A 288358-nucleotide genomic window follows, 5' to 3' on the forward strand; every position below is an offset into this window, starting at 1 on the left:
CATCAATTTGAAGGTCCGAGGTTGGAATGCTATGGTCAAAATGAGTCCCCCAAAATTCATGTGTTGGAAACAATCCCTAATGCAACAGTGTTGGGAGATAGGGCCTTTTGTGAACTGTTTTAGCTCAAGAGGGCTCTGTGCTAATAAGTAGGTTAATTCCATTATAGAAGGGTTTAGTGAAAGGAGTTTGCCCCTTTTCACTTTTTGCCCTCCTGCCTTCTGCCATGTGAGGATATAACATTCCCCCACTTTCAAAAGACACAGCATTCAAGGTGCCATCTTGGAAGCAGAGACCAGACCCTCATCAGACAAATGAACCTGCTGGCACCTGTATCTTCGACTTCCCAGCCCCCAGAACACTGTGAAGATATACATTTCTCTTAAATTTCCCAGTTTGTGAAATTCTGTCTGAGAAGCACAAAATGAAGTAAGACAATAGCTATAGTAACTATACAGATGCCTTATATGCTTTGCCCTTGAACAGCATGAGGATTAGGAATACCAAACCCCCATATAGTCAGAAATTCATGTATAAGTTTTGACTCCCCAAAAACCTAACTACTAATAGTCTACTGTTGACTGGAAGCCTATTGGTAACATAAACAGTTGATTAACATATATTTTGTATGCTGTGTGTATTATATATTGTATTGTTACATTAAAGTAAGCTAAGAGAAAAATATCATTGAAAAAATCACAAGGAGGAGAAAATATATTTACTATTCATCAAGTGGAAGTGGATCATCATAAATGTCTTCATCCTCATCGACTTCATATTGAGTAGGCTGAGGAGGAGGCAGAAAATGGAGCAGTTGATCTTGCTGTATCAAGGGTGGCAGAGGTAGAAAAAAATCCATGTATAAGTGGAGCTGTGCAGTTCAAACCTACGTTGTTCGAGGGTTTTGTCTTAAAATATGTCCAAGACATTGTTCTCTGTAAGTGTTCTAAAAATAGATATTATTTTACTGACTGCAGTATTGTGTGATTGAAGACTATTGAAACAATTTATTACCTCATTAACTTGAAAATTGAAACAATTTATTCTCTCATTAACTTAAAAATTGAGACAATTTGTTCTTTCATTAACTTGTTACCCTTGAGTACTCCTTTGTCCTCAGTCTTAATAACAATGGAAAATGTCCCCTGTTTTAATCTTCAGTGACCTCATTGTAATATAATTCATAAACATAGTGCAAAGTACTAAGATGATTAGCCATATTGATTTTTTATTTCTTCCTGTTATTTACTAGTTCAGTTTCTTTACCCCACTTAGTGGATGACTTGCACATTCCTAAATAATTCATAAAAAGGAGTTATTTATATTAAAGATATTGACTATTTGTACACATTGCAAAATTTTTCCTGTTCTTGTCTTTTGCCTTCTTACTTGATTTGATATGGTTTGATAAGCAAACATTTTTAAACATTTAAATCTGTTGAACTACAGTCCTTTCTCAGTTCAGTCATATTAAGTAAGCCCTGTAAGTTTGCATATGGTTTCAGTTTTATGTTTAGATCTTTAATCCAATTGGAATTTATTTTGTGTAAAAGTTGTGAAATAGGGATATATCTTTCCTGTCATGTCCTCCCAAGTGTATACTTAATTTTCACCATTCCATTTATTGAAAAATTCATGCTTTCCTCATTTTTGAAATGTCATTTTGGTATTTTGCTAATTCTGATACACACAGCTGTATTTTTCAGAATTCTTAACTGGATTATTCTGAGTTATTTGTCATTCGTATCTTAGTATCACATTGTGTTATTATGATTGAATCTGATAAAATGCCCCCTTAGCTCTACAATTTTAATAAATATTTGAAACCCCACTCTATAGAAACCTCTAACTAGGGAGATAAATTATATATGCCTACTATGTGTCAAGGACTGTGTAGGACTGAAACATATTTGACTCATTAATTTTACACTCATGATAGGCTGTAGTACTTTATTTTACTCTTAAAAATAATAATAGCAGTTTCTCTTTTATACTTTTACAGAATCTTCTACTGATTTCAAAGCTTTTTTTTTTTAATTAAGAAGAGTACTTTTTTAAAATTGTACTTTTTTTGTTAGATAATATCTAAAAGCTCAGAAGAAATAGAAATTCTTCTTTTGTAGGCAACATGACTAGCCACTAGAGGAAGTAAGTGTTTTGCATTGCTGGGCAGCAACACAGGAATTGACTTACAAAAGAAAATCACTGTTAATATTTATTCTTCCTAGTAGAATGCCTGGCAGTTCTAGAACACGGACTTTGAATTTATAATTTGGTAACTTAGTGAGTATATATAATGACATGATTTAAATAACTGCATTTGACTGAAAGTAGTTATTAGAAGTTCCCAATAGTACATAAAAGGGAAAAAAATACTGTCATCTCAACTAGATCACATATCTTTAATTAACTAATTCATAAAAAAATTCCAAATCTCTTTTACTATAAACAATACATTACAATTAAAATGGAATTTTCTGGAGAGCTGATAACCAGAAAAGTTATTTTTGCCATAGAATGACAAAAATAAGTTAAGAACAAAAGTGTTATTTTTTTAATTGTAAACATTCCTTTATAGAAAAACTGGTCTTGGAGGCATTCAAATGTGCGAGAAGCCACACTGAGAGAAAATGAAGAAATATATGCTTTTTTGTGCATATTTGTTTTAGAAAATAGCAATTACAATCTCAGTTAAAATGTAGTGATTATGAGAGAACAGTGTTTATTCATTTAATAAGTAGTTATTTACCACTTCCCATTTGCCAGCTATTGTGTGGGATATCTAACACATAGATCAACAATACACAGATCATTTGTGCATTTGGCACACATTTATTATAACTGTATCATAATACAGTTATAATATAATATATTAGGGACACCTCACCTTTTCACTATCAGTAGGTCATGCTCTCCACATACTGAGCCGGCACTTCTTTTTGCCTGGCATTCTTCCATATCAACTATTTTATCGGTAACATACTTATTCTTTGGGTAGCAGTTGCCCTATCTCTTCTCCTGAGAAGACTTTCTAATTGAAAAACCATAATTAGATATCCTCTTCTAGGACAGCACCATCATTCCTGAACCATGGCATGTAGTATTAGAAGTGCCTTTGTATTCTTCCATATTCTTCACTAGATTATAAATTCTATGAGAGAGTCATACATCCATTTGAAAATATTTACTGAGCACATAAAAAGGACCAAGCACTAGCTTGCCTGCTGTGAATACAGGAGTTTACAAAATTAGAAGAATAAAATAGAATGGAAGTTAAAAGTTATCTCCTTTGCCTAGTAGGGTACAAAGTGTACCGTATTATCTCTCACATCATATAAGTGAGCCAAATCGATCATCATCCCCTAGAGCACATTGTTGCATTACACTCTAAGCTTCTGGGTCAAAATATCCGGGTGGTGTAGCTCAGGAATCTGCATTTTTGTTAAGTGTTCTAAGTGGTCAGTATGGATGCTGAGACTGAGATCCACTTGTCCTTGATAATGGAGAGACTGTGTTTGACGTATTCACAGGCTGCATACGCAGCATGAAGCAGAGTGCCTGGCACAAAGTGAGTTGTTGTTAATTAGAAGCTGAGTGAATGAATGAGTCACTGACAACCTCAAGTAGTTTACATGACCCACACACCACAGAGAAGTAGAGCATGTTCTACAGAAGCACATAGAAGTTCACGACTGATTCTTTAGGGAGCCCAGAAAACATTCAGAGGCCAATGGTATATACAATGAAGGGTAAGAATGTTGGGAGGCAGAAAGAGCAGGGGGGGTGTATTCCCAATAGAAGGGAGAGAAAGAGCTAAGGCACAGAAGAGCAAGGGCTTGAGGTGTTCAGGAAATCTGTAGTATGTGTGTGTTGCCAGGTACCAGGTAGTGATAAGGGAGGTTAAGATATGGAGGGAGGCTTGTAGGCATTCTGGCTTCCCCTGTAGGTGATAGTGAGCCACTGAAATCAACAAATCTGTGTGCAAATAAATCAACCTTGGTAAAGTTGTGGAGGATAGATAATCTATTAGGAGATAATGAGATAAAGGGTAAGGATAAATGGTCATTAGTTAAACGAGGGGAGTGTCACCGATGAAACAAGACAGCATTGTGAATTATTTATCCAATAGAATCTACCCGATGTGACAACTCTTCTAGGGGATATGGAAAGAGTAACTGATGTCAGTATGTTTATGAGAAGATATTAATCATTGCTACAACTTGAAAATGAAAATCTTAAGAAACTGCTATGTCCCACAAAATAACAGAATTCAGTGGTTAAAACTTCCGAATGAATATGCAAATATTTTTATGGCTCTCATGTAGTTCTTAATTATGCTACTTTTAACTTACTGAGTTTAATTATACTGTTTTATGAACAAAAGGACAAGAAGTAAACTAATTTTTATTTTCCCCAAGTATCATTTTTTCTCTATTATTTTATTGTGTGAATATCTTGATACCAACCGTTTCAGTTGAAGTGGCTAGATAAAAGTTCAGCATCTTTGACAGTAGCTAGTAATTTTAAAAGCAGAAGTAAATGTAGAACTTCAGGAAAGTTTCTCCTTTAGAACTTATTTTAAAAATTGCCCTTGTCAGCCCCATGTCTATTCTGATAAAGCATGGGTCTATGGGACAAGAAATCAAAAGTCTTTGGGTGACATTTTATCTCTGGTTCCTCTGGATGAAATAAACAGCATAACTAATGTTCATTGATCCAAAAGTGACATTGCACAGAAAGATACATCCTTCTCTGTTTTATTTGGGAGACAGAATTTAGGTGTTCTTCAGTAGGAAAGAAACCACAATCACATTTAATCAACAGTAAAAATGAAGGCCAAAATATTGTAACTACCACTTTTCTTGTTGCTTTTGAAAAGGTGCTGATTTCTCTTTGCACAAAGTGCTGAGTGCAAACAAGAGGACAAACCACGTCAAGACTGAATCAAAACAACGAGTTAAACCAGGACTGTCATAGATATTTCATCAAGAAAAATGGCACATCTTGTTTACAATCACTTTGTCTGATTCACATCTCCATTAGAAAAGGCATTTTAAATTATCCTTTTACAACCCTCCTCAAGAGAAGAAAGTTGATGGCTATGCAGACTAGGCTAATATTGGGAGAGAAATCCTAAGTTCTACACACAATTGTGAAGGGCTGTGTGTGTGTGAGTGTGTGTGTCTGTGTGATATACATGCATATGTAAAATGTTAATCAAATATCTCTCAAAATGAGTGAAATTAGAGACATTTTGTTCTCAGTGCTTTGGAATGACTTCACTTAAATGGACAATATCCCCAAACAGAACAGAGACTGAGAAGATAACAGAACCTATTACCAATTGTTCTTTCATCCTCTCTACCAGGGCTGCAGAATTTCATACTGACGTGTTGAATTTAAGTCTGTTCTTTCTATCATTCCTCAGATAACTGGTGCTTGGAACTGAAACACTCAAAGCAAATGGAGTTCAAATTGTTCATAATATACAAAATATATTCAACCCCCTTGTATACTATGTTTTTCTTTTACTTTAACACACAGACTGAAATAGACAATTTTAATGGTTACATCAAGATAATCCACTGTAGTAATTCAGAATTTTTAATTCAGTTTTCTTCATCTGATGGAGTGGAAATAACATATCAGAAAATGTATTTAGGTGAAAGTCCTCTTTCCTTTCAAAAAATAAATCAAATCAAATAAAAATAGGCTCCCTTCTAGGTACTATTTATGCACATTTTCCTCTTCCATTCCTTACTGCTTTCTCAGTGATTCTTTCGATGACTATTAAATATCATTACTTTAGAATTTAGTTAAAATGAACTGATTCTGTAATAAATGAAGCAATACTGGAAATCATAATTTACAGAAAACTATTACAATATTTAAGAGAATGTTTTCACCATTAATTAAAAACAATTGAGCTTGTGGAGTAAGAACGGTACTCACAAGGTTAAGGAACATGTTTCTGGAGGCCAGAGGCCTGTTTGAATCCTGACATCCACTAGTTGTGTGACTCTAGGCAAGTTATTTAAGATCTTTATGCTTTAGGTTCTTCTTCTGTTAAATGGGGATGAAAACAGTATTCACAGCGTAGGATTGTTATTGGCATTAAATTAGTTAATGTCTGTAAAGCACTTTTCCTCTTGTGCACAGCATCAGGTCTGCTAAGCTTCATTCACCTGGGGACTTTTGCACCACAGGCCACTCAGCCACCTCTGAGGCCATGGAGCTTGCAAGTTTACCTCTCAACTTCACATGGGCACCATGCACAGTGTGTTACATCATGCCTATACTCCATGGAATCCTCTTATTTTCTACCCAAGAGTTTCTCTGGTGTAGCTAAGGCTTGATACACCAGGGATCAGCTCAGAACCTGCACAAGAGCAGTCCAGAAATGCTGGGAAGTGAATGTCCTGCAGGGTGCAACTTTCACAAAGGAGACCCTTGACCAGCACATAAATGCTTGCCCCTTCTTTCCCAGTGGAGATCCCAGGAATGCCAGCATCTTAGAAAATGTTCCTAAAAGATTTATACCCTGCTGTTTTCTTATCACAAGTGGCAGCCAGATCAGAGACAACCATTTTTATTCCCTTGCTCTCCTTTCCTACCTTACCTCCATTCATCTTCAACCCCCATCCTTGGGATTGCTTTCCCCAATGAAGTGTTAGAACATATGAATTGCTAGAGTATCTAATTTCTATTTCTACGGGTCCCATGCTGAGGAATTATATGAATTAGGTTTTGTTGCTCAAAACCCACCTTATAAAAAGCCTCACAGTCCACATTACCAGACAGAGCACCTCATTCCGATCACTATCCTCTTGACATTCCCATTACCTGATACATTACATAATTCTTTACTGTTATTGACTGCTCCCCCACCCCCCCACACTAGAATTTAAACAGTGGAGTCTTAGACTATTTTCCTCACTATGTATTCCATGCAGCTAAAATATATTTGGCAGTCCATAAAATGTGCTAAGTTTTACTTAAAGATCACTGCTATAAGACCTAATGGGACCACACCATTTGAAATTCCAACCCTCTCTCCAGCCCTTGTACCCAATCTCCTTTGCTATTTCTATTTTTCTACAGTCTTTATCATTTTCTAAGTTGCTATGTAATTTGACTTTCTTGTAGTTTATTGTGGCCACCCCTCACTAGCACACAAACTTTGTGAAGTCAAGGTTGCTTTGGTCTTTTTGCGTGTTTGTTTGTTTTTTAGTTTTGTATACTCATGCATTCACATATCCCAGGTGCCTAAAGCAGTGCCTGTCAGACACAGGGTCCTTTGTGGAATGAATGAGGCATGTGTTCAACCTGAGAGGTAGGAAAATTGTTCCTGGTTACAGGCTCCATTCAGCCAGAGACTCTGTGAATTGGTTTCATGTGAGTTGATTTGTCAGGATTAGACTCACACATACAGAAGGGTCAAATTAAGGAGACTAAAAGGAGAATTTAAAGAATTTAAGAAGAGTAAAACTGACTTTGCAGATGCTAGAAAAATACATCAAAATATGTTATTATTACCATGACTCCCCCCAAAAATACCCTTCAGAAATTTTCTTTGATTGTATTTTTTCTACTTCCCACAACTCACCTATGTGTATTTCTGGTGTTTCAGCACCCTTTATATGGAATCGTTACTTTTCTCATTTTGAAGAAACTCTAAAATAGTCTAAGCTACTTTATTCTTTTATCTTAATCTGTATGTTGGAATAGATATTCTTAATGACAGCATAAACAGTGTCAACTCACAGATCTAGAAGTCTTCCTTGAAACATTTTGATCATATCAGGCACAGTATAATATAAAAACCTTCAACAAATGAAATAAAAATTCCTAGTTATCACTTTGTCAATCGTTTACTTCACTTTTTCACTACTAGCTTACTTCAATTTCCTTTCAACTTCCAGCCATATTCTAAGCTTCAAACATTAAAAAGTTACTTTTTCCCCATCTACACCAAGATCTCACCCAGCTCTGTTTCTAATTTTTGTACCTTTCATGTTGCACTAACCCAGGCAGGGAAGATGGAGAGCCCAGGCTGCCTTAGGGGTGGAATAGTAACCCTGCCATGGACAGGAGCCCTTCAGCACCAAACTTTCTTGCCTCAACAATGTATAAATACATCTGTTAAGGCCAACTTCCCCTATGAATTATTTTCTCATTCATCTGTGGTCCTTGACACCCCTGAGTATATGACTTCATATTTTGGGTTCTCGTATAGCTAGTTTCACATATTATCATAATGCTTATGATAGCAGCTCCCAGTTTTGAAACTACTCTCACTACCACAAGAAACAACCATACAACATCCGCGTTGTTCGCATTGGTATACATTTCCTATCACCTTAATTCAAAGCTTTGGATTTCAAGAGCAGGGCCCAGGATTTCCTCTTACTTTTTTACCCTCTACCCCAATACGGACTGAGTACTCTGTTCACATTATGGATGTATGTATTAAATGTTGATGGCTTTTCTTTCTAAGCATGGTTCAAAAACATTAAACATTTCTCATATGATTTCAAATAATGGCGAATCTCTCTGTTTGTGTCAGGATTATGTATGTAGTAATAACAGAAAAGGAGAGTGTTACTGATAAAATTTTGGATGAGGAGTGTGATAAAACTTTGGGTCAAGGATAATGTATTAGTCCATTTTCATGCTGCTGATAAAGACAGGCCCAAGACGGGGGGGAAAAAAAAAGATTTAATGGACTCACAGTTCCATGTGGCTGGGGAGGCCTCACAGTCATCGTGGAAGGAGAAAGGCACTTCTTACATGGCAGCTGCAAGAGAGAATGAGAGAGAAGCAAAAACAGAAACCCCTTGTAACCATCAGATCGCGTGAGATTTACTTACTACCAAGAGAATAGTATGGAGAAAACCACCCCTATGATTCAGTTATCTCCCACCAGGTCCCTCCCACAACACATGAGAATTGTGGGAGCTACAATTTAAGATGAGATCTGTGGGGGGTCTCAAAGACAACCATATCAGATAATTACCTCCTATATTAACAGCCAAAAGAGAAAAAGCCCACATCGGAGGTGTAGTTGCTAAGTTGCCGAGTTAGCTAAGGTGAGAGAATTTACCTCCAGAGAGGCAAGATAAACCCCACCTAGAGAGCTGAGGAGGTCATAATGAAGTTTGAAGGGAGGCAGCTTTAGAAATGTCTGATTGGTTGTGCCCTAGAAAATAAGAAAGGACTTTGGCAATAGTGATATTTTAGCGCCAAGAGCACCCCAACGGGCACTAAATGAAATTTTATACCACTGGAGTAGAGGATAAGGAAGTCAGAGAAATATGCAAAATTTTAGAGAATGCATATTTTTATTTGGTTTTGTTTTAGGAGGCTCAGATATTTTGCTACACGCGTTTGTGCCATTTCTGTCCTTTTAAATTTTACATCTTTTAGTTCAGCTTGAAAATCAAAAGTTATATTTTGCAAATTTACTTAAAAGAATGATGAATATGCATCTACCTTTCTTAGAATTTATTCATTGAAATCAAGCACCAGATAAGCATAGCAGTCAGAGTGGCCCAAATTAAAACTAAGACCTGGTTACAGGAAAAACCCGAATTGCATAGAAGAATGTCCCCCCAAATCATGAAGGAGGTGAGGGACCAAAGAATGAGTCAGACAAACCCAGCTTGACTGGTAGATGAGTATGGTACTTTGATTTTTATATTATACACAGTTATTCAGAAAATGCAATGTCAAGATATGCAATTATAGGAATCCTACCATAAATATCTAAATCATTCAAAAGCATATTGTCTTAGTTCATTTAGACTGCTATAAAAAATACCACAAACTGGATAGCTTATGAATAACAGAAATGTATATCTCACTGTTCTGGAGGCTGGAAAGTCTCAGATTAAGGTGCTGGCAGATTCATTGTCTGGTCAGGATCTGCTTTCTGGTTCATAGACAATACCTTCTTGCTATTCCTCACATAGTGGAAGGGGAGAAGCATCTCTCTGGGACCTCTTTTATAAGGCCACAAATCCTATTCATGAGATTACCCAGTCATATTTGGTCCACCCTGCCATTTGTCTCTAATGTGCTTTCAAGCTAATTTTCTGGCTCCCAAAGGCCCCACCTCCTAATGCTATCATTGCAGGGGTTAGAATTTCAATGTATGAATTTTGGAGCAACACAATCATTCAGACTATGGCATATATCATTTTTATACAACATTATTGAACTTTATGTTCCAGGAATTGTACTAAATGCATTAAATACAAAATTAATTACTCAACTTAGTTATCAAAACAGACTTTGGGATATAATTTTCCTCATTTTCTAGATTTTGAAAATCATACCTTGGGAAGTTGAATACATTGTCCAAATACATTATTCCTGTCCACAGGAATAATGTAGTAGAGCTGGAGGTTTAGGTGGGGTGAGACATGAAATTGCATATGGCAATTTCATGTGTCATTATTAACACCTGGGGCCTAAAATTCCTTGTGTTAGGTAACTGTGCATTGTAGGATGTTTAATAGCATCTCTGGCTTCTACCTCTAGAATTAAGTAGCATTGCCCCAGTTGTAACAGCCACAACTTTCTCCAGACATTGCCAAATATCCCTTGTAGGTTTATATTGTGCCAAGATGGGGGACAGAAGGCAGAGTCTCGCCTCCCACTGCTCGGAAGTCACTGACTACTCCATAATAACATTAGTGGTATCAGTGGTGCTATCTAATATTTCTTACGGTATTTATGTGTTAAGGCACCAGTCTATACTGACTCAGTAACAACCAAAGATTGTATTTCACTGACATAAAAACAGAAAAAATAACAATAATGGGATAGTAAATCATTTTTTACCACTGATAAAGTTTTTGAAGCTCTACCTCTTGCATCAGACAAAAATTATTGCGATGACCATCTTCTTGATACTTAACCTCATCTCAGTAAGTTTCAATACATGCTTTTTTTTTTTTTTTTTTTTTTGAGATGGAGTCTTACTCTGTCACCCAGGCTGGAGTGCAATGGTGCCGTCTCAGCTCACTGAAAGTTCCGCCCCTTGGTCAAGAGTCTCCTGCCTCAGCCTCCCAAATAGCTGGGATTACAGGTGCACGCCACCACGCCCAGCTAATTTTTGTATTTTTAGTACAGACGGGGTTTCACCATGTTGGTCAGGCTAGTCTCAAACTCCTGACTTGTGATCCACCTACCTCGGCCTCCCAAAGTGCTGGGATTACAGGCATGAGCCACCGCGCCAGGCCAATACATGCTCTTTTCTAAGCAGTGGAGGAAGAGAAAAGACGGAATATTTCCTGCAGCACTTAACAAAACCACAGTTTCTCTCTTTTCTTCCCAGTCCTGAAAAGACAAGTGAGTCCTTACTTCACAGGCCAGCTGAGGATTACTGAATGAGCAATAAATAGCCATCCACTGTAGCAAGATGTTCAGTCAGTGGGTCTAATTCTAACATGGGAATTTTCTGTGTGCAGGTCCCAAGAATCCCCAGCCAGTTCCTTGTATTAGTTTGTGTTTATCATGTGTTTAAAGCTATGATTATGTGGCTGGTGAAACTCACAAAATATGAAAAAAATCCTGGGTGAAACTTCACTGGATCTTCAAGCAAAGTAGTACCAACCAGGACAGTAATTTTGTTTTTCTTTTCTATTGTGAGTTTTTTTTTCTTATATTTTGTGGAACTGTGTTAAAGCAAATGAGGTAAATGGTGTTTTGAATATTTCGATATGTCAATGAGATATAAAAAGTAAGACGTTTCAAAATCATTTACAAAATAGATTTATACTCAGAGGGCTTTTCTGTTATTTCTTCAAAGTTTCTTTTCTGAAGTATTTATTTATCACAGTCTATCTTTATAGTAGAGAAAAACAGTAAGGTATATTTTCTCTAAAAATATAAATTTCAAAAATGTAACATGAATGCCTATTTTAGGATCCATCAAACCTCCACCTTAACAGACGTTTCTTGAGCTCATATGATTTTTGAGAAATTTGGCTAAATATTGCGAGGGGCTACTAGGAAAAACCCTCTATCTGTGCTTAATAACACAAGTGCAAGAATAACTAGGATACACGATTGTGTGAGATAACGGCCCTAAAATAGTTCAAACAAAGTTCATTGGAGTTTCATGTCTCAGGAGGTTGTGTTGAATGGGAGGATCAGAGATACTTTATGGATGAAGTGGTGTTGAGATGAGACTTGGAAGAGCTGCAAAAAATGAAGATGAGGTGGGAGGAAAACACTAGCCTACATGAACAAATACAAATGCAGTGCAAAGTGAACATTGTCTTTAAAGAGTAGCAAGGAGGACATGTGGTCTAGTAATTGAGGTATACATTTAAAAAACTAGGAGAGACTGACCCTGGAAAGATAACTTGAACTGTCTGAGGAAGGCCAGATTGAGGGTAACTAACCAGCAATAGTGAATGCTTGCGTGTTCTTGATAAGTGGGTGATAAATCATCCAACTGACATTTAAGAAAAATTATTCAAGTAGCATGGAATGACCTGGATGTAAGTTGAGGAGAAAGGAGCAGATTTTCAGGTTTTCCTAGATTACGTGTTAGATATAATGAAAGTTGAGTTCACAACAGTTATGATAAAATAAAGGAAGGAATTAATTCAAGAGACTTTGAAGAAGTAAAATCAAGGTCACTTGTCAATTTGATTGAATGTATAGCACGAGAAAAACTTTCTGACTGGAGAAGCATATTACTTTACAATTCATTCCTTCAATAAATGTTTATCAACTGCATAAGTTAATTTCTAACTCTATTTGAAATCTAGATCTAGGTAAGGTAGAAATACTTAGTGATATGTTTGAAAATGGTTTTTTAACTACTAGCGTTTTGGGTGTTTGTGGATAAATTAATATGTATTATATATGCATATACACATATATGTACTTATGTGTGTGTACACAGTATATATATATATACACATACACACACACATAATTTTAATCACCATTCATATTGCTGTCAAAAACAAACTCCATTTTAAACACATTAGAAGAATTATTGTAAATTACCACCATATTATGGGAAGATCAAGTCTTGAAACTGATTACAGTTGTCATATTAATAACATTAATAATACAAAGCATTAGCTGAGTATTCTTTATGTGCTAAAAACTGTGCTAGAAACTTTACAAAGATTATTTCATTGAAACCTCACAGCAAGTCCAGAAGGGGACACTATTATAACCCTTCCTTTATAGATGAGGAACAGAGAAGTTTAAGTAGTTGCTACACTCACAAGGGTTAAGAGAGAGAGCGAGAACAAGAAATTAGGCAGTCAAATTGAAAGTCTGTGTAACTGACAACTGGGCTTTTCTCAGTATTGATCTTTAAGAGAAAGAGAGGTAGGTAATCCAGAGTGGACTCACAAGAGCACTGCTAGAATGCTGATGGGACCTGACATAGATCAGATGCAGAACAATTCTGAAGGACTGGGAAGATTTGTCTGGTTAAAAAGAAGTCTTGGATAGTGAGGCAGGGCACAGTCCATGTTTCCTGATATTTTTTTCTAATTTGTTTCTGTCCTATCTCTAGAAAACAGAAAACACTTCCCGAAATTGCTCCAAAATTGATTTCCCTTTGGTTGGCCCCAGTTGTCTAATGGCTAGAACTATTTAGAAATAGAGTGGGCCATACCCAGAGGCAATGAGTCGCCGTGCCTGAATGCCACATTTGAACAGTACTTAGTAGGGGCAGTACACAGACAGTGCAGGCCTCATCGTAGGATTTTAAGTAGATGACATTCATATTTTGTTTACATCTTATTTTCCATCATTGTAAGATTATCAGTTAAGAGTATGATACCCCAAAATAACTAGACAAAAATTTACTTGTTACTGTCTATATAAACAACCCTTACCTTACAGGGATATTTTCAGAGGAATTTGAAAGAATCTGTGCAAAATGCTAGGCACATTGCCTCACATATAGTAAGTTCTCTATGTATATTGGCTGCTACATTGCATTTCATTACCTACTTTTATGCATTTTAAAATACTATTTCCTTAAAAACTGATATTTCATATCCAATTTAATGTTACTCACATGAATGCAAGTTAATATACAATGTCAAATAGAATGCTTCTAAAATGTAAATTAATGGTTTACATCTTATCTTTTAAAAATTATAATTAAAGGATATAAATTAAAGAAATACGCCAATTTTATAAAGACCATGCCAGTGCTTAATATTAACCAGATAAAACCATGAAATGAATTTCTGTTTCTGCTCCTTTAATTTAATATTATTACTTATTAAATTTTGTATTATTTTCCCTGCCATTCAAGCCAAGGCACACATATTGAGAAGGATTAGTCTGTCTAGTCAATAATGATATTTTGTGGTAATAGAGTGGTTTCAAGAACAATGTGTGTATTATTTCCAGCCATAAACAGATAAATCCATGGGCTGCAATGGGAGTGACTGGTATTTCCAGGTCTGTTTGATCATGCCATTAAGTAATGATTCATCTGCTGTCTATCATTAAAATTGGGATGATTTTCTCACTACTGTGAGATGACAGCATTTCTATTCATATCCCATTTCAACGAGTCAGGAAAAAACACAATAGCCAGAAATCACGATAACATGTATTTCAGATACACAAATAAATTAGAAAGTATCATAGAACTCTACTGCTTATAGTTTATATATAATAACACAAGAGTAATTGATAAAAATTATAGCACTTACCATATATCAAGAAATGTGCTATGTGCTTTGCATAGATTATTTCATGTATCCCTTGGAAATAGCCTATTAAGTAAATAATTTGATACACTGACAGTAATTATGTAAATGTATCTCTAGTTATTGGGGAAGTGGATAAAATTATCTTACTTGATTATTTTACAATTATGGAAAGTTAGCATTTAAATGAAATATGATGACAGTCTACCTAAAACCCTAATGTGAAGCTTGAGCCTCCTAAGGTTCAGTGTTGTTCAGAATTTAATGTTTGTTCAATAGTGTTTAATATTCAAACACAGGTAACTCATTGCCTCCGTTGGCACAGGGTTCAATGTCAGATTGGTATTGATTTTTTTGAATTAATCATCTGGGATGGGGAGTGATATTTAGAGGAGAGGAAAAAATATGTATGTTTGTGTGTGTGTGTGTGTTTACGTGTATATATAAAATTATATTCATACATATGTAAGTGTAATATAATAGAAATATACCTATAGAAGTATAATTATATATGTGTGTATATATATATTTTAAGAATAGTTACATGAAAAGTCACTAGATCTGTTTAGCTCCAGAAAACAATGATTTAGAATTAACAAATAGGTGTAGCTGTGAGGTTGATTCTTAACGAAAAAAAAAGGTAATAGGTCCTAAATTCTAATTATTTAATCTATGAAAAAGAAAAGAAGGGAGGAAGGGAAGAACGGAGGAGAAAAGGAAGGAAATGCTTTGTAAGGTGCTGAGTTTCTGCAATGGCCCAATTCATTCAAATGCTGGGAGTCTTTCTAGCAGACCATTGTTTAAAAAGGGATTTGTGATGGGTTGAGATAAGAACAAAAATTCGTAGCATCTCTTAGAAACTCAATATTTTAATATGTTTTTGCTTTAATGCTCCTTGAAGGCTAGAGAATTATTTTGTAGTAAAATAAACTCTTTCTTCCCTCTCTTTAATGTCTAGATAATTTAAACTAAAGGGAATTTTCTAGCAGTAAGTGGTAATATTTAGAAAAATCTTATTTAGTTGGCTTAGATGGGAGAAATGCTAGAACTAACTGAATTTTTAAGATATGTGATATCCAGTTAAATCCATGTGTGTGTTTGTGTGTGTGTGTATGTATGTGATAAAATATACGCAGACATATACACACACGTGTATTTAAGCATCACCACTATCACCATCAAAAACAAACTGGGTACTCAGCTTTTGGTCCAGTTATGTGCTGATTTGTTTTTGTTGTGTCCCGGATGACTGAATTATCAGCTGAGTTGAGTTGGACATTGCTATATTAATATTTTCAAAGATGATTGATGATCAAGGCACAACATTTGAGAGATGAGAGTTCTAAGCATAGATGTTATCTGAGGTCAGATCAGAGAGATCTATGTCCAATCAACCAGGAAGAAGACCGAAGCAGCCATTCCAAAGAGAGATCTGGACAAAGAATTCATGTTGTAAACCAAATGCCAGATGATTGCTCTGTTTTAGGTAAAAACATTTAAACGGTCAAAAAGTTCCGACTGTCTTGAAAAATTATGTAAAAGCCATATTATGAAAGTCTAAATATTTCATGAAGTTCTATTAATCTTAGGATGAAATACAGCTAGACATTTAGCCTGAGGCATACAGAACTTTTTATGGAAAACATAGAATGCCAGTAATATCTTTGCAAGTTTATGCACATTCCTATTTATATGCATGTTTTAGACTCTTCATAGAAAGAAAGTAATTTACCCGAACACTAAGGTCACTCACGGGACACAGTATCTTCTTACTTGAAAAGTTCCATATACAGATGAAGAATATGAGCTAAATAAAAGGGTGGGGGTTTTCCCTTGTCTTGATTTTCAAATGTGTCAGTAGTAAAGACTTAAACCTTCAGAAATATTTTCCCTGAAAAAATAAAATCAATGTTGGATCTTTGTTTTTGATAGCAAACTTTCTATTTTTCATATTTTGGTATTTTAAATTGTGATATGTTTTTCTTCATAGTGATCGTGGTAATAACAGCAGAGGGAATTTGCTAAAAGTCAAAATTTATACGTGTATCTTGAGAAGCCAAGATAATAATAAGCTAGTTATGCATTATTTGCCAGATTGGACAGCCTTTTAAATAAAAACATCACCTAAAGGTCTGAATTTTATCTTGTAATTTTGTTTCAGTTTCATTTTTTGGTTGGTTGATTGATAAAACTACAAAAATACTTTGTATGTAATAGAAATTCTATAATCTGATCAGCAAGATATTGCAGAGAATGTAAGGACAAAATACATGAGGAATAATTATTTTAATGATAATCGTTCAATTTAGAAAAAAAGATCTGTGTTTCCTTGTTAAAAAAAAAAAGTGTGTGTGTGTGTGCGTGTGTGTGTGTATCTCAGTAGAAAGAGCTGGAATTCCGTTTCCAGGTGAAAGAGGTGTGTTAATGCATCAAACAGCTGAGAATTGCCAAGGCATTTCTGAGATCATGATGGCCCTGTACTCACCCTTCCTGATAATGAGTTATAAATTACAACCTGCCTCTCTACACCCAAATGATCTTCTCCATCAATTGTTTGGACTAGTGCTGTCCAATAAGACATTCTGAGATGAAAATATCTGCTGTCCAGTTTTCTAGGTGTCATCTTCATGGGACTATCAAGTACTGGAAGTATGTTTAGTATGGCTGAGGAAATGAATTTTTAATTAATTGAAATTTTAATGTACATACCCTTATGTAGCTAGTGGCTACCTTCTTGTTCAGCCCCTTGTAAATGCAAATATGGACATCAAAACTTGAAGAATTTTCCTTTTGCAAAAGTCTTCCCTTGGTACAACCGGGTCTCCTTGGCCATTGCAAACTTTATTTTCAGCAACCCAAGCAACACTCCATATACCCACACATCAAAAAGATCATGACTTAGAGGCAAGAGAGTCTAACATCAAATAGGGGATTGAAGTGTCATTGCGACTCAGTGGTAGAATTTTTTTCTGGTAGTATTATTTCAGCTACAGTGTGGGTCAACAGGCAGTCATGGTTGGTCTGCAAGTCTTAAATCATCTCCAATATGTGGCTCACTATTAATATTTTAAAAATTAAAAAAAACACTTTTCAAGTGTTCCAATTTCCAACTATAATTTTGCAAACGCATTTTTGTAATTATCTGCTTATTATTTGAATTTTCCAATTGTTTCTATTTATAATATATTGTTGGGGGTCTTGTAATGTACAAGTCTATGCACTAGTCATATGCAAAGGTAAATAATACAAAGCCTAAACTCAAGGAATTTGCAATCTCTGGCGCACAGTGGTCAGAAAGAGCAAAAGTGTGAAAGGCCAATGGCTGAGAGAAGTAATAGCTTCTTATGAGTTCAAAGGAATAGTTTTAAAAGAATATCTGAGAAAGCAGAGTAACAGATTAAAGATTCTTGATTGCCTGGAGCCAAGAGTAAATAGTAGTGAAATAATAGAAGTAATACATATTATATTTTGTACCTGATTTTATTATAAATACTAAAATATTCTCCACATATGAATTAAAAATGAAATCTCTGAATGACTCAAAAACTTGTGTGTAAATATATCCAAGTGCTAAAGATGCTCTATCCTCCAAATCACAGAGATTTCTTGGCATTAACAGGTACAGGCTTCATGGCCACATTCTATTATTAGCGCTAACTGGGTTCACTTAGATAGAAGACCTCAAAAAACCATGTATGAAAGAGACTGTATGGCTAACCATGACAGTAATAGACTCAAAAATGAGGTGTAGTGCAAGCTTATCAGAAGTAAATAGCGAGTCTTTCTGGGTGCAACAGCTAGATAGGGTTCACAGTTAGAATACAGGACCTCAGCAACAGTATTAGCCCTATAATATCCATTATTTGTTGAATAGCAATCTGATACCATACTGTACTAGACTCTGTATTTGTAGTTTCAGTTAATCCTCATAGCAACTCTATAGGCCCTACCTCAATTATAATCATGTCCATTTGAGAGTTAATTAATCTTCCCTAATTAGTATGAGCAAATCCTTCCATATAAATAAAGATCTTTAGACTCTAAAGCTCATACTCTTAATGAAAGTATCTTGCTTTCTTATACAAGTGAAGTCTGAGATGCACCATGTGAAATTATCAAACTGGTTTGACCCCAAAACAATAGCCATTTCATATGGCTTAAACTGATAAAAGCAGTCTGTCTGAGCACTAAATAATATCTTGGAAGGTTATCTGCACGTACGATGGTGTGTTATGGGTGTCTCCAAGTTATCTAGAGAGTCTCACTTCCAAATGGAATTTTCCTGAATGATAAAAATCTTAAGCTAGCTCAGGCAGGTTCTCACCGGGGGATGAGAGATACTCTTAATTCAGCCAGGAAAGTATGGCATAACGGAAGGGCGTAGTCTCCTGGCTGAAACTGTGTTTCTCCTATTATCCTATTATCAAGGAATTACTCTGGCAGATTTATTTTTATTTACTTATTTTCTTGTAATGTGAAGATATGCCATCTTACTTTTCTACCACATTTTTTTTTCAATTTTCAATTTTGATGTCTAGTTATGGGAAAAAAAAATTTGCTGCAAACAACGTATTTTACTCACTAGCAAATAGACAAGAGGTATTCAGGGGAGAGATGGCGAGATAGTCTTTTTTCCACTTCTTAGGTTATAGGTTTTGATAAGGTTCCTAATGAAGTTAAACAAGGTTTAATCTCTTATTTCCTAAGGGGATAAGGAAACCAGAAAGAATGGTGTGTTGGTCACTCCATCTAGACAAACCTGTGGTGTGATGGAAAAATATTATACTAAGAGTCAGAAGACCTGAGTCCTATCTCTGTGCGACCTACAGCAAGTCACTCTTTTTTCCTTAGCCTGAGTCTCCTAAAACCTAAAATAGGGTTGATGGCATTAATACCTACATTTCAGTGAAAATGTGAGTCTCAATGAAAATGTAGGACAAAGAGATTTGTAAATTCTAAAAACAATATGATTCTAGCTAGATCCTTTTTTTTTTTTTTTTTTTTTTCTGAGACGGAGTCTCGCTCTGTCACCCGGGCTGGAGTGCAGTGGCCGGATCTCAGCTCGCTCACTGCAAGCTCCACCTCCCGGGTTTACGCCATTCTCCTGCCTCAGCCTCCCGAGTATATGGGACTACAGGCGCCCACCACCTCGCCCGGCTAGTTTTTTGTACGTTTTAGTAGAGACGGGGTTTCACCATGTTAGCCAGGATGGTCTCGATCTCCTGACCTCGTGATCCGCCCATCTCGGCCTCCCAAAGTGCTGGGATTACAGGCGTGAGCCACCGTGCCCGGCTAGATCTTAACTGACATCCATCACATATTTAATATGGGAGTAATACGTCTCAATTTTTTTCCAAAATAATTGTGTCATATTTCATTAAAGATTCAACTACATTAAATATTCTATAAACTTAAATTGATATACTCAGGAAAGATGTATCAAAGCCTTATATTCTTTTAGATAATTTCTAAAATAGATATTGGCTTTATCTAAAAAAAAAAAAAAAAAAAACTTCCCAAAACCTTTAAAGTAGGTAGTTGTTGGACCTCTAAATTATCATCTTCTGTACCTGGTTGTGACTCAGATTTAAACTGCAATAGTCTGTGACTAGGACTTAAAGGAATATATTTGTTCACACTTTTGTTGGAACTTTCTTCTCATAAGTTTCATTAGAAACTATTACTTTTTTTTTTTTTGGTGTGGCTTAAATAAATATCCTTTGAACTCTGCCAAATGAATTTCCCTTCCTTTCATATCACCTGGATTTGCTGAGTAACATATTGGCTAAGGATGAGTATTGTCTGAATTTAGACTTTCAGTCCTAGTCCTAAATTAAATCTGTCTCTTCTACTTAAGAAAAAGACATTTCAAAATGTCTCTGAATTTTTCTGTAATTATCTAGACCATCTAGAGATACAAATCTTGATAGAAAAGTTATTGTCTTTTTCCAATTTGTCTTGTAAAAATGAGTCTTTAAGGATAGAAACACATATATGAGTCATTAGATTATTAATTAGAATGCAAGTTCTTTAAAAAAACTACTAAATTGCAATCATTTAATTGTATGATTAATACAGTAAACATCTGAAAGGTCACGCCTTCCAGAAAGTTACCCTGATAGTACAAGCAGATATGTACTCAACATAGTATGTATGTTTTAATTTAGGGCTTTAAATAGTATGTATTTATACAGATTGCTCAAAATCCATATTTCACATTAAAAATATAAATTAGGTATTCAAATAGGATAATAGAATTTTTTTAATTTAAATAAATGACCTTTGATTAAATTGTTTGCTTTACTATAAACATATTAAGAAATAATTAAGCAAGAAAAAATATAATATATGAGTATTGGGATTAGGCAAATGAATACATTTAATATAACAATGTATTAAATTATGTTTAGATTATTTGCCAACAAATGCACGTCAGTTTCTTCTGTAATAATTACAATATTGTTATACTGAGTGCAAAAGAATATAATATTGAACAACTCTCAATTCCTATCTTCTAGTCAATCCCTTAGACTTTCTTTATAAAACGAATATGGCACTAGAATACCTGTGACTCTTTCAATGGGTCTATAGGAACAGAACTTATTTTCTGAGTAATACTAAGGCATTATTTGTCTTTTTATTTTCATCCTCTTTCAAGTGTGTGGTAGACTTTTCAGAGGTGACAGCATGTGATGATGTCATCACTAAGGCTGATATTGGAATGTGTTGCTTGTGTGTTTTTTGTGTTTTACATTCTTCAAGAGTGTAAAGAGGTCTTCATAACAAAAAGCATAAAAATTTGCTACTCTAGAAGAAAGTTTAACCCAATAGGAAGTACTATACCAAGAGGTTAGCAGAATGACTATGCTGCTTGACATTTACTTCCTACTTCTGAAGGCATAGGATTTTGGTCTTCTAAAATTACATAATGTATTTGCATCAATATTATTTTGTCATTTTTTTCTCCTGTGGCACCTATAACTTGAGAGTTTTCAGATACATTTAATCAAAACAGTAGATGTACTTGATAAAAATTTGTCTACCAAAAGAGAAATATAAGCAAAGTTACTTTTCTTATATTTAACATGTGTTAATATAGGTTACTTTTCTTATATTTAGTACAAATTAAAAATTGTTTAATTTTGGCAGCTTATCTTTTGCTCCCAAACAGATGAAAGGCAAATCTCTCATCTCACCAACTCCAAAGCCACAGAGTTGTATCACTTACCCTGGCCTTATTTGTTTTTAAGCATAGACATTTTATACAGAAATTACAGTGTTAAAGCATTTTTAAACAACTCTGAAGTGGCAGTTTCTTCTCCACTATTTAAATTATGTTCCTTCAAAAGAAGAGAACATGATGTCCAAAGGATAGGTTTCCTCATAGTAAAAAATTGGAGGAATCACTTTTTTTCATGGTGACACTATCCAGATCTGAATGACTTCATCAAAGAAGTGGGTCCTTTGCCATTAGCCAAACTGGAGTGTTCCAAGTATCCTATTCTAAGTTTCCAACAGAAAAATCACTTCTGAAGAATATCTGCGCACTCTTGGGTACACTACCAGGCCTTCAGAGTTAATTTATTAACTAACGAACAGGAATCTTTCCTCCAAATGGGTTGTGAAATTATTATCAAATGAAATAAAACTAAGCTCAATTTTACTATTAAAGGTCAGAAACTAATTTCTTTTTATTTTATGCCTATCAATCTGGTTTAGTTAAAACTTTCATAAGTTCTCACACTCAAATGTACCCTGAAGATATTGGATTAAGGAGCATGTGTTAAAGGATGTTGCTCTTAGAATCACATTATTGATTAAGTGAATGGATGGTGGTAGGAATTGTTGCTGCCCTTCTCAGATCCCCTTTGCTGGTCCCACCATTGTGAGTGCTGAGAATGGTATGCAATGCATCTTGACTTCAGAAAATTGCAAACAAACAAACAAAAAAACACATATCCTTCAAAAAAGAGACAAAGAACATAACTGTTCAAGCACAAAGCTCCATTTAGAGCAGAAGAAAAATTCAGAGTGCCTGCAGTAGTACGAGCACAAATTTGTCTTATTTCAGATTTGGTAGAACCTGTGGGCTCAGGTTGGTGAGAGATGGGTACGTAAGGTCCACTCTGTGAAAAAATACATACGCAGTGATTATACTTTAGTGATCAGGCTCTGAAGAAAGAAAGACAGAGAGAAGGAAGAAAGGTGGGGGAGAGGGAAGAAAGAAGGGAGAAAGGGAGGAAGGAAGGAGGGAAGGAAAGGAAGGGAAGAGAGGAGAGAAAGGAAAGAAAAAAGGAAAGGAAAGGAAAAAGGGAGGGGAAGAAAACGGGAGGGAAGGAAGAAAGGAGGGAAGGAGAAGGGAAGGAGGAAGAAAAAAGAAGGGAGAGAAGGAAGGAAGGAAAGAGGAGAGGGAAGGAGGGAGGGAGGGAGCAAGCAAGGGAGGGAGGGAAAAAATGTAATCCCAGCATACACCACAGACAAGATTTTATTGGACAGGAGTAAATGAAACCTGCAAAAGAGGATCTCCACCAGCCAAATACACAGGCATGTAGACTGTTTTCTTCTCTACACTCTGTGGCTTTATGATAAGATGCTATTAACACAGTATAAGAAATTTATTTAGTCTTTATATTTGTATGTCTATATCTATGTATATACGTATATGTGTAATATGTGGTTATATGTCTATACACGCATACATATATTGTATTTATCTAGAAATTTTTGTTTGTTTGCTTGTTTTCTATTTTAATCAAATGGGGGAATCAGTCTTTCTCAGATATGCTTAACCATGGTCATAAATTTCCAAGTTAAGAAACATTTTGCCCCTGCTCAAGGTAACTTTCTGACGTTGACATCATACAGAAACTACCCTAGTTCTACCAAATTGCTAAATTTAAAATTTTGGTGCCACAGGGGGCAGAAACCAAGTAAACAGCATTTACTTCATAGAGAATTTCAACCTGAGGCTTAATTCTATCTTGGAATGTTAGTTTTATTCACATTCCCTTGTAGCCATTGGCATTCATTTGTCACGTCATGTGTAAGAAGGATAATAACATGGACTGGGATTGGAGAGAGTTAACTGGGTCGCTCAGGACATTGTCTAAACATTAGTCCCATATACCTAATAAGAGACTGATGTCTACAATGGGACCACAGACTATATTAATTAAATTTACTTTTATAAGAGATAGAAATGACAAATATGCTAAGGAATTTCCATGTAACTTCCAGACAAAATGATACATTCAAATTTAGTATTTAGTAAATTTTAATTCTACCTAAATGATGTTTCAAAGGTACTTCCACATAGTAAGTTTGTTTGTAGCCCTCATATTTATTCATGATGATAATCAACAAATATGTTTAATTTTGATTGAGAAATGCATACAATTTTTATACATACTTTATTTTATTCACTGGTTTTCAATACTTTGAAAATATTAATGCGTCTTGCATTTGCATTATCTTTAATAGTTTGAGTTGATGATTTCTGTTTGACAGATTAATGCTTTTTCATTCTAAAGTTGAAATTAAAGCAGCTGAGTTATGTGCACTTTTTGTTACATTGCACTGTTTCTAATTGGGGTACACGAGAATAGCAAGATGATTCAATATTAACTGTATTTATTTCACTAATTTAAATATTACTCACTATGTATCCTGCTTTTCTTCCTCCATCTTCTATTGTAAAGGAACCCCAAAGGCAAAGATGACTGTTGAACAGCTCATGTATTTTGTCAAGCAAAGTGTATAGGAGACAATTGTTAATTTAGCCATCTATTCCATTTCAACTGTTGAGATACTGTGATGATTAATTGTAGGTGTCAATTTGACTGTGTTGACGGATCCCAAATGGCTAGTAAATAATTATTTCTGGTTGTTTCTGTGAGGGTGTTTCTAGAGGGGATTGGCATTTGAATCTGTGGACTTAATGAGGAAGATTGAAGCACAAAGCTCCATTCAGAGCAGAAGAAAAATTCAGAGTGCCTGCCGTAGTGAGAGCACAAATTTCTCTTATTTCAGATTTGGTAGAACCTGTGGGCTCAGGTTGGTGAGAAATGGGTACCTAAGGTCCACTCTGTGAAAAAATACATACGCAGTGATTATATCTTAGTGATCAGGCTCTGAAGAAAGTAAGACAGAGAGAAGGAAGAAAGGTGGGGATAGAGAAGAAAGAAGGGAGAGAGGGAGGTGGCACCTCAATGTAGGTGGCACCATCCAATTGGCAAGGGGCATGGATGTTAAAAAACAAAAAATGCAGAAGAAGGAGAAATTCTTTCTCTCCAGAGCCTGAATGCCCCTCTGCCTTTAGAAATCAGAACTTCAAGTTCTCTGACTTTTGGACCCCAGGCCTGGCACCAGCGGTCCCCGGGGTTCTTGGGCCATTGGTTTCAAACTGAGAGTTCTCAATCCTTCCATCTTGGACTAGGCCATACTACCAGCTTTCCTGGTACAACAGCTTGCAGATGGCCTATTGTGGAATTTCTCCGCTTCCATAATTATATGAGTAAATTCTCTGTCTCTATAATTGTGTGATTTAATTTCTTCCTAATAAATCTCCTTTCATATATCTATTTATGTATATCCTATGTTCGATCTCTCTGGAGAACTATGACTAATACAGACAAAGACAAAACACAAAAATATCACATAGTACCTTAATGTGCTAGGAATTCTATATTTATAACAGGTCAACAAGTGGTGGAAGAAAGGAAAACCAAATTAAGTAAATAAATGTATATATCATCTTAGGCCCTAGTCATCAAATAGTGAGTCTTAAGAAACTTAGTGTGACTTATTATTTATACTAAATTATTTCTTTTCTCTCTTCCTATATTAATATTTTGTTCCTACGTCTTGGCATTATTGATGTATTTCACTCTTCATTAACCGTAACTTTTTAAAGAATGATACTTCAAATCTTGGAATTAACACAACTGTCAGACCTGGAAATTACTCATTGCAACCTGTATAAACCTGTAAGTATTGATGTATTCATAACATATCTTGGATTCTAATAGCTGTTATTATATTTTCTACCTTTTGACAGGCATCAAAATAATGTGTTATTTTGCCTCTTTGACTACATATTTTTATTTATTAATTAATATGCCACACATCTCTGGAGATCTTTTGAGTAGAAAATAAAGAGTACATAAGACTTTTGGGTGCACCTCTTTGAGAGAAGTTGAGTGAGTCTACATGTAAGAAGATGAGAGAAAAGGAAGTATATTGGAGACTGTTAAGAGTGGACTGTAGTGAAGAAAGGGTACTCAACAAGCACTCTGGTTCTGTGTGTTTTCCAGTCACCTTGGTTGGGGTCACATAATTATTCCTAGCTAATGAAAGGTGAGCAAGAGTAGTATGTTCACACTGGAGGTGAAGTAATAAAAAGTTTATACACAATTCTCCATTTTCTCTCTTAGTTTACTGAGGTCACATCAAGGCCACATGTTGAAGATGGTATAGTTACAAGATGATGAGCTATGAGGTGGCACACAACCATGAAACCTTGTGATTAAGGTGGTAGAGCCTCCATCAGGCAGACTGGAGGTGCTAATGTGTGCCTTGTGAGCAGAGGCAGCTGCTAATGAGCATGGAGTATGTGGCATGAGCAAAATATTAATTTCTGCCTGACATATGGGGAACTGTTTGCTACTGTAGTATACAGGAATTCATACTGACAAAAACAAACATTGCCTCAGTTTTCTGAGATTAATTCAACTTCATGGGAGATATAGGTATAGATATAAAGATATGATTTATAAATTATATATATTAGAATATATGTATATATATTAAATATATAGCTACATATACTTAATAAATATTTATATTAAATAAACATAGCATTAGGGTTTAATAAAAGATATTCATTAATATTGGTATCCATTTATACATGGCTTGATCATGTTAAATCAATCAGCTAAATTTAAGATACTATGTCTTTTATCATTCAATGACCCAGAATTTATAAACATTTATTTATCTCAATGCCATTGGTTTGAGACTTATTATTTAGTTACGGGTCTTCAAAGACAAATCATTAGGTTTTCATAGTAGCTGACCATATTTCAGTAGAGAATGTTTACCTCATGGGACATGTTCATTTTTAAATGGTCAATTTTAGTTTCAAGTGCTATAACTCACTGAAATGGCTCTGGTTCCAAAGGGGTATTTAATTAATTCCTTATTGAGTCTGTGCAAAAGAAATGGCTAATATAAAAATATTAGACCTGTCACTTGTCATCTGCTCATTTTGTTTGCATTCCTTAGAAATTTGGCTTTTGTTCAGTTTCTTGGTTACATTGACATTCTTTTAGTTAACATTGTATCTGTTGTCTGTTATATGTCTAACTAATATCTCAGGAAGAATTTGTGGAAATTTGTTACAGAACAAAAGATGTGGTATAAAAAGAAATTAAAGTTGATAGTATTTGTAGGGCATATGAAAGAGCTGTAGGTACGAATTGTGACAAATCACTAATTTGGCCAAGCTTGCCACTTTAAAACAATGTACCAGGCAATACGTAATTCAGACAGAAAGAGACAGAACCTACTGGTTCAGGATGATTCAATCAAAGAAACAGATCTAGTAGGAGAAGCAGTACCTACAGGGGTTAAGGAGGAATTTTTTTTTTTCAAGGAATTGGCTTGCATGTTGTATGATTATAGGATACAGTTAGGCAAGTCCAAAATTCCAAAATCTGTAGGGCAGGTCATCAGGAAAGGCAGGCTACAAGTTTTGGGCACAGTCTGAAGCTACTATCGTCATGCAGAATCTCTTATTCTCCAGAGATATTTCACCTCTGCTCTGAAGACCTTTCAACTATTAAATCAGGCCTACTCAGGTGATCTAGGGAAACTCCCTTAGTTATAGTCAGCTCATTATGTATTTTAATCATCTCTATAAAATACCTTCCCAGAAACACCTTGATTAGTCTTCAATTGAATGACAGAAGACCATAGCCTGGCAACACTGATAAGTATAAAAAAAGCAATCTGTCCTGCTCAGGAGCACCTGTTTCATACAGACGAGGAACCACTCAACCAGAAAGCATAACCTAGTTACTTTGTGCTTTTGCAGCAAATGAGCAGGCAAAATGAAGAGTTATTATGCTGCTGAGGGGTAATTCAGCTTGAATATAGGAGCTGAGCTTGCTGCTACGAAGGAGGGTAAGAAGGTCTACTTTCTGAACATGAGGCATTAACTGGGCATTCATTTCATGGTGCTTGTATTCTCAGTACTCATTGTAAGAGCACAATTGCAGCAACCACAGCTTCGCAGATATAAAGCAACTAAGACCTTAGATCCTTTGAGGATGAAGACTGGTATTATCTGACTAAGCAAACAACCCATGCATCCCACAGTGCTGTTCAAAGGTGAGGGAGACATAGAAGGAAAAGTGGAGAGAGGAGGCAACAAAAACAATGATCAGTACCAGTGACTGTACAGGAGACTGGAACTTAACGCCACTAATTCTTCAGTGTGAAGGCTTTGGAACAGATTACAACTGGGCTGCGTCCTTGAAGTTTCTCTCATGAATTTGACTTACTGGAGCTCGTTAGGGGGAAATCTGAGCAAAGATGCACCCTGTAGGACACCTCTTATGTTTACTCTGAAGTCCTCTCAGCTCACCTCTACTCCAGCTGTGCAATCAGCTTCACAGAGCTGAACCTGACAGCATCTTGCTTCAGCTCTGCCAAGAATCTCTTAGCCTTTTTCTCGGGTTTTTCTGAAAGGAATCTGCCTGGTACAGGTGAGTCTTTAAAAAAAACCTCGTAATGTGGAAAGGTTAACACCCCTTGGGGATGCCCTTGACCAAGGGAGGATTAAAGCCAGTGAAGGAAAGCCCCTCTTTTCCCTCCCTCATGCAACTGTAAGGTGGCAAAGGATTGAGCCCTAGCTGTTGAAAGTTATGACCAACTTTGACCTCTTTTCCTGTTTCACTCTTTCTCATGGTTTACTCCCATTCTTTCAGTTCTTGGCAGAAAACAAGCAGAAATTGACATTAAACCGTCTGACCACATACTAAATACTGTGTATGTTTCACGTGGTAGAAAAACTTTAATAAACTAACATTAAACCATCTGACCATGTACTAAATACTGTGTATGTTTCATGTGGTAGAAAAACTTTAACAAACTAAGGTACCATTTCTGTAGTAATAAAGAATGAAACATCAACATTAAAGACATATTTTTCATGAAAAATATATCATAATATTATATAGATCCTACCATTTGAACAATAATAATTTACAAGTGACAGTTAACCACTGTTTACATATCCCAAATATTTTATTTGTAAGCAAAGAGGCAATTGCCTAGTTTCTAGAGTCAGAACCTGAAAAGGTTACAAGTTTTAGAAAAAATTGACAATGATACATTATGGAGATTTAGTCAAATTTATCTCCATTTGCATGCATACAAATCACTATTCAACAGAAATATTTAGTTTGTCCTATTACTAGAATAAATAATTTTTAATTTTACCTAAATTTATAATATATTTAAGATCATAGCACAATTTCATAATAAATGCTACATTTGAAATATATTATTTAATGAAAAAGCATGTTTTCATCTGTTTCAGAGAATAGCATTTTACTGTCCATGAGATTAAAAAAAATCTCACATTTGATACAGATTTTTGAAACCCAAGTTACATTAATATTTCTCAAAATATTATTTCTTTACCAAAGTGAAAACTAGTTTAATATATTTGCTTTACCCTGTTGTAGAACTTCCTTGAAACCTCTGTTACTGCTAACATTTTCAAGGATAATGGTTCTAGATAGACCTTTTAGGGTAGTTTACCCTCAAATGTTGCCTTGAAATTTACTTTACTCACGGTATTGTGAATAAAGTTATCCCTAAGGGTATCTTTTCTGCTTTGATAAACAAAACACTCCGTTTTGTGAGATTAAATTCATGCATATCAATTGCTTTTCTTTCATCTATTCCCACCAGAGAATTTAGTAAATCTAGAAAAAGAGGCAAATAGGCTATGAGATAACAGAGGGTAAAAAAGGTGGTAAATGGACGGTATTTTATAGACGCTCTAATTTGGGAATTGTACTCTATTCTTGATATTCATCCAATTGGCTAAGATTTGCCTTTTATGAGTCTAATCCCTGACATCTCGACCGTGGGGAAGCACATAATTGTAGGATCTTCCTATTTCAGTAGAGGAAGGAAACTGCTCAGCCAGATGAACGTCAATTGGGCCGGAATTGCTGCTGAATAGAGGCTCACCTTAAGTGGGAAGGAAAATATGCTGGTTGCTAAGCTACTGATAGGCTTTGCCCTTCCTCTGTTTAATGGGCAGTCACTGGGTCAAGGCACAAATGATGACGTTAAAGCTGGTGTTTCTTTGCTGATTGAATGGTTACATAGGAAGTGGCTAAGGGTTTCCTCTAAATTAGTTGTTACCCCTTGCTATTCTCTGACCTTCACTCCCAGGGTGAAGGGTGACTGGAGACTAGGAGATGGAATGAATGGGAGATTTACTGAATAGTAAAATGAGCAAACATTAAGATGCTGTAATTGTATAAAAATAATGAATTTGTCAGCATTCAAAATAGCTTATAATAAAAAACAGGAGGACTTGTTTCAAACATGTTGGTTTATATTGTTCATCCTTTTCCATGTCATTATTCCTGATGGCAAAAGGTTGTGAGGTCTTATCCTTGAGTCTTTGCTCAAATTTGAAATGCCATAACCTTTTAAGATAAGGGTAACCAAGTGAACCTCAGAAATTAATAGGCACAACCCCAAGGCACAAGATATGCAGCCTCCTATAGTTAAGTTCAATCAATGTGGCTTTCATTGCTTGACTCTTGCCTACTCACACACGTAGAGTAGCATGTTATGGCACTTACACTAATAAAGCCACTGCTATCAGAGCTCTGGATTTGACTTCCAGCAGTATTGGCTCTGTTTTACCCTCAAGCTTCTGGGTTAGTGAGTTATTGCTCATCAAAGAAGTTCTGGTTGGAAGAAGAGGTAAGATATCTCCAGAGCAGCTGAGAAGAATGAGTAAGGTAAGAAGTCTTTGTGATTTCTGAGCCCTGACTGCATTTAGGCATTGTTCCAGGGGTTGGGTATACAGTGGGGAATGAAGAAGAAGACGTGTGTCTACTACCATAATGTTTCCAGTTACTCAGAGTCTGAAGCTGGACTCAGGCTAAGGCGCCCAGGCTGATGTTATCATTGAGATTTATGGGATGGGATTTAGGAGAAACTGGGACTGTCAGATGTATTGTGAGCTGAGAAGAGTTGGATTTTCCAACTGTGAGGGGGAGAACAGTGCTTTAACTTTATTATTTCACTGACAAGATCGATCATTTGAAAGTTACTGATATTGTGTTTCTATTGTTGGTGACATTTATCTTGCAGCAGCTCTCTGCTTTGAAAAAATTACTCAAATGGTCATTATAAGACCATTACTTTAAGACAAATATCTTTCTAAATTCTTGAGAATGGTTGGCAAGATATTTATTAATGGCTGGACTCAATTCAGATGGAGCTGCATTATCTCCATATTTCTTTGTATGCATATCTTAAATGTTTCCATGTATGCATTTTCAGTCTTGTCTAAGCTTTAAGGAGTCATCTGGGATATAGATGAAGCTTAGTTTGTGGTTTACAGGTATTGAAACTTATGAAGATGACTGGAGTAGTTTCGATATAGACCAGATAAAGGGAAGAAAAATAAAGCATTGAGTTAAAACACACACACACACACACACACACACACACACACACAGCATTGGAAACAATGACAGATTTTGTTTTCGTGCTTAGATTTCAATAGTTGACCATGACAATAACTGATAAATGTGTGATAAACAGTCAAGCATTATTAAGTGCTCTGAATAAGTATAAAACAGGGGAGAGAGTAATGGTGATAAAAGTTGGATAGATGGTCATAAAAGTTCGCATCGAGGAGGTGACATTTGAGTAGAAATCTGAATGAATGAAAGCATCCTGTCATTTGAATGTCTCAGTGAAAAATTACCTCAGGGAAAAGCCTGTTTAAGAAGGAGACAGGACTCCAGCTAGAGTATAGTCAGCAGAGGGGCTGGTAAATGGAAATGTGATCGAAGGTAGCCAGGGGTTAGAGCATAGAAAGCCTTGTAAATCAACATACATATTTTGGATTTTCTTTCTAATATTAAGGAAAGCCAATGAAGGATTATATTCCTGGAAGTGAAATGATCTGACTTGTGTTTTAGAAGAACTTCATTACATACAGTGTGAATAAATTCTAGAGGGACAAGAACTGAAGCAGAAAGTTGAGTTAGAAAACTATTTCAGCAGCCAAGATGAGAGATGGTCTTAGTGTAGACTAAAATAATAGCAGTGGAGATGACAGAAGTAGTTGGATAATGGATTTATTTTGAAGATAGAGATCCCAGGATTTCTACTGGATTGCATGTAAGGAGTACAAAAAGGGGAGTCAAGATTAACTTCAGGTGTTTTCATCTGAACAACTGGGAGCTTAATGGTGCCATGTTCTGTGATATGATACTTTGATAATTTTAGGTGTCAATTTGATTGGACCATGGCATGAACAGACAGTTGGTCAAACATTATTCTGAGTGTGTCTGTGAGAGTGTTTCTAGAAAGACTAACATTTGAATCAGTCGAAACATTTGAGTGGGTAAAGCAGACTGTTGTCCTTATGGTCGATGGGCCTCATCCAGTCAATTGAAGACCTGAATAGAACAAAAACGCTGAGTAAGAGATGTCTGTTTTTGCCCAACTACTTGATTTGGGACATTTATATTTTTCTGCCTCCAGGCTAAAACTAAAGAATTGGGTCTTCTCATGTTCTCATGTCTTCAGCCTTCCAGCTCTCAGACTGGCACTTTATAGCATTGTCTGTCTTGGTTCTCAGGTCTTTAGATTCAGACTAGAACCACACCATCAACTCTCCCGGTTTTCAAGCCTTTGGACTCAGACTGGAACTACACCATTAGCTCTGCTGGATGTCTGCCTTGCTCAATGCAGATTTTCAGACTTCTTAGTCTCCAGAATCACATGAGCCAATTCCTTATAATAGTACTCTACCATCCATCTGTCCATCTATCTATTGATCTATCTATGACAGCCAAGTATAAAGGGGTACCGGGAGAACCTCTGACCAGCCTGTGCACTGGGAGAACAAGGTGGAGCCACTGGAAGTTCATGCCATCTGCAGTGGGGAGGAGCCCGGCCCCTCTTTTTCCTGTATGGGAAACTGGGATTCAATCTGTGAGATGAGGGCCTGTTAACAGGTACCCCGCTGTTGCTTCCCCGTGTTGTTTTCCTTTCTCCTTTTCGCCCAAGAAATTCCATCCCCCTTACTCTTCAAAGTGTCTGCAAGCCTAACCTTTCCTGGTTGTGTGATAAGAACCCAGATTTTCCTACAAGATATCTATGTATCTATCTATGTATCCATCTACCTACCTACCTGCCTACCTACCTACCCATCCCTATTGCTTCTGTTTCTCTGGAGAATCCTGACTAACACAAAACTCTTGGGAAAAGAAGATAATTTTATTTGCTCATTTGTTTTTGTTCTCATTTCTTTTATTTTGTGGTGTGCTAAGAATTAAGAATTATATTTTAGAATGGCTAAGATTGTTACGATTATTAAGTATCAAAGTGGAATTATATCAGAGGCATTGACTTTTACAGTCATGGGAAAAACAGAAACTGGGAAAATACATGTGGAATTTATCAATGTAAAGGCTTTGAAAGAAATAGTACTTGGCAATTACTTCTGGAGGATGATTAACTCTGTCAAAATATACTGACTTGGAAAAGTAAGAGGAGGACTGAGTTGAATTTGGCAACTTTGATATCATTCATGACCATGCAAAGAATAGTTTAAAGACAGTGGTGGATGCCAAAGCCTGACTGAAATAAGGTCAAAGAGCATAGATGTGAGGGAGAGAGGATACATATAAATTATTTAGTGGTTATCACTGAGAGTTATGCTATAAAGAAGAAGATATAAATGGGATGGTAGGTGGGGATAAATATGAGATCATGGTAGATTTGTAAATTTTTGTAGAATTTTTAAAATGGAATCTATGCTTTAAAAGAAGATAGAAGCTATGGAAGCATATTTGCTAATAGAATGATCCAGTGAAGAAGGGAAAACTGTTGATTGAGAAAAGATATGACATAATTGCAAGTGAAAATAATAAGTGTAAGCAAGATGCAAGGAATCACATCAATTTTTAGAGGAGTTGTCTCAACAAAGGAGTAAAGTGAGTGAGTCCACTAAAACCGTGTAGCAGAAGCAGAGACACACTGAGAAAATGTGAGGCTAGAGTTGTCTTTGGCTAAATCTCTTGTTTCTATTTTACTTGTTTTAGTTTGAGATACAGAAATTGTTGGATTTTAAATTTGCCAGCCTGGAAATAACTGGCCTCCCAGTCAGTTTGTATTTCAGGTTGCATGCAGGGAATGTCTTCCTTATCAGAATTATGGTTTTTGTTATGTCTACCTGTAGGCTAATTGAGTCCGTATTTATCTGTCTCGTAGAATCATGTGGAAAATGGCCAAAAACATCCAAAATGCATTGACATTTTCAATACTTATTAGTATTACTCTTAATGCTATTGTTTCAGTGAATATTTGTCAACAATTACTTTATTAAAATTTTATTATCCCATTGTTGTTTATTGATTTTATGAAATAGTTTTTCTGTTTCATAACAGGGATCAACAGCCTCCAAAATCTTCATCCTCCCTGCCTGTCATTCAAACCACTGGGCTGTAGTGGCCACAGTCTGTAGTAACACAATATCCAAGATAGCTCCTGACTCCCTGCCTTTGATCCATGAGGAAGCATGCTATAAAAATTGGGCTTCCCTTCGAAGTGCATACTTTCCAAAGGTCACTTCAGATGTGGACATGGAGGTGGAAGAATACAAAGGAAACTCCCACTGCTGTAACAAAGCATCAAAAACTGGGTGGCTCAAAACAACAGAAACGTATTGTCCCACAGTCCTGGAGTCTAGAAGTCTAAAATCAAGGTGTCAGCAGGACCATGCTCTCTGTGAAACCTGTAGTAAAATCCTCTCTTGCCCGTTTCTAGCCGCTGATGGTTTACTGGGCTGGCAATCTTTGGTTTTTGTTGGACTGTGGATACATCACTCTGATCCTCCATCTCCACATGGTGTTCTCCCTGTGTCCCTTGTCTGTGTTTCTTTCCTCTTCTGAGAGCACCAGTTATATTGGATTATGGGCCTACTCTACTCCTGTGTGACCTTGTCTTAACTTATTAAATCTTCAATCACTACACTTCCAAATAAGGTCACATTCTGATGTACTGGGATATAGAACTTCAACATATCTTTTCTTGGGGGTGACAATTCACTCATAACAGAACAGAATCTTAGTGAGACCAATGGCTTACTCTGCTGCCCGGTGGAGTTGTCTCAATTCCTGCCCGGCTGCATTTGATAATTATTATGGCTTCAGTGAGCCTTCTGTATCTGGACTCTACCCTTTTCTAAACAAGAGGTTAAGTTCGGCTATCTTGGGATTACTCCCCCTTTGGGTATTGGCTTTGTATTAGAAGAAAGGGCTTAGAAATAGCTTGTATTTTAGGTTTCTGGGTACTGGCTATGATTCCACTCAACATCATTGTAAAATGCTGGGCACTCTTATTGAGCAGTTGCATCGAACTTATGAGTGGTCTCTCGTGGAGGTTGGACTGCATATTTTATAATTGGAAGACTGATACAATGAATTTATGGGGTATTCAGAGAAGTGGACAATGGTAGCAATAGTTATACCCCAATAGCTCTTCTCCTGGTTTCCTTAATGCTAATCAATTATTCTTAGGATAGCCTTTGGCCACACAAAATAAAGGCTGAAATTTCTGAGTTCCAAACTTGTGATGGTAAATATTGAGTGTCAACTTGATTGGATTGAAGGATGCGAAGTATTCTTTCTGGGTGTGTCTGTGAGGGTGTTGACAGAGGAGATTAACATTCGAGTCAGTGGACAGGGAGAAGCAGACACACCCTCCATCTGGGTGGGCACCGTCTAATCAGCTGTCAGCAGAAAAGCAGGAATGCAAAGAGCAGACTGGGTGAGACTTCTGGCCATCCCATGCTGGATGCTTTCTGCTTTTGAATATTGGACTCCAAGTTCTGAAGTCTTTGGATGCTTGGACCTACACCAGAGATTTTCCAGGAACACTCAGGCCTTCTGCCACAGACCGAAAACTGCACTGTCGGTTTTCCTACTTTTGAAGTTTTGAGACTTGGACTGGCTTCCTTGCTCCTCATCTTGCAGATGGTCTATTGTGGAACTTCACCTGGCGATCCTGTGAGTCAATACTCCTTAATAAACTCCCCTTCATTTATACATCCAATCTATTAGTCTTGTCTCTCTTAAGAACCCTAATACACCTTGCAACTAAGTTATGGGCATTTGGATGTCAGAAGAATTGATGTGTGCAACTTTAATACCATATTATTTAAAGGAAGGGTCTTGTTCTCTACCCCCACCCCAACCTTCGTCCACGCTGTTGCTTGAAATCAAGACTTGCTTTTAGGCTATCTTGGGATATGTATCAAGATCATTATCCTAAGATTAAACAAACAAGCAGAAAAGAATGCATCCGGGATGAATATATAGGTTCACAACAAACAGTGGAGACAACAGGTATAACGCAGAACTGCTATATTTGGGGGTTTCAGCAGGAACTCTATGTAAGTCACAGAAGTCAAATAGGAATAAGGTTCTTGAATGGGCTTTTCAGACATTCCAATCTCTTGTCTATAATACAATAGTCACTAGTGCTGATCATTTGAAATAAATAAGCATCCCTAGAGTCCTCAGACTTTTTGAAGATAAGAGACAAATAAATATATTTCTTGAGATTAGCAGAGTGGAAGTTCTGAAGTGTTTTACATTAAATATTAAAAGCTGCTATTTTGTTGTCTAATATAATTTGATAAAGCAAAGCCCAACAATTACATATTTTATATTTATTTTACACCTAAGATTCTAAGCTTGGATCAAGGTTGCTTTATAGGCTGTAACAAAAGCTGGTCAACATTAGAATCCTAGTTGATTAAAAATTTAAAAACCCATCTAAATATGAATCATGCTTATGGAGGCCAGTTGGCAATCAAAATTCAAAAATACAATTTTAAGAAAAATGACCATAAAATTTGACAAGTCTAGGATATACTTAAGGAAACTTCTCCCACCAACTAGACACAACATGGGTTGTGGAAGGGTTACATAGCAGAACGGAATCAGAGGAGAGGTATGTCAGGCCTCTGAGCCCAAGCCAAGCCAAGCCATCGCATCCCCTGCGACTTGCACGTATACATCCAGATGGCCTGAAGTAACTGAAGAATCACAAAAGAGTGAAAATGCCCTGCCCCGCCTTAACTGATGACATTCTACCACAAAAGAAGTGAAAATGGCCGGTCCTGGCCTTAAGGGATGACATTACCTTGTGAAATTCCTTTTCCTGACTCATCCTGGTTCAAAAAGCTCCCCCACTGAGCACCTTGTGACTCCCACTCCTGCCCACCAGACAACAAACTCCCTTTGACTGTAATTTTCCTTTACCTACCCAAATCCTATAAAACGGCCCCACCCTTATCTGCCTTGCTGACTCTCTTTTCGGACTCAGCCCGCCTGCACCTAGGTGATTAAAAAGCTTTATTGTTCACACAAAGCCTGTTTGGTGGTCTCTTCACACGGACGCGCATGACAAGGTACACCCGCAAAAAGCCACTTTATAAAAATTTGCTAAGATAATAGATCTTAAGTGTCCTTACCACACATGCATACAAACGTATACACAAACACACAAATGGTAACTAAGTGAAGTGATGGAGTTGGTAATTAACTTGATTGTAGCAATCATTTTACAATTTTTCATATATTAAATCATCACATTATACATCTTGAGTATATTAAAAATTATGAATTACATATCAATAAAGTTGGAAAACAATAAAAATAAAGTTAAAAATAAGATAAAAGGGTTGAGGGTAAGGTAATACATGACTATGCTCTATAAAAAATGACATTTAGACTAAATCCTCAGTCAGATTTATATTAGGTAAAGGAAAAACAGTTTTGTATGATTTTGTGGGCTTTGTAAATCCATCTGTTGACTTTCACTCATAAGAGGCTATTGCTCTCAGAAGAAGCAGTCTAAGATAGTCAATAATGATCATTACTCTCATTTCATACAAATGTTCTCTGTAAATAAACTCAAGTACATTCTGTCACTTTAAAGTGGTATATATGACACAGACATGGGGTTTTTAAGTCTTATGTGTAAAAATGTATTTATTTTAAATAAATTATAGATTTCTTTGTTGATTTAATGTTTAAGATTCCTTAAACATTAAAATGTCTCTCTTAGGGTTGCATAGAATAAAAGACATAGGAGAAAGATTGAGAGCTGAAGGAGCTGCGTGTTAAATTTGCATTTCAGAAGAGAGTGAAATGGAAGCATTCCATCTTGAAGCACAGGGGTGTGGCTGGCATGTTTAGTCACCTCCTGCTTAAACCCTTGGTGGGAGGGGGAGCATGCAGACAGGCAGGTGCAGAGGCCGAGGGTGAGTGCTTTGGGGTCTAGTCCCACGGTAGTGTCTAGAAGCGGGTGCCTACAACGCCAAAGCTCTTTCAGCTTTGCTGCCCGTAGACGGCTTAAGTATTAATCAGCTCAATGGACCCTCTGCCATTTCGAAAGGGCGGAGGGCCAATGTGAAAGCTTTCTGTGTCCTGAGCTCTTGCCCAGTGTCTCAGGAAAAATCAGGTCACACATGGGCTTGAATGTGAGATTTTATTGAGTGATGGAGGTGGCTTTCAGTGGGATGGATGGGGAGCTGGAAGGTGGTGGATGGAGTAAGAATGTGGTCTTCCCCTGTAGGTGGGTCTCCCAGTAGCTGGATTCCTCTCCAACTCCCAGTCAAACTCTTCTTGGCGTTCAAATGTCCCTCTTCTTCTCTCTTTCTCTTCCGCATCATTCCGCTGTCCATCCATCTGCTGATCTGCTGGCTTGCTGGCCTTCTTCTGGAGCCTGGGGTTCAGGGATTATACAGGTGCAGGATAGGGGGTATGGCAGGCCAAAAGACAACTTTTTGGGCATGAAAACAGAAATGGCTGTCCTCATTTAGGACCTTGGGTCTTCAGGCTGGAGGGTAGGGTCTTTGCCGGGGAACCATTCTCTTCTACACAGTATTGCCTGTCTCCTGTGCATATCAATAGCACAAATGCTCAGATTTCAGTTAGAATTAAATATTTGCCTATATGTATTTCATTCCTAATTTATTAATTGAATTTATTTTAACTCATAATAAAAATTTTAAAGTCTATATTTACTGTCTAATTTTAATTAAAAATATCTACTTCTATTTTATCATCAAGCTGCTAACTGGCCATTTTATGATTGGACAATGACAAACATTAAGTTTTAGTACATTTAGGGAACTATGGTAAGAACATTACCAAATAATACTAAATATTATGTTATTTAATAATATAATTTAATCCTTGAAATCACTATATGAAATAGGTTATATCATTTGTTCATTGTACAAATGACAACATTAAGGAGCAGAAAGCTGGAATTTATCTCCCTAAACCAGACAACACAGTTGTGCCTCTGCTTTTGAAGGTTAACAAAAGCATAAAACCTTCCTAACTAAGCAAAAAAATCATGTAACTAGAAAACAATTTAACTACTTTTAACATGTTTAAACATCACATTTAAAATTATTGAAGAACATAAATAACAGGCAAGCTCTGTTGGTCATTATTAGACTTATAAGTGGTTTCAAATGCTTCCAATACATTCAGCTTTAAAGACTAAAAGGAAATTCTCTTGAAAGGGTTCCAGCTAAAGAGAAGGTCATGAAGTCATAAAACAAATTAACCGACAAGTAAATAAACAATAAAAACAGCCCAATATTAAAACATCTTCATATAGAATACATAGAACATTGTCATGTATTCATTCAACCAGTCTTTCATTCAGCCAAACTATATTGAGTTCCTAGTAGAACTTAGTTCAGTTGTAGACCTTGGAATTACAATGACAAATAATGTAAGGAGAATGGTGACCCTCAAGGGAATACTGATACAATGTAGTAAGTCACTGTAAGTCATATTAATCTGTAAGACTTACACATCTAACTCCAAACATCTAAACATCTCTGACAGTTATGCTTTCCCCTTTCTTCCCTGGATACTTGAAGCACATGCATAGAAACAATAGCAAATTAGCATGTTAACTGAGTCGTTAAAGAATGCCCCATGTAAAATTATTCTAGAAATCACATCGCAATATAGGACATAAGCCCCCAAACCTAGCAATGCTTCCTTTCCCCATGTTCACAAGCACAAGGCTACTACTGGCAATTTTGGAAAAAATGTAGTATGAAGCTTGTAAATGTAGGAAAAAAAAGAGGTGGCTTTTTCTTGGGAGGTGGGTACAAACTTATCTGAATGGACTCCACCCACATGTCCTGACGTCTGAACAACCATATCAGCATCTCTATCTTGAAGAAAGAGGAACTGAGAAAGAGAAGAGGAAAAGGCTACAGGCTGAGGGTATTCTATGGACCACATCTTGGGAGTCAAGTGGAAAGTCTCATATCTAGACTGGAAGGGAGGCCAGCTGGTAAAAGTTACAAGCAGAAGTGATATATGAATTGAGTTTTGAGATAAAAATGGGCTAAACCATCCGTGGATTGATGAGAAGGGACTAGCAGTCAGAAGGGGGCTAAATATCCATGGTTAGATCACAAAATGCAAGATATGTGTAACTAGAGATAAAGCAGGAGAGATAAGCTAAAAACATACAATAAACAACTTTATATTAGAGTTTCAAGCATTTCCTGGTTGTACTGTCATTGAAGGAATTTAAGAACAAGAGTAACATGAGTCAAAGTATTTTAATTTTATTACCTTTTACACCTATATGTGTTGTTTTCTAAAAACACTTATGTATATAAAGTTATTTCTAAAATATATTTCAATTTATAATAATTTTTAAAATTTCTTCAAATATATTAGTCTCAAGAATGTCAGTGTCATATTTCATCTTAATTTTTCAACTATTCAGCATGATTATGAGGTTTATTTACATTAGAAATTCCAAATGAGTTTTGGCTTTCAAAATTCAAATCCACTTAAATGTATATGTATATATCACCCTTGAAAATATACAGACTAATTTCATTTTTTTCTTCTTTCTTCCTTTCTCCTTTCATCCATTCATCTTTCAACCAACATGTCTAAGTATCTACTTTTTATTAAATTGGGAAGTCTTTGTAAAGGAGGAGTCCCAGACCTCACTGAATTTATACAGCTATAGAGGATAGAGGAAATGAGGATTTAAACACTCAAGGATTAAATGTGGTGAGGATTATGAAGGCAATAAATGAGGGTGTTAAGATAGCACATGTCTAGGGAAAGAAGAATACTGTGGAAAGCTGGGTCAGATAAGCCTCCATAAGAGATGACATTTAAACTAAGACATGGATGATATAAAGAACATAATAATGCAGAAAACCAAGTGAAGAGCAACTTAGGTAGAGGGAACAGCAATTGCAAAGGTCCTGAGGCAGAAATTTTGTGTTAGAGCATCACAGGAAGGCACTGATCAGAGGAGCAAGGTAAGAAGTTAGTTCAAAGAGGTAGGAAAATGCCAGATAATGCTAGGCCTTGACACTATGCTAAGGAGTTTGGGATTTATTCAAAGGATGATTGTAAGCCTCTCCAAGTTTTGAACTTTAGAATGATAGAATCTGAATTGCTTTTGTAAAACACTGTTTCACTTATTGTGTAGACAATAGAGTTATAAAGGGTTAAGAGTTATATCATGTAAGGCTTTTGAAGAATTGTTGCAGTAATCAGGTTAAAGATGTTGGTTGCTGGGACTATAGAGATAGCTGAGAAATGGTGGTAATTGTGGAAATTAAAGGTATCTTGAAGGTAATTCAAAAAGGATATGCTGATGAATTGGATGTGTAGAGTCAGGAAAGGTTGACTATAGTTTTATGGCTTCATAATTCAGTGAATAATAGAGCTTTTCACTGAGATGGGAAAGAGTGAGTACAGCAGGTTTGCAAAGGAAAATGAAGCATTCTTTTTAAAACATGTTTCTCTCTCCATTTCTTATGTCTCCTTTTCTCTTTCCCTGCCTCATTGTTTTCTCTGTAAACAGCCTCTATTTCTCTGCCAACTTTGATTATATTTCTGTTCCTACATTCATTGTCTCTCTTGTTTTTTTTCTTCAAAAGCACTTCCCTGTTCCAAAAGGAATAGCATCAACATCAACAAAAAAGACATCCACACCAAAACCCCATCTGTGGGTTACCATCACCAAAGACTAAAGGTAGTTAAAGCCACGAAGATGGGGAGAAACCAGAGCAGAAAAGCTGAAAATTCTAAAAACTAGAGTGCCTCTTCCCCTCCAAAGGATCGCAGCTCCTCACCAGCAACAGAACAAAGCTGGATGGAGAATGACTTTGACGAATTGACAGAAGGAGGCTTCAGAAGATCGGTAATAACAAACTTCTCTGAGCTAAAGGAGGATGTTCGAACCCACTGCAAGGAAGCTAAAAACCTTGAAAAAAGACGAATGTCTTAATAGAATAAACAGCGTAGAGAAGACCTTAAAAGACCTGATGGAGCTGAAAACCATGCACAAGAACTACGTGACGCATACACAAGCTTCAGTAGCTGATTCAATCAAGTGGAAGAAAGGGTATCAGTGATTGAAGATCAAATGAATGAAATGAAGCAAGAAGAGAAGTTTAGAGAAAAAAGAGTAAAAAGAAATGAACAAAGCCTCCAAGAAATATGGGACTATGTGAAAAGACCAAACCTGTGTTTGATTGTTGTACCTGAGAGTGACGGGGAGAATGGAACCAAGTTGGAAAACACTCTTCAGGATATTGTCCAGGAGAACTTCCCCAACCTAGCAAGACAGGCCAACATTCAAATTCAGGAAATACAGAGAATGCCACAAAGATACTCCTCGAGAAGAGCAACCCCAAGACACATAATTGTCAGATTCACCAAGGTTGAAATGAAGGAAAAAATGTTAAGGGCAGACAGAGAGAAAGGTTGGGTTACCCACAAAGAGACGCCCATCAGACTAACAGCAGATCCTGCAGCAGAAACTCTACAAGCCAGAAGAGAGTGGGGGCCAATATTCAACATTCTTAAAGAAAAGAATTTTCAACCCAGAATTTCATATCCAGCCAAACTAAGTTTCATAAGTGAAGGAGAAATAAAATCCTTTACAGACAAGCAAACGCTGAGAGATTTTGTCACCACCAGGCCTGCGCTACAAGAGTTCCTGAAGGAAGCACTGAACATGGAAAGGAACAACTGGTACCAGCCACTGCAAAAACACACCAAATTGTAAAGACCACTGATGCTAGGAAGATACTGCATCAACTAATGAACAAAATAACCAGCTAACATCATAATGACAAGATCAAATTAACACATAACAATATTAACCTTAAATGTAAATGGGCTAAATGCCCCAATTAAAAGACACAGACTGGCAAATTAGATATAGAGTCAAGACCCATCAGTGTGATCAGTGTGCTGTATTCAGGAGACCCATCTCACATGCAGAGACACACATAGGCTCAAAATAAAGGGATGGAGGAAGACCTGCCAAGCAAACGGAAAACACAAAAAAGCAGGGGTTGCAATCCTAGTCTCTGATAAAACAAACTTTAAACCAACAAAGATCAAAAGAGACAAAGAAGGCCATTACATAATGGTAAAGGGACCAATTCAACAAGAAGAGCTAACTATCCTAAATATATATGCACCCAATACAGGAGCACCGAGATTCATAAAGCAAGTCCTTAGAGATCTACAAAGAGACTTAGACTCCCACACAGTAATAATGGGAGACTTTAACACCCCACTGTCAACATTAGACAGGTCAAAGAGATAAGAAGTTAACAAGGATATCCAGGAATTGAACTCAGCTCTGCACCAAAAGGACCTAAGAGACATCTACAAAAGTCTCCACCCCAAATCAACAGAATATACATTCTTCTGAGCACCACATCGCACTTATTCCAAAATTGACCACATAGTTGGAAGTAAAGCACTCCTCAGCAAATGTAAAAGAACAGAAATCATAACAGACTATCTCTCAGACCGCAGTGTAATCAAATTAGAACTCAGGATGAACAAACTCACTCAAAACTGCACAACTACATGGAAACTGAACAACCTGCTCCTGAATGACTACTGGGTAAATAACGAAATGAAGGCAGAAATAAAGATGGTCTTTGAAACCAGTGAGAACAAAGACACAACATACCAGAATCTCTGGGACACATTTAAAGCAGTGTGTAGAGGGAAATTTATACCACTAAATGCCCACAAGAGAAAACAGGAAAGATCTGACATCACAATTAAAAGAACTAGAAAAGCAAGAGCAAATACAGTCAAAAGCTAGCAGAAGGCAAGAAATAACTAAAATCAGAGCAGAACTGAAGGAGATAGAGACACAAAAAAGCCTTCAAAAAAATCAGTGAATCCAGGAACTAGTTTTCTAAAAAGATCAACAAAATAGACAGACTGCTAGCCAGACTAATAAAGAAGAAAAGAGAGAAGAATCAAATAGATGCAATTAAAAATGAAAAAGGGGATATTACCACCAATCCCATAGAAATACAAACTATCATCAGAGAATACTATAAGCACCTCTATGCAAATAGAAAATTTAGAAGCAATGGGTAAATTCCTGGACACATATACACTCCCGAGACTAAACCAGAAAGAAGTTGAATCACTGAATAGACCAATAACAGGCTCTGAAATTGAGGCAATAATTAATAGCCAACCAATCAAAAAAGTCCAGAACCAGATGGATTCACAGCTGAATTCTACCAGAGGTACAAAGAGGAGCTGGTACCATTCCTTCCGAAACTACTCCAATCAATAGAAAAAGAGGTAATCCTCCCTAACTCATTTTATGAGGCCAACATCATCCTGATACCAAAGGCTGAGAGAGACACAACAAAAAAAAGAGAATTTTAAACCGAGATCCCTGATGAACATCGATGCAAAAATCCTTAAAAAAATACTGGCAAACCGAATCCAGCAGCACATCAAAAAGCTTATCCACCGTGATCAAGTTGGCTTCATCCCTAGGATGCAAGGCTGGTTCAACATACACAAATCAATAAATGTAATCCAGCATATAAACAGAACCAAAGACAAAAACCACATGATTATTGCAATAGATGCAGAAAAGGCCTTTGACAAAATTCAACAGCCCTTCATGCTAAAAACTCTCAATAAATTCGGTATTGATGGAACGTATCTCAAAATAATAAGAGCTATTTATGACAAACTCACAGCCAACGTCGTACTGAATGGGCAAAAACTGGAAGCATTCCCTTTGAAAACTGGCACAAGATAGGGATGCCCTCTCTCACCACTCCTATTCAACACAGTGTTGGAAGTTCTGGCCAGGGCAATCAGACAGGAGAAAGAAATAAAGGGTATTCAATTAGGGAAGGAGGAAGTCAAATTGTCCCTGTTTGCAGATGACATGATTGTGTATTTAGAAAACCCCATCATCTCAGCCCAAAATCTCCTTAAGCTGATAAGCAACTTCAGCAAAGTCTCAGGATACAAAATCAATGTACAAAAATCACAAGCATTCCTATACATCAATAACAGACAAACAGAGAGTCAAATCATGAGTGAACTCCCATTCACAATTGCTTCACAGAGAATCAAATACCTAGCAATCCAACTTACAAGGGATGTGAAGGACTTCTTCAAGGAGAACTTCAAACCACTGCTGAACGAAATAAAAGGAGATACAAACAAATGGAAGAACATTCCACACTCATGGATAGGAAGAATCAATATCGTGAAAATGGCCATACTGCCCAAGGTAATTTATTGATTCAATGCCATCCCCATCAAACTACCAATGACTTTCTTCACAGAATTGGAAAAAACTACTTTAAAGCTCATATGGAATCCAAAAAGAGCCCACATTGCCAACACAATCCTAAGCAAAAAGAACAAAGCTGGAGGCATCATGCTACCTGACTTCAAACTACACTACAAGTCTACAGTAACCAAAACAGCATGGTACTGGTACCAAAACAGAGATATGGACCAATGGAACAGAACAAAGCCCTCAGAAATAACACCACACATCTACAACCATCTGATCTTTGACAAACCTGACAAAAACAAGAAATGGGGAAGGGATTCCCTATTGAATAAATGCTGCTGGGAAAACTGGCTAGCCATATGTAGAAAGCTGAAACTGGATCCCTTCCTTACTCCTTATACAAAAATTACTTCAAGATGGATTAAAGACTTAAATATTAGACCTAAAACCGTAAAAATCCTAGAAGAAAACCTAGGCAATATCATTCAGGACATAGGCATAGGCAAGGTCTTCATGACTAAAACACTAAAAGCAATGGCAACAAAAGCCAAAATAGACAAATGGAATCTAATTAAACTAAAGAGCTTCTGCACAGCACAAGAAACTACCATCAGAGTGAACAGGCAACCTACAGAATGAGAGAAGATTTTTGCAATCTACCCATCTGACAAAGGGCTAAAATCCAGAATCTACAAAGAACTTAAACAAATTTACAAGAAAAAATCAAACAACCCCATCAAAAAGTGGGCAGAGGATATGAAAAGACAGTTCTCAAAAGAAGACATTTATACAGCCAACAGACACATGAAAAAAATGCTCATCATCACTCGCCATCAGAGAAATGCAAATCAAAACCATAATGAAATACCATCTCACACCAGTTAGAATGGCGATCATTAAAAAGGCAGGAAATAACAGGTGCTGGAGAAGATGTGAAGAAATAGGAATGCTTTTACACTGTTGGTGGGACTGTAAACTAGTTCAGCCATTGTGGAGGACAGTGTGGCGATTCCTCAAGGATCTAGAACTAGAAATACCATTTGACCCAGCCATCCCATTACTGGGTATATACCCAAAAGATTATAAATCATGCTACTGTAAAGACACATGCACAGTATGTTTATTGCGGCACTATTCACAATAGCAAAGACTTGGAACCAACCCAAATGTCCATCAATGACAGACTGGATTAAGAAAATGTGGCACATATACACCATGGAATGCTATGCAGCCATAAAAAAGGATGAGTTTGTGTCCTTTGTAGGGACATGGATGTAGCCGGAAACCATCATTCTGGGCAAACTATCGCAGGGACAGAAGGCCAAACACTGTATGTTCTCACTCATAGGTGGGAATTGAACAATGAGAACACTTGGACACAGCGTGGGGAACATCACACACCAGGGCCTGTCATGGGATGGGTGAAGTGGGGAGGGATAGCATTAGGAGAAATACTTAATGTAAATGACGAGTTAATGGGTGCAGCACAACAACATGGCACATGTATATATATGTAACAAATCTGCATTTTGTGCACATGTACCCTAGAACTTAAAGTAAAATAATAAGAAAAAAAAGCACTTTTCTGTTCCTCAGACCCATTTTTCCTCCTCAGTTGTTTCCTTTTATCCTTTCCCTTTTCAACAACTCAAGAACTTTTTTCTTTTTTTTTTTTTTTTTTTTTTTTAAAAGATGGACTCTCTTTCTGCTGCCCAGGCTGGAGTGCAGTGGCGTGATCTCCACTCACTGCAAGCTCCGCCTCGCGGGTTCAAGCCATTCTCCTGCCTCAGTCTCTCCGGTAGCTGGGACTACAAGTACCCGCCACCACGCCGGCTAATTTTTATTTATTCATTTTTTTTCCGTAATTTTAGTAGAGACGGGGTTTCACCATGTTAGCCAGGATGGTCCTGATCTCCTGACCTTGTGATCTGCCCACCTCAGCCTCCCAAAGTGCTGGGATTACAAGTACGAGCCACCGTGCCCGGCCAAGAACTTTACTCTTGCAATGACTCTTCTCTCTCTTCCATAATTAGGTTTTTCTTTATCTTGGATCACTTCTAACAGCATAAGATACTCTTTACTCTCTCCTCTACTAAAAATAAAAATAGTAAACAAAGCAAGAACAACAACAACCAAAACCAAAAACAAACATTCCCTTGGTTCCACATCTCTCTCCATCTATTACCTAACTCCCATTCTTGTAGCAAAAATCCTCAAAAAAATCAATATTTGACTGCCACCACTTCTATTTTATTTAAAGCCCCTAGTCAGGCTTTCATGTCTCTTATGCCACTGAAAATGTGACTGTCGAAATTTTCACAAACTTCTATCTCGTTAACCCCAAAACTCTTAGTCCCAATTCACTCCGCTTCCACACAGTAGTTGTTAGTATTTATCACTTCCTTCTTCTTGAAAACTTTTCGCATTAGGTTTGCAGGAAATCTCAGTCTCTCGGCCTTTCTCCTATCTCACCTACTCCTTTTTCTTCATCTCCTTTGTAAGATTATCCTCCTTTTTCTAAGCCCAAAAAGATGGAGGACCACAGCACACAGAACTTAACCATTTTTACTGTCCATCTAAATACTCATCTGAGTTAATCTAGTACAGTTTTATGGCTTTACAGATACCCAAATTTATGTTTTCAGTCTAACAAACAGAAAATTCATAAATTCATCTGTCTAATCTGTCTATAGATGCGCTCATATATGTCTGTTTTACATTTTAACTTTTAACCTTAGCCACTGATTCAAATCTCTTCTGGAGCCCAGCTTCATCCCTATCCGTGTGTGACAACCTTGTGTTATTATACCATATCCCCTACGGTGGTTAAACAAGCTATAAGAAGAATCCGTTGCTTGCAATCAAAAAAGTCATAATTAATACAAATGGGACCTGTATATTTCCATTCTGTGTGTTTGATTCTTGGAGAATTCTATTTTTCACCTCTCTTCAAGACCCCTAGACTGGGTCCCTGGTTAACCCCTTCAATAATGGCACACATAATTGTCAGGCCTCTGAGCCCAAGCCAAGCCATCGCATCCCCTGTGACTTGCACATATATGCCCAGATGGCCTGAAGTAACTGAAGAATCACAAAAGAAGTGAAAATGCCCTGCCCCACCTTAACTGATGACATTCCACCACAAAAGAAGTGAAAATGACCGGTCCTTGCCTTAAGTGATGACATTACCTTGTGAAATTCCTTTTCCTGGCTCATCCTGGCTCAAAAGCTCCCACACTGAGCACCTTGTGACCTCCACTACTGCCCGCCAGAGAAGAACCCCCCTTTGACTATAATTTTCCTTTACCTACCCAAATTCTATAAAACGGCCCCACCCTTATCTCCCTTCACTGACGCTCTTTTCGGACTCAGCCCGCCTGCACCCAGGTTATTAAAAAACTTCATTGCTCACACAAAGCCTGTTTAGTGGTCTCTTCACACGGACGTGCATGACAATAATTGTATGTCTAGATTTCCTTCTCTATAGGGGTTATTTAACAATTTTTCCTATAGCTTGTCCAAACATTGATTTATTTTATAGTGTGAACATTAAAATCATGTGAGTTGGTGTTCTGCGCAAGCCAACTTCCTTCAAGCCTTTATTTTATTTTATTTGAGTTGTCTCCATTTTTTTAGAACTGCATGCTGACCTAATTATAGAAATATGACTCATAGGGGCAATGGCAATCCAGCAGGTCTATACTTCTTCAACTATTTAGTGATTCTAAGATTTTCTTTTCATTTCTAATCACACCAGTGAGATTTTCTTGGCCTTGAATCTATGAGAACTGGGAAAAATTTTGGCCACTGTAAAGTCAGCACAATGCATTTTTTGTAAATCATTAAGCACTTTGAAATTCTTCCACACGAGAGTTAAAGAAGCTCTGTTCAGCATGAACTGTGCAAAGGGAAATAAATATGGAGCCAGTTGGTGTACATACTTTATTAGTCAGGGCTCTCCAGAGAAACAGAACCAATAGGATATATATAGATATATAGAGGAGATTTATTATGGGAATTGGCTCACGTGATCATGGAGGTCAAGAAATTCCACGATCTACCATTTGCAAGCTGGAGAACCAGGAAAGCTGGTGATGTAATTCAGTCAGAGTTCAAAGGCCTGAGAACCAGGGGAACTGACAGCATAATTCCCAGTCCAAGACTGAAGTCACGAATACTAGGGATGCTGTTAGTGTAATGCCTAGTGTCCAAAGGCTTGAGAACCAGGAGGAGCTCAGCTGTTCAAGAGCAGGAGAAGATGGATGTCCCAGCTCAAGAAGAGATTTTCAGTGGTAATCTCTTCCTCTCAAGGAGAGAGCTGGGACATCCATCTTCTCTGCCTTTTTGTCCCTTCTCTGCCTTTTTGTTCTATTCGGGTGGACCCTGGATGGATTAGATGATGCCCTGCCCTCCTCTACCCCACCCTCCACAGCCACATTAGTGAGGGAAGATCTTTTTAACTCAGTCTACCTATTCAAATCCTAATCTCTTCTGGGAATATCCTCACAAACACACCCAGAAGCAATGTTTTACCAGCGATATTGTTGCCACATCCTTAGGAAAGAATGATAAAGTCAGATAACATGACTTCTACTTAACTGACTGGCACAAACCCACCTTTGAGTTAATCTGCTCTTGTGTATTATTAGTACTTGCTTTCTTTCTGGCTAGTTTTCACTGAAAAGGCAACTCTGTTTACTTTTTCTACATATTTGCATCCCTAAAGAGCACAATCTTCAATTTTACTATTTGGCATATCTTTAAAAAGACTTTTAGGACCACAATCTAAATGATAAGGGAAATCTCAACTCATACCTTGACCATAAATATGCAGCCATTATATTAGCACTGTTGACTGCTGATTTATTTTTGACAAGTAATTTGTTAGACCTGCCTAGAAAAATGAATGAATGTGAAAAGTTAGGGGAAATCAGAAGTCACTTGTAAAAAGTTTGAATATTTGGGTTTTTCCTTTTTGTTTTTTTCCCTCGTCCCAGATTTCTTGGGGGGGATTAAAGGTCTCCTTTCGTGGTTGGGCCACAGGATGAGATTCAACTGAGGGACTCTGAGAGTGCACCTGACCTCACCTTTGGAAGAGTGGTTTGTATTCAAGTCCAAATCAACTCAATTCACAGTATTGACCCACGCTGGCTCCATTTTTAACTCTGAAGTCTTTTTCCTTCAGTTTACAATCTAGTCATCAAAATTCTCTATCTGAAACAGGGTAAACATGAGTATCTTAGTCCATCTGTATCAACCATACATAGCTATAATAAATCACCACAGAGTGATTTATAAATAGTAGAAATTTATTATTCATGGTTCTGGAGGCTGAGAAGTCCAAGGTCAAGATGCTGGCAGGTCTAGTGTCTGGTGAGGCTCAGACTCTGCATGAACCAAAATATTTTGAAGAAAATTAAGACACAGAAACGTAACACTGACAAATCATAGGCACTCAATAGGTATTTGTTGAATGAATGAATGGAGGGAATAATATAAATTGGTAGAAGATATAAAATATCCCTAATATTTCCTAAGTTATATAATTGAAGGCAAATAGAACCTGGCTTCATTCATGGGATTTGATAGAAAGTACTCAGTTGTATAAAGTACCATACATATTAGGTGCAGTTTCCTGTAGTAAGTAATTACAAGGCACAAAATAGTGAGTGGGAGAAAATAGGATAAACAAAGATGGTTCTGTGATAAGAAATTTAAATTCAAATATGTTAAATTTAGCTTGAATACATTTACTAAGCCTGAAAGCTTTGAAGAAAGATATTTAGTCACTAAAATAAAGATACAAAATTTAATTGTGAGGCCTGTCTTAAATGTTTACTTCTAATTCCTCGAGGTTTACTTTATAACATGACCCAATATATAGAGACAATCTTTTAAAATGGCACTCACATTATTTCATATATGTATACATATATACAAACATCATCTACACATGTATACATCATCTATACTTTTACTTTTGCATTTAATTCTAACTTTTTAATCAATAGCTAAAAGAAACTATAAGTTCCATTTAAAATGTGGTATAGATATAGATTCACAAAGAATACTACTCAGCCATAAAATGGAATAAAATCTTATCTTTTGCATTAACATGGATGAACCTATATGACATTACGTGAAATAAGCCAGGCACAGAAAGAAAAGTACCAGGTGATCTCATGCATTTGTGGAATCTAAAAAAGCTGGTGTCACAGAAATAGAGAGTAGAACCCTTGTTATCAGAGCCTGAGGAGTGGAGAATAGGGGAAGATGGGAAAAGACTGATCAGTGGGTAAAAAATGGCAGTTAGATAGGAGGAATAAGTTCTGGTGTTCTACAGAACAATAGGGTGACAAAAGTAAACAATATTATGGTGTATATTTCAAAATAACTAGAAGAAAGAATTCTAAATCTTCTCGCCACAAGGAAATGATAAACGTTTGAGGTGATGGTTATCTAAATACTATGAGGCCTCTGAGCCCAAGCTCAGACATTGCATCCCCTGTGACCTGCACAAATACGCCCAGATGGCCTGAAGTAACTGAAGAATCACAAAATAAGTGAAAATGGCCTATTCCTGCCTTAACTGATGACATTCCACCACAAAAGAAGTGAAAATGGCCGGTCCTTGCCTTAAGTGATGACATTACCTTGTGAAATTCCTTTTCCTAGCTCATCCTGACTCAAAAAAGCTCCCCCACTGAGCACCTTGCAACCCCCACTCCTGCCCACCAGAGAACAATCCCCTTTGACTGTAATTTTCCTTTACCTACTCCAATATTATAAAACGACCCCACCCCTATCTCCCTTTGCTGACTCTCTTTTTGGACTCAGCCCGCCTGCACCCAGGTGATTAAAAAGCCTTATTGCTCACACAAAGCCTGTTTGGTAGTCTCTTCACACGGATGTGCACGACAAATACCATGATCTGATAATTGCCAATATACCTATGTATGGAAACATAATACTGTCTCCCCATGAATATGTATAAGTATTGTGCCAATTACAGTCAAAATAAATGTTAACAAATAAAGATTTTTGTTCTGATTAATGTGTTGCCCTGGTAGTGATTTTTAAGGTTATTTCTTTAGCACTTATGATAAATTTGAGCTATCTGATGAAAACACTATTCCCTTCAACTATACCTGGCACTAAGGAATGACCTCGTAAGATAAGTATTTACTTAAATACCTATTTAGATTCTAAAGTAGAGTTTCTCAATCTCAACAGTATTGACACTTTTGGGTCATATAAGTATTTATTGTGGGGGACTTCACGTGGGGATATTCCGAGATCCATAAAAAGGAAAACAAACAAAAAGATAAAAATTAGGAATCAAATACATACACTATGAATAGTTCCTTGAACTGAGAGCAGATCTCAGATTTAAAAACAAATGAACTAAAAAGAAAAAATGAACTCATTGAAGGTCAGAAAAAAAAAAAACCACATAAGATACATGAATTTTCATGTAGCCTTGTAATAATTTTAATTAAGAATTAAGATATTTTCAGGTTTCTAGGAGGCTTATTTAATGGTTTATTTAAAAGGAAAGATGATAAGGTTTACAAAAGTTAGCTTTTCTATCAAAGTGGAAACCAGAATAAAATGGCAAAGCGTATTTACTGTATTTTGACAGACCAAGCCAGTGATACCCAAATTTTTCATATACAAAGGCAAAAGAAACAGAAAACAGAAACAAGTAATATCTGGGGGTATATTATTTGCAGAAGTTCTCTAACCAAAAGAAAATCACATTTCTTAAAGACTTCAAAATACAGAAAAATTGATTGTAAAATAAATCATCAATGGTAGAATGTACAGATGAATGTAAATGAATCAAAAAGTGATTATAAATCCAAAAGCAAGTAAGACATCCTTCTATGTTATTACCAAAGTACAAGGATGGAAGGAAGAATTATTTATAATTATTGCCTCAGAATAAAATTTAAAATTATTTCTGTAATTGTTGACATTTGGTGGTAATGAAAGAGATGGGGAAAATTGTTTATTTTATAATACTGATGAAGAAATATTAGTTATAAATTGGCTTTTTAAGACATGAACATAAAAACTAATAAAGATACATCCCAAATAACAGAGAGGAGTACAATTTAAAAGTCCTCCCATCAAAAATGAGAAATGGCAGAAGAGAAAATAGAAAAACATGCTTAAATATAAAATAATATGTAAAAAATAATCCAATTAATGTTTTCACCATTAATGTGAATGTGATGGATTCTACTGTGTTCTAAGGAACTTCAAATCAGATTTCTAAATTCCAGTTAAAAGTTGTTAAAGAAAGACAATTAGAAGAGTATTGAAAGGAAAGGTTGAACACAGGATCAGAGTTACACAGAGCAAACGTAAATACAAATATAAGACATGGAACAACATTAGCATCTAAGAAAATATAATTTAGACCAAAAAGCTTTACATGAAAGAATGAGGACATTTTATAATGATAAAGTCTAGAAACCATGTAGCACAAAATATATAAGAAGCATAAAAAACAATGAGTTGAATAACACAGCTTGGAAATGCTAAAGCAAAAATAAAAGTATTTCAAGTTGTATCTCACAAATCCACAATAATAATGGAAGAAAATCCATAGCCCTTTTAGTATCAATAGTTGAACTTTATATTCTCTGAGTACAATAGTGTCAAAATAGAATGAACAACAAAATATACACAAGAAATGATAGACATAAATAGTACTAATTTGGAAGATTGATGCTTGCATTGATGGGTAGCTGGATGAATGAACGGGTAAATAGATAGTTACAACCCCTAAAATCTTTTTAAATGACAGTCTTCCAATAAACTTGCGGGTGAAAAACAAAATTAACACTGTCAGTATTATCAGCGAAAGATTATTTAGAAATGAATACATTGCCTTTCAAAACTGACGTGATATGACTAAGGTAGTTATTAAAATAAAATTAACCTTCAATATATTTATTAAAAAGCAAACAAAATTAAAAATAATTGAACTTAAGCATTCCACAAGAAAAAGGTTATGAGAGATAAATTTTTTCATAGGGGTTTAGATAGAAAGGATGACAATTAAGCACAGGCTACCATGTTACGAAAGAAGTAATTTTGTTAGATTAAATAAATGATTATTGCCATAATTTATTACAGAAATTTTAAATGGTAACCTAAATGTCCTGTAATGCCACATGCTAGTGCTAAACACACACACACATGCACACACACAATTTTTTTCCAGTGAAATAAAATAAGAATAGCATGTTTACTTCCTGCTGTTGCATTTTCATTAACTTTCCTATAATCCGAACATAGTACTTCATGATTAGGGTTTTAGAGTAAGCCATTTTGTATAAGCTAAGAATAAACTTTATTGAAGAAAACTAAAATCCTGCTCTGGAAAAAAGGAAAATCTGACATAATTTTTAAAAAGAAGAGTTTGTTAGAGTACATTACTAATCTTAGATCTTCCCTCATTTACAGTTGCCAAGACTTTTAAAGGCAAGATAAAATTTCCTAATTAAATGAACATTCATCTCTGACTGATACTGACTGAGGGAATAAGAGATGAACTCAGGAACAGTATGTGCTACGTTGTCCATGGTCCCCCCCACCAGAGCTATATACACATGTCAATTTATTTATAACAATGTAAATACCACATTCTAGCCGGAGGGTGTGATATGGCCAATTGGGCAAATGTTCAGTCATAGTCTAATAAGAAGATGTGGAGCTGGCTTTCAGAGGACATCTGAATATCTTTTTTGTTTCCTTAAGGAATGCATTATATTTACTCAAACAATTTTCTCTTTCACCTATAAGCAAGATTTGAAGAAAATAGATAAAAAATAAAATTTTCTTCTATTATCATGCAGGTTATTGCTCTTCCTTTTTGTTTTCATTTTGTTTTGGTGGTTCTGGTTTATTTTTGCTTCTTCTTGGATAGCACTTAATGTTTCCAAGGATTTTTTATTAAGCACATGAGAGTCAAATGGCTTTAGCAGAGGGGGTGACCTGGATAATAATCAGTGCCATGCTTCAATTCAAAGCAGTTTCCTAGTGTTTTTCACCATAAATTTGAGAAAGCTCCATTTGAGAATCCTGTCTGTGTAAGCTGGTCGTGGTTTTCCAATGCTAGGGATGACAAAGGTTAAATTAATGCACCCAGCTGCTTCCCACCTGCTGGGCGTACAGAGGACAGTTTCCAGCTTCCTTTGCCTGCTAGGCCCTCCCCTGTATCACTGCCTTCCATTTCCCTCTCTGAGAATGACAACCCTGGCTTGGTCTCAGCGACCTGGGGTAACTGCCATGAAGCAACTTTTGATAAGAAACAGGATGTACAATGGTTCCTCTGAAATAAAACTGGATTAAAAATGCACCCTCCTGTGCCATATGCCAGGCATAGCACTAGATGCAGACACCTGACTATATCATCAATTTTACAATTACCTGATGAAGTAAATACATAAAGAAGCAATGAAACAAATCTTTGAAAGGATGAAGAAAATTCCCGTTATCAAATTACCAGCTGGGTAATTAGTGAGCTGCTGGTAGGGGAAAGACTTTCAAAGTCCAGGTTTTTCTCACTCAGCATCTTATCTTTTTTCTTGTTCTTGAGGCCATGTTGCGGAGAAAGAGGGCGAGAGAGAGAAAGAGGACGATGGAAAGTGTTAGGCTAAATAGTGCCCCCTTTCTGCCATACACACACAAAAATTCACGACCAAATCCCTAGAACCTGTAAATAGCTGCTTAAAGTACATGGCAAAAAAAAAAAAAAAAAAAAAGACAGAAAGAAAAAAAGGAAGGAAGGAAGAAAGAAAGAAAGGAAGGAAGGAAGGAAGGAGGAAGAAAGAAGAGAAAGGAAGAAAGAAAGAAAGAAAGAGAAAGAAAGGAAGGAAGGAAGGAAGGAAGGAAGGAAGGAAAAGGAAAGAAAGAAGCCAACAAACAACAACAATTACAAAAAAGTGGCTGCAGACATAATTTTAGGACACAGACTTTAATATAGGGACATTTTTAGATTACAGACTTCAAAGTAGGGAATTTTTTCTGATTATCTGGAGAGACACAATCTGATCACACGAGCCCTTCAAAGCAGGGAATTTTCACTGCCTGGTGTCAGAGAGATGTGGTGAAAGAGGAAGGCAAAGAGGAAGTCATAGAGCTTCCAAATAGGCAAATCATTCAACTTCCGCATGCCTCTGCAGGTTCTAGATAGCAGGTGGCCACAGACAAGGACTGGGAAGAGAATTCTAGGAAATATGGCCAGTTCCTAGCTGACAGAGTACAAGGAGATGGGAACTTCACGCCTACAACCACAAGAAACTTAATTCCGTCAATAGCTTCATCCTTCCCCACTGTCTCTGGTAAGAAACCCCACTCTTCTGACACCTCAATTTTAACCTAGAGAAACTGAGGCAGAGTGAAGACAAAGCTCGGTTTCAAGTCACCCCCACTAGTGGAGTCTTTTATGCATTCTCACTGATCACAGAACTCACACCACTACCTCACTTACGTCACCGTTCAAACATGTCTTTACTTAAAGAATTCCAGGAACTGGCCTTAGGAGATAACCAAGGTTGCAGAGTGTCCCACCTCAGGAAGGAATGCAGCCTTGTTGCCACTGGCCAGACCACCAGATGGTTCATTACTCAACCATTGCAACCAGATAATAGTAGCCTGCACTCTACCCTTTATATGCTTTGTCCAGCCCAACTTACGTGTCAATTCCCATGCTTTGCCTAATAAAAAAGCCCTACAGCTCTTCTAGTGGAATTAGTTAAGGAATTCTCTCTCTTTCTCTCTTGCTGTCTCCCTTATGCCCATGCACAAGCTCCAATGAAGACTTGTCTGGGAAAACTCTTTTTGCCTCACATCAAAGAACCTGTTGCCAGTAATGAGACCAGTGTCAGACTTTGGACCTATGTATTTAAGGTGGTAAGTCTATAGTGATGTGTTACATACAGCAGGACTAGAAAACTAACAAAGGCAGATAGTTGAACACAGATATGCACATGCTCACACACACATATTTTTTAACACTTCAAATTAAGGAATATTGATGCTTAATTGTGGTAGCAACTTGACCTTTGAGCTCCCAAAGCAGACAAATTCGGCACAGCTAAATTGCAAGCCTAAATCTTAAAATGAACAAACATCTTAAATATACCACTTGATATTCTGTATGTTCCCCATCTCTCTTCATGCATAAACACAAAGCAAGAGTAGGTACTCAGTGAAAGAAGAAATTTGTACAATTTCTTCTCTTTTATCTATTTAAAGACATTTTAAGAGGAAACAAAATACATGCAAATAAATAACTTGATAGTGACTTTTAAAACCAAGGCACATAGCTTCGTTACAAGCATCCTTGAAAGCCTTAACCACAGTGTCATGGTGTAAAATTATCTATGTGCATTTTTACCTCTTCTCCCTTGGGTATCATCTTCTCCTAATCTGGGAACATGGCACATGCAAAGAGCATTTTACCAGGAAAATCAAAGCTCTGAAAATGTGCAGTGGAAAAGAAAACATCTTGGAATTGCTTTTATTTTAGTGCTGTGATAAAAAATTTTTTCCAGTCACCCTCACTGATGTTCAGATGATTGAATTGAGTTGAGATATTCTGGTCAGGAGGTGAAAACAACCATGGGTGTTATTGGCTCCCAACGGAAAGCTCACTGTCCCAACATTACATGATCCCTGAGTCAAGCCCAAAACATGCGCCACGCTGTCCCTGTAGCTCAGAGCTCACCAGCTGACCACAGCTGGAATTTGTAGGCCAGTAGAAAGCAGGAAAAAGGAGGTAGGCACTGAGCTGTTTTGTAGCCTGGAGGAGGCCTGCAATTGCCAAGGATAATAGCATGGCAAACACTTTACTACTGACAGCCTGGATTCAACTTTCTCACCAAAATTCTGCCAGACAAGGCTGGTAAAAGTTCAGAAAGCACTACTAGGAATAATTAAGGCAATGGAGGATTTATTTTGTAAGGAGAGATTAAAGGAGTTTTACATGTGTTACTTGGCTGTGCAAACATGAAATGGGAATACGAAAATTATCAACAAATATTTGAATGGTTTAAGTTATTGGGAGGGAGATGTGAACTCTAAGTAATAAGGCATGATAATGTACCACAATGCACCCGACCTAAGAGAAATACATTAAAAAAAAAAATTCAGATGGAAACTAATATAAAAAGGTACAAAGATTAAACACTACATTCCCATATAAAGGAAAAAATTAAAGGACATCATCAGAGTTTTCCAAGTCTTAGTCAGTCCCTCTGAGATAGGTGGCAGGATGTAAACACAATGCTGTTTTTTAGACAGAAGGACTCTGTGTGTGTGCAGTATGAATGCACTTAGCATTGTATCATGGGGTAAGCCAGAATGTATTTCTTTTAACTTTTATTTTGAGGTAAAGCTGATTCACTGTGTCCATAAGACGCTCAGAGAACACTCTTGCCATTTCCAGACAAGCTGAAAGCTGGCACAGCATTAGCAAGTTACTGCTGAGAAAGAGATCATGTGTCCCTCAAAAGCGTGTGCTCCATCAATCCCCCCCAAACTAGGTGGCAAAGCAGATTCATTTTTCTCCTCATCATCTTGCTCCAGTGCAAAGTTCCTCATCCTTAGTGGGGAGAAACAGATGTGCTGATGTAAAAAATGAATGGGCCAGTCACAGTGGCTCACACCTGCAATCCCAGTACTTTGGGAGGCTGAGGTGGATGAATCAATTGAGGTCAAGGAGTTCAAGACCAGCCTGGCCAACATGGTGAAACCCCATCTCTACTGAAAAAATATAAAAATTAGCCGGCTGTGGTGGTGGGCACCTGTAGTCCCAGTTGCTTGGGAGGCTGAGACAGGAGAATCCATTGAATCCAGGAGATGGAGGCTGTGGTGAGCTGAAATTGTGCCACTGCACTCCAGCCTGGGGGATAGAGCAAGATACTGTCTTAAAAAAAAAAAAAAAAAAAAAGTGTTTTATTTTCCTTACTTTCCTACAACTTCCTCAGCGTATAAAAGAATAGACACAGTAACACTGGAAAGCCAAACAGGAGAGGGTCCCCACCACAGAGCAAAATTGCATGAGCAGAGGTCCAAAACCACGTTTTTACCTCTTTCCTCTCCTCCCATGAGTACCATTTCACTGGTTACATAATAAGACACTAGGGAATACGGTTGTTGTTTCCTTGGGTAATCTGTTCTCAAGAACTTGCAAAACGGACCTTGGATTACCATGCCACACATCATTTAAAAACCAAGAAAAACAATAGTTGGCTTCCAAATAAAGACAAGAAGATAAGAAAGAAATTAATTTTAAAATTTCAGTTAGGAGCAATAAGTTCGGGACACGCTGATCATACTTAACAGCAATGTACTACCTGCTGAAAGAGTAGATTTTAAATGCTGTCACCACAAAAAATGGTAAGTGTGTGAGGAAATGGAAATGGAATATAATTAGCCTGATTCTGCCACTCCATAGTGTTTAGATATCTATCTAATATATATGTTGGATATATATTGTACATGTTGTACAGCATAAATATACACAATTCAGCCTGGCACAGTGGCTCTTGCCTGTAACCCCAGCACTTTGGGAGGTCGAGGCCAGAGGATCATGAGGTCAGTAGATGGAGACCATTCTGGCTAACAGGGTGAAACTCGTCTCTTCTAAAAATACAAAAAAAAAAAAAAAAAAAAAAAACCAGCCAGGCGTGGTGGTGGCGGCGCCTGTAGTCCCAGCTACTCGGGAGGCTGAGGCAGGAGAATGGCGGGAACCCGGGAGGCGGAGCTTGCAGTGAGCCGAGATCGCGCCACTGCACTCCAGCCTGGGTGACAGAGCGAGACTCCGTCTCAACAATAACAACAAAAAATATAGATAGATAGATTGATAGATAGATAGATAAATGTATATATATACACATACAATTCTATTTGTCAATTAAACATAAATAAAAATAAATTGATGCAAAGTACATAAATTATTATATTAATAAGAATTCATGTTCTCTCTCCCTTGAGGACGCCACTGAAGATCCTGGTGTCGCCATGGAACGCCTGCCTGCAGTTACCAGTATTTTAAGAACAAGCCCTACCCAAAGTCTCGCTTCTTCCAAGGCGTCCCTGATGCCAAGATTAGCATCTTTGACCTGGGGCAGAAGAAGGCAAAAGTGGATGAGTTTCAGCTTTATGGCCACGTGGTGTCAGATGAAGTTGAGTCCCTGTCCTCTGAAGCCCCGGAGGCTGCCCGAATTTGTGCCAGTGAGTACCTGGTAAAAAGCTGTGGCAAAGACGCTTCCATATCCGGGTGTGGCTCCACTCCTTCTACGTCATCCGCATCAACAAGATGTTGTCCTGTGCTAGGGCTCACAGGCTCAAACAGGCATGGGAGGTACCTTTGGAAAGCCCCAGGGCACTGTGGCCAGGGTTCACATCGGCCAAGTTATCATGTCCATCTGCACCAAGATGCAGAACAAGGAGCAGGTGATTGAAGCCCTAGGCAGGGCCAAGTTCAAGTTCCCTGGCCCCCAGATGATCCACATCTCAAAGAAGTGGGGCTTCATTAAGTTCAGTGTGGATGAATTTGAAGACATGGTGACTGAGAAGTGGCTCATCCCAGATGGCTGTGGGATCAAGTACATCCCCACTTCTGGCCCTCTGGACAACTGGCAGACTCCACACTCTTGAGGGCTTCCACTGTGCTGCCCCCTCTTAATACTCATCAATAAATTCTACTTCCTGTCCATCTAAAAAATAATAAATAAATAAATAATTCATGAAAATGTTTGTCCCTAGGCAACCTCAGTGCTTTAAGTTGCTCTGAGATCTACAGTTGAACACTAAAGTGTTTAAACTTTATCTCATGCTGTGTATGTCCCAGTCACATTACAGACTAGAAGGCTCTGGCCTACACAGCGAGCATCTAAGAGTGTTATGTTACATTTAGCGTGGTGTTAACCCAAGGGATCCCATGTTCTTCATCAGTGTACTGCCATTTTGCTGAAGAGAAAGAATATGCAATCAATAAAACATGGACAACTTCAAGCAATGAAAGTATGAATGAGCCATTAAATAGAGTACTTTCCTTAAAACTTAAAATGATGATTGAATTGTGTTTGTCAAGAAAGGAAGTTTTGATAAATGGAAAATTGACCTCATAACAATATTTCAAGTTATTATTATTATTATTATTTGTATTTGATAAAGTTGCTGCGAATTCAAAACACTTTTGGGGACATTTCTTCCAATACTTCCTTTTGTGTCGAAAGAAGGAAAGAGAAAGAGAAAGAACATTTGAAAACTTCAGAAAGTGGAACCTGACAGCCACCTCTGTATAGAAAGGTAAAGGAATGAACCCCTTGGAAAGTTCATTCAGCATGTCAATGATGGATTATTATGTTTTCATGTTATTAACATATTAGAGATAGCCTCACACTTCATAAATTAATATCTATATTATTCAGGGTCGCCTTTCCTGTTACTTTTTCTCAGTAATCAACAAATACACTATGCTTCTTTTACTTATTTTAAATATTTTAAAGTATTTAAGTGAATGCACTATGCTTTATTTGTTCAGAGTGTATTTATTTTACTGTGCGGCTCCCTACACAGATCCTCAAGACCTGCAATCTCTGGTGCTAAGCTTACACCGTATGTATTTTTTCTCCCCATCTACTTCTTTGTCTATGCAGTTTTCCTATTATTATGCATGGGTAGTTTGAAAACTATCCAAGTATTTTTCAAAGCCAGTTAATTGTCTTATTTCAACACCAGAAATACATGTTGTTATGTGATCTGAATTTCACTATTATCAAAATATTCTTATCCGTAACAGAGAAAAATGGGACGCCTTACAAAATCTCCAGTTCCTCTGTAATATGAGCTCTAATACACTGCTGCCCAGTGTCTCTTTTACCCCACAAAGTTATTAATCTCCTTATAGGCAGCAAACTAACTTTCCTTTTACACCCAGGTTTTACCTGGCCTGCAGTTTGTCAACTGCTTCTTTTTAAAAGATTTGAAAATTACCATATACTTTCTGAAATATACATTTTCATAGTTTAAGTTTATTTTAAAATTACATTTGAAATATTAAACTGAAAAAGTACTTATATTAAAATATTTCTCTAACTCCTTTTCTCTTTTGATACTTAACTTTGATTTGGTTGTTCATTTCATCCATATGTTTTGCCTTTCATATAATACATATGTTATTGTACTTCTTAAAAGACCCATTCACTATTGCCTTTAACAATTTTGAATGTTAGATATTTATACATGTGAGTCATGACAATTATTACAGCTTACTATATAAAATACCCATAATCAAACTAAAGCTTTTCAAATAAAAATATAATTCTGATATTAGAACTCATTTCCTTCATATACTAAAACTTCTGGGAAAAGAAAAAGCTGAGTACATCATTATTCCAGCAAACTTACATTTTTTTCAAAGCTTGTTCTTAGAAGACATGCCAAAGATGTTTTGGATTAAAGCTTTATAAGCATTTATGAGGGCTGGGTCATTTTAGGGAAGCTTAAAAAGCAGTGAACTTCAGCATGTTTGCTGAACTTGGACAAGCCACTTAACCAATTAGGATATCCATTGGTAAATCCATTTGGATATCCTTGGTAAAATAAAGCTGGGACTTCTGGCCCTTTTTGAAATCTATATTATAAAATAAATGAATAGATGCACTCAGTTATTAAAAGAAGGTCTTTTACTTTGAAGAGTACTTTAAATATATAGTATTAGTTTCAATGGGAAATATGCCAATACCATTACTATCCTTCAACATTAACCATAATAACAAATAATCATTGAATTATAAATATTTACATAGAAATTGAATGAAGTTTAATGCATTCTTAAAAGAAGACATACTGCTACTTCAAGTAAAGTCTAATCTAAAATCCCACCCAAAGCAAAGAAAATTACAAATATAACCATGATCTATTGAGCAATTCTAGAGAACTAGGAGCTCTATCATTTAACATTAATATAGGTTGAGAAAACAGAAAAGGGCAAATAAATGTCTTTATCAAATTCCAGTTGAAAAGTATTTTAGTAGCTGTTAATTTTACTGTTAAGTGCAAAAATTTCAGAATACTTAACATCAGCTCCATACATTTTGAAATATAATCACAATATCCCAGGTTTAGGAAAGCAACCATTCACAGTATCTTAGGACAACAGTTAAATACAAATATAAGCCATCTCATTGCCAAGCACTTTATTTTACACTTTATAGCATATATTCTTATCATGAAACAGTCAACAGCTGTTGCCCAGGGGCCTCTGGGCCCCACAGGCAATACATAAGAACATTATGCTAGATTTTTGTAGTAGCCATCAGGCTTTTGCACCTCTCATGCAAATTATGTTTTCATTATCATAGTTCATGTTTAACCATCTATTTCCAGTTACATCAAATTATTCATCATCCTACTAACCAACCCCAAACTACTGCATATGGTCATATTTATCCCCTTAAAATTACTACATATTTTAAATTACTGTAAATCTTGACAACTAATTTGATGACAAATAAATCTCTAACCTAGTAAAAGTAATTGTTCTCCCATTGATAATCCTTTAGCACATTAAAAAGTGAACAAATTCTGATAAGAACAAATATAACACAATAATCCTCTATGTATACACTATAGTAAATGAAATATTAATATTTTGGCTTCTGTTCTTTCTGTGGTTAAAAATAATGTTGAAGGAGTAACATCAGCAAGATGATGCAAAGGAAGTTTCCAGCACTCCTCACAGAAACATCAATTCAAACAACCATCCATGCATGAAAATACTTTGCCAAGAGCTAAGGAATCCATATTACAGATTACAACGCCTGGGTAAAGTACAGAAATAAAGAAAGATGGATTGAAGATGGGAGTAAGGACACAGTTTCACATTACTCACATCACCTCTCCCCCGAACTTGTTTAGCATAGCACAGTGCCAACAGTGATATCTTCCACATAGAGGAAGAAGAGTGAAGTTAACGTGACTTTACTGTGGTCTTCACCACCATGCCCCTTCAGGGCCAGCTTTCAGACCCACCCCAGTACTAGGCTAGCTCCTGCAGCCTCAGGATTCAGGTCAGCCCCTGTGGATGTTGGCCCCATACCTGCCTTCATAGACTGAGCCTCTGGGCCCATCCCAATGGACCTAGACTTCAGTCCTGTCACCATGAACACAGTTACTAGGTCCACCCCAGTGGACCCCAGCAACACACTAGACACCATGTACCCAGGATCCAGGCTTATACCTGTAGACCCAAGCTTCAGGCTCACCCCTGTGCAATGAGGCAGCAGGCCCATCTACACAAACCTAAATTCCATGTCTGCCTACTCCTGCAGACCCAGACATCAGACTGGACCTGGTGGACCCAAAAGCCAGGGCTGCTCATCTACTTACTGAGGTACCAGGTCAGCTGTTTCAAGGACTCCAGCAGCAAATGTACACAGATATCCCAGAAACATCCTGCTCAGAATCTCTACATGGGCTGATTGGTGAAGGACTGTCTTTGCTGAAGCCTGTCTGTAAAGATTAGAAGAGATGTGGCCGGGCACCGTGGCTCAAGCCTGTAATCCCAGCACTTTGGGAGGCTGAGGTGTGTGGATCACAAGGTCAGGAGATCGAGACCATCCTGGCTAACATGGTGAAACCCTGTCTCTACTAAAAACACAAAAAAGTCAGCCAGGCATGGTGGCAGATGCCTGTAGTCCCAGCTGCTGGGGAGGCTGAGGTGGGAGAATGGCATGAACCCGGGAGGCGGAGCCTGCAGTGAGCGGACATCACGCCACTGCACTCCAGCTTACTTCTTCAAATACATAGACCATAATGCAAGACAAAAAAAAAAAAAAGTCAAATAATCAGGGAAATCTGACATCACCAGAAGAGGAAAAAATAAAAGAACCAGTAACTGGCCCTAAAAAATAGAGATGTATGAACTGCCTGACAAATAATTCAAAATAATCCTCTTAAGGAAGCTCAGTGAACTACAGAGGAGAACAAACCAAATAAAATCATAAAAACAATACATGAACAAATTTAGAAGTTTAATAAAAAAAAATAGAAACTACAAAAAAAGAACAAAACAGGAATTCTGGGACTGAAGAACATAATAACTGAATAGAAAAACTTCTTGGAAAGCTTCAAGAGCATCCAAATGTTCAACTTACAATGTTACATTCAATATACTCATTGTAAGTTGAAAATATTGTAAGTAAAAGATGCATTTAATGCACCTAGCCTACCAAACATCACAGTTTAGTCTAGCCCACCTTAACTATGTTCAGAACACTTAAATTAGCCCATGCTGGGCAAACTCATCTAACACAAAGCCTATTTTATAATAAAGTGTCGAACATCTTATGTACCACTTACTGCTAGCCTGGGAAAAGATCAAAGTTCAAAATTTAAAGTATAACAAAATTGTGATGGTGTTACACCATTGTAAAGTCAAAAAATTGTAAGTCAAACCACTGTAATTTGAGAACCATCTATACTTGATCAAACAGAAGAAAAAATCAGGGAGCTCAACAGGTCATTTGAGATTTGTCAGATAGCAGAACAGAAAGATAAAAGAATGAAAAATAGTGAAGAAAGACAACAGAAGTTACAGCTGAACATCAAGCAAACAATATATGTATTATGAAAATTCTAGAAGCAACAGAGGAAAAGAAAATGACTGAAAATTTATTTAAAGAAATAATGACAGAAAATTTCACAAATCTGGAGAGGAAAATGAACACCCAGATATATGAAGCCCGAAGAACCTCAGTTAGATAGAATATAAAGAAATCTTCACCAGATATACTATAATCAAATTCTCAAAAGTAAAAAATACAGTGTCATAAAAGCATACTGTAGTTTTGACTCCTCATGAGGGAAGAGAGAGACCCTCTCATATTGTTTTATACTCAGTACCTGTTTTAAGAAAAAAGGAAGTGAAACCAAAGACAGGCAGCCCACGCCAGAACCAAAACCGGGCCTGGGCCAGCCTGGCCTAAACCTAGTAGTTAAAAATTAACAAATTAACTCATGACTTAGAAACTGATGTTATCCATAGATTCCTGGTATTGTATAAAAGAACATTGTGAAACTCCCTGCTCTGTTCTGTTTCACTCTGACTACCGGTGCATGCAGACCCTGTCACGTACCTCCTGCTCGCTCAAATCAATCATGACCCTTTCTGTGAAATCTTTAGTGTTGTGAGCCCTTAAAAGGGACAGAAATTGTGCACTTGGGGAGCCTGGACTTTAAGGCAGTAGCTTGCTGATGCTCCCAGCTGAATAAAGCACTTCCTTCTACAACTCGGTGTCTGAGAGGTTTGGTCTGCGGCTCATCCTGCTATACTCAGAGAAAGAAAAAGTGACTCTTCACATGTAAAGGAACCGTCATGAGGACGGTAAGCAAATTTTCCAGCAGAAACTTTGGAAACCAGGAGAAAGTGAGATTATCTTTTCAAAGTACTGAAAGAAAAAGAAAATCTGCCAATAAGTCTACCATACTCTGCAAATCTGACCTTTGGAAATGGAGAGATAAAAGATCTTCGAGAAAAACAAAATCTGAGGAATTTCATTACGACCAGACCTGCCTGACAATAAATGACAAAAGGAGTTATTTAAATTAGAATGAAAGGATGTTAGCCAACAACTTGAGAACATGTAAAAATATAAAGCTCACTGTAAAGATAAGAATATAGTCCACTTCAAAATATTCTAATGAGTCAAGGATGATGTAAAAATCACTTCTAACTGTAGTAGAAAGTTTAAAAGACAAAAGTATTAAAATAACTTTACGCTAATTTGTTAATGGATACGTAGTATACAAACGATGTAAATTGTGACATTAATAACATAAAATGTGGTGAGAGAAGGTAAATATAGTTTTTATATGTAGCCAAAGTTATTATTGGCTTAAAACAAACTGTTAGAACTAAAAAAGGTTTTACATAAGCAACAAGGTAACCACAAAGAAAAAAATATGTGTTGTAGGTACACAAAAGATAAAGAGAGAAGAATCAAAGCATACCACTGCAAAAAAAGAAAAAAAAAAGTCAAATTATAAGGAGACCAAGAGAGGAGGAAAGAAGAAAAGAAACTACAAAACAATCAGAAAACAATTAACAAAGTGACAATAGTAAGTCAAATAAATAAATATCTGATTTAAATGTAAATGAATTATACTTTCTAACCGGAAGATATAGAGTGACTAAAATGAATGAAAAGACAGTATCTAACTATATGTTCCATACAAGAGACTCACTGTATCTTTAAGGGTACACATAAGCTGAAAGTGAAGGAATGGAAAAAGATATTCCATTCACATGCTAACATAAAGGGAGCACTAATTGCTATACTTATTTGAAACAAAATAGACTTTAAGTAGAAACTGTCACAAAAGACAAAGAAAGTCATTATATAATGATAAAGGGGTCAGATCATCTCAAGAGCATGTAACAATTGTAAATATAGGTGCACCCATTAATGGAGCACTTAAATATACAAAACAAATGTGAAGAGAACTAAAGAGAGAAATAGGTAGCAATACAATAAGTTGACACTTAAAAGAAAAGGCTGTGTAGGGACTAGTCCTAAATGCATAACAGAGACAACTGTCACTCTGCATGACTGTGAACTGTTGTCATATTTAGGAGTCCCAGACCTTGGCATAAATTGGACTTAGAACAATACTGCCATATTTTCCAGCAAGTATCACTGGAACAAGTCATTCCAAGTTTTCTAAGTTGAGTTACGTGTACATTGAGCCTTTTGTTGTCACATGTAACAGAAAATTCAACTCAAACCACCTTAAGAAAAACAAAAACAAAAAGCAAAATGTAGAATTTATCCAGATAGCTGGTACCAAGAGAGAGTTAACCAAAACTTGCAAGCTTCTATTTTATCTATGTCTTGACTCTACATTGGATACCTTTTCTGTTTTCTTTCTTTTCCTACAGACTTCCAAGTTCTGGTGATAAGGTCCTTGCAAAATGACCAGAAATATACTTTATATTTACAGCATGACTTAGCAGAAAAGACAACTCTGTTTTCCCAATTGTTCTCTGAAGAGTCACGATTGAGTCTCATTGAATTGTACTGGATACCATGTCCTCCAGAACAATCACTGTGACTAATGGCATGCAAAATTTTAATGTCAGTGTTAGGATCATATTATTTCAACTGGACTCTGTGGAATTAACAGCATCCAATCTAGGAGGACGAACACTTTACCCATACGAAGGCCAATTAAACAGAATGGGCAGCCGGGCACAGTGGCTCACGCTTGTAGTCCCAGTATTTTAGGAGGCCAAGGTGGGTGGATCACGAGGTCAGGAGTTCAAGACCAGCCTGACCAACATGGTGAAACCTTGTATCAACTAAAAACACAAAAATTAGCTGGATGTGGTGGTGCATGCCTGTAATCCCAGTTACTCATGAGGCTGAGAGAGAATTGCTTGAACCTGGGAGGCGGGGGTTGCAGTGAGCCGAGATTGTGTCACTACACTGTAGCTTGGTTGACAGAGCGAGACTCTATCTAAAAAAAAAAAAAAAAGGCATACATTTGTCCAATATGCTTCCTCTTTCAGAAGAAATTGGAACAGAGAATAGAATGGCACTAAACTTTCTAGTGAGTAACAAAGCATTAAGGAATCAAGTCAATAAGGAAACGAATGAGGCAATTAGGTATTGTTGACAATAGCTTCTGTTATATTTTAAAAGGTGTTAGCTATTTTTAGATCAGGTAGACAAATATATTTTTGATTGTTTGTCTAGCTTTCAGTTTCCTGGAGTATAAATCATGTAGGATATTTTAATTTGAATAAGTTTAAAGCAGTCAAAGTTTTTTTTAAAATCAAACATATAAATAACCTTCATTTCAAAGTTTAAAGTTTAAGAAGTATTACACTTGAGCTCCTGTATACTATTTATAAAGAATGACAAATCTTGCTTAGAACAAGCCTATTTTTTTAAGAAGAAATTGGACTTCCAGCAATGCTATCATTATTAAAATCCTGTTTTAAAAGATACATACTACTCTCCACTCCATAATTATTATTCACACTTAATTATGTAAATATATTGTATTAGAGATTCAATGTTTTAATTTTCAATTACCATTTGTTTATAATAAGTTAGCATATGTATTGAGTTTAAATGTAAACTCTACTTTTAATATTATACTTATTATCATAACTAAAAATGCATCATAACTGATACCTTCTGCAGACCTAGGTAGACTTAATGGAAGAGTAGAAGAGTAGTTAATATTTAACAACATTTCAAGTAAATACACATAAAACTATATAATTATCCCTCATCTTCATCTCTATGATTTTTTTCTTTAATCAGTTAACTGTCAACCTTGCAACTTTCATATCAACTCTAAGAAAAGAAGAGGTCGTTGTTCACTCACTAAAGAGCAATGTAAATAATGTTTATTTTACTGTATACAGTGATAGATGTGTATAATTATTTATTTCATTAATTGGTTTAAATATTTCATCCTATTGACCCAGAGGGCATTTTAATTACATGGGAAACCAACAGCAGCCTCTCCCTGGAAAAACAGTAAATCAAAAACAGTATCACATCCCTGGAGGGAAGCCAGAGATTAGTGCCACCCTCAGGGACTTGAAAGACACGGAGAGGTGATTCCACTCCCTGTTCAAATCTCCTGTTTGGCCTGTGCAGAAGACAAATGGATCTTGGAGAACGACGGTGGATTATCATAAGCTTACCCAAGTGTAACTCCAATTGCAGCTGCTGTACCAGATGTGGTTTCGTTGCTTGAGCAAATTACCACATCTCCTGGTACCTGGTATGCAGCCATTGATTTGGCAAATGCCTTTTTCTCCATTCCTGTCCAGAAGGCCCACCAGAAGCAATTTGCCTTCAGCTGGCAAAGCCAGCAATAAACCATTACTGTCCTACTTCAGGGGTATATCAACTCTCCAGCTTTGTGCCATAATCTTGTTTGCAGAGATCTTGATTGTTTTTCCCTTCCACAGGATATCACACTGGTCCATTGCATTGATGACATTATGCTGATTGGATCCAGTGAGTGATAAGTAGCAAACACACTGTACTTATGGCTGAGACATTTAAATGCCAGGAGATGGGAAATAAATCTGACTAAAATTCAGGGACCTTCTTCCTCAGTAAAATTTCTAGGGGTCCAGTGGTTGGGGCCTGTTGAGATATGCCTTCTAAGGTAAAGGGTAAGTTGCTACCTTTGGCCCCTCCTACAACCAAGAGGCACAATGCCTAGTGGGCCTACTTGGATTTTGGAGGCAACACATTCATCATTTGGGTATGTTACTCTGGCCCATTTATCAAGTGACCCAAAAGGCTGCCAGCTTTGAGTGGAATCCAGAACAGGAGAAGGCTCTGCAACAGGTCCAGGCTGCTGCGCAAGTCTACTACTCCACAACAGAGGTAAGGAAGAGTATGGGTGGAACACACGAGATCCCTTAGGGCATCTCTTAGTATTACCATGCCCTGTGATTAAGGTCAATGGGAAACCACAAGAGCCCAATCTGGGCAGGACTACAAATAGCTCCAGACTCTTCAGAAATGAAGGTTTGAGGTCACTTCACCAGGTAAAGAACCATGACTACTGAGGTGCTTGCTGAAGGCAAAAGGAATATAGAATGAGTAGTAGAAGAAAGTAGTCATCAATACCAGCTACGGCCACATGACCAATTGCAGAAAAGAGGACTATAATTATAATGAGCATCTCCTTCTTATTTTGTTAAGAGCATGTTTGTGCATGTGTGCACTTGTACTAACATATCTTCATTTTATTTCCTTTCTTTTTTCTTTGTCATGTGACATAAGATTTATTGACTTCATATGAGAATTTAAGTGTTGTTAACTTTATGTAATAGCATCTGGGTTGGAGATGGATGTGTTTCAGTTGTATAAAGGATAGCTGTATAATGTTAGGCATAATTATGACTTTATTATTGTCTTTATTTGAAGATTATGTGTGATTTCAGGAGGTGTATATGGGTTCAAGTCGACAAGGAGTGGACTTGTGATGGTTATTATGGAATGTCGATTTGATTGGATTGAAGGATGAAAAGTATTGTTCCGGGTGTGTCTGTGAGGGTGTTGCTAAAGGAGATTAACATTTGAGTCAGTGGACTGGGAGAGGCAGACACACCCTCAATCTGGGTGGGCACCGTCTTGTCAGCTGCCAGTGTGGCTAGGATAAAGCAGGCAGAGGAACGTGGAAGGACCAGACTGGCTAAGTCTTCCAGCTTTCATCTTTCTCCTGTGCTGGATGCTTCCTGTCCTCAAACGCTGGACACCAAGGTTTGCCGGTGGCACTTGGCCCTTTGACCACAGACTGAAGGCTGCACTGTCAGCTTCCCTATTTTTGAGGTTTTGGGACACAGACTGGCTACCTTCTCCTCAGCTTGCAGACGGCCTACTATGGGACTTCACCTTGTGATCGTGTAAGTCAATACTCCTTAATAAACTCTCTTTCATATGTACATCTATGTTATTAGTCCTGTCCCTCTAGAGAATCCTGACTAATACAGAGCTAGATTTAGGACTCATGCTTGGGTTTGTGTGACAATGACAAGGAAGAGTCGTACAATGCAATTTCAGTGGGTTCTCCCAGAAAATCCCTATGTTCTATGTGATTAAAAATTGAATGCAATTTAAAAATAGTCAAATCATAATGAATTTAAATACAGTGTTTAGAAATTCTGAGTGATGAATATGGATAGTTTGAGGAAGAAGAGATTGGGTCATTCAGCCACTTAATTTTGTCTAGTAGGATAGGACTTGATAAAAGAAAAACTTCAGACAAATTAAATTTAAAGGAGTTTAATTGAGCAATGAGTGATTCACAAATCAAACAGCCCCCAAATCACAGCAGAGTCACATAGACTCCAGCACAGCCACAGTCATGTGGTGGAAGAAGATTTATAAACGAAAAAAGAAAAATGATGTACAGAAATTGGAAGTGAGGTACACAATGGCTGGATTGGTTGCACCTTGGCGTTTGCCTTATTTGAACACAGAATGAACACTCAGCAGTGTGTAAACGGTTGAAGTATGGTGGCTGGGATTGGCCAGGACTTAGCTACTGTTACAGGCACATATTCCTAAGGTAGATTTTTAATCTTCTCTGACTCTTAAGCTAGGTTATGGTTCATCCACAACGACTCAAATATAGAAGTACAGAGTCCTTCTCAGGTGATATTTAGTTTGCTTTAACAGACTGTACACTTAAACTGTACAGAAACCATATCAATTGAAAATTAGTAAAAGTAACCAAGAATATATACTCTGGATAACAATAGGGTGATTCTACCATCTTCAAATAATGCCTACAAACTTATGGGAATAGACAGAAACTACTTTTGGGAAGCTCAAAGCCACAACTGAAAAATACAGATGAGAATAACAGAAAGGCAGATTACAGAATAAGAAAGAACTTTCGAACAACTCTTCCAGTTCAACAATGGAACAAACTGACTGTGAAGTTAATGGCCTTCCCAGAACTGGAAGGAATGGATAAAGAAACTTGTATTTATTAGACAAATATTCTTCTGGTCTCTATAATGGGAATGTTAACTGTATTACCTTGCAGAATCCCTAGAACCACATGAAATGCCTAATCTTACCTTCATTTAAATGAGGAAAACAGACTCAGAAGGTTTCCCCAGATCTCAGAGCTAAGAATTGCAGAGAATATGTAAAGCCAAATGTATCTGACTCCTAAGTGTATAGTGCAAAGACTGCAACAAGTAGAAATGGGTTGGGCACCTACTAAAAACATCATAAAAGAGATTCGTTCCCTAGCTGATGACAAGTAGACTAGATGATCATTACAGTCTTTTTAAAGTTTGAAATAGGATGACTTGTTAAGGGAAAGAGGTTTAAGTTTAATTTCAATCTGACATGCACATTTTTTGCAAGCCTACTCTATTTAACTGCCTCCAGGACTGGTTAATAATATCACTGGTATTACATATAGAATATACAATATACTGACTATTTCACTGGTATTATATATAAAATATACATTACCTGTATTATATATTAAATGTGTATATATACAAGATATACATATATATCATATATGTATATATCATGTACATATATATCAGATATATATCACACATATATTTGCTATATAATATAGGTGAGATGTATACTATTATATATAATATATGCTATTTATATATAAATATTTTATATAATATATAATAAATGTTATATATATCACCTGTATTATATAGCAAATATATGTACATAAAATGCACATATATAAACATATATTTGTGTGCATATGTGTACATAAATGTGTGTGTGTGTGTGTGTGTGTGTGTGTGTGTGTGTATATAATCACTGGAGCTATCCTGCCTGACGTGGACTTTTTGATGGAGGTTAGCATTCTTCCAAGAAAATTTTCAACATAAAAGCCCACTGAGCTTTACTTGCCTAACACCATCTTTCACAGCTTTGTCAACTTCATGAGTAGTAATCCCTCAGCTGAAGGAATGGTCAGAATCAGTGAGCCATTCCTTGTGTAGAAATTGACAGCAAGGCACAACACAGCCCACACTAATTAGGAATATAAAACTCAGCATTCTTACAGTAATTGGCGAGTCTCCAAGTAAGCTGAGGGTTACTGACAAAAGTTGCTTGTTTTGTTTTGCACTCTGTCTCATTTAAAGATGGAAACTTCTCCTAGATATTGCTTTATGGACTTTTGCATATGCATGTGCAAAAAGTATTTTTCTTATAAGCCATTAAAACGACATCATATTTAGCATTAGATTTTGAAATTTCAGTGAAGCATTTCCTTCTAAAACAGTTTACTTGAAATCAAAGCATGCTTCAGGTAACACGTAGCGCAGGTTGTGTTTTGTGAAATGGCATTTGGGTATAAGCCTGAATGATGTGATGAACCGTGTATACAGAGAGCTGGAATGAGCAAAGAAGGAGAGATGAAGGAACTTAACTAGAAAAGGTACCAAATGCTTTAATAGTAGTTGTATTTGTTGTTCAAAAATTAAAACACAAACTGATTTTTATTTTTCTTCTTGAAATATGTTCTCAATGCAAGCAAATGCAACTGTGGAGAAACAAAGAAAAATAAGTAAAAACAGGTTTAAAATGACCGTTTTCAGATAGCATTTCATTTGGTTGGAAGACAGAAAAAAAAAATCATAGAAGCAGAAAGAGGGTATTTTTGTACTCCCCAAGTACAAAAATGAGCAAAGAAGGGAGAGCAAGAATGATTCATGTTTAATAGCAAGTGGAATGAGGCTTTTAAAATCTTTCCCTGCTACTACTCTAACTTGAACCTTCCCAACTGCATGAAATAAGGTAACCTATTTTCTCAATAACCCTGCTATACTTATTTCAATTTGTTATGTAATCTTTTATTTTTCAGCTGCATTTACAACGATTACAGTCAAAGGACACATCAGTCTTCTAACAGACCTTTATGTTCTCTGTCTCAGTAAATATATTAGAAGTGGCTGTGCTGGTATATCTATCACTTAGGCATATGCGTTCCCAGTCCTCTTTGTCTCCTGCATGCATAATCTCAATTTTCCTTTGCCAGGGAACAGTCCTGCCTTTGGCTGAGTCAGAACATCTGGATCCTGATCTCATGGCCCTTGGAAGATAAGCAGAAAATAAAATTGTCCTGAATTCCCAATGTCTTCCCTAATAAGCATTTTATAAGAGAATTATAGTCTCTTCGGGGAATGGAAAATGATTGAAATGACCACATTCAATCCTAGACTAAAGCTGTAATTCTGATCTGAGAAAGAGGAGCAGGACTGCAAGCAGTTCAGGGGGCCCTGACATTCGTGCTGAAACTGAAGGAGCGACAACAAGAATCAATCAGAAAAAGATTAAAACTTTTGGCACTCAGAAAAAGATTTATCTTGGCAAATTAGGAAATTTTCATCAAATCACTGAAACAAGTCTATTTGGGAAACATGAAATGCTGGATTACAAAATTTTAACCGACCCTCTTTACATGCAAAGAAGAAAACATCCGGTTAGCAGAAATTCCTCTAATGTATCCTCAAGGTTAGAAAATGTGGCTATATAAAGCCGATATTTTTCTGTTTAGAAGAATAATAGTAAATTATTATAGTAATTAGATAATTTAAACGTCTAAGCTAATCTACTGGTTCAAATTAAACGCACATTCCACACAACTCTCTTTTGCACCGTCAAGCCAGTGACATTTGGGTGGAGAAGCTATCTGACACAAAAAGAGTAGAGACATGCTTCATTTTGTTCTCATTAACTCTTCAAATAATTTGTTAAAACCACATGATAATGAAAAATAATGTACTTTATACATGTGAGTAATCATCTACTACTCCTTAGGTTGTTACCTCCATTCTCTCATGTTGTTCTTTTCAAGAATTTAAAATGATAAAAAAGCTGCAAGAGCAGTAAAAATAATATTTCTTACTCCCTGCACCTAGATTCCCCAATTTCCAACATTTTGCCATGTTTTCTATGCCAGTCGATTTCCCTCTCTCACATACACATGCACACACAAACACACATATGTGTACCTTTTAAAATATGACCACAAATTATTTGACAATTATCCTCATGAAATGTGAGGTTTTTTATTCCCATTGGGACTGTGAAGAACAAATAAGTGGAACTGACAATAGAATAGGTCAGTCAAACACCCTAAGTTTATACTGTGACACCCTAGGCTAGGTCATAAAAAGCCTGATACTTGTGATGACTTTGTAATGTGTTAACTTGGCTAGACTGAACTTGCACTGCATATTCCAGAATTTCCTCTCGTGTGTGTTTCTATTTAGTGTGGAATTAAATAGACATTTCAGGACAAATGAAGATTGTAGGGTTATTTGGAGTAAGGAAGAAAAGGGGAGAAGCCATGTCACAGCTCATAGAGACTTTTCCTGATCTGCTAACTCATCTCACTGACTTGAAGTCATGGCTGTCTGCAACGTCTATCTTCCCCTAGGTCTTCCTTCACTTCTTTGACTTTTAGACCAGATGTGTGTGCGTGTGCGTGTGTGTCTTTGTCTTTATCTCCACGACAAAAAAGCTCAGCTTCTTCAGAATATACTTGTCAGTAGAGTCAGAGGCAGAACCAACTAGTGTGAATTTCAGTCTGTCCTCATGAGGTTCTAATTAGTGCTTGTGAGTTCTAGCTCGCCCTTGACTTCACCAACTTACATGCATGTTCCCTTCCTGACTTCCAGCTCTGTAGACTTCAACTCCAGCATCAGTTGTAAGATGACAGACTTTATAGAGGCTGATAACCCACTTCCCCAATTGTGCAAAACCAAATTCTGGTAATGACATTATATATGTATATATTTGAAAAAATCTATTAATTTATGCATAAGTATGTATGCATGTGTGTGTATACATATATACACACACATATACATACACATATATACACACACATATATATACACATATATATACACACACACACATTTCTCCCTCTCTCTTCCTTTCTCTTACTTGATTTAAACAGAACAGAATTTGGTACCAGAGTGGTCCCAGAGAAATAGAATCTTAAGGATAAATTCTCCCCTTAATTAGTTCTGAATTTTCTGGCTGTAATTCTCTGTTTTGAGCATATTAAAGGCATAATGACCTTGTTTCCACTGGTAAAGGGGGACTAGTAGTAGTTCATGACATGCAGTGGCAAATATTTATCCAAAATATCATTTGTAGATACCTGTAATCGAGTACCTATAGAAGGCATGGCTCTGGGTAACAAAGTATTTGCTACATTAGAACATCTAGTCAAAATTAGCAGTATTATGGGTTTAGCTGGTGTATGAGCTTGCTAATGGGTACCATAACAAAGTACCACAACCTGAGTGCAACAGGAATTAAATCTGCTCTATATGACCCATAAACCCTCTAGTAGATAGAACTAGGATCAGTGTCTACAAATTAGAGGACGCCAATGTTTGGCTCAAATAATGAAAAACATTTTTAATGCTCAGAGCAATCCAAGGATAAAATAAGTTGTCTTCAAAGAACAATGAGTTTCCTTACTGAACATCTCCATACTCTGGCTGAACAACTTGAAAAATACAGGAGTACGCTATAATGACGCACATCCAAGCATCATATTGTTTGTGAGCCTTTATAGCTTTTAATATCCTCGTCATTGACTCTGTGGCTAGCAGTTAGTGAGGACAGAGATTTTATATTTGCATCTATAAATCACATAAAGCATCTACAAAATAATGACTGTGTAAAACATATATTGAAATTGGTATTTTGAATTTATGATTTCAAGGTAAATACGATAAAGTTATACATATTATACACTAATTATAATATAGCAGGAATATATAATTATTATTTTATCTTTTGTAAAAATGAAAAAGATTCAAAGTAAAATTCTCTCAATCGTGGTATTTGCTTTTATTATAAACATTATTTATTGTATGCATTAGCTATAACCAATATATTGTTGAGCAACAAACTGCACCAAAACGTAATAGCTTAAAAAAAACAACATTTTTTTGTTTCTTACTTACCTGTGGGTTCACTGAATAGGTCTGCTGAGCTAGTGAGGCTTAGCTGCTCCCAACTGAGATTGCTCAAATATCTGTGATCAGGAGAAGAGTTGGCTAAAAACAGACTGTCTGGGATAGTTGGAACCATTAGGGTTTGTCCACATGTCTCATACTACAGCAAGCTAGCCTAAGGTTTTTCTTAGGTCTTGGTAGAGTCCCAAGAGACCAGAGACATGCAGGCTCCCCTAAGACCTAGGCTTGAAACTGGCACACCATCATTTCCAACATATTCTATGGGCCAAAGCAAGTCACATTGCCAGTACAGCAAATAGATTCTACCTCTTGATGAAAGATACAAAGTCAAATTGCCTAGGGCATGGATACCAAGAGAGCAGAAAAATGGGAAAACTTTAGCAATCAATCTGTCACAGTGAAAAAAATGTTTTGACATGTCCTACTAGGTATACGGCAAGAATTGAACTGACATTATCTATTATATATGTAATACTTAATAATTAACTAATATTGATTATTAAAATTATTAATACAAGAAGTATAAATAGTTAATTTTAGAATGATTTACTTTGGTATTATTTAACTGCTAAATGGTTATGCTTTGCTGTATTTGCAAACTCAGTAGGAGAGCTGTATTGATTTTCATTTGCTGTATAACAAATTGTCTCAAATTTGGCAGTGTAAAAGAACATACATAGATTGTCTAACTATTTCCGTGGATTAGGAACCTGGGAATGGCCTGAGTCTTCCGCTTAGGGTTTCACAAGGCTGAAATTAAGGTGTTGACTGGGGCTGGAGTCTCATCTAAGGTTTTGGATACTCTTCCAAGGCCCTAAAGTCATTGGCAAATTTAACTTCTGTGTGATTATCTTGGTGACCTGCTACTCCAAGACCAGCAGGAGAGACAGTCCCTCACATCCAGACCCACTTTGAAAGGGTATGTCTGATTAGGCCTACTAAATATTCTCCACTTGATTACTTCAATCCAGCTGATTTGGAACCATAATTACATGTACAAATCCCCTTCACTTTTGTTATATAACATAATCATGGCAGTGACAGCTATCATATGTGCAGCTTTCTTCTGTAATTAAGGAAGGGGATAGATAAGGTATATACGCGGGGGGCAGAGTTCTTGGAGGCCATCTTAGGATTCTGCTACCACAATAATTAATTTAGAAGTTTTAATCACAATTTCATTTGTAGAATTCTTCCTGCCTATGTGGTACAGAACAAAGTCAATAAGTTGTTGCCCAACTGATATAATTATTTTCAATGACCTCTTCACAAAATTTTCTAATATCAACAGGCTTTATGGTTTGATAGCCATTAAAATCATTGTCTTACAAAGGGGAATAACAGACACTGGGGCCTACCTGAGGCTGAAGGTTGGGAGGAGGGAGAGGAGCAGAAAAAGTAACTGCTGGGTACTAGGTTTAGTACTGGGGTGGCAATATAATCTATACAAGAAACCCCTGTGACGTGAATTTTCCAGTCTAACAAACCTGTACACGTACCCCTGAACCTAAAGTAAAAGTTTAAAACATAATAAAACTAGAAGAAAATAAAATCAGTATCTTCAATAAAAAAAGAAAAATCACTGAAATTCTAAGTCTAAACCTTAGCTCTAGTTTTGTTATATTTAAGTGTTTGGGAGATGTTGCTCAACTTATATAATTTGCAGAACTAATAAAATAACACAAGACAAATTAATACATCTATGTTTAGGCCACCTCAGCTGAGGATCAGAAAAGACATCTGCATATCTAATTATTTGAAGGAAGTTTCTACTTAAAAAAATACTTGCTACCCAGGACAGGGGAACAAGAATAAAAGTGTGAGATGTAATGATCAGGAAGAAATGGGGCCACGTTTCCTCTGAATTTCAGTTTAAAGAAGAGTCACAGGAGTGGCAGCTTTTGTTTTTCAGCTACAGGCAAGGTCAAAATGAGATGCAGGGAACTTGGTAAGGGTTACCAGGGCCAGCAATATGGAGTAAGTTCTGGGCAGACTCTGATCCATACTAAAAACAAACTCTGGTCTACCCTTGCTAGAGAGCCCAAAATATTCCCCCACAGGGGCCTTTATACATTTTAGAAGGCCTGGCAGACTTCTCAAATGTGTTTCTGAATTTCTGTGTTGTGTACATGTATGTGTGCGTGTATGTATTTATGTGTATATATGTACGTTTGCGTATCTGTGACTGCATGTGTATATGCTTGTGGGTTTGTGTATGTTTTATATATTCATGTATGTACATACTTGTTTTTAATCTACAAGTAGAATACCCCTATTCCCCCAGTACTCATTTTGATAAAGCCACACAAAAGTGGATATCATCCTTATAAGCTTCCTGTCGAAGTATCAACACATATCAAATACAAAAAAACAAAAACAAAAACAAAAAACCTCAGCACAAAGTGTTCAAAAAAAGAAATAACATCAGAAGTTGAAGTTTGAAAGCCACAAGTCTAGGAAAACACATATTTTCTTAAGTTGAAGGTTTTGCTTTGTTTATATTTCCATTTTAGTGCTTTTCTTTTTTCTTTTTCCTTTTTTTTTTTTTTTAAAACTTAGAAGGATCCCAAAATCCCCTGTGGCAGGACAATTTGCTGCTGAGGAACTTAAGACATTGAGAGGTTAAAACTGGCAGACTGAGAAAAGCTTGTGGCTCCCAGACCTAGTTCTTTGGTTTACCAAGTGGTTTAAGAAAATTGAATTTTAAAAAACTAGGCATGTGCTCTCAAACTTAGCACAATCCTCATCACTCTATCACCTTACAACTAAGAGGTGTCATTTACTGAGGTTTCCTGGCTGTGGCAGGAAGGCAACCCAATGTGTGATCCTTACCTTATGGGACTAAAGATGATGAAGAGACAATTTTCAGGTTAACCTTGTCAATAAAAGTTTGCTTTTCAAATTTTTATTACTCATGAAAATAAAATTATAAAGATGACATATTAGATCCTAAGAGAATAAATATTATTTTTATGTATCTCCATTTTACCCTTCGTTCTTTCCTTCTGTGGTTGAAATGAGATACTTATAAATTGCACTCTGTGGCAGACAGTTTGCATGTAAGACTCTAGAAAGCACTTCCTTTTCCTCAGGGTCTGATCTTCCATCCAAATACTTAATATCTTTCTGATGATGACTTTGATTTTTAATTCTATGAGAGAGACCGTGCAATTTGAATACTTCAGATGGAAAAAAGTTGCATGTAACCATTTTTAATGCGTTCAGTCTGCCACAGGGGACCAGGTGTTTGTCAGCCCTCTTCTGCTGTTCACAAGGACCCAAGGCTTAACTTTCTGTTCTAAGGTACTGCATGCCAGGAGAGAACTATGGTCTGGCACTGTCAATCCCTTTCACGTATGGCTGAGCTGCCTTCCTCAGACAAGATTGTGAGTGCTAGGCTTCTTTTCTCTCTCCTGTGCCTGCTTTGGCAAAGCGTTTTTTCCTGCTGTTTTGTCTTCCTTTTCCCTCCCAATCTCCTAGTTTCATCTTTTTCTGATCATCCTCAACCAGAATGACTAAAAATCCACATAAACTCAAAATGAAATTCTTGTGGCTGGGGGACAAGGAAATCAGAAGTGAAAATGCACGTATTTTAATGTCATGTCTGGGTAAGCAGAGGTGGGGGAGGTGTTGCTGAGCAAAAACATGCATGACAACACAAGCAGCGCCTCCAAAATGGGAAGAAGAGATGTTACGATGCTTGGCACCTGTAAACATGCCTGTGAGTCAATGGGCCACTTTGTAGCTGTCATTCTTTATCTGTTTAAATATCTTTCACATCCATTGGCACATTCATGATTTCCCTACCTCTCAGCTCACCTGTTTCCCAGGGCTCCCCCTCCCAGGCTCTCTCTGGTTCTGAATGTACCAGCAGTCCCCTAAGCGTGAAACCCACCCTTCCTCTTGTCTGGGTTCTGTACAGTTAAGTTTCATACTTGACCATTCTGCATATATGTCTTGGTTTTTTAAGGTAAAACTGGTGGCATTCCTGACTGAATACCCTTCACTCACAGGCAACATTTTTTTTTCATTAATATGATTGTGTTCTGTGTGTGTATGTATGAGAGAGAGAAAAAAATCATATTAATAGAATTAAAGGCAGTATTTTCAGGTGAAAGAATACACCATTAGAAAAACACTTAAGGAAGAGTCTAGGCGATCCTTGACTTTCTTCAAATGATGTCACGCCCTTCCTTGTTTCCTATTATGCAGGTGTGTAGGGGCAATGATATTTATATTCTTGTCAGACAAAATAAAAAATATATATTTGGCCTCTAAGCTTCTGAGTACTCTGCTTCCATAACTTTATCATTTTGTGAGCATTTGCCTGTGCAATATGTAATAAGTTTGGGTTTGGACATAAATAAACTTCTACATCAACTTTTAACCTAGCTACTCTTTTTCCCATAGTATGAATACCACGGGTATTTGTGTTGGGAAAAAACCCAGGCCGGGCGTGTGTGTGTTTGTGTAGGCCAACCACATGTGGGTGGGATAATAAAAACAAAACCTTAGCATACTGTACCTTGAGAAAAAGGTGGGTCAAGAGAGATAATGTGTGGTATAAATTAAAAATGACCTCAGATGGAAATTTTGTGGAAATTATAAAAACATAAAAACAATCATCTGTCAGCAGAGAGCTTGCTATAATGGTGACCTCTCATTCTTCACATCTTAAACTATCTTCCTATTATTCCAGAACACAACTCACGTTTGTGACATTCTTCGTTTATTTACTGTGGAACCATAGTTTTCATAAGGCAAATGGTATTAATTGTGTTTCTGCCAACTTTATAAATTGGGTAAACCTTTTAGGGATTAAGACCATCAAATTGCCAACTATTTTGAGACCATTTCCCCAATACTTCAAGTTAATTAAAAAACTGTTAAAAGGGAATGATACACAATGCCTTTGTTGGTTTAAATTATTGATCTTTTGTCTCTATCTTAACGAGCAGAGAGGTAGATACAAACTCTTGAGGAGTCTGTGTGGAACAGTGGGAATGAGGAATGTTATGGGACCTTGTATATCTATCTGCTCTGGAAGCCTGTTTCTGGTACATACAGCTAGGTGAATTGGCAAATTACTTAAACGGTCCAGATCTCAATTTTATTAACTGTGAAATCACGTAATAAGATCTAACTTGAAAGGTTGTTAGTATCAAGGCTAATATAACCCTTTGGTTATTATAATAGGTAAGTATATTTCTTAGTATTATTTATTTTTTGGAAAAATTTATTAATTTATCGGTTCTCTGAAAACCACTATAGAACACTTATGAATAGAATTACTTGTGTAAGAGTTCAGCCTGCTGGGAATCATTTGTAATCCTTTAAACACTCTTAGTAGTACCATGCCAACTTTCGTATAAAATCGTCATTCTTCCACATGAATTTTTGGGCCACTTTTGGCTCTTATTCTTAATTGAACAGCAGAGAGGCCCTTAACCTGTCTTTGCTAAAGTCATTATTCTTCTTTACAGACTTTCCAGTTTGCTGTACTTACATTAGCCAGACCGTAGGAACTTTTTAATCCATTTCCTGTCTTAGTAAGATCTGATGGTGATGATCCTAAAAATCTGTCCTCTCTTGATAACTGAGACATTGCTTTGCCATTTTACTGAATTCTATCAATTCTACATCTTTATTTAAAGATGGTGTTATGAGCATTTAATGTAAAGATCTTATCATAGCCACTGGCTCAGAGTAATTGCTCAAAAACTGGCATATATTATTATTATGACATTATCATCATCATTATCACCATCACTTAATTTCTTGGTTGGCTTTTCTTCTTCCTGATCTATAGTAGTAATGGCCTTCCAAGTATCCATTCTTGATCTTTTAGTCTTTGTCCACTCCGTCCTTTTTATGAAAATCACCCACTCTAGTAAGTTGAACTATCTTATCAAACCTAACTCTCTAGCCCCAAATACTTACTAAGGTTTCAGTTTTCGATTTCTATCTGCTTAAAAGATCTTTACACAAATAGGATATTCTTTCATCATCACAAATGGAATATGTGCACACTCTCCTAGTTGCTTTTCCAAAGTGCTTTATTTGCTTGTGTGCTTGCTTACCACTCCTAGCTAACTTGGCTATCTTCGGTTAATCCTTCTCCTATCTCTGTCAAAAGACACCAAGACAGTATTTTTCTTGCATTTGTCCTTTCATCTTTAGCAAATCAATACCATTGTCTTCTAATTGCCTCCTAATAGAACCTTAATCTGCCATGAAACCTAACTCCAATTCTTCACTGATACTCTTATAAGAATGAGTTCTAATGTCTTTTTTTATTTGCTTGTTTGTTTCAGTGCTTACAAACCTCCCTTATGCTGTTCATTTTACATTTAAGTATATCTATGTAGTTTCCAGATTAATAATGTCTGAAACATTTATCTATCCCAACTTTTACTCCCCACAACTACTCTGTATTAATGTAGTTCCAATCAGTCTGGATCCTACTGTGCCAGCTTAAAATCAGAATGAGCAACTATTGATTCTAGAACACTGACTCGTGCTTTGACTCCTTACGTGGAAATTCTTCCACATATTCTCTTTACCTATCTATTTTTTGTGTTTCCTTCAAGGTAGCTAAATATGCCTTGTTTTATAAAGCTTTTCTTTGAGAGTATGGTTAATTTTGCCACTCTCTTTTCTAATTATCACACCTTGTTAAGTACAACATAGGTTCATTATATGCTATCTCTAATTGTAGCATCATCTGGGGTAAATGCTTTTATGGCCTTATAAAGTGTACTTTTGGTTACTCCCCAAATAGTCTCAATTATCTCTCCCTTCTTTGTAATTCTCTGTGCCAAAATTCAGGCATACCAAAGTTCAGGTTCTTTTAATTATTTTCACCAACTATCACCTGTGGCTTCTTCATATTCAGTATTTGTTTTTCCTCGAATCCATCCTGAACGCTATTGCCAAGTTTAAATTTCCAAAGCTAAAATCACATCATTTAAAAACCCTATTTATAACAAAAGCGACATTCATAGTGGTCTCTTACCTGTTTAGCAAATATTCCCTTTGGATGTGAACCCTGGATCTTTATTTATTGTCCTCCAAATATCTAAAATAACTATGCCAACTGTACCAATATCTAACTCTGGGAATTCCATTATTCAAAATCATGTGTCAGCAGACTTTTCCAGATTTTTAAAATTTTATCCTTTAACATTCTCTGCTTCTGGGATTTGGTCTTTGATTTTGGGATTTTTCCTTAATTGTACTTCTTGTTTAGCCATCCAAACTCTTAAATCAGGATCAATTACAATTGCCTCATAAGAATACTTGGTTTCCAATAATATCCCACCTCAGTTCTTCCTAAATGCTACTGAAGTAATGATTGTGCCAAATTAGACCTTTCCGGTTCCCTTATTTTATTTACCATTCTGCCTGGCTTCAATGCTTGTTTGATTGTCTGTCTTTTGCATCATGTTGGGCCATGAACAACTCAGAGTCTATGCTTTCATCATGCTCTATTTCCACAGAAGACAGAGATGTACTGTTTAAACTCTGAGAATTAAATATGTCATCATTATCATCATTGCATATTTTCCACACAAATGAATTATATGAGTTCACTTAATACTCTATGTAGCTACAATTAAATAATTTCATCACTAGAAAACATATAATAGATCAACATACCCATTGTTATTTAAAATAAGGTAATCTCTTTAAAAATGTTTGTTGAGCTCCAGATAATGTGCTAAGTATTAAGAGCGTAATGATAAATATGACAAATTTCCCATTGCTGAAGAGCTTAATATAGAGTGAAGGAGACATAGAACTATTGTGCTACATGATAACATCAAAACACATTTTAAAACAGGAAGGTTGAAGGAAAAGTCATGGAAAAGACAGACAACAGATGAAGTCGAGATGAGTAGATGAAATATTGCTGTGAGTGTGATCATGAAGGATAGGATTTCTTCATTACAATGACGTTCACTGTGGGTGATCAAAAAATATATTTTTAAAGTTCTCCTAAATAACAATTTTGCATTTTGTCTTATAAAAATTTATCTGCAATGCTCATATGCTGCATCCCCATGCATATTTTGAAGATATAATTCTAACTCCCTTAGTTTTAATTAGATTTGCTTCTTTTGAACATATAAGCTTTCGTTTTCATATTCTACTCATTAAGTTCCTTCGTCAGCTTCTGAAATTGAAAGCATTCATAATTATAAGCTTACTTTGTGGCTTAAATGGCAAGGATGGGCATTTTTCAAATAAAAAAATCATCTGCCTGGATAAATATCAAACCTAGAATTCAATCTCTAAATTACAGGCTGTTTGCAAATCCCTGCATGCCTGTGTGTTCCTCTCTCTAACTAACACCTTTCATAGATGGCCTATGTTTTCCTCTGAAAATAAAATAGAAAGGATGTTTGAACCCACTGAATGGAATGAATCTGTAAAGATGGCATGTTTCATAGGTCAGGACTACCCAGATATTCTAGTGTTTGTTTGAGATCTCAGTTACCTTCTTGAATGGATAAGTAGGTACTAAAGTGAAATTTTGAGATGAGAGTCTCAGATGCCAGCTGGCCTGGATTTGAATCCCAACTTTACCTCTTACCAACAGTGTGATTTTGTGCAAAAGAGTTAAACACTCTGCCACTATGTAGTATGCCTACTTAATAGACTTTTAAGATTTAATGAGTTAGTAACACCTACATTCCGACTCCTAATAATAATTTAATACCTTTAAAATATTTTTATTGTGTTCACTTTTCAAGTTCCTGTTCACTGGATTTATTACTCAGATTTTTCTTCCATAAGTACACAGGTCTCTGGAGCTATAAATAGTTTTCCTGAGTTTTTCTTAGTTCTTTCTCGCTGAGAATTAACTGACACATTTAGAGCAATGAATACATCAATATTCCATAGTTCTGTCAGTAAATTGGTTTATTTTTACCTTCCACAGACCATCTTATGGCCTATTTTCTTTCATTCTCTAAGTAAAATGTTAACTTTTGCTTAAAGTCTATTAACTTATTTATCATAGCAGTTATTATTTATACAAGAGTCTTTATTTAACTCTCCTTATTTCTCTCTCTCTGTGAATTGAATGAATTGCCTGAATCAGTGTAAGTTGTCTTCTCTGTATGGTTCATTTAGATCATAATAAACTTTGACTGAATAAATTTAGAAGCAGCAAGGAAGTCACATTTAGTCTTGCGTAGCAAATAACAAGTCATGGTTCTGCAGTTGGAAGCCCTTTGGCATAGACCAGATAACTTGCCAAAGGAAAAAAATTAAGTTTCATATTTTCCTTGAATGCCTCAGAAAAAAATATATATCTAAGTACTGAAATTCTGCTGTCATATAAACTTAGACATACATGAAAATATGTACATTTCACTTGGAACATTCTAAGTTGTTAATATATAAAAAGATATTTAAAATTTTTTCCTTATTACTGCAGTTCACTAAAGCATACCTATCTCCTTTCTCCAAGAAAAATATTTTCACCAAAAAAGGTTTAACAAAAATGCTGTAGGATGGCAGCACTTTCACGTAATGTGCCAACTCCCTCCCTGTCTTGTAAGCTCAGATGTTTACAGTGCGGTAATCATATTAAACCACAACTCATAAAGTGAAAGAGCTAACGGAAAATCTCACTTGTATTTCTGAAACAAGCCAACTGTTTACACTTACATTTTTAAATTAATAGGTCATAAAGCAGCATCACAGAATTCTGTGTATTACACATATTTTCAGTAGAAAGATGCAAAGCATGTTCCCTTTTTGAGTTTATTTGGAATTAAAAACAAAGCATACTATGTACTTTTTCCATTAGAAATCTAATACAATCATTTCATACTTGAACTTTATTTTTGTAATAAGTGTATACTCATTACTCTTATAAGGGATAACAAAAGATACTAGTGTGTCTATCCCTAATCAAATATTATGGAAGAGTAAGGATTTTTTTCTTTTTCTTTTTTTCCGATGAGGTTTTGCTCCTGTTGCCCAGGCTGGAGTACAGTGGTGCAATCTCGGCTCACTGCAACCTCCGTCTCCCGGGTTCAAGCTATCTTCCTGCCTCAGCCTCCCGAGTAGCTGGGATTACAGGCATGCGCCACCATGCCTGGCTAATTTTGTATTTTTAGTAAGAGACTGGGTTTCATCATGTTCGTCCGGCTGGTCTGGAACTCTTGACCACAGGTGATATGCCCACCTCGGCCTCCCAAAGTACTGGGATTACAGGCGTGAGCCACCACGCCCAGCCTAGGATATTCCACACACAGAAAAGTAAATCTGAAAGATTATATACCAATATGTGAATTGTACTTGCTCTAGGGTACAAAATCATGGGATTTTAGTTTACACATTTCAGTATTCTCAAAATGTTTTTACCTTGAACATATGTTACTTTAGAAATTGGGGTTAATATATAAAAGGATGTTTTAGTAGGATGTTTAAAATTTGTTTCCTTATACTGAAATTCACTAAAACATAACTATCTCCTTTCTCCAAGAAAAATATTTTCATCAAAAAGGTTTAACAAAAAATGCTGTAGGACAGCAGCATTTTCACTTAATATGCCAACTCCATCCCATAAAAGGAGAAGCAATGTCACGCCTTTAAAAATATATTTCATTCTCTCATATTGTCAGAGGCTGTATGCCATCAGAGATATAACCTTAACATTTTAGAGTACTTAGCATCCATTTAAACTATGGTAAAAGTTAATTTAACAACACATCTAACTTTAAATCAAGCTAGATGTGCTTAAAGACAAAACCTCTGACAAAGACTGATGAAAATGAGTTCAGATTTAAAGAAGTGAAATGTATTTATTGTTGGCTGTTCCTTTGAGGACGTAAAGACTATTTAACATGTTTTAAGAAAACTAATTTATTTTCAACCGAAATATCCTAGGTTTTGATTCCATTTCTTTCTTCTTAGAATATCTTAAGATTCCACACAGACTCTTAAGTTTGTTTCTCCCTCAAATATCAATTTAGCTATTTCCTCAGTTAGCTGTTTCTACAATATAGTGAAACAATGACATTTGATATTAATTTCTTGCTCACACTTTAGCACATAAGCTCTAGCAGCTCTTTTCCCCTTTGATTTATTTGATATGAGCTTTTCTGAAAGAACCAAATAATGGTGATTGGAAGCACCTACAAGGTTGAGAAAAAGCACCATATTTCCTAAGACCTAGGTTGAAATTGACACAGTGGTACTGGCTACCGTGGGAAAGTGTGTTTGTACTTCCTGTGGAGGTGGCGTTGGAGAGCAGAGAGCAAATTGTTGTGACTAGTGGTTGAAGCTACTGCAGCTATGTCTACTACTGTGCTAGGTGCTGGAGACAGGAGGAAACGCAGTGTCATGTGATAAATGCCATACATGAAAGACACATGAGAATTATTGTAGAAACAGTCGAGGACTTCCATCTTTTGAAAGAGTTGGACAAATCTTTATGAAGTCAATAATATTAGAACGAGGTCGGAGAAAATGTATGAGTTCACAAGAACAGATAGGTGAGGGTATTGTAGTAAGAAGGCACAATACATATAATATGGAAATACAGAGTCACAGTAAACAGTATCACATCAAGAAAACATGTGAAGCATATAAACTGAGAATGGATTTCAAAGGGTAAAGTACCAGGACTGAAACTGGAAAGAAAAACCTAGAGAGGCCTTGACTATAATGTCAAAACATTTGGAATTTATTGTGTGAATTATTATGAGTTACCTTATACTATATAACTATCCCAAAATACGGTGGCTGAAAACAAACATTTAACAGCATAGCAAACTCATTACAAATTTACTGGCTTAACACAACACTAGGTTTTGGTTAATGATTTTGTGCATCAGCCATAGGGACTGGGTTCAGGGAGGGACTTCTCCTGGTCTCACTTGGAACCCTCATTTGACTATGGGCTATGTGAGATCTCATCCTCCAGCAGACTAGCCCAGGCTTGGTTCTATGGGGAAGGCGGAGATCCCAGGACAGCAGGTGGAATTCTGCAAGGCTCTTGAGGGCTAGAGTTGGAATGTGCACATCAACAGCTTTGATGCTGTATTCCATTGGCCAAAGCAAGTCACAAGACCAATCCAGAGACAATAGACGTTATTTCTTGAAATAATAGTAAGAGCTTCAAAGTCACATTACACAAGGAAAGAAACTAAAAGGAGGGAAAAGTTATATCCATTTTTGCAATTTATCAGAAAGGACCTTTGAATAATTTGGTTGGTACAGTGAGTATAAGCTGTGTGCTGGATTTAGATAAGATGATTTCAAATCTCATCACAGGGCCTCTAGGTAACAAAATGATGAAAGAAGAAAAAAAAAAAAAAAAGAAATATGGAAACTGGAAATATGGCCAGGCACAGTGGCTTACGCCTGTAATCCCAGCACTTTGGGAGGCCGAGGCGGGCAGATCACGAGGTCAGCAGATCGAGACCAGCCTGGCTAACACGGTGAAACCCCGTTTCTATTAAAAACACAAAAAATTAGCTGGGCGTGGTGGCAGGCACCTGTAGTACCAGCTACTTGGGAGGCTGAGGCAGGAGAATGGCGTGAACCCAGGAGGCAGAGCTTGTAGTGAGCCAAGATCATGCCACTGCACTCTATCCTGGGCGACAGAGTGAGATTCCATCTCAAAAAAAAAAGAAAAGAAAAAGAAACTGGAAACATTAGAGCAACGCTGATTGTCATAAAAAGAGGATAATAGAAAATGTACCTTCCTAAGAGACCCTAAAAACCCATTCTTCTTGTTTCTCCTGCTGACCAAGCAGAAAGCACTCCCAGTTAAAAAAAAAAAAATTCTTCATACCAAGTCTCACATGCCAGTAACATAATAATAAAGACTAATTTCAATTAAAGATTATTTTCTTTAAAATAAAAAATCTCAGTGTTAACAGGAGCATTCATTATATATGCATAAACCATAGTTAGTATAAATGGAGAATAGCCGACTAATTTGGGAACAATATAGCTAGCCAGAAGTGGCAGGAGAATGAACCTAGTGTTGAGACACTGATCAGAGTGTAAATTCATTTTTTATTGTTGTTTTCTAGAAGTGGAAGAACTAAGAAAAAGGAAGATCACTATCACCAGCTGAGGCAGGGAGGGGCAGAACCCAGCGCTGCTGAGATCATTTCCCTTTAGATTAGGCCACAGCTGGGTGTCCAGGGGCTGCTCGTGAGGATACAAGTGAGGACTGGATGGAGCCAATGGAGCACAGAGACCTTGGCCCTTGGCATGATTAGGCTTTTTTCACAGGGACTTTTAAAATTTCAGTGGTAGTTATTTACTTCAATGAGGCTTTAAAAGACTTGTGCTATTTTCAAGTCTTTTAAGTCTCTTTTGTTTGGTTTGATTTTTCTCTTAAGTATGCCCCTTTGTATACTTTTATATAAAACTACCATGTACTGGGAAGAGCACGTCTTTAGAGTGGTATCCGTCCCTCAGTATAAGCACTGTGTCTGAGAAATTGAATGCTTGTAAGTTGAGCTGAAATATGCTCCTCCCCCATGTGTCTATTGACATGCAATAGATGGGTGGTGGAGTGGATGGAAGTAGGAGATGATGTTGAGTTTGAGGTGTGTGGTCTCTCCCAGAGCAAGGAGCCATAGCAGAGACTGAGAGGGCACGTAGAGCTAGATGCAGAGACTGACACAGGGTGTCTGTAACAAAGAAGGTGGGAGAAAAGTATCCTGTCCTACATGATAGGCTCACCCAGAACAGGGCTTGTCCCCTCATTGTCCCCGACATCCTATGGAAAGAAACAAAACCAAAAACAAGTAACTCACTTTCATAGGAACTTCACGGAATATAAGGCTCTAGTTCTCTATTAAAAATGACAGAGTATGCGAGGTTATTTCATAACCTACCTGCTACACCTTCCTGCTCTTAGAATGTATGAGAAGGTGGATGGGACTAAAAAATAATGCGGACAAGCAAGTTTATGTTTTGCAGTTGTAGCCACATCCTGGAACAGAGTCAGGCTTCTTTGGCTTAACCTGGCCCCCTTCATTCTTCCCAGACCCTGTGTAGCCTGTTTTCAGGTTTTTCTTCTCCTTTTCTTCCTCTCTGAACCCTCCCCTGCATAAGCTCAAGATGGATGTTGGCTGTGTGTAGCAAAACATGCACTTTTCTCTTTGGTAATAATGAGCAGACTAATGAAAAAATAAATTTCAATGATCACAGCAAATAGGATGAGCCGTCACTCATTTTACACATCTGAGCCACCAGATTTCTATTTGTGTAGTTCACATAATCAGAAAAAAAATGTTATTAATACAGAAAATATGAATCAGCAAGAGAATCTGGTGAGGCACATTTTCTCACACACTGAGTAAGCCAGTGAATTCACCTGGTACTTCCGATCCCACTTTCAGACCTGACCAGCCCATTCTCAAGAGCTGTGTTAGGGATTTTAGCTTTTCCTCTTGTAACTTTATTGTTTTAAGACCTGCTCCTCACCTTTAAGCAAACATTTCCACATCCTGCCTAATGTAGACACGCCTTTAGAGATAATAACTGGAAATCACAGCTAATTTGTGTCATCAGTCTTGGTGTTTGAGATATCAACTTATAAAATTTTAGGATACAATAACCAAAAAATGTTAAATATAATTATCATTGGTAAGTATATGCAAATTTTTTAACAGAATATAAATTTTCTTTAAAATATAATAAAATAGGAATTATTTAGATTAATTGTTCTTAAATGGGTTTTTAAATAATTGTATTATATACTTGGTGAATTAGACTACAAAATTATTAAATTATAAAGGCATCTTATCAAATGACATTTCAGCCAAGGAAGGCAGAAAATAAATGGTTACTGAAAATGTGTCAGACATAGCGAGAGCTTCCAAGCTAAATTATTCATTAAGAATAAGTTTAATTTACACTATTTTCAAGTTCAAATAAACTACTTGTTAGCTACTAATGGACAGAAGATTGATTTGAACTCAGAAGGCTGTGGGCCCAAAATACATACATCTTCCTCTATACCCTATTGTTTTACTTTTGAAGATTAGTTTTAACACAATGCAGCAGCTGTAGCTATTTTTTAAAGTGGACCATTTCTGAAAATCAATTTGATATGAATTTGATGTTAAGATGTGTCTAATATGCTGAAGGACTATTCCTCTTCTGGAACCCTCTATAAACACTGTGTTGTGTAATATTTGAAAAAGAAAACCAGGGTTCCCATTTGACTCTATTATTAATTTACTGTGCTATCTTGGGAATACAACTTATTCACTAAAGACCACTTCTGTGTATTACTCAAGAAGCAAAATTAATGAACTCAGTTTTACAATTCAATTTTTATTATATATAAGCGTAGTAGTATTATGCTCATATTTTGGTTTAAGCATTAGAGTAAGAGAGAAAATGTATTTACGTTTCTGTAACACAGATTTTCTTACACAGAAAACCTATATCTAAACTGAGACTCTTCTTCAGTAAGCAAGAAAAATAGAGGTTTGCATATAAGGGCATGAGTGTGATAATTATCCTAGCTAATTAGCAACACTAAGTTGGGTAGATGGTAGATGGCGAGTTCTGATGAAAGTTGATCAAAGCATAGGTCTTAACAGATTGGAAACTTATAAATTTAATTGATAAACTTTCCAAACATAAAATAATTATTTTATGTTTTTAAATAGGACAATCTACTTGATCACTGTATGGGAAAACCTCTCATACTCACATACATTATCGCCTTGATATCTTTGTGGATTCATCTCAGATGTATGTGAGGAGGTATCTTCCATTTCTTGATCCTAGCAGTCCCTGTTAATCTTGTTCACCTGTTACCTGAGTTTTGCACAATAAAGGGCATATGTTGATTGCCTTTTCCCGCTCAAGTTGATATTTTCCTGGCTCTTCAAATGCTGAGTAATTTTGATTTGTGTCTTAGACAATAGATATTTGAATGGCATCAGATTGCTCATTAGAAAATGTGAAGACCAGAAGGAAATGTAACAATATTTTCCCAGCTTTATTGAGCTATAATTGACAATAAAAATTGTTTACGTTTAAGATATATATAATGTTTTGATGTCCATACACATTGTTAAATGAGGACCACAATCAACTTAATTAACATATCTATCACTATACATAGTTACCTACTTTCTGGGGTGGAGCAATATTTTTAACTCCTAAAAGGAAAGATTGTCAACCCCGACTTCATGCAGTGAAACTATCCTTAAAACATGAAAGTTAAATAATGAAATTAAGAAAATTAATTGCCAGCAGATCTCTACTAAGAGAATCATTAAAGGACTTTGTTGTTGTTGTTGTTGTTGTTGTTGTTGAGATGGTGTTTTGCTCTTGTTGCCCAGGTTGGAGTGCAATGGCGCAATCTCGGCCCACTGCAACCTCCATCTCCCAGATTCAAGCGATTCTCCCACCTCAGCCTCCTGAGTAGCTGGGATTACAGGCGCGTGCCACCACACCCAGCTAATTTTTTTGTATTTTTAGTAGAAACAGAGTTTCACCATGTTGACCAGGCTGCTGTCCAACTCCTGACCTCAGGTGGTCCACCCACTTCGGCCTCCCAAAGTGCTAGGATTACAGGCATGAGCCACTGCACCCAGCCTTAAAGGACCTTCTTTGGACAGAATACCAGACGGAAACTTGAAACATTAGTAATGAAACTACAGCAACAGAAATTGTACTATTGGGTAAATGTTATAGACTATCATTTTCCTCTTAAGTGTTTAAAACATGTTTGAGAGTGGAAAGGAAATTATAACACTGTTGATAGTATTTTAATTCTACACAGTTGTAATACATAAGACAACTCAACATAAAGGAGAATAAAGAGACCCAAAGTCTGGTAAGCTTTCTGAATTCCACATGCAGTGGTGAAATACTGATTTTACTTGGGCATTACAAATGTAAGTATGTATGCATATTTGTTATAGTAGGAGTTAGACATGAGCAGGGCAAGAGAAGCACCCCCGTGTCCCCACCAGGAATGTCAGGCAACCATTAGATGATGGTCAGGTGGTATTTACACTGGTTCGCTCAAATAATAATTGGTTGCAGCTGGCGCCAGAGAGCGGCAGTCTCCCAATAGATAGAAAAATCCTGAAAGGTGATTAGCAGCTTCCCAATACAATGTCGGAGTTGGGTGAGTAGGCTCAATCGTGCACAGTAAGAGGCAAAACGGCAGAGTTTAACTGGTATATGACCTTCTAGAGATATTTGACTGGTCAGTGAGGAATGCCTCAAGTGAGCATGCATACAACTCCAGTAAATACACTTCCTATGCTCCCCTCCCAAGGGCTAGCAGGCCACTGCGCATGCGGACAGCCCACCCCAAGGGACGAATCAGCGGAGAAGTGAGACAAGATCCCGGAAGCATGCCAAAATATAAAACTCCAAGTCAAAAGGTGAAACTGCGCCTGTGATCTCTCAAGTCTCCTGCTTTACTTCCTTTCATTCCTGCTCTAAAACCTTTTTTTTTTTTTTTTTTTTTTTGAGATGGAGCCTGGCTCTGCCGCCCAGGCTAGAGTGCAGTGGCGCGATCTCGGCTCACGGCAAGCTCCGCCTCCCGGGCTCACGCCATTCTCCTGCCTCAGCCTCCCTAAAGCTTTGTAATAAACTTTCGCGCCTGCTCTAGAACTTGGCTAGGGCTCTCTTTCTGCCTAATGCCCCTCAGTCCAATTCTTTCTTCTGAGGAGGCAAGAATTGAGGTTGCTGCAGACCTACGTAAATTTGCTGCCTGTAACATACTGTAATTCCTGGAACAAATGTTAAAAATAACCACAAAAAGACAAAGGACATTATTAAAAACACAGTTAAGGCTGGCACAGTGGTCCACGCCTGTAATCCCAGCACTTTGGGAGGCCAACGCGGGTGGATCACATGAGGTCAGTTTTTTGAGACCAGCCTGGCCAATATGATGAAACTCCGTCCGCTACTAAAAATACAAAAATTAGACGGGCATGGTGGCGGCGCCTGTAATTCCTGCTACTCGGGAGGCTGAGGCAGGAGAATGGCTTGAACTCGGGAGGCAGAGGTTGCAGTGAGCTGAGATCACACCACTGCACTCCATCCTGGGCGACAGAGCGAGACTCCATCTATAAATTTAAAAATACACAATAAATAAATGAATACACCACAAATTAAAATTGAATGAAAAAGAAAGTTTAAATGATACAAAAGAGGACACAGTAAGGGAAAAACTTGAATAAATAACAGAGGGAACAAATATAAAATAAATAATAAAATGGCAGTTTTAAATCCAAACATTTTAATAATTATATTAAATATAAATGGTTAAACATATAAAATGAAAGGCAGATTGCCAGACGGAGAAAGGTATATCATGTTCATGAAAATAATAGTCAAAATAAAGCTGGATTAGCTATGTATATTGGACAAAGTGGACTTCAAACAAAGAAAATTGGCTTATCTCTGTATTGGAGTATCACATCATCACACTAAAAATGATCATCATGAAATTACTGATTACTATCCAACCCAAACCGTGAAATCAAACTGAGAAATGTGTTTTGACAAGGGAAATAATACATTTTGGACTATGTAAATATCCTCACAAGCATAATACTATTTTTATTAACATCTCCAAATAGATTTTTTCATAAGAAAACAAAAAAAATACAAAAAATATTTTTTATGATTAAACCAAATCAAGATTATGTTTTTTATACTTTTCTGAAACTTGTATTTATCAGTCAATAATATATTATGGAAATGCCTATAATTCAACTGTTGTAGTTTTAATTTATGCTTTTTCAATGGCTTCATGCTCGGAATGCACTGAAATTTATTCAGTATTCCTGTTATAAATGAGTGAGCATTCATTTTTATTTTATTTATTATTTTGCCACAATGAACAATGCTAAAATAAATATCCTTCAACATTTATCTTTTCATACAATTACTTCACTCCTATAATATAGATTCTGAGGACTAGAATTTTGAGTATATAAATTTAATCAAAACATTATAGCCTGTGTTTTTAAATTTTGTTAGTTTTTTTAAAACTATCTATTATAGCATCTAGGTTTTTAAATTCTTCTATTAAGTGATAAGCTCATGGGGCTTTCTGACTTTTTTCCTCAATAGTCCTCAAATGGTCAAACCCATAATTATCATTAATTTACCTTTTAAAAATATTTTACTTTATTTTTAATTGCGACATAATAGTTGTACACAGGTTTATGGTACAGAGTGATATTTCTATACATGTATACAATGTATAATGATCAAGTCAGGGTAATTAGCCTATTAATCACCTCAAATATTTAGCATTTCTTTGTGCTGAAAACATTCATTCAAAATTTCTTTCCACACAAATATTAGAAGGGGCAAATATTAAAAAGTAAGACTAACTCAAAGGCACAGGCACCAAAAATAAAAATAGACAAAGGGAATTCCATCAAACTAAAAACATCTGGACAGAAAGGAAATAGTCAATAGAGCATAGAGACAATGCAGAGAATAGGAAAAAATATTTGTAAGCCATACATCTGATGAGGGGTTAATATCCACACTATAAGGAACTCAAATGCCTCAACAGTGAGAATTCAAATAGCCCAATTAGAAAAGTGGCAAGAGACCTGAATAGACATTTCTCAAAAGAAGATATACAGATGACCAACAAGTATATGAAAAAAATGGCACTTTTAAATCCTCAGAGAAATGCACATTAAAACCACAAAGAGATATCACTTTATAGCTGTTGGAATGCTATGATCAAAAACATGAAACATTAGCGTTGGTGAGAAAGTAGAGGAATGGGAACCCTTGTACATTGTTTCGGAGAATGCCATTAGGAAAAACAGTGTGGAGGTTTCTCAAAAGATTACAAATAGAACTACTGTATGATCCGGTAATCCCACTAATGGGTATACGGTATATCCAAAGGAAATTAAATCAGCATATTGAAGAGATAGCTACACTCCCACCTTTGTTGCAGCACTATTCACAAAGCCAAGGTGTGGAATCAACCTGTGTTCATCAACAGATAAATACATAAAGAAAATGTGGTACACATACACAGTGGAATATTATTCAACCTTTAAAAAAGAGGAAATCCTGCTGTGTGTGACAACATAGATGAACCGGCAAGACATTATGGCAAGCGAAATAAGCCAAGCACAGAAAGACAATTACCACAATACCTCACTTACATGTCGAATTCAAAATAAGTGAACTCAGAAGCAGGGTGAAAACTTATAATTAAGTGTTCAATGAAAATACATGAGAACCTATTACATAGTACTTGGGTTCCTCATCCGGATGCTTCTTACTCCAATTAAAAGGGCGAGAGGGTGCGGGTAATTGCAGAGTCCAGAGTGGGATTTTGGGAACAGGACTGCTGTGCTGGGACTCTCACTATCCTTTCCCACAAAGGCTTGGGGTGCAGACATTGCTTCCTCATCCCAAGCCTAGTAGAGGGGTTCGAATAGGCACACTCAGAAAGCTCGACACATATTCCCTCCAGTGGGAAACAGATGCTTGACTCATGCCAGAGGAAGAAAACGTATTCTTGGCAGCAGAGTAGGGAGCTGCAGCTGGAAAGGAACTGCACTTCCAGCTGCTGACAGGCAGGTCAAAATGCATGCATCCCAGTGACTGGATGTGACACCTAAAGAAGGATCATTAGCCTGGAGGTCATCCAAAATGATCCCTACCCAGAAGGGCAGCATCCTGTAGTCCCAAGATTACAACAGTAAGTGGCTCTTGGTGGAGAAAGCTAAAGCAGATCGACAGTGGCAAGGCAACAGAGAGTCATCACTTACATCATGGAAGCTATAGTCTAAGGAAACCAACTAGTTGCCTTTAAAGAATTCACAAAATACCTTGCAAGAGAAGCCACAGCTTTAAACACCTGCTAGATACAGGACATATGAAGGCTACATGCAGTTGTGCGAGGCAAGGAGGAATGCTCTCTGCCTCCTTTTGCATCTTCTCTCCCTTTATACCATCCTTAGGGATTAGAAGTAGCATCTATCAGCAGGGTTAGGATTGAGTGACAAGAATAGTGAAGCCCACTCCAATTAATTTTTCTGACAGCCACAGCCCTCCTGAGGCTGATCCTAGCTGACAGAGAAATAGAAAGGCAAATTATCTAAAATAGAGATTCAAATAATATATCTTCACCTATCCTTCTTTTTGTCTTCATTTACTCTCTTACCTTCTAAGACTGACTTTCTTTGTGCTGTTTCTTTATAGTTATATCCTTTTTTTCCTTTTTTTGGAGAAAGAGTCTTGCTCTGTCGCCCAGTCTGGAGTGCAGTGGTGCGATCTCAGCTCACTGCAACCTCTGCCTGCCAGGTTCAAGCAATTTTCCTGCCTCAGCCTCCAGAGTAGCTGGGACTACAGGCACGTGCCACCATGCCCAGCTAATTTTTTGTATTTTTAGTAGAGATGGGGTTTCAGTGTGTTAGCCAGGATGGTCTCGATCTCCTCACCTCATGATCCCCCCGCCTCGGCCTCCCAAAGTGCTGGGATCACAGGCAGGAGCCACCGGGATCATAGGCAGGAGCCACCACGGCCGGCATAGTTACATCTTTTCTTTTTTTAGGTTTTTTTTTTTTTTTTAAATTTTTAATTGTTTTCTGACTGCCATTGCTTTTTTTTCTTAAAGGTGAGTTTGCTGTAGGGGGAGAAATTTGGCCTGGTAGGAGACACTTGCCAATGTGTGGAGATGTTATGATTATCATAACTAAGGAGGTGATACTACGGGCAACTAGGGGAAAGGGTCATGAATGCTGGCAAATGTCTTAGAAGACGCTCCCTCCTGACACTCTTACCTTATATATCTATGGACACTTTAATTTGCTGAAAAGATGAGACTGTGTTTGCCACTTAAAGTGGCATCTAAAAGTGACCAGAAATTCTAGCATCCTCCCCACACTTTAATCTAGTGGTAGAGAAAAAAATTATCCTCTGTACAACTTTAAAGAGACAATAAAAGACAAAAATAAACTCTCTATTAGCTCTAATGAGTCCTACTTGATTAACATACAGATTACAAACACACATTTACTTTCCTTCACCATGATGTAAGAAGTCAATGATTTAAAAAAAAATATTAACGAAACTCTCAAATGTTAGCTAGAGGTAGATAGATAGATAAAAGATAGATATATTTAATATACATATATATAAATACACACACACATATACAAACAGATATTGGTAAGGGGAGTGTCTAAACACTCAAGTCAGTACTTATGCAATGCACAGAGACTGTTTGTATATTTCCAATAGGAGGGGCTCTGTTCCTTGGATTAATATACATACACCCAACCCTCTTAATAACTGCATTTTTTAGAGTTTTACTTGTCTCACTTTATTAGTTACATGAAGCATATTTTTGGAATTTATCAAAACCTCCAAACACTTAATAATTCCCTGGCTTTTTTTCCCAGTTTTTCCGTTATCACTCATTCTCTTCCTGGCAACCCAGCCTGGATCTAATCATCAATCATTTTACCTACATTCTAACCTGGGATCTCTTTCTTTCCATCTAATTCCAGAACCACACCTGCCCTGTTAAAACCTCAAACTCTGATCAGTCTCACCATTTGTTTTCTATGTATTGATTCCCTTGAGGTTGAACATTGCTGGAGAATATTTCATCAGCTTGCTGATTGGCACCACTTCAGCTTATTATTCAAACTCAGCTGCTCCTCAATATTCCTTGGCAAGTTATTTTTGCAAAAGCTTAATCATGTCCTTTATCAAACTCCTAAAAATCTACTAGCATCTAACCACCCTCTCACATTTCATAGCTGTTCTGCTCTTACTTTTTTGGGGAAAAAATTGAGTCCTTCAGTTACACATTTACTCTCCCCAAACCCATTTCTTCACCCATCCTTCTTTTTGTCTTTCTTCACTCTATTACCTTCTAAGATTGACTTTGTTTGTGTTATTTCTCTATAGTTATATCATTTTTTAGTGTTTTGTTGTTGTTGTTGTTTGTTTTTCCTAACTGCTGCTTTGTTTCCTTAAAGCTCAGTTTGCTGTAGGGGGAGAAATGTGGCCCTGTAGGAGAGACACTTGCCAATCTCTAGGGATGTTATGATTATCACAATCAAAGAGGGGATGTTACTGACATCCAGGCGAAAGGGCCATGAAGGCTGCAAATGTCTTAGAAGGCACTCCCTAATGACTCTCTTACTTTGTCATTAATTCATTAAAATTATCATCTAAGTTTTGTTGGATTTAATTACCAATACATAATACACCTTAATTAAATATTTTTATAGAAAGGTAAAATAATTGTAAACATTAAAAAAAGAAGACACATATATTCATCAGGCAAAAACATGAACAGAAATACTTATTTTGTGGCACTCTAATAACATTTTAAATTACAAAAAGAGTCTTTGAGAAATAGAGATTTTCCTTCTTTATGCAGTTGTTTCCCACTCTGCTTTCCTGGTCACCCTTCCCAATTTGCAGAATTATTTATTTGGCACCGTTGAACGTAATCAGTTGAGAAAAACAAGAGCATGGTTTCTATCTCAAGTTTGAGTTTTCCAGGCTCTGCTCTTGCCACATCCCTTCTCGTTTGAGTTAATCACAAGGGTGGGGAACACATACAATTCCCGACTTCAACAATTACTCCTTCTGCCTCACACCCACGGGAGAAGTCTTTACAGATAAAGTAATGATCTGCAGCACACGTTAAATGTGCCTCTCTGACCAACCTTGGGAGAAGAAAACGACAGGAAACAGTAACACTTGGGAGCACTTGTTCATTATAATGCTTTAATAAGTTGATATGCATTGGATTCTGTATAATATATTAAAAAAAAGAGAAAGATTATTATGGTTTAGCTTTTATATTAAAACCTAAGAAGGAAATAAGGAAAAGGGATCTTCTTGAACCAAAAATGTTGTTTATTGTTGTCGTTGCTGTTCAAGAAAATCTTCTCAAATAGTTAATGCACCACGGTGTTTTTGAGAAAGATTGGGACATTTTTTAAGTATTGTTTTGTAAAAGCATAGGTTATTAAATCCATTCAGTTAGGCAACATTTTGAGTGTGTTATTCTCTCTCATAGGCTCTGAGTGTTGTCTTGAAAATGCCTTTTCTCAGCATCTAAAATTGTAAAAGCAGGAAAGCTTTAGCCAGCCTCTAAGCTTGAGCAGATTTCCAAAATCAATTTGTGATCTCTCCTTCTAAAGAACTGAACCTAGATTGCTAAATTCCAGCAAAAAGTCTACTTCTCCTTGTTTAACGCTTTTCTACATTGTCTTTCCCTTCAGAAACTGTTCTTCCGATAGAGGGTATTCACAAAAGCATTTTTATTTATTTTGGCATTTTGTATTCATGTTGGTTGATTTTCCAAATATATAGTTCAGCAATTTTTGCTTTAGGTTCCCATGAAAGTTTCCTGTGATTGAACAACGGGTGAATAAAAACAAAATTGTGGGTTATTTTGCATACAGGTTAGACAAAACAAACATTTCGCCAATAAATTGTTCTCTCGATTTTCATTTAACTCCTTGACTAAAATAAAAGATATCTGAATGTTTAGGCTTCCTTCATAAACATAGCTTGTGTTCATATCATTAAAACAATCTCACCAGGCTTTGGTTAGAAATTTACATTCACAGTAGCAGTTGTTTAAAGACAAGAAGTAGAGGTGATATATTGAAGGCCATATATTGAATGCCACAAAGGGCATGACAAGATCAAATGACTTGGATTGACAAAATACGTATGTCAAATGCTAAATCATTTGTCCAGGTTGTTGATTATTTAGAGGTTGATGATGCTACTATTCAGTGTACAGCCAAAATTCCTTGCCTTTTTATCTTCATCCATTCTCCACCACCACCCTCTACACTTCCCCGTTGCCTTTTTACTCTTGCTGCTTTGGAGTAAAATGGGATATCTTGGAATAAAGTTGCTTGCTGATAACTGTATCATTAAATTTTAAACAATTTATGTTCTACTTGTAGATCTACAATCTCTGCAGATAATTTATGTGTAAATTAGTAGATGGATTTTGTAGATTATCTGTCATGCTAGGAAAATTTAAATTGTACTGAAAGCATGAAAAAGTAATCTTATTTGACAAGTAGTTCTATCATCTACATAAGGAATGCAAACCTTAAGTATCCTCTGCATAGAACATTAATTGAATGGTAAATACATTCACAAAACATACATCTGAATGTTTTGACTGTTCCCCTAAGACTGCTAAGACAACTTCTTGCCCACAGTGCATTCCACACTGTTTAATTGACTGTTTGTTAGAAAACCCCATTGCAAAACGATATTCAATAAAGACATGCAACCCTCTTCAAATGTTTTTACTCCCTGCATCTAATACCTACACCTAACTTGCTTATGTTAATGGACCAATTTAGTTTTAAATATGTATACAAGTAAATTCCTGGCCAGGTGCAGTGACTCAGGCCTGTAATCCCAGCACTTTGGGAGGGCAAGGTGAGCAGATTGCTTGAGCTCAGGAGTTCAAGACCAGCCTGGGCAACATGGTGAAACCTTGTCTCTACAAAAAAGTACAAAAATTAGCTGGGTGTAGTGGTGTGCACCTGTAGTCCCAGCTACTTGGGAAGCTGAGGTGAGAGGACTCCTTGAGCTTAGGAGGCAGAGGTTGCAGTGAGCTGAGATCGCACCACTGCACTCCAGCCTGGGTGACAGAGTGAGACTCTGTCTCAAAATAAATACATTTCTTCATAGTTTTATCAATTATGACATGGTTTTCGGATGAATCAAGTGTCTCCTCCTTGGGGAAGTTACACAGTTTTCTCTGACATTGTCCCCAGTCTAAGCTAGGAGTCCCTCATATGGCCTGTCAACTATACATGAAGCTTTTGGATGAAAGGGTATGTATCAGTAAAGTTTCAGTGAGGGGACAAGAATCAGTAGGAGCTATATGTTAAAGGATTTATTGCAGTGAGTGGGGTTATATGATCGTGGAGGCTGATTAGGCAAGTCCAAAGTCCATAGAGCAGACCTTCAAGAAAGGATGCTGAAACTCTAGAGCATGAACTAAAGCTTCATTCCACAGGCAGAAATTATTAGTATTCAGGGAAACCTCAGTTCTGGTACTGAGCCTTTTAACCGATTGAATCACGCCCACCCAGATAACCTGGGATAATCCCCTTTACTTAAAGTCGACCGACGATAGACCTTAATCACATCTACAAAATGTCTTCATAGCAATACCTGGACTGGTGTTTGATTAAATATTGCTACTAGAGCCCAGTCAAGTTGACATAAAATTGATCATCATAGGATCTCTGTCTTTTACCAGCTTTTTATAATAAAAAATGTCAAAAATACAAAAGAGTGGAAGGAAACAGAAAAAACACCCACATGCTCCCTACCTAGAATTGAAATGTATTAACACTTTAGCAAATATGCTCTGTGTGTCTATGTGGGCACATTGGCATGTACTTTTGAAAACTTTTGAAAATATATTGCACACAAATATCACCCTACGTCTCTAAAAACTTTAACATCCATGGCCTAAAAATAGTACATTCTTTTTCATAACCACAATTACATTGTATCTCCTACCAAAAATTAAATAATCTTAGAAAAATCATCAAAAATTGGTTTATATTCAAAATTGTTCCAAAACAAGGAAAGCAAAAGTGAAGAAATGAAGGAAGCGAAAAATAGAGAAAGCAATAAATAAAGAGAAAATCCTGAAGTTTCCTTCTAAGATTTAAGGTCAGATATGGGATGCATGTTTTAAAAACATCCCTTATCTTATCGTCTCGGGTACCTAAGTACAGTGTTGGGCAAGCTGGGTGTGGAGTACATCCAACAAAGAAACAGGATGATGCCTCCAAATCATCTCACATCTCAGAATTTTATAAACTGCAAATTGTTAATATATTACATCTAAATCCAAGATGTGCACTGTAATATTTGATTCTTTGGATATTCTAAATTTATTTATCTGCAATCCATTTGCTAGGCATCAGTTTTTAGTGCCTTATCATATACTAAGCAGTGCAGATAATGAGTGAAATAAGATTATATTTTACTTGGTTTAATTATTTTTATGTCAGTGCTACAAATTCATTCTTACATCATCTACTTCAAGAGCAGAATTACTGCAGAAAACAGAGTTGTTTTTTAACTATTTGGATTAAGTGAGATTTTAAAAATATCATTCCTGTATTAATGCCAATTTGAAAGGGTGAGAATATTTGGATTATTTTTATCGATAATAGGAATATGTTGCATATAACACTGAAAGTAAGTTGTACTCCATTTATAATTATATTAATCCTTCAATCAAAAACAAATCACTGAATGACTAGTGAGTTGCTTAATAGATTTCAAAATTGTTGTAACACATGGTCCTTGTGATGAAGAAGAGTAGGCAAAATATTAGGTAAAGAGAAATGGAAAGATTGGATAAATAAAAACATGTACAATTTGGTGACTAAAAAGCACATTTTTGTATCTGCTGGACTGTTTCAGTGGCTTTCTTCACTTAACGTTAATTCTCATAAACCCTCACCGACTTCCAAGCCATGAGTTAGGAATTACTTGGTTAACAATACTCCATCTGGTTTTCCCAGAATTTTGAGAAGAAGTAACACTTAGGCATTCCTTGAAAGATAACAACTTTATACGTGACAAAATTCATTTTCCCCTTCATTCATTTAATTCCACAAAATGTTTACCCACTTATCCATTATATGAATCCAGTTTCAAATAGGATTTGAGGAAGGATTACTTCAAAGAATGTTTTCTGAGACATTTTAAAATGGTAATTGATGATATGAGTATTTGCTTAGCTACAGCAGTTCTTGAGCTGTGGAGAACATCCTGTTCCTTGGAAGTAGTTTCACTGTATAGCAAATGCTTCAGAAAATAGGAAAAAAAATAAACACTCAGAAAATTACTAACCTTGTATGACTTCAAGTCAACTTTGAAATTTTGCGGTGGGAGAGATACAAAGAAACAGAGTTTTGTTTGCCTCCTTCAAAATTTGAAAAGTGTATTGCATTTGTTAGAAATTAACATTGAGGCAAAAGAGACCTCCCGTGAGTTTCTGTCTGGCCTTTGCACAATAAATTATGACCTGAAACATGGCCATTAGCAGCATTGGCATAGTGGAGAGACTTTTCCAAAGACTATAAATGCCGAGCCACAGTGTCCCCCTGTCTCACAGCCTGTATGGAGCTGAATTTACGGAGTTCTTTTTCATTAGAACGTGGGGAAAGCTTAAGAACTAGCTATGTGGGTAAGAAAAGGTGAGAAAAGACGTCCTTGATAGAGCAGAGCTATAAAACAATCACTTCCACTTAAAATACAGTATATATTACTTTAGTATTAAGTATGCTCCTTATGGGGCTTTTATGGGTCCCAAAGTTTCTGAATTCAGGTCCCAGACTAATGTTAATGCAGATGCAATTACTTTGATAATTTTTGACTTCTACTTCTTCACTCTTTTGCTATATTATATGCCTCTTGGTCTTCAAAGAGAACTGTAATTGAATCAGTTTAACCCAAATATGTCCCATGTGCAGCTCAAAAGACTTCTTAGTTTTGAAATTAGCAAAGTATTACAAGGATTTTGTACAGAGCTACATTTCCCATTTAAAGACGTTTTCTAGGTCTAACCTAATCCATTGACTGATGGTTTTCACATACTAATTAACAAGAATAATTTCAGTCATTTGCATTATGTGACCTCTCAAGCCCCTTTGGTCAAAAGCTTAGTTACCTCTTTTTCATTTTATCATTATTATTATTTTTAATAGAGACAGAGTCTCACTGTGTTGCCCAGACTGGTCTTGAACACCTGGGCTCAGTCAATCCTCCCAGATTGCCTCCCCAAAGTGCTGGAATTACAGGCATGAGCCACCACAACTGTCCCTTAGTTACTTCTTTTTTGTTTTTATTTTTTTGTGAAATGTTTGTGCCGTGTGCACGTGGTGGTGTTGTTATTGTTGTGGTTCTGGGTGTGTGTGAAACTGTTCTTTTTTAAAGAATGGAATCTTCTAAACCTGCAATAAAAAGTTTCAATTACTCTACACAGTGGAAGCATTTGAAATATATTTGCAAAATTATTTATCCTAGTAACTATAAGCATCCTAATGGTCTTCACATAAAGGTTATTTCATTTTATCAAACAATTATTTCTTGTTGGATCATAAGAGAAAGAATATTTTTACATACTTTGAAGCAGTATTTGGTTTTTGGTATTTTCTCTATCAGGAAACATGTGGTCAGTGAATTATGTCATGAGTAAAAGAATGTTTGGTGCCAAGCACCATCTTATTATAAATACCACTATTTTTCATTCTGCCTTGCCATTCATGGCCAAGAAGAAATTCCTTTGCCAGGAAAAATAAATAAATACAGGTGAAAACTGAAGGATAAGGACAAGGCATCTAATACAAGATACTAAAAAGTTAAAAATTTGGATTTTATACACATGGAGTATGAAGTAACTTTACTATACGTTGTTAGGATTACAGCCATTAATAAAAGTTGAAAACATTAGAGCAGTAGTAATTTTATCTCTAAAAGCATTCCAGTAGGAACTCTAAATTCTGAGGGGCTCAGTGTCCCAGTGTCTCTTCTCTGTCTGTACTCTCTTTCTCTGGCTAGTCTCATTTATCTCATGTCTCATGCCTTAAATGCAATCCACCAATGAGACCCTCATTAATAACAACCTCTTGCCTGAACTTCAGAAATGTACATCACCTACTTATGTGGCACTTTGACTTAATTCTAATAAGCATATCAACTTGACCTTGTCACCTACTCAGCCATTTCCCCCTGTCTTGATAAATGTTATCATCATCTGCCCAGTTATTTATCCAAATGCTTAGATGTCATTAATCCTCATTCCTTTCTTCTCTTCATTCTCACTTTTAATCTGTAGGCAAATCTGCAGGCACTTTTACTACAATATCTATGCTAACAGTTCAATACTCCCCACTATCATTACTGTAGCACAAGTCTGGGTCTCTGTTTTGTTTATGCATAGATCCTTACTGGACTTCCTGCTCCAAAATCCAAATAGCATGATTTTCCAAAAATTCAAAATAGATAATGATGTCTCGTTGCTTAGAACCTTCAATAGCTTTCTATTTCACTTACTATACACACTTCTTACGATGACCAGCCTCAAAAGGATCTGGCCCCTACCTGCCTCTCTGATTACACATTGTATCACTTTTACTTTGCTCACTGCAGCCACATTGACCTTTTCCCAGGTTATTGAGTGTATCAGGTCGGTTTTGCAGTGGTTGATTTCTCTTGTCATCTCCACGTGGATAATTTCATGATAAAATTAAAATATCAGTTTAAATTTAAGTCCCTCCTATGGCCAGCTGTATTTACATAGTTTGGAGGTGCCCAATGATTACTTTTTGGTTAAATCACCCTCTTTCATTTTTATCATAATATGTACCACTACTTAAAAATATCTTATTTATGCATTTATTTCTTTCTTTTCTGTCTCCCCTCGTATGGAATAACACATTGTCCTTTTTTGGGCCAATATAATTGTGATAGAATCTTACCAGTTCAAGAATGTCAGGTATGGAGGGTATTTTGAAAGTCCACACCTCTAATTTCTTCATCTATAAAAGATGAGGAAATTCCCTTTAACTATCTCACTGGGTTGTTGTGTGAAACAAAAGAGATAAGAAAGGTAAAAATAGTGTTGAATAACAAAATTTCTATACAATAAAAAATATTATTATTCTCATGAGGTATGGACCTGGGTAACATCACAGATAATGGGAAGACTTTTCCTATTAGAATATTTTATGATAAACTCGGAACTATAGAACTCTGTGTCCATCATCACTTAATAATTTATCTAAACTATTACATATATTGCTTTATGAAACTTTTTTTTACCCCTATAGCCAGTTGACCTCAAGTCAATGCTTAGAATCACCACTCAAATGGTAACACTTAATGATGTTGAAATGACTCAACATATTCTATGAGGCATGATCTCACTGAAAGATAAGGCAGTCAAGAGCTTGTTTTCCTGTGCTTTCTCTCTCAAATATGTCTTCACAATCAACCTCACACTGATAAGAAATACCCAGCTCCAACAAAAAGCACATGGAGACAGCTACTGTCCTTAAACATCGTCTTCCTCTACATAAATGAGTAAAAACCTCACAAACACAAATAATAATGAAGCTGCCATGTCAGCAATAGGACTTTTGTAGACTGATTTCTACAATGAAATCTAGACAATTAACCTGTCAACTATTTTTCAGATCTCTCTTATTCTAACATAGATTGAGTAATTTTAGACAGTTGGAATTGGTTCTTAACATTGACCTTCATAAGTTGAAATTCCAAGAATGTGAAACAGCTGCCATTTACAGAGATAAGCCTATAAAGTTTTATAAAGCTATAAAGCTGAGAGATTTCAATGTCAAAAAATTGGACTGCTATTAGCAACAATTTAAAAGTTCTGAGCTTTATTAAGTAAACTGAAGAATAAGACATAAATAGAGAATACAAACATAATAATCACCATACTCAGCCTAGCCTTGTGGCCATCGATGATCTTGGATATATTCTACCTAATGATATCTGTGTATAAGGAAAAAGTAGTAATATATATATTCCTGCCACATATATTATTTCATAAGCACATTAGATATATTTTTTGTTTAGATTATCTTATCTCCCATACTTAGAAGTCAAGTGCCAAACTTTTTCTTGCTCTATTGTTCATATTTGTTTCCAAAATTACACTAAGATTACTTAGAATTTTTGACTTCCTGCAATGCATTTTTTAAATCCGCCACACAAATCACTTTAAAATAAAGATAATAATGAAAGAAAGTTGGCGCCACAACTGAGCCCTCAGTATGTGACAAGTATAAATCAGTGGGGACAGTAGTCAGAGCAGCTTTATAAGCACAAATCACGTGCTGACCTTGCATTCCCTCAATTCTATTTCTGCTACTTCCAGTTCCTATTTGAAAGAATTCAAAATCCTGCAGTTGTGCCAGTGTTTATTTTGGTGGTTGGCAATCAAGTAAAATACATTTAACAAGGAAAATGAAAAGTGAGTCTTGTATTATTGGCTCAACTATTCAATCTTGCAAAGATGTATTATAGTTTTCTTTGAACAGCCTTGAATGTTTTGGTTTGGTTTTGAAAAAGGGAGAAAAAAATAGGAAGCCCCAAATATTAGTAAGGAGTTTTATTTCAAAATCCTAAAATTTAGAGATTGAACAAGCTATGAAATGTATAGGAAGAAAAAATAATAATTAGTTGAAATCTTAGTTCTATACATGGTGGATTAATTATAAAAGTTTCTCCAATTACTTCCTTTGTGGGACACATACCCTTTGAATGTGAGTTTTCGTAATGCAACCTCTCACATCTGCAAGTGTGTGGTGGAGTCTTGACCCAGTTCTCAAAAATGTACTGGCCTTGTGACTTGCTCTGTCCTATAGAATGCAGCAGATGTGTTGCTAGCCCAATTTCAAGTTAAGACCTGAAGAGGTCTCATCTAATTCTGCCCATTCTTTTAAAACCTTACCAGTGCCAATGCCATGTGCAAAAGTTCATACTGGCATGACAGAGAATGAGAAACCTAGTAGCAAGCAATCTTATTGTCCTCAGCCAAGCAAAGCCACCTTGCTTCCCCTAATGCTGGAGAAAGCACATATTCATTGACTGCTCAATTCAGAAGTACAAAAGGACGTATCTGAAGGGTCATCGCAAGGTTCAGAATTCCTCATGGACTGACCAAGGCTTCTGCTGCAGGAGCATCACACACAGTTCAACTCTGACTAATCCTACTCCTTCCACTTCCTTCCAGGTGTTGTTCTTGAGAGCACTCCCTTATATATACCAAGTAAATGCAAATCTCTATTTTTGCATGTGATTTCTAGAACACAGGAAGACAAACTTAGATGCCAAGAGTAGACTTAAAAAAGAGACTATAAAGAGAAATTCGCATCTGTATAATTGGCCAGATGGCTGATAGGTGGAGCACAGATAGCTCCCAGTAGGAAGTACTAGTGCAATTGTTAAACTTTCATTGATGGAAGGAAGTGCATGAATGAGTGCAGCATGATTTCAGAGTTCATGGAAGGTAATAACTATAAGGCTTATAAAATGGATTGATTTTTGCTGGACACCCAATATTTTAGAAAATGAAAACAAAAGCTGAATGTGATTAATTCATTCATTTATAGCTATGTGTGAGAGTCATAAGGCATTTTAGCAGCACATAAAGAGATCCTCATTTCCTATAGCCATAAGGCAGAAATAGTTGAAGATAAAGCCCACAATTTCATTATAAGAACAGCAGAGCTAAAAGGAAGGTTGTATCCAGGTGCAGTGGTGTGTGCCTGTCATTTCAGCTACTCAGAAGGCTGAGGCACAAGAATTGCTTGAACCTGGGAGGTGGAGGTTGAAGTGAACGGATAACATGCCATTGTACTCCAGCCTGGGTGATGGAGTGAGACTCTTTCTCAAATATAAATTAAAATACAAATAAAAGAAAGGTTGAATTCTCAAAATCAGCAAGTCTGCGAAGTCATGTCAGTGTCCTTATTCAAGAGGAGGAAGACTTTACAAGTTGATATGGCGATATAAGGGCCAATGCCTTGAAAATTGTGAGTCCCCAGATTTTTCCGAACACTCTGGGCCTGCAGAAAAGCTACACTCTTCCCACGTGAAGGCCAGCTAATGCCCCTGCACTGGGAGCTCAGCCATATCCACTTGCTTACACATTATCTATGGTTGCTGTCACATTACAACAGTAGAGTTGAATACTCGAGATGCAAAATCTCTGTCTCTCAAATCCTAATATATTTGCTGTCTGGCCCATTTTAAGAAAAACTCTTTTAATCACTGATATAGAGGACTTTGACCTTGATTCTAGGGTCCTGAAATTTCATCACACTCTCCCATTCCAGGAGAAATGATAAAGTGCTGGCCCATTTGTGAGTCACAGTAAATTCATTGGGTAAATGGACCCCCTTGAGTGCTATTTCTTTAGGTCCAAGCATGTTTAATTGAAATGATCATATTGGCCTTTGGCATGATCATCAATGTTGCTTCTCCTGTAAGGTAAGACCTAGCACAGTGAGGACACTCAAGTGGAAGCCTTGAAACTGCCCAACTATTCCTGCCTCACCAAGAGAGTGAATAAAAAGCAGTATTACATCTTAAGGAGAACAACATGTATTACTGTCAGTCTTAAAGAAAGACCTTAAAGAACTTAAACGATGTAGGTATGTTTTTTCTCAATGCATCCATGCCACCAATTTGTCTTCTATAAAATCTAAAGGAATCCTGGAAAAATTCTTCTATGCAATCTCGAGGGATCCTGGAAAACATGAATAGACTATAATCTCAAGGTCATGAAGCATGGTACATGCATTCTTTTGATTCCTGAGTGTGACTGGTAGGCCTCCCTGGTCTCTGGAGGCAAGACATTACACATTTAAGAAAATAATTCCAACCCATTTCCTGAGTAACATGCAAGTCTCCCAGCTATAAATGGGACCTGGAGAAGGAATGAATCCCTATCAGGTTCAGGTTACAATGAAAGCAGCCATGCCACCTGAGCCATAATACCTATAGAGTCATGCATTTGAGGTATCTTTTGTGGTATGGGAGATCAGAATATGCTACTCCAGAATATGAAGGATTGTTGAGCTAAAGGCAATGAAGAAGTAGTTGCAGGAAAGATTTCTGCCCTTTTCTACATGCATAAAAGTAGGACATAGATTCATAAAGACAAAAGGCATAATGTCACTCTTCTACCAGGGAGAACAGAGGTAAAGTTCACTAAAGACAACTTTAGACCTTTATTGGCTTGTACGTGGTACCAGAAGAATCTACACTAACATGGTTTACTAATTAGCCTTTTTTTTTTTTTTGAGACAGAATCTCACTCTGTCACTCTGTCACCTAGGCTGGAGTGTAGTGGCACGATCTCAGCTCATTGCTACCTCCACCTCCCAGGTTTAAATGTTCAAGCGATTCTCCTGCCTCAGCCTCCTGAGTAGCTGAGACTACAGGCAAGTGTCACCAAACTGAGCTAATTTTTGCGTTTTTAGTAGAGACAGGTTTTCAGCATGTTGGCCAGGCTGGTCTTGAGCTCCTGACCTCAAGTGATCCACCTGCCTAGGCCTCTGAAAGTGCTGGGATTACAGGTGTGAGTCAGAATTCTCAATCCTGAGACGATGGCCCTGATGGAATGGAGCCCAAAGGCATCATTGAGAGTAACTGGAATGAGATTGTTGACAGCTTTGTTGACATGAACCTCTAGGAGTTTCTCCTCCATGGCATCTATGCCTATGGTTTTGAGAAGTCCTCTCCCATCCAGCAGCGAGCCATTCTATCTTGTGTCAAGGGTTATGATGTGATCACTGAAGTCCAATCCAGGACTGGGGAAATGGCCACATCTGCCACATTGATTCTGTAGCAGATTGAATTAGATCTAACAGCCACCCAGGCCTTGGTCCTAGCACCCAGTAGAGAATTGGCTCAGCAGATACAGAAGGTGGTCATAACACCTGGAGACTACACGAATACCTCCTGTCAAGACTGTATTGGGGGCACCAATGTGCATACCGAGGTAATGAAATTGCTGATGGAAGCTCTCCATGTCATCGTGCATACCCCTGCACACATGTTTGATATGGTTAACCAGAGATACCTGTCTCCCAAATACATCAAAATGTTTGTACTAGACAAAGCTGTTGAAATGTTAAGCCATGGATTCAGGGACTAGATCTATTGACAAACTCTAAAAGTTTAACAGCAATATCAAGGTAGTTTTGCCGTCAGCTACAATGCCTTCTTATGTGCTTGAGGTGACCAAGAAGTTCATGAGGGACCCCATTTGGATTCTTGTCAAGAAGGAATAGTTGACCCAAGAGAGTATCCACCAATTCTACATCAATGTGGAAGGAGAGGAATGGAAGCTGGACATATTATGTGACTTGTATGAAACCCTGACCATCACCCAGGCAGTCATCTTCATCAACACCCGAAGGGAGGTGGACTGACTCACTGAGAAGATGCATGCTTGCGATTTCACTGTCTCTGCTGTGCATGGAGATACGGACCAACAGGAACGACATGTGATAATTAGCTTTTATCCGCTGTTTATTTGCCTTCCACAGGTTGCTGCTTCTAGAGTCTCAAAGTCCTTTTCTTTTGTCTTAGTACTTATCTAAAAATTTACTGTTTTATTTTTTAAGATGCTGGATATGCAAATAGAAATTCAAAGCCGCCTTTTTGAAAACTACACATTCCCTGGTGTCTCACACATCTATATGAAATATACATGTTAATGAACTTGTTTGTTTTCCTTTTGTTAATCTGCTCTTTGTTACAGTGGTCCTTTTTAACTAAGAATTTATGAGGGTAGAAGAAAAATTATTTTTCTTCCCTTACATTTGTGACAAGCCTTAGTCTCAGAACAACAAGAGAGAACCCTGGGATTCTGTATCTAAGTCATACTATCTGTATCTGCATTCAGAAAGCATCTCCCAGCATGTCAAAGGGCTCTGGTAGAGACTGAGCAGCTGAACCTGGCACATCAAGTGACCGTGTGACCAGAACTGCCCATCTTGCACTGTATACATGTTATTTTCACAAGCTCCAAGGTCAAGAAGGCCTAACAGTAATGCATTTTAAGAAGAAAGCAATATATATGGGATGAGGCACGAAGAATCTCAGAGGGTGAAATTAATCTACACAGCAGGTCGCCCACACCATTTCATTCTTCCTTGTCGCACCTAGCATCTCTCTTTTGGTGTGGGGGAAATTTCTTATGGCCACGTGACAGAGGAGGAAAAAGGCTGAGTTTGTTTCCCAAGGGCCTCACCTTTGTAAGTGAGTTCAAACTGAAAATCAGTTACTGTACAACAGCGCCACTCATAGATGTTGCAAAATGACTGGTGATTATACATTTACCGATCTTAGGGTGATATAACTCGTCACCCACTTTGCATGGAAATAGAAAGTCCATGGTAGGAGTATGTACAGATACATTTACAGAAGCTAATGGTTTGATTGGTTTGGTAGAGCCTTGAAGGAAAAAAGATAGGAAGAACTGGGACATGCAGATGAACTTAGAGTAATGGGAACAAAGTATAAAGATCTATGTATGACATTTTAATGCCTACCAAAGAACATTCACAAAGAAGAGGCACTAACAGTGCAGATTTAACAGCAGCTTATTGACATCAGCCAGCATCACATCTATGCTCAGACACCCTTTTGCTGCAGCATAGACTCAAGCACAGAGTAGTCTTGGTAGTAGAGCTGGAGCCATGCAGGGCCTGACAGCATGGAATCCCACTCGATAAGGTTGATCTGGCTACTTCTCTAGTAAAATGCCCAATGCCTCAGCAACTGAGATCAACTGTCAGTCTCTAATATGGCACCTTAAAATAACCCACCAGGCATTTAGTAGCAAGTTGCTACCCTTGAACTTCTGCTCTAAAAGGGACATGATTCACCTCGATTATAACTGGCACATATTTTAGTTATTGGCTTCCTTTTCCCAACCTCAAGACCTAGGCCAGTTATACCACCACAAAGTTTACTAAATATTTGAGCCATCACACAGGATTCTGCTTACAATCTCTTCAGATAAAGGGAATCATTTTACACAAATTAACATAAAAGAAGGAGAATACAACCACAAAGTCTATTGGTCTTATCACATACTATATTCCACGACGTGCCAACAACTGTCAGCCGATGGAGCAAATAAATGGGCTTTTCCTTTTTTCAGCTGTATCAAGGTAGCATTGACAAATAAAAAATTGTATATATTTGGCCGGGGCTCACGCCTGTAATCCAAAAATTTTGAGAGGCGGAGGCGGGCGGGTCACGAAGTCAGGAGATTGAGACCACCCTGGCCAACATGGTGAAACCCGTCTCTACCAAAAATACAAAAATTAGCTGGGCATGGTGGCACGCGCCTGTAATCCCAGCTACTTGGGAGGCTGAGGCAGGAGGATGGCTTGAACACGGGAGACGGAGGTTTCAGTGAGCCGAGATCTTGCCACTGCACTCCAGTCTGGGGACAGAGGGAGACACTGTGTCAAAAAAAAAAAAAAAAGAATTGTATATATTCAAGGTGTACAATGAGTACTTCTGGGTTATTTAGTTAATCTCATATTTTAGGATTAGAAAATCTAGAATTATGTAGATGAAATAATTCAACATGGTTTTTCACGATGCGGCAAAAATTGTACATCTATATACAAAAAATAAACGTGAATCCCACCTTGTACCACATGTAGAAATTGTAAAACATCTCCAAGGAAATGTCCAGAAAAAAAAACCCAGGAGACAACCTTGGATTAAGCTTAGACTCAATATCCAGCAACATGGATCATAAAAGGAAAATTAAATATATTGGCATCCAACAAAATTAATTAAAAAAAAAAACAAGAACAATTTGCTCTTTTAATGACACTGTTAAAAAATCAAAGAAAAAGTCACAGTCTTGGAAAAAATATTTCAAAACATATATATAATGAAAGTCTGTTATTAAAAATATATTTAAAAATTTCACAACTCAATAAAAAAATTAAAAGTGGGCAAAATATAAAGCTTTATCCAAGGAAATATGTGGACGCACATTAACATATGAAATGATACCATACATCATTTTAATTTAGGGAATGCAAATTAAGACCACAATGAGGTAGCAAACATCTGTTAGAATGGCTTTAAAACAAAACTGGCAGTATCGAGTTGCGGTGAGCATGCAGATCAATCGGAAATCTCACACAATGCTAGTGGTAATGCAAAATAACACAGCCAATTTTGAAAATGACGCAGCTACTTTTGAAAATATTTTGGTGCTTTCTCATAAAATTAAACGTCCATTCAGCATACAACACAGCAATCCCACTCCTAGGTAGATGTAAAAGAGAATTGAAAGCATATGTTTGTATAAATATCTATATACCCATGCTTATACCAGTTTTGCTCCTAATTACCCAAATGAAAGCCAAATGTCCATCAATAAGGAAAAGATTTATACAAATTATGGTACATCTATACAATGGAATAAAAAGCAGCAATGCAACAACATTAATGATTCACAAATGTATTAGACTAATTGAAATAAACCAGAAGCAAATGGTAGTACATACAGTATGATTTCACTCATATGACATTTTGGAAAAGGCAAAACTATATGGACAGAAAATAGACCGTTGTTTGTTAAGGGCTGGATATGGGAGAAAGAATTGACCACAAACTTGCATAAGGGAAATTTTTAGATGATGGAAATGTTCTATGTCTTAAATGTAATGACCATTTCTTGATTACATGCATTTATCACAATGCATAGAACTGTACAACCAAAAGGAATAAATTTGTCTATGAGTAAATTATATCCCAATACAAGTAATTTATTTAGTAGCACAAGAAGAACTTAGGACAATTTCTGGCACAAGTAAGTGTCCAAGAAACACTAGCTGCCATTGTTATCATCATCACCATTATTGAAATGAGAGAAACAGTTTTAATAAGTGAATAGTAAGTTACAATAATAATAAGTTACAGTTTTTATAATATAGGATGAGACAGTAATATAAATTTATTGTTTCTTAGTCAAATATTTAAATGGTCAAATGAATAAGACTATAAAAGCACAAATAATCTAAATCTCAAATCTGCATTTAGAAATAACAGTGAATATTATATAGTTTTTTTTACAGTATTCTAAATTTTCAAAACAGATTAAAAGTGTCTGTGCATGCATTTTATTCATGCAATGTTTATTGACCATTTATCACGTGTAAATCCTATGCTACGTCCTGAGACTATTAGTGCTATGACCCTGAACTGAACCTATTAGTTTAAAAATTATCAGTAATAACTTTACTCTTACATAATCTAGTGTATTGTATAATTAAACACGTAAAAGCAGTTAAGTAAAAAATATTCAGAAAGAAAACCAGGGTCAAACTGAAGACTGAATGTATGTTTATAATTTTTATAGGAGAATTTTTCTGTGCTATATAGTTGGTGTAAGTCAAGTCAACTGGAACAATTGAAGATAAAGTATGTATATAAATACTGTTCAAGTTAGGAAAAACACTAATGAAAAAGTTTAATGGAAAGTTGGGATCTAGTTATGTTTGAATAAAGAATGTTTCAGTTACTATGGCTACATTACAAATTATCTCAAATCTAGTATTTCAAAAAAATACTATTTTACTAGTATTGGATTCTAGTAAATGACTGTCATGGATTCTGAGGTTCAGCATGGCTTGCTTCTGCTCCATAATATCTAGGGTTATACTTGGAAAGGCTTGCTGGCTGGAGGCTGGAATCTTCAGAAGGCATCTTTGCTCACATGTGTGGTTGTTGACACAGGTTTTTGGCTGAAACCTAAACCGAGGTGTGGATTAGAACTCCCAAAGTGGCCTCTTCTTGTCTAATTCATGTCTTAATAATAGTTGTAAACTCAGTAATAGCTTTTCTAAAACCCCAATTTAAAAATGGGCAAAACGTGTTAGTTTATTTAGAAGTATTTTTACTGAGAAGTTTATTTAGAGGGACCTGCACCCCTGGCTCATGATTGGGAAGAACACCTCTGAAGGCTGAATATCTGCATTGAACTTGATGGAGTAAGGATAAATTTTACTCTCCACTGACATCTAGAGGGAGTGCTTCTGGAGAGAAAGATTTGGACTTCTTTCTAGTGTGATGGCTGACAGCAAACATCCTCAGAGAACAAAGTGAATATGGCTAGCATTTTTTATAACCAGACCGTGGAAATGTCATGGCGTCATTTCAGCTTACTCTATTGGTTGAAGTAGTCACAAAAATCTACTCTGCTGCCACAGGTGGGGTTGGGGATGGCAGCACATCACCGTGGGCAATGGAAGGAGAATCAAGATCACATGAACAAGAGCATAAAGGACAGGCCATTTTGGAAGATGCCATCTTTCATAAAACCTGAGTATTTGTCATCGGATTATATGAATATTGATGTAATTAGCAATTGGTGAGTCCCCTTTTGGAAATATAGTAATTGACATCAGAGCTAAGTGAACATTACAAAAGTGGCCTTAAATATTTAGGTCCCCAGCTTAGTCAAGGGTCTCATTAATCATTTTCATTCTATAGGAAAGTTGGCCATTAATATTCAGGTCATATAAGCAAAAGCAGATATTTATAGATAGCCAGAAACTCACTGTTTAGCAGACATGCATTCATAACATGATGTGCTAAGCACTAACTACACCTAGTAAAGACATCATGTTTTCCATATAAAACTACTATATTAAGTACTCTGCTAGCATGAGTATTTTCTTTTACCACACAATGACCTGTATTTTACTTTTGGAGAAATTTTTTCTCAGCTTACAAAATGTTAGTTGGATATTTACCACTTTTATTACCTTCATGGAAGTCCAGCTCGACTAATATGCCTTTTGAAGAATGAGCTAAGATGAGGCATTTGATAAATTTCTTACAGCTATTGTTTCCCTTGACATTATTTTTATGGGATCGTATTAAACATCACAAAATATCAGTTTACAATGACTGGAAAATCCCATTCCCTTAATAGTGAAGAAGGGTAAAATCTTCCAAAGAGTATTACATATCTCCAAGCACAATATACCTTGATAGATATACAGCATGACTTTTTCTTAATATAGACAAAATTCAGCATATTGTGGCAATAAAATAGGAATGCCAAATGTCTCTTTTGCCAGTATCCTTTCTTGAGGTGGCTACAGTCCCATTCCCGTTTCCCTTTGAAAGAACTAAGTTCAACGTGCACCTAATAGAGTGGTGGGGTTACTCATTAAATCTGTTTTATATTCCAGAGTGTTGGAAGAGTGGGGAGAGAGTAGTTTGGGCTGATGGGATGTTGGTAGAAAAAATGTAAGTTATTTCATTAAAGATCCTTCTTCTCTTGTTCGATGTCCAAATGCAGAGGATTTGTAGAAGACTCCAGGACTCCAGATGACTCTGAAATACTTAGCGACAGTGGAAGATACTATCTAAGAGGAGCTTGGAGCTTTGGCTCACCACAGGGAAGAGCACCGCTGAAGGCTGACTATATCTGCACTGAACTTGATGGAGCAAGAATAAATTTTACTCTCCACTGACATCTAGGGGGTTGTAGTTTACAGCAGTTGCCACCATGATCAATATAGCTGGTTTTGTGAGATAGAAGGTAAAGTCTGAACAAGTTTATAGCCTCAGTGCAAGTAGCTAAAGAACAAAACCACTAACTCCATGTGAAAAAGGATATCAAGGTTTTTTAAAAACAATAAAAAATGACAGTGTTGTAGACCTAATTGTGCATCATATAAAATCCTCCCAGACCTACCAGCTTATGTATTCATCCTGTCTTAGATCTTGGCCCTTGCCTGTTTTCTAAGGGACAGACATAACGATAACTCAGGGACTTCCCAGGTCCAGACTACTCTCCCTGCTCTACCACCAGTAGAAGTTTGGCAGCCTCATGCAATGCACTGGCTGACAAGGAAAGACTTACCTTCACATGGTCACACTGGACCATATGAAGGTTGTCTGCTTCTTCTGGCTGCCCAGGCTGACCAAATGACACATCCTCGATGTGAAATGTGAATGAGTCAATGCTCCATGGGGCACACTTATACCAATGAGAAACAATATGAGATTTTTCTCTTATTCTCAAAATCTTAGAAACAAAATAAGAAAAAAATAGTTCACCTAAATTAGCAAACTTTTTCCTATAAAGCACCCACATTTTCTTGCAAATAAATACGTTAACCTGGAGAAATGTCACTAACATAAAATGAACTTCTCAATTAAAAAAGGCCAATTTTGATGTATTTCTAGCACTTTCAAGCTAGAAATAACGTGAATAGTTTTAAACTGAATTGTTATACACTTTAGTTTTACAGTTTTACAGTTCTGGTAAATATTTGGCTTCTATGCTTTTAAGTTACCATTGTAACTCTGAAGCCATATTTTGATTTAATCCTGAAAGATTTCAAGAAGAAATCATGGACTACAAAACTTGTATAGAGTAACTGTTTTGTGTTAAGCAAATAAATGCAATGTTAAAAAATTCTGCATTGGACAAAAGTAAAGCAGTTTAGCTTACTCAAATAAAACAAGCTGAATGATGATCAGTGTATTCTTCTATATGTTATTATCTCTTCGACCTCACCAGACTTTTGGCTGATAGTCACAACAGTGTGTCCTAAACTTTGTATTATCAGTTTTGATGTTTGTTTTCACTACAACTGACCATAAACACTTCAAGTTAGAGACTGTTACTGATACTATTTTTCTTTTTAATTATTAATGTCATGTGAAGTAACTGGTATATAGTAGGGAATCAATAAAGATTAGAGAAATTAACTTAAGAGGAAAAATGCACATTTGAAGGTAAAAATAAAATACTCAGAAAGGAAGTATTATGGGAGATATTTTAAGGACTTGACATTTCATTGATTAAGATTTTTTTTCTTCGTTGTGTAGTATCAAAGATCTTTCAAAAATTACAGGGATATCGACAGAGAAGAACATATTTAAAAACATCACATAATGATTCCAAAATATTATCTTTACTTTTAAGATTTTTTTTAAACTCTGTAACATAAACTTCCATGGGAATGGGATCACTTAAGGATAAGGAACTTTGGATTGCTACAGAGCCATAAATTACAAATTCCAACCAGTTGACAGATTGAGCTTTGAAAAAAAAGAAAAATGCAAACTCAAAAGTTTAAAATGTAAACATGTTGCCCAAAACCATTAAAAAGTCAGTTTGCATGATACTCTCAAGGTTGTTTTTTAAAAAGGCTATTTGTTAAGTAAAGACAGTATTGTTCACCCTTTGAAGCTGATTCCCAAGGAGAAGAGGTGCCGTTCTGTTACTCGCTATGAAAATAAAAATGAAAACAAAAATATAAGGTTTTCTTTCATGCTTAGAGTTGTCCTAGTTGTGCTAATGCTTTCTACTGCTTTATTTCTAAAATTTTGTATATAGCTATAGGAAATCTTTTTTTTTTCTTAAGACTTTAATGCCTGGTTATCACACTACTGTAGAATTACTTCTCTATGAGGACCTTATCAGTGGGATTTAGTAGGCAATTCAAGAAGATAGCAAGCAATGAAAAGATTTGGAATTTTCCTGGCTGTGAGATAATCAATGATGTTCTATAAAATCCTGGGAATGATATCATTTTGGAACTACTTGCTCTGTGGTTGTTATTGAGTAATTTTATAATATGACTTTTAGACAAATCACCACATTCATTTATTGATACAAGATTTAGTGATAGGGTCCTTGTTTTACACATGACAGCATGCTAGTGGGCTCTTCTGTTGGTTGAGGGGAGAGGAAGTTACAGGCCTGGACATTAAGCGACCTGCAGTTTCATAGAGGAGATGACACATGAGTCCAATTACAAAGACATTGTAGGAAGTTCTAAGAGTCTCACTCAAGGCTCTCATGTCTGCTCTTCTTCCTCTACACATTTGTCTTTTCCTCTCTCATCATTCAAAATTTCATCACCCATCCAAGATAGCGTCAGAGGTTCCAGACAAATACATTCCATTTTAAACTACAATTTTCCTGTTTTCAAGTTACTCTGTTACTGTTCTTCCACTGGAACTCTTTCTCCACTTCCCTTGAACTTATATCTCATTGGATCTCTCTGCTTTTTCTTTACCCACTATTCTTTTCTCCTTATTTTTCATCCCATCAAGCTTAGATTTCATGATCCAGTCTTTAATTACTTGGAGAATATTTGATCTTTCTGAATTCTCCTCTTCCAAAAACTCTGGCAAAACCCCAAACCAGTTATACCCACTTTCTTTTTGCCAGCACACGTAAAGCTGAGTGTTGCACATAGGTATCAATATGAAGTTACCTATTTCAAACTCAACAGAGTTCAAGTAAGTTGATTATATTACATAATTTTTCTACTAGGTAGCCTAGAGCCCCTTCAAATTCATCTTGCTCAAAAATAACACTCCCCCTGGGAGAACATTTCCCCCTGTATGTTTCTCATCTCATTTTATGTCAACCCCATCTACCTAATTACCTAAGCCAGAAATCTATGTGTCACTCTTGATTGCATTGTCTCTCTTACTTGACAATTTCAATCAATCTCAAGGTTGAGTCAATTCTGGTAGATGTATCCATCCCTTTTTCTAAAACTGCACTGTTACCTCTTGGTCAAGCCACCATCATATTTTGCATAGGTCATTGGAACAAACTCTTAATTCACCTCCTTACTTACAGTCTGCTTTCTTGTCAATACTTTTTATATGTTGTCCTCAACATTTGAAAAATGCAAATCTGATAATTACTTCCTTGTGCTAAAAAGATTTTAATACTTTCCCATCCCATTTAGGAAAATGTTGCATCTCATGAACACTTACAAGCACTGTATCCTTTGGCCACACATAGTTATTCAGTATAATTTCTAATTGATGTCTCCCCGCTTTGCAGTCTATATCTGGCAATGCTGAATTTTTTTATTTTTATTTTTAAATTTAACTTCTCGGACAATACTTCATCATTTCTTGCTTCTGAAATTTTTCTTTAGCTTTCTTTTTGACTAGACAGTGCTTTCTTCTTCTTCTCTTTGTTTAACTAAATTCTATTTACCCTTTAGATTCATGAAAGTTTTCTTGAAACATATGGTCTTCATGTCATTATACCAAACATACTTCCAAATTCTTATGTAATAGCCACATAATCCACTAGACCACTGGTTCTGTGAAGGCAGAAAGTACATCTAATCTGTCTCAGCCTCTGTCTGGGATTTGCAGGGTATTCAGTGAATACACTGAAAGAATGAATGATGACGAAATTCTTACGGGGAAGTTCTATTCATATGACAGCATGGTTGGAAAAGTGGGTTAATACCTTTTAATGATAGCAGTGTAATCAAAGATATTAAATACTACAAACATTAAAGAATAGTAGAGAATGTTACTAAGAACGATATACCAACAAACTTGACAGAATAAAACAAATAGACAACTTTCTCAAAAAATACAATTTATCAAAGTTAACAATAAGAAAAAAATCTGAATAATCCTAATCTCCATTAAGGAAATTAAATTTGTCTCCATAAAGAAAGTTCCAGGCTGAGATAGTTGTACTGATAAATTCTGTCTAAAACTAAATAAATAAAATCAAGGTTATACACACATTTTCATTAAAAAAAGAGGAGGAGGGATGATCATTTTATAAGGTCAGCCTAATACTACATGAAAAGGTGAGAAATACCTCAATGAAAAAGAAAATTACAGACCAATGTCAGCCATGATTGTATTGTTATGAGTTGAATTGCGTTCTACTAAAATGCATGTTAGAATTCTAACCTCCAGTGCTTAAAAAGATCTCAAGGGATTTATTCTGAGTTAAAAAAAAAAAAATCTAAAAATATTACACACTTCAATATTCTATTAATACAACATTATTTTCTTTTTTAATAGCTTTATTTTTGAATTATAATTATGTATAATTATAGGAGACATAGTATGTATCTATCATATACAGTGTGAGATGATTGAATCAAATAAGTTAATATATCTAGCATCTTAAATACTCATTATTTACTCCTATTTAACTTCAACTTGGATCTTTTGACTGACATGTCGTCATTCTTCCTTTCAATCTCACCCCTGCCTCACCTCCAGGCTCTGGTAACTGCTTTTCTACTCTCTGCTTCTATAGTTAGATTGTTTTAGTTTTTCATATAAGTGTGAACATGCAGTTTTCCTCTTCTGTACTTGGTTTATTTCACTTTGCATGATGTCTTCCAGGTTCACCTATGTTGTTGCAAATGACAGAATTTCCTTCATCAAAGCTGAGTAGTATTCCATTGTTGATAAATGCCACGTTTTCTTTATCCATTCATCTGTTGATGGACATAGGTTGAGTCCATGTCTATTATAAACAATACTGTGATGAACATGGGAATGCAGATATCTTTTAGATGTACTGAATTTAAGTCTTTAGAATATATACCTAGAAGTGGGATTTCTGGATCAAATAGTAAAATTTATTCTCTATTTTTTATAATTTTGTCATTTCAAGAATGCCATATTTTTAGTTTTTTGAAGAATTTCGATTACAGAAAACTGTATAGAGGTTCCTCAAAAACTAAAAATACAACATTATTGAAATGAAAAAACAATGGACATGAAGAACAAATTTTTGTTCTCTAGGGTTTAGGGATCTTAGAAGTGGAAGGGGATAGATGAGACTATAAAGAGGTCGCGCTGTACAGATCTTTGTGTTATCTTAATTGGAGTGGTCGTCATACCAATCTAACATAGTGCTAAAATGAAAACACTCTATACACACATTGTATTAATGTTAATGTTCTGTTTTTTTTATCGTATAGAGTTCTGTAAGATGTAACCTTTGGAAGAAACTCTATGTAAGTTAAATAGGACTTCTCTGTACTATCTTCCCAACTTCTAATGAATCTGTAATTATTTCAAAACTAAAAAGGTAAAAGTAGTATTTATTGCAAAGAGCCAGTATTTTAATTCATTGTGAATGAATACTTTGGAAAAATATGATCAAAATAAATTACTAGAAAACTAAAATTAAACAAAGATACATAAACTGCAAACCCTTTTTTTAGAATCAGGAATCTCTCTCCATTTTTATAAATATAATGAGAACAAATATGGTATATGAAGAAAATAATTTCCAAAAGACTATATATTTTTATTAAAAGTATACACAGAACCATCAATATTGAGAATTGCTAATATACTATTTGTCTTTCTGCAATCTCAGCTAAACAAAATGTATAAGTGACATGTGATTTCATGCAATGAAAACTTAGTTTTGACACTTTGAGACTACTTTGTATAAACACATTTAAAGATTTTGATACGAATAAATGCAAACAGTTCATTTCTTCCCTGTTAACATGTCTAGGCTAGGTTTTATTCACAACATTCATTTATTCATAATTATCTGCACTATTTCTAGATTCCTGTTTTAGTGACACTCATTGTGCCCAAAACAATCTGCAGAGTTGTACTGTTAGAAACAAAACAAGAACATTTAAATTAATTTCATCTAACTCACCATATTTATTTTTAACTGATATCCAAAAATGAAGTGATGATGTACTTTAAAAACACATCTTCAGTGATTCCACCAGTAGCTAGTTCCATAAATTTATCCTTTTTATTACATTTGAATTATCTTTCAGTAAGAATGGTGTTCAGATCCATGCATTTCTTATGTGTGAAACATTTTTGGTAAAAAATAAAATAAAATTCCAAACCTTTGGTTAAATGTTTGGTGATAACCTTTTGCAGGTGTTCAACAACAACATTATCACCTACCTCATTGGTAACTGTTATTAGCTTGCCATAAAACTTGTAAAAACTAGATTCCGTAAATTCTCAAAGTTTCATTTTCTGTCATTGAAAAAACTTGTTTTATTTCTACAATACCTAGAAATATTAACATCATTAAATACATACAAAATATCAGATAAACAAGTTACCCTGGCTATCACTGAACAGCTTTAAATTGTTGGACCAAACTGATTTCTTAAGAAGTGAAACATTAAAAGTGTGTTCAATAATTGAAGTGCTTTCCACAGAACTTTTGCTCTCCATGAATTTCATGGTTCTGTATGTAATAATGTGACTTTATAATCGGCTTCCATATTATTACTTGATACATAAAATAATCTTGAATTTAGTGTATTGGCATTTACTTAATTCATAGAATGTTACCATGCTATCAACGACTTTTTAAAGCTGACATTTAATGCCATGCAAGAGTTTTTTGATAAAGAAAACTGTTGATTTGCGTTTTTTAAAAAGCACCATATCTGGGCAACCATTCAAGAATGTTTTCTGTGATAAATATTATGCCACAGAAACATGTACAAGAGATGTAATCTCTAAACTACACCGGTTGACGGTTCATATCATAGAGTTCAGATCTAGTCAGTTTACATGAGCAATGAAGAAAAAAGTTCTGTAATATCAATGTAAATTGAAATTGGACTACACTGAAAGAATTTCCATGTCAGTAGTATCAGTGCATTAGTATAATCACAATGAAAAAAACACTTCACTAGTTTTAATTGTTCAATGAGTTGGTCTTCTATGTCATCACTCAGCTCCTGAGCATACAGTGTTATTGCAAAGTGGTATTTGATTGACTTCATAATACTAATTCACACTGCATTTCCAATCAAATATCTTTAATACCATACTTCACTGTCTCAGCAATTGTATATGTTTTCTCTAGTCTTAGCAACCCAAAGTGCTGTTTTCAATAAGACACATAGCACCAACATTCATATGTGAAATGCTGAGCATCTGCTTCTGTAGGCTTTTGAATTCAATACTCTTATACAAAGAATGTGGTTTTGAAAATTTATATCTTTTATGTAAATACCACATAGGTGTTGATTGTTTCATCCCTTCACTATACAATGCAACTCCACAAATGATGCACCATAGTTTTAGCATAGTATTATCAATTATGGTTAGAAAACTGATCTCAATATACTAGGATACACACTTCTAAGTAAAACAAGTATGAACTCTTTTTAGTCTTTAGCTTTTCCCTACTGTTTTTCTTCTCCATTATTTAACCTAAAATGTCTGTAGTTGAGAATCTACGCCTTCTCGTAACAAGCCCAGAGAAACTTATTTCTCTCCGTGTTAATTAGCATTAAACTTAAATAATGTAAATTGTATTTTCTTAGTATAACTAATAACATTAAATTACAATTTGAAAAACAGGCATCATTAAAAAGTAAAGTGCACCTAAATTTTTTTTTGAAGCATCCAAAGGCTTATATTTTCTCAAAATTTTACATACACTAGAGTTATAGTGCACAAACTAACCTTAAAGTGTCACCTGTTGCTATGTCGTTCTACTGCATATGACTAGCATACAGCTTAGAGCATATGTGATCCACAATTAACTGTACCATACCCTGGTCAGAAATAATCCCATTGATCAGAAACCTATATGGTCTGGCAACGTGAAATTGCTGCAGATATTCTGAAACACTTACTCTCAATTTTTATATTTATCTTGCCTTATATTTATAATGCCTTGGCATTAGAGCTCTCCACTAATGCCAGTCCAGGAGATCATGCACTGAGCAGGCCAGGTCTAGAGGGCAGAGCAAACATTTAAAAAATGCTGTAAACATGTTAGCTACATATTATGATATCAGTATAAAGGAAACATACAGGGTGATGGGAGCAAATATTATAGCAATCCTGCTTACATCTCAGGGTCAGGAAAGTCCTAAGCAAAGATGAATGGGTTAGGGCAGCCTTCTAGGCAGAAAATGAGGAGACATCAAAATGCATGTGCTCCAGGAATGGAAAAAAGCCTATAGTTGCTCTAGGTTGTGAGACAGAGGAAAGGCCCAGGAAGTGGACAAGAAGCAAAAGAAGAACCCAGGCATTGTGTACCATAATAATGAGGCTAGATTTGTCCTAAAGTTTGAGAGATGACATTAAACAAAACACAGCAGGTTGTGGTTGTGAGGGAAGATAATCAGATTTGTCCCACGTGGGCCTGATTGAAGAGAACTCTGTTGGAAAGAGCCTGGGGCCCAATGTTCCACTGACTGTAAAGCATAATGGGTGGGAAAGAGACCAAACAGGAAGCCCCGTTTTTAACTTTTAAGTTCAGGGGTGTATGTGCAGGTCTGTTACATAGGTAAACTTGTGTCATGGGGATTGTATCAACTATTTCATCATCCAGATATTAAACCTCGTACCCATTAGTAATTTTTCCTGATCTTCTCCCTCCTACCACCCTCTACATTGAAGTAGTCCCCTCAGGGTGTATAGCTCCCCTCTGTGGGTCCTTATGTTCTCATCATTTAGCTCCCACTTATAAGGTAACATGTGGTATTTGTTTTTCTCTTTCTGTATTAGTTTGCTAAGGATAATGACCTCCAGCTCCATCCATGTCCCTGCAAAGGAAATGATCTTGCTCTGTTTTATGGCTGCATAGTATTCTATGGCATATATGTACCACATTTTGTTTATCCAGTCTATCATTGATGGGCATCTAGGTTGATTCCATGTCTTTGTTATTATTAATAGTGCTGCAATGAACATATACATCCATGTATCTTTATAATAGAACAATTTATAGTCCTTTGGGTATATACCCAGTCATAAGATTACTGAGTCAAATGGTAGTTCTGTCTTTAGGTCTTTCAAGAATCACCACACTGTCTTCCACAATGTCTGAATTTATACTTCCACCAACAATGTATAAGCAAACATTCCTTTTTCACTCCACACCCTCGCTAGCATCTGTTCTTTGCTTGTTTGTTTGTTTGTTTGTTTTTGAGATGGAGTCTTGTTCTGTCACCTAGGCTGGAGTGCAGTGGCATGGTCTTGGCTCACTGCAACCTCTGCCTCCTGGGTTTCAGCAATTCTCCTGCCTCAGCTTCCCAAATAGCTGGGATTACAGGTGCATGCCACCATGCCCGGCTAATTTTTGTATTTGTAGTAGAGACAGGGTTTGCCATGTTGGTCAGGCTGGTCTCGAACTCCTGACCTCAGGTCATCCACCCGCCTCAGCCTCCCCAAGTGATGAGATTACAGGCATGAGCCACCATGCCCCACCTTGATTTTTTAATAATAGCCATCCGATTGTTGTGAGATGGTATCTCATTGTGGTTCTGATTTGCATTTCTCTAATGATCAGTGATGTTGAGATTTTTTTTTTATATATATATAATTGTTGGTCACATGTATATCCTCTTTGGTTCTTTTGGTTTCATATGAATTTTGAAATAAATTTTTGACAATTTGTTTATACTGTGTGTGACCAGTTGTGATTGGAATATATTGTAGAAACTCAAGTAAATATCTTCGAATGACTCAGTGAATCGATTTATTTGGGATGCTTTAAAAACAGTGTAACTTTTTCCTAATGCAGAATGTCCTAGTAGAAATAAAAAATACAGTATATCAATAATTCATAGCATTCCCAAGAAAGGATACAAGTAATTGTATCAAGTAAAATGATAAACTAATGCAAGTCTTAATGATGATGCCCAACATCAAGTCATTTTTAAGAATCATAAGCAGTGTACCAGTATTATTGCTGATGCTTTAAAGCTGAGCCATTTTTTCTTAGATATTTATAGGATGACTTTGTAGGTAAAATACAGGAGTAAATACCTGCGCTAGATAGTTTTATTTCACAGTTATTCATTCTTCCTTTCCTGTAAGAAAATTATACATTGTTGCTCATTGACATCAGGCTTAGGGGCCTCTTACGGACAGACTATATATTGTCTGCTCTATTGATGTTTGACCTGACCATGTGATGTGCTTGGAGTAAATGTAGGCAAGATGTATATTGTTTTTGAGAAGAAACTTTACGAGGTACTAATAAAATTTCTATGCCTATTTGTTTCTGTTTTCTGTATGGGTCCTGGAATAAAAATATATGGATGAGGATTGCAGCTGACTTCAGCCTACATGCAGTTTGAATATTAAGTAAGTGTTGATTTATTATTGTAAGCCTCTGAGATTACATGGATTGTTGTTTCCCCAGCAAACCTGGCTAAACCATTCCGACTGCTACAATTTGACTAAATAAATGTAGTATGTGTGGCAGAGACTTCATCCTTATTTGTTTATTGCTGAGTTTTCAGTTCCTAGATGTTACTAGCACACAGTTATAACTCAATGAATATTTCTGGATGAATTGAATTAATAGAATGGTGAAAGGAGAGAATAAAATAAGAGGATAGGTACCTTCATTATGGGGCACATTTTGAAAGTCAATTTAGCAATAGCAAATGAAGCTAGATATAGAATGAGGTCACATTGAGAAAAGCTAAGAATATCAGTTGAGTCAGATTTTATGCAGTACAAAATAATTCAGAATTGTATATTTTTAGCAGATTTTTCATTATTCTTCAACTCACTTTAATCTGTTGTCTCCCTCTACTAGTCCCCCAAATGTCTTCTCAATGTATATATTTAAGGTTTAATCTTTCTTGACATTTCATCAGCTTTCAAAAACGTTTACCACTAACTTTTTCAAAGCAACTTATTTCTTCTAAAATGCCACACATCTGCTGATTTTTCTATTTACTCCCCTATTCTCTTCGGGAATTAAGCATTGACATTTCATCCTAACTCCTCTTCCTTAGCAGTCCATACTCGCTTTCTGGTTGACTTAATATATAATCACAGTTTCAATCCTACCTATTCAGGGATAGTGGATACAATATCACTTCTAATATTTAGCTCTAGCCTGAGCTATAGGTGAATGATGTCTATCTTTGGCAACTGAAACTAGTTTTCTTTAAAAGACACAGGCAAAGTCAAAGATATTATACATTTTTTAGAGATTGCATAAAATGAGTTGTTCTGATAAAATGATAGAGGTAGAATCCAAATAAGAATAAGTTGAAGAATTAACCTGTGATGAGGAAACGGAGGATAAACACAGACATCCTTGATGAAGTTTGTGATGGGATACAGGTTGGCAGCAGTAAGGGAAAGTGAATATTTTTCAGTTCAAGTACATTTCACATTTGCATGATTGGTAGCAAAAAATAAATACATAAAAACTATCAATAGCTTTTATAAGAGGTAATTATTATGTTAGAGGGCTAAACACTACAAAATTGGCATGCATATTAGATTTTCCCCCAATTTGATACTCAAAAAAAATTTTTTTGCCAAGTTGTAAAAGTAAACATTGTATTTATGGGTTTGTTATTATTCATAGATTCAGTATACTGACTGCCATTCATTAAGCCACTTGAACATGTAACTAAGGCCTCCCCAAGTTTAAAAAGCATAATTATGAGGTACAGAGTAACATATAATAGTATATTCTATACAACTCTTTCCATCTGGAAATGAACATCTACATTTACATGCTTGAGATACTTGCTGGGTGTGATTGTCAATTTTATGTTGACTTGGTGCCTAGACATTGCTGTGAAAGCATTTTTTAGATGTAATTAACATTTAAATTAGTAGCATTGGGGGTAAAGCTGATTACCCTCCATAATTCAATGGACCTTATTCAGTAAGGTGAAGGCCTTAAGGGAAAAGATTTAGCCTTCAGACTCAAGACTGCAACATCAATCCTTCCTTAGGTCTCCACACTATTGGTTCTGCTTCTGTGGAGATCACTGACTAATACACTGGGATTCTCTCGCTTTGCAAACACAAATGGGAGGCAATTTGGAAGGGACTTATAAGACTTTCAAGACACAGGCAATGTGGTAGTAGTTCTATTCACTTAATGAATATTCTTTAAAATATACTTTCCAATATATATTCTCTGTAGCATTAATGATATATTCCACAATATGATTAAATTAAAAAATAAAAATTATTTTAAAAATAATTTCAAAATAAAATTTAAATTCGACATTCAATTTCAAGATGAATATATAATATACAATATATAAACCAACATCTATTTATTTCATTTATGAAATCAATTCCAGTTGCCCCTCTGTATAAAACAGATGAGGTCTTATAGAATCTCAGGTATGACATTTTGGCCATGTGTGCTCTAATTTTCCTTCCTTCCTTCCTTCCTTCCTTCCTTCCTTCCTTCCTTCCTTCCTTCCTCCCTCCCTCCCTCCCTCCCTTCCTTCCATTGCTGCTTCTGCCTCTGCCTCCTTCCTTGCTTCCTTTCTCTCTTTCTTTCTTCTTTTCCTTTTTTTCTTCTTTCTTTTTTCTTTCAATTTTTTTCTATTTTTAAAGTTACTTTGGTAGGCCTCTTTAGAGATAATCTTTAGAATATAATGAAATATGAAATAAAAATAACGTTTAATATTCTTCATTGAAGGTAAGTAATAATTGAATAGTCTCTCACTATATTTTCTTTACCCCTTTTCTACAAAACTATGTAATTCTGTTTATCAATCCCTCAGGTCTTGCTTTGAGCTAGATGGTAAGATATTTACTCCTCTATAGAATAAACCTTAATATTTAGCTTCTAAATATCAATGTTTAAGCCAGCTTGAGGACAGCCCTTTAGGTATATCTAATGCAAAGAAGTTCAGTAACATTGTAGTTAACTGGGAAAAGGTCATCAGTGTGCCTGGCATTCTTGTAATCATTCTATGTCATATGGTTTGGCTCTATGTCCCCACCCAAATCGCATCTCAAATTGTCAGGGGAGGGACCTTCAGGGAGGTGATTGGATCATGGGTTTTTTTTTTCCCCCATTCTGTTCTTGTGAGAATGAGAGAGTTCTCATGAGATCTGATAGTTTTAATAGTGGCAGTTTTTCCTGCGCTTTCCCTTCTCTTCTGCTGTCATGTAAGACCTGTCTTGCTTCCCCTTCCCCTTCCACCATGATTGTAAGTTTCCTGAGGCCTCCCCAGCCATGCAGAACTGTCAGTCAATTAAACCTCTTTCCTTTATAAATTACCCAGTCTCAGGTATTTTTTATAGCAGTTTGAGAATGGACTAATACATAATGTAAGTAGATCCTCCCCACAAAGGGCTGGCAAAGGACCTTTTACATAAACAAAGGGTTAGACAGGAGCCTTGCCATAAGTCTCTTCATCTTAGCCATCAATGGTCCAAAACTGTTAAAGGAAAGGAGAAAACTGGTCCCAGAAATGATTCCGTTTCATTCTTATTCTTTGTTAAACTTGTTCCCAAACTGAATGTGAAAGCCAACAACTGAAAGCCCCAATCATAGTTTCCACCAAAAAGATGCCAGTTTTGACAGTTCCTCTCATCTCCTGGAAGCATCTGATTTAGACGGCTCCATTAGTAGGTCAAGTGATGTTTAAATAACACTGTCCCAGCTGCAAATTGATTCAGTTTACTTTTTAAATCTCCGAATGTTTTTGTTGCAATAGAAAGTCTGGGGACCAGGCGTTCGCGTTTGTAATCCCAGCACTTTGGGAGGTCAATGTGAATGGAGCCCAGAGAGTTCAAGATCAGCCTGGGCAACATGGTGAAACCCCATCTCTACAGCCTAGGAAACAGAGTGAGACATTGTCTAAAAAATGTAAAAAGAGAGAGTTTGTAATTTCTAACTCTAATTTTTAAAATTATGTCAAGAACTGATTTTAAAAAGAACAGATTAAAATGGAAATGGAAATACATTACTATATTATTACAAGTGTACACATGTATCTGTAACAGTTATACTCTGATAATGAAAGGCAAGCTCTTAGTAGAAATAAAATATATTTCTATTACGTAATTACTTGCTTTTGTTGCTTCCTGTGGAATTCAAAGTGAGTTAAACAAATGAAATGGCTGAATCATTGGCTTGCTTTTTCTATGCAGAATTTAAGAACTAAAGCTTTGTGATGATCAAATATAACATTCTGGACTTCATTACATTAAACAGTCTAATACACATTTGGTTTTACATTTATTAAAATGAATTTCCTTTAGACACTTTGAATTTGCCTTCTCTGAGATCCATTTATGAATTAGGCTGTTTGGCCAATGACTAGATATCAAGGAGTGAATGAGAGAACTGTTCTCATTTGCTTCAGTAAAAATTCAGCCACATTCTTTGTATGGGGTTGATTTGTTTTCCAATTCTAATTCCCAGTCACTCCTCATTGGTCTTTCAAAGACAGACATTTGTGTAAATGACAATGTGCAATTATTTCATAAAAAGTAACATATCCTTCCAAATGTTTATTAATGGCTTTGAATTGTCTTTTGTAAATGTTTTGGATTTGTCATTTATTTTCCTCAAAAACCTGTAATGAGGAAAATAGATATCTATATTCGAAGTCAATTCCCAATTGAAACGATGTAACTTTTTAGTCCAGGAATATACCAGGTTTAACTACTTTCACATCAGATTCAAGTTGCATTCCTATATTTAAGGCCTTATTACAAACAAACATGTGTCCAGGCAATACTGATATTCTCCTGCAACATTGAAATGAGATCAAAAAAATAAAAATTCTTATTCTATTTCAATTTTCATCTTAGCAAAAACAGTAGCAGAATGGAATAATGTCCAAAATCTAGTTCCAGGTGCAATTATTATATGTTTCTAAAATTTGCAGAAATGAAAAGACTATTTTGAGCCTTTTAGAATAGATCATTATGATTCCACATGGCTAGCACTGACTTATGCTAAAGGCATTATAACCTGTGATATCATGTGAAAAACAAAATAATTCCAGCCTTCACACAAAATGTTTCTGATGTCATTGACCTAGGACTGTTGCTTATTGTCTGTAAATGATCATTTGCTATAAATGTATTTATGCTAAATTGAATTATTTAATGTTAAAAATATTCTACCTGAATATATTTTAATACATTAAATATATTATTTATAAGTAACATAGATGCTTATTTACTTACAATAGGATTATGTCCAATAAAGTAATCTTAAAATGAAAATATAGTAAGTCAAAACGCATTTAATAAATCTAACCTACCAAACGTCATAGCTTATCTACACTAGCCCACCCTAAACATACCCTTCACATCTACATTAGCTTATGATTGGGCAAAATCATCTAACAGTAAGCCTATTTTATAATTAACTGTGCGATAGCTCATATAACATATTGAATACTGAATGTGACAAACAGAGTGATTGTATGGAATCTAATGAATGCTTATCACTTTTGTACCATCATAAAGTTGAAAAATTCTAAGCCAATATTATAAGTTGGGGACTGTTTGTATTTATATTAAATATTATAAATATTTAATGGAATAAATGCTTTGTGAACATTTTAGAGTAAGTTTGAATTACTGTTTCTCTGAATGACTTGTTTTGAGTAGATACAGTTATAAACTGCCATAAAAATAGATCTTTTACATGCTAACTAATTGCATATTTTTTCAAGTAAAATTATGGTAACCAATACTGTGGTTAAAATACTCTTGTGTAATCGAAAGAAATGAGCAAAGACCCAGTTAGTCGGGCCTATGTGTAATGCGTACTGCTGGCCTGGTCAGATAATTTTTTAATAACTTTAAAATAAAGTAAATTAAGCAAACAACAACAAAAACAACTAAATTTGACATTCAATATTTAGACCTGCTATCTCTGACTTTAACTTTTTTTTTGTTTTTTTTAGATGGAGTTTCACTCTGTCGCCCAGACAGGAGTGCAGTGGTACGATCTTGGCTCGCTGCAACCTCCGCCTCCCTGTTTCAAGCAATTATCTAGCCTCAGCCTCCAGAGTAGCTGGGACTACAGATGTAAACCACCATGCCCAGCTAATTTTTGTATTTTAAGTAGAGATGGGGTTTCACCATATTGGCCAGGCTGGTCTGGAACTCCTGACCTTGTGATCCGCCCACCTCAGCCTCCCAAAGTGCTGGGATTACAGGTGTGAGCCACCACGCCTGGCTTGACTTCTAAAAAAATAAAAACTAAAATATAATTTAGTATAGTTTAAAATCAATTATCTGCCCTGATGGTGACATATTTCTTCAATGAAAATCAAACAATTAATAAATTATTCATTCTAAATGTTGTCTTTAGCTAATTTATTTTGTTAAAAGTGTTTTCATATTAAGCTACAGATTGACTGCTTTTCTCACTGTTCTCTTGATTTTATAAATGTAGTCTCTTGATTTTATGAATATATATTTCCTAGATTTTCTAAGAGATTGCCAGATTATGAACTCTTTACCTACATAGAATTCATGCTGTTTAATTTCTTCTACATGGGTATTTGTTTAGTACGTACACAGCAGTTGAAATAAGCCTTTGTGTGTAAAGAAATGCATTAGAAAAAGATTTAAGTGAAGATTTTCAATGAACAAACTCGTATGGGTTCACAACAAGCCTAGTAACCTCTTAAGAAAGAATCTACTAAGTCTTTCAAAAGTTTTGATTATAAGGCTAAATTAATGATTGAAATTTAATTCTACACATGGCTAAATAAAACTGTTAGCCAGACCATAATGGGGCTATTTTTCCCTGTAAATCCTTCATATCTTTCTAATAATGTACTGTGTGAAAAGTTTTAAAAATTTTGTTAGAGAAATTACAGTGGTACTTCAGTTGAACTACATGTATGTGTATAATTAAGGCGACCCAGCTTTTATTTTAGTAATTTAACCTTCATGAGTAATGCATTTGATGCATTTCTATGAACTTTCTCATTATGTAATATTAAAAGTATATCCTCAGCTTCCTTTATAAAATTGTCCATAAAAAAGTATAGAGAAATAAGATGGTACAGATAACTATGGTAAGAGTTTAGTATAACAGCTAAACACAGTATTTGAAGCTAGCCCGCCAAGATTTCAATCACACCCAGATTTTGCTAGCTCTGTGATTTGGATTAGGCCTTACCCCACCTGGCCTCAGGTTCCTCATTTGCACAGGGATGAATAATAACAGTACCCACCTCAGAGCCATTATGAAGACTGCAGTAGTTAATGTAGCTGCCACTCAGGAGGCAGCCATAATCATACCTCACCAAAAATATGGCAGTGTTTCCCAAATCTCACTGGCTGTGGAAAATTGCTTAATGTGGAAGAGAGGAATAAATAAGGAGGATAATTTTAAAAATAATAAAAAGCACTAAAAGACAAAAGTGAAAATGATATTTCTAGAGTGAGATAGTATGAAGATTTTAGCACTCAAAACAAGTAAGACAAAAACAGTACTTGTGAGTGCTTTCAGCAAAAGTTGAAATTGGCAGCAGCAGAAAGACAAGGTAAAAATGTGTTTAAGTTGGAGTTCCCTCAGATTTGATGAGTATATAAGATAGAAAACATGCTCCAGTGAAAGGCAGGAGCATGATAAGTAGCCTAATTACACCAGCATAATCTGACTTGCCAACTGGCATTATTCTTTTTTCTTAAGAAATTAATGAAATTGGCCAGGCGCGGTGGCTCAAGCCTGTAATCCCAGCACTTTGGGAGGCCAAGACGGGCGGATCACGAGGTCAGGAGATCAAGACCATCTTGGCTAACCCAGTAAAACTCGTCTCTACTAAAAAATACAAAAAACTAGCCGGGCGAGGTGGCGGGCGCCTGTAGTCCTAGCTACTCGGGAGGCTGAGGCAGGAGAATGGCATGAACCCAGGAGGCGGAGCTTGCAGTGAGCTGAGATCCCGCCACTGCACTCCAGCCTGGGCGACAGAGCGAGACTCCGTCTCAAAAAAAAAAAAAAAAAAAAAAAAGAAATTAATGAAATTACAAATAAGTTGATTCTTCAGTGTATTTGTTTTTTATGTTTCATATTCAGGTTTGGTTGCGTGTTTGGAGGGGGCATTAAACATCAGCTGCTCCATTCTGACAACAACCCTACAAAGTAATTAGTATTATTCTCCTCATTTCACAAAGGAAAAAACCAAGTCTCAGAGAAGGAAAGTAACTTTCATCTTAAAAACAGTGGGGAAGAGCTGGTTTGTATAATGGTCAATTTCAAATATTTGAACAGTTTAAAAGATCGGGATGCAAAAATATCTTATAGGCTATTTATTTAGGAGAGAAATGTGTTCTGTTCCTTGCTGCAGTGTAACTGTTGAAGGGCATATGACAAAAAAAGAAAAACATTTTGACACTGAGGTAGTTTTACTCTGTTTTTATAATCCAATTCCTAAAACATACTCCCATGTATAATGTTGATGATGTGATCTCAAGAAAATGATTTAGTTTCTTGGAGCCTTTATTCTGTTATCCATAAAATGACAAGAATATTTACCCTTAAAAATTGATATGATTATGAAGATGAAGTTACATGTATCAACCAGCTAGCACACATCAATAGTTGTCGCTTAATAAGTCAATGGTATTCTCCTTCAGTCTATTATTTTTTTCTTATTACCTGCAATGTTACATGCTTATCTGAAGTGCTCCCTTACACTTCTGTTACATGTGGGACATTGTGACTTGAGAGATTTATGTGCTTGTTGCAACATCTCTGTTCATACATTTTTACTCCACAAGCTCAATTTGATATTGAACCACATGGTTGTAGGATGTATATGCATGAATGGGCATATATCTTCTTGACTCTTTGCATGACATAATACATATTTTTTCTCAGGTATTTAATGTAATGGCTATTGCTTCCATGTATTTTCAGCTAAAATATAAGTCTTCATCATTTTTTAAAAAAATTATGTTAATTTTATTTACACAACAAATAACTGAATATATCCTCCCTGTAAAAATACTAAATTTTTAAATTAACATACATAACCTGCACTTTTAATAGATATTATTTTTAGAGTAATTTTTCATTCACTGGAAAGATGAGATGAAGGTACAGAGATTCCCTACATAACCCTGCCACCATACAGGTACAGCCTGCCTCATTATCAACATCCCCAACCAGAGTGGTACATTTGTCACAGCTGATGAACCTGCATAGACACATCATCACTCAAAGTCCACAGCTTACATTAAGTCTCGCTCTTAGAGTTGTGCGTTCTATGGGACAAATGTATAGTGGCATGTACCCACCGTTACTGTATCATGCAGAGTACTTTCATTGCTTTAAAAATCCTCTGTGTTCCACCTATTCCTCCCTTCCTCCCCTTAAATCCCTGGCAACCACTATTCCTTATAAGGTCTCCATAGTGGTGTCTTCTTTGCCAACAATGTCATAGAGTTGGGATTATACAGTATGTAGCCTTTTCAGATTGGCTTTTATTTAGTCTTTTCAGATTTAGCAATGTGCATTTAAGTTTTCTTCCTCCATGTATTTTTGTGGTTTGATAGTGCCTTTATCACTGAATAATATTTAGTTGTCTGAATGTACTTCAGTTTATTTATCCATTCTTCTACTGAAGGACATCTTGGTTGCTTGGGGAATTATGAATAAAGCTACAGTAAATCTCCATGTGCTCCACATGTTTTTGTGTTGACATAAGTTTTTAACTCATTTGGGTAAATATCACGGAATATGCTGGGTCATCATCTACATTTTATTGTCAGTTCACTAAAGGCATAATAATCTTAATTTTCTTATATACAGAATTTAAGTTAAGCTAAAACACTCATTGGTAAGAATTTGAATCTTCTAATAAATAGTGGTTTCTTATCAAGTTTTTAAATCAGGAATGTAATCATTCATTTCATGATATTGCCTATAACCTGTACTTTGATTTTAATTAACCTTTTGCAAAAAAGCATAATGACATAAAGTGACATTTTAGATATGGTAGTGTGATAAGAAGAAAAAAGAAAAACATTCACAACCAGTTATTGCATGTCTACTATTTTCCTAGCATTTTCAAACAGATGTATATAGAAGTTTAATAATCTGATTTCTCTTCTAGAATGAAGAAGCTTAGGGTTAGGGAGGTTGAATAATTTGTCATAGGTAATACTACAATTCCATCTGTCTGATCGCAGGTTCATTTTCTTTCCAAGACATAATATTCACAACTTTGAAGGGAGGAGATTTCTGCTCTATTTGTTTATCTCAGCTTTTTTCCACAAAGAGTTTTGAAACCACAATGCCCATGTGTGTATCTCATGTGTGTGATGTTTCTCTGTGGAAGTTCAGGGTAGGGCTACAAATGATTTCATAATATGCAAGTCCGGAATATAAACCATATGGCCATATTTTATGCTTGCATAAATAGATCATGTTATCTCTACACAACCGTAGCAGTACATGTGTAATTACATATTCACACAGTAGTCATTACAGTAATGGTCTTTGCCCCAAAACACAGAAAATCGTAACAGTGCAGCTACTCAGAAGTAATACGTGACATTCTTTTACATTTTTGCTCATAATAGAAATAGAATTGTAAAAATACAGGATTTTTGGAAATTAAAAACTGTGTTTCAAATGCAAAGTATATTTATAATAAGAAAGACTACACCAATGTTTTTCTATAAATGAAACGTACTATGTTTAAGAATGTTTTCTTAGCTATGCCCTGTAATTTATATTTTCTCAAGTGTTTATCCAAAGTTTCTCTGCTACTGCAGTAAACATGCTTTGTTAGGAATAACAAATGCTGCTACTCTTTCACTGTTTATAATTTCCTGTAGCATTCAAATTTAGAGTTGCTTGAATAAATAATCGCTAATGTCAGAAATATTTGTTAAAATGCCTTCAATTTTAGCTAAGAAAAGAAAAAGCTCTCCTAAGAACAAGAACAGTTCCAATACCGGTAGGTAGGTAGGTGAGGAAGAGATCTCTTAGAAAAGTCTTAGCCCTGGTATTACTCTCAGTGAATGGAACTTAACTGACTTCACTTGTGAAAGTGAAAGGATATATATCAGATTCAGCAGTGGCTGTGATGACTACAAATTACGAAGTAGAAAATTCTTCCAACAACATGAGATTTTTGTTTTTCTAAATACCCTGTTCGATGCCAGAGACAAGTGATAGATATTACATAGGGAAATAGATTCTTTTTTGCGAGGGGACGTGTTGCCGGGGACAGAGTCTTGCTCGGTCGCCCAGGCTGGAGTGCAACTGTGGGATCTTGGCTCACTGCAGGCTCTGTCTCTCAGGTTTAAGTGATTCTTGTGCCTCAGCCTCCCAAGTAGCAGGAACTACAGGCGCCCGCCACCACACCCAGCTAATTTTTTGTATTTTTAGTAGAAATGGAATTTCGCCAGGATGGCCTTGGCGGTTCACGCCTGTAATCCCAGCACTTTGGGAGGCCGAGGGGGGCGGGTCACAAAGTCAGGAAATAGATAATCTTAATAAAGAAATAAAAAAAAATTGGGGACGGAGCAAGATGGCCGAATAGGAACAGCTCCAGTCTCCAACTCCCAGCGCGAGCGACACAGAAGACCGGTGATTTCTGCATTTTCATCTGAGGTACTGGGTTCATCTCACTGGGGAGTGCCAGACGATCGGTGCTGGTCAGCTGCTGCAGCCCGACCAGCGAGAGCTGAAGCAGGGCGAGGCATTGCCTCACCTGGGAAGCACAAGGGGGAAGGGAATCCCTTTTCCTAGCCAGGGGAACTGAGACACACAACACCTGGAAAATCGGGTAACTCCCACCCCAATACTGCGCTTTAAGCAAACAGGCACACCAGGAGATCATATCCCACACCTGGCCGGGAGGGTCCCACACCCACGGAGCCTCCCTCATTGCTAGCACAGCAGTCTGTGATCTACCAGCAAGGCAGCAGCGAGGCTGGGGGAGGGGCGCCCGCCATTGCTGAGGCTTAAGTAGGTAAACAAAGCTGCTGGGAAGCTCGAACTGGGTGGAGCTCACAGCAGCTCAAGGAAACCTGCCTGTCTCTGTAGACTCCACCTCTGGGGACAGGGCAATAACAAACGCAGCCGAAACCTCTGCAGACGCAAACGACTCTGTCTGACAGCTTTGAAGAGAGCAGTGGATCTCCCAACACGGAGGTTGAGATCTGAGAAGGGACAGACTCCCTGCTCAAGTGGGTCCCTGACCCCTGAGTAGCCTAACTGGGAGACATCCCCCACTAGGGGCAGTCTGACACCCCACACCTCACAGGGTGGAGTACACCCCTGAGAGGAAGCTTCCAAAGCAAGAATCAGACAGGTACACTTGCTGTTCAGAAACATTCTATCTTCTGCAGCCTCTGCTGCTGATACCCAGGCAAACAGGGTCTGGAGTGGACCTCAAGCAATCTCCAACAGACCTACAGCTGAGGGTCCTGACTGTTAGAAGGAAAACTATCAAACAGGAAGGACACCTACACCAAAACCCCATCAGTACATCACCATCATCAAAGACCAGAGGCAGATAAAACCACAAAGATGGGGAAAAAGCAGGGCAGAAAAGCTGGAAATTCAAAAAATAAGAGCGCATCTCCCCCGGCAAAGGAGCGCAGCTCATCGCCAGCAACGGATCAAAGCTGGACGGAGAATGACTTTGACGAGATGAGAGAAGAAGGCTTCAGTCCATCAAATTTCTCAGAGCTAAAGGAGGAATTACGTACCCAGCGCAAAGAAACTAAAAATCTTGAAAAAAAAGTGGAAGAATTGATGGCTAGAGTAATTAATGCAGAGAAGGTCCTAAACGAAATGAAAGAGATGAAAACCATGACACGAGAAATACGTGACAAATGCACAAGCTTCAGTAACCGACTCGATCAACTGGAAGAAAGAGTATCTGCGATTGAGGATCAAATGAATGAAATGAAGCGAGAAGAGAAACCAAAAGAAAAAAGAAGAAAAAGAAATGAACAAAGCCTGCAAGAAGTATGGGATTATGTAAAAAGACCAAATCTACGTCTGATTGGGGTGCCTGAAAGTGAGGGGGAAAATGGAACCAAGTTGGAAAACACTCTTCAGGATATCATCCAGGAGAACTTCCCCAACCTAGTAGGGCAAGCCAACATTCAAATCCAGGAAATACAGAGAACGCCACAAAGATACTCCTCGAGAAGAGCAACTCCAAGACACATAATTGCCAGATTCACCAAAGTTGAAATGAAGGAAAAAATCTTAAGGGCAGCCAGAGAAAAAGGTCGGGTTACCCACAAAGGGAAGCCCATCAGACTAACAGCAGATCTCTCGGCAGAAACTCTCCAAGCCAGAAGAGAGTGGGGGCCAATATTCAACATTCTTAAAGAAAAGAATTTTCAACCCAGAATTTCATATCCAGCCAAACTAAGTTTCATAAGTGAAGGAGAAATAAAATCCTTTACAGATAAGCAAATGCTTAGAGATTTTGTCACCACTAGGCCTGCCTTACAAGAGACCCTGAAGGAAGCACTAAACATGGAAAGGAACAACCGGTACCAGCCATTGCAAAAACATGCCAAAATGTAAAGACCATCGAGGCTAGGAAGAAACTGCATCAACTAACGAGCAAAATAACCAGTTAATATCATAATGGCAGGATCAAGTTCACACATAACAATCTTAACCTTAAATGTAAATGGACTAAATGCTCCAATTAAAAGACACAGACTGGCAAACTGGATAAAGAGTCAAGACCCATCAGTCTGCTGTATTCAGGAGACCCATCTCACATGCAGAGACATACATAGGATCAAAATAAAGGGATGGAGGAAGATTTACCAAGCCAATGGAGAACAAAAAAAAGCGGGGGTTGCAATACTAGTCTCTGATAAAACAGACTTTAAACCATCAAAGATCAAAAGAGACAAAGAAGGCCATTACATAATGGTAAAGGGATCAATTCAACAGGAAGAGCTAACTATCCTAAATATATATGCACCCAATACAGGAGCACCCAGATTCATAAAGCAAGTCCTTAAAGACTTACAAAGAGACTTAGACTCCCATACAATAATAATGGGAGACTTCAACACTCCACTGTCAACATTAGACAGATCAATGAGACAGAAAGTTAACAAGGCTATCCAGGAATTGAACTCATCTCTGCAGCAAGCAGACCTAATAGACATCTATAGAACTCTCCACCCCAAATCAACAGAATATACATTCTTCTCAGCACCACATCATACTTACTCCAAAATCGACCATGTAATTGGAAGTAAAGCACTCCTCAGCAAATGTACAAGAACAGAAATTATAACAAACTGTCTCTCAGACCACAGTGCAATCAAACTAGAACTCAGGACTAAGAAACTCAATCAAAACCGCTCAACTACATGGAAACTGAACAACCTGCTCCTGAATGACTACTGGGTACATAACGAAATGAAGGCAGAAATAAAGATGTTCTTTGAAACCAATGAGAACAAAGATACAACATACCAGAATCTCTGGGACACATTTAAAGCAGTGTGTAGAGGGAAATTTATAGCACTAAATGCCCACAAGAGAAAGCAGGAAAGATCTAAAATTGACACTCTAACATCGCAATTAAAAGAACTAGAGAAGCAAGAGCAAACACATTCGAAAGCTAGCAGAAGGCAAGAAATAACTAAGATCAGAGCAGAACTGAAGGAGATAGAGACACAAAAAACTCTCCAAAAAATCAATGAATCCAGGAGTTGGTTTTTTGAAAAGATCAACAAAATTGACAGACCACTAGCAAGACTAATAAAGAAGAAAAGAGAGAGGAATCAAATCGACGCAATTAAAAATGATAAAGGGGATATCACCACCGACCCCACAGAAATACAAACTACCATCAGAGAATACTATAAACACCTCTACGCAAATAAACTGGAAAATCTAGAAGAAATGGATAATTTCCTGGACACTTACACTCTTCCAAGACTAAACCAGGAAGAAGTTGAATCCCTGAATAGACCAATAGCAGGCTCTGAAATTGAGGCAATAATTAATAGCCTACCAACCAAAAAAAAGTCCAGGACCAGATGGATTCACAGCTGAATTCTACCAGAGGTACAAGGAGGAGTTGGTACCATTCCTTCTGAAACTATTCCAATCCATAGAAAAAGAGGGAATCCTCCCTAACTCATTTTATGAGGCCAACATCATCCTGATACCAAAGCCTGGCAGAGACACAACAAAAAAAGAGAATTTTAGACCAATATCCCTGATGAACATCGATGCAAAAATCCTCAATAAAATACTGGCAAACCGGATTCAGCAACACATCAAAAAGCTTATCCACCATGATCAAGTGGGCTTCATCCCTGGGATGCAAGGCTGGTTCAACATTCGCAAATCAATAAACATAATCCAGCATATAAACAGAACCAAAGACAAGAACCACATGATTATCTCAATAGATGCAGAAAAGGCTTTTGACAAAATTCAACAGCCCTTCATGCTAAAAACGCTCAATAAATTCGGTATTGATGGAACGTACCTCAAAATAATAAGAGCTATTTATGACAAACCCACAGCCAATATCATACTGAATGGGCAAAAAATGGAAAAATTCCCTTTGAAAACTGGCACAAGACAGGGATGCCCTCTCTCACCACTCCTATTCAACATAGTGTTGGAAGTTCTGGCTAGGGCAATTAGGCAAGAGAAAGAAATCAAGGGTATTCAGTTAGGAAAAGAAGAAGTCCAATTGTCCCTGTTTGCAAATGACATGATTGTATATTTAGAAAACCCCATTGTCTCAGCCCAAAATCTCCTTAAGCTGATAAGCAACTTCAGCAAAGTCTCAGGATACAAAATTAATGTGCAAAAATCACAAGCGTTCTTATACACCAGTAACAGACAAACAGAGAGCCAAATCAGGAATGAACTTCCATTCACAATTGCTTCAAAGAGAATAAAATACCTAGGAATCCAACTGACAAGGGATGTCAAGGACCTCTTCAAGGAGAACTGCAAACCACTGCTCAGTGAAATCAAAGAGGACACAAACAAATGGAAGAACATACCATGCTCATGGATAGGAAGAATCAATATCGTGAAAATGGCCATACTGCCCAAGGTAATTTATAGATTCAATGCCATCCCCATCAAGCTACCAACGAGTTTCTTCACAGAATTGGAAAAAACTGCTTTAAAGTTCATATGGAACCAAAAAAGAGCCCGCATCTCCAAGACAATCCTAAGTCAAAAGAACAAAGCTGGAGGCATCACGCTACCTGACTTCAAACTATACTACAAGGCTACAGTAACCAAAACAGCATGGTACTGGTATCAAAACAGAGATATAGACCAATGGAACAGAACAGAGTCCTCAGAAATAATACCACACATCGACAGCCATTTGATCTTTGACAAACCTGAGAGAAACAAGAAATGGGGAAAGGATTCCCTATTTAATAAATGGTGCTGGGAAAATTGGCTAGCCATAAGTAGAAAGCTGAAACTGGATCCTTTCCTTACTCCTTATACGAAAATTAATTCAAGATGGATTAGAGACTTAAATGTTAGACCTAATACCATAAAAATCCTAGAGGAAAACCTAGGTAGTACCATTCAGGACATAGGCATGGGCAAAGACTTCATGTCTAAAACACCAAAAGCAACGGCAGCAAAAGCCAAAATTGACAAATGGGATCTCATTAAACTAAAGAGCTTCTGCACAGCAAAAGAAATTACCATCCGAGTGAACAGGCAACCTACAGAATGGGAGAAAATTTTTGCAATCTACTCATCCTACAAGGGGCTAATATCCAGAACCTACAAAGAACTCAAACAAATTTACAAGAAAAAAACAAACAACCCCATCAAAAAGTGGGCAAAGGATATGAACAGACATTTCTCAAAAGAAGACATTCATACAGCCAACAGACACATGAAAAAATGCTCATCATCACTGGCCATCAGAGAAATGCAAATCAAAAGCACAATGAGATACCATCTCATACCAGTTAGAATGGCAATCATTAAAAAGTCAGGAAACAACAGGTGCTGGAGAGGATGTGGAGAAATAGGAACACTTTTACACTGTTGGTGGGATTGTAAACTAGTTCAACCATTATGGAAAACAGTATGGCGATTCCTCAAGGATCTAGAACTAGATGTACCATATGACCCAGCCATCCCATTACTGGGTATATACCCAAAGGATTATAAGTCATGCTGCTATAAAGACACATGCACACGTATGTTTACTGCAGCACTATTCACAATAGCAAAGACTTGGAATCAACCCAAATGTCCATCAGTGACAGATTGGATTAAGAAAATGTGGCACATATACACCATGGAATACTATGCAGCCATCAAAAAGGATGAGTTTGTGTCCTTTGTAGGGACATGGATGCAGCTGGAAACCATCATTCTTAGCAAACTATCACAAGAACAGAAAACCAAACACCGCATGTTCTCACTCATAGGTGGGAACTGAACAATGAGATCACTTGGACTCAGGAAGGGGAACATCACACACCGGGGCCTATCATGGGGAGGGGGGAGGGGGGAGGGATTGCATTGGGAGTTATACCTGATGTAAATGACGAGTTGATGGGTCCAGCACACCAACATGGCACAAGTATACATATGTAACAAACCTGCACATTATGCATATGTACCCTACAACTTAAAGTATAATAATAATAAATAAATTAAAAAAAAAATCTACACAGAAAAAAAAAAAAAAAAAAGAAATAAAAAAATTTCGAGACCAGCTGGCTGACATAGAGAAACCCCGTTTCTACTAAAAATACAAAAAATTCGCTGTGCATGGTGGGCGCCTGTAATCCCAGTGACTCAGAAGGCTGAGGTAGGAGAATCGCTTGAACCCAGTAGGCGGAGGTTGCCCTGAGCCGAGATCGCGCCACTGTACTCCAGCCTGGGTAACAAGAGCAAAACTCTGTCTCAAATAAAATAAAATAAATAAAAAATTAAAAACTGAAAAAAACAATTTTTTACTAGTTTTGTGAGATTATAAAAATACTACATTTTAAAGTCAAATGTGACAAAATGAATAATTTATCCAGTAGATATGTTAATAAAGACACCAAACATCAAATTCTCATATTGTTTACCTAAAAAAGGTTACTTTTTTTCTGAAGGACATCAGTAAAAGGGTAATAGATTTGAATGCATTTGAGAGTCCTTTGCCCATGTTTGGATTTGTTTACAGCAAATGCTGACAAGTTTGGATAGTGAATTGGTGATAGGTAAATGAGCACTGAGCAAAAGTTTTTGCCTATTTAGTAGTAAATAATGCTTTATCTTTTTTTTTTTTTTTTTAAAGGGAGTTTCGCTCTTGTAGCCAAGGCTGGAGTGCAGTGGCATGATCTTGGTTCACTGCAACCTCCGCCTCCCAGGTTCAAGCGATTCTACTGCCTCAGCCTCCCCAATAGCTGGAATTACTGAATTACTGGCACCTGCCAACATGCCCGGCTCATTTTTTGGATTTTGTATTTTTAGTAGAGAAGGAGTTTCACCATGTTGGGCAGGCTGGTCTCGAACTCCTCACCTCAGATGATCCACCCGCCTTGGCCTCCCCAAAGTGTTGGGATTACAGGCGTGAGCCACTGCGCCCAGCCGTTTGATCATTTTAAAATTATATATTACTGGTAATATCATGGAATGATTTATTTGATAATGCCATTCAACACTAAAAATAAAATAAATATTTGATAAAATATTTCAGCAACACAACCCTATGAATTGGGCATTATTTTCTTGTGTAGGTGCATATGTTTGAAAAAGAGCTCTTATTTTAATTTTTGGTTTTTAAAATTTTTATTTATCATTATTATTACTATTTCAATTGTGGGGGGAACAGGTGGTATTTGGTTAAACTGATCAGTTTTTTAGTGGTGATTTCTGAGATTCTGATGCATCATCAAAATCTGATCCATCACCCAAAATGATCCATCACCCAAGCAACTTACATTGAACCCAGTGTGTAGTCTTTTATCCTTCATCCCACTCCCATCCTTCCCCCAAAGTTCCCAGAGACCATTATATTATTCTTATACGTTTGCATCCTCATAGCTAAGTTTCCACTTATTAGTGAGAAATTATGATGTTTAGTTTTCCATTCCTGAGTTACTTCACTTAGAATAATGGTCTCCAACTTCATCCAGGTTGCTGTGAATGCCATTATTTTGTTTCTTTTTATGGCTGAGTAGTAGTCAAGGTATATATAAATAAACCATATTTTCTTATCCACTTGTTTGATGGGTATTTAGCTAGGTCTCATATTTTTGCCATTGTGGATTATACTGCTATACACATGCATGTGCAAGCGTCTTTTTTATATAATGACTTCTTTTCCTCTGGGTAGATACCCAGAAGTGGAATTGCTAGGTGAAATGGTACCTCTATTTTTACTTCTTTAAGGATTCTCCATACTGTTATCTATAGTGGTTGTACTAATTTACATTCCTAAGAGCAGTGTGAAAGTGTTCCCTTTTCACCACATTCATGGCAACGTATACTATTTTTTGATTCTTTAATTATGGCCATTCTTGCAGGAGTAAGTTGGTATCATATAGTGGTTTTGATTTGCATTTTGTGATGTTGAGCACTTTTTCGTATGTTTGTTGGCCATTTGTATATCTTCTTTTGAGAATGTTCTATTTATGTCCTTAGCCTACTTTTTGATGAGTATTCTTCTTATTATTATTTATCACTGACTTGTTTTAGTTCCTATAAGATCCTGGATATTAGTCCTTTCTTGGATGCATAGCTTGCAAAAATTTTCTCCCACTCTGTGGTTTGTCTGTTTACTCTGCTGATTATTTCTTTTGCTGCGCAGAAGCTTTTTAGTTTAATTAAGTCCCATGTTATTGTTGCATTTGCTTTTGGGTTCTTGGTCATGAACTTTTTGCCTAAGTCAATGTCTAGAAGAGTTTTTTCAATGTTATCTTCTAGAATTGTTATGGTTTCACGTCATAGATTTAAGTCTTTAATCCATCCTGAGTTGATTTTTATATAAAGTGAAAAACGAGAATCCAGTTTCATTCTTCTATATGTGGCTTGTTGATTATCCCAGCACCATGTGTTGAATAGGGTGTCCTTTCCCCACTTTATGCTTTTGTTTGCTTTGTTGAAGTTCAGTTGGCTGTTAAGCATTTGGCTTTATTTCTGGGCTCTCTATTCTGTTCCATTGGTCTACATGTCTGTTTTTATACCAGTAGCATGCTATTTGGGTGATTACGGCCTTATAGCGTAGTTTGAAGTTGGGTAATGTGCAACCTCCAGACTTGCTCTTTTGGCTCATTTTTGTTTTGGCTATATGGGCTTTTTTTTTGTCCCATATAAATTTTAGAATTGTTTTTCTCTTGTTCTGTGAAGAATGATGATGGTGTTTTGATGTGAATTGCATTGAACTTGTAAATTACTTTTGGAAGTATGGTCATTTTCACAATATTGATTCTACCCATACAGAAGCATGGAATGTATTTCCATTTGTTTGTGTCATCTATTATTTCTTTCAGCAGTGCTTTGTGTTTTTTCTTGTAGAGATATTTTGCCTCCTTGGTCAGGTATATTCTTAAGCATTTTATTTTATTTTTTGCAGCTGTTGTAAAAGGGGTTGAGTTTTTTATTTGATTCTCAGCTTGGTTGCCGTTAGTGTATAGTGGTGCTATTGACTCATGCACATTTATTTTGTATTCAGAAACTTGACTGAATTCATTGATCAGATCTAGGAGCTTTTTGGATGAGTCTTTAGGGTTTTCTAAGTATACAATCACATCATCAGCTAACAGCAACAGTTTGACTTCTTTACTGATATGAATGCCCTTTATTTCTTTCTCTTGTCTGCTCTGGCTAGGACTTTCAGTACTATGTTGAGTAGAAGTGGTGAAAGTGGGCATCCTTTTCTTGCTCCAGTTCTTGGAGAGTGATTTCAACTTTTCCCCATTTGGTATAATATTGGCTGTGGGTTTGTCATAGATGGCTTTTATTACATTAAGATATATCCCTTCTATACCAATTTTGTTGAAAGTTTTAATTATAAAATGATACTGGATTTTGTCAAATGCTTTTTCTGCATCCATTGAGAGAATCACATGGTTTTTGTTTTTAATTCTATTTATGTGATGTGTCACATTTATTGACTTGTGGGTGTTACATCATCCCTGCATCCCTAGTAGGAAACCCACTTGATCACGGTGGATTATCTTTTCGACATGCTGTTGAATTCAGTTAGCTAGCTTTTTCTTGAGGATTTTTTCATCCATATTCATCTGGGATATTGGTCTGCAGTTTCCTTTTTTTGTTACGCCCTTCCTTGGTTTTTGTATTAGGGTGATACTGGCTTCATAGAATGATTTAGGGAGGATTCCCTCTTTTTCTGTCTTTTGGAATAGTGTCAATAGGATTGGTACCAATCCTTCTTTGAATGTCTGATAGAATTCAGTTGTGAATCCATCTGGTCTTGGGGGCATTTTTTTGTTGGTAATTTTTAAATCTCAATTCCAATCTTGCTGCTTGTTTTTGTTCTGTTCAGATTTTCTGTTTCTTCTTAGTTTAATCTAGGAGGGCTGTATATTTCCAGGGACTTATTCAGCTCCTCCAGGGTTTCTAGTTTATGCACATAAAGGTGTTCATAGTAGCCTTGAATGATATTTTGTGTGTCTGTGGCATCTGTTGTAATGTTTTCCATTTTGTTTCTAATTGAACTTATTTGGATATTCTCTCTTTGTTTTTAGGTTAATCTCACTAATATCATCTTAAATTGTATGAGTTTGGTGCAAAATTAATCACGATTTCTGCCATTAAAAGTAATAGCAAAAAGAGCAATAACTTTTGCACCAACCTAATAGCTCCCCAAACCCCATATGTCATGTGAGGGACCCCATTGGAGGCTATTGAATCACGGGGGTGGGTTTTTCCCATGCTGTTCTCATGATAGTGAATAACTCTCTTGAGATCTGGTGGTTTTGTAAAGGGCAGTTCCCTTGCACATGCTCTCTTGCCTACCACCATGTAAGATGTGCCTTTGCTTCTCCTTCACTTTCCACCATGATTGTGAGGCCTCCTCAGCCATGTGGAACTGAGTGCTCTAATCTTCATTATTTCTTTTCTTTTTCTGTAGAGTTTCGGTTTGGTTTGTTCTTATTTCTCTAGTTCCTTGAGGTATGAGCTTAGATTGTTTATTAATGCTCTTTCAGACTTTTTGACATAGCTATTTAATCCTATGAAGTTTTCTCTTGGCACCACTTTTGCAGTCTCACAGAGATTTTGATAGGTTGTGTTGCTATTACCATTTAGTTCAAAAAATTTTTAAGTTTTTGTTTTGATTTCATTGTTGACTCAATGATTATTCAGGAGCAGATTATTTAGTTTCCATATATTTGTATAGTTTTGAGGATTATTTTTTTGGAGTTAATTTCTAATTTTATTCCACTGTGGACTGACAGAGTACTTAACATAATTTTAATTTTCTTAAATTTATTGAGACTTGTTTTGTGGCCCATCATATGGTGTATCTTGGAGAATGTTCCATGTGCTGATGAAAAGAATGTATATTCTGCATTTGTTGGGTAGAATGTTCTGTAAATATCTGTTAAGTCCATTTTCTAAGGTATAGTTTTAGTTCATTGTTTCTTTGTTGACTTTCTGTCTTAATGACCTGTCTAGTGATATCAGTGGAGAATTGAATTCCCCCACTATTATTGTGTGACCATTTATCTTATTTCTTCATTCTAGTAGTAATTGTTTTATAAATCTCCGAGCTGCAGTGTTAGGTGCATTTATATTTAAGATTGTGATATTTTCCTGTTAGGCTAATCCTTTTATCATTATATAATGTTCCTTTTTGTCTTTTTAAACTATTTTTTAAGTATGTTTTGACTGATATAAGAATAACTCTTCCTACTTTTAGTTTCCATTTCCATGGAATATCTTTTTTTAACCCCTTTACCTTAGGTTTATGTGAGTCCTTATGTGTTAGGTAAGACCCTTGAAGACAGCAGGTAATTGGTTGGTGGATTTTAATCCATTCTGCCACTCTGTGTCTTTTAAGTGGAGCATTTAGGCCATTTATATTCAATGTTCAAAATATTTTGAATGGTAATTTGATGATTTAATTGCAAAAGATTCCAAAACATATGGATCACATTTTCCCAGTTTTATTACAGTCCCATTGGGTTTTCAAATAATGAGAAAAAAAAAAAAACTTACAAAAAGAAACGTACCCAAAACATGTGAAAAATAGCTTCAGCATTTCAACACACTCAAAATCAGCAGGATTTGCCCCTCCCAAGTATGTAAGTGACCTAAGTCACAGTATTTCTGTATGAGTACATATTTTCTTTTTGTCAATGTGTTAAACATCATCTATTAGGCATAATAACATCCAGTGATTATTTACACATTCTTAAAAAATAATTGAATAGTAAGTTGTAGAAAACACAGATACACATACCAGCCTTCTAAATTTCTAAAAGCACTTGAGAAAACAAGGATGCTAACAATGACAACTCAGGAGATTTGACCAATCAGGTTTTGTTTGGTTGTGGTTGTTTGCTTTTTAAAATACCTGTCAAAGAGAGGAATGGGCTAGATAAGAAAATGTTACCAATTCCCCACCCTTTTTATTTTGAGGTGAAATCTCACTGTCACCCAGGCTAGACTGCAATGGCAGGATCAGAGCTCACTGCAGCCTTAACTCACTGGGCTCAAGAGATCCTTTTATCTTAGCCCCCAAAGTGGCTGGGACTACAAGCATACACCACCATGCCTGGCCAATGTTTTAGTTTTTGTCAAGATGAGGTCTCACTATGTTTCCAAGCTGGGCTTGAAATCCTGGGCTCTAGTGATTCTACTGTCTCAGCCTCCCAAATTGCTAGGATTATAGGTGTGAGCCACCCGGCCTGGACTATTTTTTTTCCCCCTTAAATTCTCTTAAATAAGAGTACAAGTATGTAAAATTAAGTTTCAGATTCACGCTATTTGAAAATATAATATTAAAAGGTTGGGTACTTTTACTTGATTTGCAAGGGTAATTATTTTGATCCTAATCATACTTACCATATAATTTTTCTACAGTTATAAAGACTGACAAATGCACTTAAGTTTCAAAAATGTTCCAGACTCCATGAATAACATGTTGAAAACAGTGTTTTTAATAAATTTGAAGAAAATGTGCATGTTTTATCTTGAATTTGAGAGATGAGCAATTTTTTAATCTCCACCATGTTTTCTTAGAAACTATAATTAGCTAGACATAGAATATCCAACAATCTGTGGTTTGCTTTCTTGAAGCTTAAACTAATATCTTTTTACAGTCTCTATAATCTTTGCGATACTTTTAATCTTCCCTGTCCAAATTATTTTTTGTTGTCTTTGATTCTTCATTTCTCTTTAATTCTCCACTTCCAGACATGCTTCAAGCCCTATCAGTGTTCTAGATTTGAGTATTTATTATTTCCTTTGCACTCCCTCTGTTGTCATTTTAGCTTTGCTTCTCATCCCTTTATACCTAGATTATCTCATTATAGCATATCCAAATGCCATGATTCACCCCCATTTCAAAGTCTTTGTTCAAGATGTTTTTCATTACTCAAAATCTCATTCCCTGCCTCTCAAATGATTCCACATATCATAATCCTAGTGATTAAGAGAAGTGGTAGTGAAACAGTGTCTTTTCACTTATTTCGGAACACATGAAATTATTTTATTCGTTTTGTGATGCTTCTTTAAATTTTAACATCATGCTGAGTAAATACAAGAAATATGCATATAGGATTTAACTTTCAACTTTGGACAGTTTCAGAATCTCTGCTGTACAATTGAACATAGATATTGCCATGTATATTTTTTAAGCAAACAAACTGGAATATATAAAATAGTTTCCATCTAAAGAATTTCAAAGTAAATTTAACTGACCACAACATTTGTTGTCACAACCAGACAAGGTAAGAGCTTTGGCTAATTTAGGTCAACTAGAAATAAAATAGCTGTTACAACAATTGGAGAAATACTTTGTTTTTGCTCTGCCCATATTATTATTTCTTTAAATCAAGGGTTTATGAAAGATATTAGTGGCAAGCATTTCAAATAAATATTTTATATTTGTACATCATCTTAAACTAAAGCAATGATTACATACTCGATTTTTTTTTTAGAAAACTTGAAATGCTTTAAAAATTGTTTTAGAAAGCTTTAACAGTTATGTAAATATATTTTCTACCACCTTCTAAAACTTACCCAGATTTCTGAGATGTGGGTGTAAGTATTATCAGGAATACTAACTGCTATCTACATATGCCCTCTGCCAATAACCTCATCTTTGAGTATACAAATTACTAGACTCTGAACACAGCTTCAAAGCTTCTTTATTTTCTGTATTTCAAATTGAAAAATGACTACACTATTTTAAACCATTCATAACAACTATGGCAGCTTTTATTATTATTTTTAAGCAGAAACATGAGTCAGTCTGATAATAACCATAGACGAATGAGGTAAGGCTGACATTTATTTAGTAATATTATTGAAGAAAGACTAGCAATGGTACTTTTCATCTGACAAATATGTTTTATTTTTTGTTTTTGTTTTTATTTTTTACAACATCTGTGCAAGAACCTCCAACAGTGAGAGGTTTATTTGGACTGTAATATGTCTTCTAAGATTCTGTTATTCTCTGATTGTACTGAAATTCTTTTAAAATGAACAGCACAAAAGGACCAAACACACACACAACACACACATATACAACACATAAGATTAACAAGCATATATCTGTATGTTATTTTAATTACTGTGGAAGTAAAGTTCTTTCCAGAAAACACACAGTCAAAAGAATGATGCTATAATTTCTTTCAATGAATTCAGTATTCTAATAACAAATCTAAAGAGACTCTATTAAGAAATTTTTCTTAATATTAAGGGTCTATCAAGAAGTCTATTAAGATGGTTTTTCAGAACACAGTACATAAAAATCGAGTGTACATTATTGCATGTGCACACATGCACATATTCACTCTCATACCAAAAGTCTTCAGGGATCACATCATGGTTTTTATGTGTAGTCTTCTCTGTCTTGCAGTTTCAGTGTCATTATTTTACAATATATTCTGTTACAGAAGGAAGAACATAACCTGGGTCATTGATGGAATGGAATAATTGGCATGTCAAACTAAAATGCATCATCCAATGTAAAGAAAGATGCTTATTAACAGTAGGAAAGTGATGCAACTTCTTTCCAATTGGATCCTAATGAAAAATGTAAGATATGCAGTATTTTGGAGGATTTATTATGAGTTAATTAGAACATATATATTAGGAGTTAATAATAAGTAACTCGAAAGGATTTACAGTCACAGCCCTGTGACTAGCTGTGAATACTAAAGTTCAGCAACACTAATCTCAAAGGAAATGGTAGCAGAAGGAATCTAAGTTGTCATTGTGATGAAATAAAATAGTTGCAATTGCAGTAGGACAATTAGCTAATATTGACTTTTTGCTCTAGAAGCTGTCAGATCTTTGCACAGAAACAGCTGGGAATGTTCTGTCAGGGAAGCATGGGAGAAACATTTTACTTGGGTTGAAATTCAAAAGCTTGATATTTGCTAAAAACATAAGAGCCATATGTTTACTTGTGAGTCAGACAAAACTAAACATAACTTTTTCAGTGTATTCTAAAATGTTTTCTTTCATCACACATCTATTAAGCATTTACAAAATGGTAAGCACTGTACATTCCCAAAAGTGCACAAATTACACACCCACCTTGCTGTTTTGGAAACTGCAGTCCAGAAAACATTGAATTCATCATTTAAAGGTTTTTATAAGAATGGCCAAAAAAAAAAAAAAAAAAAAAAAAGGCCTCATTGGTTGAGTAGGCTAACTGCTTTAAAAACAGATCCAAAGAGATAGAGGTGGAAGCAATGGAAGTTTTGATGCCATTACTATTTTAATCTTGGGCAAAGTCTTCCGGTTGAGGGATTTGCTTTCATCCGTGCTGACATTCATGTACCTAGGCTCCTTTCACTCTGCTGTTCCATCATCCCATTGGGCCTCACTGTCATCAACAATCAGACAGCAGAAGTGAAGCACCCAGTTCAGAAAGGAGTACACCCACTTCTGGAAAGCTTTGGTCCTAAACTGGCACATACCACTTGTACTTGCATTCACTCAGGTCCAGTAGCTACTACACATAGCAACAAAGGGGGCTGGTAGGGGTTGGGAAGACAGAAAATATAATGACTGGTTTGGCACTACTTTCCAGCTACAACTTTATAATATGAATGAGGAGACCAGAGAACAGTGAGACATCTCTACAATATGAGCAAAACAGGTAACAGCATTCATAAGCAACTCCAAGCTTAAAAATACCTTAATATACAAAATATTATTAGTGTTTCACATAGAAAATGTATCCTCTGACAATGTTTAGGCTCATCACAAGGAATATTTTCTTTAGTAAATATCTGTTTAGAGACTTGGATAATAGTGTCTTCTTCAATCAAGGATAATACCAGCACTGAAAGGACTATTCAATAAATGAATGTTGAAGCATTAGATTATTTCATTAATATTAGCGAGAATCAAGCAATTACAAAAATTTACAGTGCCGAACTCAATCGCTATTGTCATTTTATCATTTATTTTATTAAAGACAAGAATATATTTATAATCGAAAGTACTTGGCATTGGATGTTTCCAGATTATCAGTGGCATACTATATGGTAAATAGATTAGTTTTCTAGAAACCTGTGAGATGAAGTGTGGAGAATGATTGGAAAGAAAAAGTTATAGAATATAAATAATACATCTAGAATTATATCATAGTTGCCTTGCTTCAAGCTCCCAGAAATCTATACTAAATGTACCCTTTTCCCATTCCATCTTCTCTTTTAATCTTACCTATCTGTTTAAATAATACTCATCTTCATAAATATATGGGTCTCATAGAAAAATCATAGAATCTCTCATAGAACAATTAGATGTCTACATGGAGTACAAGTGGTACATGTGGTGAAATAAATGAAGTCTCTTTTATGGTGGACACTGCTATCATTCCATTTTGTATGGGTCAAATAAAATTTTATTTTTTCAAGGAAGAAATGTCCCAGGACTGAAATTTTAAGAGGCAAAAATAAGAATGGTCTCACTATCGTTTCTTGTCTCCCCTCACCACTACACCTTTATTTGCATCTTGGGGCGATTATACAAACTTATTCCGGACAAAGAGACCTGAGCAGAAATCAGCAGAGAGATTGGCTTGAAGTGGCTTGAAGAGTATAATTTTACTGTCTCACAGTTCTGGAGGCCTGAAAGTCCAGAATCAAGGTGTCCACGGAGTTGTTTCCTTCTGAGGGCGGTGAGGGAAGGATATGGTGCAGACTTGAAGATGGCAATTGTCTCCCTGTGCCTCTTTGCATCATGTTTCCTCTATGTGTTCTGTCTCTGTGTCCAAATTGCCTCTTTTTAATAAGGGCATCAGTCATATTGGGTTACTCCTTAATTTGTAAAAACCCTATCTCTGAATGGTGACATTCTGAAGCACTGAGAGTACTACGGTCTAAATGTTTGTGTTCACCCCAGATTCCTATGTCAAAATCCTAAATCCAAGGTGATGGTATTAGGAGGTGGGGCCTTTGGGGTGATGATTAGATCATCCCCAGACTCCAGAACTGTGAGAAATACATTTTATTGTTTATAAGCTATCTAGTTTATGACATTTTGTTATAACAGCCCAAAAGAACTAAAATAGGAAACTCCATTATCTTTTTGGAGGGTGACACAATTCAAACCAAGACAGAACGCAAACATGATACTGAAGCAAAGTAATTATCTTATAATGAGGCAACCAGTATGAGAATGAAATCCAACAACAGAACAGGATATGGCAGTGGGCAGAAAACTAGAATGAGGATCACTAGTGGTACTAGAAAGTAGCAGACTATGTAACAAACCTGCACGTTGTGCACACATACCGTAGAACTTAAAGTATAATAAATAAATTAAAAAAAGAAAGTAGTAGACTACCTATGCTTACTGCAAAATAGGTTTTACTGAAATATATTTCCAAAATGAGAAATATACCAATGTCTTGTTAATAGAGTAAAAGTTTAGTATTTATTTCAGAAATTGTTGAAGTACTTAGAAAAACCAAGATTGGTACTTTTACAGGCATATTTTACTTTATTTGTTATAGGTGTGTGTGTGTGCTAATCTGAAAATGAATGCATCTTCTTATATTTGTTTTCAAAATTGATTTGTATTTTCACATTTACTTAATTACAATGTTGCTTTATAAAAGAAGCCATTATTTTTAGGTATTTGCAAATTTTACTTTGCTGAAAAATGTGATTGAGCAAACAAAACGAACAAAAGACACACTAACTTCTTCATGTACAAATGGAACAAAAACACTACAGAAATATGGTCTCCCAGTGGTTTGTAAAGGATTTGATCTGTGCCACAGCATATTAGATTATAACCCTCTAAACGCTTTTGTTCCTGTTCTTATTATTTCAATGCCATGTGAATATTTAGCTCAGTCCACATAACTATAACAGACAAGACAATGCCATTGCTCAATGATGTTTCTTTAAAGATTTTCAGTTTCACAGCAGGCTTAATGTTTGTTGTTTATGATTTTTTGTCTCCCATGTTGAAATAAGTGATGTTACTGCTATGCAATGAACCCCTCTTCATCGTACACATTCAATTCACTCCCTTGGTTCTAAGACAGAACACTTGCTGTCTAACTGGGTCTTCATGTTTGCATTTCCTGCCTTGTGCAGGCAGTTAACCACATTCTTTTCCTATTTACATAAGCAAATGATTACTATTAGGTAAACAGTTTAACTTTTAAATACTCAATATGTTCCATTAGATCTATTACTAGACTCATTTTACATATTCTTAAAAACATTGAGATTTTAAAAAAGAGATATTTGATTAGGGAATCATTTTAAGGCTAACCAACAATAGACAGACAAAAATTTTATATAACAAAAAGAAAACACAAATCACTTTTCAATTGGAAAAACCTGAAGAAGAGTAGCAATGGAAGTTTCTATCTATAGATTAGTCATTTTAATGGGAATCATGGTCTCATAGACCAAATAGAAATTGATGTAAATTGGTGTAAATGTTTACAGACACACAGCTGAATATACAGTAAAGTATCAAATGTCTCATTGTTTGAGTTTAAACAATATATTAAAGCAGTAAAAAGACATTTAGAATTTTTACTTTGGAAAGAATTTAAAAATTCCTCTTTTCTGTCATACTGTCCTTTGGTTTAAAAGCAATGGCACTTTCTTATTCCTCTCATTCCTTGACTTAACTTGGGATTGATATAAAAATAGTAAGATGTTGGTTTGGAGGAGAAACAGTCATTCCAAAGGATAGAATCACGGTGAAAACCGCTTTAAAGAAAGCAAAGCATTTTCTAAACTTTCTATTAACAAGCATTATTAATGTGTTGTTAAATTCTTGATGTCAAAATAATACCTGAGAGTAAGTATTTGATAAAGCAAATTATTCATGAGTGCTATGTATATTTAATTTCATTCAAATAATTTGAAATAATCACAGTATACAAATAATTCAAATAAGATATTTCTCACAATAATTATATAATCATACTACTATATGGCTGGAAAGAATTTTAGATATCATGCAAAATGCTTTCCCACACAACTCAGGAATCTCTTTGATGTCCTTTTCTATATGCGGTTACACAGGGTCCTTTAATAGTCTAGCCAAAGAGGATTTTGATATAATGTCAGGGCTACCGAGTTACTTTCTGAACAATTCTGTTTGTGATATAGATGTGCTTAACAAACTTTGCTCTTCTTAATTTCCACTAGATTTACCTTGCTAGGTCTTCCACTTGTTTACCAAATAAGTTTAATCTGTCACAAAAATGCAAAATGCCTTCACTCCCTATTTGACTTTATGTCCCCGAAGGGAAGAGCCACTGTTTATTCATCATCATATTGTCATGACCAAGCCCATAATAGATGTTCAATTATTATTTGTAGAAATAAAATGAAGAACAGCTCTTTACATATTATTCTAAAGTTGTCATCATCATAACCACATAGCTATATACTATCATAATTTATGAGAACAATTTGTTGTCATTAGCTGCATTCTCCAAAATTCTGCATTGCAGTTCAGTTAAACCTCTCTTCCTTTCTCCCCTTTTCATTTGACCCCTTAATCTTATTTGCACTAATCTGACTTTCCTATCCAAGCTATTTTAAATATTTTCAGAAGTTCTTACTTTATATTTTATTAGTTCAAATTAAATTATCTTTGAAAGACATTGTATTCAATGTCCATTGCCATGCTGACTGATATAGTAACTTCTAGGCAGTGGCTATCAAACACTTGGAATGCTACTATTTCAAATTGAGATAGGTTGCAGGCATAATGCACAACATATTATGAAGGCATATAATCAAAAAAGGAATGTGTAATATATTGTTAATAATTGTATTGATTACAAATTGAAATGAATTTTTGTACATATTGAGTAAATAAAAATATGTTTCTTTAATTTTACTTGTTTCTTTTTTACATTTTTGATGTGGCATTTAGAAAAATTTAAATAATATACTTCATTTTCGTGCATAACACCTCTCTGAAGGAATTGCTGATAAAACATTACATTGAGAAAGAGCCATGATCGGTATTCATGATTTTTGTTGATCTACTATGAAGCTGTAAAGAAGCATCAGTGTCTCTCATTATATATTATTTCGAAGAATTGTCTTTCCTCTGATAATCTAAATTGCTTACAAATAGTGCCAAGGCCTGTTTTAATCTTTTTGCCAAAGACTGGGCTTTTCAATGTTCTCACTGACGGTGAGTTCTTATCAAAGATCTAGACAGGAAAGATTTCACAAGTCTCTTTTTCTCCACATGCCTTCATTTGCCTTCCTGCTGCTGCTTTCTGCATTTGTACCAACCATTTGTTAATCCTGTCAATTTGCTTTTCTGAATGATATTCATGGCTGTGTTATATGAAAACATTAGTTTTTAAATATAAAATAAATTGTCATTAGCATGTCTGAATAACATCCTGTAAGTACAATAAATACAATGGAGGCTGGGCCCGGTGGCTCATGCCTATAATCCCAGCACTTTGGGAGGCCAAGGCAGACGGATCATGAGATCAGGAGATCGAGACCATCCTGGCCAACATGGTGAAACCCAGTCCCTACTAAAAATACAAAAATTAGCTGGGCATGTTGGCGCATGCTTGTAATCCCAGCTACTTGGGAGGCTGAGGCAGGAGAATTGCTTGAACCCGGAATGTGGAGGTTGCAGTGAGCCAAGACGGCGCTACTGCACTCCAACCTGAGGACAGAGCAAGACTCTGTCTCAATAAAAATATTATTACAACATGATTATTAAGAAGTAAAATATTGCCACTCTGGAATAAAATGCACATCCTTCCTATTATAATATTTCCATTTCAAGAACTATGTTTAAGGTCAATGTTATATCAATTACCAGTGCAAGGGCAATGTAGAGTCAAGATAGTACTAATTTCCCAATATTCTGTGATGATTCTATTAAATTGTATTTCAAATGACCTCACTATGTCAAACACTTAGAGAAAATAAGCAGAAACTGTTTAATGTATTTACTATTAAACTACTAGCTATGCTTTTAAAAGAATTATGCCTCAGTTTTAAGATTTTTGGCTCCCAAGTTAAACAAAAGTAATATAGTATTGCTGCCAAACAGAATTCTTCTAGAAATGCAGCTATAGAACAAGCTTTTCTTTTAGAGAATTATGATCTGCAAGAATAAGTGTATCCCTAAGACTTCAGTCAGTCATGCAAGTATTGCCTATGACATAATTATACTTTTATACTTATAATTATAAATTATACTTTTATAATTATACTTTTGGCTAATTCAACACAAAGTATTAGATAAATACCTTCAAAAAATCTAAATGAGAGTCATGGTGAAAACATAGCAAGGTCATATTGGTTGTTGCAGATTGCTAGAATAGTTATTAATTGGTCCCCCCTTGATAATGAGTACTTGGTAAAGTGAGATAAAAGATAAATTCTTCTTGTGATGTCATTTTAGGTCATATAATCAACCTTCAACATCAATGAGAGTTGAAACATATCTGAAGTTTGAAGTAAAGGTTGCTTCTACCTGGTGCTACCAACAGTAGCCCAGTTAAATAAAATTTCTTTAGATTTTATTTTCTGTCTAATATTTACTATTGCCACATTTTTTATTTAATTTTTTTATTATGTGTGCCCTGATTATTTTTCATTCCATTACTCTTACTTTTTTCATTTGAATATTCAAAAGATTTCACTTTCAGTAAGTTGAGGCTAACCTAGACTTCCCTTCACATCTATTTTCAGAATATTTTATTCCTAGAAATCATTACATAATTTCACATAATTTGACATAACCAAATACTGCTGCAGCACTAAAATTTATCAGCTAAAAAATTAGCCCTAAAATATTTGCCAGAAACCACATAATAAAAAACGTAGTTATACATTTATACACACACGCACACACGCGCACACACACACACATCCATTAGGTTTCTTTTCAACTGATTATTCTATGAAGTGTGAAATGTACAGATTTGGGGCTGGATAAGGTTATGGAATGACTTTAATAAATAGGTAAATGTTCAACTTTAAAAACAACAGCAATAGTAGGGAAAACTATTTTATTCATTCTTAGAGGACGTTTGTTTCTGTTCCTAATGAAAGGAGAGTTTTGAAAAATGGAGCTATTCTTATGTAAATAACCACAGAGAAATTAAACTTTAAATATATGACCCTCACATGATCGTTTTAATATGGGAATCGACTCCTTAAAAAACTCCATGTGTAATTTCCTCAAGATCACTATTTTATGCATCTTCTAGAACTGCAATTGCCTGTGTCCTGGAGCTTTCTCTCCGGTGTCAATTTAACGCCTTCAAATTTTCTAACATTATGTGTGAAAGATAACATTTACTTTTTTTTTTTCACTTTTTAAACAAGCTGTTGTATTATCATGATGCCACTTTTGAGATGTTGAAATATGTAAAATGTAACAAAACATTTCTAAACTTTTCCTCATTAATTTGGTGTTTGACTTTCTACCACACCATTGTTTTACAAATGCAGATTTGCAAATGAAAAAAATACCCATTGTCTGAAAAGAAAAAATATCCATCGTGTTCTCAGTTCTGTTTCTAACTACGAACAGAAAGGATAAATTATTTCTTTCTGAAATCCAAATGACAATCATTTGGGAAAACTAGAGCCTTGCCCTAAGGAAAGTAGGTCAGCTGCTTGAAAGAATATTACTGGCAACTGAGGATTTGGCATCACTTATATTCTTCCTCCATGGAAGACAACTTACTAGAATGGAATGTTATCCTCTAATCTTTATAAGTTTTGGAAATGTATTTAGAGTCTATCGTGCACTATTAGATATATTCAAACAAAGATGAATTTTCTAATTTCAAAAGCCTTTGGTTTATATTTTCCCTGAATTTCAGTTTCTCCAAGGATTTTTAGAATGTTTTCCTTTGTAGACTGTGCCCTTTTTCTAATATGTAAGGTATTCAGGTCACTGGGCATGGCTTTTTCTCTTTTTTTTTTTTTTTTTTTTTTTTGGTCTAGCCTTTGTATTAAATGAAGTTTCCAGTAGCTACTGTAGTTAATACAAATTTGCCAATTTTGAATCAACTATTATCAAAAATAGAAGACACCTTCATGATTTCATTTTATTAACAGAATGCCTTCTCTTTGAGAAAAGCTCTATGAAACTTTAAATTAGGATGCATAGTCAGGATAGATAGGTAGGTGGATAGATAGATAGGTAGATTAGATAGATGATAGTTAGATAATTATGTTTATAAAATATATGAGGAACAACTATAATAGTCTGTATTTTCATTTTTATCTAATTCTTTCAAGATACAATTTACTTTCACCTTGAAGGTAAAAATCAATTAAATAATTACAATGAGCATATTTTACAAAGATTGGAATTTAGATGAGTTAATAGAGAAAAATAATATTACTTTAGATAGATCAGTGAGTGCCAAGCTTACAGTCAATACTCAACCAACATTTGCTAAATGGAATTAATGTAAAATTGTGTCAGGTGAAATCTTGAAAGAGGTCTTTTGTCTGAAATAATGTTGACATAGTACTTTTGAAGGGTCTTATTGCTAATAGCAAACTCTCAAACAAAAGTTAATTGTTTGGCTTGTTCAATGAGGTCTGACTAACAGAGAAGATTGTAGCAACACAAACATTTCAACTTTGGCTGTATCTTGCTTTAGTTTCCTCCTGGAATATGTGGTTTTATAAAAGAAATGCATTTTCTACAATGAATATGTATTATTTTTATTAAAAATATTTTGAAGATTAGGCTAAATGATTGATTACATTTAAAGTTAAACATTAGCAAGAAAGGCAGTAGTTAGGATGAAAGTACAATTATTTCAGGTCCTCTGAGAAATGAATAGGGAAAATAAATAAAATCTGACATTTACAAATAAATATTTCCTAATGCACGTCCATGAATTTAACATGTTAAAATAATTAAACTTAAAAATGGTTATACTGAAAATATGTTACTAAGCTTGAATACAAATTGACCTTATGTTTTTTCAATTGTATTTTTTTTGGAATGTAACGTTTGTTGTTTGCATTGTGCTTATGCATGCTGTGATGATTAATACTGAGTGTCAACTTGATTGGATTGAAGGATATAAAGCATTGATCCTGGGTGTGTCTGTGAGGGTGTTGCTAAAAGAGATTAATATTTGAGACAGTGAGTTCGGGAAGTCAGACCCACCCTTAATCTCGTGGGCACAAGCTAATCAGCTGCCAGAGAATATAAAGCAGGCAGAAAAACATGAAAAGGAGAGACTGGCCTAGCCTCCCAGCCTACATCTTTCTCCCATGCTGGATGCTTCCCGTCTTCGGGCATCAGACTCCAAGTTCTTCACTTTTGGGCCTTGGATTGGCTCTCCTTGCTCCTCAGCTTGCAGACATCCTAATGTGGGACTTTGTGATCATGTAAGTTAATAGGTAAGAAACTGCCCTTTATGTATCTCCTATTAGTTCTGCCCCTTTAGAGAACCCTGACTAATACAGATTTTGATACCAGAAGTGGTTCTAGAGGAACAGAATATTAAAGATGGAGTTCTTTCATTGGATTTTGGGTTTCTGGAGGTGGCTACTTAATATGATTAGACAGAAAACTGCTAACAACTCTACTACTAATAGTATGGAAAACACTGATAGTCTTTGGCATGAACTGTTTAGAGAGCTATACATAATAAATGCATTTGACACTCCTGATTCACTGCTTGTGAGAGGCAAGGAGTTTAGTGATTTTATGCATAATACCTTTGACCATATATAGAGAATCAAGGAACATAGGGAAGCTGATAGGTTGCTCCTACGTTCAGTGGACAAAGTGATGAAAGAAAATGATGAACTCAGAGCTTCTATCTACTGTAGAGAATGAGCTGAAATTGTCAGAAAACAGACACAAGTTCTTATAATGTGAGGGGCTGAATTGCAATGAAAGGTGCATGTGCAACCTTTCCAGGTGTCTACTGTTACAGTGTCTAGAGGGCATTGATTGGAAAAGAATGGGATCCTGAAACTTGGAATGGGGATGTGTGGGAAGACCCTGATGAAGCTGGGGCCACTGAGTTTGTAAATCCTGATGAACCTTTCTTGAAACATCTTCTCCATCCCTAGTAGTAGCAACATCCCCTCCCCGACCCATGCTGCTATCATCCTTTCCCCCTTTGTCTGAGGAGATAAACCCTACACTGCCTGAGGGAACAGTTGCCAAGCAAAATAATGTTGATTCTCTTCAGGAGCCACCCCCAACACCCCTGTTTTCTTCTAGACCTATAACTACAGTCCCAGCAGGCCTGGGTGAGTAGGTGAGGTTGAGAGTGTGACCCATGAGGGTCACAAAAATAACTGTTTGATTTCTTTAATTATATAAACAGAAATCTGGAGAACAGGCATGAGGGTGGATATTAAGGGTATGGGATAATGGTAGAAGGAACATAGAGTTGGATAAGGGTGAATTCATTTATTTGGGCCCACCAAGTAGGGAATCTGCTTTTAATGTTGCAGCTCGGGGAGTTAAGAACAGTTCTAATAGTTTATTTGCTTGGTTAGCTGAAATATGGATTAAAAGATGACCCACTGTGAATGAGCTGGAAATGCCGGATCCCCCTTGTTTTAATGTAGAGAGGGGGATCCAAAAGCTTAGGAAGATTGGGATGGTGGAGTAGATTAGTCAATTTAGACCTACTCATCCCAGCTGTGAGGATCCAGAAGATATAACCTTGACCAATGCCTTGCGAAATAGAGTAGTGAGGGCAGCACCTGCATCTTCGAAGAGCCCTGTAATTGCTCTTTTCCGTATGTCAGATCTAATGGTGAGCACTGCAGTCACTCACTACAAAATGTAAATACAATGTGAATAACTGGATCTCGAGGTGGCAGGGGCCAAGTGTCAGTACTCAACCATAAAAGGCAAGGTGGGAGTAGCTACTGTAATGGACAGCAGAGGCAAAGCAGCAAACAGAATAGTCTGCTTCATATAGAGCTCTAGCATTGACTAATTAATCACAGTGTTCCTAGAAGTGAAATTGATAGGAAGCCTACTGCATTCCTACTTAATTTATACAAGCAGAAAACTTCTAGGTCGAATGGACAAAAGACTAATTTGAATTACAAAAAGAGAATTCCAGCCCTCAATCAATTTCAGACTTGAGTCAGTTTACAGACCCAGAATGGCCTGAGTGAAAGGGAGGCCGGTCTCCTTGTGGAAGGACCCCACTACATTACCAACAATTTATGCATTGAATCTTTCTCCCTTCCTTACCCAAGGTGGCCTCCAGCCTTTTACCAGGATAACTGCACTGGGGAAAGGAAAATGATCAGACATTTCAGGGACTACTGGACACTGACTCTGAGCTGACGTTGATTCCAGGAGACCCAAAACATCATTGTGGTCCTCCAAATAAAGTAAGGGTTTATAGAGGTCAGGTAATTAATGGAGTTTTAGCTCAGGTCCAACTTACAGTGGGTACAGTGGGTCCCTGGTGTCATCATGTGGTCATTTCCCCAGTGACCGAATGCATAATTGGCATAGAAATACTTAGCAGCTGGCAGAACCCCCACATTGGCTCCACGACTGGTAGGGTAAGGGCCATTGCCCTGGTGGGAAAGGCCAAATGGAAGCCATTAGAGTTGCCTCTACCTAGAAAAATAGTAAGTCAAAAACAATGTCACATTCCTGAAGGGACTGTGAAGATTAGTGCTATCATCAAGGACTTGGAAGATGCAGGGGTGGTGATTCCCACCACATCCCTGTTTGACTCTCCCATTTGGCCTGTGCAGAACATAGATGGATCTTGGAGAATGACAGTGGGTTATCATAAGCTTAACCAAGAGATGACTCCAATTGCAGCTGCTCTACTAGATGTGGTTTCATTGCTTGAGCAAATTACCACATATCCTGGTACTTGGTATGCAGCCATTGACTTGGCAAATGCCTTTTTCTCCATTCCTGTCCATAACGCCCAATAGAAGCCATTTGCTTTCAGCTGGCAAGGCCAGCAATATACCTTTACTGTCCCACCTCAGTGGTATATCAACTCTCCAGCTTTGTGTCATAATCTTATTCAGAGACCTTGATTGCTTTTTGCTTCGATGAAGATATCACACTGGTCCATTACATTGATGACATTTTGCTGACTGGATCCAGTTAGCAAGAAGTAGTAGCAAACACACTGGACTTATTGGTGAGACATTTGCATGCCAGAGGATGGGAAATAAATCCGACTAAAACTGAAGGACTTTCAACCTCAGTAAAATTTCTAGGGATCCAGTGGTGTGGGACCTGTTGAGATATTCCTTTTAAGGTGAAGGAGAATTTGCTGCATTTGGCCCTTCCTGCAACCAAGAAACAGGCACAATGCCTAGTGTGCCTATTTGGATTTTGGAGGCAACACATTGATCATCTGGGTGTGTTACTCCAGCCCATTTATGGCATAACCCAAAAGGCTGCCAGTTTCGAGTGGGGTCAGAAACAGAAGAAGGCTCTGCAACAGGTCCAGGCTGCTGTGTAAGTGACACTTGGGCCATATGACCCAGCCTATCCAATGGTGCTTGAGGTGTCAGTGGAAGATAGGCAAGATGTTTGGAGCCTTTGGAAGACCCCTACAGGTGAAACACAGGGAAGGCCTCTAGGATTTTGGAGCAAGACCCTGCCATCTTCTGCAGATAACTCCTTTCCTTTTGAGAGACAGCTCTCAGCCTGTTACTGGACTTTGGTGGCTTGAGAATCTTAGAAAGATAACGGATAGGCCGGGCACGGTGGCTCAAGCCTGTAATCCCAGCACTTTGGGAGGCTGAGATGGGCGGATCACGAGGTCAGGAGATCGAGACCATCCTGGCTAACACGGTGAAACCCCGTCTCTACTAAAAAATACAAAAAGCTAGCCAGGCGAGGTGGCGGGCGCCTGTAGTCCCAGCTACTCAGGAGGCTGAGGCAGGAGAATGGCGTAAACCCGGGAGGCGGAGCTTGCAGTGAGCTGAGATCCGGCCACTGCACTCCTCGACAGAGCGAGACTCCATCTCAAAAAAAAAAAAAAAAAAAAAAGATAACGGATAATTTAATTATTAAAGATAATTTAATAGAAAACAAACAAATGGATAATCCTTGGAAATGCCCAGTTAAGTTTTGTAGTTTCAGTAGAGACAGGGTTTCACCATGTTAACCAGGCTGGTCTCAAACTCCTGACCTCAAGTGATCCGCTCACCTTGCTCTGCCAAAGTATTGAAATTACAGGTGTGAGCCACGGCGCCCAGCCTGAATTATTTATTTTGATGGCAGTGAAGACATCTGGCATAAATCTAGGAATGGAAAGTAGAATACTGTATTTTCTTTAACAAAGTGCTTTGCATACAATATTTTCAAAATGAAAAGGCATTAATTTTTCTTCATAAACTGAAAACCTATATGTGAAAACACAAATACATTACTATAGACTAGATATACAATCTGCTCTGAAAGTAGAGTATCTGTGTACATTACATTAGCCATAGTAGTGGAAACTACCATACTAAATTAAGGAATTCTGTAAAGAGATCTTTCTGACAAAGACACATGCACACGTATGTTTACTGCAGCACTATTCACAATAGCAATGACTTGGAACCAACCCAAATGCCCATCAATGATAGACTGGATAAAGAAAATGTGGTACATTTACACCATAGAATAATATGCAGCCATCAAAAAGAATGAGATTATGTCCTTTGCAGGGACAAGGATGAAGCTGGAAGCCATCATTCTCACCAAACTAATACAGGAACAGAAAATCAAACACTTTAAGTTCTCACTCATAAGTAGGAGTTAATGAGAACACCTGAACACAGGGAGGTGAACATTACACACCAGGGCCTGTCAGGGGTTGGGGGATAAGGGGAGGGAGAGCATTAGGACAAATACCTAATGCATGTGGATCGTAAAACCTAGATGATGTGTTGATAGGTGCAGCAAACCACCATGGCACATGTATCCAGAACCTGCACATAACGTAACAAATCTGCACGTTCTGCGTATGTATCCCAGAACATAAAGCAAAATGAAAAATTAAAAATTAAGAAAAAAAATAACAATTCTGCTAAATTTTTTAAATGATGGCATACTTAATGAAATACAATCATTCTATGGACTCAAATCAATGATAAGCCTTTGCATAGTTCTTACTTTTGTTTTGTACAATTATATTTTTAAGTAGCTCTGCCTCATTATTTTATACTTTAGTATCAATTAAAAAAATAGTTCAAGGCCATGCTGAGCAATTTTGTGAGCCCCCATCTATAAAAATTTAAAAAATAAATAAAAACAAATACTATTGCATGATAGTAGAACATATTTGACATAGACTATTTATATAACCTATTTTATTTATAGCCTATTCAATAATACCATAATTTTAGGGCTTTTTTCCTGAGATGGTGTATTAGAGGCTTTTGGCATACCTCAGCCACCTGGAAATAGTGAAATAGCACATAAAGATTAATTCTGTGTGCTTTAATTCAAGAAGGAAAACGGAAATTCACTGGACTAGCAAAGGATACCCCAGGTACCAGAGAGGAAAAGGCAGGCGAGCAGCCTCTGTGACAGTGTTTGGCTGATAAAACTGAATGAAACTCCAATACATGAGGGGCCAGCAAGTCTTCCTCTGCAAATTGCCTTTCCAATAGGTATTCATGTAGCCCAGGCCAAAGCCCTGGAATTAACTTATGGAGAGACTTGGAGACACTAAGAGAGAAAGACACTAGAAAAGGCTATAGGTATTTTCCCAGATTTATGATGGAGAGGAGGATGCTAATTTTAATCTGGGTTCATAAAAAGTCAGTCATTGATTGGAGACCTGGCAGCAAAGCTGCACAGGCATTTTAGTCTTGGGCTAGAGATTGGAGTGCTCGCTCTAGAATGAACAAAGGGTCTACACAGCCTGAATTGAGTGGCTAGTGTGGAAAGCACCCAGCACTAGGCAATGGAAATGGACTCTCTTCTTCACAGTGTTGTAGTGGGAGGAGTTGCTGAAACTACAATTTTTCCTAGTTGATGAGACTTGCAACCAGGGACTGCTTTACAACCTAAAACCGGTCTCTGTGTGTCATTGATGGGTGCCCTAGTCTATTTCCCTGAAACGGTGTTGTAGTGAGGCCCTCTCTGCTCAACACCCAGGCAGATCTCCAGATATTCAGAGCACCAGCTCATCTGGTTAAGCATCCTAAGCCATCCCACCCTGACTGTACAGAGATTGTGGTACAGTAGAGGGTCCTCTCCATACCACACCCAGGCAGATTTCCAGGCATCTAGAGCACCCACTCTCCTGGATTAGCAACTTGAACTGTCCCTCTCTTCCCATTAAGAGAGACTATGATGCAGCAGGGCTGTCTCCACCCTGTGCCCAGGCATATCACCAGGCATCCAGAGCACTCACTCACCTGGTTCAGCAGCCTATATTTTCCTACCCTTCTGGTCTAGAGATCTTGGTGCAGCAGTGCTTCCTCTGCTCCAGGCCTGGGCATATTTGTAAGCATTTTGTGCACCTCCTCACTTGGATTAGCTGCCTGAGCTTCCCCTCCCCACTTTCCTGCAAAGATCTTGCTCCACCACTGGTTATTCCACTCCTTGCCAGAGGACGTATTTCCAAGCAATCAAAATACCCTTTGTCCCAGACTAGTGGCCTAAGCTGCCTCTTTCGTCCCCTACAAAGAACTTGTTGCAGTGACGATTTTTCCACTCCTTGCCAGGACACAGTCCTCGGCATTTTGCACACTTGCACAGCTGGATAGGAGCCTGAGCCACTCCTCCCTTCTCATGAAGAGGTCTTGTGCAGCAGCACACTCTCTGCTCCATTCCCAGATATATCTCCAGGCCTTTGGTGCACCTGCCCCCTAAGAATAAGAGCTTGAGTTGCCATCCCCTTTCCTCTAAAAGAACTTGGTAGAGCAGCATTCCCTCTGCTCCATACTCAGATATAACTCCAGGCATTTGGCATACCCACTCCCACAGATTAGGAGTACGATCTGTCCCTCCCTTCTCATGCAGACCTTGCTGTGGCAGCAGTTTCTCTATTCCTTCTCTGGCTATATTACCTGGCATGAGGACACCTGCTCCCCTACAGTAGGCACTCAAGCCACCCCTCTCCCCTTTTTTCCTGCAAAGATCTTCTTGCAACCACAGTTTATGTACTCTGCATTCCTTGGGCATATTTCCAGGCATTTGGTACCTTCACTTGCCCATATTTGGAGCCTGAGTCACCCCTCCCTTCAGGTGCAGAGATCTTGGTGCAGTGAAGCTTTCTGTGCTGAAAGTCCAGAAATATTTCCAGGAATTTGGAGTACCCACTCTTCTTGATGCAGTATTTAGGCCATACTCCCCTACCGGTGCAGAAAACTTGGGGCAGTGGAGGTTTTCCAACTCCATGCCTAGGCACACTTCTGGGCATTTGGTGACTGTGCACTGGAATCCCCCCATCACAACCAGTGTTTGTGCCTGCTATTATGAGACATGAGGCAGGCCAGCACAGTCTGGCCCTGCCTACCTTGGTCCCCTACTCTGGAGATAAGTAGCGAGCTCAGACCCCTGTGAATTCCACAGATCAATCCATTGTCTTGGGCAACACAGAGCTTCCCATAGTAAACAAGGATCAAGTATTAGTGTACACCCATCCACATTGGCTGCAGCCAGTTCTAACACTTCAGCACCACCCACTGGCATGGAGGTTGAACACCACAAAACAACAGAAAATCTGCTGACACAAATGTATAGCTCTGGAAAATGAGATAAGCTTCCTGAGCCTACTCACATGTCTAACACAATGCTATGACAACAAACATTTGGGAAAGCCATGATACAAAGGCTTCTATAACTAAGGAGTTTTTACAGACTCTTTACCACTGAAAACTCCCAGAAACAAAGTAAAAAGACCCTATACAACATCACACATTGTAGACACCTCCTCAAGAAGGGAAAAAGTCCTTTCCAAAGTAAAGCAAAAACAAAAAATATGAAGGAGAGACAGCTTATCCAAATGTAAAAGAACAAGAGGAAAAAACTCCAAAAGTATAGGAAAAAACAGTGCTACAACACCCGCAAAGAGGAGCACTAACTCTCTAGCAATGAATCTCAATCAAAATGAAATATTTGAAATACCAGATAAAGAATTCAAAATACTGATTTTAAAGAAAATAACTGAGATCCAAGAGAAAACTAAAACCAACATAAAGAAATCAGAGAAAAAGTTCAGGACATGGAAAAGATGGAAAAGGAGGCAGGCATCATTAAAAAAAGAGAAAAGAATTTCTAGAAAAAAAAATTACTGTACAAAGTACAGTTGAGTGTTTTAACAATAGGCTAGACCAAGTGGAAGAAGAATTATAGAGTTAGAAGACAGGTCTTTCAAATTAACAGTCAGAAACAATTTTTAAAAATTAAATAAAAAAAGCCTTCAGGATATATGAGATTATGTAAAACATCCAAACCTACAAGTTATACATAATTACATAATGACAGAGGAAGAAGAAGACAAAGAAGAAGAAGAAAAATGTATGAAAAACCTATTTGAGGAAATAATTTAAGAAAACATCCCTAGTCTTGGGACAGATTTAGACATCCAGATACCAGAAGCTCAGAGAATTTCTGGAGATACATTGCAAGAACTTCACCAATGTAAATAGTCATCAGACTATCTAAAGTCAATGGGGGGGGGGGCGGTGGGAAACACTCTAAGAGCATCAAGAGAGAAGCGTCTAATCATTTTGAAATCCCATTAGACTAAGAGCAGAAGTCTCAGCAGAAACCCTACAATCCAGAAAACATTAAGAGCCTATTTTTAGCCCACTTAAAGAAACAAAAAAGCCAGCCAGGAATTTTGTGTTCTGCCAAATTAAGCTTCATAAATGAAGGAGAAATATAACATTTCCCAGACAAAGAAACACCAAGGGAATTTGTCACCACTAGACCAGACCACCAACAAATGTTCAGTCTACACATGGAAATGAAAGAATGACACTCACCATTATAAAAGATGACATAAATGCAAAGCTCACAGATAACATAAAGCAATTACACAATTGAAACCATAAGGCAACCAGCTAACAACACTGATAAAAATAAAATCTCACCTATCAACATTATCCTTGAATATAAATGGCTTAAATGCTCCACTCAAAATATGTAGAGTGGAAACTGTAAAAAACAAAACAAAAGAAGACAAATCAAAGAAAACAAACAAAAATCCCAGAACTCAACCCTCTGCTGCATATAAGAGGCAAACTTACTGGCTAAAGGCAGCTGCAGACTCAGAGTAAATTAGTGGAAAAAAGATATATAAACAGAAAACAAAAGTGAGCAGGAATCACTATTCTCATTTCAGATTAAACAGACTTTAAACCAACAACAGAAAAATAGGACAAAGAAGGGTATTATACAATGATAAAGGTTCAATACAACAAGAAAATTTAAATATCTGAAATACATATGTACCCAACACCAGAGCACCCAGATTCATAAAACAAATAGTATTACATCTAAGAAAACAGTATTGTATTTATAGCAATACAATAAGGGAGGACTTTAACATCCCAATGACATCGCTAGACAGAACACTGAGGCAGAACATCAACAAAGAAACCATGGATTAAACTGTACTATAGACCAAATGGACCTAATAGACATTTAAATAACATCCTATCCAACAACCACAGAATATACATTCTTCCCACCTCCACAAGGAATATTCTCAAAAATCAACCACATATTTGGGCCATAAAGCAAGTACCAATAAATTTTCAAAAGTCTAAATCATTTTAAGTATCCTCTTGGACCACAGTGGAATAAAATTAGAAATTAATAGTAAGAGGAAGTTTCAAAACTACACAAGTACAAGGAAGGTTGCTCCTGAATGACTTTTTGGTAAACAATGAAGTTAAAGCAGAAATTTAAAAAATCCTTGAAATGAATGAAAATAGAGACACAACATACCAAAACTTCTGAGATACAGCAAAAGAAGTACTAAGAGTAAAGTTTATAGCATTAAATGCCCACATAAAAAAGATAGATCCCAAATGAACAACCTAATGTTGATCCACATTATAAACTGTAGAAACTATAAAAACAAGAATAATCTAAACCCAAAACAGGCAGAAGAAATAATAAAGAGCAGAACTAAATGAGGTTGAGACTAATAAATTGATACAATGGATTAATAAAACAAAAAGTTATTTTTATGAAATGATAAAAATTGACATATGGTTAGCCAGAATAGCCAGGAAAAAATGAGAGAAGATTCAAATAAGTACAATCAGAAATAAGGAAGGGGACATTATAACTGATACCAAAGAAATGCAAAAGATTTTCAGACTGTCATGAACACCTCTATGCACACAAAATAGAAAGCCTAGAAGAAATAGATAAATTCCTGGAAACATATGACCCTCCACAATTGAACGAGGAAGAAACATAAATCCTGAACTGACCAATAACGAGTAAGTAAACAGAATAAGAAATAAAAAAATCTTTCAACAACAACAACAGACCAGGACCAGACAGATTCACAGCTGCATTCTACCAGATGTGCAAAGAAGAGCTGGGACCAATGTTACTGAAATTATTAAAAACAAAAAACAAAAAACACATAACTAAGGAGGAGAGATTACTCCCTAACTCATTCCACAAAATCAGTATCATCCTTATAACAAAAATCAGGCAAGGGTAAAAGAACAACAACAAAATAGGCCAATATTCCAGATGAATATCAATGCAAAAATCCTGAATAAAATACTAGCAAGCTGAATGCAACAGCATATCAAAAAGATAATTCATCACAATCAAGTGAGTTTTACTCCAGCAACACAAGAATGGTTCAACATCCAGAAATCAATCAATGTGATTCGTCACATAAACAAAACTAAAAACAAAAACCATATGACCACCTCAACAGAAACAGAAACAACATTTAATAAAATTCAGCATCCCTTCATGATAAAAATCATCAACAAACTAGGCATTGAAGAAATATACCTCAAAATAACAAGAGCCATCTATGACAAATCCACAGCCAACATTATATAGAATGGGGGAAAGCTGAAAGCATTCTCCTTAAGAACGAGAACAAGACAAGGATGTCTGCTCTCACCATTGCTATTCAACACAGTACTGCAGTTATTAGAGCAATCAGGTAAGAGACAAAAATAAAAAGCATCTAAATTGGACAGGAACAAGTCAAATTATCTCTGTTCACTGAAGACATAATCATACAAGCAGAAAACCCTAAAGATATCTCCAAAGGACTCCTAGACTTAATAAATAAATTCAGTTAAGTTTCTGGACACAAAATCAATGTAAAATCAGTTGCATTTCTATACACCAAGAACGTTCAAGCTGAAAACCAAATCAAGAACTCAATTCCATTTACAATAGCCACAAAACAACAACAACCTAGAAATACATTTAACCAAGGAGGTGAAAAATCTCTAAGGAAAAACTATAAAACACTGATGAAACAAATCATAGATGATACAACCAAAAATATTCCATCTTTATGGATTCGAAGAATCAATGTCATTAAAATGGTCATACTACCCAAAGCATTCCACAGATTCAATGCAATCTCTATCAAATTACCAACATCATCCTTCATGGAATTGGGGAAAAAAGGTCTAAATTTCATATGGAACCAAAAAGACCCCAAATAGCCAAAAACAATCCTAAGCAAAAAGAACAAATCTGAAGGCATCTAGATTTGCCTGACTTTACTGCTGGACTTCAAATTTTACTTCAAGGCTACAGTAACTAAAAGAGCATGATACTGATACAAAATAGATACACAGATCAATAGAACAGAATAGATAACCCAATACAAAGTCACATATCTACAACCCACTGATCTCTGACAAAACTGACAAAAATAAATGACAGAGAAAGAACATCCCGTGCAATAAATGGTACTGGAATAGCTGGCTAGTCCTATGCAGAAGAATGAAACTGGACCACCTATCTCTCATCATATACACAAATTAATTCAATATGGATGTATTAATCTGTTCTCATGCTGTGATACAGAAATACCCGAGACTGGGTATTTCTTTATAAAGAAAAGAGATTTAATGGACTAACTTTTCCACATGGTTAGGGAGGTCTCACAACCATGATGGAAGATGAAGGAAAAACAAAGAGACATATTACATGGCAGCAGGCAAGAGAGAGCATGTGCAGGGGAACTCCCTCTATAAAACCATCAGATCCCGTGAGACTTATTCACTATCATGAGAATGGCACAGGAAAGACCTACCCTCATGATTCAATTACCTCCTACCAGGTCCTTCCCATGACACGTGGGGATTATAGGAGAAACAATTCAAGATGAGATTTGAGTGAGGATGTGGCCAAATGGTTTAAAGACATACATTTAATACCTGAACCTATAAAATACTAGAAAAAAATTAGAAAAAGCTTTTCTGGACATTGGCCTAGGCAAAGAATTTATGATGAAGACCCCAAAAACAAATGCAAGAAAAACAAAAATAGACAAATGAGACTTAATTATACTAAAAAGCTTCTATATAGCAGAATAAATAATCAGCAGAGTAAACAGACAACCTACAGAATGGGACAAAATATTAGCAAATTATGCCTCTGACAAAGGACTAATATTCAGAATCTATGAGGAACTCAAACAACTCATAAAGAAAACAAGCAAACAATCCCATTAAAAGCTGGGTAAAGGACATGAGCAACATCTCTCAAAGGAAGAAGTACAAGTGGCCAACAAACACATGAAAAAATGCTCAATATCACTAATCATCAGAGAAATGAAATTAAAACCATAATGCAATGTCATCTTACACCAGTCAGAATGGCTATTACTAAAAAGTCAAAAACCAGATGTTGGTGTGTATGCAGAGAAAAGGGAACGTTGATATGTATGCAGAGAAAAGGCAACATTGATACGTATGCAGAGAAAAGGGAACTTTTGTATATTGTTGGTAGAAATATAAATTAGCTCAACTTCTAGGGAAAAGAGTTTAGACATTTCTCAAAGAACTAAAAGTAGAACTACCATTTGACCCAACAATTCCTCTACTGGGTAGTGGGATTTTCTTACTCAAAAGAAAAGAAATTGTTATACTGAAAAGACACCTGTACTAATTTGTACATTGCAACACTATTCACAATAACAAAGCCATGGAACCAAACTAAGTGACCATTAATGTTTGACTGGATTTTAAAAATGTGATATATGTACACTATGGAATGCTATGTAGTCATAATAAAGAATGTAATCATGTTCTTTGCAGCAACATAGTTGGAATAGAGGCCAACATCCTAAGTGAACTAACTTAGAAACTAACTTAGAAACGGAAAACCAATACCATATGCTTTTACGTATAAGTGGGAACTAAATAACTGATACACATGAACATAAAAATAGAACTAATAGACAATAGGGACTCCAAAAGGGGGAAGGGTGGAAAAGAGGTGAGGGTTGAAAAATTACCTATCAGGTATAATGTTCAATATTTTCATTATTGGTACACTTAGAAGCTCAAACACCACAAGCAAGCATTATATGTAACAAACAAGCACATGTACGCCCAATTCTAAAGAAAATTTAAAAATAAAAGCAATTTAATAATATTGGTCACTTTTACCTTAACTAATTAATATTATAATATAGCAGTTAATTCCAGTATTAATTGCACAGGTTACTTAAATTTCAGTGTGTGATATGTAATTGTTTCCATATTTTAACCTCTAAAATATACAATGTAAGAAGTTAAAATGTTGGTTCCGAATATATAGTCCAGAGAAATTTTATTTCTAGAGATATGCATTGCAATTAGTCATTATTTTTATTAAAGATTATAAAGTGAGTTATTACAAATTGTTAAGAAACATGTCTAGCACTCTGCCTTACAAAACTAGAAATTCACAAACATGCATTATCATCATTTAAAGTATTTATTATGAAGTCAAAGATGCACATGAGGAACATTTTAAGAATTATTCTTGGAATGTAATAGCAATGCAGATCAATATGTTCTTATGTAGACTATGAAGAATGTATATAAACTGATGTATTAAGTAAGTGTGAAAAAGTAATATTCCATAATACATAGTAATTATTATTTACAATAAACATACTTTTAAGTACATATGTGTGTTGTAGTTAATTACCTAGTAAAATTAGTATAAAACGATAGAAAAATGCCTAACTTGGTTGGAAGTTTTCAAGTGCCAGATACAGTCCTGGATTTTTAAGATGCATGAAAACATACCCGAAAGCCCACATTCATAAAAAGAGGAGATGGTGCATATCAGCTTACATGTTTACTCCTCTGTTTAAGGAACACTGTCTGGTCAGAGAGTTTTATGTAGAAGGGAGCCCTCTCAGCAGAGATGCTGCCCGTCATGATCTGACTTCCCTCTAAAAGCAACCACTTGGAGCGGGATTCAGCATTAACTCAAGAGCAGTCAATTCAGAGGTCAACTGAGAACCTTGGATGTGGATAGAAGAAAAGAGATAGCAGTCAGGCCGTATCTGGTGAACATCACTGAAAATAACAAAATAGCAGAGGAAAAGTGGTTAGCTTCATGGTAGATTTGAGGTAAAGAAAAAGCCAAGGACAGTTCATGACATTGAATATAATAGTCAGCCTTGCCTCACGGAGCTTACAGTTTTAAAAGGAAAACATAATCATTAAACAAATGCTCATGAACTACAAATATTAGAACAAATAGTGCTCGACAGTATGAAGGGAAATTGTAAATTTTGTGAGTAAAATGGTAAACCCCAAATTAGACTGAGACTTCAAGGAATGTCTCCAGTGAAAATAATTTGCTTCTGGACCCTTGTAATTCAGGACATTGAGTTTCTCCTGTTAGCTCATCTGTGCAGAGAGCAGTGGACAATTCCAGTCCTCTTGTTCCCCACCCCAACCCTTACCATCACCACCCTGCATTTTTTTTTTTAACTGGACAACAATTGCAATTTTCACATATCATTCCAAGTCTCAAACTGAGATAAAGATGTACTATACAAAGGAGCTAAGATGCAACTAGGCATATAATTACTTATCAAATTGTTTTATCTAATGGAGTAAGGACTTTTCATCCTTTTCCGCACACAAATTTCACTTAAGCTCCTGGGTTTGTAAGTATGAATTAATACAACATTGAGAAAGTAATGTTCATAAAAGCGAAGGAATGGGCTGAAATATTTTTCTGTTGACATAAAGTCTTCAAAAGTTCCAAGTCTCCAACTACCGAAATGATACAATTTTGAGTGTTTGAATTGTTTTCTTTTGAGGAGTGGACCTTCATGACAAGTACTGAGATTAAGAGAGGTGGATTTGTGTAGTGTACTCAAAAACACCCCCTAAAACCACATTTATTCAAACATAATGTAATACATGTTTTATAAACTACTTTTTACAGATAGATTTAGTTTTTGTTACACCCTTTGGGGAGTTAACTGAGAAAGTGTTCCTGTAACACTCTCAATTGTTTGGATGCATTCTTTAGAAATTAATATCCTTATTGGCATATGTGTTATATTACCTCATATACTTCTTTGCCTAAAACTTGCTGACATTTTAGTGGAAAAAAAATAGAAAAGAGTAGCCTATCAGCTATGTTACACTAAACTGCTTAGTGTTATGCATCTAGGCAAGCAGGGCCCTTACAACATGCCTTAATAGTGAATTTCATGCCAAAGGAACAAGATGCTTGCAGGATTTTTTAAAAGTTTGGGGTTATGAGGAGAGTGGTAAAAAAAAAAAGAAAAAAAATCAATGCTTCTGTCATATTGCAAGCATTTGATGAAAGTTAGAAATATAAAGATATGAGGTGAAAGGATTCTTGGTCTCTCTCTGTCGGTGAAATCTATGCCTTCCAACTTTGTCTTTTTCTGACAGCAAATATTTTCAGACTACACATTACAGAGCTGGAGTAGAAGATAACTAACTCTTTATATCTGCAAATTCCTAAAACATGGACAAAGTCCAGTCCTCTTTTGTGAGACTTTTGTTATCATGAAAGGATTTTAACTTGTTTATATTCTTCTTGCAGCAAAAGTTATTTTTGTAGATTTTTTTCTTCTCTCCTCTTGAGAAATGTGCACAGTTGGAACATGTTGCATAATAATGTGTATGTATTAATAGACACATTTCCCTTTAAATTTGACATATGTTGATACCTTGCTCCCTTGGCAGCAAATAAAAATAAAAACAGATTTTAAACTCAACTTTAATGTAGTTGGCAAAAAACTGGAAAACAACTGAATTTAATTAAGCACAAATGCAGTGATTGGAAGACATTTTAGACACAGAGCATGAATAAATCCAACGATTTGGTAATTTTCAGCTCATGTGAACAAAAGCTATTACAATTCCCATTTAATAGCTGCAAACTTAGGGATATAAATAATTCAAATTACTTTCTTCAAACACACAGTCTGTAAAAAGGAGTAAAATTGAAATGTAGCAGTTGGGATTTAAGCAACATCTGATGTTTGCTTGATGTGTATGAAAGGAGAGAACAATATAGGGATCAGTAGTCTCACAGAGGAAATTGAGGAGAAAATAGTCATTAAAGAAAAAACAACAGTGTTTCTCCATTTCACAGTTTACAAAATATTTAACAAGCAATGTATCTACTTGTGAATAGGAATTAAAATTTCTGCTATTCACTGACTCAGATACTAAATAGGGTAGTTGTTAAACATCTCCAGAGAGAAACACTAAGTTGTCAGAAAAATAAAGACAGACCAATACAGAGGGAGGCAGTAATGGTTTTTGATGGTGCTTACACACTAAGGGCTTCCTGATATGGAATGAAGGACAGCTTATATTGTGGACAGGGTCCTGGGACCTCTCTTAAGACCCCTGCCCAGGCCAGTGGTATGTTGTAACTGTCTCTTATGGTTTTATGAAGTTGATTGTTAAATATTTTGAATTTTTACAAGTTAGTTGGTAGCTGGAAATTGGGCATTGTAAGAGTATTTACACCATGGAAATTGGCTACAAATCTGGGTATTTTTTTCTCAGATATGCAATTTATCAGCACACTACTACTTGTACCTAAAGAGTAGCTTTGGCACTTTTATATATAATCCAGCGCTAAGCTACTGCAGTCTACTTTCAGGGATGAAATGAAACTATCCAGCAAATGAAACTTCTCACTAACTTGTCAGTCACTGTTTAAGAATTCTCCATAATCATCAGCAGTGAGGCTGTTGGGAAAAGCATATTTCTTTTCTTTCCTTTTCTTTTTTCTTTTTCTTGGGATGGAGTCTTGTTGCCCAGGCTAGAGTATAGTGACGCAACCTCGGCTCATTGCAACCTCCACCTCCCGGGTTCAAGTGATTCTTCTGCCTCAGTCTCCTGAGCAGCTGGAACTACAGGCATGTGCCACCATGCCCTGCCAATTGTTGTATTACTAGTAGAGATGAGATTTCACCATATCGGCCAGACTGGTCTTGAACTCCTGACCTCATTATCCACACACCTTGGTCTCCAAAAGTGTTGGGATGACAGGCGTGAGCCATCGTGCCTGAACAGAAGAAGCATATTTCATGCAGACCGTAGGGGCTGTTTCCCCACTTCCTGTTTTAGATTTTGGTTACATTATTACAAAATATAATGGCATATGAATATCCATCTAATGCCAGTATCAGATACATATGCTGGTTCCAAGGCTAAATAATTTACCCCACATGAATTTATTTTGTCTTATTTCTGTGCTTGTTTTATGATGGGTATTATTGGCTATCTTTGTTTTAAATTTACCTTACATCTAGTTGTGAATGTAATCATTGCAAGATAAAAGACATGTATTTTATGCAGTGTTGAAGCAGAAATAATCTAAGTTATATAGCTTGGATTTCTTTTTACTAAAAATAAATCTTCTATGTGTCACACGAGATTTTAACCTCTGGTGGTAAAGAGCTGCCACCAAAAGATAATGAATACTTTTTTCCTTACTAAGATAGAAAACGATCATAAGTCATTTTCTATCAGCTAATTAATCAAATCATCTAATTTGTCAGCTAATTAATCAAATCATCAGTTAAATAACAGTTATATACTGAATTTGGGAGCATTTTTAAAAGAACATTGTTTCAGCTTCACTTTCATTTCTTCATAGAATGCAATAAAGGCAATATATATCACATTTCACCCATCCAGTTACAGCTTCTTGGGGCTGAGAAAAACAGGAGTCAATCATTAGAAAAAGTGTCCACAATCAATGGATTTTCAAACCAGTCTTCTTCCCAGAAATTTAGAATTATTTGTGAGAAATATGGAAGACTTGCCATGAGGGAGACTTCTTTATTTTACAAATTAAATAAATACGTCCAGAGAAGAATGGGGAAAAATTGTATATCTTACAGCTGCAGAATCAAAAATCCCAATATTTTGGAGAATGCAAGTGAAATCTCCCTTCTTAAATAACTATTATTTCCTATAGCATGGTCCACTGATGATGGTGCTTGGTGCAGCAATCACGATGATCTGGGCTCCAACAGGAGTCAATTGACCTATCAGATAGACAATTTACTGCTGGACACGGAAAGGCCTTCTCTAACATTCTTACCGAACTGGCTTATTCCTGAAGCTAACTCCACTCACTATCACAGTTTTAGAAAGCTTTGCCAAACACAGGAATGTCTATCGGAATGAGGGAGACATTTATTTCCCTGCCACTTGTTATGAGAGCATGAGCATCATTTCCAGCCATTTCATGGAACTACCCTTTCCAGCCACTTCATGGAACCATCCTTTATGTTAGCCTGACAGCGGCTACTGCCTGCTACTAAACAATTCATTACTGAGGCAAATATGACCTCTGTGTGTGCCTTTAACTTATAAGGATTTACCAAATGGGCGGGGAGTCAACAAAATCAAACCATTTCCAATAGTGTCTACGTAAGTAGCATTATGGTGATATAGCTTACTTAATTTGCTATTAAATTCAATTACAAATTTCAGAGCGGGAGGGTTTTTTTTTTCTATTTTATGTTGTTTGCAAATTGATACCTCAGAAATGTTATTTATGTTTATAGATGGGAGATAGATGTGTGTTATCATTGAACTATTTCCCATATTAGTCAGGATAGATCAGGATATGCTACAATCCCAAAATCTTGGCAGCAGAACACAACACAATTTATTTCTCATGTCTGTAAAGTCCACCATGCACTCAGTTGACTTGATCCACCAGGCAGTGACTCGGTATAACAGGCAGCTTCATCCTTTTCACATTGTATCCTCAACAATGGCCTCCACACTCTGTGTCCTGGAGGAAGTGGTAGATAGGAGAACTGTATATGGGATTGCTGTTCCTGCAGCCCAGAAGTGAGACACATCACTTCCGTTCATTTTTCCTTGGCCATAACTAATCCTATGGGCCTATTAGGAGGTGTCATTTTCTATATTTCTATAGAAGAAAAAACAATCAGACATGGCTGAACACTATTATTTTCTACCAGTCCACTCAATAAATGTTTCTTTTCCCCTAGTAGTGTCCATATCTACTCATTGTGCTTTATAGATATACACTTTTTTCACGTAGAAGTTGTCTTAGTCCATTCAGGCTGCTATACCAAAATATCATAGACTGAATGGCTTACAAGCAATGGACATTTTTTTCTCACAGTTCTAGAGGCTGGAAGTCCAACATAAAGTCCTGGAACATTCAGTATCTGGTGAGGGCCCACTTCCTAGTACACAACCCTCTTCACCTCACATAATTCTAACCTGTTCATTGTCTTTGAGGTTTTATAGTTTACCCATAAACTGGATTAGATCCTGAATTCTTCTTTTTTCACTAAAAATTAAAACGGATCTGTTTCCAATTTCTGCAAACTGAAATTGGACCACTTGGTATAAACCTCAAAAAAATTACCATAACAAATAATATATGGACAACTTTCATGCCTGCTACTGTGTGGGCTTCTCACAGAGGCCACTATAATACGCCACGTCATAACCAGAAACACTCAAACTGCAAACCAGGAAAATACATCACATTGCAACTGCTATTCTCATTCCATCATTTTTAGATTTGAATCTTTAAGTTGAAATCTAGAAACTGCAACTAACTGCCATACAGACTAAAAAAACTAATTTTATACTTTGCTCCAACTATTAACCTTTATTTTTCTTTTATTTTTCTAATAGTGCCTTAAATTATCTTCAAGGAAGACGATCTGAAGTTAAAAATTTGGCTTCAGTATAGGAGAGTTCTTAATACCCTAATTTTCAACAAGGAGGAGATTATGCTCTTACTGGGGAAAAAAATGCTGTTTCTCTGTCAATATGTTAGGCAGTTACCCAAAACTTAAAATAACTGAAAGATCAGATGCAAATCTTTTCCCCAATAGGCAAGTCTTCTTTTTCTCTTTTTTATTTTTTGTATTTTTTAATTTCATTTTATTTTATTTTTTTTGAGACGGAGTCTCACTCTGTTGCCCAGGCTAGAGTGCAGTGGCGCGATCTTGGCTCACTGCAAGCTCCGCCTCTGGGGTTCACGCCATTCTCCTGCCTCAGCCTCCTGAGTAGCTGGGACTACAGGTGCCTGTCACCATGCCCGGCTAATTTTTTGTATTTTTAGTAGAGACAGGGTTTCACCGTGTTAGCCAGGATGGTCTTGATCTCTTGACCTCGTGATCCACCCGCCTCAGCCTCCCAAAGTGCTGGGATGACAGGTGTGAGCCACCACGCCCAGCTAGGCAAGGCTTCTTTCATTAATATATTTAACTAGTTAAATCTTGGCTCCTGGGAAACTCTGCTCTATGGAATTTTTCAGTCCTTGACTAGTATTCTCTTCATAATCACTGTATTAATCTCTCTGGAGAGTTATATCTTCTCAAGTGTGTTAAATGCCCTTTGGAAGTCACTCACACATCAAATGGCATCCATCAGGATTATATAGTTCAGAGAACTCAATATCTTTACTACCCATGTCTGTGATGATCATGCATGCCTCAGTAACAGTGACTTCATGACCATACCTCCAGTGACTATATCAACTGTGGTACCTCAGAGTAATGCTATAACATTTGGCCACACGCTCAGTCTTTTGAGAGGCTGACCAAAATGCGGGTAGTGTTAAAATAAAATGGAGAGCAAGCTTGAGAATCCCCTGAGCAGACAAAATCAGTTAGGCCACATGAGTGAAACATAGCTTAGATGATTTCTCATAAATGCCTCTGATAGTCATAAATGAAACTTAAGTTGGCTTCCAAAAATGGTATATGATGATCACTTTCAACCAACTCCCTGCCATCTTGAAACCTCAGTGGCAACAGTCAACCACTGTAGAGATTAAGTGGCTTCTTCATTTTTGTTTTATACGCCAGCCTATAATACCATATGTCTGAACTTCCTTAGACCACTTTTAGTTTAAGCATTCCCAGGTCATAAACTGTCAATTTGTATGTACCATAAACAAGTTTTCAATCTGATCTGATTGTACTGTTGACAATATATTAATAATTTTATTCAAAACAAAAAGAACATTTCCAAAATGCAATTTATAAGGTATGTTATGCTTAAACCTTATCTTTTTATCTTAACTCCATCATTCCCCAAACCAGCGACACAAGCTTGCATGTAGATCACTTTTTTAAGCCTGTATTTCAATCCCTAGTTTAAAAAGTTACATGGGAAAGTACTTAGGTATGATTCATTTGAAAAATCTTGGTTTCCTCATTTAAAAATCTACTAAAAAAATGATAGCTCCCTACAACTTCTGGATGAAGAATGTATTGAGCTGCTAACACTCTCTTGGCGTGTTCAGCTTCTTGTTCTCTACACCGTCTGATTTATGAAAGCCAGTGCTTGAAGCCAAATTGTTTCTAAGACAAAGGTTGGTATTTTAAAAATGGCTATGAGGTAGTATCTTGCATCACTGTTATGGACTGTTAAATTCAACGTTTACCAGAGCTTGATTTTGAGATATTCTTCTCTCTAAATACATTGCTATTTTATGAAGTTATAGGTAGCTATATTTTTAAACAACAACAAAAAAGGTGGTGGGTAGTTATTATGGCACTTACAGAGCATTCTTAAAGCTGCCCAAAGTTGGAGGAGACCTTTAGACCATATAGTTTTTAATGCAACATATGTCAAGGGCCTTACTCACTTGCATGTAAATTAAATATTTATTGAATTTGCAAAATCTTTGAGGTTGCTATGTCAAATACTAAGGAGACAGGGTCATAGAAATACTTATTGGTACAAAAAGAACTGATTTAATTATTCTACTAGAGTTGGGATTGTGAAATTCTGCATATATCAATCAAGAAAATAATCAAACCCAATCCAATAAAACCACACACACACACACACACACACACACACACACACACACACTGAAATAGAAAAATCTGCGGGTAAGAGACAGAGGAAACACACCAAAGAATATAGGGGTGCAGGCATGGCGGCTTATCCCTACAATCCCAGCACTTTGGAAGGCCAAGGTGAGTGGATCATTTGAGGTTAGGAGTTCAAGACCAGCCTGGTCAATGTCCAAAACTCCATCTCTACTAAAAATACAAAAATTAGGTGGGCATGGTGGTGCACACCTGTAGTCCCAGCTACTCGGGAGGCTGAGGCATGAGAATCACTTAAGCTCAGCAGACTGAGGCTGCAGTGAGCTGAGATAGTGACACTGCACTTCAGCCTGGGTGACAGAGCGAGACTGACTCAAAAAAAAAATTAAAATAAAAATAAGGGGTGGGGAGAAGATGAAATAAAAGAGTATATCATGTTGAAAGGAGATTGCCAAACACCTAGAAGTTTGGAAAAGGTCTCTTGTCCTTTTCCTGCGTAGGAAATATAAATCTCTTTCTGACAAAGAATGTGATTAATTTGAGGGGGATTATGCACCCAACAACCAAAAACACTGTCTGGCTATTTCCTCTACTCATTGTATTTTGTTCTTTTGTTTTATGTATATTCCCTGTGAAGATGGGAACCATGTGTGAAACACAACCTCAAGGAAACTTAGTAAGTATTAGAAGCTACAGGATATAACATTTCTGTTACAGTCATAATCGTAAACAAATCTTTCATTTCATGGTGACTTATAGGTCTCTGATTTTTTTTTTGAAATACAGTGGTGCTTCAGTTACTGTATCTTAGAATAATTTGCTAGAAAGTGCCCTGTAGTCCTTTCAACCACTGGGTGGATACACCAAAATGAGGAAACAGTGTGGGTAGAGTAACGATGCCACCCAGAAAAGTAAAACAAACCGAGTGCCAGATTTTGGTTAAACTATATAAGATGCAGAGATGCAGGAATAAAAGAAAAACAAATGTAAATAAAGAACAGCCAGTATAGAATTCAAAAATAAAAAATGAAAATGAGGGGAAATGTGCCACGCCCAGTGCCCTTCCAGAAGTTTTCAAACCCAGAATTCTACTGAGGGAAATGGCAACAGTTATAACATATTTCTAAACCCTGCTTGTCATAGTTGATTGGGCCAGGAATGAGCAGAGCACCTAATCCAAAACTAACAAACTCTAGGGTGACCAGAATTCTATGGAGTACATTGACACAAAAGTTGGTTCTTTTGTTAGATGAGAATCATTAACTTGTATCAATCAAATTTTTCACAAAGGTTTTTGAATGTCAGATACCGAAATTCCCACCAGATCGTGAAATAGGCTAAGAAAAAATTAAAAAGAATAGAAATGATAAATAAGCAGAAACAATGACTAAATATTAGGAAGTACATAAAGATATGCAGAATATAATGACAGTTCCTTTGGAAATGTCAGATGCTGAGATTGAAAGAACATGGACATCATATTTGCAGACTGGAAAAGATCACATGACTAGCTCTTCCTCCTGAGATGTAACAAGCTCATAGGTCTATGTCTTACCTGAGGCTCTATGGAAAACAGACTCTGAGGTTTAGATTTGCTTTCAGGTACTTTTCTAGGGAGGGCTCTTCAGAACACCTTGTTCAGAAGAGTCACAAATTTGGGATTAGATAGAGGGAGGACTTTAAATTTGATACACTCATAGCAATCTCGAAAGATCTCTGGCACTGAACAAACTCTTCAGAGGGCAGTCTTTTACACTCCTTTATCACCAGTTGTACTCCAGGATACAGCCAAGATGGGATTGCCTTAATATATCCAAGGTTCTCCCTCTTATAACTAAAAACCATTGGATATAACACAACAAACAAGCATTTAAAAAGTCTGAAGTGTTAACAAAGAAAGCAGGCTGACTAGTGACCTTGAGACTTGAGGAACATGGAGGTGAGTTCCCAGGGTTTTGTTGTTGTGTTGTTGTTGTTTTTGCCTACCACCCCCCCAAAAAAAAACAAAAAACAAAAAAACCCGGCAACAACAACAACAACAAAAGAAAAGATGGCCAAACAACAGAACACCATTTCAGCAATTACTGCCTTACTCCAGCCAAACACCAACAAAAAACATCAATGTGCCCTCTCCCCACCCTACAGTTTCCGTGAGGCTGAGTGAGGAGCTGATCTTCTCTCTCAACAAGCTATCTTGCAGAGTCAGGGAGCAGAGCTCCAATTTTCCCATTGGAAAAATTGTGGTGACAGCAGCACTGAGCAAACAACTAATCTTCCATCCCCAGTCTTGTAGGAGCAGATGGAGCTTCTATTCCACAGCTGGATATTGTTAACAGTGCAGAGAAAGGAGTTTACTATGCAAACCTCTTCTAGTGGAAGTAGATGACAACAATCTAATTCACCTACTGGGTTAGTATAACAGGGACCAAATGGTACTGATCTCAATCTCTTGTTTGTAGAAGCAGGTAATGCTGCAATTCTCCCACCAAGGTAGCATTGGTGGAATCCAACAACAAGGCAACGCAGAGGCAGGATATTCACAACTAGGCATCATTCTTCCCACACACCCACTCGATCTTCTGTGTTGTCAGAACCCAGTGAGATGCTGAATCTCCATCTCCAGATGGCAGCAAACACACTAAATGAGACAGTGAGAAGCAGGAATACACAGCACTCTGCCCACATCTCTGGTATCAGTAGGGTCCAGGGGAACAATAAACCTCCTCATCTACCCAATATCAATGAGACAGAACAAGGAGGACAGAGGCAAGGCTAGTTTGTACTCCACTTCCTTCCTTCTCCTCCCCTGGTGCCAGTGAGGCTTAGAAAGGAGCTGACCTTCAACCCCTACCCAGAAGCACAAAGCAGTGTTATTCAGACCTCCGCTTCTTCATTTTCTGATGTCAGTGGGGCTAAGAAAGGGGCTGAGCTTATACTCCACCTATCTGCAATGAAGCAGTGTGAGTCAGCTGTCTGTCTTCACTTGGGTGGTACCAGTGGGACTGAGAATAAAGCAGGACATAGAAACTCACTCCACTCTTGCACTATACTTTAACAGATTAAATAGGATCTGGAGTCTCATAATGTAATATTCAAATGAAAAATAAAAATTCACAACTTGAATGGGAAAAAAATTATAGATACCAAAACTGAAATTAATCAAATGTTGAAATGATCTGACATGGACTTTAATGCAGCCTTTATAAAAATCCTTTAAAAAACAATTATAAGTTATCTTAAAATGAAAAAATAAAGAAAATTTCAGCAAAGAAACAGAAGTTATATAAAAGAACCAATTGGAAATTATGGAACTCAAAAATACAACCAGAAGAAAAAGAACTCACTGGATTGTTTCAACATTAAAGTGGAGTCTCTAGAATTTGTCAATTGAATTTTCTCAATCTGAACAATGGATTTTTAAAAAATGGATTATAAATGCTGCATATGGTAGCTCATGCCTATAATCCCAGCACTTCAGGAGACCAAGGTGGGTAGATCGCTTGAGCTCCTGAGTTTGAGACCAGCCTGAGCAACATGGCAAAAGCCCATCTCTACAAAAAATAAAAATAAAAAAAAAAAAATTAGCCAGGCATGGTGGCATGCACCTGTAGTCCCAGCTACTCAGGAGGTTGAGGTAGGAGGGTGACAGAGTAAGACCCTGTCTCAAAATAAATAAATTAAATTAAAATTAAAATAATAAAAATAGATTGTAGAGAAAAAAATGAACAGAATGTCAGAAACCTGAGGAACAGCAACAGAAAAACTGAGATATCTAGCTGCAAAGTTTCAGAAGAATAAAGAGGGTAACACAAATATTATTTTAAAATAATGGCTGAAAACTCCTGAATTGGTTAAAGACATAAATTTGAGATTGAATAAGCTGATTGTTTGTTAGTCTGTTCTCACACTGCTAATAAAGACATACTCGAGACTGGGTAATTTATAAAGAAAAGAGGTTTAATTGACTCACAGTTCCACATGGCTGGGGGAGCCTCATAATCATAGCAGAAGGAGACTGAGGAGCAATGTCATGTCTTACATGGCAGCAGGCAAGAGTTTGGGCAAGGGAACTTCCATTTATAAAACCATTGGATCTCATGAGACTTATTCACCACTATGAGAACAGTATGGGGAAACTGCCCCCATAATTTATTTATCTCCACCTGGCCCCACCTTCGACACATGGGGATAATTACAATTCAAGGTGAGATTTGGGTGGAAACAAAGTCAAACCATATCATTGATGAAACTCTAAGTATGATAAACCCAAAGAAATCCATGCCAAGACACATAAATAAATAAACTTTTGTCAACTAATGACGAAGACAAATATTTTGAAACCAACCAGAGACAAATGAGTGTTACACAGGAACACCAATTTGAATAACAGTGACTTTGTTTTCCACAATGGAGGCTGGAAGGAAGTGATGCAACATTTTTCAAGTGCTGAAAAAAACAAACTGTCAACCACAAACTCTATGTTCCGCAAAAATATCTTCCAGGAGTAATGAGGAAATACATTTTCAAATGTAATAATATTAAAATATCTCGCTAGCAAGCCTACTGTTAAATGATGACTAAAGGAAGTTGTTCAAACAGAAAGGAAGTGAGAGCAAGAGAAGGTGTGGGACTGCTAAAAAGGTGCTCCTTGCAGGCATTAACATGCAAAAAGGATTTCATAATTTTTTCTCTCTCCCAGAAATCCATTTCTATATGATTCATACTTAGATTTCCTTGTCCCTTATCTTCCAATATTTCTCATTCCAGACCACTAGCCAACCAGCCAATCTAATCTCTACTTTGTATCCTTCCCATGAAGCCTCTAGTTTTCACATTTACTCTTTAATTGTGAATTATCTTAAACTTTCCATTGTCTTCCTCTTATGCATAAATTTTCTCCAGCAATAGCTGTAAAATACTATAGTTCTTGTATTTAACTCTTTACCTGCATTTCTCAAAAGCCTAGCCTATTAAACCTGCCAGTGCATTCTCTTCCACCGATATCCTATCAGTTTTCATACTCATGGCACATTTTACCCGTGCCATGACTGTGAAACATTACAGCTTGGAGGGTTTGCCCATGTCCTACATGCTACCTGTGATGAGGTTTTTGGGGAGAACTGGAAGAAATGTGACCCAGTTTCAAAATCCTATTTTTAAAATGTTTTTCTCAGAGCACCCTTGATATTAATTATCTTACTTTTTTTTTTTCTCTAGGAAATGCCCTCTGATATGGTTTGGATCTGTGTCCTCACCCAAATCTCACCTTGAATTATAATCTCCATTATCCCCACATGTCAAGGTCAGGACCAGGTGAAGGTTATTGAATCATGGCGGCAGTTTCCCACATGCTGTTTTCATGGTAATAGGTGAGTCTCCCAAGATCTGATTGTTTTACAAGTGTCTGGCATTTCCCCTGCTTGCACTTCTCTTTTCTGCTGCCTTATGAAGAAGGTACCACCTTGCTTCCCTTTTGCCTTCCTCTGTGATTGTAAGTTTCCTGAGGCCTCCCCAGTCATGCTGAACTTTGAGTCAATTAAACTTTCCTCTACAAAAGGAAAAGTCTCAGGTATGTCTTTATTAGTGGTATGAAAACAGAATAATACACTCTTTGAGACAGATGTTTGTACACAGGGATTTTACTGGGGAGTGGTTGCAAGAACAATGACAGTGGAGGGTGAAAAAAATAGGATTGGGCAGGGGGCAATGATGAACAGTGATACATTCACAACAACCTCAAGAGGAGATCTGGAAATGAGCTGGCCCTGCAGTGTTGACACTCACTAAGCCAAAGGAGATAGACTTTCATACATTATTTCAATCTGTCATTGGACAAGGTCTTCACACCAGAGAGGAGCCCTGACTTTACACAAAGCAGCTGTTTTCAGCTGAGGGCATTCCAAGAGCACCACTGCCAGTGGCTATTAACAGTGAGTGCCTACATTCTAAATGTGGCTCTGGGAAGTCACCACGATATCCATTATAACCTCCCTCTGATTATCAACTATTTTTCTGCTCTGAAATTATATCTCAGTCTCCTAGCTATATCTGATTGTATAGTTATTTTAATAGAGTTGGCTGTATCCTTATTTCTCTGCATTCTTGTGATTAACATACTTTACTTGAGCTAAACAAGTGAACTTTAATAATTTTTGCCCTCTATGTCATTTTCATGCTATATGAGTAGTTACATTCTTGTTAAGAGATGAATAAAAAGAGAAGAACTGTATGCTGGGAGATGATGTGCTATTAAAAGAAAGTAAGTGTTTTATATCTATATATTTCTTGTCCCAAAAATGTGCACACAATATCTCAAGGAACTGAAGTCAGATTATCCTATCTACAATTTATTGACATCAAGGAACCAAAAGGCCAGAACTATTAGTAAACATGTTCTTATTTGGAGAAGGATGAAAAATAGAACTGTATTTGAATTTGCTTGCTGTTCTCATACAAAAACTATGGTACCACTTGATACGGTTTGGCTGTGTCCCCACCCAAATCTCACCTTGAATTGTAATAATCCTCACATGCTGTGGGAGGAATCCAGTTGGAAGTAACTGAATCATGGAGGTGGGTTTTTCCTGTGCTGTTCTCATTATAGTGAATAAGCTCCACAAGATATAATGCTTTTATAAGGGGGAGTTCTTGCCTCTCACCTGCTTCTGTGTAAGACTTGCCTTAGCTCTTCCTTTATCTTCCACCATGATTGTGAGGCCTTCCCAGCCATGTGGAACTGTAAGTCCATTAAACCTCTTTTCTTTATAAATTATCCAGTCCCTTGGGTATGTCTTCATTAGCAGCATGAGAACAGACTAATACACCACTAAATCAACAACAATTTGTCAAGGCTATGCATGGTGACCCACACCTATAATCCCAGCACTTTGGGAGGCTGAGACAGGAGAATTGCTTGAAGCTAGAGGTTCGACACCAACCTGAACAACATAGACAGAACCTGTCTCTACATTTTTTTTTAATTAGCTGAGCATAGTGACACACCTGTATCTCAGCTACTCAACAGGTGGAGGCAGGAGGATCACTTAAGTCCAAGGAGTTCAAGGCTGCAGTAAGCTAAGATCAGGCCATACACTTTAGCCTTGGTAACAGAGTGAGACCCTGTCTCTAAAAAAACAAAACAAAAACTTTAAACTACTAAACAAAGTGTGAAATACCAATAGAGTCAACATACGTCTATATATAGAAGATTATCAATATGTAAAACTTCATTGCATTTTGCAACTGTGAAGAAAAGACATATTTGATTCCTTTTACAATAAGCCTAACATATATTTCTTTATTTACATTAAAGTTATAGAAAATACTATATCTTCATTTATTCGATCATAATATGCATCTATATTGTAAATTTTCAGCTGTGTGAATTTTCATAAACTGAGCATTGCTTTGTAATCAGCATGTACACCAGAAGCAGAGCATGACTAGGCCCACCAAGGCCACATCCACCCTCTTATGGTTCCCATTAAGCATTGCTTCTCCCCAGTGGTTAATTGCTATCCTGCATTCTCTCAGAATAAATTAGTTTTGCCTGTTTTTGTACTTTATGTGAATCATATAATATCCTTCCTTTGCATCTAGCTTCTTTTAACGCAGCATTATGTTTATGAGATTCTTCCATATTGTCCTGTGCATTTCATTCAACAATTTTTAATATATCACTTACACTGTGCCTGGCAACTTATATCCTCATTACTTATAACCCTTACTAAATATTCATGCATCCAACTAAATTAATAATTGAAAATCTGTTCAAAAAATTTATCCCTTTTTACTCCCCTGAAAGATGCAATTCAGTAAATAAAGTTATATTTTGGCTGATCAAGTTGACCAGTGATCATTTGCCCTTGGCTGCATTTGAGGTTGTAGTCACCACACAGTGGAGAACAATGTATACAGAGTCTGCCAAGCTCAGAAAAGCAGATACATACTTTTTTATGGTAAAGAAAATATTCTTTCCAGAAAATAGTTATTAGCAAGATTTATTGTTAAAGTCAACAGGATTTGGAAACTCACTTGGAAACTCTAACACAATGTCTGCTGAATATAGAAAACTGCTGAGATTCATTAAAAAACAGAATTGTATTGTGAAGCACAAAATCATGTATAAATTCATCTCATAAATCAGTAGCCACTTGAAATAGGTAGTCAAAGTAGTTTTTATAGAGCAGAAAATTTTTCATGAGATGCCAACATTACAGTGTTTATTAAAGACAAAATATTTATCAAGTATTCTTGTACTTAAAAAAAAGTACTTGACCTGCAAGTTACTAGAGAGAATATGTAGACCTAATGAAAAGAAAGAGCGAAATAAAGAAGTGGTATAGCTTTTTCTCCAACAAAGCCAAAGTGCTTCACTGCAGTCTGCAAGGGCACTTGTCTGAAGAATTCTCTGTAGCCTGCATTCAATCATATTTCATCAAGATAAAGACTAGTAGCAGGAAAAAGAAACAAGGAAGTGGACCTTAACTCAAAATGATCAGATATGAGTATGCAATTAGATTATGCCATTCCAAGTAGTGGTTTACATGAGTGCAGGAGGCCACATATTCTGTATAAAAAGATTCCAGGGGTATAAAAGAAATTTCAGGGATGGAGGGAAGTATTCACTGGAGATCAAAACAAAAAGGTTGGTCTATGTTGTTCTATGTTGTTCAGTTAGAAAGACAGTGTTGGGAATCTGAGAGTGGGTGGAGACAGCATTTCAGGATGTATGATCACAATGTTGGAAATCCCTTTGGTGGAACTCCAAAAATAAATAAAAGCCACATGACTAGTGTGCAAAGGACACCAGAGCAAGTGAAAGTAGGTTGGTCTAGAAAAAAGATAAAAAAAAAATACTGCAGGAACTTCTGAACCTTGTTAATGACTTTGGTCTTCATTTTGAGAGCAATGGGAACCCAAAGACCATCTTTAAACAGCACAGTTGCATAATCTGATTTGCACTGTGAAAGGATCAGGATAGAGAATAGATTGAAGAAACACAAGAAAAGACAAAGCAAAGTAGAGATCCTTGCTGTATCTTTACAAGATAAATATCAAAGAAATACTAAATGAGGAATTGTGACATGTGGGTTCCAGGCTTTTTCCTCTAATGAATATTTTACATGGCAATGGAAAATCAACTTACCTGAAATTTAGATTCTTTAAATTTAAAATAACAATAATAATAATAATGTGTTCATCATACAATTTGGAGAAGGAAATAGAATCACAAAAAGACCTTTCTACAAACCAAAAACCATGGTTAGTAGTTATTTTAATAAGCACAAATTTAAATCATAAATGAAACAAATGCATTTACCAAGAGTATGCAAATTTGCCATGAAGACTACAGTTAACCTTAAGAAGATCAAAGATTAAGGAATTTCAATTTACCTTCATAAATATTTCAATGATTCATTCAAAAATAATCAGGAAAAGTTAAACTAAAACTTCTATAGATAATTAATTGGTAACATGAAAATAACTTCATTCTGATAAAACACACATACATACATGCTCACACAAACTTTCCAGTTGTTACAAGGTTTTTTTTTTCTTCAAAGTAATAAATTAGTTTACCAGATTTAAGAACACCTTACTTTTTTTTTTTTGAAACATAGCATAGATAATGGAGGATATGCGATTTGTCACATTGACTGAATGCTTAGAGTCATGTCCAAAAAAAAAAAAAAAATACACAAATTCCATTAGGTTCAAGTGATGACAACACCTTTAGCTATTTTCTTTTGTTACAAAACTGTCTCAAGCATAAATGCTGGCATTCCATGTAGTAAAATATGTTATTAAAACTGGGTCTTAAGAAAATTATTTTCCTCCTGGGATGGAATGGTAATTAACCAGTGAGACTAGAAGAGAAAGTCAAAATACAAGGTTTAGAATAGGACAAATAGGGCATTATTGATCAAATAGAACAGGCTCTGTTTTAGATTCTTTAAAGAAGGGGATATTTGTCTAAAGTCATTCTGCAGAAATAAATTTCAGATAAATTTAAGTAACACGTGAATATTTTTGGTTGTTATCAGAGGTGTATATTTGTTCATTTCTACTGTAAACCACAAATGGCCTCTGATTATGTGGAAGAATATGTTTAATAATACCATATTTGCTGACATTTTATATATTTTAAAAGACTGGATGAACGAAAGAGAAAGGGAGTTGAAGAAAAATAGAAGAGCAGCGTACAAAGAAATAAGAAAGGGAGAAAGGGCAGGAGGAAGCATGGGCAGAATAAAGGAGAAAATAAATAAAAAGTCAGTGGAATCATATAAGCTGGAATCATAACCCACTAACTCAAGATTTTAGTTTATAAGTTCAAAAAATAACCTGTCTTTTCCAATTTGATTTAAATTAATAAATGACCACATAAGAAATGCATACTGAAAAAAAATCATAATTAGCTATGCTATTTTCCACTGCTATTAGGATACTGAGAGGCAGCCTAAGTAAAACTAAAATATCTGAAGATAGCAATAGACCACTTAAAGTAGAAGTATGCTATTTTTGTTTTGTTTTTATTTCGAAGGAAATATGCAAAGATTTATTGAGTATTTCAACTGTTCTTACAATAGGTTTTTTTTTTTTTTTTTTGGATTCTTTCTGTGTTTGTCTATGTTGATAAAACATTGAAATGCCACATAGTTTGAAGGTCATTCACTTAAGAAATCTAAGTACTGATAACATCTTAGCCCCAATTCTTCATAGACATTGTTAAGTCTATTATGATTTTGGTACAGAGAGAAGGTAAACTATATTCCAGACCGGCATATAAAGCAATTTCTCCTATAATTGGAATTTACAAAAAATTTCTGTATTTCTTTTTAAGTTTATCATTAATAGTAACTCTCACAGCAAAAACCTATGTTTGTAAATAATGCATTACAGAATCTTAGTGGCAGACAAGGAAATTCCTAAAATAGCTTTTACTGTCACATCAATTAAGATATATATAATACCTTATATATAAGATGTTTGCACCCAGGCCAAACAAATCAAACAAGAATAGAAGTACTGACAGTTTTGTTTCAAAATTGGTTTAACTTGTATTTACAGGACATTGTAGTACCTTATGAAGCTGATTGCTGATTGGCTGTCTTTTAAAGAATTTTGTCAGATTGTTATTATTTCTTGTAAAGATTGATTCAAACAAATAAAAATTGTCAGGATTGGATATGTCCTATAGTGAGGTGTAGTTATGTCACATGAGATTTTTAATTATAAACAAATGGAAAATGAAACGAGAATAAAATTGAGACTCTCCTGTCACCTCCCAAATGTGTTGAAATACAATGAAATTTCCAAAGGTGTTAAAGCATATAAAGTTGAATAATTGTATTAAACTTACAGAAATTAAATTTATTTTATAAGAGGTAGTGAAAATATAAAATTAATTATGAAGAAAGAGTAGTCTTAGCAAGACATGGCCCTATAAAGCATATTACCATTTGTTACATCAACCAGCAAACAGTAAACTGCAACGCATTCTCTAAAATTATTTTCAGCCTGTTGATGCTGGTGTTTTATATGACCGGCCTTTTTCCCCCTTGAAATATGTATATATATCCCTTATATATTATGTCTCTTATATATTATATAACGGATAAAATATATACATATAATATATATGATCCTTTAACTTTCTTAAGTCTTAGAATTACATCATTACTCAAAAATAATTCCCAAACTAAAATTGATTACATAGATTATTGCTATATTTTAGGTATATTTAATTTTTATATGTGATCTAATAATATCCTTTTGAAATAAAGTGAACATTCATACTACTTTTTATAAAAGTGCTAAGGGGCTACATCACAGGGTAAATATGTTTTAGTTGGTTTTTATATAAATTCCACTCCCAATATTACACATTTTTTTAGAAATATATACATTTTTGTTATGATAACAATTCTAACAAAACTGTTAAAATGTGTTTATGAAACTCTTAGTAGAGTTAAGTCATACAATTAAAGTTGATCTTTCCTCAGTCACTTAGTCCAATCATTAATAGCCTGCAAGTTAAATAAAGTTTTTAAATAAATTATTGCAGACTCTTAATCATAAAACAATCAGTCCTTCCACCTACAAATCTGCAGGCACACTGGGACTATCAAAGTTGCATATTTTTCCTGGATTTGAAAGACACCATAGCAATCAGCATGGAAGAACTATAAAACTTAGCCAGCAATAATGTGAAAGAAATGTTTAAATATATGCTATAAAATATAAACAGAGTGGAATTCCTTAGTCTATTTTTAAGTGAAAGAGAAAATCAGGGAAGGGATGAGAGCTCAGCTGGAAGGTGAAAGAATAAATGGTGTTCATTCACAGTCAAAACACATATGGGCACACAGCCATAGAGAAAAGGGAAAAGAATAGGGGAGAGAATAAACATTTTTTGATCATGAACAATTTGGCATTTTCTATGTACATATGCATGCAATCCGGTATGCTTTGGCTCTGTGTCCCCACTCAAATCTCACTTTGAATTATAACAATCCCCACATGTCATAGGAGGGACCTAGTGGGAGGTAATTGACTCATGGGGATGGGTTTTTCCCATGCTGTTCTTGTGATAGTGAGTAAGTCTCATGAGATCTGATGGTTCTATAAAAGGAAGTTCCCCTGTTCATGCCCTCTTACCTGCTGCCATGTAAGACGTGCCTTTGCTCTTCCTTTGCCTTCCACCATGATTGTGAGGCCTTCCCAGTCATGTGGAACTGTGAGTCCATTAAACCTCTTTCTTTCATAAATTACCCAGTCTCTGGTATGTCTTTATTAGCAACATGAGAACAAACTAATACACTATCTTATTGATTTTTTTATGAGCCTTATGAACTAGGTTCATTTTCATCTTTATTTTACAGATAACAAAAAGGTCAGAAAGATTTAGTAATTTTTCGAAGATTAGATTAAGTACTAAGCAAATTTAATCATATCTGTCTCTCCAAATGGTGTGATGTTTCTACCACATGAGTTTGTGATTGTTTTGCCTCCCTTTTTACAATCTCAACAATTTTTTAATTTACTTGACCTGGCATAGACAGTAAATGTGGTTAAGTCCAGACACACAATTTTTTATTAGAAGACGGTTATAGTCTGGCAACTATCTAAACTATTATTAATGCCAAGAAACATCTTTCTTTCTTTGTTATTTTCTTGCTTGCTTTCTCTTTTCACGTTTCTTTCTCCCTTCCTTTCATCCTTCCTTTTTTCTTCCTCCCTTCTTCTTTGTTTTTAGACTTTAAAATACAATGTCCTGACAATGACTTTCCAATGATGACTTTCCTAATAATGACTTTCATGTTATAAATAAATCTACTATTTTCAGCTTAAAAAACTGCACTCTAATTGTGATCTTCCTCAGCTGGTATACACATCCATTCGTCCCTATGAACTCTTGGAGCAAATGTAACTAAGCAAGTCAGTCTGAATGCATTCTTTCTTCCAAATCTGAAAGTCCTACCTGGGAAAACAGAGCCCCACAGGAAACTATTCTGGTGATGAGCAGGGGAGGACAGTTTCAGAAAGGTGGAATGAAGCCTGGCACCATTCTGATAGCTGTTCTTTACATCTTTTTAATTATTCCAGTACATATATTGAAGGACTATAGAAATTCATTTCAAATTCCACTCTGTGTTACTAAAAGCAACTGCTGGTTGGTACACACTTGGCCCTGCTTCTGGCCTGCTGGAGGGAGATACCCAGCTGGCTCACTTGCTGGGGCACATGTGTATGGTTTGCATCTTGAGTAGGACTGCATCCAAGATGGACATTGTCTAGTCTGGCAGTTTGATAGAATGCTCCATTATTTGTATACATTTGCTCTACTGGCTACAAGTTGGCAGAAAACACCTTTTTCACAGCTAGGACAATAGAAGAACGGGCAGAAATTTGTAAGAAAGCAAAATATCTAAGGCAAAAAGAAATTCCATGTGAACCCTACACTCTCAGAGCCAATATGGCCAAGATAAACACTTTATTAGAGGAAGACTGACAATCAGCAGGAGGGAGGCACAGACTAACAGTTGCAAACATGTGACCCTGCCTGGAGTGAAGTATTAGTATGGGCCAGAAAAGAGAAGAAGATTTCAGATTGGGCAATAGTAGGAAAATGGAATTAGGTATTATACGGTGGATTATAATTGTTTATTTGGAGGACAGTGTGTGTTTCTCTTGTGACTGTATGATATATTTGACAGTGCAAGTACTTAAATGAGAATCAAGTTTATGTCTACTTTACTCTCTAGGACACAAGGCAGTTTTGTAAACATAAACAGTAAGATTATTTCTCATCTACCTGTAATAACCTCTTATTACTTTTTTCCATTAGTCCCTACAGATCGCCTTAGTTATAGCTAATTTCTACATGATCAAGCTTATCTCTAAAACGGATAGATTTAATTTTAAAGGGTAGTATGAAAATCATTTTAAAATATATTGCACATTGCCTATTACTCTTCATGATTCGGGATGTCATAATGAATAGCAGTTATTATTTTTCCCAGACTTTGGTTATGATAGAGATGCATTTATTTATTCAGAAAAATTTGTTCCTTTCCAAAATAATTACAAGTTTTCCGAGTTTATAGATCTGATTTGTGTTGCTTTTATGTATCACCCCTCCCTTCCAAGTGATATCTTGCACATTCAATATGTCTACAATTTTTAGTCCTCTTTCTGTCTCTGATTCCCTACTATTAAAAAAATACTATAATCAAGCTAATATATAGAAAAAGATGTGAAGGCACTGATTGCCCAATGAATCCCAAATAATATCATGTTTTTCATAGCTCAACTGCTAATGAAAGAAGGCCCTACATAAGCACTGTGTTTAAAAGCATAGACTTTGGAGTAAGAACTCCAAGTCTGGGCAGGAGCGGTGGTTCACGCTTGTAATCCCAGCATTTTGGGAGGCCAAGGCGGATGGATCACCTGAGGTCAGCAGTTCAAGACCAGTCTGGCCAACATAGTGAAACCTCATCTCTACAAAAAACACAAAAAAGTAGCTGGGCATGGTGGCACTCACCTGTAATCCCAGCTACTCAGGAGGCTGAGGCAGGAGAATCGCTTGACCCTAGGGGGTGGAGGTTGCAGTGAGCCAAGATTGCACCATTGCACTCCAGCCTGGGCAACAAAGTGAAACTCTGTCTCAAAAGGAAAAAAAAAAAAAAGAGAGACAGAGAGAACTCCAAGTTTAAGTACCAACTCTATCATTTGAGACCATATACTGTTAAGTAGATTATTAAGTCTCCTAAGGCTTGCCTTACTTGTGAGTAAAAAAGGATAATAACAGTGTTTAATTCATGAGATTGGTGGAGGGATTAAATAAAATAATGTACATAGAGCCCTTAGGACAATTAAGATCTTCAAGATAATTTTAGTAGTAGAAGTAGTGGTATTCTGTGAGGACGTGTGATTTTAAAATCCTCTTTCACATGAAGATTTTATCCAACTACAAGTATACTAGAGTCTGATTGTTTTACTAACCATAGAAATCCATGCTAGGTAGGCTGCCTCAAAATGATGTTCATTTTTAGTATTTTAGTAATTAAATCAAGGGGGGGTACATCTATGAAAGGTTCATCTAACATTTACTTTCAATATATTCTGGTAGTTATATAGCAATCTCCATTATACCTATTTATTTTGAAGGAATTTTACTTACTTTATATAAAGACAAATGTTTCTTTAGATATTTAAATGTAGCATATTAATATATAAATGAAACTAATAAATCTGTTAGCAATGATATAGCTATGAAAAACTGCATATATTGTATTAATTTATCTATTTCAAAAATATATGAAGGTCAAACACCTACGCTGTATTAACGTTTGGGAATGCAAAGGAGACCACAATGGTGGGCAAAGTTTTTTCATGGAGCTTACAGTTTAGTAGAGAAAGGAATATAAAAGTGAACAGGCAGCAAATAATTCCAAAATGTTATAAACCTGTGAAGAAAAAAACAAGAAGGATGTGTTTTGAGATGGAACTTAACGTAAATCATGCAGTGAGACAAAAAGTTTCACAAGAGGTGAAGTGTAAGTTGATATCTAAAGCAAATGGTAAAAATAACTGAGTGTGAGCTGACATTTTATACTGAGCAAAAGGGAGGTAAGGTGAAAAGTGTTCTAGGAAGAGGGGTCTGTGCAAAGGCCCTGTGATAAGAGAGAGCTGGCCATTCCCGGAAACTGAAAGAAGGATTTTGAGAGCAGGAGAGATACTTTAAAAGGAAGGCAGAAGCTTATAATTTGGGCTGTAGAAAAAAGAGAAATGCCCCTAGATTTAGCCAAAGTATCTTGAAAAGTCATTGCAGAATTTTAGGAAGGATTCTGACGAGACCTGATATTCAAGCTCCTTGGATTGTTCTATCTACTGAAGAGAATAGACTTACCAGGGAATTGACTAGACAGACTGGGTTGAGAGTGAACATACTGAGACTAGTTGACAGGCTCTGCTCTTTTATCTTCCACATAAGAGATCAGAATTGTTTGGTTACATTATAAATATTTTTGAAGATAGAACCCAGAGGACATAATCACTAATAACTGTAGAAATATAAAAGTTCAGCAATACAAGTTGGCAAGAATGTGAGTCAATAGGAACTCACACTGCTGATGAGAATGCAAATTGGCACCACCACTATGGAAAATAATTTGATATTGTCATCAAAAAGGGAGTAAGTTCACACCATTTGATTCAGAAATTCCCTTTCTGTCTTGTGCCCTGAAGACACTCTTACATAGGAATATGGAGAGAGATGTGAACACATTACCAGCATTGTTGTAGAAAAACATGTAAATGCCTAAAGTAAAACAAAACAACCAATAGAAATTTATATGAACAGAATAAATCCCCCTTTTGTGATATATGTGCAATGGAAAACTATACCACAGTGAAAAAAGTAGCAATGTGCCTCAATATGGATCAATTGCATAGATATGATATGGAAATAAGAGATTAAATTACAGTATAAACATATAGTCAGAAACCACTAACATAAAGAAGCAGTTCTCAAAGTTTGGTTTAGGAATATCTAAAGTATTTCTTTATAATAATACTAAGATGGAAGGGAAAGTCAGAGAGATTCAAAGTGAGAAAACAATTAGGCTGTATTGCAGAAGGTGTCACCTTACCTAACATGAAAAAAAATGTTGGCAGCCTCTAGACATAAAGGCTGATCCCCACCTGACAGCCAGCAAGGAAGCAGGGACCTCAGTCCTACAACCACAGGGAACTGAGTTTGGCTGTCAACTTGAATGATCATGGAGCAGCTTATTCCCCAGAGCCTATAGTAAGAAAGGCAGCCATGCTGACAACCTGATTTTACTCTTCAGAGAATCTAAGTGAAGGACCCTGTAAAGCCTATCTAGGTTTCTGATCTATAAGTCAATTTTTTTTTTTTTTTGTCATTTTAAGCCACTACATTTGTGGTAACTAGTGATTGCAGTAGAAAAGTAAAGGCTCACCTGTATTTAATTATTAATGTATATAATTCAGTCCTCTACAGGTTATTGATCAACTCCCTGAGTATAACTATGATCCTAAGGGTCTTCAATGATTTATATTGAAAAAAATTAAAATGTGATATTTAATAAATATCTTAGTCCTCTATTTAAAATGAGTGATTTGTGAGAATATTTGCTCTGAAGAATGCAGCCTAAAAACAGACTACAATTTCCAAGTCATCTCTGAGAGCCAAAACCAAGGCTAAGTTTTCACAGTATTCAAGATTGAGATCCAATCATTTTTGTGATGGAGAAGGAAAACACAGCTATTAGAACTGGAACAAAAATAAAAATGCATTACGACCCTCAGACATCAACCCTGGAGTTACCAAAACAGTGAGGAAACCCAACCATAGCCAAAGTTCTTATCCAAAGGTTCTCTGAGGAGATTGTAAAATAAAACTGTTGCACAAATTCTTTTTTGTGGAAATTCCACTACTCTTTCTAAAATATACATAAATTCCTCCATTTTGAAATTTCACTTTTAACTCTGAAGAACGAATATGTGATTGCTACAATGAGCATACTTACACATATTTCATTCACAAATGGGTTTTAAACGAGGCCGGGAATGAAGTATTTTTTGTTTGTTTGTTTTGTGTTTTGATGGTGGGCTGGCTTCTTTAGCACCAACTCATCACCAGGGTTTTCATTACTCTAATACCAATTCTTAGTAGTAACAGGTAGAATTATTCATATGCAAAAACTGTGTGATATGCATGCTAGTCTTCTCCCTGGTTCCACTTAATATCATCACTCTAAGCCTTTCTAAAGTTATTCAATCTTATCACAAGGACATTATACTGCATTTTATATATCTCATGTATTCTATAACTAACTTCAAATCCTTTTTAAAAAAGATACGAGAAGTAGAATTTTTAAATATATGTGAATGCTTTCTTTGGCAGGATATGTACTATAATTGAATTTATGCAGAGAAAATTATCTTGCACATCATCTTGTGCCCAGCAATAACACACAAATTCACAAAGTATTCCATATTTTATGCATTTATCAAAACTCAGCATGTATACTCATGATTTGTGTTTACACAAATCTTTTACATTAAAAAAAAAAACAGCAAACAAAAGAGGCATGCTTAAGCATTTGTAGGGAAATGTACTAATGTGTACCATTTACCATGAAATGCATCAAAGATAAAATAGATTCACTGAATGATAGAGGAACACATAGATGAAAGAACATATAGGAACATAGATGAAAGAACATATAATAACACAGGTATAGTAAAATAATGATAGGAGGAAGATGGGAGATATCTGAGTGTATTCATACTAAAATTTAATGTTTTAAATTGTTAAACTTTATGTTTGACACTTCTTGCTATATATTACATATATCATTATATATAATGAGTGTATATGTAAGTATGTGTGTGTATATAACATCTAATTTTGATAAGCATTTCAGGAAAATTTGTATCTCAGCTTTGTGAATTTTTACCTTTGTAATCTTGATCAAATGACCTTCTATTTTTATCTCTCAGAGTGTTTTTCATCCATAAAAAGGAGAACTAAAAATCATTAAGATTAAATAAGATTATGTTTGAGATGCAATGGCTATGTGGTGAAGAGATTAGGATGTGTGGGGTATAGATTAGGCAAGATAGGAATTGATGCTCTTGCATAAAGCTAAAACTCTTGGAGGGCTAATCATTAGTAATGTTATAGATTAGAAAAAAATCCCGATATAAAAAAATGTCAGAGATAAAAATTTTTTTCCATTACAAGTAATATAAATATGTCTGCCACAATAATTTGTAAACAGAACCTGTCCTCAGAGAAGGCTGGAATTTTATTTTAAAGTAACTAAATTGTTTGGGATACCTTTAGCCAACTATTAAGTTAAGTGGGTCCTAACTTGTTAAAACCCTGGTTTGCCTGTCAGAAACTAATGGAATCTCTCTTAGAAAGATGAACCCTCAAACTCAGTTTCACACGATACCCAGTTGTCACATGTTATCATGTGATAACACAGTTATCACAAGCCCAGCAAAACATAAATTAGCAATCTATGTTCCCTAACTAACAAGAGCTATGTGTCTAGAAGTACGAATTTACAAAAACCATAAACAGCAAAATTAGACCACTATTAACTTAAGAGGTTGAAATGGTCAGACTTGGAATATGAAAAAAGAACGCATAATTTTGAAAGAACAAAAGCGCATTGAAAATACAAGCACAGAACATGAAACAATAAAAAGACCAAAAAATTGCGGAAATGAAACATGTAACTATTTATATTTTAAAAGTTAAATGGACAGATTTAAAAAACAGACAGATGAGTCACATCTGAAGATATAAAATAAACTGGAAGACAGATTGAGGCCTACAGTCTGCCTGAAAGAAACAGAGACACCAATAAATGAAAAATGTGAAGGAGAGTTAATGAGAAATGGTGAGTATAATAAAAAGTCAAAAAGATCTAATTGGATTTCTACCAAGATAAGACAGAGAGAGTAGAGAAGAAAATTAATAGCTAGAGATACTAGTGCTTTCCAAAACGGATGAAAAAATGTTCCAGGATATTTGGATCAGTAAGCACAAAACGTAAGTTCTTATTTATAGTATACATTACTAAATCAACCAAAACCAAATAAAAACAGAAGTCTTTTTAAAGAAAACGGTATTAATAGCTCTTTTGCAAATTGTCTATTACGTTGGCCTATGAAGGTCTCAATGGCCACAGTGGAAACAGAAAACAGTTGAAAGATATTTCAAAGTTATGAGAGAAAGTAGATATCAACCTAGAATTAAGTGGCCAAATCAACAGTAATTCAATAATGAAAGTCAAAGAATGCTCCAAATGGTTCTAGTAACACGTATTCACTTTTTTAAAAATGTATATGTACAGGCCAGGCGTGGTGGCTCACACCTGTAATCCCAGCATTTTGGGAGGCCGAGGCGGGTGCATCACGAGGTCAGGAGATCGAGACCATCCTGGCTAACACACTGACACCCCGTCTCTACTAAAAATACAAAAACAAAATTAGCCGGGTGTGGTGGCAGTGCCTGTAGTCCCAGCTACTTGGGAGGCTACTTGGGAGGCTGAGGCTGGAGAATGGCGTGAACACGGGAGGCAGAGCTTGCAGTGAGTGGAGAGCGCACCACTACGCTCTAGCCTGGGTGACAGAGCGAGACTCCATCTAAAATAATAATAATAATAAATATATGTACAAATCTGTATATATTACACTTCAATATTCAAAGAAAGGAGGTCAAATGAGGGCAATTTTAACAATTTTTATTTCTAACTTTCTATTTAAACAACTTCAATATGAACATCAACACCAATAATTAAACACTGATAACAATATAATGAAGTAATCTACAAACCTTATGCAAATTTCATTTATTGTCCTACTAATAATGTTCCTTTTTCTGGTCCAGGATTCAGTCCAGGATCACCCATTTCATTCAGTAATGGGTTTTCCTTCATCTCCTTTATTCTAGGACAAGTACACTGTCATTCTTTATCCTTCATGACACTTCTTTTTGACTTAACCAAGTGATAAATTTAACATTGCAAGTAATGAGACACCCAAACAGTATACGCCACCTGAAACGATGCCTTGTGAAGAGCATGAATCACTTTTGTGGTGTTCTTGACATAAATTCATAATCTTATTAAATTATCAAGAAATATCAGACAAAGCAAATAAATAAGCATTTTGTAAAACAGCAAATTATTATGCTTCAAATGATTAAACTATCACAGAAGGAAGAGTGAAAGACTAGAAGAAATGATGGGCAAAGAAACTGATGTACATATAAATAAATCTAAATTAATTACTGGATAGAAGGATTCATTGTACAAAAAGGAATAATTAAATTATATAAATAACACATTCCCCCAACATGTGCTTAGGGATTGTTCTTAACGAAGTTAGAAATATTAGATTTATTTTAGAATTGCAGAAATTAAGAAAGCAGCCGTTTCACAATTCTCAAGGAGGTCACTTCTCCATGAATGTATGTAAGTCTTTATCACTCAACTGGATGGGCAAACGTTCAAAAAATTGGCACGATAATTTCATAAGACAAAGAGATGTGTGAGGAGGAGAAAAGGAAGGAGGAAGGAGTAGGGAGGAGCCAGAAAAGAGAAGGAATTACCCTGTTCTAAATAAAATTTTATTTAAAGGTAAAACAATGAACATTTAAATACTAATCCACAGGTGACAAATTCAAGGCCACACAGTGAAGACCTCAAATGCAGAGTGCTGAATCAGTTAGAAACTCAACATGTGACAGAGGCACCAGCTTAGTAGAAAAGAGCACACTAGCCATTAAATGGAGTTGGGATAGTTATTCATGTGATAAATTTAGTTAGATCCATACCTACAGGATACACACACACATACACACACACACACAAATCAATTCAAGGTATATTGGGCCTAAAAGTGAACATTGAAAATTTAAAAATTTTTAAATGTGTCTAAATATCTCTGTTGTCTCAAGGAAAAGAAATGTTTATTAAACAAAATATAAATGGCTAAAACAAGAAAGATAAGGATAAAAAGTAGATACTTTAAAAATTTCTTCTCATTAAAACAGGCAGTATGTATGTGAAAACAAAAAACCAAGCTCTGGGAAAACTAACACAATCTGCAAGAATTCTTATCCAAAGTATGTAAATAACTCCTATGAATCAACAAGATAAAAAGTGAGCTATCCAAGCAGAGAGGTCAAGGTTTATGTACAGGCAATTCCTAGGGAAGACATCCAAATGGCGGGTGTGTATCTGCATGTTTATCTGAAAGTGTGCTAACTTCAGCAGTAGTAAGAGACATGTAACTAAAAACCATGAGAAAAAAATAATCATTTCATACCTCCATAAAATTGGCCAAATTAAAACTCTCTCTCTACTTCTCCCCTCTCCCTCGCTCCCTCTCTCTCTCTCTCCATAAAAATGGCCAAATTAAAACTCTCTACTTCTCCCCCCTCCCTCGTTCCCTCTCTCTCTCTCTCCATAAAAATGGCCAAATTAAAACTCTCTATTTCTCCCCCCTCCCTCGCTCCCTCTCTCTCTCTCCATAAAAATGGCCAAATTAAAACTCTCTACTTCTCCCCCCTCCCTCTCTCTCCCTCTCACTCTCTCACGTGAGTCCACACACACACACACACACACACACACACACACACTACACAGGCACATACAGTACTGTAAGTGTGGCTACTTGCAAAGAGTAACAGAATATCTTACGCATGCCTGAGAGCAACAATTGATTCAACCCTGCTTGAGAGCAAGTTGGTGAATCAAATAAAATTGTAAATGTGCATACCCTATACAATTCCGCTACTGGCCTCTCTCTCTCTCTCACTCAGAGCAAAATGTCCATTAAAAGATGAATGAACAAATCAATTGTAGAAGAACATGTTGAAGCCATCAATGGTTTCAGTCATATTTTCTTTCTTGAGCAGGATCCTGCATGTATGATGTTCATTCTAGGCTCTTTATTCATTTTGGAATACTGAAATATTTTCTAATCATTTAAAAAATAAAACAAGGTGTTACTATAAGATGAAAGGAGCAGAAATTCTGAATTTGAACTCCTTTCTTTTATTTATAGCTTATAGGAGCCTGAGAAAAATCCCTTAGCATTAGTAAGCTTGTCTTTTCCCACCGGTACGCTTTTATAATAATCACATCTCTTCTACTACTCACAAAATGTATAGGCAGCTCGATGAAATAATGCATATAAAAGTGCTTTGTAAGTTAAAAAATCAAACAAATATTAGCTTTCTGATACACATGTTGTTACTATTATAATCATGTTGTTACTATTATAATCATGTTGTTACTATTATAATCATGTTGTTACTATTACAATTACAATAAAAATAATTATCACCTGAGTAATTTACATGATCTGGTATCTTTGAAAACGATAATTTGAACAAAATGAGCTCTAATGAGCCTCTACACCTAACATTCTGAAATTGATTTGTGACTAGAATCAAACATCGCAAAAGAGAAGGATGGTGCTTATTGGTTTGTGCTCTATAATAAGTGACAATCATCATAGTTATGAATCATGAAAATTGAAACAAGTAAAAGTAACACATTTAATATTATTCAGGGCTAAAAATATTCATTTCAATATCTATTGTTATGAGTTGAAATTACTTCACACTGAAAAATAAACTGAAAAGTTGCATTGAATTGGCCAAGAGCCTCTGAGTGAATTTGAGAGCTATTTAAGTATAATACCGAATGACATGTAGGAAGATCAACACATTTTAACAGAAGAGCTTATTCAGTGATGCCACAACTTCTGGGAATATTAACACATCGGGTGAGACAATATTCTGTATCCCAGAGTTAACAACTAAAAAGTTAACTATATTTTTCCATCACATTCAAATAGGGAGAATACGAGCAGAGAGAGCAAGCCTCGGACCTACTCATTAGAAAAAAATGTGTTCCTTCAGTGGGTTCTGGAGCCTAAATAGAAAACCGAAGGGAAGCATGGTTTTTCTGAGCAGTCCACTCCAGATACACACTAATAAAGTCCTGCTTTGCAAAACTCGATCAAACTTGACAAACTCTAGTTCTATTCATTAATACAGAATAATCACAAAATACAAATACAACAAACAAGGAATTATAGACAAAATGCTTAATAGTAAGGGCTGTGAAAGAAACCTAAATCTAAATTCTGTCTCCACCACTTCCTGCATGACTTGTTTCTTCATCTGAAAAAATGACAGTTACAACAGTAAAAAAAAACCCCTCATATGCAGGCATTCATTTCTGCAGAATCGAATCAGTGACTAACATGGTTATGTAATTCTTGGCACACAGTATCTCTTCAACCTCTCAGTGACGGTTAGCTGCTATAACCATGCATTTGGGGGAAATTATGAGGGTAATTGAGAATTTTGCAATTAATAACCCTCAAAATATAGAATTATTTATTATCTATTTATGTAACTTAAATTTGCCCACCTAAGACTCTGAATCACAGAGGTTATTGGTTATAAAATTTAGCCTAAAATTCATTAAGTACTATCTCTGTGACCTAAAATTACAGTACATTTGCCTTCTAATATTTTGCTACAATTTATAAATAATCTGTTCCTTATTTATTTCTATGTTCCTATACCCAATAATGTTTTCCAGAAGTTTTCTATCATCTGCTTTGGATCAATTTGTTCGCTTTTGTTTTGTTTTAGTTAGATAGAGTAGATTTTATTTGTTGAAGCTTACTTTTGCTTATTTTCCTAACTTCAGAGTGCTTCAGCAAATTTCTCACTGCTTATACCATTATGCTAAAAGTATCACTTAATAACATTTATATTTACAAATAAATTGTTTTCTCTATTAAAGATGCTAATGAAAATGAAACACTCTGTCACACAGCAGGAAGATGACAAAATATTATCAAACCATACCCAACCAATTTTCTGGAAGTTTTGTTTACCATCACCGTTTCAGATTCCTAAGTCTTAAAACTCAAAGGGAGCATCGCAGTCCTCTAATGTATCATCCTCATTTTTACGTAAGAATGTCAAGATCTGCATCAGTCAGACAAATTAATTCAGCTGAGATTAATTCAGCTGGAATAAACCAAACATACAGACTTTAAATTCTAAGTCGTTTCCACTAAAACACACCAGTAATTTAATTTACATGAGTAAAATGTTATAATATATGATAAGTAATCCACTAAACAGGAAACAATTTTTAAATATAAAATAACAATATTTTAAATGATATTTAAAGTTTATGTGTTTTAACAAAAATGTTAATATTTTTTCCCCAAACTTTTAATTTTCAGGTATTTCCAGTCTCTGTTTAACATTTTCTAGAACTTATATTTTGTAATTCTAAACAATCATATAGTCTACTCACCTAGAAACCAATGAGATGCTTTTTTTTTTAATGATTCAATGGAAAATGTCTTCAGTAAATATTTAGAGCACCAAAAGTTTCTACAAAAAGTTGTTTTGCATTTTAATATAATTTTAAAATTAATTGTTGGCAACTAACATCCAAGAATATATTCAGTAGTTTGGAAATTTGTGCTATTCATACATATTTAATATATCATATGTTTTTGTAAAGTGTTAGGTTACAAATCAGGTTCAATTTTGGACTGAAAAGCATGCAGACAAGATAAGAAGCTTCGATCATTGTTTAAATGCAAAGTTAGAGGCATTTTAGAGGCATGTTTTCTTAGAAGGAAAATAATAAGAAAAAAAACCCAAAGGGAAAGAGTGCTCTGAAATCCTAAAGAAGTATCTAATTGCTGGCATAAATTTTTCTTTAGATGATCATAAAGACATCAATTTCAAATTCCAAGTTTTTCATCTTTCTTTTTAAATGTTCATAATTCATTCATATTCATAGTATTTAAAATATCTCATCATTCATTTCTCCAAAAAAGGTCTCCAAATACCAGACTTTGAAAGCCTATGAACTGTGACAAGTTATTTCATGATGAAAGCTCCTAGCTATTTTTCTTCATTTCAGCACTTTTCATATTCCTCATCTTGCAGATCATTTTATTTTAAAAATCTAATACAATCTTAAACATTTTTCTGTTCTGTCTACACAAAAATTTTTGACTATGAATTACACATACTTTATAAACTTAATTTAAAATTATATTTGAAAGTTTACTTTTAAGTAAACTTAAACTTTAACCTAAATAAGACTAACCTAAACTTTAACAAATATTAATAACTTAAACATTAATCTAAACAGACCTTATTGACTGTAATCCCAGCACTTTGGGAGGCTGAGGCGGGTGGATCACGAGGTCAGGAGATTAAGACCATCCTGGCTAACACGGTGAAACTCCGTCTCTACTAAAAATACAAAAAATCAGCCGGGCGTGGTGGCGGTGCCTGTAGAACCAGCTACTCGGGAGGCTGAGGCAGGAGAATGGCGGGAACCTGGGAGGCGGAGCTTGCAGTGAGCCGAGATGGCGCCACTGCACTCCAGCCTGGGCGACAGAGCGAGACTCCATCTCAAAAAAATAAAATAAAATAAAAAAATAGACCTTATTTAGACCAAACTCTTTTAGAGAATATTTACATCTGTGTTTTAGAAACTGTGGAGCACAATAGGTAGCTTTAAACCTCCTGCTACACTCGTGTGGGGAAGCCTCTAAGTAGTAAATTCTCTTTGGTACAAATTAAACTTTGATACTTTATTGATATTGTTGATACTGGGGGTGACGTGGGAGTAGTGATGGTGGTAATGTTGATGGTGGGTGTGAAGGAGGAAGGGATTTAATTTTTTTCCACTTATGAACTGCTGGAAAGGTTCCCTCAAACTTCTGAAAGTTACATTATAACCCCAGCATCTGTTGATAAGACTTGTTTCTTACCTTGCCTGGACATCTTCACTTGTTTGGTGATAGGGCTTGAGCAGCCTCATCTTTCAGGTCTTCGGTAAAATGACATGTCTTCAGAGAAGCCTGCTCTAGGAAAAAAATAAAATAAAATAAAATAGCAATTCCTCTTTCCCAGTTAACTCTCTTTCACATTATCCCAATTTATTTCATATAGCCCCCATCACAATCTAATATCATCTTGTCTACATGATGATATACTTAGCTATTGTCAGTTTCATTCTACTACAACAAATGAAGTCAAGCCCTTCTATGTCTTATTTGCTATTATACTTAATCAACTCAATTGTTATAACTTGGCTTTTCATTTACATTTTATTGCAGGAAGAGAAAGTTCTGGCCATGCTGATATGGTCTGAGTATAAGCCAAATATTCCTTGTAAATTAAAAACTTGGCACTTTGCTATCTGTATGTCTAGGTCATTCTCTCTGAGCTAAAAAGAAAGATCCAGGTTTGGGACCTGGAAAGTTGGCATATGGTTTCTCTTTTTTCATGATCTCGCGCGAATAGTAAACCCCTTTCCCTACCTGGTATCATCTTTGATCTCACCATGAGACTTATATTCGTAGTCGAAATTTAATTAAAATCCCCAGCTGTACCTTAGCCTTATTTCTGATTTAGGTCCAACTCCTGGGCCTCTCTGGCAAAAGGAGACTTTCACTGATTTATTGATCTTATTCCCAGATTTCTTTGGTTACTGTGGGTTCCATAACTCCTACCTTGTCTGCTTGGCTTTACAATCTATTGCCTATTTTCACTTGTTTCATGCTTATCATCCTCTGATATTTCTGGTTACAGTAATTCAAAGGTGACTCCCAGTGCACCAACTGCATGCCTTACAATGATGGGGATGACAACCAATTCAGTTCCTTTTTATTTTAAGGGCAGAATTCACATTTTGGCAGATATGAAACCAGTAAGAACCCTTCACTTAGAAATAAAATAAATAAATTGGACATATGCACCATAAATTAGTATGAAGAACATCTGCTCAAATTATTACAAATCATTACAAATCATTATTATGGTCATAATATGAACTCCACCCAGTGTTACTGGGAATCCAGTTACTCAATAGGCAAAAGTTAACAGATCTGGTTTGAGCTTGTGATAAAGAATAAGGCTGTACTGAGGCTGAAGAAAAGCAAGATCATACTAAATCCTAGCCACACTCTATAAAACTGTATAACAGGTCAATAGGAATGCCGTGTTTTACAGACAGATCTTAAGAACTTGATTAAGAAAAAACATCAACAACAATTATTTTGTTGAGTAAGAAATGTTAGGAAAACTTACAAAGGGTTCTTTTTTGAACTTATGAAACTCCGTAAATGCTAATTTCACATTATACTTGTTAACTATACTTAAACTCTACTATCAAGCACAAAGAGATCCAATGCTCCTATAGGATTAGTTTCTACATCTCATGTGTATTAAGTGATATGTTTTTCTATGAGAATCACTGTGGTATAAAGGAGACTGCCAAGTTTATGTCTTGGAAATTTGACATTTCTGAGTTCCCAATCTATGTCTGTGGCTTTCTCACCATGTAGTCCTGGGCAAGTTATATAGTATTTCTAAGTTTTGACTTATTTAGCTACAGAATGGGGATAACAATGCCTACTTTTCAGAACTGGTGTGAAATTTAGAGTGCAAAGAAAGATGTGAGACACATAGATCTCAATAAATGGTAATTTTTTTGTGATTATACTCCTACTAGCTGAAAAATCACAAAAGCATTATTGTGGCAGACACTGATGAGGTGAAATGGATATTAACACAACACACATCTTCAAATTTTAACTTTTTAGGACAGTCACTGATAAGTCTTGGTATGACAGAGGGACATGTCTATGTTATACCTTGGCTAAGGTCAATTCTGTCATGGATTGAGGTATACCTGCTGTCCTATCATTTCCTGGAATCAATAAACCAAATCAAAACCACTTTTTTTACTTTGAAAATGGCCACATCCTCGATGTTTCTAAAACTTGGAGGAAATCAGATCAAAATAGAAAAGCACAAATGATAATGCCTGGCTTTTATTTGCATTCACTTTTCTTAAGTTGTATTGTGATATGGTGTATGTCTTCTTATTTCTCTAACAAAGGAAAACACTCCTACTAATAGATAAAAATTACTAACAGGCCAACCTTATACACTGAGTTTGCATTATTTTATTAGCTTTCAAAAAATGATGTGACATGTCCCATTAATGGCAGGTAAATATATTTCTATGTCGTTTGTTTCATCTGCTGGAGCCACCAGGCAATACCACACATATCTCTTCTACCACAACATTCATTGTACTTTTTACAAGGATGGATTGTGCAATAGCCTTTTTTCCCTTCTAGAAAGTGACTTCCAAAAGTTCTTTGCACTTATTCAATACAATAATGGATACAATCATGAATACATAATAAAGCCATGGATGAGTCAATGAGTGAACACATACACAGCAGTGGAAGGGTGGAGAATATCAGCCAAATCTCCATGTTTTGAGGGCTTACTAGTGAAAGAAAGAATGATAAGCTCTAAGAACAGGAGAAGAGAATTTCTAGCTGAATTACCATCAAAATAGTTAGGGAGAGAACACATATGATACGGTTTGGCTCTGTGTCCCCACCCAAATCTCATGACAAATTGTAATCCCCAATGTTGGGGGACGGACTGGTGGGAGGTGATTGGATCATGGGGATGGACTTCCCCCTTACTGTTCTTGTAAGAGTGAGTGATACTGATGTTTCTGGTTAGAGTAACTCAATTCCCACTGCACCAAGTGTATGCCTTACAATGAGGGACTTCTCATGAGATCTGGTTGTTTGAAAGTGTGTCTGAAAGTGTGCACTTCCCCTTAGCTTGCTCTCTCCTGCTCCATGGTAAGAAGTGCTTGCTTCTCCTTTGCCTTCTGCCATGATTTTAAGTTTCCTGGGACTTCCCAACCATGCTTCCTGTACAGCCTGTGGAAGTGTGAGTCAATTAAACCTTTTTCTTTCTTTTTTTTTATTTTATTTAATAAACTACCCAGTTTCAGGTAGTTCATTATAGCAGTATGAAAATAGACTAATAAAACCTATTAGACATAGATATTGAAAGATGAATATGTTATGGGTACATGACGTGGAAGAGAAAGGATCCTCAAGCAGAGGAATACTGTCAACAAGGATGCTGAGGTCAAGTAGGCCTCAGATGAGCGGTGATTCAGCAGCCTCAAGAAGCTGCAGGACTAGTGACTCAAGGGAGGGGGAGGGAAGGGAGACAAGTCAGAAAAAGTGGATTGGCTAAAGAAAAGGGTCCTGTCGCAAATCCCAAGAATTGCATAAGAAAAGATTGCAAGAAGTTGTTTCACTTAAGCGAAAATTTGTAAATTTGTACTTTGTAAACAAATGAGAAAATACCTTAAACTTCCAAGACCCCAAAGGAATACCATTTGAGCAGCAAGATTTTAAAACATGTTTTTGTTTTCAAAAATTAAAAAACAGTCTTCCATGCTGCTGAAAAGTTTATGTTGATTTTTTTCACAGTTTTCCAATAGAGGACTAGGCTTATTTAAATAAATAAATAAATAAATAAATAAATAAATAAATAAATACTTTAAAGATATGTCATGGGAACAGTAAGGAAAAGGAACACAGTGGGTAAGTGGTAAATTTAAAAAATATACTAATTAGTAGGGTTTGAGGTTATCACATGAACACAAATGTAAACTGTTTGATATCACTCTCACATTTGGGCCTCACATGTACAAGTATTATTAAAGAATTTGCAAAGCAAGGAGAAACATGCTTTACATGTTTTTCTGTCCACAATGTAGTTGTCATGAGACAATAGACTATTTGGCTTAGCAAGTCTTCAGTTATATTGCCAAGTATATTGTTCATCACAAATAGCAAATCTTTCTCCAATTCAAATAAGAGAAACTTTACACTAAACTCTGTCTTTCTTTCACTATAAATACCATGATTTCTTACTTGTTGCCATTTGCCATAAATCAGCTACTTTTCTAAGTAGTGATAGTACTCCCTGTGGAAGGAAGAGATTGTAAACTGTGAATTACCACTGCTGACAGTAGAATTTTTTTATAAAGCCCAGTTGTTGCACACACAAACAAAACAATATCAGGTCATGAGAAACATTGTTTTACTCAAAGCCCTATTCATTTCTATGATGTTTCTCAGTTACAAGGGAGCTGTGTCATATTTATGCCAATTAAAAATTCTTTCCATTTGGAAAAAAAAAGCTCAAGGAATGTGCTTTCTAAACAAAAAAATAAAAATAATTACTACCATAGCTTATCAATTTCTTTACTCTGTTGATAAACAAATCACTGTTACTCTTAGCAGGCATTTAAAAGTAAAACAAGGCTTGAGTTGTCTCAGAAGGAAAATTCCAAGACCTTAGAGAAATCTGAGTACTTAAAATAGGAGACAGTTAACTTGCTTTTAAATGGAGGGACTAAAGTAAAAGCAAGACAAAGCAAGAAAGTAACAATTCTTCTTCCCTATGCAGTTTTCACAAGCCAGTCACAGTAAATTATTAGTGAAGAAAAAAAAAATCTACAGTGATTCTCCACGAGTCAACAGTAAATTATAAGAAAGGGCTGTGGTATAGGGAGAGTGTCACATATATTTTTCAGATAGTATTGTTTTTGTTGGTTTTGAAGCACTGTTAAGACAGAATTTCAATTATACTATTCATGAATCACAAAGCTGTTTTCAAAAAGTAGCATTTTGAAGTTTTTACTATGTAGATGATTTAAGTAGTGATGTCATACAAAAATAATCTCACAAAATTAAACTTAACACGAAGACTAAAAGTTCACTAGGCTTTTTCACTTGGTGTTTGAAATTTTAAGACAGAGACAAACTAAGGAAGGACAGAATTGCTTCTAAAATCAGAATACATGACAAAAACCACAGAACAGGAAGAGACTATAGCCTATGTAGACCAACTGTGTACCCAAAGGAGGAAAGTCTTCTAGATCAATGCTTTACTATAGATGGCAGTCACCTGAGGATGTTGTTAAAATGTAGGTTCGGCTGGCGCTTGAGATTCTGCATTCATAATAAGTTCCAAAACAATGCCCATTATCTCTTGTATGGACCTCAGTATATGCAAGAATTGTCTCACTAGTCTATTATGAACACTTTTCATGGCATGGGACTCATTGCTTTAAGAAGAAACAATTTTTTTTTTCCTCGAATTAAGTCAAAATTTGCCTCTCAATAATTTCCATCCATTGGTCCCAGTTCCAGTCTCCAGAATCACAATTGATAAGTCAAATTTATATTTTTACTGGAAAGACTGAACTTGAGAAATGTATCACCCTTGAATCTTTTCACTGCTCAAAAATTACATCCCCAGTATGATAACTGAGACAGGAATAAGAGAGGGTGGTTGCAGGACAATAGAAAATTCCAGGCAGCAATTTCACATGACTAGCAAAAGGAAACTACTGAAAGAGTTGCATAAGCTAGGGTATGATAAGACCATGAAAAAACAGAGGATGAACCAAGGCTAAGGCCAACTGGACCCAACATGCACTGGATTCGACCTATGTCTCACCTAGAACCTCATTATACACTCATTAACATGCTAAGTTACACACCCACCAGCTTCATGATAGTTCCGAGAACAAACATATTTAGTATAAAAATGGGTGGCACCACAGTTCCAAGAAATCTTAACCTTTGTCCCGGGGCCATCGTGAATATTCCACCCCTTGGTTAAAGAAACCCATAAAGGTAGAAACCTCAAAGCCTCTGGTGTGACACTCTGGAGTACACCTGCACTCCCTTTTCTTGAGTGTATACTTTTCACTTTGTAATGTTAAATCTCTGTTCTTTCACTACTTTCCAACTTCTCCTTGCATTCCTTCTCGTGACAGGGTCAAGAACCTGGACACCAGCTGAGATCGAGGTCCAGCTGGCATTTGGGGACCTCCTCCAGCCTACTGATATCATAATGGCTTTGATTTTCTCTCTGCTACACTGTTTGCTCTTTACTGGATCTGTTTCAATGTGTAAAGTCTATCTGCAATTGAGGCCCCAAAAGAGGAACACAAGACTCAGTCTAGATTCGCTGTGGTGGTCATTGTGTGCTTCAAGTTATGATCCTATGTTTCCATAAGGCACTTCGAATATGACTAAATTTATGTAAAACCCATGGAATCAGCTTTGGCCTAGCACAGCAATCAAAACTGACAATGAATATGGCTAATAATTCCCCAGAAAACAAACCCTATGTCAATGCAAATAATTAAATAGCTAACCTCCTCTTTCTCTCTCTCTCTCTTTTGCTCTCTCTCTCACTCTCTCTTTCTTATGTAGAGAACTCTCAGGAAAATTTCCTTACTGGCTTAGTCACCTCGTTTACAACACCCTCTCTCCCTTTCTTGTCATCAGTCTCACACTGTGGCCTCACACTTTTTAAAATTATTGAACTCCAGGGGCCTCCATCCCCACTCCAACTCAACCCTTTCCTAACATGTCCACACCCTAGCTGTCTCCAGAAACCACTTCTCTCCATGTCCTCAGATTCTGGCCACTGCTTCAACCTGAATACCACCTGCTCTTTCATAACCCGTGCAGAACCTGATTTGTGTTTTTGCTGTGGTCCCTGTGCCTTTGATCTCTCCATGCTGTAGTCGTCCCTGGTGCCCATTTGATTTCACTTTTCTTTCAACCCAGTTTGCAACTTCTTATTCAAACAGTTTAAGAAGCCTCTTGTAATGTATCTGTAATGCCTCCTGCAGGGTCCACACTTCTTTTCCCCAATTCCAGCCCTGGGAAATTCTTATTATCTGTTTTCTTTGCTCCTATCTGTACAAATGTGCATGGCTGGAGGAAAAAAAAGTGGTTTCAACTTACTGATTTTATTAGAAATGAGAGTGATTCAAACTTCACTGTTGACTCTGTATTTCACTCCCTATAGCAACCGATCCAAACTTTTTTCAACATCTTGAAATCTCCAACCCTCCCCAGGAGCATAAATTTTAACAGATGAACAAATGATCTCAGCGAAAATTCTCTGAAATTATCAAGACCACCTGGCATATGATCTCTTAACTTCCCTCCTCTCCTTAGAGTTTCTTTGTATTTTCACAGGACTTTTTTCTTCCCTCACTTTAGCTTGTTTGGAGGAAGACTCTCCCTTTTTTAAATGCCACAGATCAAGTGTCTGTATATTTCCCCGTAACACTTTCCTGCTTGAATAATGTTCTATCAATTACAGAGTCTGTCTTGTCTTTTCAAACTCTCTACTGGTTGTTATACTCTATTACCCGTAAACATGCTCAATTTCCATGTCCTCTAACTAGCTTTCTCTTAAGCCTATCTCTTTTCTGTTTTCACTTATAAACTTGGTGATTTAAGCCACTGCTCCCTGCCTACACTTTAACCAAACACTGTCTTTGTAAGCCTATGCAATTTGAGTCTCCTTCATTTTTCTCACCACCAACTCACCACTGAAACCAATCTATTGAAAGTTACCTCTGATCAAGCTTAACAGCATTTTCTCATTCATGCTCCTCTTTGCCCTCTTTTTGGCATTTTATATTACTGTTCTTTCAAATAGCTTCTTTTTATCGATTCCATTAACTTGTATTACTCCGGTTCATCCTATCTCTCAACTCCTGTGTCCAATAAAATAAAAAACCTACCACGTAGCAGATGCATTTCCTATCTCCTTTACTTTCTATTTGAAGTTAATAATATATTCTCAGCCTTCTTCACGCTAACTGTTCATCTATCACTAATGTAGCATATAACAATGACTGCCACATCTATATTTTTGTCTCATATGTATCTGTCTATAGTGTTAGAGACATAAAGGCATCTACTGCAATAATTTCATGTAAAAATTCTAAAGATACTTCAAAATATTCAAATATTTCTAATTAACTTTTTCCTTAAATATTTCTCTCCTCCTATTTTTCTGTCTTGGTTGTCAATATCATCATCAATCATAAGACATCTGCATTGTCTCATCTCTCCTTACATAAACCATTCAGTCAGCCGGACACAGTGGCTCTCACCTGTAATCCCAATACTTTGGGATGCTGAGGTGGGGGGATTACTTGAGCTCAGGAGTGTGAGACCAGCCTGGACAACATGGCAAAACCCCATCTCTAAAAAAAAAAAAAAAAAAAATGTAAGAATTAGCTGTGGTGGCACATGCCTGTAGTCCCAGCTACCTGGGAGGCTAAGGTGGGAGGATCGTTTGAGCTTGGGAGGTGCAGGTTGCAGTGAGCTGTGATCAAGCCACTGCACTCCAGCCTGAATGACAGAGTGAGACCCTGTCTCAAAAAAACAACAACAACAACAACAAAAACTACCCAGCCGGCCGGGTGCGGTGGCTCATGCCTGGAATCCCAGCACTTTGGGAGGCTGAGGCGGGCAGGTCATGAGGTCAGCAGATCGAGACCATCCTGGTTAACACGGTGAAACCCCATCTCTATGAAAAATTCAAAAAAATTAGCCGGGCATGGTGCGGGCACCTGTAGTCCCAGCTACTTGGGAGGCTGAGGCAGGAGAATGGCATGAACCTGGGAGGCAGAGCTTGCAGTGAGCTGAGATCGCACCACTGCACTCCAGCCGGGGCAACAGAGCAAGACTCCGTTTCAAAAACAAACAAAAACAAACAAACAAAAAAACAACTACCCAGCCAATCCTGTTATTACTTTTCTCTAATATCTTTCACATTCATTCTATCCACTCTCTGCTTCTCTTTTCACTGTTCTAGTCTAGTTCCTTATCATTCCTTGGAAGGTATATCATAATAGCCTCTTAACAGGTCTCTGACTTTCCACCCCTTTAATCCATGCTCCACGTTGCTAGCACTAAAATCCGTCTCCTCCCCAGACAGACTCCACACCACTTCAGGAGGCACATGTTATCTTCTGTGGCCTGACGCCTACCATATCAGTGTACTCTCACCCACTCTTATCCAAATACTGCATGCTTACCTTCAATTCACATTCCTCTCTGACTAAAAATGTCCCCTTCTTAATACTTGTTGAAATGTGCTCTTTATTTAATTATCCTTTTCCAATTGCAGCACGTAAGCTATTAATATTTTCCTAATTTCCACAGCTGGGAATAATACCAGTGTTCAGGCAATTCCTGCGATCCCTGTTTGTTCCCTCAGTTATGATACTTATTACTGAGTATGCCTTCCTTGCTTTTTATCTCTAATTAGATTATAATCAGGCTGAGAATTAAGGGTACATCTCTCCACCTTGAACTGTGGCTATTAAATAGTCTTTTATTCTAACTGAGAGAATTAAATTTCCTTTGAATGACATGTTTAAAAAACCTAGATTAAGAATTCGCCTGTAAATTTTTTATCTTTGAATAATTCATTGAGAAAATTCATGTTCAAATATAATACTGACGAATGTTATGCCTTTAGAATTAGGAAGTCACAAAATACGGACCACTTTTAGATAAAATGTAAACAGAAGCCAGAAGTTAATTCATTTAGCTTCCCCTGTATAATTTCAAATTGGATTGCTGTGAGTCACAAAAGAGCTAAGGTAAACAACTCTTTGAAGGTATGATTGTTTTTCTCCAATGTAAGAAGATGAGAGTTGAGTAAAACTGGTTGCCAGAGGGTAGTAATAGTATTGCTTTCAAATATTTATCTTGAAATATCCATGTCATTAAGGACAATTCCAATACTTGCTCTTCTACTGCTATTAGAAACAGCAGGCCGGGCGCGGTGGCTCACGCCTGTAATCTCAGCACTTTGGGAGGCCGAGACGGGCGGATCACGAGGTCAGGAGATCGAGACCATCCTGGCTAACACGGTGAAACCCCGTCTCTACTAAAAATACAAAAAAAAATTAGCCGGGCAAGGTGGCGAGCACCTGTACTCCCAGCTACTCGGGAGGCTGAGGCAGGAGAATGGCGTGAACCCGGGAGGCGGAGCTTGCAGTGAGCTGAGATCCGACCACTGCACTCCAGCCTGGGCGACAGAGCGAGACTCCGTCTCAAAAAAAAAAAAAACAAACAAACAGCAGTCATAAGTTGCTATTTTCTTGCTTATAGATCACTTTCTATTTGTCTCTGATGGCCTCACAAATCACATCTCTGATGCTGCCTTATATAAATGGAGGTGTGTGTTGGGATGTGTTTGTGATGCCGAGGTGGGAGCATAGCTTGAGCTCAGGAGTTTGAGACCAGCCTGGACAACATGGCAGAACGCCATCTCTACAAAAAAAATATAAGAATTAGCTGTGGTGGCACATGACTACTTCCCCCTAGAATGTGTAGTGCTGGGCAGAAGATTTTTTGTATGTTCTGAGAATTTTCTAGTTTTACCTCTGAAAGTAGTGTAGGCATGTGTGTGTGTGTGCATGCGTGTGTGTATACATGTGCATAGCACATGACTGAATGTATGTTGACAGGAAAGTTAGGTATGGCCAAGCCATTTCTGTGCTCAGCAAAGCAAAGAAATAGGGCTTTCCTACACCCTGAAGAATGCCCACCCTTCTGCTGAACTGATTTACCTAGATATGAGCTATGAAAACATTTGATAAATGAATTTACAAGATACGAGTACATGATTGCCCTAACATAACCTCAAAGGCAACATCTCATCACCTTTACTATTTCCTATTCATTGTAAATGAGTCTGGGTCTAGTCCACACTCAGGGGTATGGACGCCTGCCTCCCAGTGGCAGAATCACCAAGAGCCCTCTCAGAAGGTACCTATAGTATATTACCATCTACTTACTCACCAACTCTGTCTCCACAGACTCAGGAAACTCCCTGGGTCCCTTTCCTTTTAAAGCCTGCTCTCTTAAAAGGCCAATTCAAAGCCCTTCCTCCCTAAAAGGGAAAAGAGTCAACTGACCTGACTGAGTGAACACACACTAAATCCCATTCCAGTGGTCCCTTTAAAGCAGTATGAGGACCATTAAGTGTTTATCAAGACAGCTTAACAGGCCAGTTGCAGTTTTTGTAGCACGTGGCTATTTATTGATTAAATCAATAAATTAATCAATAAATAGACACATGCTACAAAACCAATGACATGAACAGAAAGAAAAATCGCTAAACTCTCACCAAGCATAATTGAAAAATCAAATTGATTACTTGAACCCTACAGAGACAATAAAGGTAGGACACACATTCTGGTGAAGGTTGGTGGAATGTGGTCTTCTTCTTTGATATCTTTCCTTCTAATTTCTAGTCCCCATTTACCCTTGCAATCAAAATAATCTTTCCGTGGGGCTGACACCACATGCAATGGGGTGACTTCAGAGAAATCAACCATAATACATGGTAGTTTATGTTTAGGTTTCAGAATCTCTCCAAGGTTAATACATTCAACATAAAGTCATGTTCCCCTGGCCCAGAGGCCTTGATCTGATCCCAGCTACCTTTCCCACCCCACCTGCTGTTATGCTTTCCTGCCTCTTTCCCATCCACACTTCCTATCACTTTATCTGTCATTGCCTTCATGATAATTTGCTGCAATGGAAGCTACTTGAAAATGTTTACCAATTTTGTCACCAATGTATGTTTAGCTCCTAGATAAGTATTTAGTACATATGTTCAATATGTTCAATGAATACACATGTGTAAAGTGTTTATTTTTATAAATTAATGAATGAATCTGTCAATCAATCAAAATAATCCTCTGTTAACATATCTATTATCCATCACTCAAGGAATCCAAAAGCAGTAGATGTTGCTTAATAAACATGGCTATTTTTTTAAAAAAGAAAAAAGTTTAATAAACAAAAATTTGGCATTCTAATAGTATATTTTGAGTATAGGCAACTGAAATTAATTTCAGTTTTAAGCAACTACTGCTCTAAATGTTGTCTTAGAGTTTTCACATCTTTTCAAGATAGAAACAGAGCATAGTGAATAGGACTTGGACATAGAATTCTCTAATCCCTGGCTTCTTGAGCCATATGAAATAACTTTTAACAGGCTTGTGGTTTGGGCTTTGTTTTGTTCTGTTTTGCTTTCATGTCACACACTGAAAACTTTAAAAACACAAAAACCATTTGGCTAAGAGTCAAATAATTAAACAAATGGATTAGCATTTTAGAGCTAATTTAAATTAACAGGGAAAGAAGTTTTTACCCAATTTGTGTTAATCCAATGTAAAAAAAAAAAGTATTCTATCTAAATAAAATACTTTCCAATATGTTAAGTTCTACATCCTGCTGATCAACTAAAAATGTTTATTAATCAATAAAATGCTACTGCTAAATTAGTAAATAATCTAAAAGCTGTCTACTTCACAGAAAACCTTAATCAAATGTGGAAATATGATATGCATAATTTTACTTCTAAGATATATATGAAAGTAGTTCCATTATAATTTAAAACTTGAAAACTGTCTCTCAAAACATGAATTTTTGAATTCATTATGAATTTGTTTTTGAATATGCACTTTATTTCTTGTCTCAAAAAATAGAAATGTTTGCCATAAAAAAGATACCTTGAATGTAAATCTATATTGTTGAAGTAAAATGTACAAAATATGTTAATTATCTAGAGTCAATATAGCCTTTAATTTTTTTTTTTCCTGAAGATTACCTGGAGATTAGAACTGTTCTATTTTCTACCTTTGTGCTTTCCTTGACCACCACCAGCTTTGGTACCCTGGGCGTTTTTCACCTTCCTCTTTAGTATCCCAAGTTTCTTTCTTTATTTTCTAAACTGGGTACATTTTCAAAACACACTGGTAGAAAACTTACATCTAATTAATTATTGTTGCCCTTAGAAAAGAATTTAAGAATGATCCATTTAAGCTTGTCATGTTAATGGATAAGTTAGAAGCTCAAGTTAAATTAAATACATTAAAGCATTGGAATCATACCATTTTTGTGGGTTTATTTTTGTTTTATTTATTTATTTATTTGGTTTCCTGAGGCTACCACAAACTAGGTGGCGTGAAACAACAGAAATTTATTATTTCAGAGCTCTGGAGATCAAGAGTCTGAAATTAAGATACCGTCAGGGACCTGTTTCCTCTGGGGGTTCGAGGAAAACTTCTTTCAGTTTCTGTTGGTTGCTGACATTCCTGGACTTGTAGTCTAGTCTAAGCTCTGATTCTGTCTTCACATAACCTTCTCCTCTGTGTGTGTGTGTCTTTTCTATATGTCTCTTTAAGGACATTTGTCATTTGTCATTAGATTTAGATCATGCACCTTAAATCTCTTCATATCAAAACCTTTAATTACCTCTGTGAAACCCTCTCTTCCAAATGAGGCAACATTCACAGGTTCCAGGGATTAGGATGTGGACTTACATTTTCAGGGCCACCATTCAATCCCTACAGGTTTAGATGGGAAATTTAGAGTAGTAAGAGTAATAGTATTCACATGCATCTCTGTAGTGCTGTATCATCCTCAGGGTACTTTCACTTGAATCCTCTCATTTTATAACTTCTCATAGTACCTTCATTTTACAATAAAACAACTGAAGCTAGAAGAATTAACTCAAAGATATCATAAAGATAATTAATGGCAAAGCAAGACTACCAAAAAGTCACTATAACACTTTTTAAAGTTTTTATTTGTGTTTAGCTGAAGCAAAATAAACTTATTTTTGCAGAAAATATTTTTTTTTTCATATTGGCACATGGGGATCTCTTAGAAGAGTTTTCTCATAGCGTTTTGGCAACAGCTACTGTTTCAAAAATCTTGGATTTGGGTTAGAAACAAGAAGTCATGCTTTTCATCCAGATTAGTAGTAACAGTCAACGGATAAGAAGCTTGTACTATTTGTCAGGCATGATATTTTACATGGATTACCTCATTTAAGTGCAGTATATATGGCGTTCAAAATCTGACTCAGTTATCTGACAACCCGGAGTTAGAATTCAGTTGCAGCCTTTACTCATAGGTGGCCCGACAAGTCAGTCCAACTATCTAATCCTAATTTTCCTGATCTCAGAATTGGGAGTAACATTAGACATGCCCCAACTGGGTTGTCCTAAGACAGAAGAAAAATGATCCATGCAGCCTTTAAAAATGTGTAGATCTTCCTCAGTGTGTCCTCCACGGGTGACATCTGGAGTGTATGTTCTTTTGGGCGGAAGACATTGTATTTAACACAATTGCCTAATTCAGAACTACAGATTTTCTCCATATCTAACATTTTGGAAAGTGTCTTTGTATAGAGAGAGGTAAATATTTGTGTGTATGCCTAATAGTTCAATATTTGCTCATTCCCTATGTCCATTTCCTCCCCTTGTTTCCATTTACATTTTCACATAACATTCTTTTTTTTAACAAGACCATATTAAAAGAAAACAATTTTGGAAAATGTTCTTTCGAACCAAAGTGTAGCCAACGATGCTATTGTTAGGGCACGGCAAAGGAGTCGATCACCCTAGAATTAATGCTCCTTCCAAATCGAGGGTAGCCAGACATGCAAAAACACTTCCCTGAAAATCTCCTGCTTCAACTCATAACACAATACGCCAAGCACTGCAGAAAGTCAAAGCTCTGCTAACACTTCTCACCATGGACAAAAACTGCCAAGACCCAGTCTCGACAGCTTTGCTGAGTGTACGATTTGTCATGAAGTTATTGTCTCTTGGAAAGAACCTCAGCTGCAGATCCTGAGTACTGAGACTCTGTACTCTGTAGCGGCTAAATCGAAAACATATTTTAATTGGTTCTCTTTTGTTGAACACATCGCAAGCACATATTTGACAATTTTCAGTAGATTTGCATGTTTTGCTGCTTACGTATTTTGAAAACTGGAAGAAACGGAAAAAACAACTCATGATAAGGTCAGAGTGCATAGCTGTGAGGAAGTCTCCCAGAGGACCCAGTAAAGATCAGCGTAAGAGCTTTATTTTACAAAACATCTTTATTCATAACTTTGAAAGGGGAACAAACAGCTCACTAATTACCCTCATCGGGGACATGATGCAAACACTACTGGGGAAGATGATAAAAACGGGATATAAATGCTAAAGCCCAGATGAAAAATAGAGTAAAATGGACCAAAATATGTAAGCTAATAAATCTAGAGAAAAAAATGTAACTTCAATTTGTGTGAAAAAACAAGGGTCTGGCAAATGAAGGAAAGAAAACCACTGATCTTAATATTAGGTGATTGTGTGACCACTTAAAAGAAAAAGAGAGTATTCAGATGGTTTTAAATCAGAACTAAAAGTAATGGGATAAAATCGTGGAAGGAAAATTTGGTTAGACTGTCAGAAAAACATTTCCTAGCATCAAAATCTATTAAAGCATGGAATAATTTCCCCAGCTAATTTAAGTCCCTTCATTTGATTATTTTAAAATTAGGCTAGACAAACCACTGGGAAATGGCTAGGCCAGAATTTAATTCATCCTGAATTGGCAGGGAAAGGCATTCAAGATGATCTAATAAGTTGATCCTAAACTTGTATGAAACATGACTAACCATTTGTTTTGTTCACATCCCCATTTGCCTCCCAGAAACTGAAACTGGCACATATAAATCTATAATGCATTCAATGTGTTAAATGCCATTCTACACATTGAATGCATTAAATATATGATCCAGGAAAAAGCAATTTGTCTGGCACTGAGGATACCGATATTCTCATCTTCTCATGGGAAAGACAACTAAATAATAACAGGTGTAGTAAAGAAAAGCTAGAATTCCCTCCTACCAATACCACCACTACCACTGCTCATTGAGTCAAGTCCAAACACTATAATAGTTACCATAGTGTTGCATTAGCTAAAGCACATACATCATGAGCTTCTCCCTCCACTCTTCCTCCAACATTCACCATAGCCAATCTCATCTCCTTCCAGCTCATCGAGTACTCAGTGCCCTCTGATCACTCACGCTGCTAACTCTACTTGGACTAAATGTCATTCCTTTATACAGTTTTTACTAGTCCCACTGTTGACATAGTCATGACTTCTTAAGGAGAGTTAACGGCAAACCCACAGGTACAAATGAGGCACCAGCCTCATATATTCCCACAACACCATGCTCTGATCAAAACATTTATCCACATTACATTTTATTATCCATCAACTTGTCTCTATCACTCTCTAAATGGTAGTTTATGAGAACATATATCACTATTCTTTTGTCTACTATTTTATCACCTTCTAGGTTAATGTCTACTATATAAGAGTTCTGAAGGCATTTCTTGAATGTACATACATCAACCACCAATTGCAGCAATAATGTCTTAGAAAAAAAACTCCCTAAAAACTAGTAGCTTACAACAATCACTTGTTTATGTTCACGTGCTTGCAGGTCAGCTGGAAGCTGGCTGATTAAGTAGCTGAACTTGGCTACCCTTGGAATCAAGTGGCAGATTGGGGCTCTATTACATGTGTCTCTAATCTTCCTTGGATCAGTGGATTTGCCAAGGCATGTTCTTCTAATTACAATGGCAGAAATGCAAGAGGGGTATGCATAAATGGGCAATGCTGTTAAAAGTCTAGATTTGGAACTGCCACAGTCATTTTTACTCATATGACAGTGACCAAAGAAAATCATATGGCAGAATTCAGCATCAATGGGGCAGCGAAATATACTCCACTACTAGTGAGAGGAAATACAGTCACGTGGCAAAGAGAATGATATTGGGAAGGATGAAAGATTAGAAATGACAATCAACTATCCCATAATACAAATAAATAATGTGGTAAAATTACAGTGCTACAGAGGCCATTGGAAAGAGCAATGTTTCTCATTAAACCATGCTGCTGCTCAAATGGAACAGAATAAATATCCTGGCAAATTGTGGATTACCATTTGAGCCCCAGAGTCAGTCTAGTTAAAACTTCAGTTGAATAGCAACTTCTTCTTTAATAAACTAGAGTACTTGCCCAATAAGAAAAAAAACACTATCTGATGTATTTCACCAAGAATACTCAAGAGGTTTGGTATATTCACATATTAAATAGCTAAAGAGCGAAGAGTTATCTGTCTCTGTCATGCAAAATAGCTTCCAATGATTAACAAAGTGATAAAATCCATTACTGTTTGTCTATTTGAGTTCCTTTGCAATACAAAACTCACCTGTCATTTAAACTACACCGTTCCAGAGACCAGGGGACATCTCACAATTTGTATTTATATTATCAAGAAAAATAGAAAAAAGAAGGCATTTAGCTCATTGGTTAAGTTAAACCACTAATCACCAAAATGAATATGTTTAATGTGGATATGCAATATGGCAATATCTTTAATGTGTAATGTGGTTGTCAATAAGATGATTCTGGGACTTTATCAAAGTGTGATCAATTTAGTTTGCCCTGGAAAGCACTGAGATTGCTTTCAAGGTCACTCTGTAGAAGAGACTGGACAAGAATATGGTTTAATAAAGACTGCTGTTTTTCACTGGTTTTATCCTAGAGTAAACTTATCTTTTTTCAGTTAGAGTTGCCGGAGTAGCGTATAGGTTAATTGCATGGCAACTGGAGACAGAAACCTGTGATCATCTTCCACTTACTAAGTGCTTGGCCTAAGTCAAGTTATTCAACTTCTCTAAGCCTGAGAATACAACAGCCCAATCTACCTCTTAACAGCGTGAGGATTCAATAGTAACAATGAGAGTAGAGCGGAAAACTTATGTCAGCTTCATCACTTTTCTTATAGCACTTAGCAGAGTACCTGGCTAATGGTTTACTTTTGGGTAATATTCACTGAACATATAAATAAATAGCTATGTAGTCAACAATTTTTCAGATTTATGGAGAATGTAGGCTTGACTATTTTCCTCAGATTTATGTTGACGATCCATTGATGGTTTCAGTTAGGTTGACCATATAATTTATCTTCTAAACAGTAACATTTTGACAACAAGAGTGGGCACTATTAATCATTAAAATAGGATAACAGTCATAAAGCAGACCAATTCAGGCAATTGTGGCATTTTGGAAACCGATAGTTCCAGGAGATACGGAGTATTGCCTAGAAGTTGTAGTTACTGTATGCCCCGAAGAAAATGAAAGAATATTATGTATAGTCACTTAGAGTACCTATCACCATGGTTAGTAAGAGGAACTTTTTATCAGAATCAGAACTTAAGAGCTGGTAGTTTTAGAATGCTTGCTGAATGGTATTCAGTAGAGTATCAGATGTCAATGTACAATTTTCTCTGGAAACCCAAAGTAATTTGAATTACATGCAAAAGAATGTGAAATTCCGTATCTAATCAGAGCCTTACTGAGGTAAATATTTTTTAGGCCATAGTTTCCAGCCTGTTATAAGAAGAATTGAATGGCCAGTGAGAAAAATGTAAAACATTAGTTGATAGTTCTAATTAGTAGTGGGCCTACATCTGCAGATAAAATTATTAATGTATTACGTTGCATGCATTCTCCAAAATGTTTCTAAATTTGTAAATATATACATGCACATGTATAAAAATTACTAAAAATATTATATATTGCTTAATAATAAAACTTTAGGTTTATTGTTGATTTCATTAAGCATTTAAGATATTTTCATTCTTCACTACCATTAAACAACCCATGTCCCCATTCAATACATAGAAAAGCAGCAATAGCAGATACAAAATTAAGTAATGTATGGTAAAGGATTTTTTTAATGAGAACTAAACTGATTTTTCAATCTTTCCCTAATTCCTTTCTAAGGGATCTGAGGAGTCATGCCCTACAAATCATAAATTCTCATCAGATGTGTTTTATTTAACCTTATATATCATGATTTACTTTCCAACCTGACTCTGGCATAACATTACGAGAAAAAGAAGAAAATCAAAATATTTTTACCCCAAAACATGTTTCTTTGCCATATTTTGAAATGGCCCTGCAAAGCTGTTCTTTGAGGGAAAAATTTGCACCTATAAAGAACATCTGTTAACATAGCCAGATCTTTTTCTTCCAGACCTTCCCAATTCTAATGAGATTAACTAAGATCTGAATAGGAAACATTTGTCACCTATTGTCTCTAAGGGCAGCCTCTATAAGACTTCAAAAGAACTTTGGTCTCTATAATCTTTATCTTAACTTAAACATTCTCTTTCTATCTCTCTCAGGTCTTTAGACACAGTCGACTAATTGTCCACCAGAAAATGTTTAAATTCACCTATAGCCTGGAAGCCCCCTCCACCCCCAACTTTGAATTGTTCTGCCTTTCTGGATCAAACCAATGTATTTCTTAAATGTATTTGATTGATGTATCATGCCTTTCTAAAATGTATAAAACCAAGCTGTGCCCCAACTACCTTGGGCACCTGTTCTCTGGCCTTCCTGAGGGCTGTGTCACGGGCAATGGTCACTCATATTTGACTCAGAATAAATCTCTTCAAATATTTTATAGAGTTCGACTCTTTCGTTGACAGTAAACCATTATTTGAATTTTTGGGAAAGACAGATTTCCTTACCATGAATAAATACTATTTTTATTTTTTCCTTAAAATAAAAAATCTGTATTTTTTTCAGTTTTGGATTTATATCAGGTCAATAAAAAGATAAGTCTTGGGAGGCCAAGGCAGGCAGATCCCGAGGTCAAGAGATAGAGACCATCCTGGCCAACATGGTGAAACCCCGTCTCTACTAAAAATACAAAAATTAGCAGGGCATGGTGGTGTGTACCTGTGGTCCCAGCTACTCTGAAGGCTGGTGTTACTGGAGGTCCTTGCTCCCAGAGCTCCCAAGATGGCGGCAGGCCGCTTCCAAGATGGTGGCAAGCCTCGCGTTCTCTGAGGTGTGGTTCTTGGCCTCAGGGATTCCAAGGACTCAAATCTTGGGCCATGTGGTGAGTGTTATAGCTCTATTAGAAGCCGTGGGTTAGGGAAGAGAACTGTGGAACCCAGTGACTACTGTTCAGCTCGATTTGGACGAACCCAGGCACTTAGCTGTGCAGGAACAATGGCAAGCCTTCAGCCCGGAGGAGCAACCGGCGCCTCTCTGAATCAGGAGCACGGAAGACACCCTGCCGGATCCGGAGGGATGAAAGTCAGTGGCAGGACTGCGATGGCGGCAAACAGCAGTGGTGGACGCCAGCGAAAGCTCAGCTCCAGCGGTAACACACACCGAGGAGAGGAGACTGCAGATTTAACAGAGTGAAAACAGAGCTCCCATACAAATGGAGGGCACCCAAAGAGGGTTGCTGTTACCGGCTGGAATGTCTGGGTTTATATCCCGATCATTGTCCCTCCCGCTGTGCTCTCAGGCAATAGATGATTGGCTAATTCTTTACCTCTTGTTTTTGCCTAATTAGCATTTTAGTGAGCTCTCTTTACTACCTGATTGGTCCGGCGTGAGCTAAGTTGCAAGCCCCATATTTAAAGGTAGAGGCAGTCACCTTCCCAGCTAGGCTTAGGGATTTTTCGCCTAGGAAATCCAGCTAGTCCTGTCTCTCACTGGGGCAGGAGAATCACTTGAACCTGGGAGATGGAAGTTGCAGGGAGCCGAGAGCGCGTCTCTGCACTCCAGCCTGGGCAACAGAACGAGACTCCGTGTCAAAAAAGAAAAAGAAAAAAAAGATATATATATAAAATCAAGGGCTTTTATTTGATTCTTCAATAAATTATTTACATTTAAGTATTTTAAACCACACAGCCTCATGTTTTAAAACCCAGAAGTATTAATACATTTAAAATGCAATGGAGAGTTTCTTTGGCAGTTCTTAGATTGGAAACATAAATGAGGGAATGCAATAGATTTCTAAAATCAAGATTTAAGTTAGGGATTAACATTAAAATATTGGTATATCAGTCCATTCTCACACTGCTATAAAGAAATACCTGAGACTGCATAATATATAAAGAAAGAGGTTTAACTGGCTCATAGTTCCACAGACTGTACAGGAAGCATGATGCTGGCATTTGCCTAGCTTCTGGAGAGGCCTCAGGAAAACTTACCATCATGGCAGAAGGTGAAGGGCAAGCAGGTTCGTTTTATGCAGCCGGAGCAGGAGGAAGAGAGTGAGTGGGGAGGTACCACACAGTTTCAACAACGAGATGTCTTGATAACACACCATCATGAGAACAGCACTAAGAGAATGGAGATGAACCATTCATGAGGACTCTGCCCCCATGATCCAATCTCCTCCAACCACCCACACCCAACACTGGGTATTACAATGCAGTGGGGACACAGATTCAAACAATATCAATTGGAAAAATATATAATATGAAAATATTTACAAAAAGAAAATGGGTATAATTATATAAGAAGTTTTAAAGCAGAAAGGAATAATAACAAAAGTTTACACATAAAAATAAAATATTTATTTGATTATGATGAAGTAGCAATTCTAAATTTTTATGCACCTAATGGCATAGAATCAAAACATGTCAACACAAACTAAGCTAGGGAAAAAGCCTAAAACATCAACCATCATAACAGAAAGAAAGCCAACTAAGTTTCTGGTAATTGGGAACTAAAGCAGGATGAAATTTAAGTATAGAGAATACTTAAACAATACAAATGAAATGCCTGACTGAGTTTATATATAATTCTAAACTATTAACTTCAGAATATGTATTCTGGTCAAGTATACATGGGACAGTATACAACTTTACTGCTTATGGTACCATTATGGAAATTAAAGATATGAAAATAGGAAAGGGAGAGGTAATCTGTTATTCTTCTTAGATAACATTACTCTATGTATAGAAAACTCATTAAAATGATCATAAATGTTAAAATTAATGAGTTTATCAAATTTTCTAGATACAACATGAATATGATAAAGTCAAATCTATCTCTGTACTCTGGGATTGATGTGTATGAGCAAAAATTTAAAATTTCATAATAACATAAAAATATAAATAGCATATTATTATGTATGATGGGGAAAGGTGTCCAAGCATAATATAAGTATAAAATGTTTAGACATAGATACAAATGCACATAAACAGATTAATATAGATGTCAATATTTTTCCACATGGATGAACAATTGTCCAACACTATTTAATGACAAACTCACTATTTCCTCTATGATATCAACTGCCTCTGGTTTTACAAATTAAAATATTCTTATATGCAATAATTTAGTTCTGGAGTCTCTATTCTGTTCTTTTTCCATATTACTAATCCCTGTCCATTTATTTTGCATATTAAGCTTCCTGAATTTATTCTTCCCCATAACATACATAAAAATAAGCTCTTTTATATAGAAGAAAAAATTTTTAGCAGAAATTACTTTTAAAATCACTGTGCAACATAGGAAAGGAAAGCATTTTCAGACAATCCAAAAGGTATACATAAAGTAAAAGACTGATCAATTCAACTACATATATTTTATACAAAAGCACTGTAAAAAGTGAAAAGGGAAAGAAATTATTTATACCACTTACAACTAATAATACATAAAGAATACACAAGGAATAATGAATATATAATAACCCTAATAGAGCAAATAGGAAAATGACAAATAATCTGAGATAAAATAACAAGGAATGCCATTAACAGAAAAAGAAAGGCGTTTAACAAAGAAAGAAAGAAAATTGACCCAGAAACATACAAAAAGATGATCAAACTAATTTATGATAAGGTAATAGAAATTAATATCACAATGAGTTAGGATTTCATACCTATTAAACATTAAATATTCTGCCAATGCAAGCGTGTGTGACAATGTGGAGCTCCCGGTATAATTATATAATGCTAATGAAAGTGTAAGTTGGTACAATCATTTGGAAAACAGTTTAATACTATTAAGTTGAAGAAATACATACCCTTTGTGGCAAAGACAGTAGCATTCGCCAGATATTCATCTGATAGGCCACATTTCCTGCTAGATTTTACTTACTGAGCCGTAAGAAAAAGAAACATAAGTCACAAAAATGCAGAACCCATGGGCTCTGTCTTGTCTCTGGAGGACCCATGTTAAATCTGGGTCTGTGTCTATGCGGATATAAGCGCCACTCCTTTCCTGTAGCAGAGGTTACATGGGTGTTGAGATGTAAAAGTTACTACAGTGAGGACTCCAGGACGTTTGGGTGATTGTTTTACCACAATTTGTGTAACTTATCCGGCCTAAAATATGCTAAGCCTCCTAATTCCACTCCTCAATATACCTGAGAGCAGCCAAACATGCCAAACAGCAATGCTGTTGGTATATTGTTGGTAAAAGTTGTTGTAGTGATTTATTTCAGAGTAGAAATTGACCCAAATTTTGCCCAAATATTTAAAAAAATTTTATCTCTTCCCATCAGTGAAGCAGGTTGGGAATGCCCACATGGCATTGTATCCACTAGCTGTTGGGTGCTAGAAAAGTCGTCAGAACAAAAAATAAGAAGAAAGGAAGTAATATCAGTGTATATTTCTTGAAAGAGAAAAGATACAATATAATAGATTTTATAGAACCATAAATAAGGGCTTCTGATTTATAAAACTGTATAAATTAAATAGCAAATACAAAAAGAACACTCAGGTAAATTTGCCATAGTATTAAACTCTGCATCAAAAAACGACTATACTCTAATAAATATTGGTTCTTTGAATAAAGCAGAAATAATTACTGTGGAAATCAATATCTCCTGAATTTAAACATACATAGTTTTCTACAACTCACAAACATTTCTTGGACAGTTTTCAGGACCGAGTTTTGTTTCAGCCCAGTGGAATTTGCTTTCTTTGTCAACCAGAATGTATTATCGGCAGCTCCCTGATCAAATTTCCCTGTGCAGCAGGGAACAACATTTGAAGCATAACATATTAATATATTTATCTTTTCTAAAATGTGAGACCACTTTTTCATGATGGAGGTAGGGGCAGGGGGACGTCATATTCTTTTCTATCCTTGTTTTGATGACCACATTCTTTATATGTCACATAAAATTCAAAGCATATAGCACCAGATTTTGGTAACATTATCAAAATATTGTCAGTCTACCCATTACTGCTTCTATTATCAACTTTATAAGCAACCCTTCCACATTCAGTATTCACATATAGATTGATACCTGATTCAAAAGACAAATGTCTCCACTATTGAAAATTGCTTTTACTAGCAGTGCTTTGTATTTTGGGATATACAAAGATTACCGAAAGTGCAATATTTCTAAATTTTACGTACTGAATCCTATTATAAGGATTATTGTCCATTCTCCAAAAGTACATGGGGTACCATTTTTTTGTTGGTGGTGGTGTTTAAAAGGGTTAACACCATGAGTATTTCATATCATCTATATAGCAAGTGAAGAACAAATCCAATGGAAGTATATCAGTGGATCTGAACAGGTGTTCTATTTCTAGAGAACTGAATACATTTATTGGAAAATTCAAGATAATAGCAAAAATGTCCATGTATAGAGAGAGGCATTTATAACAGGTATGGATTTTGTTTTTCCTTTTAGAGGTTGATTATTCAGTACAAGCTTTTCTGGAATTCTTTGAGTCCTGTATTTGGAAACAACGAAAATTAAATTCTCCTGAGAAATATTGCAAACTGGTTTTGGGCAAAATTTGAAAAACTATTTGTGGCAGCAGGTAGAGGTAGGAAAGGTGAGGAATAAATCAATACACTTAATAAAGTAAAGTTTCAGCATTATTTCATTAATGGACCCTTTCCATTTTCCTAAAAATCTTTCGGCTTTTTGTCCCACATGATTTTTACATTTTACAGAAGGCTAGAATCTTTCTCCAATAAGCTTCTCTGACTACCACGCGTTTCTTGCTTCCATACTCCTTAGAGAGCTTCTCTTATCAGCAGGAGCAACATATCAATTCTTGTTCTAGAAAGAAAGGAATTTTAATTTGTCTTGTTTTTAAAGGCATTGTATTAAAGTAGACGTTTAATGTAATTACAGTAATATTACCTCTTTTAAAGTAAAAATAAAACAGATAGCAATAAAAGTAACTAATGTTAAGTCCTGAGATGAAACCATCTTTGTTTCCAATTGTAGGAGTGTTGTAAATATACCACACTTAGCTGAGATGAGCATACTCTTGGGACATTACTAAGTATTCCATGTCTGTACTACAAACAAAAAACTAATTGATGAAAAGCCTATTTCAGGGATGAGTGAAGAGGAAACTACTTAGGAGGGGAAAAAAAGAGAATGTGCTAGTCTGACAAGAAATTATAAGAAGAATCTGAGAGTATCTTGAGATGAGAGGTCAAAGGAAAGGTGGATTAGACCAGACACATTGAAGACTTGAAAGACGAGCTCTTGTAGGAAAAAAGAAACAATGATAAGAGTTGTAGTCAGGAAATCAGATCATGAGATATCTTTGAAAGAGTTCAAACTGCTTTGGAGGGTAAAGCTTGATATGAATCTCTACCTCCAAAATGTCAGTGTTCCTCGAGGTTCAGTCTCTATTTGCTTGCTGTAATCTGAATCTACCTGGAAAATTAAAACCACGTTTAGGATTTACCAGAGTAAGATTAGGTTTATTCTAGATACTCCCTAATCCACGCCCCTTAATGCTGATTGAGCCAAACATTTGTTCCCTCATCTTTCTGTTGGATTTTGCTACCTTGACATTATAAATATGTTTCTTTTTTTTTTTTTCTTTTTAAATACCTGTTGGGTTCTATAAGTACATTTCAAGAAATACTTTCCTGCTTGTCCTTTTCATTTGGCTTTTTCTCTGAAGATTTTGACTTAAAAAAATATAAATATGGCACAAAAAGCTGTTTATTTTTAAAATCACTTCATTTAGAGCCTCTCTTTTATGTAACCTGTGATCCACATTACCACCTATTGATTTTTATTCACCATTTTTGTCCTGTTATATTTGTATTGTTCAAAAATATTTAATAGTTCCTCTTTCTGTAAGATAGAATCAAGGTTTCACCCACAGCAGTCTGGAAGTTACTCCCCCTACTCTTTTTATTTTTTAAATTTGGAACATTTTTAAAAATTTCCGTCATCCCGATCACAAACACTTCTTACGCAGTCTAGCATCTCTACCTTTACTCATGTTAATCACCAGCACTAAAATGTCCTCCTCTTTCCTTGCCAATTACCAAAATTTTATCCAGTCTTTGGATTCCAAATGAAATCCGTCTTCCCTGGTAAATCATTCTCAGAAAGGCATGGGCACAGTGATTCCTCCCTCCCATCTCTGAACTTTCAATGCCCCTATTTACTCTGCTTCTAATTTGTCACTTACCATACATTGGGTTGAATTATTTCTTTGATTTTTTTTTTCAAACATATATTTGTGGTCTACCAAAGTGACCTGTAAGAATGTGCTTACGCATTTCTCCAAATAACTTGTATAATACTTTCACATAATACATTTATTTTTCTTTTCTTTTTTTGAGACAAGACAGAGTCTCGCTCTGTAGCTGAGGCTGGAGCACAGTGGCGCCATCTTTCCTCACTGCAACCTCCACCTGCCAGGTTCAAGCAATTCTCATCCCTCAGCTTCCCAAGTAGCTGGGACTACAGGCATGTGCCGCCATGCCCAGCTAATTTTTTTTTGTATTTTTAGTAGAGGTGGGTTTCCCCCATGTTGGCCAGGCTGGTCTTGAATTCCTGAGCTCAAGTTATCCGCCCGCCTCAGCCTCCCAAAGTGCTGGGTTACAGGTGTGAGCCACCTTGCTGGGCCTGCACACAATACATTTCTAGTAAGAGGATATGTATTTGTGTATGTAGGCCTAGATATGGAGCAATTAATGTCCCAAAGATCTGTAAATAAGAGTCACCCAGTTGACTTGGGTATCAGCAAATGTCCTTTATACCTTTATGTTTTTACTGAAATGTTCCCCCCAGATTTTACCTGCAGATCGTTGTGAATTAGTGACTGTCTTTACCAAACTGCAACATCACTCGGACAAAGGTTGAGGCTGCATACTCCTCGATTTGGTTCTGTCATCCCCTTCTCATGCTCATAGATTCCTGGTTCTTGAGTCCCTATGAGGTTTCCAACTCCTGCGGTCTTCTTATTCTTTTCTTTCTTTTTATTTTTTATTTTTTGAGATGGAGTCTCGCTCTGTGGCCCAGGCTGGAGTGCGGTGGCGCGATCTCGGCTCACTGCAAGCTCCGCCTCCCAGGTTCACGCCATTCTCCTGCCTCAGCCTCCGGAGTAGCTGGGACTACAGGTGCCCAAGCCCGGCTAATTTTTTTGTATTTTTAGTAGAGACGGGGTTTTACCGTGTTAGCCAGGATGGTCTGGATCTCCTGACCTCGTGATCCGCCCGCCTTCACCTCCCAAAGTGCTGGGATTACAGGCGTGAATCACCACGCGTGGCAGGTCTTCTTATTCTTTTCGCACTGTTTTATTCTGATCCCCATATGCCAATGTGGTTTTGACCAATGGCTTAGAACCACCATCTTGAAAATCGTGTTTTGTGCAATGCTAATTTCTTATGAAGGCAAGAGGTAGTGTTTGGTTTAGAGAGAGTCTTTGCTCAAACTCATTTGGACACTTCTAGTAGAAACAAACTGAAAGAGAGCCCTGTACCTCAGTGCCTTTAATATGTGCAATGTACATCCTGTACGAGAGAATAAAAACGGCAGCATATTTCAGAATTGTGCAGAGTGCCTTGTAAACCCTTGTTGATTATCACGTTGTAAAACTATCAATTCTGGCCACTTCATGCTATCTCAGCAAAGTGACTCTGAGGATAAAGTGAAAAGTCATGATTTCTGTTCTAAGCTGCATCACATGTGATTCTATAAATAATCTGCAGCTTCCCTACCTACATTTGACCCCTTAAATCACATGGAAGTTCTTTTCCATCCAAACAGTTCACTGAGTGTTATAATTGATTCAATGACTCACCACGGAAAATTAGGTCAACATCACATTTTGAGGATCTACTATGTGAAAAACACTGTGAGATCTGCCAGGAGTACAAGAATAAATAGGATTCCATCCTTGGTGTCGAGGAGTTCACAAATTGCTTGGGATGACAGTGTGATAAATAGATGAGCATAATATGTTATGGTTAGTGCTATGACCAAAGTAAGAACACAAACACATTACCATAGGAACCTAAAAGTCAGGGCTGGGCCATTTATTCTCTCAGTGCTGTTCAATGGCTAGAAGAGATGATACACGGTATATTTCTTTAGGAATTCCTGCTCCACTGATGACCCACCGCTACAAATTATCCCCAAGCATGGAAGGCTTCATTTCTGTATCCACATATCCGACGAGATCCACTGTTGTAATGGTTAATGGAACTGGGTTAATCGTTTGGTCTACCTGAGCAAATCAGCTCTGAACAGAGAGTCCATAGTAGTTTATTTGTGAGCAGTAGATCTGAAAGCTCATATAGATTTAGAAAATAATAGCATCCTTTTAGTTCAGCCATGCTAGGTGATTTGCAAATGAATCCAAAATCTGGCTCAATAGAAGCACAAGAAATGATGAGCTACAGAGGGAAGCAACACCAAAAGACTACACAGTCTCAAAGGGTTCGGGCAAGATAGGCTAAAGTAAGCTATAGAAAAGCAAATGCTATTAGAAAAATCATAAAGAAGATAAAAGTCTTAAGTCATTCCATTTATTAAATGGAAGTGAATCCTCATAAAATCTTCATCTTGTCTTCACATTGAATGGACTGAGGAGAAGGAGGGAGAAGGGTTCTTCTTGCTGTCTCAGATGGTAGAGGTGGAGGAGATGGAAGGGGAGGCAGAAGAAGCAGGCACACCTATAACTTTTATTGAAAAATAAATCCATGTGTAAGTGAACTTGTGCAGCTCAACCCCATGTTGTTCAACGGTCAACTGTATTATCACATGATTCAGTATCAAGGTAGAGGACTAGATGACAATGTTGGTCTCGCTTCTGAAGGCTTTTCTTTTTTTAGTACTTTCACTTTGTGAACGAAGTCATAGCTAAGCTCACAAAATTGATGACCTCTCTTGGTTTTTCTGTCTAGGCTTGTTTTCTCTCTAGCTTCTATTTGCAATATGTGGACTGAAAACTTACATTAGTTTACCATCTTCTTTCCAAAAATTGGAGTCTTTTTAATTGTGCTTCTGTGCACTGGACCCACTTGTATAAGACAAACCATTGAGACAGAGCCTGAAACTTTAAAGTAGCCTCAATCTCAACTCCTAGAGGGTTCTGGTTCCAACCATTTGCATTCCTCACAATGTTTGAAGACTTAAGTGCTGAATTATTATACTATGACTTTTATATTTTCAACTATGTGTTTTAGGAATTGGGATTAATAAAGCATTTAATAACAGAAAGTTGCTTAAATTCTTTGGACCTCATTTTCCAAATGTGTAAAATATGAGGGTAACTGAAAACATCCAAAGTTTGCCACCCAGTAGAGCTCTCTATCCTCATTACAGTAGTCCCTGCTTATTCACCAAGGATAGGATCCAAAGCCTCCAGTGGATTCCTGAAAGCATGGATAGTACTGAACCCAATTCCCATCAATTTGCACAAGTATCATTTCATGTCTTCCATCTAAAAATTTAATCCTTTTTCTATCTTAACTAAGCCCTTGTCACACATTGTGGCTGTATTTGTTCCAGTTTGATGTGCAGCACCAAAACTGGCACAAATTTCTTTTTCCTTCTTCACCATTTTGCAGTTAGAAGATTTGTCTCTGCAGTAGGTCTTAGGAACTTCGGCATGCAATGTTTTTTCCTTCCTTATTAAGTTAAGAACTTTCACCTTTTTGCTTAAGGGAGAAACTTCACAGCTTCTCTTTGGCACATACAAATTGCCAGAATTACTATCTTTGTGTTTTGGGGCCATGATTAAGTCAAATAAGGGCTACTTGAACACAAGTACTGTGATATCACCACGGATTGCAGCTAGTGGAACCTAGATAGTTACTAAGTGACTAAGGGGTGGGTAGTGTCTACGGTGCTGATGTGCTGGACAAAAGGATGATTCACATCCCATGCAAGATGGCTGGGAAGAAGCAGAATAGTATAAGTTTCCCTAATGCTATGCAGAATAGCACACAATTGAAACTCAGGAATAGTTTATTTCCAAAATTATCTATTTAATAACATAGGACCATGGTTGACCGCCAATAATGGAAACCTTAGAAAGTGAAACTGTGGATAAGAGAGGACTGATTACAACAGAGCACTCTTTTACCTTCCTCTGCCAAAATTTGTCCCGTCCTACTGAGGGGTGTCTAACGTCATACTAAAAAACACTAACATTTATTGAGTACTTCCTGAAATCTAGACACTGTTGTAAGCACTAAATATTTACTAACTCATTTACCTTTGTAACAACCTAATCACCACCATCCACATTTTACAGAGAGACTAAATGACTTTCATAGTGGTCACATAGTTAGGACATGGCTGAGTCAGAACTCAAATTATGGAGGGGCATTTGGGTGTTGCTCCAAAGACATCACTTTGCTAAATTAAAGAATCCTGAGATAGCAGAGGAAATTTACAGAAGAAAATAAAAGTAGAAAATGAGCACTAATGGACACTTAGCTGTACTCCAGTTGTGTGTGTGTATGTGTGTGTATTTGTGTGTAAAAAGAAAGAAAAACAGAGAAAGAGTGTGTTTGTGCCTTCCTCTAATTATTAACAAAATAATGTCAAGTATCTGAAGGTGTTCTAGTTGATTTCAACATAAGTTTATTACTTTAATTCATTCACATATTTTAAATTGTACTTTAATGAAATTTCTTATCTGTGTAGAAAATCTATTACTGCAATTTGTTTCCTAAACTTTCAATTTTGTGCTTTTTATCCTACCATAAATAAATAGAAGTGGAATGGTAATTTTCTGCCCCAGTCTTGTATGCAAAAAATATTCTTGTAGACAAAATGTTCAGACACTTAGCCAGGGACAATGATGAGTGCCTGTAGTCCTAGCAACTTGATAGGCTGAGGTGGGAGGACTGTTTGAGGCCAGGTATTCGAGGCTGCAATGGTCTATTATCACACCTGTGAAAAGCTGCTGCACTACAGCCTGAGTAACACAGCGAGATTCCATCTCCATAAAAAAACAATGTTCAGGCAGTTGAGTGTTATAAGCCGCATGCATTTTGGGCTGGGAAAGAGGTTGCTGCATCATCTCCTAGTCAGTAAAAGTATATAGTTCTGTATTTGTACCTTTTTCTGTTTGCTCAAATAAGAATCAGCTGTTAGAAATCTAAGATCTCTAGTTATGACAAGTCATGTTCTTTAATTGGTTTTGAACAGTATCATACCGTATTGCTCAAAACAAATTAAGGAACATATATATATATATATATGAACTAAGTAAATATTATGGGATTATAATGTTGGTTTAAACATTTACGTGAAATTTTCAGAAATGAAATTCATATGTGGAAGAGACTTTAAAAATGAACTGTGGGAAATGAGGAGTTGCTATTCAATGGGTATAAGGTTTCAGTATGCAAGATGAAAAAGTTTTTGAGATCTACTATACGACATTGTGTTTACAGTTAACAACACACAAATATGTGTTAAGAGGGTAGATCTCGTGTTATTTTTTTTTAACCACAATAAAAAAGAATGTACTCTGTTACCCTCATATTTTGTAGGTTTTGGAACTAAGTCTCACAAGTTATTTTTCCAGTATTAAATAGCTAATGAATCTCAAAGCCAACAGCTTTTAGTACATTATCAACCTTGCATCGTATAGAGGCTGGAGTGTAGTACTGAAGTAATGCACTGTAAGTCTATTATTACTTCTGCGCCCAGCAAGTTTCTTTTTGCCTCTCTTTATTAACCATGATAAGTAACTCAAGATTTCAAAGTAGGCCCAGAAACCCGTTTCTGCCTACATAGAAGCTGGCTGAAAGTCATGTCAGTAACAGATGTACGGAAAGTGATAAGAATGCAAACTTGATGTGTTCCACACGTAATATCTTTACTGCACCAAACAACTGCAGAAAAATTGGATCAAGAAAAAAAATTGACTAAAATGTCCAGATGTTTGGTCCAGATGTCCAAACGATTAAACAAAAATGTAGTTTTTATTCTAATGCTTACACAGCCAAAAACATTGAAAAACAATTTTCAAGTTGTAATTTAGAGATTTAAAGAACACACTAATTAAGCAAATATTATTGTTGATATTTTATTAATTGTTTATTTAAAAGTGATTTATATAAAATTACATAAAAATTTGACTTTATATAATGGGGAAAAATATGTGACTTAGAAGAACCAAATGTCCCAGAGTCTTGATTTTGAAATATGTTGTTTCATTCAGTGGGACAGAAAGTCACCAAGAATCACCATTCTACATAATTGTTGTTACTAATCACCAGGAGAAAGTTAGTCATTACCCAAGAGACATGACCCTTGAAAACAAAATTATTTAAGGGTAGAGTCATTTTAAGAAGACCTAAATTTACACTTTGTACCAAATAGTTACACATAGACCTTTTCATAAAATATTTCAATGAAGGAATTTTTCTCATAAATGAAGAGGCATCTTTGTCCATTCTTATGGAAATCTGTAAATGTAAAAATCAATGTATTCCTAGAAAAATTTTATCGTTAGCTTCTAGCAATTGAAAACATTCATTTTATAACCAACTAGAGTTTGCTATAGTATTTCTTTTCTTCAGTAGAATGGTCAGGTCACTAAGTGCTGCAGAGGCTTGAACTCTTGATGACAAATATAGAGGAAAACTTCATGCAGCCAGTTCAAGTTCGGTTTTGGGTGACTTTGGTGGAAACAGCCTAAAAGCCAGTAGCCTCACTTGAGAAGACCACCAATTAAATCACTAAATTCTGCAAGCTACATTCTTCCCCACTCTCCATGTGTTCTTAGTGTCTATGAAAAAATTAGATGGTTTACAATGGGAAAAAGGCATCTCGGAAGAAATTTTTCTTAGCTGTCAAGAAGTACTTATGTTAAAACAACTCATTTAAACTAGGTTTTGTTTACCCTCTTTCTTTTGTTTTGTGAAAGAAAATAAATGCAATAACTTTAAGAAACTTTGAAATATAAGTACCTCATTCTTGCAGGTGTTTATTATTCTCAGTAAGGTAGATCAGAAAAAAATTCAATTCTTTTTTTTTGCAGGAAACAATGTACAGTAATTGAATATTCTTCAGTAAACGTTTACAAGCTAATATGACTAAAAGAGAGCTAGTAAAAATACCCAACATTTCAGCAGGTATATCTTTTAAAAAATGCACATATGAACATGGGTTAGCATTCAGTTTTTACATTAAATAATAACAACAAAAAATATGAAACCAGATTAGGACAACGAAATATGGTCATGTATAGGGCAGTTATTTTTGTGAGTGACTTGAACAGCCAAATAAGACCGTAAAGTTTCAACTATATTTCACGATAAATCATTCTTTTCTTGGAAGTAAAAGTAGCAGAATGCCCTTAGAATGGTTGCAGACTTAGTTTATTTCTTATTTTTCTCTCATCAGATCTTCTTTCAGGATTAGTAAATTTTAGCATAATTTTTTTTAGTGAAATGTAATCAAAAAATGAAAATTTATTTATGTCTTTATAGATATATTTCATTCTGTTCTTTTGAACCAGTAAAAATTTGTGTTTTTAGCAGATTTATTTATTTTTTTCAGAGACCTTCCAAGTGCTTAAAAATCTCTTGGTTGCATCAACATGAGTCTTCAATGAATACCAATTGGGAGAAAAAGGGATTCCAGCACTATATAGATTGAAAAAGCAAATGATTGTATCAACTCAATATGTTTTTATTTATATCCTTATGGAAAACAGTTCTTGAGTGGTTTGAGACAAATTAGCTTGCTTAATATTGACCAGATATTCTGGGAATAACATTGTGTTCTGGAGTCTCAACATACATTGACTTTTCCAAGGGTGAAGATGTATTCAATTTTCCCATCTTAGTTTTGAGATTCATCAACTCACATTTGAATAATGGTAATAAGGGTAAGCCTGGGTTTGCGCACTGTTTCTAGAACTTTTAAACATGTTGAGAGGTCACTTCTTCTTTATGAAAATTTATGTATCTATACCTTCAGCAAGTGATGCAACTGAAGGGTTACTAGCCTACCGAATAAGAAGAGAGAATGTTAAATAAAAGTAGGAGTAATTAGAATCCCATTAACTAAGTTAATTTCATTCACATGCCAAGAACAATGCCTGAAAAAATATATCATATGATCACGTTTTTTTCTTTTTTTGTTGTCAAGTGTTTGGTGTTTTCTGGGAGCCACTTTTTAAAGATACTATCTGATATGTTCCTTTAGATCAATATTCAGAATGCATTACTTGCATTATAGAAGAACTTGAGAGGAAATACTTCAGTATGGGTGATTTTTGTCAGGAAGGAAGATTTGGAAGGTGTTTCCAGAATGAGGCACTACCTAAGAGGATAGGTCCCAGTGCACTGAAGTGAATTATGCCAAACACTCAGTTCTTCTATTGCATCTGAAGAACAGGATACAGATGGAGTGCTCCGAACATTTTTGAAGAGAATACTGTCCAATCAGTAAATATTTATTCACTAAATACACACACAGAATATATACATTTACACGTCTATTATATTTAATAGAACCTAGATAAAGTAAAGACAACATAGGTTGTATTTTCCAACAGTTCACAAATATAGATTGAAAAGGTATGTGCAGAATTGACAAGACAATCTGTGATGAAGATTCAAACAATGAAATCACAAAATGAATTTTTTGATTTATGAAAAATAGAAACATTTCATAGACAAAGTAACATTTGAGTTAGATCTTAGAGCAAGAGTATAAACATAAGGACAAAAAGATAGAACAATATACGCAAAATTGTAAGTATTGATGAATAATCCAGAGACTGAATGAACCACATGCGAAAAAAATTTGGAACTGATTATACACAGTATTGAAGTTGGGCTTTATTGAAGCTGGTGAATAAGAAAAAAAAGAAAAACAGAGTTTTTTTTAATCTGATAGGGATAGGATATGCCATAATGAGATGCTGAGTCTAGAACAAAAATTGTATGGGATATACAGATGCAGGGAGAGGAGGAAGGCAGGGAAACCCATAGAACAAAACAGACTGGAACTTCTGGTAGAATTGGGGGTAGGGGTGGCAAGTAACACATGTCAATAACAGGCTGAAGGGACCGAAGATGCCAAGAACATGGAACAATTGAGAAACATTCTACAGTAGTTCAGGTGAGGGAAGCCAGCACCTGAACTGGGCAATGAATCAGAAGGAAAATGAAAAAGGAAATAAATAGTTCAAAAGAAGCTTAATCATGTACAAGTACGGGAGTCAGGTGACTGACCACAAATGGCTACTAAAATGTAAGGGAACACTGCTGCTTACTCTCAGGAACTAACTTAGGTTAAACATTTTGTCGAAATATAAGCAGTTTTCCTCTTGTTTCTAATGAGTTTTATATTCGTTTTGCTTGTCATTTTAGCAAAGTATCATCAAGTATAAACACAAAAAAACTGCCTATGGAAGTAAATACTTTTCTTTTTCAGTTCACCAATATTTAATTATGTCACAAGTATGTTCAACAAACTTACTTTTGGATCAGCCATACTTTTGCAGGAAAATATAAATGATGAACTTTGAATATAGAAAATATTGTCTCCTGATTGGAATTATTTCACAATCAATAATCCAGTGTGGACTGTTAGGGACAATGAATGACAACAATGAAGAATATATCGACATCAAATTGACAGATGAGAGCAATACAGCTTATAAAAGTATCCCATCTTAAAGTAACACAAAAATGTGTGATTTAAAAAGTAATAATCTCGAATCTTCCTTTTATTGGTGCTCCCATCTTCAAGTTTAATTAAACTCTCTATTGAACTTAGGCTAGATTTACTTGTTCATTCAGTCATCAAGTACCTATTGAGGTCCTACGGTATACTAAATACTCTGATTAACTAGAGACACCAAGAAAAAGATTAGAAATGTTTAATACCAACAAAAGTCTTCAGAATTCATAGGTTCTCAAAAAAATTATTTTATGCCAGAATGAGGTAATGTTGTGAGGTAGTCAGAAATGTAAATTAATGATGCCAATGTCCTGTGAGGTGTGCCGTCTACAACACAACCTGTAACCACATAAGCAGATGGGGAGAGGTGTCCAGTGCTTAGGGAGAGGAATTATTATTTTCTAGAGGAAGAAATGTGTTCATCTTTAAGCTGAGTCTCAGTGGCATTTAGGAGAGATCTAAGAAGACAAAAACAGAATTAAGGCTATTTTCAGAGGTAGAAAGGTCTAAGAGGGTATAACGAGTTCAGGGCATGCTCCAAAGTAAGGGAGGAAGGCAGGGAAACCCATAGAACAAAACAGACTGGAACTTCTGGTAGAATTGGGGGCAGGGGTGGCAAGTAACACATGTGAATAACAGGCTGAAGCTTCTACTCATCCCCCTCACAATTACGCTCAATTTACTCGATGCTGGAGTAAAATGAGTTTCTGAGAGCCTGTAGATTCTAAGGCCTTTTCTTGGTACTAAATATTTCTAATCCAGATATTTAAAAGTAAATCAGAAACATTTATCTTCATGATGTTTTCAGAAGCAAAGAAGTATTGCTGTTACTACTGCTATTGATATTACTACAGCTGTTACTACTAGAGTACTATGACCATTATTACTACTAATTCTACAATTGTAATTATGAGTATGACTATAATTATAATTATGATTATTATCAAACAATGTTTCGCTCCATTCTAGGTCCTTTGATACTTGGACAATATATGTGCATTCATAATAATTCATTATCATTGAAGAAATTACATTGCAACAAATGAACTTTGTAGAAAATTTATTTTCAAAGCAAAAATGCATTAGTTATGGAATAATTGTATAATCTTTCCCAGTAGCCACTCTGAAGATAACTATGTTCACCTAGATGTACACATTCTGGTGAGTTCATTTTTAAACAGCCCTTTTATTTATACTACCACAGAGACGTGATATGATATTGGACACTATTGTAACACCTGTGTGCGTATACTACGTAAGACTGGGCCTACATAGTATATATACAACTAACAAGTATGGATGTAAAGGTCATAATGTGGTGACTTTTGTTGAAGCTATATTTTATAATTCAGAGGTAAGCATTAGATTTTTTTATTCTTTTATTTTTAAATTATGTGAGTACATAGTAGATGTTATATATTTATGGGATACATGAGATATTTTGATACAAGCATACAATGTGTAATAAACACATCAGAACACATCAGGATAAATGACGTATCCATCACCTCAAACCTTTATCTATTCTTTGTGTTACAAACAATCCAATTGCCCTCTTTTAGATACTTTAAAATGTACCATAAATTAGGAGACTATTGCAAAACTAACCAAATGAGTTTTGCTTTAAGACAAAATAGAAAACCAAAAAGCATTGCTAAGCCCCAAGACATAACAGTCCACAAAAGTACAAACCCAGTAACCTCAACCATACAAAATTTTTAATACATTAGCTTTATTTGGGTTTTGCTTTATTTGGGTTAAGACAGTGATAAGCAAAAAAATGATTTGCTGAGTATGTCGGAGGCCTCTTATACCTCAGACCCACTCAATTTCCTCTGTCTTTTAACCACTTGCTCCCCTTGGCTTCTGCAGTGGAGACCACCTGTGAGAGTGCCCACCCAGCTCTTGCCACAGTAGCCAACCAATGACTTCATCAAGACACAAGCCTACATTACCTTACCCCATGGGAATACACACCTCTCCCTTCTTCCTGTCATCAGAAGTGTTGGAAAGGAGCACCTGGAAGATGAGTCTGCCCATGTGGATGTGGAATCCCATGGAATACATTCTTTCCCCCATCCCACCACAGACTGTCCTGAGAGGCAGGGCTTTGTATGGTTTCTTGGCAGATAGTTCTGAGAAAATGAGCTGTTAGGTCTCCCTAATCCAACCAGTGGCCAGCTTGATAGCACATCTGCTTTTCTTCCTTCATTGCCTTCCTCTTCTTCCCCGTCACTACTGCTTCCCTGGGAGTGCACTCCTTAATACAAGAGTACCACATCCATTTATGCCTCAGACTCTGATTTCTGAGGAACCCAGCAGAACAGTGAGAAAAAAAAAATGCTTGTTTGAACAGAGAAATATCTGCAGTATAATCCCATTTCCATTAAATTATACATTAAGGATTTTAGTGTTTAAGTCACTATCCTATTTCTTCAGTTTAGTGTCTTTTGCCATCAATTTGCCCCAGAAAATATAATTAAAATAAACTGATGGTGTAACAACATGAAATCCTCATTATAAAATACGTGAAGAGGCTAATGTATTAAAAATTTTGTATGGTTGAGGTTACTGGGTTTGTACTTTTGTGGACTGTTATGTCTTGGGGCTTAGCAATGCTTTTTGGTTTTCTATTTTGTCTTATATTGTTTTTCCTCTTTTTGCAAAAAAACACAAACAACCCTAAAATATAATTTTGAATATTTCTTATGCAACCTAAACACCCCACCCAAAAGATGAATTCATGGAAACATGAGAACATAATTCAATTAAGTAATTTTAAAACTAAACTGCCATTTGTTCTAAACAAAATGAGGCAATAAGTTATTTTACCATGATATAAAATGTATATTATTCTTAAGGTAAGGTTTAAATAAAATATTCAGCTAGAAAAATAGAGTGCATCTTTTATAAAAAGGTTGTATATATGTGTGTGTGTGTGTGTGTGTTTAAAGACAGAAACATTTGGCTGAAAATAATGTAATATACTTATTTCATTTTGAAGCTTTAATAGAATTATAAAACAATTTTTGACATGTGCATTATATTGTATTCTATGTAAATATTTGAAAAGGCTTACTTTTCACATGTAATGATATTGAATAAAAGATAATTAAGAGACTAGGTATTTAAATGAATTGAAGTAAATTTGTAATGTTTTAATCTAAGATATTTGGATATTTTGACATAGATAGAAACAGATCAGTGGAGTTGAAGCTCATGAGAAATGTGTTTAGGGCAAAAGCAATAAGAATTCAAAGACCAGCTCATGAGTGTTACTACAATACTTTCCTTATAATCTGTGGTATTTTTCTTCCGTAGGAGGCTTCATAACATCACATTCTCCCTCTGAAACACTGTGGTGTAGGAGGTGATTTGGTGTGACAACACCAACAAAGGGACATATGGTATACAGTCTCTTGGTATCCATAGGCGATTGGTTCCAGGAGTTCCCCCGGCCCGCCATGATACCAAAATCCATGAATACACAAGCCCTTTCTATAAAAGGGTTTATTTTCATATATGCTACATCACTATATTACTTGTAATAGCTAATACAATGGAAGCACTTTGTACATAGTTGTTATACTGTATTTTGTATTGTTGTATTATTTTAGTTTTTTGAACATTTTTGTATGTTTTCCAAATATTTTTAAATTTGCTAATTTACACTTTAAATGAAAATGTAAAAGGAACATTTATACTCAATAAAGCTACTTCAGTGTTGGTTGAATATGCATATATGGAGGGCTGACTATATTGACACTAAGGGCAAAGTTACAAAGGAACTTTGGACAAGTTATTTGATCTCAGTTCCCTACTTTTTAAGAGGATATCAAAAATTACTCTCCCAAAGCAATTTCTGTGACTATTTTAAAAAATTATAAATCAATACTGATATAGTCAGGGTTTTCCAGAGGGACAGAATCAATAGGATTAGACAGAAATATATGAGACAGGAAGTATGAGGGGATTGGTTTATGTGATTATAGAGGCTGAGAAGTCCCACAACAGGTCACCTGCAACCTGGAAACCTTGAGATGCCAGTAGCTTGACTCAGTCGAAGTCCAAAGGCCTGGAACCAGGAAACCAATGGTGTAACTCAGGGTCTGAGGCCAAAGGTGTGAGGACCTGGGAGGACACTGGTCTTCAGTTTTGGAGTTCAAATGTTTTGGAGTTCAAATCTTAAGTCCAAAGGCTGGGGAGCCAAGATTTGTCCAAGGACAGGAGAGGAAGACTATTCTTGTTCTAACAGATAGATTGACACATATACCTATTCTCTATTTTTGTTCTCTTTGGACCCCCAGTAGCTTGGATGGTGCCTGCCCACATTGAGGGCAGATCTTCCTCCCTTGGTCCACTCAAACTTACATGCAAATCTTCTCGGGAAAACACCCTCACAGACACTCCCCAAAAGAAATCTGTACCAGGTTTCTAGACATTCCTTGATCCAGCCAAGTTGACACCTATAACTAACTGTCAAAATATGTAAGTGTTCATCCTATAGAGGGAGAGTCAATACATGTGAATCTTCCATAGAAGAAGCATATCTCAACTATTAGAATAGCAAATACAGCAGAGCTGAGGGTTCATTCACTGTGCAGAGGAAGCAGATTTGCTCAGCATGAGACTGAAATGAAATGGCTGGAGCATTATGATTCATTTTCTGCTCTCTCCAAGTATAGCAGGCTATGTAAGACACTCTTGTCCCCTGCCCACATCTGCACGGATCACCTTTTCTTTAATTTTTGCCACAGCCACCAGTTTTGCACAAGTGTTATGTGGTGGCACTTCACTTCAGCTGCATTGTATTCCTTTCACCTCTGGCCCTTGTGCAACTTGGGCTCATGAGGGAGCTAATGCCTTGTGAGGCAAACTTTATTAAATGGAGAAGAGGAACCCAAGAGCTAATCCTCCCTTCTTCCAGTGCAGTTGAGCAGACAATTCTGAGGTGCATTTTTAAGAGCATCTTGGAAGTGCCCAGTAGAATCCAAGCCCAAATGCTCACAGTGGCTTCAACTCAATTCCAGAGTGCCTCCTGGTTACCTTCACTCCTTTTTCCTTTAATCCCCAATCAGAGACTAAAATAAACCATTTGCATTTAAGCCCTGGTTTCAGTGTCTGCTTTGAGAGCGGTAGGATGGAGGAACTTCAGGATAGTGGATTCAGTAAGGGCTTAATTTTAAAAAATGTTATTAGGAGAGTGACATCCACTAAGATATGGTTTGGCTGTGTCCCCACCCAAATCTCATCTTGAATTGCAGCTCCCATGTGGGAGGAACCCAGTGGGAGGTAATAAAACCATGAGGGCAGGTCTTTCCTGTGCTATTCCTGTGATAGTGAATAAGTCTCATACGATCTGACAGTTCTATAAAGGGGAGTTGCCCTGCACGAGTTCTCTCTTCCCTTGTCTGCCATCATGTGAGACCTGCCTTTCACCTTCCTCCATGATGGTGAGGCCTCCCCAGTCACGTGAAACTCTGAATCCATTAAACCTCTTTCTTTGGTAAATTGCCCAGTCTCAGTTATGTCTTTATCAGCAATGTGAAAATGGACTAATGAAACCTTGAAGGGGAAAAAAGATCATTATTTCACCAATATTGTATAAACAGCAGTAAAAAATTTTTAAAATTATATGTTTTCTAATATGCATAATTTATATAAAAATTTTAAAGAACATTTAAACTCACTAAAACTACCGCCATTCCAAACAAACAAGGCAATCTATCTCCAAGTTATTTTCTTCTAAAAGTGAAGGCTATCTATCGTTTCTTGATATATTTGAAGGGAATGAAGCCAGAACAATGAGGAGTTATGAAATTTCCTTACTGCTTTACTTGGCAGAAATTCCTGGTGTATTTTCAATCCACCTAACTACAATTTATGTTTTATCTTTTTCATAAATCTCATATAGGGTTTCAGAAAGACTTGAGCTATTTGAGAACACCGTTTTTTTTTGTTTTGTTTTGTTTTTTTGCAAAAACTTCCAACATCACAGCTGTTCTCCAAAGCTTTTCTTTCTCTCCAATTCTTAGGAGACAAGACAATTTTAATAACTATATGGATTAAATCTATATAGTCCCTCTCCTGGTTTTCCACAGTGCAAGTATTCTGTTTTACCATTCTTGTTGCACGTCATCTCATTTTACAAGGCTTCCCTTTCTTGTCCCTATGAGCATGTGTAAGGAATGACCCCAAACACTTTTTAAACCAATTGGTGAGTATGAAGTCCATAAACTGTGGGATGCAAAAGTGGTACAAGTTAAACTCCCGGTTTACCATTCACATTATCTTTATCATAGTGCTGCCTTCCCAAAGTTATGTGGGGTACAGTCTTCATAGCCATACAGTGACCCAGACTTTCTCCCCCTTCTCTCAGTGTGCTTTTCCCACCTGCTTTATTCTGTACTTCCCGAGATTATGCACTTAACAAGTGAAGGAGCTATTTGGGATTCACACCCCGGCTGTTGAACCTCTGCATCTGTGTTCTTAACCCTACAATCTGTTTCATCTTGATGTAACTAAATCCTTGCCAGAGTAAGAAGCAGCATAAATACAGAGAGAAAATCAAAAGATCACCTAGCGGCCGGGCGCGGCGGCTCACGCCTGTAATCCTGGCACTTTGGGAGGCCGAGGCGGGCGAATCATGAGGTCAGGAGATCGAGACCATCCTGACTAACACAGTGAAACCCCATCTCTACTAAAAATGCAAAAAATCAGCCGGGCGTGGTGGCGGTGCCTGTAGTTCCAGCTACTCGGGAGGCTGAGGCAGGAGAATGGCGGGAACCCGGGAGGCGGAGCTTGCAGTGAGCGGAGATCGCGCCAGTGCACTCCAGCCTGGGCAACACAGCAAGACTCCGTCTCAAAAAAAAAAAAAAAAAATCACCTAGCAGATACATACAGGAAAGGGCCTCTAAAGAGGTGCCGTGGCCATGTAGCAATTAATAGTACTGACTGATTGCTCTTTGAGTCTTACACGATATCCTTACATGTAAAAAAGAATAAGTGATGGTGGAGAAATAATTCCCATATTGTGTAAAAGGTATGATAGGATGAGATGCCAAGTAGACTGTTAACACTTTGATCAGGATCTCCCAATACACCTATGTCTATATGGGTCATTTATAAGCACATGGCCATAGTATGAAATGCAGGCCACCCAAATTTTATTAGATTCTTATAAACTATGGCAAGAACTTGAAGCAATTTAACAACTTATATTGTAGGGATTTATAACATATCTTCTGCATCTTACAGTAAGCTCCTATTTATTATAGACATATAATACACCTTGGCAGTTATGACATTAGGAAACCCAGCTGTTATGTTCTGATATTTTACATAAGCACAATGTATTTATGATTTGGCCTTGCCACTACTCTTGAACATTAATAAGACTACCCAATGTAAATTTCAGCAATGAACAAAGGTGTAAGTAAATTGGGTAGACTCCCACTCTGCCAGACTCCTGGGGTGGATGAGTGAGAAATATTTTGTTACAATGATAAAATAAATCCAGTTTCTTCTTTTGAAAAAGACATATCTCACTAACAAAAAATAAGCTATGGAAGAGAAGTTTTGAATATGAGATACAATTGTTGTTGAAATTAACTTCCTTAAAGATGAAAGTTTAGTCTTCTAAGGTCTACCAAACAAAACATTTAGTTAAATCAAAGATGTGGATGTGCTGTAATAGCACTCGTCCTTTAGCATTTGTTTACATGGACTTATTAGTTAAATTAAGTATTTCATTTTAAAAATGGGAAAAAATAATCAGTCACATGGGGATTCTACTAGGAGGACAAAAAATTCCATCAAAGATTTTGGACAAGAGGTTTACCTTCTCCTGTTTTATTTATGACTATAACTAGAAATAAGCGTATGTATCAAGAAACAACATGTGTGTGAATATCTCTGTGTGTACATATATATAGTTTTTATGTCAACAGAAATCTTAAACCTATAAAATTAATGTTCAATTATAGCAGATATGTTTTCTATTTTTATATTTTATATACTATTTTAAATTATATGGATATACTACTTTAAGTTACATTTTAAACATTATTTTACACTGCACTCCAGCCTGGGCAACAGCGTGAGACTCCGTCTCAAAAAAAAAAAAAAAAAAAAATTTAGAATATTTGAGTGTAAAATTTCCTTTCTCTTGTAAGCATGATTTTATAGTAGTATTTCTAAAGTGTGCATGCCTGATTTTGTGATCACATAAAGTGAACTGAAATTTAATATACTGTTCATTTTAAAGTAATATATGTTTGCCAAATTTTTACTTACTCAATATAGGTAACTATTTAAAGTATCACACTAACAAAAATAGAATCTAAATTCTGTTTTGAATTTGGTTGTAGAATGGTGTTTCATAGGCAAATTTATTCTATTCATTTGATTAGTGCTTATTGAACATCTAGTTATATACCAGGTACAGTTTAGGGAAGTTTGAAATTATAAAAATGTAGACACAGATACCACTGTTTATGGTCCAAAAGAAAAAAATGTACACATAACCAAATAGCAATAAAACCACGTAAAAGGCAAGACATTTATCCATCTACAATTTATTAAAAACCTGCCATGTGCCAAGTACAACTGTAGACACTGCGTTCTACATCTTTGAAAGCTATATGAAATCCCTGCTCTATGGAGATGAGATTCTTGTGTAAAATGCCAGAAAAGAAACAAAATACATACATAAAATAGGTATTAGGTTGGAAGGTAATAAGTGCTATGGAGTACAAAAAGTAGAAAAGAAAGAAAAGGCGAAGGCAGGTGGAAGTTTCAATGAGTGTTAAAAGCAGCCTCTTACCTTTAAGCCAAATTTCTAAGGAGGGGAGAGAAACTGTATCTGACAGAGGAAACCAGCAAGTGCAAAAGCCCTGTGGCCAACAGTGTGTCTGGTGTGACAGAAAAGTAATGAGGAAGAAAGCCAGTGTGGCTGCAGCAGAGTAAGTAAGGGGAATGGCAGAGGATGTAAGATCAAAGAAGTAAAGATGAGCGGGGTCATGCAGGATCTTGAGGTCATTGTAAAGAATGTGGCTTTTACATTAAGATTAGGGGCTATTGGCATGTTTTGAACAGTGAGATGATCTGAGATATACATATATATGATATATATGATATATGATATATATCCGAGATATACATGTATATGATATGCTGAATAGAATATATAGATATAAGATAAGATTTGTAAAATTCTTGTGCCTCTTTTAAGGGCACCAATCTCATTACAAATCACCTAATCACCTTCCAAAGACCCCACTCCTAATACCAACACATTGGGGATTAGATTTAAAAATACAGATTTTTAAGGGAACACAAATATTTAGACCATAGTGTGAGATTCCTGCACCTCTTTTAAGGATCTCTCCGTTGCTCTGTTCAGAAGATAATGCATTCTACTGGTACAAGAGAGGAAGCACGTAGACCAGTTAAGAAACTATTACAAAAATTCAGCAGATAGCCAATGGTGACTTGCACCAGGATAATAGCAATAAGTGGAGGTGATGAGAATTGTTTGAATTATGGTTATATTTTGAAGACAGAGCCAAAATCGTACACTGATGGATTCTATGAGAAACATGAGAAAAAGAGAAGCCAAAAATGACCCCCTGTTTTTTGTTTTGTTTTTTATTGTTTTTTGTTTTTGTTTGGTTTTGCTTCAACTACTAGAAAAAGAACATAGTCATTTATTGAAATAGGAAATACTGAGGGAGCACCAAGGGGAATAACACAAAGTTCCGTTTCGAACATGTTAGCTTTGCAGTGTCCATCAAACATTCAGGATGGATGTTAGGCAGGGAGTTAGATAATGAATTCAAAGATCAGGAGAGTAGGCTGTTTCAGAGATACAAGCTAAGCAGTCATCATAGTACAGATAATATTTAAAATTGCAAAGCTTGATAACATTACAAAAGGAATGAGTAGAGATAGAGACGATAAAGGGTTCAGGGGCAGTCTTGGGACTCTGCAATGTTAAAACATCAAAAAGACATAGAGAAAGCACTAAGCAAATCAAGAATGACAAACAGTGGATAGTAGAAAAACCAATACGGTGGCACTCTGAAAGACAAGCAGAGAAAGTGTCTTCAATGAGAAGGAGTAACATCTACATGTGGATGATATGTCAAAAAAGCCAAGAAATGAATAAGGGTCATAGGATTTATTGATGCAGAAATCACAGTTGACATTGCCAGAAAGAGCTTCGGTGTCATGATGGAGGTGAAAGTCTGACTGGAGTAGTTTAAGGGAGAAGGGAAAGATATAATTAAATACAGCAAGAATAGACCTCTTTTTCAAGAAATTTTAGCACAGCAGGCCAATATGACAATAGTTTGAGAGAAGATGTAGCATCAAGAAAATAGCAGGCCCAGATTGTAGTAAGAAGGAGGAAAGAGACTGATAGAAGTATCTGGGGAAAACTTATTAGAAGTAGACCCACTGTTATCTGCACCTTCAGGAACTGGTCTGGGAAGTTGTATTTTCATTAATGGCTGGAAATACTGTTTTATTTTCAAGGAAGATAGGGCAGTATCATTGTACATGTGTCTTGAAGAAAGAGCACAATGATTTGGAAAATTAAATTGATAATATATAAGGTAAGAGTAACACCCAGGAAAAATGAATAGTCAAATTAAATGGACTTATTGAAAATCAGGTAGAACAGTATCTCTGGGCATGAGCTCCATCAAGAGAAGAAAGTGAAGAAGGGTGGAAGATCAGAATGACTGGTGCAGGTAGGAGAGGGCAAGTTAGGAGGGTAAGTAAAGAGAAGAGAAGAGACATTACTTTCCCTGAGACACAAAGAAGATACAGATACATTCTCAACTGAGGTGAAAGGAGTCCTCTGTTGTTGTTAATCTTATTTGTAGAAAGTCATAAGTTGCTGCCCAGGTGCTATAGAAGGATCGCTTAGAGTAGAAAAAAATTGGAATTTTTGCTGAAGATAGTCCCTCAACAATGAGAAGTTTACTTGACTCCGAACAGTAAAAAACAGGTGGGCTGGAACTGTTTTATTTAAGCGTGTCAATACTTTTATCACAGTCTTTAATGATTCTCTGCTTCCTGTGTGCAAGAGGCAAGAAGGACACCTAAGAAAGTTATAGTAGAAGAATAAGTCATGAAATTACTTTAAAGGGCTTAGAGCAACTTTATTAATATAGTGGTTTTGCATCAGGAGGCCAAATAGAATCAATTGGAGAGGAGGGGTGGTTGGAGAACTGAAGATTTTGATGCATGTAAAAGTAGGTTCACCAAGACCAGTGGGGCTGGACAGCTGAAAAGAGGGGCGGTTGTCATTAGAGAAGAAAATTTGCCACTGCCTTTTCACTAAGATCTACCCAGATGCCTGAAATATGAACATACTTCAAGGAGGTATAGCTTCATCCAGGCTCTGAATCAGGATGAGCCAAATCAGTAGTATAATAGGACTTCTTTGCTCATTAGACAATAAAATGGTGTGTCCTATGCCTATAGAAGTGAACCCAGTCTCGTGGGTACCTAAGAAAGCATCAACCTGCAGCCTTCCTGTTTACCAAAAGCAATTACACTGTCAACAATTTCTTCCATATCAAATAGCGTAACCATTTTTCTGAGTAAATAATGAGGCTCTGGTCAGAAATATCACAGAACAGTGTTTGGATTATCTTCTGCACAAGAGTGCCACATCTACAGGGTTGCCATTCACCTTGAAGACCTCCTTTAACTCAAAATATGAGGTCAGAGGGAGAGATTCCAAGCCTGTTGGCTGAATTCCAGGTTAGAACCCTCGTTTGTAGAAGTGAAAGGCCACAGGGATGTGGCGGGGTGGTGGTTCAAGACCGCTGGCTGCCCGACCTTGGTCCTAGAATCCACTGAAATCCCTTTTCCAGCATCCCTGCTGCCTTAGTCTGGCTATAAATCTAACATGGAGACCTCATGCTATGGTCTAAATATTTGTGTTCCCTCAAAAATCTGAATGTTCAAATCTAATCCCCAATGTGACGATATTAGGAGTGGGATCTTTGGAAGGTGACAATATTAGGAGTTGGGTCTTTGGGATGTGATTAGGAATTTGTAATGAGATTAGTGCCCTTAAAAGAGGTGTAAGAGTGCTACTTTTCTCTTCCCCCTTGTGAGGACACAGCAAGAAGGCACCATTTATAAAGCAGAAAGTCCCTCTCACCAGACACTGAGTTTGCTTGTGCCTGGACCTTGGACTTCCCAGGTTTCAGGATGGTGAGAAATAAAGTCCTGTTGTTAGTAGGCTACCCAGCTTATGGCATTTTACTCTAACAACCAGAACAGAATAAGATGCCCCACATGGAGGGCAGGATTACAGAGATGGCAAGGCATTTGCATGCTGCTGGGTGTGTCTGTGCCCCATCAGAGGGAGGCTGTGGGCGGCCGCCGAAGTGCCTGTGCCCAGCAGCCAGACCCATTGGCTATCAGCATCTGGAACGTGACCCCGAGCAGAAGCAGCATTTTGAGAGATACTGTATACATTATTTAAACTATAATCCTAAATTTATATTTTAGGATTATATCTGGTATGTTTCAGACAGCTATCACTTAGATGAGGTTATGTGCTGGCAGAATTATTTATTTTTTCCTACCTTTGATATCAATTAAGAGTGGAGAATTCCTTTTTCTGAGAGAATATGCATCAACATCTTGAATCATCCATTCGATCCTCACATTAATTGAATGAAGTAGTTACAACTATAATACTCATTTTACAGAAAATAATTGAAGCTGCAATTGTGTGACATGTCCAAAATCAAAGGGTTACTATTCGATGGAGTTAGGGGTTGAACCCAGATATTGGAGCCCAGATATGCAGAGCACCAGCTTAGCCACAAAGCTGAGCTGCCTCTCGCCATGTATTATGCTGACCTCATCCCATACCGGCAGGCCCATTGCACAATGCATTTACAGATTATTTGCCAGTTGCAATTAACTATGCATTAAGATGCTTAAAAACATCAAGTCTATGTCAGAATGGCTGACCCGATTGATAAACATTAGATGAGATGAGAGATGATGTTCCTTTCACTTCAATGCAGAATAAATCAAATGTAATGCATCACTTTTGCTGAAGACCACAAAATTTTAATTAGTGCTATGAGACTCAAACCCAAAACTTCTCAACTTTGCAAGAATTAATGTATAGATGTATTCCCCTCCCCCTCATAAACCCATAGTTGGCTTTCAAGACAGAATGACACACTTAAATAATTCTCCTGCCAAAGTCTTGAAAAGAATATTGTAATACACATACGTATTATTCCCTAGTTTTTATTTCAGTAGACATCTGGGAATCCACCAAATATTTGCTTGAAGAAAGAAACTTTTGATATGCAACCCTTTCCCCTCAACATATTAAATTCTTGATTTAATGCCTAAGGTAGTAAACCATAAAGGAATATAAAAAGCAGAGAGAAAGTAAGTTCATTGTTATGTAGAGTTAAACATACATATGTAGTGCTGTTTTTACAAGGCATAAAAAAATGTTCGTAAAGTGTATTCTGTCTCCCGCACTTCTCAAAGTACCAGAAAAGTGCTACTCAGCAATATTTTTATATTTCTCAAATATATAGACTCTTATGGAATTTTAGTATCAAACAGAAGAAATTACATCACCTAATCCTTCCTCTCAGATTTTTATTTCTTTACCTACTAAAAGTGAAGATACTTCCAACTTTCAAATCTGAATTATTTTCAAGCCCAGCTGTTAAAGATTATATGTACACTCTTGTAAAATCAGCTTATATTGGCTTTGCGTTGGCAACGCTAGTTGACAAAAATAATAAAACACATTTTTGGATTTACAGTGCAAAACACAAACTGGATTAGAGTAGTGCACACAGGTATAATAAATATTAATCTGTATCCTCGCATTTTCTAAGGCTTTATCTATATAACAACGTTATCTACCTACTTATATCATTTTGCAAATCACACACACACACACACACACAAATGAATGTGATAGCAGTTTGTTTTAATTATTTTGGGCTCGGTGGTGAAAACAAAACCACACTATGTATTTTAAGGAGACACAGTTTCATGTGTTTATGTGTTTTAAGGAGATAGTAATAAGACACACTAGGAGTTCACAAATCATTGAAAGGTTTGCTGCATCAGGCCCTGGTTAGGACTCCCAGGAACCATTAGCAACTTCTTAGCCACCATCTGTTCACCACCAAACAGCATGTTCAGTATGTTCAGTAACATTCTACGAGTCTGTTGATACAGCGATCTGGAACCTGGAATGAGGAAATGTTCCAAATCTAAGTGGAAGATGTAACTTACTTTTAGAACCCTAACTGTATGGATGGATATCTGGGAAATGTAAACATCAATTATTCAGCTCATGGAAATAGAAGCTGAGTGTCCAACACTTCTAGCAAAACATTAAAGCATATTTTGAACTGAATTATGAATCAGATAATATTTTATTGTTTTAATAGAAACTACAGAAAATCTCGTGGCTTCCACCAATAAACAAACAGCAAAACTGATGTCTTAATATTAACTAGAACTAACCCCATAGTTTCTTTATGGCCCTATTAAATTGGTAACTCTAAATATGTATTTGTTAAATAGGACTTAACTGATATTTCAGTCACTTCTAGTGCCCCAAAATGTAGATTTAAAAACTAGCAGGGAGAAACAGAGGACAGTTGATATGCAAAGGGAGACGTTTTTGAAAAGTGATCAATAACTTCAGTGACTGCAAAACCTAGCAGCACAGAGATGATAGGTAAAACACCTGCTTTAGTACCTGTAAAAAAAAAAAAAAAAAAATCATGATCAACGCTTCGGTAGTGGGAATTAATCTCTATAAATCATAATTAGAGCCATGACAATAGTTATTGATTTGCTGAATAGTAAAGGAAAAAATATTCAAAACAATTAAAAATAATAATTCCTCTCAATAAACTTACATTCAACCTATCAAAAAGTAATTATTGAAAGTTGAAACGATGCTAAGGTAGAAAACATAGCATTTTCTAGATGCCTTGTTAGAAAAGCAAAGTACCAACAACTCATGTGTTAAAAGGGTTTAATGTCTAATGGCATTTGGAAAGCTGCAAATTTTTGAAGGAAATAATATAAGATAATGTTCCATAATAATGATAACCTAACTTATTAGGTTAGTGCAAAACTAATGGCAAAAGCCACAATTACTTTTGCACCAACCTAATAATTTTCTCCTTTTAGAATGTTAAGTACTATATTTTAAACTCTATTATTCTAGTAATATTTAACAAAATTACAGCATTCATATGGACTATGATGGGCTCATTTTTAATGATCACCCACAAAGTTGTATGAAGACAAGAGGCAAAATGACCTAGTTTTGTGTTTTGTTTTCATCTATCTTTCTCAGAGATTTTCATAATTATGAAAATATCTATCTAAGCTTTTATAGTCAACTTTTGGGTTATTTCCTGGTCTATTATACAACAAAACTCAACAGACAACTCACCAAGTTGTACAAAGACAGGAGACAAAATGACCCAGTATCATGTTTTCTTTTAATTCATCTTTCTCAGAGATTTTCAAAAATACTATGAAAATACTCATCTACATTCTTACAGTGGATTGTTTTTGTTTATTCCCTGGTCTATAATACAACAAAATTCAACAAATCTTGGGATAGAATGTCTCATGATATATTCCAAATTTGCATCAACAAACAAGTCAATAGTTAAAAATGCTGAGAGAGATTTTTCCAGTACATTTATTCAGTTAACATATATGGGTAAATGATCCAAAACTTCTCAATGTTCATCATGATCTACTCAACAAATACATTTGACGTCTTAAATGAAAAAATATTTTTTCCCAAATTCCTCAATCTTGGATATATACAACACATCTGATGAGTAGTGAGAACTGGAAAGTAGCAGCATTGTTTAACACTAGAGCTTGGTTAGAAATCTGCATCTTGAACTGCCATTTAATTTAATTCAGTGATCAAATTAGCAGTCATATTTTTTTAAATAAAACAACTCATCTCTACTAAAGTTAAATAAAATAAACCACGAACATGTATAGTATTTTAAACAAAAACCACAATAATCATATTTGGTATAACAAAAATTTTACTGTCCAGGAACTACAGTGTCTGCCACTGTGGCTGAATGAGTGTACTAACACCATCTTGTCAACTAACCTAACAGCAGGGAAAAGCTGTCAAAAAGCTCATTTCCTTATCTCTATAAAAAATAGAGAAATTGATTAAATGGATTAAGCTCCATTACTTAAGCATACTAATAAAATAACTACCATTTTTCAAGTACCTATCATTTATATTGTTCTATAAATAACTAAATATGTTTATTAGCCTTTACAACAACTTTGTAAGGTTGGTTTTAAGAAGAACCCATACTGAAGCCAAGCTGAGCAGCTGAATCCAGGGCTCACATGAATGCATCTCATGGACAGGGCTTACCCTCCTGGGTGACTCAAATGCTTGCTCACCATACCTAGATGCCTCTGGCTAGTTTGTACTCTACTGGTGTCACACAAAAAACATGGCCTCTCCATTTACCATTTTAGTATGCTGCCATTTTTTCCTTTAAAATGACGAGAGTCAAAGTTGTATCAGGACTTCCAGAAAACTTCAAGTCAGAAGTAGTGTTCCCCTTAGGCAACATAACACAATTAAGTTAAATTAAATTAAAATTAAAATCAGAAAGGCCATTAAAATAAGTACGCAGAAAAGTGAGACAGAAACCTACAAAACCCTAAAACGAGAAAGACGCTAAGGGTTTCAAATTGCACAGAAAAAAAATTGCTTTTAAATCTAGCAGTGAGAGTTGAGATTTTTCAGCAGTGATTTGACAATGTAACCCAGGTACTCATCAATCGTAATAATTAATGGAGTTAAGACATGACTAGAAGCAGAATAGTACAACATAAAAGGAAAGCGAGGGCTCTTGAGTTCCAACTTGGCTACTCCCTTACTAGCTGTGTGACCTTGAGTGCTTTTCTAAACCCACTGGCCTTTAGTTTACCCATAACTAAAACAGGGAAACTAAATACAAACACTAATGTACTCCTAATAAACATGTTCTTAAGTTTCCAAGAGCTAGCAAGTCAAGTGCTTGTACAGAATCTCTCATATAATGGCAGCTACTACTACTATTATTATAGGAGACTAAAAAAGACTTAGGAAACAAAATTAGGGATAAAACTTTGAGAGCCATAATAAATACAAATTGACAACAGAACAGTAAATATAAGTAACGTCAATACTAATATTCATATGCACACATAAAATTAGTAACATTAGACCTATTAACATAAATTATCTTTCTCTTTCATTAAAAATATTTTAAGATCTCTAGCCCTACAGCTTTTCATGAAATACTTGAAATTTTGTTTTGCTTGGCTATGGATCATACACTAAAACAAGGATGCATTTCTCTCCTTGTTTCTTTTCTTTTAACATTATTCAATGCCTTTCTCCATAAAAGATTCAAAACTATCTCCTTGGCCTCTCATTTTCTTAATACTAAGTCCTGCTTTGTGAATCCTATCATGATCCCAGCAATTCAGAGAAACTTACATGCTTAATAAAGAAAACAAATGTTAATGTCAAGTGACTCCCATTTATGTTTTGGTATATATTCATATCTTTTAGCAATCCTTTACAGTAACCATGCAAGACTGGGATATCATGATTACTTGTTGGATGAAGAACTTTGCCAGTGAACAACTGTCTGGTATTTGCCAATCCTTTCCTAGGGGATGAAACATTTAGAGAGGTGGGGTGTAGTGGTCTTTGGAGAAAGACTGACGATAGTCAGAAGGGGTAATCTTAACTGTACCACTTGCTAGCTTAGGCAAGTTTCTTAATCTCTCTGCATCTCTTTTACCTATAAAATTCAAGCAGAATCTTGGCCCTGTCCATGGAATGTAGTAACTTCTTCTGTGAAGACACAGGAACTAAATATCTTCCTTACTTTGCAGCTAATGAAAGTAGAGTTCTAGTCTAAATTACAAGTGTACTGTCCAAAACTTCATTGATAATACCTCAATTTCTTTTTTTACTTCACCATCTGCTTTATCTTCTTTCTACTGTTAACAGATTCAGAAAATATAGGATATCCAATGAAATTTGAACTTCAGGTAAACAATTTTTTTTTAGTGTAAGTATGTTCTAAATATTACAAGGGATAATTTTTTTAAGTACTGTTTATATAAAATTTAAATTTAAGTAGGCAAACTATATTGTATTTGGCTATTTTTTTCTCCTTTTTCTAATTATGCCAACAAATATTGATATGAAATTTTGATATATTTATTCAATTTTTTAAAATACTGCATTCCACTTAAAAAAATGGAATGAAAAAAATAGAGAAAATTTTATTGCCCTACAAACTTTACAGAGGAAAAACTAAACTGGGTAGGAACGACTCTAAATCTTATACACTGAAATGTCATTTATTTACTTAAGTCTCCAAAGAATGACATTACTCCTTTCTCCTCCCCCACTAAAAGGAAATAGTTAAAAATATTAATGAAAACAGAATTTTTTAAGCGACCTTTCAAATAATTGATTGTGGAAACTGATTTTATTTTCACAGAACACATAAGCTGGGTTTGCCAAATTATTTTATTGGATGTCTGACTTTTTTTTCTTAGCATGGGAGAATGATAGGATTTGATAGCATGATGTGTATAGCAACCACTCAGCAATAGGGAAGCAGTCCAGCCAAAGAAATAACATTTCTCACAGTACTTCAGTACTTGAACTATTTTTCTAAAAAATAACTCCATTTTGAAAGTTTATGCATATTCAACAACCACAAACAGAAATTAGATCCATAGATTTTAAGGCATTCAATTAAAATATTTGAAGAATTTTATTAGCACTCAATGCTATAAACAAAAAATACCTTTATCACCTGATAACTATGTTGGAAGGTAGATGTGGGAATTAAAAGTCTTGAAAGATATTATTCTCCTAAGAAGAAGGCAAATATCACATAAATGCTAAATTTCTTGGGGGTGTCCTCATAGCAGCACTCAATCAAATGCTTTACTCAAGTTGTTTTGACAACATCCACACTATCAGAAAATACATTTCTACGCCCAAATGAATGGTTAGCTTTGGAGTACTGTCTTGAAATCCAAAAGCACATCACATGGGAACCATGGAAATGGAAAGAGGTATACTGAGCCCTCTCTGAGCTGAAACTCCATATTTACATACAGTTTATAAATACTGCTTTCTAAGAACAACTTCACAGATTTTACATAACATTTGATATCAGTTAGCTTCAGGAATATGCCAGCATTTCAGAAGGATAATAAACATTCAAAATATTTAGAGAAAGCAAAATTTGGTGAAATGATTTGGAAAGACCTTTCTAAACATTGGAGAGAAGAGACACAGTACTTCTTTTAATACCACTGAGAATGGGGGTGGGGTGGGGGCGGGCATTAGATTTCAAATGATATGAAAACAGTCTAGAGGAAAAGCAAGTACACACACATGCATCCAGAAATAGAAACAAACAAAAACCACAAAAATGATCGGGAATTAAGATTAGGTGATGCCAAATACCAAGACTAAGGACTAGGGGCCTGAAGACATAATTAAACATTAGGTTAACAATGTTGGACAGAAACATAGGAAGGCAGATGGCTTGGATAACCGCAATCAGAAGTATTTGAGATTCTGTTTAGAAGAGATGTCATGGTCCAGGCTGACAGGTAGACATGGAAAGATACCCAGAGAGAACAGAGACCAAAGACTAAGTTGTCTACCCTCCTTGGTGGTTGCTCTTTTACCATCTGGCTGTGGTTTACCACCATGACATTCCCATGAAACGACATGATGTAAAACATAACCTAAAAGACAATATGAGCTGTATGTATCTCTCTATAGTTGGGTCAGAATTTATGCTTTCTGAATGCCTTCTCCCTTGATTTCTCACCTAATTATCACAGCCACCATGCAAGGCAGGACTTACTGTTTGAGCTGAATTCTAATAGGAATGAAAGGAAGTTGAGAAGGATTCCTTGATCATCCTCATGTCCAAAGACTTGCAAACAGAGCAAGAGTCAGAATCTAGCACTTTTGATGCCAGTTCCTCCAGCCCAAAAAAAGTTAGAAAAACAAAACATAAAACAAAAACAAAAATTAAACAAAACTACACTGATGCTATAAGTAATAGATCTAAAGATAAAAAGAAAAGATTGGAGAAATTCGAGGCCTAGACTCTGGGAGGGGAAGACTTAGTCCAGTACTCTCCTATGGTTAGGGAAACTAGAGTTACCATATTTAGCAAATAAAAATACAGGCCGCCCAGTGCAATTTGAATTTTAGATAAGCATCACATTTTTGAATTTATCGTTTAGTGTATATCCTAGTGTTTTGGTATAAGTATGTTCCGGTTTTATTATAAATATATACTGATAGTTTGATAATTTTTATACTATAAAACTATTCTGTGTTGCTATAAAATTCAAAGGGAAATGGACATTTTGTGTTTTACCTGGCGATTTTTCTTAAAATACAGAGGTTCGCTCCAGCTGGAGGGGATTGTGTATTCCCACAGGGATTCTGAACTCAAAAAGCAACATGCTCAGCAATTGATTTTAAATTATCTCTCGTGCAATAAAGTTTTATTTAATTTTATGGCCTGAACTTGCATTAATTGTGAGAAATCAAAGGCTTGCATCCATAGCTTGGATAAAATAGCTATAGAAGAAGGAACGGAGACAGTCTAAGAATGCTGGTCTCCAGATCAAAAGTAATGAACTGGAGTAGAGAAGGAGAGTTGTTTGGAGGCAAACGGCTGGGCAAGAGAGCAGAGGGTTGTGTGGCAAACGGAAGTCCTTCCTGGGATTTCCGCAGACACCTGGGGAGAAGGACCTATTGAAAGATTGGATCTCCAGAGCAAAGCAGAAAATGAGACTGAATTTTTGTCTTTGAAGGTTAAAGGAATACAGGACCTTACGAACAGATGAAACTTCCCTCAGGCATTAATGTAGAAAACTCTCTTTGTCTAATACACCACAGTGACAGTGCTAATCTGGCTCCTAATTATTAGAGTAACATCAGGATGGGTAAAGCCAATGCAAGCAAGTAATTATCTGCACTGATATTTGTTGTCTGTATTCCCATGGGTTCTTAAGCTTCTTTACACATAAAATTTTCCATAATAAAAAGTAAGAGTGAAAAGAAAATCTTTACACATTTCACAACAGTGGAATAACACACATTTGTCATTGCCATCTTACTTGGATTTGGGATCCAGTGTTTTCACCTGTAAAATGGGAAGAATCTATCTTACAGGAATATCAGGGGATTTAACTAGCTAATATTTCCAGGGCACTAGCATGAAGCTTGTTCTACGTTTTACCTCCCTCCTCCTTCTGTTTCTACCACTCATTTGCTCTTAAAATTGATCAAGTCATCTTATTTTTATGACTCTTAGTTTTAGCACAAATATCAGAAGTAAAGTTTCCTTTCTTTATGATTAAGGCAGAGGAAACCTTCAAAACGTGTGTATTCTACTGTAAAATCAATGCCATAAGTAACATTCCATCAGAAATTAGAATTTTCCCCAGAACTAAAGAATGATTACAAACAAAACAAAACAAAAAATTATCACCATGTGAGGACTAACCATTTTCACTGAAATGGATATTAAAAAGAATGAAACATTTGTATTTTAAAAAGCAAAGAAAAAGATACAAGAGAAATATTTATTTTGTTCACACATTCCTCTAATATAAACAAAAGAAAAAATTCTGTAATTACCTAATTTTTCCTCTGGTTGGAGACTTAAAGAAAGACATCTCAGTAAAAAGAATGTGTAAGGACAAAAATTGTTGAATTACTCACATCATAGCTATGAGCCCTATAAACTCAAAGCAAAACATGGACAAGCAAGTTGCTTCATTTCATATATTAAAATCAAAACAACAACAGAAGTTAAGCCAGATATCAATAAAAACATCAAAATTTAGCTAAGTAGTGTGAAACTCTGATAACTTATAAAGTCTAACATTTTTTAAAAACTAAGTAATTTTAACATTTTACTGCATATAGTTTGTGTAAAAGTGATTAATGAAACAACTGAAAAAATAACAAGTAATAATTTATACATCTGAAATGGCTACAGTGTATCAAAAGTGTATATAACTCAAACTTTAATTTTACCTAATTTAATTTACAAAGGTAAGATCAGTTCTTTCTTTTCTTATATTAATTTAGTATTCCATAAACATACATGTCCTTTGTTAACTAAGGTGATTCCAACATTTGGTAGCTTAGCAAATTTGTTCTTTAAAGCTGTTTAAAACGGAAAATTGCTATATAATTTCTAAAGCCATGCAATAGTGTAAACCACTACATGCTCCTTTTCGCATGAGTTTCAATGTAAGTATTTTTCAAAGTCAATTTCAGAGTCCTTAAAATAAATAAGGCTTGAGCTCTTTTTTCCCTATGCAGTACTGTTAAACCTGACCCCAAAATTTCCAAATGAAACACTGAGTACTTTATCCGTTGTAAAGATTTGAATCATTTCAACTGCATGCATTTGATTGCTTGTTTATGTCATTTTAGTTCATTTTATAATATTCTACTTTTCATTATTGAAATAACATTTACATTTACAGAAATCAAACTATTTGTTAAGAATATTATTTTTCTTAGAACACATTCTACTATAAATTTAGTGTCAAATTTTACCTGCTACTGGATTTTTCGAATTTAGTAGTAATTATTCCAAGCTAAAAATTGTTGATAAACAGTAACGTCTTTGAAGAAGGTATGTAGAAATGTTGAGTCATCCTATCATAAATCTTCTGGTAGTATATCCTATGAGTACATTAAGGTTCAAATTTTATTTTACTGTATCAATCTTGCGTAATATTTGTGCTTAACAAAAGTCAAATGAACTTCCATTCTCTTTCTTTGACTTTTCCTAATATATAAAAATAAATATTGTGTCATCTTCAACTAAGTATACAATAATATATTTGTATTTATTTTCTTAATTCTCTACCTTATTACATCTGTGCTTATTTAAAAACAATGCATGGAATCACCTATGTGTTTTCATATCTATTTATACCCCCATGGTTTGGCCAGGATGGGATAGCTTACAGCATATAAAAGTACCACAATTCTTTATAAATTATACACACCGATACACAAATTCATATGTAAATGCTCTAGAGAATTGCTGAGGCAACTAGGACTGAAGGGGCCAACATCCATAAAAAACAAAAATATAGGCAAGTAAGCCAATTTGATTTGAATACATCTGTAATCTGTTTCTTTCTTAAGGGCTTTTGTGGTAGTTGTTCCACTCTCCTCTGGAATGAGAACTATAAAGAAATCAAGCAAGAGATAAGCTTAAGAAACCAGAACTTTAGAGTTTAGAGCCACCAAGATAGTCAGAAATTGATGTGCCTAGACAATATAGAAAAAAAAATAGAGATGGGTTGAAGGCTTGTCATTCTGAAGCATTTGCCAAATTGTTAAGTTTTATGAAATAAGAAATTAAGCAGCTAAGTCAAATGCCACAAAAGCACAGAATGAGTATTTAGTAATCTTAAAGTATTAAGAAGCTAAAATTGGTGTTCAGATCTGATCATAAAAATAGAGTTTTAATAAACATTTCAGGATCTCAGCAGTGATTCTTGGAGATCTAACTCTTTACAGCAAATTGAAAGAGTATTTAAGTGAGCTTCACCAAACCGCAAAAAAAAATCTGGTCTCAGCTCAGTCCTTAATTGGATTAGGGAGACCTGCTCCCCCTTAAGCTGCCTGCCTGAATTCAGAAACAACCTTTTGTGGAAGAAGATAACATTATCCAAAGACTGCACGATTTTTACACACCATATTGCACATTATATTAAAATTATCAGTCAAAATGATAAACGGAAACATGACCAAAAATAGTACAGACAATGGAAATAGAAGACCCAGTTACTGGAATAATAAAATGTGAACTTTACTTAATGACTGTGAAAATAACAGGGCTGGTAACTATAGAAATAATACAAGCGAGAAAATTTAGAAAAAGAATGGAAAAAATAGATGAAAGGATGGATAATTTTGACCAAAATTTGGATTTAATAAAAAAGATTCAAATCTGCATCCTAAAACTAAAAATAGAATATCTAAGATTGATACAATGATGGCTTTAATATAAGACTATATATATTAGTTTTGAAATAAATGACATGTTAGGACAAAAATTCCCAAACAGAAACATATGCAAAAAAAAAAAAAAAAAAAAAAAGAGGAATAAATGAAACAGCACAGATCATAAAAAAGTGAGAATCTGCACATGAAACTTTCAACATACATATAATTGGAGTGCCATAGTTAGAAGAGATAGAAAATGTGGCAGAAGCAATATTCAAATAAATAATGGCTGATAGTTTCTAGAAATTCAGAAAACCTAAAGCAAGAAAAAGAAAAAAAAAGGTCTAGTCTACAGTGTTATTTTTTCTCATAAAATTTTAAGCATAAAACAAATGGACAAAAGTAAACAAAGGGCTGGAGGTGGTGGCTCATGCCTTTAATTCCAGCATTTTAGGAGGCCGAGGCAGGTGGATCACCTGAGGTCAGGAGTTCGAGACCAGCCTGGATAACATGGTGAAACCCTGTCTCTACTAAAAATCCAAAAATTAGCCAGGCATGGTGGCGGGGGCCTCTAATCTTGCTACTCAGGAGGCTAAGGCAGGAGAATCACTTGAGCCCCGAAGGCAGAGACTGCACTGAGCAAAGATTAAGCCACTGCACAAAAAAAAAAAAAAAGAAAGAAAAGAAAAGAAAAAGAAAAAGAAAAAAACAGAAAATGAAGGGGGCAGAGAGAATGGGGCAAGAAGATATATAGAAAATAGAAGGCATAGAAAAAATGCCCATTATCTTCAAAGAGCAGCTATAAAGGAGAGAGAAGATTGAGAAACGATGTTTTATTTTCTTTTTTCTTTTTTCTTTTTTTTTTTTTTTTTTTTGAGAAGGAGTTTTGCTCTTGTCGCCCAGCCTGGAGTGCAATGGTGCAACCTTGGCTTACCACAACCTTCGCCTCCTGAGTTCAAGCAATTCTCCTGCCTCAGTCTCCCAAGTAGCTGGGATTACAGGTGTGCACCACCATGGCCAGCTAATATTTTTGTATTTTTAGTAGAGACAGATTTTCACCATGTTTTTCAGGTTGCTCTCGGACTCCTGACCTCAAGTGATCCCCCTGACTTGGCCTCCTGAAGTGCTGGGATTACAGGTGTAAGTCACAGCGCCCGGCCAGACAGGGATAAATCTAATGAGTCTTAAACCTATAGGTGGATCTGAGTTTAAAATCCACTCTGATGTTATCATTGTAAGTTAAAGCACAGTTTTCTAAACTGACTGTGGCATTAGGTGAAGGACACAAGTGTAGTGACCTTGACTTTTGCTTTTGGACCATATCAGAGAAAATGGTAATACAATTACTACATTTGAATCACTCGATGAATTACTCAAATCCCCAATAATGGGTGCTGCTTCCTTTTCTCCTCACCTCTTTCCTCCACTCTGAATGTCACTTAAAATTCTATCTGACTTTTTAGAAACCTCACAAGAAACACAGTGGAATAATTTTAAACTTGAAAGCACACCTTGCTAACTTGTAACATATCCAGTGGTTTCTTCCAGAAAGCTTCATTATTTTTACTTTCTGAAAATTCATTATTACTAATTCTCATGGAAACCAAAAATAGGCCAACATACACTCTTAAAAAGTAGGAGCAATTCTAAATTGACATGGATTAATTATTTAGTCTAGATTAGAAATGAAAAAACAATAAATGGGCTTAACAGAAACCCTAAGTACCGTTACATAAATTCTGAAGGTACACTCAGTGATTTTAATGGGCAGGAAGGACTTTAGCCAAGTTGTTCTTTAAACATAATGGACAGTTTACCGCTTCACTACCCTTTTTCCAGCTGTTAGCTGCATGTTATTTTAGAAAGACTGTTGTGTTTTTTTTAATCTAAAACACTTAGCTCCAAACCATTCAAAGTACATGCTGCTGCTTAAGAGAGAATGATGTTTTGAGGGACTCACTTTTTAAAGAACCTTAACTGAATATGCCATCCAAAAAAGGAAAACTTACCTTAACTGAATATGCCATCCAAAAGAGGAAAACTTTCACAGGATTATATGTAAAATTTAGCCTAGTCTACAATGCTGTATTTTCTCCTAAAATTTTAAACATAAAACAAATGGAAAATAATTCAGAAGGGTGCTGGTTATATCACCTTGGCCACAGGAAATTCAGTGCTTTTATGATAGAAAAATGTATTAATTGCTTTCAGTCATGCTGTCAGTATGGTGAGCTCTGAACGAGATTTCTTTCAAGCCAATATTACCAAAATTCAGCAAAATGTTACATTTTGAAGACTACTTCTAAGAAATCCCTTATAAGATTGTCTAGATCCTTTGTGTTTTTTAAAAGAAGAAATTTTGCATCTCTAACACTTCCAAATGTAAATAGAGGAATTTAACCAATTAAACATGGACAGTGCTTTACTAAAGCCAAGAGATCATTATCAAGGGATGGACAAAGAAAGTCAGGAAATCAGCAGCAGGCATTATCATAAGACTTGGAGACTCAACTTGCCTGCCAAGTGAAGCAAGAGAAGTTGCCATCACTAGCTCCTGGGGAAAGCCTATCAGAAGTCAAGGCTTGAATAGGAGCTATGGGTAATACCAATGAGATTGGGATCTGCTCCTGCCTCCTGGAGCTAATCATTTAGGAAGGAGTAAAAGGCAAATGGCACATGTATAAATAACCATGATATAATTGAAACTGATACCTAGAAACTGTTAAACATAATACAAGTCAGCTTTATTTATTTTAGTGGATCAGAAAGATCAGGAAAACCAAAAAGGGTTTCTTGGATGAAGTGAGGTTTAAGCTGAGATTTAGACAGGGCTTGTGAAACTCTAGTGTGTGTATGAATCTCCTGAGGATCGTGTCAACATGCAGTTTCTGATTCACTAGGGTGTGGATGGGACCTGAGATTCTGTATTTCTAATAAGCTCCCAGGCGAGGTCATTGCTGTTGGTTCTGAAACCACACTTTGAGAACCAAAATTTTAAAGAACAAATAAAGTTATATTTATTACCCTTCCTGGGTAACACAAATCCAGTTCAGGTGTAGAGAGTAGCTTGAGAAGATACACAGAGGCAACAAAATGCAATGTTTATCTAAGAATAGCAAATAACTAGTGTGGCTGTTGTGCTAAGAGGACGGCTTGTAGAGCTGTTGGATTCTACTCCTAAATGTCTCTCAAATCCACCTCCACCAATTCCATGCTGTTTCTTCAACTAATTCCTTCATCGTTTTCTACATGAGTAACTGTAATAGTTTCTTAACCAGCATTCCTTCTTCTGGCTTCTTTCTCCTAGAATTCATTTTTTAAAATGTTGCTGCAATTATTTTTTTAAAAGGTGAATCCTTGATGCTCTAACTCATCAGATGGAGTTCAAATACTGAGATACGGCATAACCATCCCACTTGGGCTCTCTGGGGCTTCACTGTTTCAATCCGCAGCTACCCCATCCCTTGACCATATCTCATCAGCACCAAATGTCTTAGAGTTCCCTTAATGGATCATATGATTTCATGGATCAAATGAAATATATCATTTGCACATGTTCATTTGCAGCCTGAAGTATACTTCCTCACAATGTGTAACTGAGAAAATCCTATTGACTTTTCAAGATTCAATTGTAAAAGCTGGGCACGATGTCTCACTCCTGTATTTCAGAGACTTAGGTAGGTGGATCGCTTGAGCCCTGAAGTTTGAGGTTGTAGTGAGATATGATTCTGACATCGCACTCCAGGCTGGGGGACAGAACAAGACCCTGTCTCTGAAAAAAATAAAAAATTTCAAAATGATTCAGCTATGTTAGCCAATATTTTGGCCATTATAGGCAATATGATTCACTTTCTCCTCTGTCCTTCTCTTGATTTGACTAACACATTTACTTGTTGAAAAAAAATATTTTCTGAATGCATGCTATGTGCCAGGCAGTAAAAAAGATAGCTGAGGCCCCAGCTTTCATGGTGCTGAGAGTGCAGTAGGGAATGCAGATATTAAACAAATAATTATATGTGGGTTATCATTAGAAAAGAACAAATAAGTACCTCTTCTCTTGAAAAAAAAACTAGATGGCCAGGAAACACTGACCATGTATTTCCACATGGAACAATCAGCCAAAGTTGAGTAGTGTCTGCCCGTTTAGAGAGGATACCATAAAATCTCAAGTTCAACAGTCCTCAACTCACTCATGTGTTGGCCTGGGTCTTGGCACACTTTAGTTCATGACTTCTTTTTAAAACCAGAGAATGACACAAACAAACTTCATGTTTGTAACGTCATTGGTCAAAGATAGAGAAAATAAGTTGAAAGGTGACAATAATTGATATAAGGTAGACAGTTATGAAAATATAGTTGTATTCATCTTGTCAATAAATGGAGTTGGCCTAGATGGCAATGGTGGGTATGAGTTGAGATAAGAGACAAATAAGTGAATTCAAAACATATTTATGATGTAGGTTAACAGCATTTATAATTTGTATGGGTGTGGGGATTATATTAACAGAGAAGTAAATGATGACTCTCAGAATTCTGGCCTGAAAAACTGGTACCTTCTGGTCATATAATGAGAAACAAAATATCAAATACTCACAGTTATAAAGCAGAGAAGAGATCATGAGTGTAACTTTGTACTTACTAAGTCTGAGGTATCTGTGAGATATATGTGTAAGGAATGACAAGTAGCCATTTAGACTGAGAACTAAGAAAACAAGTCAAGCTAATGGATGTACCTTTGGGACTTGTTAGCATGTACAGAACTGTATTAATGAGACCACATAGAAATAGGATTTAAAACCAGCAGTGAAAAAAGTTTAACAGGATCCTCGATGTTGAATAATTGTGTAACAGGAAGACAATTGGCCTAAGAGACTCAGAAAAAAACTGAAAGATTCTTCTGAGACAGAAGCACAACTATTTTGTTTGTTTGTTTGTTTAAATGCCAAGAAAGCCAAGGGAAAACAATATGTCAAGAAAATGAGAGAGGTAAACTTAAGAAGTTCAATAAGCTTGATCTAAAAAGTTTCCAATGCAGTGCTGACATGGAGCTAACAGGTCTTTTTAGAGATAGGAATTTTAGAGGATACATTGACATAAGCCAGGAAAAGGGGGAAGAGGAGTTGATGAATGGCAAAATAATAGAGGCAATGAGCATAGGTAAATGTTTTCCAAATGTGCAAATGAAAACAGAGAGACAGAGAGAGATTAAAGGATGAACAGAAGATAATCAAGGGATGAAATGTTGAGGTGGAGGATATGGATGTTTAAAAGCCGATGGAAAACCAACAACTGGGAGACAGAGAAAGAGAGGGTATAAATTCATGTCAGTGACCCTCTGCAAATAAGAGTGGTTGCGAGAGAGGAGAGAAGATTGGTCTTGAACAGAACAAAGGTCACATTGCCCCTATCTAGACAGTCAGAAAGAATGGATGGCTGCAAATGTGAATATTTTTATAGAGTAAGAAGTTCAGGCAACTTTACTCTGATTGCTTCAGTTCTCCCTGTGAAGTATGAGGGAGGTGATCTCCCAAAGAAGGAGGGTAGAGAGAGGCAGGAATGTTTGTCAAAGCGTAGCTCATCGACCCTTCTCTCTTGAGAGCATCAGTTGGGGAACAAGTATGAGCATTCTGCCTCAATTAATGAAATACCAGCATTTTTACATTTTAGTAAGCTACTTCAAGTGATGTTCAAACATACTGAAGTTTGACAATCCCAAAGACAGGAGGAGGAAATAAATGAGTCATTTTATTCAGAACTTGCCTGATTTTCCTTGGAAAATACTCCAAAGATACTGCTTTGAAGTTTAGGTCTTAGGTCACTCATCTCTTTCTGTTTCCTTATAAGTAGGGACCTTTGTTTCATTTCTGGCTTGTGACAGTTCTTTCGCCAAAACTGGTTAGTCCCTACTTATTCTCAGCTAGTCCCAGAGAGAGGGATGTCCCAGAGAGAGCAGGCAATTGACCACATCATTTCCTCCACCCAGGAAGACTTCCTTCCTTAGCTTTCCCATGATTCACTACTGAAAGAAAGTCCAAATGCCCTTTCCTCTCTTTTCTTTTTAAAAATTGTTTTATGGTTTGTCATTATCATTTACAAAAAAGATGGCCAAAAGAAGTATCAATCAAAACTGTGTTTCAGTTGCTAACCATCAAGCAGAGAGGGTTGTGCTCTGCAGCAGTTCCAGCTATAAAACATCTTGTTTTCCTTCAACTCTTTTGTTTTCTTTAGAATTCACTTTTTTATAGTTACTGCTCTGAAAAATGTCACAAAAAATTCAATGTATCGTGACTGACATATACCAACATATAAATTACACTCACTGAATCATGAATTATTATTCTGCCACCTCCACGAGGTGGCTTTCAGGGCATGAATAGTAGTGTGGTCAGAAGCCCTCCCAACGTCCTAAATCCTTACTGTTAAAATGATTAACAGGTCGATAGACTACAGGTTGTATGCACAACGAAAAGCTATCTATGACCCTTTTAAAGGTTACTAAATTCTAGTAGTCATAACAAAATTTAATACATTACAAAGAGTTCCTAAGTATTTTCATAATCTTCTAAGACTTCTGATTGCCATACAGTCTGTGTGTAGAAAAAACAGTTGGAATTACTCTATTTTAAAAAGATCATATGCTATCAGTGCATTCCATGTTAACTTAAATTGATTGTGGTTATTTATTGATTGCAGCAATTTTGGCTTTTATATTATAAGTAATAGCTTATTTTCAATAATACCAATTTTTCCTGCTGTGAATTATTTGGTCAACCTACAAATAATAGGGTTTTATACACTATAGGTTTAAAATGATAGTGTATAAAACTATACATGTTCATCCACGTAGTTTTGACATAAAAATTTCAAATATGTAGATTTAAAAATAAGTATGTGTTGTAGATTAAAATAGAATCAGCCTGTCCACATTGTTAACTGTGAGATATAGCTAATACTCCTCAATTGTTATATGAGAGCACTTCTTCAGTGATGAATTATCTATGAATGTGAACTACTTAGACATCTTATAGTATATTGTAAAGGAATGGAGGAAAATTACTAGTTATTTTAAAGTTTATAAGGCACTATTTTAAAATTAAAATTCAGCTATTTAAGCTTATTTTTTCTTATAAAGAAAATAATAAATTACTCACATATCTTATTAGGAAATGGTTTATTATAACTCTTTTGAAATGACATTCCTCTATTTATTAGTTGTAGTTTGTTCTTTTTCCAAAAAAAAAAAACACAAAGGTAGGATTGCCATGGAATTTTTTTTTTTTTTTTTTTAAACACACTCAGGATTAAAATGAATGTACTGGAATATATGTAAGTCAAACTCTGTAGCGATAATCAAGGCCTGCTGGCTTGTTCTTTATTTCATTTGTATTCTCCACAGGGTTTGCAATAATGATAAATAAACTCTAGGTCTTCCAGAACTATTGTCAGTTATTAGTATGTGAATGAACTATACACCCAACACATATCTGTTCAGTATCTATGCTAGTCGCAGAAGTTAATCATTTACACTATTTTTTTTTTTTCCTCTGGTGAAGGGTTTAGGAAACTGAACCAAGACTGCAACGCAGGCAGCATTCAGCTTTTGGTTGTCCCTCCTTTGAATGACATCTATTATGGTAAAGCTGCCCACACATTATCCTACACAGATGACAAGGTGCTGTCTCAAGGCAGCAACGGTGGGTGAGGTTGTGGCCAGGTTCCACTGAGCTCTCATTAGTCAGGCAGAAATGACCTGAAGCTGGTTCACTTATAGAGGGACACTTTAATACACATCCACTGATTACCCCAGCCTTGCTGCTAACACCCCATATCAGTTTTCCACTTTCTCATTCCTTCTCCACTGCCCCCCCAAACCTCATGGGTAGAAAGAGATACAGAGCTGTGAGAGGACTGTCTGGGAAATCTGACCAAAGGGTAATAACTGCCTGAGAAGTATATGAGGGAGAAAGATAGGATATTTTACATATGCATATTTACATTTGCATTTCTACTATCCCCTGCTCTTGGGACACGGGACTCCATGTTCTTAGATGTAAAGATAAAGAAGTTTTCAACCATCCACCTTGGACCAGTGATGTAGGTATGTAAGAGGCAATGGCTCATGGGAAGTGAATCTATTTGCATTGAACTTCCCAAATTCTGAAAGCACCTCATGGAAGCCACTTGTCTGGCCCCAGATTTGTGCAATGCACATCTGTCCCTCATTTTGCATGGTTCAGTGGAGGCAGTGCTTGTGTATTTTAATAATTTTTAAACCATTTTTGAAGAAATTCATTTGCATGCTAATTGATAAACATAAACTTACATGCATGCACAAACATAATACACATGTTTGTATTTGTATAAAGTAGTAACTGCTTTTCATGAAATAATTTTATTTTTTCTTGAATTGTTTTCCTTGTATTTGGTGGATACAAAATTATAATGATAACACATTAAACTATACTTTTAATAACTTAGGTTTCATAAAAGCAGAACTATGCCTCGCTTTAGATAGCAAAAAGTCAATAGAATGTTCTAATTGTGGAAGAATAAACGGATTCAAATACTTTTGACAGGTGGGAGTTACTCTTAGATGTGACTGAATTAGCCACAGCTGCTTTCCATAGAAGAAAGCACATATGCTTAGTAAAAAGAGAGATTAGTTTTTATCATGTAGTCATGCTGAGTAATAATATTTAAGGAGCCACGTTAATGCAAGCTAACTCCGTTTGTATCTGGTACACTAAAAATTCAACACAGATAAAATGCACCATATGTGAAAGGAATTAAGTGTCTGACCTCCCAGAAATATACAATTGAGTGACATTTCATGGAACATTGACATTTTCTATAAATCCTGATATTTCTCTTAATTGCTTCATACTCTATTGATAGTTGCATCTGGGGACCCAGTCATTAACTAATCATTGTCTTCAATATAGCTCAGTTTCAATTAAAGAATAGGATATTTGTCTTTTGGTTTCAGAACTAAAAAATTCAATACAAACTCATAGCATTCACTGTGACAAACATATTTGTTTCTAGAATGTGGCTTCATTTCTACCTTATTATCTGCCAAATATTCATAATTATTTTAACTACTAGTCCTGTTTAATCATTAGGTATTTAGTGGCATTAGTACATATGGACTTGTCATTTTGTTAAGAAAACATTAGCTATTACATGAGAAAGAATAGGACAAAAATATTCAATGAAAACAACATTTACATAGCCTTACATAATATAACTATGGAATTAAAATATAACACATCAGTTAAACATTATTTGATTTGAATCACCATAAAGAAAAATAGAATGTTCTTTCAAAGGCAAAATGATACCAAATGAGAGCTTTTCTTTGATCCTCTGAAGATCCAGTTGTGCTAAGGACCTGGAAAGACCAAAGCATACAAAAATTCCTCCAACCAGTGAAGCCAAGTACACTTTCTATGTAAAATACTGCTTTGTTATAATCAATTGAATAATAGTGAAGTGTGAGTGTGAAATGCACATATCCTATTTTGTGGAAGAAAAATCTGTTTTCTTTTTTTATAGAAGAAGCTTTTAGGAATGTAATGATCATTATACACCTTCTATATCTACAATACCTAGCTCTTTCTAGCACCTCTAGGAGCCCACAAGAGGGAGTAAGATTCAGTGGCTTGAAGTAACAATAAACTCAAGAAGAAGCCCCATTCCGAAGCTTTCTTAAAGACCTGGAATCGGGAGGCCGAGACGGGTGGATCACGAGGTCAGGAGATCGAGACCATCCTGGCTAACACGGTGAAACCCCGTCTCTACTAAAAATCCAAAAAAAAAAAAAAAAACTAGCCGGGCGAGGTGGCGGGCGCCTGTAGTCCTAGCTACTCGGGAGGCTGAGGCAGGAGAATGGCGTGAACCCGGGAGGCGGAGCTTGCAGTGAGCTGAGATCCGGCCACTGCACTTCAGCCTGGGCGACAGAGCGAGACTCCGTCTCAAAAAAAAAAAAAAAAAAAGAAAGACCTGGAATCCTGGAGTCAATGTTTCTCATTGCTAAGGCATAAATCTAGCAATAACAAGCAATAGATAGCTTGGATTCATTAGGAAGCATTATCTGCTTTCTGTGGTCACAGGAGGAGAAAGTAAATACGACTCTATCTTTAGTGGATCTCATTAGTTCTGAACTTTCTCATAAAAATATGCTTATTATGTTCATAATGCAGGAAATGTTATCTAAATCCTAATGATAATCTTCAAGTTTATATTTTAACTTGGATACTATTTATTTATTCAGGGAGTATCATGAAAATTTTACCATTATAACTAGTAAAACATGAATCAAGACCAAAGTATTTTGAATTCTGCCTTTTAAATCATGTAGATCCATTAAAATATAAAGAAACAAAACGTAGAAAAATTCAGAGAAGAAAATACAGAGAAATGAATATTTGCAAACCCATTCTAATGTGTTTAATTCTACATTGAAAATATTTTCCAGGGACCTTTTAAACCTTTTAGACAAAAAATCATTTAGAAATGTTCGAAAAATAAAATATCTTCTATGATTTCTAGGCCTAAAAAGAATTTTGTACTAATCCCCAACTTCAATAGCTCATTAAAACTTCTTTAGCCCAAAGATTGTTTTACCAATAAAATATATATTTACACACACATATGCACATTTGTATTCCATATAAATTGCAAATAACCACTTCAATTCTGTTATAAAGAGAATTTCCAGGAAGAAAAGAGAATCTAACTCTTGGCTTCTAACTCTTGTTCCAAAGGGAAAAAAATCAGAGCCAATGGCATAGATAGGAAATCTACTAGTATGTTCAGCTCCAAGACTGTATCAATGTTCCCTACCACACCCAAGGAAATGCTATTTTGTTCATACTTGACATGAAAAAGCCCATTCATACTTTGGGATTTAATGGAACTGGTGGAGATCTTATTTATAGACCCAAGAGAAGCTCCCTAATGCATGAAACAGATGTGCCGCTCTTTAATATCTACATTCACATCTGAAATGGTTGTGCAATGAGGTCTTCTCTCTCTTCTTTAAGGAAAAAGAAGTGGGGAATCCAAGAGAAAATTCAAGACACACTGATGATATACTTTTTGTTACGAATAATAAAACACAGCATGAATATATCAAATAATCTTATTACAAAATCCCTAGGCTGCTTCTTCAAACTACACATTTTAAAAAGTGAATCCAAAGCTACAAAATGTTTTAACAATCTTATGCCTGACTGCACGTCTTCCCAAAAAGTGTTAAAATATTCTCAGTTAACTTTTACTGACTTTTGTTTAAAACTCTAGTAGCAAAACGGAAAGTAAAAGAGCAAACCTGCTCCATATAAAGCAGAAAGAGAAAGAACTACAAGGCTAAGATTCAGTGAAGAGCTGAAAATCTGGGAGGCAATATTAGTATCTTAAATGTTTGACCTGTTTAGAAAACACATTTGACTATAAGAAAGTCTCTCCAGTTACAGACCACCACGATATGCATAAGTGTAATGAGTATTTCATTTCAAGGTAGGTGTGGGAAGGAGATCCTGCTTCCACTGGCAGAGTAATAAAATCCATGGTATTATTGTAGACCTGGTATCTACAATGAAGACAGTATTCCTATATAGAAGACTCTAAGATGGATACATTTAGTGAGTCAAGCTGTTAGAGGAGCCCTTGTGTATTAGTCCATTTTCACATTGCTATAAAGACATACCTGAGACTGGGTGATTTATGAAGAAAAAGTTTAATTGATTCACAGTTCTTCATGGCTAGGGAGGCCTCAGGGAACTTACAATTGTGGTGGAAGGCAAGCGGGGAAGCAAGGCATGTCTTAACACGGTGAAACAGGAGACAGAGAGAGAGAGCAGGGGAAACTGCCACTTTTAAACCATCAGATCTCATGAGAACTCCCTCACTATCACAAGAACAGCATGGAGAAAATGGCCCCCAAACTCCAATCACCTCCCAACAGGTCCTTCCCTGGACACATGGGGATTACAATTGGAGATGAGTTTTGGGTGTGGACACAGAGGCAAACCATATGACCTTGGCTGTGTGTTGAGCACAGTAGAATTTGAATTCTGGTCCCATCAACCATGAGCTTTGGTCTTTGGACAGGTTATTGAAATTGTTTTGGTCATATTATTCTCAACTTTAAATGGTGTATTTATCGTGCCTAGCTCATAAGCATGTTGGGAAGATTCTACAGGCTTATGTAGGTGAAGTATTCAGTCCCCTTTTATATGCAAAATGATGATCACTCTAAAAGCTTATTACATCTTTCCTACTTCCTCCTTCTTCCTTTTATTCTTTTTTCTTCTTAATATTATTTTAATATTATTTTCTTCTTAATATTATTTCCTTTCTCTTGTTACTTTTATTATTTCTGTGACCCACCTGCCAATGTTTGAGCTGATTTTATGACACTAATGAAAATTTAGTTTTCCAAATATGAGAACATGAATTTTTCATAAATTCTGTAGAAAAACATGCTAAAGTAAAAAATTAGCAGGGATTACTGCAAGGATTTTCTAAACACTGCCACATGGGAGAAATAGTAATAGTCTTTATTGTGTGATTGTCATGATCCACGCAGTTTTCTAAACCCTATTGTGTGATTTAATCTTCACAATATGTTTATGAGGTAGTAGTTACTTACTATTGTCCTCATTGTAGAGGTGAAGACTATCAAACCTCATAGAGATGGTATATTAATGTACCTAAGGGTACACCACTAGTTCTGAGCAAGACAGGATTCAAATCTTGTTCATTGAACTGTGCCATTTCCACAACCATCATCTCCACTGGAATTTCTAATAGGAAAGGTTCAGGTCTTGGGTAGATACCCCAGAAAATAATACTCCTGTTAGCAGAGGAGAACGGTGTCAAAAAAAGGAGGCTCAAAGGAGACGATCATTAATGTCAAAAGGGCTTATGACATACTTTCTTATGTCTAAAAAAATAGAGATAAACGTTAATCTTAAGAGAGGCAGCTACAATGTAGAAAAGCATTTTGTAATGAGCTCTATTTTATTTTATTTTTAAAAATAAAAAAATGGCATTTACTACCTGAATATCTCAAAGTGATTTAGGTTGTGAAGTTTTTTTTAAAAATAAAATGTTTATTTTTGAACAGTTTTAGTTTTACAGAAAATTACATAGATAGCACAAAGAGTTGTCATGTGCATGGTTATACACAATTTTTATATTAACATCTTATATGAATATGGCACATTTGTTACAATTAATGAATGAATATTGAAACATTATTATTAACTAAAGCCCAGGCTTTATTTCTATTCCTTTATCTAATGTATTTTTTCCGTCGTAGAATTCCATCCAGGAAACCACACTACATTAATTTGCCATGCCTCCTTAGGCCTTAGGCCTCTGTTGGCTGTGGCAGTTTGTTGTCAGCAATTTTAAAGAAACTGATCATCTATACCTACAGAGATAAAATTTCACACATTTTAAGTAATTTTTTTCAGAAGTGAACATCCTCAAGCCAAGTT

General features: G+C 36.2%; 2 long non-coding RNA genes and 2 pseudogenes across 8 annotated transcripts; 3 read left to right on the top strand and 1 right to left on the bottom strand.

Annotated features, from left to right (window-relative positions):
* Nucleotides 1-8727: 8727 nt before the first annotated feature.
* Nucleotides 8728-236565, bottom strand: LOC123572397 (uncharacterized). Of its 7 annotated transcripts, none has more exons than XR_010585412.2 (4): nucleotides 234766-235284; nucleotides 215182-215276; nucleotides 11194-11341; nucleotides 8728-8795 (listed from the first exon to the last, which is right to left on the bottom strand). It is a non-coding gene; the product is annotated as an uncharacterized lncRNA (long non-coding RNA). The 7 variants fall into 7 exon arrangements; XR_006696942.2 differs by lacking the exons at nucleotides 8728-8795; nucleotides 11194-11341 and adding exons at nucleotides 156312-156439; nucleotides 236037-236565 and having other exon boundaries at nucleotides 234766-235219; XR_010585413.2 differs by lacking the exons at nucleotides 8728-8795; nucleotides 11194-11341 and adding an exon at nucleotides 32616-38950.
* Nucleotides 29891-34384, top strand: LOC141409991 (uncharacterized). The gene is made up of 2 exons (XR_012433162.1): nucleotides 29891-30758; nucleotides 32618-34384. It is a non-coding gene; the product is annotated as an uncharacterized lncRNA (long non-coding RNA).
* Nucleotides 49694-61435, top strand: LOC102144383 (large ribosomal subunit protein uL16-like; annotated as a pseudogene).
* LOC102146638 (eukaryotic initiation factor 4A-I pseudogene) lies at nucleotides 95545-114423 on the top strand (annotated as a pseudogene).
* Nucleotides 236566-288358: the final 51793 nt, after the last annotated feature.

This window comes from Macaca fascicularis, chromosome 3 (genome assembly GCF_037993035.2).
Source record: "Macaca fascicularis isolate 582-1 chromosome 3, T2T-MFA8v1.1".
NCBI classification, from domain to species: Eukaryota; Metazoa; Chordata; class Mammalia; order Primates; family Cercopithecidae; genus Macaca; species Macaca fascicularis.